The following is a 271,708-nucleotide window of genomic DNA, read 5'->3' as shown; positions in this document are numbered from 1 at the left end:
TCCGCTCTCCCTGGTTACCAGCCCTGCCTGGTCCTCTCTTGCTGGGGCCACATTGTCTCTTCTCCCTGGTCTTCCTGTCTCTACTCCAGTGCTTTCCCACCCGCCGTCCACCCAGCTGATGTGTCACTGTTTGAACCTTCTACGGCTTCCCTGTCTCCCTCAGCAATGTCAAGGCAGCACCGCTGGTAGTTAGGATCATTCATGGGCTCTGGAGTCTGAGTCCCAGCTGGGCCTCTCATTAGCTGTGTTACCTTGAACAACCTTCTTTACCCCTTAGGTAAGGCAAAAGGAGATCATAAGTGAGAATGATATAAACAAGGTAATGACAGCTCCTGCCTTACACAGCTGTTGGGAGGATAATAGTACAGACAGCTCCTGGCTTATGAAGGTTTGATTTACGATTTTCCAATTTAATATGGTGGAAAGGTGTACCCATGCAACAGCCTGTTTTTCACTTCCAGTACAGTATTGGACAAATCACCTGAGAGCTGGGCATGGTGACACTTGCCTCTAGTCCCAGCTACTCGGGAGGCTGAAGCAAGAGGATCACTTTGAGCCTAGGAGTTGGAGATCAGCTTGGGTGACTTTGTGAGACCCTGTCTCAAAAATAAATAAATAGAACTGGGGATGTAGTTCAGTGGAGTGGTAGGGTGCTTGCCTACCATACAAAAGACCCTGGGATGATTCCCCGTTCCACACACGCGAAAAAAAAAGAAAAAAAAGGAAGACAATAAATAAATAAGGGGTGGGGTTATGGCTCAGTGGTAGAGTGTCTGCCCAGCATACACAGGGCTCTGGGTTCTATCCCTTGCACTGCAAAAAATAAAAAATAAATAAATAAGTAAAATGACACATTCAATACTTTGTTATAAAACAGACTTTGTGTTAGATGATTTACCCAACTGTGGACTAATGTAAATGTTCTGAGAACATTTAAGGTATGCTAGATGGTTGGGCATGGTGTGTAATCCCAGCAGCTCTGGAGGCTGAGGCAGGAGGATTGTAAATTCAAAGTTAGCCCCAGTAACTTAGTGAGGCCCTAGGCAACTTAGCAAGATCCTGTCTCAAAATGAAACAGAGAGCTAGAGATGTGATGTGGTTCAGTGGTTAAATGTCCCTGGATTCAATCCCTGATACCAAAAAATAATAAATAAATAAAGTAGGCTAGGCTAGCTAAGCCATGATGGCTGTTCAGCAGGCTGGATGTAGTACTTGAATTTTTGACTTATGGTATTTACAACTTACATTGAGTTTATAGGATGTACCCTCAGGGTGAGTCAAGGAGCATCTGTACATGTACAGCACTTAAGCAGTGCCTGGCAGTCATAAGGGGCAGCACACATCTGTAATCCCAGCAAATCTAGGTTGAGGCAGGAGGATCACAAGATCTAGGCCAGCACAATCCTCAAAAAAAAAAAAAGGGCTGGGGTGCAGCTCAGTATAGAGCACCACTGGGTTCAATCCTCAGTATTACAAAAAAAAAAAAAAGTTTCACATAAGTGCTCAATATTATAATATTATAATGGTCATAGTTTACCAGTTCTCATCTCCTAGGTAAGTCAACTAAATTTTATTCCTCTTCTTCTTCTATTTTTTATTTTTATTTTTTGATACTGGGAATTGAATCCAGAGTCTCAGGCTTAACCACTGAGACACATCCCTAGCCCTTTTTATTTTCGAGACAGGGTCTTTCTAAGTTTCTTAGGGCCTCACTAAATTGCTGGCGCTGGCTTTGAACTTTTGATCCTCCTGCCTCAGCCTCCTGAGCCATTGGGATTACAGGTGTGAGCCACCACATCCTGCTTCTTCTTATTATTTTGCTACTAGGGATTGAGCCCAAGGCCTTGCAAATGCTAAGCGTGCATTCTACCACCGAGCTACATCCTTAGTGCTAAAATATTTTTGATTACCTGGAATGATAAACCCCACCCTCAACCCCAACCACTCTGGGCTGAAGCTGGGCTGCAGCTTTTCTGCCCATTTGGATTTCCAACAGCTGGGCAGGATGGTAAGATGAATAAGTGAATGAATGAATGAGAGAGGAGCTTTCCAGGTAAAGAAGAGTTGACTGAGGGCTGGGGATGTAGTTCAGTGGCAGAAAACTGACATAGTATGCTCAAGGTCTGGGGTTCAATCTCCAGCTTAAAAAAAAAAAAAAAAAGGTAGTGATTGAGGCTGGAAAAGGGATCGCTTTATCCACTATGCTGTAGGCTCCCTATGCCTTGAGTTCAGGGGGAGGTGAGACTGAAGAGGAATGCTGGGTTCATTAGAGTTCTTATTTTTTAGTGGGGTGTACTGGGGATTGACCCTAGGGGCACTTTACCACTGAGCTACTTCCCCAGTCCTTTTTATTTTTTATTTTGAGACAGGGTCCTGCTAAGTAGTTTAGGTCCTCGCTAAGTTGCTGAGGCTGGCTTCAAACTTGAGATCCTCCTGTTTCAGCCTCATGAATCACTGGGGTCACAGGCATGTACCACCACACCAGCTCTTTAGTGATAGTATGGTGATTACTTGCAGGAAAACTGAGGTCAGTGGTGGGGCATGTGGCTAAGTTCCAGCAGTACAAAGGCTTGAACCAAAGCAGTAGCAGTAAGAACGGAATAAAGAAGCAGCATATGAGATATAGGAGAGAAAGAATTAATATTAATCTCCTACATATCTTTACTGAATGACTAGGAATGATGTTAAGGGATTGTGGGAATAAAGAACTGAAATAGCATTTGTTTTTGTCTTCAAGTAGCTCAAATCCTAATAGGAGCAGACCAATCTACAAATAAAATTAGATGTAGGGAAAACCACATTCAGTGGCACTACAGCCAGTCTCACTGGGAGATCTCTTGGGAAATCAGCATTTTCAAAGAGCCTCTGTCATGTACTCCAAGGATCATTTTTGTATTGATCCTCAGGGATCGAACCGAGGGTTCGGCACTCTGCCACTGAGGTGTATCCCCAGCCATTTTTATTTTGAGATAGAGATTTGCTAAGTTGCCCAGGCTGCCCTCAAACAAACCATCCTCCTGCCTCCGCAGACCTTTGCCACCATGCCTGACTTAGATTTATTCTGTGTGTGTGTGTGTGGCTGGGGATTGAATCCAGGGCCTTGTGCATACAAGGCAAGCACTCTACCAACTGAGCTATATCCCCAGCCCTGAATTTATTCTTAATTCAATGCAACACTACTGAGGTGGGGTTTTTGGTTTGTTTTTGTCGCTCTACTACTGACCTACATCCTCAGACCTTTTTATTTTTGAGACCGGGGTCCTGCTAAGTCGTGTGGGTTTTATTTTGTCCCAGTTTATGAGGATACAACCCAGGGCCTTGAACATGCTAGGCATGCACTTTGCTACCGAGCTACATTCTCCGCCCTTATTAGTTTTAAATTTAGGTATAATCTGTCTACAAATAAATGCAAATATTTTCCGGGGGGTGGTTAGTAGGGATTGAACTCAGGGGTACTCGACCACTGAGCCACATTCGCAGCCCTATTTTGTATTTTATTTAGAGACAAGGTTTCAATGAGTCGCTTAGCCTCACTTTTGCTGAGACTGGCTTTGAACTCGCGATCCTCTTGCCTCTGCCTCCCGAGCTACTGGGATGACAGGCGTGCGCCACTGCGCCGGGCTAAATGCAAAAATTTTAAGTACTGAGTTCATTGAGTTTTGGCAGTTGTATACATCATTGTTACCATCACCTAAAAGAAGATTCAGAACATTTCCATCATCCCAGGAAGATTCCTTGTGCCCCTTTCTTGCCAACTCCTTCGAGTACTAATCAGGAGTACCGAAGGTTTTACGCGTGCTGTTTGTATTTTGAAGGAGAGCTCCAATTACGGCGTAGAAAACCTCTTGAGACCTGGAAGTAGGGTACTGCCGCATAGTCCACGAGGGCGACTGATGGGCCTGAATTGCCTGCAGGTCTCCTAGCAACCGGAAAGCTCTCGGCCCAGGTGTGACCGCTCCGCTGCTGAGGGAGGCCCCGCCCAGTTCCTCTCCGTGCCCCGCCCCCTCAAGAGCCTGCAGCAGCCCCGCCCCGCGTCGGGGGCGGGTAGAGACTTCCTATTGGTCGTCTCTCCGGAAGTGACGGGATTCGGAGTCTCGTGCACATTCTGGCAACACCGGGGCCGGTGGGTGCTAGGTGCGCGGTGCGTGGAGGCGGCGGCGGCGCGTGTTGCGGGCTCGCGGCGGGGCGGGGGGGGCGTGCACCGCGAGCGCTGGACGGAGAACTCAGCCCGGCCTCAGTTGCCTCGGGTTGGGGCAGCGGACATGGCCCGCGTGGGGCACCCGAGTCTTCACGGCGCAGCCCAGCTGCCGGCCTCGGATGGCGAGGGAGCGGGGGTCTCAGCTACTGAGATGGGACCGTAGGGTCTGAGGGTCCCCCCACCCCTTAACCCTGGTGCGTGACCTGCTCTCCGGTTCCCAGAGCCCCAGGCGCAGGCCGGGATGTTCGTCCTGGTGGAGATGGTGGACACCGTGCGAATCCCCCCGTGGCAGTTTGAGAGGAAGCTCAACGACTCTATTGCCGAGGAGCTGAACAAGAAATTGGCCAACAAGGTACCGCCCCGGTCCCACCCGCTGCAGGCCTGGTCACGGCCAAGCCTGCCGTGGCCCTGGGCAAATAGCTGAATGTCTCAGGACCTCCTTGCCTCCACTTGGAAACGGGATGGGGGTATTCCGAACCTCACAAGGATTTAGGAGGGAATCCGAAGAGAAAATGGACTTTTAAAGAGTTCTGTAATTGGATAAGTACTGAATTCCACACTTCCATATTACACTGCAGTCTCCAGCAAGTCACTCCTTCTGGGCCTCAGCTTCTATTGTGAAGTGAGGCTAATGCTGTTCTGTATACCATTTGTTATTTTTGTAAAGATGGACAGTTCTAGCGGTATGCAGTTCACTGTCAGGAGGTTTATCCATTTATTTACACACCTTCTATGTGCCATGCTGGTGTGCCTCAGTGCCAGCTCCTGAGAGGCCTTCCCACTGCCTTCTGTGCTTGCCCTCTTTGCTCAGTGGTCCTGTGTCATCACTGTCTTTCCTTTTAATTCTCTCTCTCTCTCTCTCTCTCTCTTTTTTGGTACCAGGGGCACTTGGCCACTAAGCCACATCCCCAGCCCTTTTTAAAATTTTATGTAGAGAGAGGGTCTTATTGAGTTACTTAGTGCCTCGCCAAGTTGTTGAAGATGGCTTTGAACTTGCCATTCTCCTCCTGCCTCAGCCTCCTGAGCTGCTGGGATTACAGACGTGCACCACCACACTTGGCTTCCTTCTTTCTGTTACTTTCTTGTTTGTTTGTTTAGTGCATTTCATTTTCCCTCTTCATGAATACAGGGACCTGTCCGTTTTCTTCCTTGCAGTATCCCCACACTTAGCCAGAGCTTGGCAGGAAAAAATGCTCCATAAATTTGATTGTGGTGAGAAAAGCAGAAATTACTGAGGGGAATCCCCCACGGTGAAGTATATGATGACGAGTTGATATCAATATCATGAAGGACAGGTGTTCACACACCTTGGAACAAAGGAACTTCACCTGGAATGAGAGGGATAGGTGGCTTTGTTGAGGAGATGGCCCTTGAGCCATTTGATGTTGAGGAGAAGCCAACTGGAGGATTTGTTTTTGGGTTGGGAGTGGGCCAGGGATGGAGAAGAGCTATACAGGCAGAGGAATCCGCATGTGCGGAGGCCCTGTGGAAGGTCATGGAGGAAGCTCGTTGGCTTGGGCAGGGGAGAGAGGATGGTGGACTGAAAAGGTAGATGGGCCTATAGCCCCTTAGGACTTCATGGTCAGGGTATCGGTCTTCATAGGTAGAGCAGCAGGAGGTGATGGGCTGGGAAGGAGCCAGAGAGAGGAAGACTGGCTGACTTTAGACTGGAAGAAGGTCCCTTCAAAAGAGGTTGAGATCAAAGGAGGTCAGTGCACAGATCTGGGAGTGTTTAGGTGGTGGAGGGAACTCACAGAACCCTTCCTGGGTGGTTTCTGTTACCTTGTGAGGTAGAAGGTGCATGTTTGTTGGGGAGTGAGGTATGAACGTGTGGAGAGAGAAGGTGTGAACATACAGGAAGGGAATGTGGTCCCCTGGACACAGTCCTGTTGAGACAAATCTGGAGGCTGCACACAAGAGGTGTTTCCTCCTAGGGCATTGTGTTTCTTGGGGCTCAGTTTCTGTAGCAAGAGCTCAAGCTGCAGAGAAACTGAGGGAGTAGGAGACCTGGGCCCATTCTTGACTGTGTCAGGAGTTGACACCATAAGAGTGGGCAGATTCTTGCCCTCTCTTGGGTCTCAGTTTTCTCATCTGTAAGAAACAGGAAGTAAACTAGGTGATTTTTTTTTTTTTTTTTTTTTTTTTTTTTTTGGTGGTGCTGGGGATTGAACCCAGGTCTTAAAGGCCACCTCTCACTTGCCTCCTGAGCCAGCCGGCTTGCAAGAGCCTGTGGCAGTGAGGTCTGCCCACAACTCTGAGTTCTCTGAGTGTCTTGCTAATTCTTGAACAGCTCCTGCAAGGTCTGTAACTAGGAGGTTACAGTGGCGGACAGTGGACATCCAATGACTAGTTGGAGCACTGTGGTGTGGGACTGGGGGCATGGAATATTCTGCCCTGTCTTCTGCCCTGTGTCACTCTGCCAGCACAGTCCCTACAGCTGTCTGTGTGTCTGGGACGTTGCGAGCGCAATGGAGTTAGCTGAGGTTCCAACACTCATTGGTTGTAAGCTCCAGTGTGAACTTCAGGATGGTGGGTAGTGTGGGTGCAGCCAGGATTCCTACCCAGTCCTCACTGGTAACACCAGTGATCCTCACTTGGTTAATTTTGCAGTGGCTGAGCCAGGCATGAGGATAGGGCTTCCCATCTGTCCTCACTATTAGTTTAACAACACTGCAGCTGGCATTTCATTTTTGCAGCTGGGGAAACAGGCTCCAAGAGGTAAAGTGATGGAGTTAGGGGTCACACCGTTAGTGGTGGAGCTGGCATTGGAAGCTGGATCTGTCATGTCACCATGGGCCTGCTCTCCAGAGCCCTGCATCCTTCTGAGCTTTCCTGCTGTGGTTACCTCCTGCAGAGCCTCAACTCATTTCTCTCTAAAAGGGGATACTTAACTTGCTTGTGGTTGTGAGAGTCTCCAGAGATACTTCTGGGGAACTGGGTTTCATAGTCACATGCACACAGGTCGTGTACAACGTGGGACTCTGCATCTGTCTGTTTGACATCACCAAGCTGGAGGATGCCTATGTGTTCCCTGGGGATGGCGCTTCACACACCAAAGGTGGGTACCTTCTCCTCCTAGGGTATTGTGTTTCTTGGGGCTCAGTTTTCTCATCTGTAAGAAACAGGAAGTAAACTAGGTGAATTTTTGTTTTGTTTTGTTTTGGTTTTTTTTTTTGGTGGTGCTGGGGATTGAACCCAGGGCCTTGTGCTTACAAGGCAAGCACTCTACCAACTGAGCTATCTCCCCTGTCCAAACTAGGTGATTTTTAAGAACTCTCCAGCTCTGCGATTGGGGCTCCACATCCATGCCCTTTTGAGTCTTTTCTACTCCCCAGCCTTGTTCTTCACCCAGCCTTGTAGCTGCTCACCAACTGGTGGAGGACACAGGCCAGACAGACCAGGTCATTGCTGGGTTAGAGAGCAGTGGCAGGGGGAAAGCAGGATCCCTGGAGTGGGTGACCTTGAGAGGCAGGAGGACAGAGCTGTCGAAAGTGTGGCCCCTGCTGGGCAGGTGGCACAGGCCTGTAATTCTGGCCACTCAAGAGGATGAGACAGGCGACTGGGGTTGTGGCCCAGTGGTACAGCACTTGCCTAGCATGTGTGAGGCTCTGGGGTCGATTCTTAGCACCATATACAAATAAATGAATAAAGTAAGGGTCCATCAATAGCTAAAAATATATATAAAAAAGAAAAAGAAAAAAAGAGGATGATACATGAGTTCCAGGCCAGTCTGGGCAACTTAGACCATGTCTCGAAATAAAATGTAAAAAAGGCTGGGGGGGTGGCTCAGTGGTAGAATGCCTGGCATGCCGTGGGGTCCTGGGTTCAATAAATGGCATGGCCAAAAAAAAAGAAAGAAAGAAAAAGTGGGCCTGCAAATTCCTTTCTCTTCTTATTGACTGTGTGTCCTGAGCAGAATATGTAACCTCTATCCCTCTGGCTCCTCATCTGTAAGGTGCAGTTAACAGATTTTATATTCCAGGCTGCTGGAGGATTGGGTTAATCCACACAGAGCTCTAGGACAGGACTGTAGCACCCAGCAGGTACCCATCCAGTTGGATTGCTTTTCTCCATTCTGTGGGTCACTTAGGTGGTGTTCCTCCAGTCTGGGCAGTGTAGGATGACTGCATGTTCTGGTGAGTGGCAGCCTGGCTGGTCTGGGGCCTCCTGTGGTCTTCCATTTTGTAGGCTGCTCTGGACTTGGCAGTTCCAAGGTTGCAAAGCTCAGTGTGGAAGCGCTTCTGCAGCCTCTGCTTAAATCCCAGTGGCCAGTGGGTCACATGGCGAAGGCTCTGGCAAGGGGTGGAGATGGAGAGACTGTACCTCTTGATGGGAGAAAATGCTGTCACACTGAAAGGGGTGAGCATCCAGGGACTACAAGGTTGTTAGCAGAGAAGAGAGACCTGGGGCCTGGTTCTGATGGATACAAGGCGGCCCGTTGAGATGGTTCGGGCCTTGATAGAGTGTAGGTCTGCACCCTTGCTGTCACCTGGGCATGTAATGGAAATGCAGATTCTCAGCCTGTCCCAGACCCGGGGGTCAAAGTTGGGAGCAGAAGTGAAGTGGTTTTCGGGTGCCTGTGATGCTCTCACAGCCTATGGTTGAGGAGCCCTGTCCCAGCCTTTGCTTGTGAGCCTCTCAACGTGCTGAGACTCATGGGGTCCTTCCAGGCATCTCGAGCTTTAATTAGTTCACATGGATGTTACCGTGCTCTACAGGGAGCCCTCAGAAACAGGCTGAGTGGACTGGGGCATTTCCATGAGCAGAAACATAGTGACCATGCTGTGAAAACCACCAGCAGGGCTGCTTCCAGACAAGGGAACCAAGCTGAGCCCCAGCTCTGAGCGACCACTGGTTGTCCAGGAGGCAAGTGGCTCTGGGTACCTGAACTTCTAGAAATAAGTCTAGTTTGAGGAAGTTCTGTGTGTTTGGTTGTTTCAGTCTGCAACCGACCGCTGGTCTTCATTACTCCCCACCGGGTCCCCTGTCCTCACTGAGAACAGGGTGTGGGCCCCTGAGCACTGGGTTAAGCACATCACAGGGACTAGAGGTGAATTCTGGGTTGGCCCTAGGTGGGAGCATTGGCACGTCATTCCGCTTCCTGTTTTGGGGTTCTTCATGTGTGCAGCAGGATAACCCTTGTGGTTATAAAGCTCCTCAGGGGCCACTGAGCACCATGCAGGCTGAATTGTTATTTCGTGATGGGGTCCGTTGCTCTTTGCTTGAGGCTGGCTTGCGACCCCAGGCACAGTTCCGCTGTCCCTGTCCTGCCTTCCCCAAGGCTCTGGTAGAGCAAGTGCCACAGGGGGCCAGAGCACCAGGACAGGCCCTGCCTTCACCTGTGCTTTGAGGAATATTCATTTGCCAGGTGCTTTCACATTTTGTGACCCAGGACAGGTTGCTTTCCGTCTCTGAAACTCAGTTTCCCCCTCTGTACCAATAGTATAACAGCAGTGCATACCTCATCAAATGCTGAGTACATGAACAAACCCTTCTACAGAACCTCCCTTGTGGTGGGTCCTCAGAAGACTTCAGCCTTCATGATTTGGGACACTGACCTCGAATTGCCAGGCTATCCACGATCACTTGTGCCTGGTACTGCCAAGCCTGGGTCCTGGCCTCCCCCTGTAATGCTCTGCTCAAACACCCTGCCACTGGTGGTTTTTTCTTTTGTTGTTGTTTTTCTGTTTTGATTAAAAAAAAAAATGTGTAACATAAAATTTAATGATTTAACTTCTTGCATGTGTACAGTTCAGTGGCATTAAGTGTATTCCCATTGTTTTTCCCTGGTATTGGGGATTAAACCCACAGATGCTTTATCATTGCTCTACATCCCCTCTTTTTTTTTTTTAATATGTTTTAGATGTTGATAGGCCTTTATTTTATTCATTTATTTATATGTGGTGCTGAGAATTGAACCCAGTGCCTCATAATGCTGGGTAAGTGCTCCACTGAGCCACAGCCCTACCCCCGACATCCCCATCTCTTTAATTTTTTTAATTTTTATTTTATTTTATTACTATTATTTTTTTTTGGTACCAGGGATTGAACCCAGGGGCACTTAATCCCAGAGTGACATCCCCAGCCTTTTTTAATTTGAGGCAGGGTCTTACTAAGCTGCTGAGGTTGACTTTGAAGTTGTGATTCTCCTGAGCTTCTGGGGTTATAGGTGTGCATCACTGTGCCTGGCTATTCACATTATTATCATGGCCACCATCTGTCTCCAGGACTTTCTCATCTTCCTATGCTGGAATTTCCTTTCCATTAAATACTGACTTCTCATTCTCTAGTCCCTGGAAACCTGCATTCTACTTTTCTGGCGCTGTGAACTTGACCAATCTGGTACCTGACTGGTACCACTATGAGTGGAATCATAGTGCCCTTTTTCCTTTTTGTAGAAATTCACTATATCCCAAGGCAACCTTACTTATCCTAGAGCAAATTTTGCTCAAGCCCACAACTAAGAACAAACTTTTTTTTTTTTTTTTTTTTCTTTTTTTTTTTTTTCCTGGGTTCTGGGGATTGCACCCGGGGCACTGAACCACTGAGCCACATCCCCAGCTCTTTTACATTTATTTAGAGACAGGGTCTCATGGAGTTGCTAGAGCCTTGCTAAGTTGCTGAGGCTGGCTTTGAACTTGCGATTCTCCTGCCTCAGCCTCCTGAGCCACTGAGATTATAGGCATGTGACACAGTGCCCAACCAAACTCTGCTTTTTTGGTGAGGGAGAGTGCTGGGGCTGGGACTGGAACCCAGGGCATCACACATAGGAGGCAGGGGCTTTGTCACTGAGCTGTACCCCAGCCCTCTTCCTTAGGGCTTCTAACCCATGTGTGGACCACATTTTGTTTACAATCCATCCACAGATGGACACTTGAGCTACCTGCCACGTGCTTCTGGCTTTTGGATGTGGTGTTAAGGTGGAGCTCCCAGAGCTTGGATGGAGCCCAGTGGCAAAGCATCTATCTCGTGTTCACAAAGCCCTGGGTTTGACCCCAGTTCCAAAACACACACAAAAAGAAGAACCCCACCAAGATGGAGCTCCCTGCTGGGCATGGTGGTGCACACCTGTAATCCCAGCTGCTCGGGAGGCTGAGGCAGGAGGATTGTCAGTTCAAAGCTGGCCTCAGCCACTTAGGGAGGCCCTAAGCAACTCAGCAAGACCTGTCTCTAATAAAATACAAAGAAAAAAAAGGGGGTGACTGGGGATGTGGTGCAAGGGTTAAGCACCCCTGGGTTCAATCCCTAGTACAAAAAAAAAAAAAAAAAAAAAAGTGGCGCACCCTGGGCACCACATTATGTGCTGTCTGCCGCCATAAGACTAATGCTCAAGCCAGGCCTGGTGCAAACCTGGTGAGGCGCTGAGGATTCATTAAACCAAGCTGAATGCTGGGTCATATGGGGGACAGGGTTTTTCCACCCTTTGGTAAGTGACCCTGGGCTGTCCTTGGCTGCTTTCTGGGAGGTCTGCACATGGCTTGGGCATCTTTAAGATGGTTCAGATGTTTGTCTCCTTAGGGAGAAGGGTCACCAGCTGCTGCCTCTCTTGTCCTCATGACCTCTCCTGGAGAGCCATGGGGAAGCAGGTGGCAGGAATCTGGGCACGGGGAGTCCTGGCAGACTAGGCAGCTGAAGGGGCCCTGATGGAAAACTATTTGAGGGATAAACTTGTCCAAGGAAGGCAGGATTCAATAGGTGGCCCTGTAATTTGGGACACTAACCTTGACTGGCCAGGCTTATCCCTGGTCACTTAGAGCACTTTTACCTGGTGCCCATAAAACCTGGGTCCTGGCCTCCCCCTATCCTGCCCTTCTCCTACCTGCCCACTCTCAGCTCTGTCTGATGGTGGACGCGGAGCTTTCCCCTGGCACAGTGGGGAAGAGCTGCTTCCTCGTGGTGGCAACATTAGTCTGGCACAGGTGGATCATGATGGACTGTCAGCAAGTGGCAGGAGGCAGCTTCATGTTTACTTTCTGGGGCTTTGAGCACGGGGCAGGAATGATCAGGTGACATCCATGGTTTCTGCTAGGTCCTGGGGTCAGTTTGATGTGGGCACAGGCCTTAATTGGATTATTTTTCTTGAAATCAGGAGAGTGGGGACGCCTGAGGTAGGCATGGCAGCCTACAAAGGTGTGTTTGCTGAGCTGTCACACACCCCACGTCCCCCTCCACCCCGCAATTTCAGGGCATTTTTAGCATCCTGTTCCAGGTCAGAACTATGCCTGGGGCAAGTCATCAGGAGACAGGAACTTGTTTCCAAACCTGATTTCCTTTGCCAGTTGCTTCTGCCCTTTTTAGAATTTAAAGCAGAGACTGGAGGAAGGTTGGAACTGACTTGGAGTCATCAATGGCCTGGAGTCTGGGCTTAGGTGTGGCTTATCAGCCCACAGACCCAGGGCAGCTGCTGCTAGTCCTTCATAGGATCAATCTATGACCTTGTGGGTGGTGGGAGAGGGTCTCGGGCTCAGCTAAAGGGTGTGGATTTGCAGGGGGACTTGACATTGACCACTGACTCAGTGTGCTGGTGGTGAGATGGGCAGTGGAGAGCATGGGCAGCCGTCCTCCGTGCCTGCTTGTCAATGACGTGCTGTCTTCCTTTCAGTGCATTTTCGATACGTGGTGTTCCACCCGTTCCTGGATGAGATTTTGATTGGAAAGATCAAGGGCTGCAGTCCAGAGGGAGTGCATGGTAAGGTGACCCTGAGCATCTTGGGCAGTCTGGCTGCGGGTAGGTGGCCTGTGCTGTGCCTGTGGTTGGTGGGGGGTGGCTCGGCTGTGGAGGCAGATCTCCCCCTGCTGTCGGAGGAGCCTGCTCAGCTCTCCGGGCTGAGCACAGGGATACTCAGCCCCCTCCCACTTCATGTATTGAGCGAGGACCTTGGTCAGCCTTTGCTTTCCCCGTGAGGCCATGACTGAGACCTCAGGCTTTGGGGACCAGGTGCTTGGAGCTTTGCCCAGAGCTGCTCAGGCTGGCAGGTGATGTAGGCAGAGGTGTTGGGGGCTCTGAGGTGGGAAGGGCACACTGGTCAGGGATGCATACCCCTTGTGTAGCTGGCTTCTTGGGCCCTGTCTTATGCTGTCGTCTGTTTCTTCCAGTCTCTCTAGGGTTCTTTGACGACATTCTCATCCCCCCGGAGTCACTGCAGCAACCTGCCAAGTTGTATCCTTCCAAGGTTAAAGTGGGTCACAGGGGAGCTTAGTCCTCTTCAGTAAAAGGGTCCTGCTCTTGTGGCAGCCTTCACATCCTGTGACTGGACACTGCTGTCCTCCTGCAGCTCTTGTGCTCTGGAAGTGCTGACCCACCTCTGCTTCCTGGCAGACCGTGTCCATGTGCCTTTGTCTGCGGGTGGCAGGCTGGATGGTGGGTAGAGCTGAGGGACAGTTCTGGGTCACCTTGCTTACATCCTGGACTATCTCCCTCTCCGGGCTCACCATTGTCCCCATCCCAGTGCTCACTTGGCTGCACTTGTCTGTTTCTGTGGGGCGACACTAATGAGACTCCTCACTGGAGGAACTCTGTCTTGTCACAGCTGTAGCCACAGTGGCCTGCAGGGAGGGGCCTTGTACAGAGGAGGCAGCACCCAGTGGTGGGACTGGCAGTAGAGGGCAGCGTGGCTCTTTACTGTGGGCTCTGGGGTAGCAGAGGGAGGGGACGGTGGTGGGGGGTGTGTTGCCCTGGCTGGTGTGGCAGGGAGTGGGGTCTGTGACTCGGGAACTTACAGCACACCTGACCCAGCCTGGCTGCTGCTCTCACCAGTGGTAGAGCTTCAGGCAGGTGACCTCCCAACCCCTCATCCTCCTGAGGACTGGACAAGCCCTTAAGCTGCCTGCCTGTTGGGTTGTCACAGGCTTGGATGAGAAGTGGCATGCGGTGCCTTAGTCACCCTTGAGAGGTGGGGCCGGCCGCAGTGCCGTTGCCCTGGCACCAGCAACTCCTGCTTCTCACGTTGGGCTCGCACCTCCTTTTCCTGTGACTTCCTAGCCAAAGTAATCTCATTTTGGGGTGGGTTGGTTTTTCTTGGGGTCTGTGCTTGGGAAGACCCCACAACTCTGTGCTCCCCATGACTTGGTTGTGGCCTTGACCCTGGGCCCCCAGCGATGAAGCAGAACAGGTGTGGGTGTGGGAGTACGAGACGGAGGAGGGAGCACATGACCTGTACATGGACACTGGTGAGGAGATCCGCTTCCGAGTGGTGGATGAGAGCTTTGTGGACACGTCCCCCACAGGGCCCAGCTCTGCGGAGGCCACCTCTTCCAGTGAGGAGCTGCCAAAGAAGGAGGCTCCATACACGCTTGTGGTGAGAGATCTTGAAGGTGCAGCGAGAACCGCTGGGTGGTGGGAGAGCCCAGCATGCAGTGACGGGGCAGCTTCCTTTACGTTCTACTCTAGAACCTGCTCTCTAGCAGGTTAGGGACCAGGCCCCTCTTGTGGGTCTCGGCCTGTCACTTCTCCCTGGAGTCCCTGTTTCTCAAGTCTGGGGCTGTGGGATGACAAAGTTGCCACGAATGTTGCAGAGGGTGGGTGGGCTTTAGTGCCTTGCCTGCAAGAGGGACAGGGTCCATGCTTAATAAGCCCCATGGGCTGTGGGAAGAACAAGCCAAGGAGGAAGAGTAGCCCCCACGCTGTTCCCTGTGTACATAGTTGGAGGCCAGGCGTCATGGACTGTCAGCTTTTCTGGCAGGACTAGACCACAGCTGGCAGGCCTGGGGGTGAGGACCAGTGCCTGATCCCACTGAGGCTTTGGGACCAGCAAACCAGCACTTTGCTTACAGACCCCAGGAGAGGAGGGGAGGAGAGGGATCTGTGCCCCATGTGCTCCCTGTGCCAGCCACGGATGTTGGTATAATCCCCACTTCCCTGCAGCCTCCTGGCTGTTGTGTGCCCCACCTCTCCTTTACCTGTGCTGGTCCTGCTGTGAATCAACGTGGGTCCCCTTTATCTTCTGTCCAGGGCAGTCAATCCCTAAATGGCGCTCAAACATACCTTCTGTCTCTGGCAGGGATCCATCAGTGAGCCTGGCCTGGGCCTTCTCTCCTGGTGGACCAGCAACTAGCTCTGGGGTTCAACGGGGACCGTGCCCATCTGGTAGACCTTACCTCAGCCCTGGGAAAGGTGGTGCAGCTGCTCGTGAAGACAGCAGCTGAGCAGTCGCTGAGTAGTCTGTGTTGCCCCAGGAAGGATGGGGGCCTGCACTGCTGCCAGTGTGCCCTCCCTCCTCAGTGGCCTGGCCCTAGAAGTCTTCCCAGAGTTATCCCTGGGATTTTTTTTTTTTTTTTTTTGCAGTGCTGGGGAGGATGTAATGGGGCCTTGCACATGCCAGACTGCTGGGCAGACTGACCACTGAGCCACACCCCAGCTCTCCAGCCCCACCCTGTGGTTTTCAGTGGTAGCAATGTTTAATAAAGCAGTGGCAACATCAGCAGGGAAGGATCCTGATGATCGGTCCCTGGATCTGTTTTAATGGCCAATGTCATGATCTAAGATCACTGAGTTGCCAAGCTGGGACATGTCCTACCTCACCCCACATCCCTTTGAAGATGAATTCCCCCACCTACCCACAACCACCAAATGGCAATAAGGGGGGGTGGTGGTGTGGGATTGTGAGATTCCTGCCACCACAGGCTGGGCCTTGGCTGGCTGAGCTTGGCTCCTAATAAAGAGAGAGGCCAGCCTGAGGCAGCTGCTTTGGGCTGTGAAGCTACCAACCACTGACTGAGGTGGAAGCAACACGCCCCCTCTGCATTTGGAAGATGGGAGGAACCCCCTGCAATTGGCCAAACAGCTCCTGACCTGATTTAGGAAGTGAAGGCTGTGGACTTTCCTGGCCCCAGGTAGAGGGGATGGTGACATAATTGTATCATCCCCCACAGAAGAGCAGGGATCCTGGGGCCTGCCACACAGACTGCAGCTAGAGCCATGTGATGACCCGATCTGGGCAGGAGAGTGGCTCTGTCAGGGCCTCCTGTGCACGAGTCCTGTTCTGGCAGTGGGCCTCCATGGAGCCTTTTTACTCCAGGTCACCAGTGTGTGGAGGTCCTGGGTAGCATCAGCCCATGCAACCTCAGGGGGACCCTATTTTTCACCAAATCCTCATGCTAAAGGGGCCAGAACAGTACACACAGTATATTCTAGTCATGACCTTATCTGCAAGATGGATGGGGCTCATCCCTCAGGGTGATTAGAGTGATTTAAGAAGACCATGCCAGCCATGCCATCAGTGCCCAAGGGAGGAGGAAGGTGGGTCCACACTCCAGGAAGTTCTTGCCACCAGGGAAACCATGGGAGCTGGGGCCATGCCTGCCTAGCTGGTGCCAGTGGACTAAGGTCAGAGGTGATGGAGGTCTTTTCTGCCACAGCGCACATCACATCTCCAGGTGTGACTGTGGGGTATCAACTGACATTGGCTGAAAAAAGCCCTCCCTGAACCCTGAGGTTGGTAAAAACAGCAGAGACCATCAGTCATGCAGGAACAGTCAATGAATTTGGATTCTTATTTTTCTTGCAAGAAAAAAATGTTCTCTAAAATCCTTCAGCCACCCATCAAATGATCAGGCAGAATAAAAACTTCTTTAGGAGGGAGTGTTGTCATAAAAAATAAAGGAGTTAGGCCGTGCTGCTCAAGATTTGAACCAAACTATAAAGTGGGAAGGCAAGGGCTGGAAAATGATTTTAAAAGCTCCCATCATGGGTCACTGAGTGGGCTGAGGCGGGAAAGAGCAGGAAGCATGTCTGGTCACACCATCCCGGAGTAGGAAGCCATGATTGGATGGACCAGAGTGGCCCTGACGATGCTCACAGAACTGCACTTGTGACCAGCGAGGTGGGGGCAGGGCAGAGCAGGGCCCTTCCTTACTGCTGGAGCTCCTTCATCCTGTTCAGAGCGCTGCCGGCACGGAACCACTCAATCTGGGTCTCGTTGAAGGTGTGGTTCAGGAGGATGGTCTCCTGGGTCCCGTTGGGGTGCTTGATGATGCATTTCAGGGGCTGCAATGAGGGAGGCAGGTATGGGTGGACGCAGTAGGTGTTCCTAGAGGCATAACCATTCTGCATGAGGGGCAGGGATGGGAAGGCCAAGGGAGAGGCCAGCCTCGGGCAGCTGCTTTGGGCCCTGAGGCCAGCAGGCACACCAAGTCCTAGGCAGCTCTGGGCCTTGATGACATCCACAGGGAGCTCCTGGGGCCCAGGGGATGGCACTGGGGAGGCCCTAGGCTGGCTCCACCTTCAGCTCTGGAGAGGCACTAGAGAACTTGAGGGCCCTTCCAGCTCACTGGAGGAGCTGCAGGTGCCGTGGGAAGGGAAAGAAGGTGGATGTCCCCACCCTCCTACCCAGAAGGCCCTGGCCTGTCGGCTCTCCTTCCCTGCCCCCTGACCTTGCCAGGGGCAAAGTCCTTCAAGCCCTGAATGGTCAACTTGTCCACAGGGTGTATCTTGTTGTAGTCGGCAGGGTCAGCAAAGGTGAGGGGCAACAGACCCTGCTTCTTCAGGTTGGTTTCTGGAAGGCAAAGGCACACTCAGTTAACAGGGTATCATCTACCTGGCCCCCAGCCTTACCTCCCTCTTCCCACACAGGGACCCACCAGCCAAGGAATATCCTTTCTAAATATGGCTGAGACCCTGGCAGACACCTCTGGTCCTACTACTGAGAACAAACACAATGACTATATAGGTACTCATTAGGGGCACCTGAACAGGTATGCCTTGGAAGGTCTCTGTGAAGCCTTCTTGGTAGACATGTTCACAATGAGAACAGACTTTGACCATGTGTCCTGGATGAAAACTGCTCAGGTCTTCAATTTTGGAAGCAAGACCAGGGATGGTGTGAAGCGGTGGATGTTGGATTTGAGCAATGTAAACCTGAGAAGGGGCTAATGGCTGGCTCCACTGTAGCCATGGACACAAGCTGGGAGGTAGGCACTTGGCTCCAGGCCCAGGTAGGCTGCTGGCAGGGTGGGTGACCTTGGGCTGTGAGTGAAGGGCAGCAGGTATGGCTGGGTGTGGGCTCCCACTCACCATGGATCCTAGCGAAGCTCTTGGTGATGATGGCCCGGCCCCCAAGGTGGCGAGGCTCCAGTGCTGCATGCTCCCGACTGGAGCCCTCACCATAGTTCTCGTCTCCAATCACCACCCACCTGATGCCGTGTTTCTGCCAGGCAAGGGGAGTATGTGAGGCAGAGGAAGGCATGCACCACCCTCTAGCCCCTGGGCATACTGAGGCCTCTGGGGGAAGGGACTGGAGGGGCCCTTCCTCTTCGGCTCTGAAGGGCAGCCAAAGTCAGGGTGAACTGGGCCCAACTAGGCCCTGAGGGGGAAGAAGCAGGTGGACATGAGCCCTGCCTGCCTGGCTACAGTGAGCACAGGAGTCACAACACTGGGGCTCAGTGCAGAGGCAGAATGAATGGAGGCCAGAGTGGGGCAGAGCTGTGGTTACACAGTGGGGGCCGGAGACAAGGTTCTTGCATACCTGGTGGTGTGGGCTCTGGGGTAGAGCAAGCACCCACTCTGCCCTGCCCAGCCACCAAGGGCTGCCTGGAGATCCTGACAGGCCAAGACTTGGGACTAGCCTTGGTTCTGTTCATTTCTCAAAGCAGAAAGAGTAGAAAGCAGACTCTGGCTCTGCCTCTAGCCCTGGCAGCCCCGTGGTTCCTCTAGCCTTGTCCCCATATTCCTTGCACCCTGGCTTCTGGGCCAACCAGGCCAGCCTGGCCAGGGACCTCACTTCCTATTCCCTGTAAGGCCTTGTAAGGCTCCTTCTTCTCTGAGCCCCAGTATCCCTCTGACTTCCTAAGGCAGTTTCCTCCAACACTGGGTCAAATACCTGCCAACAGTGCTCCTCTCACTAATGGCTCCCGGGCAGGGCCTCCTGGGTGTGTGTACCCAGCTCGCCCATCTGAGCTAAGCCACATTCCTTCCCTGCTACAGGGAAGGTGGCAATTCCCTCTGGGGGTGTGGCTGCCCCCCCCCCCCCGTTTCTATTCCCCATGTCCTCCCCATGCCTGCCCTGCAGGCCCTCAGGAAAAGTGGTCACCAGCACTGTCCTCATTGACTCTGCCCTACCTTGTAGTAGCGGGCAGTGTCAGGGACAGGGCCAAACTCCTGGGTGACAGCGTTGCGTACAGAGTTGGCTTTGCCATTTTCAATGTTGATGGCACCAATGAGCAAGTTGTTAGAGATGTTGTCCAGGTGCCCACGGAACTTGAGCCAGGGGCCTGCAGCTGAGATGTGGTCTGTGGTACACTTCCCTTTGACCTTGGATGTGTGCAGAGGGGACATAGGTCAGGATGGAGCGCATGAATGGTAAAGGAAAGAAGAAGCCCTCCAGCGGCAGGCAGCAGGCAGGTCCATGTGCCCAGGGCTCAGTAGTGACCAGGGAAGCATGTCAGTTTCTGGACGCGTGGTCTATAGTCCTGGTGCTGCCAGGCTCAGGCAAGACAATCAACCACCCGCTCAATAACTTCTCCGTCCCCAGGACAGGATACTCCCTCATGGGTCAGCCACTTAAAAGGAGGTCAGGTGTATCTGCTCACTTCCACTCCAGGCCTAGACCCTCAACTAAGAACTGTCCAGGGTGGAAGATTAAACAGACTTCATGTTAGCCACAGAGGAGCCTGGGACACTGGATCCTGGCTGGTGGCGGATCAGACTCAGGTCACGTGGGCTTAATAATAACGGCTGTGTCCACAGGGCACAAGACCCCTTAGTAAACACATAAATTAATATCAGACATGGGTTTGAGGTCCCTGGCCACACGTAAAGGCTCAGTTCAGTTTCCAAACACAGACCATACCCACTAGTGCTCAACGGGGGTTAGGAGGAATCCACAGCTTCAGGAGCCTGTTCAGTGAAGCCAGAGGTGTGGAAACCCACTGTACAGTCACATATGTCCAGTGACTGAGAGCCCTGGACAGCAGCTAGCCAGATGCAGCTCTACTCAGCTTGGGGCCATGGAGAAGGGGAAGCCCCAGCTGCAATGCCCTCCCTCCCTCTGCAGTGATCTCCCTTCCTGTCCCACCTTCATCTTGACCACCCACCCTTGCTCCCAATGGGTTCCTAACCTTTTCTGATGCTCAGGGAACTGGGGGCCCAGCAGTTCTGCCCCATCCTCTTGTTGCTGACCTTGATAAGGATCTGTAGGTCCTCTAGGTCTTTGCCATCCCACTTGTCGAAAGGCTCCAGGAGCTGCAGGCGCTGGCTAGTAGGACTCACATCTACCCGCTGCCCACTGCTGTCCTTGGGGGGATGCTGGTAGGTGTCCTGTCCTGGGTCAAACTCCTACAGCAGGGGACAGAGAATGTTGGGTGCTGAATCTTCATTCCCCGAGCAGGCAGGCTTTCCTGTGCCCCAAGTCACTTCCTCCCGGGGAATGTAGCCGCTTCACTTTCACTAACATTGTAACTCCTGCCTGCCCAAGACGGGCCAGCCTCAGATTCTCAGATGCTGGGAAGTATCCTGGCATAGCAACCAGCAGTGGCTCTGAGACACCCAGGCCAAAGCAGGCCCTCAGAGACTGACAATAGGGTGACAGCGCCTGCTCACCGCTCGGGGCAGCTCATCTGCATCTGGAGCCTCCAGCTTGACTTCTTGCCATCCTTGCCTGTCAGGAAATCAGTTTCTGGGTTGAACTTGAGGGTCCCTGCAATGGCCAAAGCTGTGACAATCTGAAATGGAACAAGCCAGTTTGCTGATTAGCATAACCATCACACCCTCCTCATCCCAGCTGAAGCCTAGACCAAGCTGAGAACAAAAACCAGGAAATGTCCATGTTCATCCCAGGCTCCATTTCTCAGAGACCAGAACTATAGAACTGTCTTTGGGATCACAGACCATTGTGCTGCAGAGGACTCGGGAATCCAAGGGCCATCTGGCCTTACCCCTGCTGCTGAGACCTGAGCTCAGCATTCTCCCACATGCCAGGCAGGAACTACTGTGGTATTCTCCGGTTTCCCGTAGGCTTCCTGGACAGACAAGGAGAAGCCCCAGCACAGAAATTCTGCAATGATGAAAATGCTCCTAGGTGGGCAGCACATGGAAAGTGGAAGAGCCATGCCCTCCCTTGCAAAGAAGCACAAACGTTCTGGAACATTCATGCAAAAAAGAGAAAGGCCATGTGCCAGTGATGACTGAGGCAGGGTAAGCTGCCTGGGCCACTTCAGCTTACCCAGTGCCTACCATAATGGCAAGGCCTAACTTTTATTAGGAAAATTGGTGTCGGGGTTTCGGCCGGACCCCTGGCCCTAGGTGTGGCAAGGCTAAGATGGCGCTTGGAAATTTGTCCAGAAATTGGAGCTGGCGTGGTGGCATGCACCTTTAGTCCCAGCTACTTAGGAGGCTGAGGCAGAAGGATCACTTAGCCCAACAACTCAAGGGCAGACTGGGCAACATAGTAAGCAAAACAGAAGACCCTGTCTCAAAAAAAGAAAAGGAAAAAGGAACTGCAAACCAGAACTCCACATATGTTCTCATGTAACCCTGATACAATTCTGGGGCTCAGGGAAGGTAAGTGACTTGACAAAGCTTGTATAGCTATTAAACTAGAGAAAGGCTGGGGCTTGTCCCAATGAGTGAGATTCCATCTTTAGTGCTCATAAACACATCTCATAATCCTCTGACTCGAGGGAGATCCAGGCTGGAAGTGCCCAGGAAGCACAATGCTTGAGGGCTCAGGAGGCCATGGCACTTGGTCCCATTCAGAAAATCCCTTGCCCTGCAATGCCACCCTCCTCAGCAGCCCTGCAGAGGGGCTCTCAACCAAAACCCCACCTTCTCACTGACCACCAGGCTAGAGCCTGGCCAGGTAATCCTACCTCTGGGGATGTGACAAAAGCATGGGTCTCAGGGTTTGCATCATTACGGCCTGTGAAATTCCTGTTGTAGGAAGTGACAATTGTGTTCTTCTCTCCCTTCTTGATGTCCTTCCTGCCAGGTCAAAAGGGATAGGATTAGGGATATATGTGTCATCTGTCCTGTCCTGAGGTCAGATGGGCTGGGTTCCTATGGCACATGCCTTGCTCATGACCCAGGAGAGAATCTGAATTGCTAGGCCTTGTCTGAGACCACACAAGAGACAGGCAGAGCCCAGGTGCAGGCCTGAGTCTCCTGACCAGGCAGCTGCCTCCTCACACCCCTGAGTCCCTGGCTGTGCCCATGAGAATGGGGCCTTGCTGGCCTCATCCTGCCAGCCCAGGTTTCAGCCATGCTGCAGGCTCTGCATCCCTATGCCTGGCTGTCTTCTACTGTGCAGCAAGCAGCCTCTTGAACCAGAGGCCTCTGACTTGAGTCTCTTCTCTCCACCCCAACAATGTCTCCCCTCAACTTGTGGGGATGCATACCCCAGTATACAGGGGCTATCCTATCAAAATTGTGCCCCTTACCTGTCCCACTGGCCAATACAAGGGCCACATGCATTGGCCAGGACGATGCCACCCACATCCCTCAGAATCTGTGCCTGGGGAGAGAGAAGATAGGGAACTGTCAGAAGCAGGCAACTGGCTGATGGGAAAGGGCAGGTGAGTGGCTTGCAGGATGAAGAACTATACTGGAACCCTAGGGCAGCCACTGGGACCTACACCAGCACTGATCCAACAGGCTGTGGCTTGTCCCACTTGCAGGTGCAAGGGGCAGAGGTAGATGGGTACTCACATAGCCATCCCGTTCAATGGTGGCACGGATCTGTTCAGAGCCTGGTGTGATGGTGAACTGGGACTTGCACTTGAGTCCATGGGCCAATGCCTGCTTGGCCACAGCTGCTGAGCGCCCCATGTCCTCATAGCTTGAATTGGTGCAGCTACCAATCAGACCTGGTGCATTGTGAATGGTACAGTCAAGGGTCAGGAGGAGATAAGTGACCAGAGACCTCTACACATCCTTAAACTATTCAGACTTGGTCCCATGAGTTCACCAACTGGGCTGACTGACACTGTTTTTAACAGAGGTAAGTAGGAAGAACCTAAGTATCCAGCAGTTAAGGGCAGGCTCCTGACAGTCATTCCAGGGAAGACTCCGGAGCCACTGACCATGACACTGAACACAGGTTGAGAGTGTTAACTCTTTTTACACCAATCTCATATGCATGTGTACATATACCAGAAGGCTTATACTAATAGAAACACATCAACTGAAGTACTGCTGGGTAGGGGCTAAGTGAGGCTAATTTTTTTTCCCCTTATATTTTCCAGTTCTTGTTTTGTTTTTGCAGTGCTAGGATGGAACCCAGGACCTTGCACACACTTGGTAAGCACTCTACCACTGAGTTACATTCCCAGCGCTTTTTATTTTGAGATAGGGTCTCACTAAGTTGCTGAAACTGGCCTCAATCTTTAGCTGGAATTACAGTTATGTACCATAGGGCCGGTCTTATTTTCTGTTTTCTTTATTGCTTTATAATCCAGGTAACAAGAGATGTCTTTAAAAAGTTTGTCAGTTACTCAGAAACTCAGTAAAAACTGAACAACACTGCATGGTCTACAGATATCAAGACAGTCTCTCTTACCAATGTGGCAATTTATTTTCTTTCCTTTTTTTTTTTAAATTTATTTTTATTGTAAACAAATGGGATACATGTTGTTTCTCTGTACATGAAGTAAAGGCATACCATTTGTGTAATCATACATTTACATAGGGTAATGGTGTTTGATTCATTCTGTTATTTTTCCTTCCCCTCAATTTATTTTCTAATTATTAAAAATATACTTCAACTAATCAGGGTGAGTGCTTTATATAATGCTAATGCTAGACACCACACAAAACTCTCTTCACATAATAACTTGTCACTCCTCCAGACAACTTTGAAGGCAAGTGTGATTATCACTCCTGATTCCCAGATGGAGAACAGGCAGAGAGGGAAGCAGCTTGCTCAAGGTACCCAACCAATAAGAGGCAGAGGCAAGATTCAAACTTGGGCCTTGGAGCACCGGGGTTCAGACTCTTCAAGTCATGCGTACCACCTGAAGCAGCAGATACTAGGGACACTGAATACCTCTGTCCACATACACAAAACCATGTAAAATAAAGCAGCGTGGTTGGTAAGATTTGTGTTTATAAAACAGAAATGCAAGGGGCTGAGGTTGTAGCTGAGCGGTAGAACGCTTGCCTAGCATGTGTGAAGCACTGGATTCAATTCTCAGCACTGCATATGAATAAATAAATTTAAAAAGTCCATCAACAACTAAAAAATTTTTTTAAATAAAAAAGCAACAGAAATACATGCATGTGGAATATGTACAGAGAAACACAGTGTAACTCAAAGAGCTTTTTTCTTGTTTTTTGCTGGGTGCATTAGTGGACCTCTGTAATTCCAATGACTCAAGAGGCTGAGGCAAGAGGACTGAAAGTCAAGGCTAGCCTGGGTAACTTAGTAAGACTGTGTCAGGGGCACCTGGAAATATGGCTCAATGGTAGAGCACCTTGGGTTCAATTCCCAGTAGCACCAAAAAAAAAAAAAAAAGCCTATTTCTGGTTGGGGGTTGAGTTGAGGTGTTTTAAAATTCCTCTTGTCAATATTCTCTATAATTAGCATATATTCTATTATACCAAACAAAGGTAATTTTTTGAATATACCTGTTGCAGAAAGTGCCTCCTTTTGGACGCACCACAGGGCTTGCCTGGGCAGAGCAGCTAGCCCAGAGACCTGCTAACGCAACCAGGTGGAAGGTGCTCACCCACTCGGATGTCCAGAGGCCATCCTTCCTTCTCTGCCACAGTACCAACTTCTGCCACAGGGTGAGCCAGGTCAGGAGTGAAGGGTCCATTGATGTGCGGCTTCAGCTAAAAGATGAGGACATAAGGAACCGAAAGAGAAAGGTAGGAATGCACCTTGGAGTGAGGATGACCTCAGTTTTTGCAGTGCCTTTCCAGATCCTTGAGGAGGGAGTCAGACTCCTGTCATCACAGCTCAAACCTCACTGTGGGAAATATGTGGACAGAAGAGCTGAACACACATCAGCTCCTGGGAAACTCCAGCCCACCAGGCTGCTCGTGTCTCCCCTCTGCACACACAGGAGCCGAAGCTCAGAAGTAAGGAGCCTCACCCAAGGTCACATAGCTAGGACATAGCAGAGGCGTGGAATGAATGAAGGCTGCCCGTCTAGAAAGTCCATCATCTCCCCAAGTACACTGCTTCTGGTGTAGTGCTGGGGGTTGAACCTAGGGCCTTACGTGGGCTAGGCAAGTGCTCTACCACTGAGCTACATCCCCAGTTCTTTTTTTTTTCCTCTCTTCTTTTTTAAATTTTGAGACAGGGTCTCACTAAACTGCTGAGATTGGCCTTGAACTTGCCACCTTCCTGCCTCAGCCCCCTGTAGCTGGGATTGCAGGTATACATGCATGACAGTATCTGGTTGTGTGTGCCTCATTGTAAACTACGTTGTTTTTGGAATCATCAATCATCAAACAAGGACTTAGGGCAGATGCTTTCCATGTGATAACACTAGTCAATATGAAGGGCTGAGGATGGCAGCTCAGTGGCTTGGGTAGAATGCTTACCTAGCATGCACTGCACCCTGGTTTGGATCCTCAGAACACCACACACACACAGAGTGATGTGCACAGTAAACTTTCAGTAAGTAAGAATAACTGTTAATTACAAGGACAAACCCACTTAACTCACACTTGCCTTGGGTCTCACACATTTAGTGAGGCAACCTGCCCAAGGTTACAGAGCCTCAGTGGGAGAGCCAGCATTCAAACTCATGCAGACTGGCTTCTGTTGCTCCAGCCTGCCTTTCCTCTGGCTCTCTGAATGTCTGCTCTGGTCTGCAGCTCTCAGGATACCAAACCCTACTGGGCCCTGGCTTTCTAAACTCAGGTAACGAAGCAATCCTTCAGGGTGAAATCTCAGCTTCTACTAAAGCTGGGAGGAGGGTAAACCAACACCAGTTTCTGGGTTTCTGACTGGCCACAGTGACTCCTCTTCGCTCCCCTTCATTTCCGCCTGGTTTTGGTAGCAGTCGGGTAGCAAGGGACATGAGCGGTACAGGCTGGACTTGCCCCACCCTCAGAAGTCCCCCAAACCCGGTTTCCTTCCTTACCTCGCTGAGGTTAATTTCAATGAGTTGGTCATACTGGCAGCCAGGGTCAGGTACCAAATGATCCTTGAATTCCTCGGCTAGACTGGCAATGTCTGGAATGAGCAATGGAGGGAAGTGAAGCACGCAAAGCAGAGTGTGGTCTTGAGATTCCATCCACCCATCTGAGCCCGTGACCTTGCATCTGCCCAACACCAGACCCCAGGCACTGGCTGAACCAATAAAGGAACAGTACACACAGCACAAGGCTCTGTCCCTGCCCTGGAGGAGGTCAGTCTAGGAGCAAACTGACAGTATGACAGGAGAGATGTGGGGACACAGGAATGGAGAAGCACCAACTAGGTTTCAAGTGAGGGAAGGCTTCCTGAAGATGGAGAGCACAGTTCTGGAGAAGTCACACAATAAAAAAAGGGAGCAAAGGCCCTCTAAGCAGGTCTCGGGGCTGGACTCTCCCCAAGGGCCTTCTGCTCTCCTCCCTTTCCAGGCTCCTCCATCTTATTTCTTCATCTGAACTTCAGAGAAACCAAGCTAGAAACTCAGGGAAGTTGTTGGGAGAGACAGGGAAGCTGGTTCTTGTTCCAAATATTTTCCCTCCTATCCCTGCTACAGCAGCAATCACACAAAGGAGATCCATGTCATTTCTGGAGCTTCCTGTAGGGGGCACCAGGGACCAGACCAAGAAAGACATCTATAATCACCCCTTCAAGTGAAACTAAATTCAACCCTTAGTAAGGATCTCAAACTTGGATGCCAGAATCTTCTAGAAGAGGAGAGTGTCGGACACCTCACTCAGGAACAGTAATACACACCTAGCTTGTCATACACCTGCAGGGGCTTCTCAGAGCCTCTGAAGTCAGTATGGAGGCAACAGATTAAGGACCCCCTATCCTAAAGGGAAGACACAGCTATTTCCTGGAGAGGGGCATGCAGCACAATTATCTTGCTCACACCCCACTGCCCTTGCCAGCTCACCTGCCCGGCCTGTCTTGTTCAGGTATTTCTTCATCCTGTGGTTGTAAGGGAACACTGAAGTGGTAGCCCCAATTTCTGCGCCCATATTGCAGATTGTTGCCATGCCTGTGGAGAAACAGGGTCTGTGGGGCTGGCTGAGCTGCTGGGTGCAAGCACCTCTTCATACCAGGGAGCTGCTTCATTTCCTCCTCACTTTCAGGGCCACCTAGTGGCAATAGGCACTTGTCCCTGGAGGCCCGGGGTTAAAGCCAAGGTAGGAGAAGGGAGGCTACAAGAAGGGAGGCCAACCTCTCCTCGACTTCTTGTCTACCCCACCCCCCACACTGCCTGGACAGATGTTCTAGAAGGCTAGTCACTACTTCTGCTCTTCAACTGCAGGCCCTCCCCAGCCCAATGCAGGATGAGGGCCACATCATGTGGCCACTCCTCACCAGTGCAGGAGATGGAGTCCACACCAGGCCCGTGGTATTCCACAATGGCACCTGTTCCACCTTTCACAGTAAGGATGCCTGCTACCTTCAGGATCACATCTTTGGGTGAGGTCCAACCAGAGAGGGAGCCTGTCAGCTTCACACCAATCACCTGAAGACGAGGCCAATCAGGAAGTCAGTGAATCCTGCTGCTGGTGCTAACACTCTGCTCATTCATCCCTGTCTCCCTCTCAATGAAACTCAAGCTTGATCTACTCCCTTGGCCCTTCTGAGCCAATGTTCCCCCAATCATGCCCACCAACCTCACCTTCGGACACTTCAGCTCCCAGGGGATCCCAGCCATGACATCTACTGCATCAGCACCCCCAACTCCAATGCAGATGCCCCCCAAGCCACCACCATTGGGGGTGTGGGAATCGGTGCCAATCAGAAGAACCCCTGGATATGCATAGTTTTCCAGAATGATCTGAAAAAGAATTTAAGATCTTAAACTCTAGAATACCTCAGTAGAGAACGGAGGTAGGACCCAGAAGGAATTTGCAAAATTTCTTCCAGTGACACCACCAGGCCACCTGCCCATGCCCAGCTGCTCCTCCAGGGTGGAACCTGTAGTGCTGGCCCCATTTAGTACATCTCCAGCATGGCCAGGAAGAGCCAGTATTGTGACACAAGCCATTCCTGTTGTGTAGCTTGTGCCTATAAAGGCCTCCCTGTGTCTCAGTTTCCTAATTTGTAATATAATAATAAAAGTACCCACACCACCTTAACCCGTGGATGTGGCAAGAACCTGATACACTGGCTTGTAAGTGTGTCCTGTGATGGGCCTGGTACAAATGCGACAGCTGAAAGATGCTGATGATACTCTCAGTCTCATGTGGTGGACTGTCCAGGGTGGGCAGTGTGCACACCTGGGTGGACAATCCATTATGAACTAGCTCCACCCCCCACAGGGCACCTAAGAAAGAACTGGGGACCCAGAGGGAATACAAAGGCCATGAGTTTCTCAATTGGAAAGAAGTCTAGGGTGCCTCCCCAACCTCAGTATTATATAACACACACACACATACTGAAGACCAATTCTGCACCCACCTGTCCTCAGAACCAGAGAAGGGAGGCCAACCTCTCCTCGACTTCTTATCTACCCCGCAACACACTGCATGGACAGATGTTCTGGAAGACTAGTCACTACTTCTGCTGTTCAACTGTAAATAAGCCACAGTCCCTATTCCCACAACTAGCAACGTAATGCAAAGGAGCGCACAGAAGAACACAGGAGCCCTGACTTGGCACGGATAGAACCAGGGAGTTAAACAGGAAGCCAGAAAGCTAAGATGTGGAGGAGTAGGGTCTGCTGGGTCAACAGAGGACAGGGCATCTGAACTGGAGGGGAAGGGTTGGGGCTTGCTTCGGATGAACACTTTTTTTTTTTTGGTACTAGAAATTGAATCCAGGAGCACTTTACCACTGAGCCATATCCCAGTCCTTTTTATTTTGTATTTTGAGATAGGACCTCACTAAGTTCCTTAGGGCCTTGCTAAGTTGCTGAGGCTGGTCTTGAACTTGTGATCCTCCTGCCTCAGCCTCCCAAATCACTGAGATTACAGGCATGTGTCCCCATCCCAGCTGGATGAACTCTTGGGAACGTTCTTTATCAAGGAACAAATGTGTTAGGCTGAACACTGAACAGGTAGCCAAGGGCAGGGGTGTACAACTGTCACTGACAGCCCCAAAATTTGGACTAGAAGCTGCCAATAAGTCCTGGCTCTTTGCAGAGGTGAAGTGGGGGATATCGGGATTGGGTTGTCCTTCATAACAAAAGGCCAAGGCTGGGTCCATCTGCCTCCCTGCCCTGCTGCAGAGAGAGGCTCTCTGGCCCCTAACCTGTCATCTTACAACTCTGTCCTGCCAAGGACGAAGGTCTGAAAGTGCAGAACAGTGATCTGCTGTTGACTCTGGTTTCAGAGTGGAGCAGAGCCAGGAGCCCAGATGAGGTCGGATAACAGCCTGACTCAGCTCCTCTTGAAGGAGGAAGGCAAAGGGGCCTGGGATGGAGGTAGGAGAAGGGTCACCTTAGAAAGGGGCAGAGCAGGTTTCATATATATGGAATGATAATAAATGGACACACACACACATGACAGGCCAGTGTCCTCAACAATAACTTGAAGAAAGTGAAGCATATACCAGGAAACGCACACGTACACAGAAGAGCCCCTTGCTAAGATGGTCCATGGCCTATGATACCTCTGTTGTACAAAATCCCATGAAGGGGCCAAATGGAATCAGAGTAGCTCTCTGCAGGGTGGGAAGGTCTCCTGGGTAACAGAGGCAGCAGAGCAGCATGGTGGTGCAGAGCCCTTGCTGTGGGCCAGATCACCTGCTGCAAATACAGGTTCCAATCATTAGCCAGAAAGGTTTCCCTGGGCAAGTACATTGCAAGGTATGGAAAGGAATGCCCCCTACTTCATAGGGTCACGGTGAGCACTGAATGAGTTAGTATCTTCAAAGTACTAAGCTGAACACTTGTAGGAAAACAACAAAGAAAATGACACATTGGAGCTGGGGATGTTGCCCAAGAGTAGACCCTAGGTTTCATCACCAGGAATGCAAAAATAGTCATAATGTGACCTTCTACACCATGGTATACAGGAATATAGATGCTTGAGTATACACATAGAAGAAGGTGTAGAAAGAAATAGGTCAAACTTTAAAATGTGGGTCATCGGGGTAGGGATGTAGCTCAGTGAATGGTAGAACACTTGCCTAAAATGCTTAAGGTCAGGAGTTCAATCCCTAGTTCTGGTCGCACCACCACCAAAAAATACAAGTGAAGCTGGGCACAGTGGCCCACACCTGTGATCCCAGCAGCTCAGGAGACTGAGGCTGGAGGATCTCGAGTTAAAAGCCATTCTCAGTAACAGCAAGATGCTAAGCAACTCAGTGAGACCCTTTCTCTAAATAAAATACAAAATAGGGCTCAGTGGTTGAGTGCCCCTGAGTTCAATCCCCAGCACACAAAAAAATAATAATAAAAAAAATTTATGTGTGTTTGTGTGTGTGTGTGTGTGTTATCTGGGAGATTAGGAGGGACTACTTCACATGGAGAATGTGTGAGTTGACATGAAAATTAATTTACAAATAGGAGGAAGAGACTGAGAGCTGATTGAGACATCTTCCTGCTCCCTCGCAGGCCAGAAAGTTATTCTCTGGTTACTTCTGTGCAGCCTGAGTTTGGACCTCTTGCAGAGACAAGCTGGGTACTACTTTACCTGGTGAATGATTCCAGATCCAGGCCTCCAGAAGCCCACACCATACTTGGCACCGGCAGTTGCCAGGAAATTATACACTTCCTGGTTTATGTCCTATGAAGACAAATCAATAACCAGAGCATTAGTAACAGTTTTTGCATCTGGGGTGACCACTGCCATGACCTCCTCACTCTACCCCTCCCCCATGGCACTGAAAAGCTCGCACTGTGAAGACAGGCCCTTTCTTGGAGACCTTCTAAAAATAATCCCAGAAGGTTTGGCTGTTGTCCCAAAGTCTTAGCTGGCAGGCACAGCGAAAAGGCAAGGGAGCAGAGACAACTTCGGTTCTATGACACCTGGCCAGGGTTGTGGGTCTGGCGTAAGTCCCTGCCTGCCTAGGTCTCAGTTTCCTCATTTGTAAAAGGAATTAACTAAGTAATTGCCACAAGTCCTTCTAGCACTCAAGTACCCAGTCAAGGCCAACAGTGAAGGAGCATACCACACGGGACAGGGTACTGAAGGTGCAGGGAGGATTAACACAGGAAGGGCTGGGATCACGAGGACCTCCCAGCCCCACTGTGGCTCACATGGATGTTGCTCCGTCATATGAGTCTCAGATGCCTCATCTGTAGTCCTAGTTGACATTTACTGAATGCCTCCTACAGAAATGGCATACACTAAACATCCTCACTACCCACCTGGGAAGGGAGAGACTGTCACCAAGTCCACTTTACAGGTGAAATAATTTGCAGAAGACCATAGAGTTAAACAGGAACCAGGGCTTTAAAACAGGACCATCCAAGCACAGAGCCTGAGAGCAACAACCTAACATAAAGTAAAGCTGCCCCTTCGGAGGAGGAGGGTCTGAGACTCCACCTGAGAGTACCTAGCTGGTACTGGGGACTGAACCCAGGGGTGTTTAACCACTGAGCCACATCCCCAGCCCTTTTTATTTTTGAAAACAGGGTCTCTCTCACTAAGTTGCTTAGAGCCTCACTAAGTTGCTGAAGCTGACTTCAAACCTGAGATCCAACTGCCTCAGCCTCCCAAGCTCCTGGGATTATAGGGATGCACAACCTCGCCCAGCAAATAGGGTTTCTTTTTAATGCTCTCAAAGCCAAACACATATCCAAGTATGTAATTACAATTTCTGTGACTGTTCAGTGCTCTGGTCCCTACTTACCCAAGATCATGTAGGCTGGACCTTTCTGTCATGTTCACACTGAACCCCAGCACCTAGCGTAGCATCTGATGTATAATGACTGCTCAATTAACATTTGTTGAATAAACAAGGAAATGAGCTCTGACATCCTATCACTCTGGTAGATTCTGAACCGGTAAAGCAAGGGGAGGAGCATCCCCACAGACTAGGGCACTGCTGTGGACAGTTGTCCCCAGGGCTGAAGAGGTCCCCGGCCCCTGCCCTTAAGCAGCTCCTATCCTGCAAAGAGTCATGGAATCTGATCACCTCTTCTGCTGAGTGGGAAGAGGCACTGTGAACCAGGACACAAATAGGTGGACAAGGGTGAGGAGGAATGAACCAAATGGGAAGGCTGCCCTAGTGCTTCCCACAGGTCTGAGAGGCTCTGAGCCGAGCGGACCCCTGAAGCCAGAGCACTTGCAATCACCTGTCCCACGCTATGCAGGCGGGCTGGAGTCCTGCCAGCATTCAGTTCCTGCCAATGGCCTCCCTGAGGGGCACCGCTCCCACTGTAGGCAGCAGAATGGGAAGGCCAGAGCTAGCAGCAGGAGGCCCAGTGCCGCCAAGAGCAGTGCACACACAGGCACCAGAGTTTCCTCAGAGAAGGAGCAGGGTAGGTTTCACAAGGTGGGCAGTTCAGGGAATCTCTTCAGTTTGGCACAAGGTGACTTCTGTCCAACTGGGCAAAGTTCAAGAGAAGAAGAAAGGGCCCAAGGAGATTAATTGCATGAGACTGCACTGAAGCGGGAGTCAGGATCAGGCTTAGCCTAGGCCTTGTGTGGTTATAGGACCCAACTATATAGTGCCATTCCAAACCTCCCTGACAGGTCCTCAGAGGGTCGGAGGGGGCAGAAAGCACACACGTGATGTGGACAAGATGAGCCCCCCACTGCTTTAACACAAAGGGAAATGTGACTGCCCTGCCCCTAGCCCCACACCCCAGTACGTGCCATCAAGAGGAGTCCGCAGCACTTTCCTAATCTAATAGCAAAAGGGCACTAGTGTAGTAAGGTCAAGGATGATTTTCCTCTTCCCTAGGCTTTCTCTGTATTTTCTAACATACTTGCAATGACCAAATGGCATTTCTAGTATTAGGAAACGAAAAAAAAAAAGTTTAAAAACAGACTAAACCCTAACGCTAGGGGTATAAGTGGTACAAAGCTTGTCAACTATGCCCAGACTAGAAGAAAAATAGAAAAGAAAAGCAAAACCAGACTAAGCCAAAGAGTTCATTAGAACTTGGAGGTGGTTAGTAGGGCACAGTGGCATGCAACTAGGACTCCACCTACTTGGGAGGTTGAGGCAGGAGGATAGCAAATTCAAGTCAGCTTGTGCAACTTAGCTCTGTCTCAAAAAACAAACCAAAAAAATGGTGGGCATGGTGGTACATGCCTATCATCCCAGCTATGTGAGAGGATAAGACAGGAGGAATGCAAGTTCTCAGTGACCTAATGAGAACTTGTCTCAAAAAAAAAAAAGGGCTGAGGATGTAGCTCAGTGGTAAAGTTAATAAATAATAAAAAAATGTTAAAAAGTGGTAGATCGTGTGGAAAAAAAACAACACAGAACTTGGATGCAGTTCCCCCACTGGCCCCAGGACGAGGACTCTACCTCTCACCCCATGTTACAAGACCCACCTGCCCCCCATGCTACTTTGGACTCACCTTGGCCCGGCGCAGGTCTTTCTCACCCCCAAGCTGGGCCTCGATCAGATGGTCACAGTGGATGGTGGACGGCACGGCCACCTTGGGCAGCCCACTGCTGATGAACTGCAGCATCGCCATCTGGGCTGTGGCATCCTGCATAGCCACGCGGTCAGGCCGTAACCGCAGGTATGTCTTGCCCCGCTCAATCTCCTGGTTGGCTGGGTCATCCAGGTGTCCATACACAATCTTCTCTGAGAGGGTCAAGGGCCGGTTCAACCTGGGGAGAAGGAAAAGGGTGGTAGGTAGCAGCTGGACAACCCCTTGCCCATCCAATCTCTCCTTTTCAGTGCCAGTGGCAAACTGACAGAGGGCAGGCAGAAGGGAGCCGTGCCCAGGACCGTGAGCTCCACTCCACTGGGACAAATTGGTCCTGTTCCCTACGGCTTCTCCAGCACATGGCCCAGCGCCTGCCACTCACTATGTGCTCCAAACTGCTTGATGGATAAGTGAGTGACAACATCATAGGACAGGGTAGACAGTTTTCAATGGACATTTGTTTTTCTACCATATTAATCACTATTATCAATAAGTATTTATCAAGAACACATATCATCACTTAATGCTCATGATATTCTTGTTATTTAATAAAACAACCAAAAAGAGGTCTGGGGAGATAGCTCAGTGGTAGGGTGCTGAGTTCAATCCCCAGCACCGCAAAAAAAAAAAAAAAAAAACAACCAAAAAGAAATACTCAGGAGAGATGTTAAGAGCTCAAGCTCACAGCCTAAGTCTTGCCTTAGGTCCCCTATTTCTCTCTGCCCTCTCCCGTGCCCTCAGCCCCAACGTGGCACCGTGCCAGCATCATTCAGGGAATCTGCCACAACTGCCACCTGCCAGGCTCCACTTCATATGCTGGATTCCTGGCTCCCTAATATGCTAAAGCTCCCCCAATAAGCTGCACTCACTCTCACCCCACTGAGAGGCGTGGCTCGTGGCCCTCAGCTTCCAAGCACAGAAACCCAGTCACGACTCCAGTCTCTAGTTGGTCCTTTCTTCCTGGTCCCATTTCCCTGGCGGTTCCACCCTCCCTTCCTCATTAGAACCAAAATGGCAGTCCAAGTTCAGCCCTTGTGGGGGTGTAGCATCTATAAGAACTCAACTGCCTCCTCCTTACCAGTCTCCCACCTCACTAGATCCAGGTCTGTGCGGGTCAACGCTCCACCGCTCACCGCAAGCTCCCTGAGAATGCTCTGCTGTTGCCACACAACAGAGCAGCCACCCCAGTGGGTTCACACTCTGCCTCCCACCATTCTGGAAGCTTAGGCCAAACTTGAGACTTCCCAGGAAGAGCTGAATTCTACCCACAGTCACAGGCCACACTATTGTTTGAGGCCAAGGGGAAAAAGTGTCCAAAGGGAGTCAGAAGCTCCAGGTTTAGGGGTGATGATGTTACTAACCTACTGTGGAACTGAATGAATCATGGTCCTCCTCCAGCAGTCCAGCCAGCCTGCTCAAAGTGCAGGGCCTGACTGGAAGGACAGAACAACACTTAGCACAGCACTTCCTTTATTTTTAAACAGTTTTATTGAGCAATAGTTGACATACAATGAACTCTAGACATTCACAGTATACAATTTGAAGCTGGGTGTGATGGCACACACCTGTAATCCCAGCCACTTGGGAGGTTGAAGCAGGAGGATCCCAAGTTCAAGACCATCTGGGCAATTTAGCAAGATCCTGTCTTAAAATAAAAAGGGCTGGGGATACAGCTCAGAGGTAGAGCACCTTACCTATCATGTACAAGGTCCTGAATTCAATCCCCAGAACAGCTAAAAAAAAAAAAAAAAAAAAAAAAAAGGAGGGGATAGGGCTGGAGTTGTAGCTCAGTGGCAGAGCGCTTGCCTAGCACATGTGAGGCACTGGGTTCGATCCTTAGCACCACATAAAATAAACAAATAAAATAAAGGCACTCTGTCCATCTACAACTACAAAAAAATTTTTTTTAAATAATTAAACCATTTGGGACTAGTGTCATGGCTCAGTGATAGAGCACTTGAGTAGCATGTTTAATCCCCAGCCCTGCAAAAGAATAAATACAATACTTAGTTTTTGAAAGTATTCAATTTGATTAAGTTTTGACAGTTTATACCTGTAAAACTATTACCAAAATCAAGTCACTGAACATTTCCACATCCCTCTGTTTTCTCCTTTTAAAAAATATTTTTATATATTTTTAAATACACACATTTTTTAATTGTAGGAGGACAGGATACCTTTATTTCATTTTTATGTGGTGCTAAGGATTGAACCCAGGGCCTCACACATGCTAAGCAAGCACTCTACCACTGAGCCAAAACCCCAGCCCCTATATTTTTATATTTTATTTTATTTGTTCTAATTGGTTATTAAAGGTTTCCTCTTGACCTTTGATAATAATCCCTCCCATCCCATTCCCAGGCCACCACTGATCTGCTTTCTGTCACTACAGATTAATGTTATCAGAGCACTTACTTTTGGCTCTGCATTTCCTAATCATTTTCTTTTCTTTTTGATATTAGAGATTAACCCAGGGGTGCTTGATCACTGAACTACACCCCCAGATCTTTTCATTTTTAATTTTGAGACAGGGTCTCATTAAACTGTTGAGGGTCTGGCTAAGTTGCTGAGGCTGGCCTCAAATTTGTGATCCTCCTGCCTTAACCTCTCCATCCAATGGAATTACAGGCATATGCCTTTGCACGGGACTCCAGACATTTTCTTGTGTATAACTAATTTTATCCTAATGGCACCAGATGAGGTCTAGCATTTTGCTTTGTTTTTGCAGTACTGGGAATTAAACCCAGAGCATCATGCATGCTAGGAAAGCACTCTACCACCGAGCTACATCCCTGGCCCACAACACAGATGGGGAAACTGAGGGACAGAGAAGTTAAGTGATTTGCTATTGGGTCACAAAACTGTGAGTGCAAATTTAAACAAGAGAACTCAGAAAGTGGTGCTACTGTCTATGCTCTTCATGTTAACTTCCACTGAGACTCAATGCTTGGAAACAGAGCAGGCCTCTCACACAAGTGTTCAGTCATCAATACCAGCACTACTAATAAGACTCTGCTGGGAGCAGAGACTCTTCCTTTTAACAGCCTGGTTCCCAGCTCCACACTCCCACAGTCCCCTAAGCCCTTGAAATTAAGAATTCCCAAAGGTGCTGGTTCTGCAGCAACCACAGATCAACCAAAGATGCTGAGAATCTGGGTTCTGCCATCAGGAATCTTGCATAAAAAAACTCTGTTGTATAGCAGCCCATCTGTAATTATCTCCAAGGCTGGGTGCAGCCCAGGGAGAAGAAAAACAGCACATGGGCTTACGAATCCAACACCTTGAAAGCAAACACTTGATGTGGTATGACAACAGGACTTAGTGGTACATGTTCTCCCAGCAACTCAAAGACTGAGGCAGGAGGATCTCAAGTTCCTTGTGCAGCTGCCTTGGCAATTCAGCAAGTCCCTCAACAATTTAATGAGATTCTGTCTCAAAATAAAAAATGAAAAGGATTTGGGATGTAGTTCCATGTCAAGCACCCTAGGTACGATCCCCAGTACCACAATAAAAAAAAACAAACAAAAAAACTTGAGAATGATAAAGTCTAAAGACAGCCCATTATCACAGTCCAGAGGTGAACAAAATGGTAGTTCCTCTATGTCCTCCTCTGTCCCTCTGCTACTGTTAGTGACAGACCCAGTTCCCAAGAAAAGAACCAGATCTCTAACGTCACAGATACAGGGTGGTGGAAGTCTCAGAGTGAGGCCCCTAGATGTCTAAAAAGTTCTTTAGAATTGAAATCTTTTTATAATAACATCACCTCTACCTTTCTCTATGTCACCATTTCTCAAACCTGGCACTACTGACACTTTGGGTAAGGTGACACTGTTGTAGGGCTTTCCTGTGCACTATGTTTATTGGTATTGCTGACCTTAATCCACTAGGTAGCAGTAAACCTCCACCTGGCCCCAAGTTAAGACAAACAAAAATGTCTCTAGACATTGTCAAATGTTGCCCAGGGAATAAAATCAACAACTCCCACAGTTCTGTGGTAATGATAAAAACAGAACAACCCTTACCAGTACTCATCTGAATAATGCTGAAAGTTATTAGATTTTTCTGGTGAATGTAAGGTTGGGGAAAAAATAAGCAACAGGCTGGGTGCAGTGGTACATGCCTGTAATCCCAGCAGCTTGGGAGGCTGAGGCAGGAGGATCAAGAGTTGAAAAGGCCAGCATCAGTAAAAGTGAGACCCTAAGCAACTCAGTGAGACCCTGTCTCAAAATACAATAAAATACAGAATAGGGCTGGGGATGTGACTCAGTGGTTGAGTGCCCCTAAGTCCAATCCCTGGTACAAAAAAATAAATAAATAAGCAAAGGAAAAAAATGCTTTTGGTTAATTTTACTGATGAAATTTACACCTAAAGCCAGGTGTGATGGCACACACCTGTAATCCCTGCTAATTGAGAAACCAAAGTGGGAGAATCACAAGTTTGAGGACAGCCTCGGCAGCTTACCAAGATTCCGTCTCAAGATAAAAAATGAACAAAAGGGGGACTTGGGAAAGTGGCTCACAGCAGAGTACTTGCCTGGCATGCAGAGGCCCTGGGTTGGATTTCCAGCACCGCAAAAAAAAAAAAAAAAAATAGAAAAAAGAAAAAAAAAAAACTAAAGGACTCACTGTAGAGCACCACTTGGTTCAAATCCCCAGTACAGCAAAATAAATAAATAAATAAAGATTCATCAACAACTAAAAATTGTTTTAAAAGGATACATATACACGTGTGTATATATAAATATAAATTTTATATATACACATATATATATATACACAAGCACTTTTTTTCTTAAAGGGCATTGTTGTTGCTAATTGTTTAAGGCAAAAACTAATTGTTCAATAATACTATGTGGTCAAGTGATCTCGAAGCACATTCTTGCCAGCTCTCCTTCCATTCATGGAGAAGAGCAAGACGGAAGTGCTTTGCAGATGAAAGGAAAATCCATCATTTTCCTACTGAACTGTGGCCTGAGAGCTCCACAAATAAATAAAATATTGTTTTCTGGAGAAAAGTATTGGTTCAAGGTCCTGTGTTGATGGGGACAGTGGTTCTTGGTCCTAACTTCATTTTTAAAAACTGCTGGGAGGCTGGGGATGTAGCTCAGTTGATAGAATGCTTGCGAGGTCCTGGGTTCAATCCCCAGCACCATAAAGTCTGCTGGGAAAATGGCCAGCACTTCTCATATTTTAATGTCACAAAGTTCCCCAGGGATCTTGTTAATGGCAGGTTCTGGCTCAGCTGGTAAAGGGTGGGGGCTGAGACTTTGTTTAGCCTTGGGTGAGTTGTAGATCCACCTGAGCCTTCTCCTCAGTTGTACAGTAAGTACACTCAGATCTGTCCTCTTCCTGGTTACCCTGGAGAGGCCACCAGGCAGTCAGGGGCACAGCCCTGTTTGTTGCTGGTCAACCTCCAAAGGCAGTGTGGTTGGTGTGCACTGTCAGCTCCCACTCCTTCTCCTGGGGTACCTTATTCACCAATCTGCTAGTAGCATCTAGCCCAGGACCTGGCACATAGGACAGTAGGCAAATGAGGAACAGAGGCCCAGAAAAAAGGCAGGCACAGGATCCCATCTGTTTCCTTCTGGGTCTCAAGCTGGAACTCTCCTCTGGGCCTCTGCACCAAAGAGGAAATACAGGTGAACCTCTAGCCTGATGGCTCCCAAAGGTGTGGCCCAGGCTCAGGAGCCTGCCCTTAACATCTGGGAGAATTGGGTCACAGCACCAAAGCAGACCTGAGTCTCCCTAATAGCCCAGATTGCCAGACTTCTGGAGAACACGGGTTCTTCCTTGGCAGAGAGGGCAGAAGTTCCACTAACATTTCGGAATGCCTCTCCTCTATAGGGACCTTCGCAACTCAAATACTTGATCCTGCCACTAATCATCCTTCACCAATCTTCTTAAACTGCCTAAAACAGCACCCTTCAGCTGTTACCATGAGCTCCCACCTGCAGACTTACCGTTTGCGAACAATGTTAATGTTCTTCTCTAGCAGGTCATAGCGAATGTACTCATTGGGCTCAAAGTGGCTCATGGCCACCTTGGCCCGTTGGCACAGGACGGAGGCCACATGGTACTGCCGCACACCCAGGGCTTTCTGCAAGAGAAAAATGACAGCAATCATCAATGGAGTTTTCAAAAGAGTCGAGCTGTGAGGGACAGCTTAAAGTGATGAAAACAATGGGGAATTAAAGTGTCAAGAGCTGTTTTGTAGCCAGGTGAGATGGTGCTCGCCTGTAATCCCAGGGACGTGGGAGGCTGAAGCAGGAGGATACCAAGTTCAAGGAAAGCCTCAGCTACTTAGTGAGACCTTGTTTCAAAATGAAAAGAACTGGAAATGTAGTTCAATGGCAAAGCACTCCTGGATTTAATTCCAGCACAAAAAAAAAAAGAAAAAGAAAAAAAAATTTTTTCCCGTGAGTATAGCCTTGGTTTCTTGACCTGAAGAAGAGTGATAGAGCAGTCTCCTCTGCAGAAACACAAAGAGCAAACATCTGTAGCAGAATGGCTGGAATCAAACCCAGGCTCTACCATGTAAACTGGATCAAATGAAGAAGATCCTCCATGGTCTGAGTTCCAGGGAACAGGATACAACCAGCTCTAGTGACCATGCAGGGAGGTTCTAGGGGACCGTGTATGGAGCTATCACTCAAATGTGATGCACTGTCCAAACCACAGTGGCCATTCTACCCACACCTTGAGTTCCCTGAGGGTGGTGATCAAGTTTGGCTTAATAATTCATCTCAATCCGGACTACCACCTAGCAAGACCACATATACTTGCTGACTTGATGAAAGAATGAATGAGGAAAGCCCTGTGTGTGAGTCTGAACATTTCCGCATTCCTTCAAAAGCTGGTGCCTAATGTCCTATTCTGGAATGTCAGCAATTTCCTCACTGATGTCTTTTTTTGTTGTTGTGCTGGGGTTTGATCCCAGGGGTGCTCTACCACTGAGCTACATTCCAACCCTTTTATTTTTCAGCCTTTTTATTTATTTACTATTATTATTATTTTTTTTTTTTCATTTTGAAATAGGGCCTCACCAAGTTGCTCAGATTGACCTGGAACCTGTAATCCTCCTGCCTCAGCTGGAATTGCTGGGGTTAAGGTGTGTGCCATGCCCAACTTCCTAATTGACTTCTAAGGAATACAATGTGACAGTGATGCTGCCTAGCTTCTGTGACTAGGTCATAAAAAGAATAGCTTCTGCCTGTGTGCCATGCAGTAGTAGGGAAATGATCATTAGGATGAGGTGTGTGCTAGTTGATTTTAAATTGTGGGCAACAACCTTGTAAGCAGGGAAGAATAAATGAATCCAAAGGAATGAAAATGGGAAAGGAGAATGACTTCCCTTCCGGGGGTCATTGTTCCCAGTGTGGGATTACGCATTGGGGAAGGGAAGAAGCAAAGCAGAAGCTACTGCCCTAGGCTTTCTTCTTTACATTCCTGGATATTTAAATACAAACCTGCCAACCTCAGCATCAAAACCCAGCACAGGTCCACAGTTGCTACCCCTGCGCAAGTCACGCTGTGATGAGAACAGGCCACACTATGAAACTGTACCCCAACCACCCATCATCCAGCCCCACTCAACAGTCACAGGAGTGACCTCCTAGTGCAAAGCTTGGATCAACCTGCAGAGCCCTGCTGTCTGCCTCACAGGGTAAGGGTTAAAGGCACATCAAGGACACACTGAGGACCTTCAACACTGCCAAGCACAGAGAGAGGCAATGTACAACAGCAGCTATCACCACCCCTGCAACACCCAGTGCCTACCACAAGGGGAGGGCACTGGCTCAGACCCGAGATGATACTCACTGCCTGACTGGTCTTGGACAATTTAACTTAGGCACTCACTTCCTCGCAACTGTGAGGATCAGGAGAGATTACATAAAGCTCTGAGTACAGTTTCTATTCTTATTACCCCTGTGCACCAAAGAGCACACACACAGCCCCCTCCATGTTCTGCACGCAAACAAGACACTACAAGCTGTTCTGCAACTTGCTCTTTACATTTATCAATTTAACTCAGATAGCTTTCAATGTCTGTATATAGACCTATCAATTTTTGCAAATTAACTGCCCTGTCTCCTTAGAAACAAAAAGGAATGCAACAATATCTAGTGTCTAGCCTGGTAGGTAAAACCATAAATTGTAATCCTAATTACAGTACTAGGAAAAGGTAATCCCAGTTCCCAACAGCAAATACCAGTATAGACTACATATCAATCCCAAAAAATAGGCTTAAGAAATAATGTTGGGGCTGGGGAGATAGCTCAGTTGGTAGAGTGCTTGCCTTGTAAGCACAAGGCCCTGGGTTCGATCCCCAGCACCCAAAAAAAAAAAAAAAAAGAAATAATGTTGATTGGCAATATGGAGACTCCTCAAAAGACTAGACACAGAACCACATGACCTAGCTACATGACTCCTCAGTATTTATTCTGAAGAATTAAAATCATGTTTTATCCATGTTTATAGCAATGCAATTCATAATAGTCAAACTATGGAACCAGCCTAGATGTCCATCAATGGATGAATGGACATAAAGTGACGTTTTATTCAGTCATAAAGAAAAATTAAATTATGTCATTTGAAGGAAAATGTACAAAACTAGAGACCATCACATTATGCAAAATAAGTCAAACTTAGTAAGGTCAAGGGTCATATGTTTTTCTCTCATATGCAGAGGCTAGAGAGGAACAAGGAAAAGAAAGGTTGGGGTGGATCTCCTAAAAATCAAAGAAATCAGTAGAGGAAAGGGACCAAGAGAGGATGGTAGTAGGGAGGGAAAGGCAAGTGCCAGGGAGTGATATTGGTCAAATTATATTGTTATATTGTGTGCATGTAATACTATGCAACAATAGATTCCATCATTATATTCAACCAAAATGAATCAATAAAAAATAAATAAAAAGAAATCGAGCTGGGCATGGTGGTATTCAACTGTAATCCCAGCAACTGGGGAGGCTGAGAGGAGGATCACAAATTCAAGGCCAGTCTCAGCAACTTAGGGAGACCCTCAGCAATTTAGTGTAAGCCTGTCTCAAAACAAAAAGAGCTAGGCATGTAGCTCAGTGGTAAAGGACCCCTTGGTTCAATCCCCAGCACCAAAAGAAAAAAGTTAATGCCAATTGGATATAAAGATAAAATAATATGCTGGAATTGTAGCTCAGTGGTAGAATGCTTGCCTAGCATGCAAGGGACCTAGGGTTCAACACCACAAAAAAAGATGCTGGATACAGAAACATCTTATGCGTGAAGATTGAATATTTATTGAGTGCTTATAATGTATGAGATAACACTGTGCTAAGCACCTGGCACATATTACATTATCTAATCTTCATAGTCACCCCATGTAGTTGCTCCTGTGATGATTCCATTTTCCCAGGGAAGAAACTGAGGCTTGTATAGAGAATGAGTGACCATGGCCACCCCAGAGCAAGCGGGACAGAACTCAGCTTGACCATCTGTTAACTCAAGCACACTACTTAACTCCCTAACCTCTCCCCAAATGGAGTTAAACTTCACAGTGTTAACGACAAAGGGAATCATCTACACATTAATCCTCAACCATGATGTCGCTATGCTCTCCCACCCTGTGAAAAAATGCATTCATAGCAGCTAGCACTGTCCAACCTGAGATTTGTGCAGGCTGACATGGCAGCCACTAGCCATTAATGAAATGTGGCAAGTGATACTGAGAACGGGATTATTAATGTTATTTAAGTTTAATTAATTTTAATTAAAATTACATGGGACTCAGTCTTACACATTAATAAGGATGAAAAGAGTTTTTAGGAAGCCTGAACAAGTTGAATGTTTGTTATGTCATTTTTTTTGGTAAAAGTGCTTATCTGTTCTTCAGTCTGGACACCCCTGTGCCAGGAGTTCACTCCACACCACCACCAAAGTCCATCTGAAAGATTTCAAAGCATTCTCCTTCACATTCAGCCACTCTGCTTCCTTGCACAGCCTGCTCTTCAGCTCAGCTCTGCCCTCTGGAGACAACCACAGTGTCCTCCTCAGGATGTGACGGCTCCATCACTTCAGATGCATCAGAACCCCTGGAGTCTGTTAAAAATTTATAATCTGATCCCACCCAGTCAATGACTTTCTCCAGGGGTGGGGTCCTCTAGATATCTGGAGACAGTTTTTCTCCCCCGCCGCCTTTTTTTTTTCATGGTACCAAGGATTGAACTCAGTGGAACTTAACCAGTGAGGAACATCAAGGAACTTAAGCAGTGAGGAACATCCCCCTCCCTTTTTATTTTTTATTTTGAGACAGGGTCTTGCTAAGTTGCTTAGGGCCTCATAAAATTGCTGAAGCTGGCTTTGAACTTGTGGTCCTTCTGTCTCAGTCTCCCGAGCTGCTGGGATCACAGGCTTATGCTACCATGCCTAGTCCTAAATCTCCTCTCTGGGCCAAGGGCAGCCCTAGGTTTTCTGACTATCTCTTTATATGGCATATTTTCAAATTCGGCAACAGCCTGATCCCACTCCATGCTTCAGGCTCTCTGCTGCTCTGATCAGCCTTCTTAGAATAGCTCACCACACAGCTACACTCACATTGACCTCCAAAACCCTGAAACCTCCACTGCCATCTTCATCAACTGCTCCTGAGTCATGCTGTACTATGGACTTGGTTTTCTGATCTTGGATGTAGAACCTGACCCTAATCTTGATTTAATATCTTCATCAGTCCCTGCGGTCTCCATTAGTCCTGGCAGTCACCCCATGTCCTCTCAGTGTCAGCCACACACAGTAAGCAAGATGCCCAGGTTGTTTGTTCAAGTCTCATCACAAATGTGACCCATCCTGAGCCAGGCTTTCCAGTGCAGACGTTAGTTTGCACGTTAGGCCCATGCTGATGCAGTATCAATACTTCTTGGGCCCAGGTGTTCAAAGCACTGCAATAGCTACTTAACTGAGCCACTCATTGATCTGTCCTTGATTCTCTCTTTTGTTAGGGACAGCGTGACTGATTTTGTCAAATGTCCTACAGAATCAATACTCACTGACTAATCTATTAATCCCAGAGAAAAAAATCAAAATATGTTAACTAAGCTGTGAAACTTCAGGCAATTAATTCTTCTGGGCCCCAGCTTTTCAATCCTACAAGATGAAATCTCAGCCTTGCTCCAGGCTTCAGAGCAATCCTGGAACAGGTTTAAAGTGCTGGGGAGAGCTCACGCATATTAATATGCTTACCCTGTAGAGTGGCTTGAAGGACAAGTACACCACGTGTCATTCATTCATGGACCACATATCTCTTACATGTATAAAAAAGACTGGATGCTATACCTCCACTCTTGGAATAAAAACAGTTACTTATTAAGCTTCTGCTCTGTGACTACTGGGATTTCCCATTTCAACAGTGTAAGCTAACTGCTATTCCTGTCTTACAGATATGGAAATTAAGATCACTGAGTTAAGTCAGAAGTCATATACCTGGTACTCAGTGAACTGAGAAAGCAAGCTCATGTCTACCTCCTTCTGAGATGGGCCATCTGCAGGGTTCTGCCACCTCTAGATTCAGAGCCAGCCCCTCTTCCCTCCCATTAGTCTCTTTTTCCCAGGACAGTGCAATGGTAGATGGAGTACTCACAGTTCAGTTGCCCAACCCAGCTCCACCACTTACCTGCTGTGACCCTGGGCAGGTTATTTAATCTCCCAAGCCTTAGTTTCCCCAAAGTGAAAACACACATAAACTTCATAGTGTTCCTTTTCTCTGGATACTTTCAGAAGCAGCGAGCCTCTTTTTATTTTTCTGATTACAAACACAGCTTTAAAAGTCTAACTACCTTTGGCATCTTTGGCATTCCTGAACATCACCCTCCCAACACACACACACACACACACAGTATTTTGGTACTGGGGATTCAATTCACCCCACAGGTCTTTTACCACTCAGCTATATCCAGTGGTTTGGTTTTGTTTGATAGGTATCAGGGGTTAAACCCAGGGGCCATCTACCACTAAGCTACATTCCTACCACTATTTTTATTTTTTTTATTCTCAGACAGCTCTTGTTAAGTTGCTGAGGATCTTGCTAAACTGCCAAGGCTGGCCTAAAACTTGCAATCCTCTTGCCTCAGCCTCCCCAGTTGCTGGGATTGTAGGCATGTGCCACTGAGACCAACTCCTGACCCCCTTCTAACATATTCCAGCTGCTCCACAGTTATTTGCCCTCCTTCTAATGTTGGATAAGTCATTCTAAAAACTTTCATTGTCCTACTTTTACAGGTCAGCAAGTGGAAGACTGCTTTGGAAAACCTCCCATCCCTCTGAAACTCCTTCTGCTGATGGGTCCTTGTAATGAGACCTCATTTATTTGATCTCTACATAATTCAGAACCTGCTTTTGTGTGTGGTGGTGGGGGTGGGGGACCAGAGATTGATCTCAGGGACACTTGGCCACTGAGCCACATTCCCAGCCTTATTTTATATTTTATTTAGAGACAGGGTCTCACTGAGTGCTTAACACATCACTTTTGCTGAGATTGGCTTTGAACTCATGATTGTCCTGCCTCAGCCTCCCAAGTCGCTGGGATTATAGGCTTGCGCCACCGTGTCTGGCCAGAACCTGCTTTTCTCAGGGCACCAAACATGATGAACTTCCTTGGCCAGTATAAATTCTAAAGGGACCTGCCACAGGGCCTTTGCAAATGCTATTTCTTCTGCTTGGAATGTTCTCTCCCCACTCCCATTCCCAGTCTGCCCTTTGTTTAGGTAACTTCAGTTGATCCTTCAAACTTCAAACACATTTCACATTCTGAGGGAATGCTCCCCTGACGCCCCCAGCCCAATCAGAGGCTGCTATCATATATGCCCATTTTTCTCTTCTTGACAATCATTCATGAGATTATGCCTGTCTTCAATAGTTTTGTAAGGTCCACTTGGGTAGGATAGCGTTTATTCACAATTCCCATGCCCAAACACATAGGTGATGCCACATTAACCACAGAATGATGCTTTGACTTGCCTACCAGCCTTTCCTTCCAGAGAAGGGTTAAACACAGAGCAGGTCAAGTCAACCTCACGTGTCAACAAGACAAATCAACAATTTACCAGGGTTAGGTGCTCTTGGTTAGAGTATACAGAGATTCAACATTTGTAAAACACAATTAGGCAATACCTATTAAAATGTAAAATGTCTGTGCCTTTTGACTAGCTTTCCCTCTTCCAAGAAATTATCTTATTAAAATGTTCAAATAAATGAGCCAAGAGACAGACAAGGACATTGTCTATGGCATTTTTTAAAAAAAATTTTATAGTCGTAGTTGGACAGCATGCCTTTATTTTATTTGCTTATTTTTATGTGTTGCTAAGGATCGAACCCAGTACCTCACAAGTGCTAGGCAAGCACTCTGCCACTGAGCTATAGCCCCAGCCCCTACAGCATCGTTTTTAAGAGAACAACTCAACTGTCCATACATAGGACACTGATTAAATACATGCCGGCTTATCCACCATGGAATGTCAATATACAGCTGTTTTGTGTTTTGCTTTCTTGCAGTCTAGGGATAGAACCCCAGGTCTCACACACGCTAGGCAAGTTCTCTACCACTGAGCAACATTCCTAGGCAACAGTTATTTAAAAAGAAGATAATTGGCTGGGGGTGTAATGAGGCCCTGGGCTCCACGCCTGACACCACAAAAGAAAAAAAGATAGTGGTGATGGCTATACAACATTACAAATGTAATTAATGCCACTGAACTGGATACTTCAAAATGGTTAAAGTATCACTGGGCACAGTGGGGAGGCTGAGGCAGAAGGATACCAAGTTAAAGCCAGCCTCAGCAACTTAGCAAGGCCCTGCTTCAAAAACTAATTTTAATAAAAGGGTTGGAAATGTAGCTCAGTGATAAAATGCTCCTGGGTTCAATCCCTAGTACCAAAATCAAATCAAATCGAAAAAGTAAAAATGTCAAATTTTATATTTTACTATTATTTTAAAAAATACAATAAATCAATCTTTACCTGCAAGGAAACCTCCATGACACATTTAATAAAAATAATTAGTAAAACAATATTATAGTTATAAGCCCATTTATGTGTAATAATATTAAACAAATATGTTTAAGAAAAAACATATTGAAATGATGTGCCAAAATTGTTCACAGCAATTTTCTATATGGATTAGAATTATTGGTACTTTTACTTTACTTTGTATACTATGCACTTCTGTAACTACCCTCCCCCCGTCCCCCCAGTGCTGGGGATTGAACTCAACTCTACCATCGAGCTACATCCCCAGCCCCCAAGGCCTTTTTAGTTTTGGGGACACTGTCTCCTTAGGTTATCCAGACAAGCCTGGAACTTGTGATCCTCCTGCCTTAGCCTCCTAAAACACTGGAATTACAGGTGTGGGTCACTGTGCCAGGCTTTGTGTAATTTTTAAATGTTGCACGATACAGTATCCATTGTAACCAGGAGAAAGAATAAAGGAAGCAAATAAGTGCAGAAAGGCATGCTATATAGTGCAGAGTAGCAGAATTGTGGCGATCTGACTATAATCCAAAGTGTTCTGATGTTTTTTAATGTGCAAACCCTCTGTGCCAGCAGTTTAAAGGAATTTATCACTACAAGGGAAGAAATGTACTAAAAGGGGAGAAATATACCCTTACAATAGCAGAATCTGGTTACCAGCACTTCAACCCTGAGATCTAACTTAGCATCACTGATAGCAGGACCAGCTGGCACTGATGCCTCCTGGTGGCACAGCATCACCTAGGAAGAATTCTTTTTTTTTTTTTTTGGTGGTGCTGGGGTTTGAACCCAGAGCCTTGTGCATGTGAGGCAAGCACTCTACCAATTGAGCTATATCCCCAGCCCTCCTAGGAAGAATTCTTGCCAAAAATGTTTGATCTGAATCTTAGCGAGCTCTAGGACCTTACATCCAAAGCAAGGGAAGTACAGGGACTAATTCAATCCAGGAAATGGACATTCTACAAGAAAACTAACCTGATAAAACCTAAAGAAAAAAAAAAAAAATCAGTATCATAGGAGAAAACAGCAGGTGCTACTCTAGATGAAGAGAAACCAAAAAAATAAAACCAATGCAATGTACAATTTTAAAAAATCAGATCATGATTTGGAAAAAGACAGTTACCGAAAGCATTTTTGGAAGAAATTAAGAATGCGGTCTGGGGGCTGGGGATGTAGCTCAGTTGGTAGAGTGCTTGCCTCACAAGCACAAGGCCCTGGGTTCAATCCCCAGTACTGGAAAAAAAAAAAAAAAAAAAAAAAAAAAGAATGCAGTTTGATAGTAAGAAAATTAGACCGGCTCTGTAATCCCATCAACTCAGGAGGCTGAGGCAGAGGGTCGAAAGTTCAAAGCTAGCTTCAGTAATTTAGGAAGTCCCTAAACAACTCAGCAAGACTCTGTATTGTATCTAAATTAAAAAAAAAAAAAAAAAAGGTTGGGGTGGGTGGTTGGGATGTGGTTCAATGGTTAAAGGGTTAAAGACCCCTGGGTTCAACCCCCAGTACAAAAAAAGAAAAAAAGAAAAAATTATTTTTCCTAGGTAATAATGTGTTTACAAGGATAACTGACCTCTGTGTTGTTCTGTATATTGCAGTGTTGGGAATCAAACTCCAGGCTTTGCCCATGCTAGGCAAATGCTCTACCACTGAGTTATACTCTCAGTCCTTGACTTTTTTTTTTCTTTCTTTCTTTCTTTTCTTTTTTGTACTGGGGATTGAACCCAGGGGCACTCAACCCACATCGCACCCCACCCCTTTTTTAAAAAAATGTTTTTAGCTGTAGATGGACACAATATTTTTTTATGTGGTGCTGAGAATCAAACCCAATGCCTCACACATGCGAGGTAAGTGCTCTATCACTGAGCCACAGTCACAAACCCACACCCCTTTTTTATTTTATTTACAGACAGGGTCTCACTGAGTTGCTTAGGGACTAGCTAAATTGCTGAGTCTGGTTTTGAACTCACAATCCTTCTATCTCAGCCTCCTGAGCCACTGGGATTACAAGGACTAACCGAACCTGGCTCCTTGACTTCATTCTTAAGAGATGAACGTTGAAGCCAAGCACAATGGTAAACATCTGTAATCTCAATTCTAAAAGCTAAGGCAGAAGGATTGCAAGTTTGAGGCCAGCCTCAGCTACTTAGACCCTGTCTCAAAATAAAAACTATAAAGGACTAAGGATCAGCTGGGCGTGGTGGCACACATGTGTAATCCCAGGGACTAAGAAGGCTAAGGCAGAAAGATCACAAATTCCAGGTCAGTCTCAGCAACTTAGCAAGGCCCTCAGCAACTTAATAAAACACTGTCTAAAAAAATAAATAAATACAGGCTGAGGCTGTAGTTCAGTGGTAGAGCACTTGCCTCACACATGTCGGGCACTGGGTTCAATCCTCAGCACCATATAAAAATAAAGATACTGTGTCCATCTGCAACTAAAAAAATATTAAAAATAAACAAGTAAATAAACAGGAGGTCTGAGGACATAGCTCAGTGGTAAAGTGTTACTGGGTTCGATCCCTAGGTGGGGGAAAAATTTTTTTTTTTTTTTAAATTTGAGAAAAGAACTGGGGATGTAGTTGAGTGACAGAGCACTTGCCTAGCATGCTCAAATCCTGGGACCCATCCCCAGCACCACAAAAGAACAACAAAAGAGAGATGGATGCTCAAGTTTTTAGGAACAAGGTATTATAATACCGCTTTCTTTTGAAATGACTCAGATATAATGGTAAAAAATACATAGACAAGGGATGGGGTTGTGGCTCAGTGGTAGAGCTAGAGCACTTGCCTAGCATGTGTGAGGCACTGGGTTTGATCCTCAGCACTGCATATAAATAAATAAGAATAAAAAAAATAGGTAAAACAAATATGGCAAAATGTTAGCTGCTGAATTTAGATGGAAGGTATATAAGGATCTATACCACTTTCAATCTTTATATATAAAAATTCATAACAAAAAAAAGAAGGAAAGGAAAAAAGAGTATCACTGAGGTTTGGGACCTCAAGAACTAGAAGAATGAAGCTGTTCTAAAGTGAAATGGGGATGGCACAGAAGGAGCAGGTTTTGAGGAAGGTGAGATCAGGAGTTTGGTTATAGACATTGGCCTGATATCCATGTGCACATGTCAAGCAGGCAGTTGGATTCTCACTCTTAGTCCCATCCTTTTAGAGTTCTGCTAATTAGATGGCTCATCTGGAATCATAAATTATCAGAACCCAACATGACCCCATATTACCAAGGGTTTTTTGTTGTTGTTGTTTTTCTGTGTCTTTTGGGTTTTTTTTGTTTTTTTGTTTTTTGGGGGCTTTTTTGCAGTACTGGGAAACTGAACCCAGGGACACTACCACTGAGCTATATCCTCAGTCCTTTTTATTTTCAGACTTGGGTCTTGCTAAACTGCGAAGGCAGGCCTCAACCTTGTGATCCTCCTGCATCAGCCTTCCAAATTGCTGGAATTATAGACATGCATCACCATGTCAGCTATCAAGTATTTATTTCTTCATTTGACAAAGAAACAAAGATCACTTATTTAGTTAACAGCAGTTAAGAACAGAGTGCAAGTCACCTAATTCTCAAGCCAGTGCTTCTTCCCCAATACCTCCTTCCCAATTGAAACTAAGATGTGACTGATCATTAAATATCCTGTCCCGACTTTGTAGTGGTGCATGCCTCTTTCAAAAATAAAAAGGGCTGGGATGTGACTCAGTGGTTGAGCATCCTTGGGTTCAATCTCTAGCACCAAAAAAATAAATTAAAAAAGAACTGGGATATAGCTCCATGGTAAAGCAATCCCCAATGTCAAAAGCAAACAAACAAATCATCATTGTGGTTGTTCTGTAGACAATGCATTCTACAAGAACAAAAATACTTGAAGAGTAATTTGCCTCTCATGTGACCTTTTTCCGAGCAGCGCAACTGTATTTTAGCATTTGAGCCCTATTATTTACCAACCAATGTGACACAGATAAATAAGAATGAGATAGCTCCTATATTTACCTACCTTAGTTTGGCCAAGATCAGCATGTAAATGCAAAATCCCATAGAAACCTTTGCAAAGGACACATACACATAAGGGAAGAGTGGAGCACAGGAAATAAGGAACCCTACCCGGATGCTAGGGCAATGCCTTCACAGAGCAGTGAGTGCTTGCACAGGTTGCAAAGGATAAACAGATATTTGCAAGGTAGTCAAAGATGACAGGCAGTATGTAAAAAGAGACAGGGCTAGGGCTGTAGCTCAAGGGTAGGACCCTTGCCTAGCATGAGCAAGGCCCTGGGTTCCATCCCCACACCACAAAAAAACAAAAAAGACAAAAGAATCTTCAAAATGGTGGAATATAAAAGACAAAAGTAGGAAATGGAGGGAGGTCAGGCCTGAAACCCAGCAGGGCCCAGGAGGGTACAGCTGGCTCCCCTAAAATCCTCAACTATAACCTGGGTTATAGATGATTTTTTTTTTTTTTTTGGTGGTGCTGGGGATTGAACCCAGGGCCTCATGCTTGCAAGGCAAGCACTCTACCAACTGAGCTATATCCCCAACCCTAACCTGGGTTATATAAGAGGCAATGCACACATGGAACAGAATTTCCATCTAGCTTCAAAGCCCACATGTACCATTTACTAGCTATGTGACCTCTAGCAGGTTTTAACTAGTTTTCTCATTTAGAAAAAGGGCGTAACCTTGGTAGTATTATGTGAAGAATGAAAGGACATAAATGTTATTCTGAAAGTTATTGTGAATTACGAAATAACATGAATGGGCTCCCAAAGAATAGCAATTATTATGTAAAACACCACAAGTAAATACTTTTAAAAAGTTAACACTTAGGCTGAAGTTGTGGTTCAGTGGTAGAGTGGGTGCCTAGCACGCGTGAGGCACTAGATTCGATCTTCAGCACCACATAAAAATAAATAAAGTTATGTGTATCCACTTAAAACAACAAAAAAATTTTTAAAAATAACACTAGGGGTTCTTTCAGCTTAAAAAGTAGGACATATTCATGAAGAAAATTTAATACGTAAAACACCCAGTTTTACAGACTTCCTATAAAACCACCTCTCCTCAACCAGATTCCCTGGTGGGAGGTACCTGGAGAGCACTTAACACTCAGTGACTCCAAGTGGCACTAACCACTGGCGCATAGTACATCTACCCTCCATAATGCCTGGCTTGATGGCAGAATTCTGTCCATTCTGTCAAGTCTGGCTTAGGCCAGCAATGCCTTATAGGGAGCCGTGTGTCAGTGGACACCAGCATACATAGCAAGCTAAGGAGCTAAAGGGGCCTGAGCTGCCAAAACAGGCTGGGTTCCTGGAGGAGGCCCAGTCTCTTGAGACAATTGCTTCAGTCAGTGACCAAGAAATCACCAAGCATCTGTCAGAGTGCCATTGTGGAAATGCTCCAATACAAGTGCCAAATCACAGAAATGGCACACGTTCTAGATCTAGAGGGTCTCCCTTAGAATCACAGCTTCCCTAGCTGTGGGACTTCAGACAGGACTCTTAAACTGAGTCTCAAATTTCCTCTTCTGTGATATGGAAGCAAAACAGCAGAGACTTTGTGAGGATTAGAAAAAATATACAGCTTGTAACTGCAGAGAAAAAAGTCTAGGATGATCACTGGTTGCCTCTGGAACTGGGAGGGAAAGAAGGAAGAGGACATTTATGAATATACTGCATTGTGTATGTAAGGAAAAAACACACAAAGAACACAGAGCTCAGTAGCTGGGTTCCTGGCAGGCATCCTCCTGGGAGAATGAGCTGCTGCTTACAAACACACTGCCTGCCTGTGCAATGAAGAATGGCTTACAGGCTGTTTTCCCACTATGCAGTCACTTCTTCCTTCCCACCCAAATTCAGAGCCCCAGAATAGATCCCAAACACCAAGTCAGCACATCTCAGAATTGAAACAGAACTGTATTCTGTACCACCCTTCTTTACCAACCTCTGCACCACCTTTAATGGTGGGGAACTGACTACCCTATGAGGCAGCCCATTTCACCGGATGACTTCAGGGACTCAAAAGGTGTCAGAACCCTGATTCTTCTAACCATGACTCAGCAGCCTTCAGGCTCACATGTCTTAGCAACTAAATGCCCAGTCCTTCCTGGCAGGGAAGCCTCAGGTGGGCTCCATGGGAATGCATGTCAGTCAACACCCTTCCAAAGAAAGACATCTTCCCACACTGTTGCAGGCTTCTCACAATTTCCTCCCACCCACAGCAGGCAATGCCTGGCACCTCTTCTAAGAATTCAAAGCTAAACAATTCCCTCCCACCAGCAGGCAATCAGCTAGCTTGGTTGCTATGCAACTAGCAGGAACAAAAGTGGTGCAGTCCTATTCAGAGGTTTGGCAAGGGGACAAAGAGCCACGTCTCCCCACAAGTCACACCCTCTAAATGGGTGCCAAAGATGGTAGGGGGTTCCTTTAAGGAACAGAATGATAGATTCACTCATCTGCCTAATTCTCTTTTGTTGCTGGTTTCAGCAGCAGAGACTTCAGGCATACTGTGAACTGCATACAAATCCTGAGCCCTGCTATGGCACCAAGGGCAGGCAGCAGCTCTGTACCAATACACTTCAGAAGGGCATCCTCTGTGAGTTCCACAGGCAGCCTGTGAGCTCAGTCAAGGAATAAAGCCTCTGTGGTACCCATATTCTGCCTCACTAGTATTTGGGGCCGGAGGCAACCACAGCCTGAGACATACACCCAAATGGATCCAGGGCCAACTGAACTGTGTCCCTTATACTGAGCCTGCTCTACAGAGATCTGGCTTCTATTCCTTTTCCCAAAGGGAATGCTCTGGGGAAAGAGTTTGGCTGAGTGGTAAAAAGCCTGGACGCTGCAGCCCAGCACATCTGCATTCAAAATCTGGCTTTGCTGCATGCCGTGACCTCAGATGAGCTCTTTAACCTCTAAGGGCCTCAGTTTTATCATTATGAAAATAAGCCTGTTTTCATAATGTTGTTGTAAAGGACAAAGGAGGCAACATTTGTAAAACAAGACCTAGGGCTGTGCCTGGTGAAAAGGCCTGAACTCGATATGGGCAGCTAATGTGGTTCCCGTTTCCCTGGGCCTGGACCAGCAAGTCACACACCAACCATAGCAGCAGGCAGACCAAACATCAACCACCACATTCTCGTGCCCAACAGAGCTGGGTCTGTACTTAGGTGCCCCCAGCACATGTGCCCACCTCCTCCTTGCTTCAGTTATTTAAATGATTCTCCTTCACTGGCATAGAAGTCTCTCACCGGCAGGGAGAGACTGAGCCAGCTCTATAGCTCTCTCAGTCCATGCAGTACAGAACAATGAATGCTTGTAAATAATGGTAACAAGTGCACACCTGTAATCCCAAGGACTTGGGAGGCTATCAGAAGGATGGCAAGTTCGAGGCCAGCCTCAGCAACTCAGCACAGCCCTGTCTCAAATTTTTTAAAAAAAGGAAAAAGTAAAAAAGGGCTAGGGATGTAGCTCAGTAGTAATATGCCTTTGGGTTAAATCTCCAGAACCATCCACCCAAAAGAAACAACCAGCAGGTTCATTTCTACTTTGTCCCCCAACTCTATCTTACAGCACTACCAAAAAGCTTTTCCTAAACCACTATTACATATCTGTTTGTTTGTTGAACCCAGGATCACTCTACTCTACCACTGAGTCATATCCCCAGGCCTTTTTTTTTTTTTTTTTTGGCAGGGAGTGGGGGGTCATGGGAGATTGAACCCATGGGGGCTTTATCAATAAGCCACATTCCCCAGTCTTTTATATTTATTTTTATTTTGAGACAGTCTTGCTAAGTTGTTTAGGTCCTTCTAAATTGCTGAAGCTGGCCTCAAACTTGCTATCCTCCTGCCTTAGGTTTCTGAGCCACTGGGATTGCAAGTATGCACCACCACGCCCAACACTTTTTATGTTTTGAGACAGGGTCTCCTAAAGTTGCCCAGGCTAGCCTCGAACTTATGATCTTCCTTCCTCAGTCTCCCAAGTCACTAGGATTACAGGTATGCAAAGGTTCTGCCTTTTTTTTTTTTTTTTTTTTGGTACTGATTTTAACCCACAGGTGCTTTACAACTGAACTTCATCTCTAGCCTTTTTATTTTGAGACGGGGTCTCTTTAAGTTGCTGAGGGTCTCACTAAATTACTGAGGTTGGCCTCAAACTTGGAATCCTCCTGTCTCAGTCTCCCAAATTGCTGGGATTACAGGCATGTGTCACTGTGCCTGACTCCTCTTTTAACCTTCTATGTATGGTCCATCATCCACATAGCAGCCTGAATGATTTTTCCCAAGCATAAATCTGATCATGTTACTCCCTGCCTTAAAACTTTTCTGGGGATTTTCACTACACTTAAAGCAAAACCACTTTCTATATAGAAACCTGCATGAGCCTAACATCCTGCTCAGACCCTCTGCTCCTAAAGACACACCGGTTTGGCTTCTCCTCAACACACTGAGTTATTCTGTTTGTGTTCACCTATCTCAGGTGCTTTGTATATGCTGCTTCCTCTACTTGAAATCTCGTCTCCCGAAATGCTGAATGGCTGCCCCCTTATCATGTAAGCCTCAGTTCAAATGTCACCTTTACTGGCACTGTCCTGTTTCCTCTGGCATCTACTATAACAACTGGCCAACTGGCTAACTGTCGTACCAGGGATTGAACCCAGCTCAGTGTATGTGAGGCTGTACTCTACCACTGAGCCACACCCCTGGCCCTTTTTATTTCTGAGACAGAGTCTAAGTTTCCCATAATGGCCACAAACTTCCAATTTTCCTGCCTCAAGCTCCCTAGTAGATGGATTATAGGAGTGAGCCACTGTGCCTGGCTCTTTTTTAATTCTTTTTCTCCCCCTTTGGTATTGGGGAGTAAATCCAGTCCTTCCTATTTGAGACAGGGTCTCACAAAGTTGCCCAGGTTGGCCTTGAATTTGTAATCCTCCTACCTCAGCCTCCTGAGTCAATGGGATTTCAGGCATGCACCATGGCACCAGGCTCTATTTTATCTTCCTTAAAGCACTTGGTAGCTACAATTTTCTTATTTGTCTACTTGATTACTTTCGGTCTCCCTTCCTACCTCAGCCTCTGGAGTAATTTGGGCTATAGGCATGTGCCGCCCTGCCCAAATTACTCCCCGCTTTTGTTTCCTGCATTCCCATGGCAGAGGGCAGTTCTAGGCATTTAGGAGCAATTGGTTTTGAGGCAATGGTGTGCTCCCTAAAGAGCATAATGCTGTTCATTTGAGAAAAAAAAAAAAAAAAAAACTTGGCTCTTCATAGAGGACTTCTCCAAAGACATCAGACTTCTTTGTCCTGAACTATTATCCTGGTTTCACATGCAAGAGGCTACATGACTTTCCCAAGTCATGATAACCCAAACCCTAGTACCTCAAGACAAAAGCAAAGACCTGAGAAATTGTCTAAAATGCCCAACCCCACCAGGCCAGTGGCCCATATCTGTAATCCCAGTGGCTGGGGAGGGCTGAGTTTCACGAGTTCAAAGCCAGTCTCAGCAACTCAGCAAGATCTTGTCTCTACATAAAATATAAAAAAGGGATGGAGATGTGGCTCAGTGATTAAGAGCCCTTGGTTCAATCCTGGGGCGGGGGGGGGGGGGGGTTGCGCAGCTAAAGTGCCCAACTCCTCTTATCCACAGTGATGTGCATAAAAAATAAATACTGAAAACCAGAGAGTAAACATGACCTTTCAAAGAATCTCACTTTCCATTTTCTCCACTATTTCTAATCTTACTACCTGGTAACAGGTACTGTCAAACAGTAGTATATATACAATTCAGCATTGATCTGTTTATAGAGCATCAATAGTGTCTTGGTCCAAGGCTGAGTCTTGATGCCAAAGGAAAGCAGTATAGTCCCAGCTGCTAGCCTTCGGCTTTCAAATCAGCAATGTGCAGATCCAAATCACATGGGCCAACACCAGTGATATGGCTTTATGCAAATTTATCTAATTTTAATAAGTATATCACACTTACAAAGTGGTAAGCAAGGTTCTAAATACTCTGCAACTATTACATAACTACAACAGAGGTACTGTTATTAAGATGTCTTACAGATGAGCAAACAGGTTCAGAGAGGTTAAGCAACTTGCTCTAAGTCACAGGTACTCAGTAGAAAAGCCATGATTCAAACTTTGACAGTCTGATGCCAGAGTCCATGCCATTACCATTCTATTGTTTCCTCACTAATCCTTTTCCTTTATCTATGAAATGGGGTTAATAGTATGTATTATCCAAGAGTCATATGCTATTACTGGCACATAGAAAGGTAGATGTTAGCTACTTATAGTGGTAGTAGTAAGAGCCATTGTTCTATCATCTATCTTCACCTTTGGTTCAGCCAAGAGCAAAATAAAAATATTTTGACTGAGAAAGATTCCAAAGGCCTTCTGCAGTATGATAGAATATAGTGGATACTGTAAGAGAACAGGGATTGTCTTGGCTTACCAGTGTTTTCAGAGAAAGCAATGGGTGCTCAGGAAATACATAGAAAAATGGGAATAAAATGACTACATCACTAAAGTTCTGCAGAAAAGACTACTATCTTGTCCTCACCTTGAGGAACAGAAAGACACCCTAGGGGAAAGGGAAGTACGGTCCTCAGAAAGGAAAAAAGGGTGCCTCCATTCTTCATATATTTCTGTGTACCTCGACATGGAAGAGGTAAATGTAATAGGTTCTCAGTGGACACTGTTAACTGGTCATTACGTGGCTGTTGAGACACAGTGTGGTATAATACAAAGAGCATAATGCTGTTCATTTATCTTAGCTGAATGAACATACAAGGAGACCTGAATTTTAATCCTGACTCTGCTACTAAAAATCACCCAGGATCTCAAAGTCTTGGATTCTCCATCTGTAAAAGAGGATGAACTACACAGCTGTAAATAGATTCCACTTGCTTATCATTTTGTGGCAAAGCAAGAACACGATTAACATCTGTTTAAAGATCATCCCCAACTAATAATGGATTCAGGAAGTTACATGCTCAAGGTCACAGGATCAAGAGCATGAATCACAGTCCAGATCTCTTTCCACACCACCCTAACACTCATACTTTCAATATCCTTTTCAGTTCAAAACGTTGACATTATGTTTTTCTTCCAAGCTCAATAAGTTATTTATCTTGTCAAATAATTTTGCCTGATTTCATAAAATCGCAGGGCAGCAGAATCTGGAAAAAAAACAACTATTTTCACATCATTAATCTACAGAATCAAAAGATCAAAATAGATAATTAAGTGCACATCTTTCACTTTTGCTCAGAAATGAGATCAGAAATATTTTCAGAGAAATTATTTAGCTTTTTGGCTTAAATTTAAATAATATGGTGAAAATCACTTCAAGTAACAATGCTTCCTGAGAGTATAGCACATAACTTTATTAATTCTATAATTAAAGTTTGCCACTTGATCCAAAGAAAATTCAAAGTTAATCATAAGAGGTTGACAAGGAATGTCTACAGATACTCTTTATTTTTATTAACAAAATACACATTCGACATTGAAGTTCTGAACATAACGCCTTCCTGGAGTTGTCAAGTTAGGAGTTACAGTCAACTGACAGTTACGGTCAACTTTCTAGACCGGTCATAACAGGAGAGTCAAGGTCAAACTAAGTCTCCTTACTCTCCCATCTACTACTTGAAAACCAACTAACTGTGAGCTCAAAATAGTCCATTCTGTACTCTTACAAATATAAATGACCCCACCCTGGCTCATAAAATTCTGCGGGCAGGCTGACACAAACAAGAGAGGGGCAGGAGGGTCAATGCTCAGGTCACAGCACGTCGGTGACAGTTTGAAAGCCAGAACTTTCATCTAGTTTCTTGTAGTTTTATCACCTATCAAATGGGGAAAATCATCTCACATCTATCTCACCAGACGATTATATGAATCAAATGATATTAGAAGGTATTAAAAACAGTTTTGAAATCTGGTACAAAGGTTAGAAACATTACTATTTACTATGTCAGGGACCCTAAAGAACGCTCTCCTAGGGGCTGGGGAGATAGCTCAGTCGGTAGAGTGCTTGCCTTGTAAGCACAAGGCCCTGGGGTTCGATCCCCAGCACCAAAAAAAAAAAAAAAAAAAAAAGAACGCTCTCCTATTCTTGGTTCGGTGTTCGGCAGGGTCCTCAAAAGGTTGTATAAAGGACTAGTTTCTCCAGCCTCCAGGCCAGGTGGCAACCGTAGATGCCCCTGGTTTGCAAGTCTCTGTTGCTGAGAGATGAAGGCTTCAGGCACGGGGCCTACGGGGTTCAACAACCACCGCGCCCCCCAGTCACCTTGTCCTCACCTTGAGGAACAGAAAGACACCTAGGGGAAAGGGAAGTGCGGTCCTCAGAAAGGAAAAAGGGATGCCTCCACTCTTCATCAGGCCGTCGCTGCTTAGAGCCACGTTTTCCCCGGGGCGGGGACACGGTCAGGGAGCTGACGGTGCCGGGGACGCCTTGACCTAGGGCAACGAGAAGCGGGCACCGGCTCTGGGCCCGCAACCGCGACGGATACACGGAAAGTCGGCAACAGGTCCGGCCCGCCTTGCCTTGCCTCGCCCACCGCCGCAGGCACAGGAGGAGGCACCCCGCCCCCGTGAACCCAGAGAGCCCGAGCTCGCTCACCTGCAGCCGGGTCACCAGTAGGCTATAAGGCGCCATTTTGTGCACTGACAAAGATGAGGTCGCATAAAAGTGACGTACCACACAGTGTATTTAAAGCCTTGGTTTGGGCGTGGCCTCGAGAGCTCTACGTCACGGTGAGGGCGTGGCCTCCAAAGAGGCGCCGCAACCCTGAGAAGGCAGTAGGCGGAGCTCATGTGTCAGGAACCGTCGCGTGAGAGGGAAAAAAAGCTGCATAAAAACACTTGCAGAAGCATGCGCCAAGACCTGGGTTCAATGTCAAGTAAAAAAAAAAAAAGAAAAAAAAGTAAGCACAGAAGTCAGTGCTGCACAAAAAAATGCCTTATCCGAAAGTAAATTTCGGTTATCTATTCCTTCCAAATTCGGGAGAGTTTTATTTTTAAGACTTCTATGCATCTGTCAGGACCTGGCTACCCAATGGCGACGGAAAATCGCGCGACAGCTAGCGCGATTTGGCCCAGAGCGTAAATGCTGATAGAACCTCAAGGACCAATCACCGCGACGGGGAGGCAGGAACCCAGGGGTTAGAGGCTGGGCGGAAATTTCCGGAGCTTCCGGTAGTTTGCTTGGAAGGAGTTATGGCTAAGCATCATCCGGATTTGATTTTTTGCCGCAAACAAGCGGGTGTTGGTGAGGCGGGCCCTGCCCACGGCTTGTCTGGGTGGGGTGATATTAGGAGTTGGGAGTCTAGGGGTTCCTGCCTCCTCTTTAGGGCCTTTTCTTGGAGTCGCCCCGTTTCGCGCCTCTCGGTTCTGGGTATCGTAGCAGCGCGCGGGTTTGGGATAAAAGGGGCTGGCGGCCAGGGCCTCTGGACCAGTCTTGAGAAACCGTCTCAGATTGCCCGGGACCTGGGACGGGCTTCAGGAGTTTACTTGTGGCTGTGGGTTTGGCCCAGTTTGAAATTCATGAGAATAAGATAGACGGATATTCCGCAAGGCTCACTACCGCCTTTGTGCCTGTCCCTACCCTCGAAGATGTACTTCCCCGCTTTGTCAAAACTTTAATGCTAATTGTCCCTTCTTTGGTCTTACAGCCATCGGGAGACTGTGTGAAAAATGTGAGTGGAACACACCCTTCCAACACCCTATTCCTCCTACTCAGTTTCTATGGAGCCAACAAACGGACATTTCCAGAGGTGCCACAAAGAAGGCTTTGAGTAGATGTGCCTGGGAGTATGTAAACAGTGTCAGGCTGCACCAAAGCCTCCTCCTATCTCCCCACTCTGACGTGCACGTTTTAAACACTGTATTTAAGTTTTAAGGAAGTCTGTAGTTTGAACGGGAAGAATGACCAGACTAGCATTATCCTTCCCAGCCCATGTGCACACACAGGTTTTTACCAGCAATTATCAGCGCGTACAGCCTCCGAAGTGCATTTCCAAGACCTTTACCTACATTAATTGATTAACTTTTTCTACGTGTTGGGGGCATTTAGATGGATACTGGATAAGCCAAGTTTTGCGGTGCAGAAGTAGAGAAGGCTCCTGAAGTCACTGACAAAAGGAGACTTTCCTGGGCACTGGTGGCATACACCAATAATCACAACTACTTGAAAGGCTAAGGCAGGAGATTAGCAAGTTTGAGTTCAGCTGGACTTAGGGAGACCCTATCTCAAAATAAAAAGGACTAGGGATTGTAGTTTAGTGGCCTAATGTCCCTGTGTTCAATGCCCAGTTTTCCCCCTCCAAAAGAAATAGAACTGGGGATGTACCTCAGTGTTAGAGTGCCCCTAGGTCAGAACCCAGTACCAGAACAAGAAAGACTGGAGTCTTTCCCCCTAGCAAGAGAAGGATAAAGAACTTGAGGAAGTACTTATTAGTGAACATGACACCATTCTTTTTTCCTTGCAGGTGACGGCAAATGTGTAATCTGTGACTCTTATGTGCGCCCCTGCACTCTGGTGCGCATATGTGATGAATGTAACTATGGCTCTTACCAGGGACGCTGTGTGATCTGTGGAGGCCCAGGAGTCTCTGATGCCTATTATTGTAAAGAATGCACCATTCAGGAGAAGGATGTGAGTGAATACAAAGCTTTCCATCTGACCTTTCCTCACTTTATTTTGTAACACTTTGCCATCCACAGCAATTTCCTTTGTCTGTAGAAATTACTATGTTCAGCAGGTCACCTAAGTTATAATTTCAAGTTCTGTGAGCCAAACTGGGTGTAGTCCTGTAAAAGACTGTTATTTTGTATCAAGAGCAAAAATGCAAGAGAAGCCATTTGGAGTGCCTTCTCTCTATCCTTTGATGTTTCTCTATGATTATTCTTATTCAGAAACAACATCCTGAGTTTGTAAGTTCTAACACAGTGCCTGGTATTTAACAGCCCCTCAGTAGTTCTCTTGAATCTATTATTATTAAGTACTGTTTGGGTTGGTGTGGTAGGAAAATTGAGTTTGGATAATTTAAGTTGACTTCTGCTTTAAGTGGTTAAAGGATTTTTTTTTTTTTTTTTTTTTTTTTTTTTTTTTTTTAAGTGGTATGGAGGTTTGAATCCACCAGGGACATTCTAACAGTGAGCTACATCCCTAGTCCTTTTAATTTTTTATTTTGAGACAGCGTCTCATTAAGTTGCCCAGGCTGGCCTCAAATTTGTGATCCTCATGCCTCAGCCAGAGTCTCTGGGATTACTTGTTCTACCACCACACTAAGCTAGAACACCTTTATTTAATATTGCAGAAGAGATTATTGGTCTTTCAGATTTTTGACCCTAGACATTATATAGTGACAGTGTCTAGTTATTAGTTATTATCATTCAACTCCCTGAGACAGGCCAAAAAACAACACTGCCCAAAGGCAAGTTTTACCCCTATTCTTTAGTTTAGCACTGGCAACAGGATTCTAGGTGAGGGATACTGGAACCAAAAATCAGCTTACCAGTTCCTCACACGTGCTAGGCAAGCACTCTACCACTGAGCTGCAACCACAGCCCCCCAGCTTGCTTTCTTCTTACAAGAAAATGTAAAGAAGTATGATATAGTCTTACTAGACTAATTGTACACAGTTACTACCTAATCTGGGATAAGGTAAAATATACCTTAATTCGTGGTATTTCCATGAACAAAGATGAGGTAGTTTGTACTTTTTACTTTATTCTTCACCATAACTTTGTTAAATAAGGATTGTTATTATTATCCCTTCTTTATAGTCTCTCCTACTAATAAATGACAAAATTAGGCTGTGTGACAAAACCTTGTGGTGCTCCCATCATACTGTGTTGTCCTTTCAGGCGTGTGCCTGTGTTGAGGAGAAACAACCCAAATCGAATCCTGCCTGCTGATAGGAAGTGTGAGATACTGGGCCAGATGGAACTATTTTTTACACCATTTAATCTTTGTTTAGGAAATGTGAAAGGTCATAGATTAAGTAACAAAAATATGATTCCAGTTAGTGATTTGAACATTCTCCTGTCTTAAATTGGTTTATATTTACCTTTTTTTTAATATATTTTTTTAGATGTTGACAGACCTTTATTTTATTCATTTATATGTAGTACTGAGAATTGAACCCAGTGCCTCACACATGCTAGGCAAGTGCTCTACCACTGAGCCACAACCCCAGCCCCTGCATTTTCCTTTGAATATCAGATTATACTTGACTTGGCTTTCAGCAAAGGTGGATCAGCTGGGCGCGGTGGCCCACACCTGTAATCCCAGTGACTGGGGAGGCTGAGGCAGGAGGATCACAAGTGCAAAGTCAGCCTCAGCAATGGTGAGGTGCTAAGCAACTCAGTGAAACCCTGTCTCCAAATAAAATACAAAATAGGGCTGGGGATGTAGCTTAGTAGTTGAGTGCCCCTGAATTCAATTCCCAGTACCAAAAAAAAAAAAAAGTCAGATTGGTTCCATGAGCTAGACTATACCTCTTTATGGGCAGGACTATAGTTCTTGTGTGTGTCCTTTTTTCAGGCCTTGGTACAGTTTTGACTTGTAATGCAAAAATGGTGCACATTTTTTTGGTGCTATCCCTATAAATTGTCCATGTGAGGAGTCCTTCTACAAGTTATATAGTACAAAGAGGTATTGGTAATTACTTATAGTCTATAAGTAGTGGAGAGAAGGTATAAAACCACTACGCCACATCCCCAGCCCTTTTTGTTTTTATTATTTTATTTTGAAACAGTGTCTCACTAAGTTGCTTTATGGCCTTGCTAGTTGCTGAGACTGACTTTCCACCTCAGTCTCCTCAGTTGCTGGGATTACAGGTGTGTGCTACCACACCTAACACAAATCCAATGACGCTTTCTTGAACTTTTGCATGATTATAGCTAGAGTTTTTATCTGGCCTCAGCTTGCAACCAGAGAAGGTTTAATAAATGTTAATTGCTGTCTGACTCTTCTGCATGTGGTGTGTGACCTGATACCTTTGGATCCTTATGCCTCATTGGTCTAGACATCACTTCCTCTACTTCACATTATACAGGAATGATCTGAGGATATTTGAGATGGCATTTAGCTCACGTTTACTCAGCACTAGTTTCCAAGGGACACAAAGCAGTCCAGTGACATGATCCAGTCTCTTATTCTTACAGATCATCATGTAGATTAAGTACCCAAGACTTTTTCCTATGCAGAAACCTTCCTACAACAAAAGCCACCATCATTGTTTCCCCCTTCCTGCAGCTTTCATAATTTATAAAGTAATTAGGCCAGTAAGATAAGCTGGTTGTCCTCATTTATAATTTTTCAATGCCGAAGAAGAACCAGGAATCAGGGATGGTATCTGCGGACATTAGTACGTACCAAAGGACTAATTTGTAGTTTATTACATTTCAGCATATTAATCCCCTTAATCCTTGCTATTTATTTTTATTTTGGCGGTGCTTGAGATTGAACCCAGGCACACTATACCCCTGAGCTCTATTCCTAGTCAAGTCCTGGTTTTTTATCGCTGTTTCAGGGTTTGTTTGTTTTTTTAAATGGTTCTGGGGGTTGAACGCAGGGCCTTGTGCATGTGAGGCACGCACTTTGCCGATTGAACTATATCCCCAGACCTCAGGATTATTTTTGCTGGGGTGGTGACACACACCTGTAATCCCAGCAATTTAGTGAAGCCCTAATCAACTTAGAACCTGTCTCAAAATTATAAAACTAAAAATATAAAAAGGACCAGGTACTTAGCTCAGTGGTAAAACGCCCCTGGGTTCAATTCCCAACACCAAAAAAAAAAAATTTTTTTTTTACACGGAACTCTAGTGAGGAGATAGGGTTAGGTTGAACCATTATGCAATTGCTGATTTTTGTTTTGCCAATTTCTTATAACTTATTAAGGAATGAATGTATGTGGGGTATTGTTCTAAACATATTTTTTGAACCATTGAATCCACTTAATTCTCTGAGGTAGGTTTTACCATTACACTCATATGTGACTAAACTGAGACCCAGGAAGGTTAAATAACTTATCAAAAACCAGGTGGCCTAGTTCCAGAAGGCCTGCTGCCTTCACCGAGTGGGAATGCAGCTGTGCGGACTGGAGGATGGCTCCTACCCTCACCTGGTCCCTTCCAGGAAACACTAGGGCTCTGTAAATACAGTTTTTTAACATTGACCTGATCTAGTCCCTAGTTTATAATTGAGGAATATGGATCCAAGAGAAAGGACTCCCACATTGCCCAAATTTAGGCTATCCTCATACTGCAAGATTTCACAGCCTCTTTAAAAGAGAATAGAGCACTGTGCAATTTCATTATCAAACATTGACTGATTTTATTTTGAGGCAGGCTCTCACTAAGTTCCTTAGGACCTTAGCTGGCTTTGAATTGTGGTCTTCCTGCCTCAGCCTCCTTTGCTGCTAGGATTATAAGCATGCAAACCAGCTGGCTGGTTTTGTTTTTGGTTTTTTGTACAGGGGATTGAATCCAGAGGCACTTAACCACTGAGCTGCATCCCCAGCCCTTTTTTATATTTTATTTAGGGACAGGGTCTCACTGAGTTGCTTAGGGCCTCACTAAATTGCTGAAGCTGACTTAGAACTCATGATTCTCCTGCCTCACCCTCAAAAGCCGCTGGGATAGCCATCTGTTTTGATCCCTCATTTGATAAAAGGATTTTAAATACAGAGGTGCTGCACACACCTGTAATCCCAGCAACTCAGGAAGCAGAGGCAGGAGGATCACAAGTTCAAAGTCTGCCTCAGCAACTTATCGAGACCCTGAGCAATTTGGTGAGACCCCCACCTCAAAATAAAAAGGGCAGGGATATGGCTCAATGGTTAAAACCTCCTGGGTTCAATGCCCACTACCCCACCCCACCCCCCAAAAAATCAGATTAAATACATAGCTTACTTTGAATTTGCCAGGTGAGCCATTGGTGGGGCTAGTTCCCTCATTCACCAGGCACCACAGATGGGAGTCCTCCATGTAATACACAGTACATGTTTTCTAGAAAGTCATGCAATGTTGGCTTTGTATGTTCTCAGAAAAAAATTTTTGTGTTATCAGGACCAAAAAAGAAATCAGCTAAATTAGAAATTGAATGGCTAAGGACCTGATTAATTCATTCTATAGCCTAATATGACAGGAACCCAACTCCTCTGTCATGGGTGTCTTAACAGACCTGTGAAGGCTTTTTCCAGTGACAGCTTCCTTTCATCCCATATCAGCTGATGGAGTCATCATTCCTGCCCCACAGGACTTCCCAGAAGCTTCATTGAAACCACTTCAGTGTACAGAATGGCCAGGGGGGCAGCATGTCATTACAAATCAAAACAACCTCAACAACTGCCTCCAGCACAGGCCCTCCACAGACCATGTATTCCAGTGAAGTACATTAGCTTTGGGTGCACTTGTCAAGCATGTGTGAGGGCCCCCAGGGGTAGGGACTCGGGGGTATTCAATGTAGTGAATTAACAAGGACATATAAAATCCAGTTTTCTCCTGCAGTATTTAAAATGTAAGGTACTATTTCTTGAAGCCTTTAGATTTTTCCCTTTGGTGGTATCCTCTCTATTCTGGGATAATCTAGGAGAACTAGAGCACTTGACCTGAAGTTAATTGTTCTTTTTTTAGATGTAGGATGGATACCATACCTTTGTTTTATTTATTTATTTTTATATGGTCCTGAGGATTGAACCCAGTGCCTCACATGTGCTAGGCAAGCACTCTACCACTGAACCAAAGCTCCAGCCCTAATTGTTGTTTTTTAATGTCTCACTTGAACCAAATCCTTTTAAGAGTTCAGATTCTGGTTGTGCACGTGGTATACATGTAATCCCTGCTACTCAGCAGGCTGAGGCAGGAGGATTATAATTTCAAAATCAACCTAAGCATAAAATAAAAGGACTAGGAATGTAGTTTGTGGTAAAGCACTTGATTAGTTTGTGCAAGGCCCTGGGGTCAGGCCCTAGTGCCACAAAATAATTTTCAGGCCAGGAGTAATGGCACACAACTGCAATCCCAGCAACTCAGGAGGCTGAGGCAGGAGGATCTCAAGTTTGAGGCCAGACTCAGCAACTTAGTGAGGTCCTAAGCAACTTAGCAAGATCCTGTCTCAATATAAGAAATAATATGGGCTGGGGATGTAATTCAGTGGTAAAGCACTGCTGAGATCATTCCTTAGTGCCCCCACCAGAAGTTTCAGGTTCTGCCTGCACTGCATACCAGCAACAGAATTGGGCTAGAGTCCAACCTTTCGTTCTTATTATTTGTGGTACTGGGGATTGAACCCAGGGATACTCTACCACTGAACTAGATTTCTTGAGACAAGTTCTAGATGATTTGCCCAGGCTGCCCTCAAATTTGTGATCCTCCTGCCTCAGCCTCATGAGTCAATGGAATTACAGGTATGTGCTGCCACACCCTGCTGAATTGAATATTCTTAAATGTAATTGCAGTTACTGAATAGAGGGTGGGCAGGCCCTGAGGGACTTTCTAGATGTCTAGATATTCAGTAAATTTAACTGGCACTTAGCCATTGAGCCACATCCCTAGCCCTTTTTTATTTTATATTTTGAGACAGGGTCCCAGTAAGTTGCTCATGGCCTAGATAAGTTGCTAAGACTGGCTTGGAACTTAGGATCCTTCAGCCTTAGCTTCCCCAAGTCACTGTGATTATAGGTATGCCAATTTGTAGATTGTTGATGGATCAAATAGGATAATTGGAAAGATGAATAACTAAACCATTAACCTAAAAATTATAAAATGATCACAGAAAACTCTTTTCTGAGTGGTAGGGAAGAAACAGTGCTGCTTAATCAGGACCTCCCAGTTAAGGAGCTAGGGCTGCTTGTACACATTTGCAAATCCTTTCATTGTTGTCTCCTTTTTGTGGGGTGAGATGCTGAGAAGCAAACCCAGGGCCTTGTAAATGCTAGGCAAGCAGTCTACTGAGCACACCCCCAGACCTGTTAGGGACTTCAAATACTAGGGTGAAAGATTAGCTTTCATTCTTCTTGTGACCAGATTTTATCTTCAATTCCTCTTGATTCAGATTCTGACTTACCAGCTTCTCTATTCTGTTTTCCAGAGAGATGGTTGCCCAAAGATTGTCAATTTGGGGAGCTCTAAAACAGATCTCTTCTATGAACGCAAAAAATACGGCTTTAAGAAGAGGTGATCAGTGGGTGGCCCCTGCCTCTGCCATCAAGCTGCCACAGCTGCCAAGAAAGACGCCTACTATCAGCAGCAGAAAGGGAGCGAAGCCCAGCATGTCACCAGAACTGCTTGCTAGTGTGTTGGCCCCTTGCCACCCTTTCCTCCCCTCACCCAGATGGGTGGGGGTGGAAAAGGATTCTTCATAGAGCACTGACAGTCAATCCAAGAAAAACTGATAGGTTACTTAATGGTTTTTCTTGAATTTGAGAAGCAAGACTGTTCTAAATTGATTTGTCCTCTCTACACCAAGAGCTTCTGAACAGGAATATCCTTATCAGCTGTCTGAGGAGTTGACTGTGAAGCTACCCCCAATGTGTTCTTGCAGCAACTCTGATGGCAGTTGTCCCTGGTGACCCTTCAGTGTGTGGCAGTGAGCTCTCTCAACAATAAATGTGATGTGAGCATTTAATCTTGTATCGCTTGCCAGGTGGTGCTGGTTTCGTGTTAGTTTTCTTCTGAGAAATTGGAAACCCTTTCTGTTGCTGTTGTTAATAAAGTTGGTGTTTATTTTCTGGTAGTCAGTCACTGTTCCCCTTTAACGTTAACTCTAGGAATTTCAGTTCCCCATGAATTGGTGACTCAATCTAGACATAGTACGGTTCAAGAAGCACTTTCTCCTCTTTTTACTCCTGGGAAGAATTCAGAACCACCCATGCCTTTCATTCTAAGTAAAAATCATTTTTAGAAATTATTTTTTCCTTCCTATTCTACTTTAATTTTGAACTGAAGAGATGGTTACAATAATGATGAAGAGAATGATAAATCAAATTGAATTAGGCAAACTCAACTTTGATTTGTTTCATAAAAGTGCATATGTATACTTCAAAGATGTATATTTAAGTTTCAGTTAAGAAATATTTAACAACACTATGCACAAGTTCAGATTATCATTACTGCCTGCTGAGGAGATAGTTTTATATGTCCAGACACAGATGTCATAGATTTGAAAAGGGCTTCAGGCCCTGAGAAATCCAGGGACTTGGCCCAAGTTTACACTGCCACTTAGTACCAAAGACAAGGAAAGAAACGAGTCTACCAACTTCTGATTCAGAGTTTTGGTCTGTGTCAATCAAACATTATTTTTGATGTATTTAATGTCCAAAATTTAGTCTCTACCTTGGGGTTGAGCAATGTTTGTAACAGAAACAGTCCCAGTACGACCCAGAGGATGCAATAAGGAAGGGTTCTTGGCCTAACTTGAGGGGCACCTCAGGAAGGCAGGGTATGTCTTACCCATAGTGCTAAAGATGATCCTGCAGGGGAAGAGCTCAGTGGTAGTCTTTGCTAAGTATCCATGAGGCCCTGGGCTCCATCCCCCAGTGCTGGGGGAAAAAAAAGGAGGTAATCCTGGAGGTTTTTCCAGGTGCACTCTACCACTCCTGTGCTTTACACTCCTCGCTGCTGTCCCATCCTCTGTCACCACTCTCCACACACTGGGACTCCTTTTCAGTTCTTCAGCTTTCCTTTCTGCCCCTACTTTTTTTGTTTTTGTTTTGAACAAAATAAAAACAGTGATTGAACAAAAACAGAGACACTTGGCCACTAAGCCACATCTCCAGCCCTATTTTGTATTTTATTCAGAGACGGTTTCCTTGAGTTGCTTAGCGCCTCACTTGTGCTGAGGCTGGCTTTGAACTCAAGATCCTCCTACCTCAGTCTCCCCAGTCACTGATATTACAGGCTTGTGCCACACGTGCCAGGTTCTGCTCCTAATTTTTTTTTTTTAACCTATTGATTTTTCTGTGATGCTCTCCCACCCTGCCTCCCACATTGGTTTTGCTCATCTACCGCCTCATCCTTTAGACCTGACCAAAGATTTTCCCAGATAGCTCCCAATCCCCAATCTAACTTGCCTTCTTCTCCCACATAGAACTCTTATGTGTTTCTTTGAAGCATTTAATGATTATTGACTGTCACCTACTTGGCTGTGTTCTGCCCAGCAGACTGTGGGTGTTCAATGTTGAATGAATAACTGAAGTCCTGGAAGCAAGATAATTAACTGAGCTTTGAAGTATAGGAACTTGGCAGGCAAAGGGGGTGGGTGGGCAGATGAGGGCACTTGTGTGGGGACAACAATCTCAGTGAAGGCAGTCCTGTACAGGGCTATGTACTCCAGGAACTCCAAGCAGTTCTAAAGTATCAGGTGGAGAGCCAGGCACGATGACACCCACCTGTAATTCCAGTGCCTCTGAAGGTTGAGGCAGGAGGATCACAAATTTGAGGCCAGCCTCAGCAGTTCAGCAAGACCTTACCCTCAAAAAATAAAAAGGACTGGGTATATAGCTCAATGGTTAAGCTTCCCTGGATTCAATCCCCAGTACCAAAAAAATATCAGATGGGACTTAAGGTATGTGAAAAGAGAGGCAAAGACCAGGTCATCTTCAGATTATAATTAAAATTTGCAATTGATTCTATAGTAACTACAGTTTTAGTATGTAATAAGAAATAAAAAATCTTGTTTTGCTTTTTTTAAAATTTTGTAGTGGAGATCCAAACCAGGGGCTCTTTACCTTTAAGCCACATCCTCTAGTTCTTTAAATTTTTTTAATTTAGAGACAGGGATTCCTAAATTTCCAAGGCTGGCCTCTAATTTACAATCCTCCTGCCTCAGTATCTTGAGTTGCTGGGATTACACCACCATGCTAAACCAGTTTGGTTTTTTGTTTTTTCTTTTTCAATTGCTTTTTTTCCCCCCTGCTGGTACCAGGAATCAAACCCAGGGCCTAGGCACATGATGTACAAGTACTCTGCCAAACATTGTTTAGCTATGCCCCACCAGTCTCAGTCAGTATGCTTCTACAATGCCTCCAAGAGAGTTAAAGCTTAATACCAAGGAGGATCTCAAAGGACATGCCCCTTCCACACTGAATGGGCAGTGGGCGGTTTATCCTAGTCCAGTTAATTCCACAGAAATTAACTCTTCTGTCATTCAATTTCATAATGGCATTCTTGGTTTTCTTTCTGATCATCAGAGACCAAGAAAACAATAAATGTTTGTTTATATATATATATATATATATATATATATATATATATATATATATATATATAAAACATCTGTAATCCTGTGACTCAGGAGGCTGAGGTAGGAGGATCACAGGTTTGAGGCCAGCCTGGGTAACTTAGTGAGACTCTCGGCAATTTATCAAGACTGTCTCAAAATGAAAAATAAAAAGGGTCAGGTATATAGTTCAATGGCAAGGCATGCTTGGGTTCCCTAATACTAGAACAAAAAAGACCTCACGGAACTGGGAATCTAAGGGAGCAATAAAACTGACTAAAGGGGCTGGGGATATAGCTCAGTTGGTAGAGTGGTTGCCTTGTGAGCACAAAGCCCTGGGTTCAATTCCCAGCACCACAAAAAAAAAAAAAAAAAAAAACTGAATAAAAAAGAAGGCATGGAGTTAGAGATGTAGCCCAGTAGTAGAATGCTTTGCCTAGCATATAGGTGGTAAAGCATCCCTTGGGTTCAATCTCCAGTACCACAAAAAAATGGAAGGATGTTGGGAAAATAGCCCAAAGCCAAGAGCAGGGATAGAACACATTCAATCCCCAGTACTGCCAAAAAATAAAATAAAATAATCCAACGTGATTTTTATTTATGTTTTAAGTTTTTGTTTTGTTTTCTGGTACCAGGGATTGAACCCAGGGGTTCTTAACCATTGAACCACATCTCCAGCCCTTTTTTATTTTTTGAGACAGTGTCTCACTAAATCGTTTAGGGCCTTGCTAAATTGCTGTGACTGGCTTTGAATTTGTGATCCTCTTGCCTCAACTTCCTGAGTCCCTGGGATTACAGGTGTGTACCACCACACCCAGCTCCACCTGGGATTTTTTTTTTTTTTTATCTTTTTTAGTTGTTGATGGACCATTACTTTATTCACTTATTTATACGTGGTGCTGAGAATTGAACCCAGTGCCTCACACATGCTAGGCAAGGGCTCTACCACTGAGCCACAGCCCAGCCCTCCAACTGTGATTTTTTTTTTTTTTTTTTTTTTTTTTTTGCGGTGCTGGGGATTGAACTCAGGGCCTTGTGCTTGCAAGGCAAACACTCTACCAACTGAGCTATATCCCTAGCCCCCAACTGTGATTTTTAAGTGGTATATTACTCTCAGTCTCAGTGTCTGGAAGACAATAGGGAGTGGTGAGGACCTTAGGGAGCCAGAAAGCTGGTCAAACTAGGAGACAAATGCTATTCAGCAGCAGAAAATTGCTGCCAGTCTGAATGCCCAGTGTCACCACTTTGAATTTAGAACAAGAGGCAAAGTATTTTTGTGCAATATCCTAATTTTTAAATTTTGGCAACTCACTTTTAAACCCTCAGATATCCATATATGCCAAGGAAATGCATCCACCATATGTGAATCTTGATTTGCCAATTAGCAGCCTCTAAATTAAAGAAATGAACTTCCCAGGGACTCAAACTGAACTGGGGATTGAACCCAGGGATGCTTAAGTACTCAGCCATATACCAAGTCCTTTTTCATTTTGAGACAGGGTCTCACTAAATTGCTCAGGTTGGCCTCAAACTTGTGATCATTCTGCTTCAACCTCCAGCATCGCCTAGATTACAAGTGTGTGCCACTATACATGGCCCAACCTGTATCTTCAGTTTTTTTCTTCTTTAAAAAACAAAACAAAACCAAACAACAACAACAACAAAAAAAAAAAAAAAAAAAAAAAACAGGGATTGAACCCAGGGGAACTTAACCACTGAGTCACATCCCCAGCCCTTTTTCATTTTGAGACAAGGTCTCACTAAACTGCTTAGTGCTTGGCTAAGTTGCTGAGGCTGGCTTGCAATTTGTGACCCTCCTGCCTCAGCCTCCCAAGCTGCTGCAGCTGACCCAACCTATATCTTTGTAAAAATAATTTGAAGTTAAGACATAAAAGTGAAATATTCTTTATCTGGTTGGAAATTTCCTGCCTTAAAAACTGAAATTATTTCCATCTTAGATGTTCAGTTTCTTATCAACTCTATCCCCAAGTAGCTTCCACCAAGGCTAAAATATTACTTATTTGAACACTGAATTTTAGTGTCTTAGCAAATGCAGGTTTGTTCTCTTACCTTGTTTACTAGAATTTACAGTCTTGATGAAAAACTAGCAAACCATTTGCCTCTGCAGTCACCCACTCTTCCCCAGTTTGTGTTGTAGGTATTTGCTCCTGCCCAGTTGCAGCAATGGATCCAAAGAATCAAACTGAGAAATGAGGTTTCTTGGATAACTTCAAAGAAAAAATACAAAATTTCTCATCCTGGCATGTGCATGTGAGAGAGTGAATCATCCTGAGAGTTAATTGGGATGACCAACCTGACTTGTCACGGACACCAAAACATCTAGCATAACTTGCTTTATTCTCAGACAGGGGAGTCACCCCTGCCCTCCACCCTCCACACACTGGCTTCTAAAGTTCACCATTTTGAAAGCATGGTGTGTACCTTTAGATATATGATTACTCAAAATGGGAGGGGAATCAGGAATGCTTGAGTAGGAATTCGTCTCACAAGTAAGCAAGATAAAAATCACATGTTGGGAAGAGGAAAACTTCCACCTCACTAGATGCTAGCTGGAGCCATCAATAGTTAAGAAGGGTGATTAACTTTTTTCCTATTTTATCTTATTCTATCTATATGCTAACACTTTAACGCAGAATTCCAGGTTTGCCAAGGAGGTTGGATCTCTCCATTTTGTTTTAGTGATGTTGCTCAGTGCTGAAGTTTCCAGCACTGTAGGACCGGTTCAAATCAAAGCACTAACGCAGAAACTGCGTTCCTCCTAATCTGCCCTCCCTCAGCCTGAGAGCTCCTGTTTTTAAGTACTCGGCTCCTCCTTCCTGAGATACCCTGGGACAACTCATCCTCACCTTTCTCATCTTTCTGTTCTGAAAGGTTTCCCATTGGGGCATGCACGCCAACTGAGTGCAGGACATGGAGGATGCAGTTTGGTCAAAACAGTTGGTGAAGTTAAGAGAAAAATTGTTTGAGTCGGGTGCGGTGGCGCTCGCCTGCAGTCCCAGCGGCTCAGGGCGTGGTGGGGCTGGAGGGAGAGAGGCAGGAGGATCACAAGTTCAAGGCCAGCCTCATCAATTTAGCGAGACCCTGTCTCTAAATTAAAAAAAAAAAAAAAAAAGGATGCAGTTCAGAGTTAGCGCCCCTGGATTCAATCCCTGGTACAAAACAATACAAAACAAAATAAAAAACTATTTGATTCAGGTTTTACATACAGGACCATTTAATCCCCCACATGATCTCCATTTTTATACACGAGGAAATTAAGGTTGGTGATGTAAGACTTGTTGCATTAAATCAAGATCACACAGTAGCAAAACTTGGATGCAAACTCAGTTATTTCCAAGGCTCTTATTAATGACTACAAATACCAGCATTCCTTGTTGCGTCCCACTGCTCAAAGAGCATCCTCGCCAGGACGCAGTCCTAGCGGTTACATGCAAAACCCAATCCGCTGGCGCCTCGCCCCACCGCCAACCAATGAAAGGCTGTTGCTAACATGCCCGCTATATTTTTAGCTTTCAGTGCTTGGGGACCTGTAGTGGGTTGAGTCTCACTACCGAGGTGGAACGCGCGAACTGAGGAGGGGAGGAGAAAGAACGGGAGGGTGAAGCGGTGAAAGGCGGAGGGGGCGTGTGTTTGACGCGCAGCCACTTGCTGACGCACGCGGCAAGTAGTCCCCTGGAGGCGCCCCAGGGTGGAGCGCTCTGAGTGTGGGGGATGGGGGCTGTCGCCCTCCGGCTCCCTCCCACCTCCGGGTCTCTGTGGAGTTTGCCCTCCAGCCCGATGTTTCTCTGCTGCTGTCAAGAACACATTTAAACCCCCACGCTATCGTTCTGTCCTTGCCAAAAAAAGTGATCAAGGAAAATAAAATGCAAACTTCCGTAACTGGAAACTTTCCGATCTCACCACCCCACGTTGGTTCGGGGGTTGCCGTTGGTTCAGAACCGTCAGGAATGAGAATAAAGGCGGGGGGGGGGGAGACTGGGGAGTGGGCCATCAGAGATGTCTGCGCAAGCCCCCCAGGGCTCCGGGCCTCGCCGTCCAGCAGTCCTGCCCGTCTGACCCCACAGACCTCCCTACCCCCGACTCTGTGCCCCCTACTGTCACAAAGAAGCAGAGTGGTTTGCACCGCCAAGATCCGGGCAGAGGGCCAGGACGCGTGCCCAGCCCCAGGTTCGGAAGGTCTTGCTTCGCCGCCTGAGGGACGGTCGGATGCGCAAGCCGGTCGCCCCTGGCGTGAGCGGGCGCCACGCCACGCCACGCCGCAGGACTCTTCCCAGAAGCGTGGTTCTTTGGTTCCTCTCGTGGGGGTCACCAGCGGGGAGAGCAAACTGGGGCGTCGACTTGGGGGCTGCGCTCGCGCGCCTGCGTGGAGCCGGCGCTGGCCCTCTCCCCGCACGGGGAACCCGGGTGTCAGAGGTTACTCGTGGGGCTCCGCTCAAGTGCCTGGCATCGGCCTGCTCCCGCACCACGTGCCCCCGGCCCGATTCCCCCTCGCCCTCCTTTTGACTTTTCGCGTCCGGCGACGAGGCGTGCCGCACTCGGAAGACTCAGACCAAAGCGAGTTCAGGTCCGAAAGGTTTCCAGAGTTCACGAGGTGCCCCCAGCTCGCCCACCCAGGGAGGCCGTAACTGGGCAAGCGCGGCGGGGACAGACGCCTAGAGCTGGAGGGGCGCGCCAAGTGGCTTCGGTGGGAAATGGTTCGGACAAACGTAAATGTGCGCACCGCGGGCGCCCGGGCAGGTGCAGGGTCGGGAAAGTTTCTAGGGGTCAAGCTGTGCCCGCCCCTCTCCTCGACATTCACCAACAGCCGGTCGTGTCCCAGCCCGGCTCCTGTCCTCACGGAGCTCCCCATCTACCTAGCACCCCTACAGGCACGAGTTCGGAGAGTGGTTTGGGGCCGGAAGAAAATACGGCGCGGCGGTGTTGTGATGGGGCAGGGAAGGCAGACAGTCTTGCTGAGGAGGTGGCGGTGCGAGAAGGTCTAGGAGAGCGAGCCCCTGAGCCTACGCCTGCGCCCCACGCCCAGCCGGCTGCGGGCCCGGAAAGGGTTAAGCCGCGGGCCGGCGGGGAAGTAGTCCCGGCCCGGCGCCCCGCCCCGCCCCGCCGGGCGGAGGGACGCATCACGCAGGGGTGGGGAAGCCGGATCCGTGCGCAGGGTTGCTAAGGGTGAAACTTTTCATTGACTTTGCTCACTTCTGGCCGGGGCGCGGGAGGGTGCGGGTCGCGGGTGGAGATAAGCTAGTGGCTCCAGCGGCGCGGGGCCAGAAGGGCCGGGCCGTCCGCCGGCTACAGCCAGTCCGTCCTCCGCCCCGCGACGCGAGCCGCCCTCTGGTCCGCCATCCCAGTGTTGTCGCCGCCGGTCGGCCTGCCCGCGGTCCGTCCATCCCCTGTCGCCGAGTCCGACCTCCAAAAAAGCCGAAAGAATTATATTAGGAGTCATAGCCCGTAACCTCCTCCTCTCTCCCAGCCCTCAACGACGAAAAGGACACATCGGCCCCGGCCTCGTAGCGCCGGGAAGGGCAAGGAGAGCGCCCTCCGCCCCGCGCCCAGGACCACCCTGGCAGGAGAAGACACCCAGCGACCGGCTACCCATCCCGCCGCGCGGAGACCCGAGTGAGTGCGGGGCATGCGGACGGGGCCCACCCTGACACCCACCGGCCGGACGGCCTACCCCACCCCGCCCCACTCCCGCTCTTGGCTTTGCTGGACACTCCACGTCGCTGTCACCCCCTCCGCCGCCGGGCCAGCATTTTCCTCGCCCCTTCTTCCTTTTAGAACCGCCCACCTTTCCCCCTTGCTCCTCTTCTCTCTGCCTCCGATCCTGCGGTACCCAGAGCACCCTTCTCTCCCGGTTGCAAGAGTGGCCTCTCCTGGGTGGAGTGCGTTTCCTCCCCTCCTCCTCTCCCAGTTCTTATATCCCAGATACTCGCTAGTTTTTTCTTATTCCCCAAAGAAACATACCTCCTACCACCACGGCTAAATAAATGAGAGGAAGGAAGGGGATCCAGGCCTCCTTTTTCTGCTTCTTTTCCCGTGTGCGGGGAATGGAGTTGGTAATTATTAAGATGGTTTATTTCTGGTCCTGTGGAGCCTGAGGGATGGAGGTTGAACACCCCTTTTTTTGACGATGGGACCGATTAGAGGGAACTGCCCTTGAACCACTCAACCAGAATTCATTTCAGCTTGAGCTCTTTATCTTCTGGGCTTTTAGGGAAAACTGGGTGGGAAAAAGTACCGGTAGGACTAGGTCAGCTAGTGGATTTTACTTGATCTCCGTGGGGTCCCTGGGAGCAAGGGCCCTACTCCTAAACTCCTTTTCCAGACCAGAGAATGGATTGTACCCTTGACCAGATATCTGGGGAGGGGCAGGAGGGAGCAAACAGAAAGCACCGCCGGCCGACCCTCTCCTCCCCTTGAAGCAACCGAAACCCACACATTGGGATTCAACTTGGGGACGAGCAGACAGGGTTTGGGGTGCCTACTCTAACCTATCGTTTTTCACCTTCCTACCCACCCTACCTGGGAGTAGGTCCCTCATCTGTTTCCCAGCAGAAAAACATCCCTATGCTTTCTTGGCGTGGCGGCCCCCGTCCCTCTCTTAAGCATTGGGAAAAGCAGCTTGTGTGGGAGGCCGGATTAGGGAGGTTTAACACCCTGTAGGGGAGCTTTGCAGAGGATCTGGTAAGTCTGGTCGTAGGGTAGGCCTTGCAGTGGGAGGAGACTCACACCGAATTTTAAATATTAGGAGGTGTTCAGGTTTCAGATATGCAGGTTTTTCTTTCCCAGCCGAGAACCTTTTCCCATTTTCCTGACCCGGGCCTGGTTAGTCAGACTTGGATTAGAAGTGCGGTGAGGCTTGGGCCCCCACTGGCTTCCGGCCTTCTGATTACCAACAGAACTGGGTCCAATTCCTGCTTTTCCCCTTTCCCGACTGTGGGGTGCTGGAGCCAAGCCCACAGGGCCGTAAGTGGGAAGGGCTCCTTTCTCTTTGACTCCACCGTCTGTCCCTACAGCAACCCCAGACAGCGGCTGCCCAGCCCATGGAATTCAGATTCAGCGGCAGGGCTGTGGGTGGGAGGACGAGGCCTCCTCTACCCCAGCCCACCCGCTTCGCCCAGAAAAAACTCATTGGGAGCAGGTCCCTAATTCAGCAGTCCTGGGAGGCTCTGAAGAGAGCGGGGAAAGTTCGGCCCCACGGACCGACGCGGTGGGTGGTACGAACCGCGAGCTGGCCTTGTGGGTAGATTTGGACGAACTGTCTCGGGCGGTGGGAGGGGGCGCCTGCCGCGCAGCGCGCATGTGCGTCGGAAACTTTTCCTCTGCTCCCGACCCTCGGCCAGTCCCCCTGCCGGGCATGCGTGGTCCGGCGGCCGGCCTCCGTGGAGGGCGCAGGAAGCTTAGTATGCGCAGAAGTAGGTCACGCGTCGGCGCGCCGGAGCGGCCTGGGGACTGCGGGTCCCAGGGTGCCGAGCGCGCGGCGCCGGCCTCCGCCCGCCTTGCGCCCTCCTGGCCTCGGAGGAGCCCGGAGCGCCCTGCCGTGGGGGAGCCCTGCGGGTCGCGCCCAGTGATGCCCGGGGCCGCGTCTGGGCGGTGGTGAGACCCAGCAGGGCGCGGTCAGCACGAGCCCTGGAAGCGTTCGGCCCGCGCCGCCGGTGGGGCGGGGGTCCCGGGGGCTGACTGTCACCCCTCCGCACCTTGCTCAAATCGAGAACCTCCTTTATTTGAATCCTGTAGTGCTTGATCGTAGGACGATTTGGATGTAAGGGTTTCAGGTGCCTGAGTATTTTTATGGATTTGGGGCCCAGTAGATTCTTTTCACCATTGTCCCTTCAGCCCTTTTTAAAACACAACTGCTTTTTTCCTTAAAAATCTTGCTTCGCTTCCTAATTAGAATAAGATGTACTCCGTGTTTATATAAATATTTCAGAGTATACTCTGTTGCCGTGTTTAACTAAAAGAACAACAAAAACAAAAGACCTTCTTGCCTCCTCCTGTAATCCCTACTGAAGCCGGAAGGTCCCCAAATTTGAGGCCAGTCTGGGCAATTTAGCAAGACCCTGTTGCAAAGTAAAATTAAAAGTGCTGAGGGTGTATCTCACCCCATCTTTGTCTTTAAACTTACTGTTTAAAACGCAAGTTAACACAGGGAGCTGAATCCAGGTTTAACTACTTTGTATCTGAAAGTAAGCAAGTTCAGGAGGATGAGGTTTTTGTTTTCTCGTTTTTTTCTTTTTGTTTTTGTTGGTACGAGGGATGAACCCAGGGGCGCTTAACCACTGAGCCATATCCCCAACCCTTGTTTATGTTTTATTTTGACAGTGTCTTGCTATGTTGCTGAGGCTGGCTTTGAACTTGAAATCCTCCTGCCTCAGTCTCCTGGAATTATAGGCTTGCACCACTGCGCTCTGTAGGAGGATAAGATTCTTTAGTGAAACTGGACAAAATTTGTATTTGAAACTTTTTAATACACTGACAAAAGAAGGGATTTTTGCTATTAAACACTTGGGCCTCCCCCCACTTTTTTGCCACCTTTCTAGCCTTTTGGTTGGAAAAGATTTAAAGAATTTTCTGCAGCTGCTTAATAAATCTACTTGTTCCTTTTATGGAAGGATAGTTATTTCTAAGCACTATAATCTTACCACACTTTCATAAATATTTTATATAGAAGCACTAGAAATTGTCCATAGCTTTGTTTAAAAAAAAAAAAAAAAAAAAAAAAAAAAAAACTCATCCAGTGGTCACTCCTAACTTTAGCTGAAGACAGACAGCACCAGTGCTTTAATCCTCTGCCCCATAAGCTTCTTGAAGTCAAAATTAGAGCCTGAGCTGATAGAGCAGAAAATCTCATTCTGGTCATCCGGCCTTTTTGTATGGTTCCGTCCCACAACCATCTGGCCTGGCCTGTTCTACAATTAAAGAGGCAAAGGTGGCATTATACACTTCCTTATATGTGCTGCGACATCGCTGAGGTATAAATTGGTGTGCAGCTTTAGTTGCTTATGCTGCAGAAAATGGTTCACTAGGCAGGGCTGATGACAGTGGTTCTATTGTATTTTGGGGTGGGAGGCTTATTTCCCAATGACTTTGGCCTGCATTTAAAATGCTCCCATTTTGAGGCTGAACTGTTCAGGGCTTTGAACGTGGAAGACAATTAGACAGCAAAGTCTGAGGAGGCTTAGTAAGGTATGGAAGTCCTTCTTTGGTCGGGTGGAATACCAAGAGGTACATTTTAAGAGGCCACATGGTGCCTCAGAAGTGTCACATGTTGACTTCAAGTCTTTTACTTTTCAAAAAACTTTGAAAACACTGGTTTTAACTCCAAACCCATTCTTGGGATCTGATGCCAACTTTCTTCACAATTTTTTAGTTTCCTCCATGTTGAATACCTCTAGTTGACCATGGTAGCCCTTTCAAACCCTTTTTTTTTTTTTTTTTTTAATTTTATTTATTTATTTATTTATTTTTTGGCGGTACTGGGGATCAACCTCAGGGCCTTGTGCTTGCGAGGCAAGCACTCTACCAGCTGAGCTATCTCCCCAGCCCTTTTTTTTTTTTTTTAAACTATACTGGGGGTTGAACCCAGGGGTGCTCTACCTTTATTAATTTTAGCCCTGGGGATTGAACCCAAGGGTGCTTAACCACTAAACCACATCCCTAAGCCCTTATTTTGAGACAGGGTCTCACTAAGTTGCTGAGGCTAACCTCAAACTTACATTCCTCCTACCTTAGCCTCCTGAATTGCTGGGAGTAGTGGTGGGCGCCACCATGCCTGGCTCAAACCTCCATTCTTAAACCTGGTATGATGTTCCACATCTATAATCCCAGCTACTTAGAATCACTCGAGCCCAGGAGGTTAAAGGTCAGCCTAGGCAACATAGCAAGACACCTTTTTTTTTTTTTTTTTTTTTTAAAGCCTCCATTCTTGGGAGGAGTCCCATGGTCCTGTAGCTAGCTTTGTATCTGGTAATGAACCAATCCTCAGAAACAAAGCCCCTAATCTTTTTACCATTCTTCTCTTTAAACCTAAAAAGGACCCTGGGAATGATCTATTTTGATCATGAACAGACATTTAAAGAAACTTACAGATCAAAGTCTTTTGGTGACTGGGATGAAGAGGAAACCTAGGTTTCCTGAGTGCTGAACATTCTGTGGCAGGTTTGGGAGAAGGACACAGTCACTGTATTTCTGCTGACTCTCCATGTGACCCTCTCTGTTTCCTCAGATCTGAAATGAGAGACCAGATGGAGCTACTGACTTTCAGTGCTCTAGATTGATCCAGTGCATTTTTTCAGATACTTTCATACCAGAATTTTTTCCTGGGGATTTAGTCCTAAAAGTGCTCCTAGGAGCCATGGACCAAGGTCTAAGAATTAACAAGGAAGTATGTTGGGGCAGGTGTTCAGAAAACTCAAGACGTGCCCAAACCTATAGCTACTACCTGGATACTTCATACTGGAACCAGAAGGAACTTTAATCAATATCCAACATTGAGTCTTTCACAGGACAGAAGTTGCCCTTGACAGGTCATGGATCAATCTCATCTCTGTGCTGAGCTCAGTGGCATAGACTTGCCCAGAAGTCTGGTTAGGGATATGTTTTGGACCTGTTTGCCCTTGGAGATTGCCATTTTTTGTTCATTTTCTCCCGGAGCATGAGTCCAGGAGCCACCCTTTTGGAGAAAGTGAGAGTAGGATCATGCACTCTTAGGACTTCTCGATCATGTTCCCAAAACATGAGACTGACCCAAACCTTTTTGACCTCAGTGGGATCTGGCTGTGAGAGAGTCCCAAAATAACAATCTGAATGTTTATCTTGGGCTCCCAGGATCTCCAAACACTTGATATATCTGATCCAGTGCCGAGGACAGGTGGTCAGACAGTCCCTCAGAGACAGTGATGATGGGTCCCCAGCTGGAGACTAGGGTGATGGAAAATTTCTTCCCTCTGCCATCATCCTCATCACTTACGCCTTCTCCAGAAACTACAGAGATTCCCTCAGGCCATACCAGTGCTGCTCTTGTGTGCATGTGTGGGGGTGGGTATTGGGATTGAACCTAGGGGTACAGCCCCAACCTGTTTTTTTTTAAATGCTGAGGCTGGCTTTATCCTTCTGCCTCTGCCTTCCGAGTTGCTGGGATTACAGGCACATGCCACCTTGCCCAACCAGTGCTGCTCTTAATGCTCTGCTGGCCACCAGGGCCCTGCTTCTTGCTCCTTTCCTCTCTTTGCCAGGGTGGCAATTCCCTTGTTGGCCCACAACTCTGGTTGTGACAAGTCTTGCCTTTTTCCTGTGATCACGCTCTTGTTCCATTTTTGGAGGCACTCTGAATGGAAATGAAGCTTTAGTTGCACTGTAGTTCTTACATCAGTTCTGCAAACCCAGACTGAGCCTGAAAGCATACACACCCATGGGGCCCAGGGTGACAGATGGATATGACTGGAGTCCAAGCCCCAGTGAAAAGTTGGCAGTGTTCTTTCATGTTCAGTGACCTGTATTCCTTTCAATGTAAGGAGGACACCTAAAACTTTTAAACTTACATCTTAGCTGTGACAGTTTGGGGGCATGACTTCACCAAGACGTTACGGAGACAGTGAAGGCCTTCCCTTCTTCTGATGAATTAGGAGCCTGGGTTTTTATTCACTTATTTATTTTTGTTTGGGGTGTGTGTGTCATTCATACAGTGACCTGAATTCTCATGGTAGAAAATAGCATCCCTCTGTCTTTATTATTAAATAATAGCTAATTTTTTTTAGTTGTCAATGGACCTTTATTTATTTATACGTAGTGCTGAGAATTGAACCCAGTGCCTCACACATGCTAGGCAAGCGCTCTACCACTGAGCCACAACCTCAGCCCCAATAATGGATAACTTTATCAAATGTCTACTAATACCAAGTACAGCATAAGGCAGTTCATATCCTCAAACTTCATGATAGACTCATTTTTCTGGTGAGAAAACTACGACTCAGAAGGAAGTAACTTGTCTACAATTGTATAATTGAACCAGCCACTGGTGGAATGGAAATGGGGCTTCCAGAACTATGTGATCCAAAGTTGGTGTTTTTCTGCACTTTCACCTTTCTGCATATGTATTCATGGTACTCTTCTCCTTATTTCCCAGAACCATCTGGAGCCCAAGTCTGCCCATCTTACATCTGCAACCACTTCCCTTGGCCTGTGTACGTGACCTGCAGTGATCCTCTGCCTAGGAAAAGACCATGCAGCTAGAGATCAAAGTGGCCCTGAACTTCATCATCTCCTATTTATACAACAAGCTGCCCCGGCGCCGTGCAGACCTATTTGGAGAGGAGCTTGAGCGACTTTTGAAAAAGAAATATGAAGGCCACTGGTACCCTGATAAGCCACTCAAGGGCTCTGGCTTCCGCTGCGTCCACATTGGGGAGATGGTGGACCCTGTGGTAGAGCTGGCCGCCAAGCGGAGCGGCCTGGCGGTGGAGGATGTGCGGGCCAATGTGCCTGAGGAGCTGAGTGTCTGGATTGACCCTTTCGAGGTGTCCTACCAGATTGGTGAGAAGGGGGCTGTGAAAGTGCTGTACCTGGATGATAGTGAGGGCAGTGGCGTCCCAGAGCTGGACAAGGAGATCAAGAGCAGCTTCAACCCTGACGCTCAGGTATTTGTGCCCATTGGCAGCCAGGACAGCTCCCTGTCCAACTCCCCATCACCATCCTTCGGCCAGTCGCCCAGCCCCACCTTTATCCCTCGCTCTGCCCAGCCCATCACTTTCACCACCGCTTCTTTCGCTGCCACCAAATTTGGCTCTACCAAGATGAAGAAGGGTGGTGGGGCATCTAGTGGTGGGGGCGTGGCCAGTGGTGGGGCAAGTGGCCAGCAGCCACCACAACAACAGCCTCGCATGGTCCGCTCGCCCACCAACAACCTGCTGAAGCACAAGAGCCTCTCTCTGTCTATGCATTCATTGAACTTCATCACGGCCAGCCCGGCCCCTCAGTCTCAGCTCTCACCCAATGCCAAGGAGTTCGTGTACAATGGTGGTGGCTCACCTAGCCTCTTCTTTGATGGAGCTGATGGCCAGGGCAGTGGCACCTCAGCACCCTTTGGGGGGGGTGGGGCCAGCACCTGTAACAGCAGCAGCTTTGATGTGGCCCAGGTATTTGGAGGTGGCACCAATAGCCTTTTCCTGGAGAAGACACCCTTTGTGGAAGGCCTGAGCTACAACCTCAACACCATGCAATACCCCAGCCAGCCATTCCAGCCTGTTGTGTTGGCCAACTGAACACTCATCCCCCTGGGGAGCCAAGAGCACCCAAGACCACAAAAAAGGAAGGAAAGGAGAGGAAAGGCCAAAAAAAAAGAGGAAAAGAAAACTGTACAAAAAGATTTCCAATCTTCTCACTCTCACTTCTAGAAAAAAGATCCAGCTCAGGCATGGAGTGGGAGGGGGCTCCTGAAGCACTGAATTGTGTGTAACTCAACCCCCTGACCATTTTCCTGCCTGCCTCTGATTTATTTGGTTGGTTTGGGTTTTGTATTTCTTTTTTTTTTTCTTTTTTTTTTTTTTTACATGTAGTTTTCTATATAACATCTTTAATTAGTGGCTTCCTGTGCTAAGAATGGTCCAGATGTGAATCGCTGCTCCCTGCTCCCTCCTCCCTCCTTCACACTCCTTTTAAGATTGGTGTGTCCAAGCTCACAGGGAAGGAAGAGCTGCAGCTGGGGCCAAGCCCTCCCCTGAGTAGGGAGAGGCTGGCCCGTTTCACTGCCTGTCCCCCAGCTGTCCTCTCACTCAAAGCCATCCAACCTCAGCAGGGCTTCTTCAGCCCTGCCACCCAAATAGGTCTGACTCCAGCCCACACTCCCTCTCAGGCTGGGCCACAGGGTGTTGCCAGCTAGCCACTTGACATCCTCCCCCAAGAGCTAATGTCTGTGACTACAGGGAGGTTAGCACTTTGTTGAAATCCTTTCATCTCAGTCTTGTGGCCCCATCTACCATCCCCTCCAGGCCTAGATGATAATCATGACCCTGGACACCCAGCATGGTTGATAAGCATGGCCTATTTCTCTCTCTCATGCAGCCCTTCTTCCCTGGGCCTGAGGCTGTGGGCTGGGAGGTGAGGATAAGGTGTGTGTGTATGTGTGTGTACATGTACATTTGTGAGTGTGTGCGGTTTGCTGTCCTGTTCTAAAGGATTCCAAGCCATGTGAAACTTCCCTCTGGATGTGACTCTGGGTTGCAGCAAGTGCTTATTTATGTATGAGGTTGGGGATGGGCTGGGGGTGGGTTGTCAGTTCTTTTGTAAGGCAGTACACATGGAGGGGGTGGCATCGGCTGAGCCTAAGGCACTCCCAGGGGAAAGCACTGCAGAAGGAACTGGTTTCCAGACTGCAGAAGGATCTGCACTTTTGTTTGTTTTTGACCAAAAAAAAAAAAAAAAAAAATTTTATACACACACACATACACATATATAGGAAAAAAAAGTATATATATATATATGTGTATATATATATGTGTATATATATATGTGTGTGTGTGTATATATATATGTGTATATATATATATATATATATATATATATATATGTATATATATATATATAAACAAAAGCTCTGAAGGGCAGAAGGAATATCCAAGTCTCTGATGCCTAAGAGAAGTCCCTAGACTTCGGTTACCCTGTTGTGCAACCTTAGCCCAGAATGGGAGCTGCTTACCTGAGTTCCATTGGTGGGGGAGTGGACAGGAAGATGGGACCTGCGTTTGGAGTCAGTGCCTATAGCAGGCAGTCCAGAGCCTTGAATTGTGACTTTCTGGTCTTTTGGTTGTGTTATTTTACTGTGTTTGTGCCCCTGCCTGAGTTTCTTGGTACCTCTCTCTTGCCATCCCTTCTCACTGCCCTTACCCTGCCTGCCCTGGACCTGGATGCTGTGAGGCATAGTCTCCTGGGTAGGCCAGGTGGGACAGGCATGGGGTCCTCCCAGCCATTGTACTTGGTATGCAGAAGGGCATTGGCTCCCCTTCCCCAGGGCATAGCTTCTGAGCCACAGTGCTTTGGTATGGGGCACTTGGCATCAGGGCTCCATCACCATAAAGCACCAAAGTCCTGGCACCCCACCCAACCGACTCCATTCTTCCAGGGACCCCAAGTGGGCACTGCTGTGGCAGTGAGTCTGGCCCAGACAGACACTGCCGTCCTCCCCTCCCTACAGTGGGCACCAGCTCTACCTCCCCCAGCAGGGCAAGGCCCTGGCTTCTCAGCCTAGCACCATCGTTCCTATAGACGTCTCCGGCCAGCCCAGTCTGGGTCACCCTCTCCCTCGTCCTCAGCTCCTGTGCGGGTGACAGGCCCAGGCAGATAGCTCCTCTGGGAAAGGTTGGATGCTGCCTTATCCCCCTTCCAGCCCCTCCTGTGTGCACACACTGGTACCACCCACACCCAGGCCAGCTTGTTTCTCACATGCAGGGAGAGGGGGAGACCAATCCCTTCCTGTCTCTTGAAATACGAAGAAAAATGTGTGTTCAGGAGCATGGCTCCTACACTGGGTTTTTGGACCCAGTTTAGTCTGTCTCGTCTCAAATCTAGACATTCTTGCTTCAATTTTATTTTTTTTAAGAAAAAAAAAAATCTGCACTAATTTACCTGGTTTCGTAGGAAAACTTTTTTTTTATTTTTTACATTTTTTGGTGTCCGTTTGTATTGAATAATTTGCTACATTTGTAAAATGTAAGAGGTATATATAATATATGTATATTTCTAACGTAAGAAACGTAATTTTTTCTTTTCAAGGTTTTTTCTTAAAAAGAGGAGAGAAATTGATATTTTTTCAGGAAAAACAAACTTTAAAATAAAAAAAGAGGAGAATGAACCTTTTTCTCCCCTTTTCCCGTCCTCTCTCTATCCCTCTTTCCCAGGAACAAATCAGAAGATGGATTATCTTGTAAAGAATGTAAACTGTCAGTCCAGAATGATGTCTTTCTCAATGCAGGAGCTAAAGATTCTCTAATTGTCTCCCTAGGAGTGGGAGGGGCATTGAGGCCACTGTGGAGAGGAGCCAGGGGAGCAGGTTGGTGACTTTTTTTTCTTTAGTGAAGGAGGAATACAATCAAGTGTTTTGTATTCAGAATGTCGTGCAATATTTTGGAATGGGACATTGGTGTGTTAGAGATTTAGTTTAAAAACAAGATTGATCAAATCTGTACAGTTTATATTGTTCCAGATTTTTTTAAGTTTGTATTAAAAGCATGATATATAATAGCCCTCTTCTTGCTCCTAACTCATTTTGTTTATGGGATCCCTGGGGATGGAGAGAATAGGAGTGGCCCAACCCCCACCCCTGGGTGGACATAACTGACCTCTTCGTGTGCCCACTGCCACAGTCTTTCCATGTTGCAGACAGTTTCCGTGGGGCTAATAGACATTCCTTTGGTTGCCAGTTGGTGGGGTCAGGACCACAAACAGCCTTGAGATTGGGATTCCTCTTGGTGACTATTCCTTGGCTAGGAGGGAGGGTCAGCCTCCAGCCTGCTCTAGATCTAGTATTTGGCCACCCAGGCCACTTGGTCCTTAGATGTAGGCAAGGGTAAGGAGAGCCCACCTAAGCCAGGTTTTGTCCAAACACCTGATGCTTGGGTCTCAGTCCTTTTCTTGGGCTGATACCTCCCTAGCTGCTTTAGAGGTGACAGCCTGCCTGAGTTCAGGGTTGGAAAAGAGCCCACTTTATGCCATGGGCTGATTTCCTTGAGATTTCATCCACCTCCGCCCTCTCCCAGGGCCCATTAATGCTGCCTAAGGTCTTTGGGCTGAACTGGGCCCAGGGTATTTGTGCAGGTATTTGTTGAATCTTACATCACCCTCACAGTAGCCTGTGGTAAAGGCAAGTTAGATTGCCAGCCTAAATTCACAAAACTGGTAAGTGGTAAGGCTGAGATTTTTGATTTGTGTCATGTATTCAATCCAGTGATCTTGAGCAGTGTTAGGCCCTTGTCAGAGAACAAACCGGTGTCTGCCTTTTCCAGAGCTCATCTCCCAAATATTTGATGAACTGTGGTAACTGCTATGAGAGCAGGGTGATGGGGGTGGGGAGCCCTGACACTTTCGAGCTGCGGCAGAGGGCAGGTATGCCCAGGCTCCTCACTTTACAGACAGGCCAGTGCAGCCCCATCTCCCCGCAACATGTGTGCTTCATGTACCTAGAGGCTCTGGGCCTAAACATCCAGCCTCTAGACAGTGTCCCAGGAGCCCTGGTGTCTAGCTCCTTCCACTGGCTGCTTTCTGCAGTGTCAAACAGAAGGAAACCCCTGGTCTAGACACAAGGTCACTTATAGGTCTCATTCTTCTGTCCCAACATGAGAAAGCAAGCCTATCCTGTGTACAGGCTGTCCACCAGTCATGGGCCCCAGAGCAGAGGGTTAACAACCCCTCATGGACTCATTCCTATTTAGAAACACAGGTCCTGACTCAGCAGGATCACTTGTTCCCACTCTCCTCAGACCTGAAGAGCCAGGGCAAGATCCCACCCACATGCCGAGACTAACTTCTGGGACAGCCAGTCCCTCCAGCTCAAAGTGTGGACACTACATATTTGAACAAACCCCCAACTCCTCCATGGCATGGACATAGAAGTGACTCACTCCATTCATGCCAAGGTTTATTCACCAATTGCTCACTGGCTCTGAAGAGTGAACAGGAGACCTGGAGGGGTAAAGGTCTGATTCGGACCCCTGCCCTGCAGCAGGGGAAGAAACTATTCTGGCAGACTCAGAGTTCCTCCAAAAAATGGCCTCATTTGTGCACTTGAAAAACCATCCCTGGGCATCCACTGTTCTGGGAACAGGTTGGGGACAGCTTCAGGACACATATATACAAGGGATCTGGGAGCCCACAGATCCAAGAAGGCTTCCTAGAGGTGTGAAGAGGGAGTAGAAGTTAGCCACAAAGGAAAAGGCAAGGCTGCACCCCTCCCAGGGAAACCTCATCAGGAGGGCACCCATCAGGGGTAGGGGAAGAGCCTGGACCCTGTTCCTTAGAAGCACAGGTACCAATTCCACCCCCACTGCTCCCTAGCTGGGGAACCTTCCAGCAAGCCACCTACTTCAGCACCTCAGTTCCCTCACCTCTAAAATGAGAATAATAATTAGTACTTCCTGTGAAAAACAGAATAATGGGTGGGGAATGTTGAGGCACTGGCTGGTCTGGAGTAAAGAAGTATCGCTTTCATCAACAGGGCATTATTGTCCATCCTCAAAGGTCACCAGCCAGCCCCATCCGGTCTATCGACCTGCACGGGCAAACAGGCTGAAACCCAGGCCTGTCATCAACAGGACCAGGCTGGGGCCAAAAAGAAAACAGTTTCACTTTAGAGCCTGGCTGCCCTGGCCTTGCCTTGCCTAGGTGGAACGCTGGCTCCAGTAAGAGGATATCCCATGAAGTATAGCAAATTCTACTGCCCTCTTCTCCAGGGGCCTGCCTTGCTCCTCAGGATGGGAAGAGGCCTCAACTTGCAGCTCCAAAGCCTTCTGGGAGTTTCTCCTTGAAGAGGCAGATGGGTGGGTAGGGGTGATTCACACAGCAAATTCTGCTCCCTCCTTGATGCCTGCCTGAGTCAGCACCTCTAGGCCAAGGGGATGCCACTGTCTGGTCCCTACCACTGCCACCTCCCTGAGAGTAGGTTGGGGTGGAAGGACACACTTCCTCCTCTTCATGGCTTGGCCAGCCTGGCCAGCCAAGTCCAGCTTGGTTTGTTCATTCTCTGGCTTTGAATTTGGAAAATTTCACTGCCAGCCAAGAGAACTGGGTTCTAGGTTCCGGAAGCTGCCAACTCACTGTGTAACCTTGAATATCTCCTGACATCTGTCCCAACTACACAATGAAGGACAGTGGGGTCAGATCTCTGTCCAGTTAGGCCATTCCCTGGACTAGTACCTCTTTTTTTTTTTTTTTGGGTGCTGGGGATCGAACCCAGGGTCTTAGTGCTTACAAGGCAAGCACTCTACTGACTGAGTTATCTCCCCAGCCCCTGGACTAGTACCTCTTCCTGCTCTGGTGAGGACCCTTGGAAGGCCCTGTGCTGTGGTGCCTTTCCCAGGGAGGGGGAGAAGATGAGCATCGAGGCCCCAGGCAGCCTTGCAGTATGGCTGAATACCCCCAAAGTATGAAAACCTAATTCAACCACTACTGGGCTGTGGCAAGGCTAGGTAAGTCTGGGCAGGGAGAAGACCTGCCCCAGCGGCCTGGCTATCTGCATTATTCTTCCTCTGTCCTGATCTATTCCATATTCAATATTCAGCATTCAACACGCGGCCCTCTGGGGCTGCTAGAGCACTTGCCTGGTATGAATGAGGTCCAGAGTTCCATCCCCAGCACTAAAAAAATAAATGAAGCTACATGGAGCCCCTATTAGTGCTGACATTGTCCTAGGCAGAAGAAAAATATGGGAGAAGAGCAAAGCCCCTGCTCTCCTAAGGCAAGGTTCTATTGAGCACAAACAAACCAGAAAGTGTCACCTGGTAAGAATGTGCTATTAAGCAAAACACACCAGGGGGCTGGGGTTGTGGCTCAGTGGAAGAGTGCTTCCCTAGCATGTGTGAGACACTGGGTTCATTTGATCCTCAGCGCCACTTGTAAATAAAGGTCCATCCACAACAAAAAATTTAAAAAATAAATAAACTCAATTACATGACTGGTCACAGTGGACACGCCGGTAATCCCAGCAACTGGGGGGATGAGGCAGGAGCATCACAAGTTCAAAGCCAGTCTGGGAAACTTTGTCCCTCAGCAACTAAGTGAGATCCCATCTCAAAATAAAAAACAGGGCTGGGGTTGGGGCTCAGGAGGTAAGTACCCTGGGTTCAAGACCCAGTAACAAAAATAAATAAATAAACAAATAAATAAAAATTTAAATTTAAAATAAAAAATAGTGCTAGGGATGTAGCTAGTGGTAAAGTGCCCCTGGGTTCAACCCCCAATACTAACCCCCCCACATACAAAAAAAAAAACCCTCAATTATATGAGATGGAAATATTTTGATCTACAATTAATACATGTTAATCAAAAATATAAAAATTTGGGACTGGGACTCAGTGGTGGAGTGTTTGCCTTGCATACGTGAGGCACCAGGTTCAATCCTTAGCACCGCATAAAAATAAATAAAATAACAGTAAAAAAATACATATATAAAAACTTAATTACAAGCCGGGCATGGTGACATATGCCTACAATCCCAGCTACTTGGGAGGCTGAGGATTGCAAGTTTGAGGCCAGCCTTAGCAATTTAGAAAGACCGTATGTCACAGTAAAATTTAACAAATGGAGCCAGGCACAGTGGCCATACCTGTAATCCCAGCAGCTTGGGAGGCTGAGGTAGGAGGATCATGAGTTCAAAACCAACCTCAGCAAAAGCAAGGCGCTAAGCAACTCAGTGAGACTCTGTCTCTAAATAAAATACAAAATAGGGCTGGGGATGTGGCTCAGTGGTTGAATGTCCCTGAGTTCAATCCCCCGTACCCCCCCACAAAAAAATTAAATAAATAAATAAAAATAAAAAGTATATATCAAATTCTTCAGGGGCTGGGGAGATAGCTCAGTCGGTAGAGCGCTTACCTTGTAAGCACAAGGTCCTGGGTTCGATCCCCAGCACCCAAAAAAAAAAAAAAAAAAAAAAATCTTCAAATTACCATTTTAAAGTTGCATGTAGTAAGTACATCATCAGTTATTCCTCAATAACACTTAAAAAACAAAGTGTAGGTGACTGGAGGTATAGCTGAGTGGTGGAGCACGTGCTTAGCATGAGCAAGGCCCAACAGCATTCAAATATTCATTCGATAAATGTTTTCTGCCCCTCTGCTATGTGCAGAACCCTGTTCTCAGCACTGCAGACACAGCAAAAACAAGGCAAAGTCCCTCCCTTACCAAACTCACTAATTCTAGTGGCAAGGGAAATGACAAACATGATAAAGAAACAAGGACTCCAGGCAGAGCTTCATTCTCAGGGTGACATGGCAGAGGGTTGAGTCAGGGAGCCTTCCTCTACAAAAGGGGGTCAAGGAGGCTCGTCTGAGTAGGGGGCAGTTAAGCTGAGGCTGAAAGACACCAAGGAGCCCAGAAGGGCTCACCTTGTTTCCTGTCGGCCCCCTCCCATTAGACTGCCCTCCCTCAGCTGTTCCTGTTCCTCAGCTTGACGCTAGGGAGTATTAACTTATGACTTTGCATGAATTTAACCCTTTCGGTTCTTGGTTCAAGGGGGCCTCTCACCTTGGATTGGCTGGCATACTGAAACAGGCATCTCAGGAGCCCAGCTGGCTTGTCCTGCAAGGGCACCCTGGGAACCTGTCTCATAGGACTTGGGGTTGTCTTCCAGAAAGAGCACATGCTTTGGAGCAGGGCACCCCTTGCAAGCAAGGCTGGAAGGGCAGCAGGCTGACCTAACCAGGCAATGTCCTGGCTTTTGTGAGGGCAGCTCTGGTCTCCTGTTCATACCAGGGCTGGGAACAGGCCAGGTTGGCCCAAGGCCTGGAGGGGAGGGGCAGGTTAGCGCCATGGGAGGGGGGAATTCTAGGACCTCTCTCTGGACACAATGTCCTAGACTGCTCCATAGTTGGCTGGCCAACAAGGAACAGTGGCTGGCAGAGGGTATGGGCAGCTGGCCGACTGGGTGGAGGGGCAACCAGCCTGAGCAAAAGGCTTTTTCTTAAAACCTGTGCTGCCACCTTGGGCAAGGAGAGGGCCAGCCATCTGGAGACAGGGGGCCTGGCCCAGGAGGGACCACAGCAGTTCCTCTCTACCTCATGCCTCTATTTCCCCCATAATATCAATAACTACCATAATATGAACTAAGTTCTATAAAATTACACAACTCTGAAAATGCTGGCCTGGCGCCTTGCTAGCTGTGTGACCTTGGGTAGGTCACCACCTTCCTAAAACTCAGCTCTTCATCTGAAAAATGACATCCACCATAGCCAGGTGTAGTAGTACATGCCTGTAATCTCAGCTTTTTGGGAGGTTGAGGCAAGGAGGAGCAAGAGTTCAAAGCCAGCATGGGCAATTTAGAGGTGCCCTAAGCAACTCAGCAAGACCCTCTCTCTAAATGAAAATTTAAAAGGATATAGATCAGTGAATAAGCACCCCTGGGGTTCAATTCCTGGTGTCCCCCCAAAATGGCATCCACTATCTCTTTGGATGTGAACATATGGAAATCATTTAGGACAATGACCCTCACAGAGAAAGAGCTTAATGCAGTAAAGTTTGCTATCACCACATTAATAAAAAGCAATAACATTTATTTATTAAGGCTTCCTATGTACCAAGAGCTTTACCTGCATTTTCCCAAAGTTTGGCTGCATCACTCTCATTTTATAGGTGAGGAAACTTAGCTCCAAGAATCAAAGTGACAAATCTAAAGCCACACAGTTGATGTTAGGGAGCTGAGTGGAAAGACAGCTTCCCTTGTGGGCAGAAGGGTTCCTTGGGACATCAGCTGAATCCAGACTTCTAGCCTCACATAGACACTCCTGGCAGAATCCAAATGCAGATCCAGAATTCAGAGTCAAGCACCCAAGAAGGCCTGGGGGTAGGATGTATGTGTAAAGTCATTCCTTTGCTCATGTGGTATATATGTATTGAGGTCAATAGAGTTGGGTAATGCCCTAAGTGGACCTAAAGTCAGACTTTTTTTTTTTTTTTTTTTTTTTTTGGTACTGGGGATTGGCCCGGGGGCACTCTACCAGTGGGCTGTGGGCTATATGCCAGTCCTTTTTGAAATTTAATTTTAAGACAGGGTTTCACTACATTGCCCAGACTGGCCTCAAACTTAGGATCCTCCTTCCTCAGCCTCCCAAGTCATTGGGATTACAGGCATGTACCATCACACCCAACTCAAGCCATATACCTTGCACATGACAGTAAACATATTCAAAGTCTGACTCGGGGTGGCCACATTGGTGCACACCTGTAACCCCAACTCAAGAGGCTAAGGCAAAAGAATCACAAGTTCAAGTCCAACCTGGGCAACTTAGTGACCTCTCTCAAAATACAATTTTTAAAAGGGCTGTGGTGTAGCTCAGGGGTAGAATGCCCGTGATCATACTGGTGGGGGGGAAAGGCTTATGGCTTGGAAGGTAGAGTGACTTCCAGTTTTCCTACTGATTTTTATTTTTTTTGCCAGTGCCAGGGATGAAACCCAGGGCCTAAAACATGCAAGCAAGTGCTCTAACACTGAGCCCCTCAGTGTCCAGCAAACCAGGACACTTGGTTACCCTAGCTGGAGGAGTTTGCTCCACTCCTTGATTTCCTCAACTGTACAAGGACTAATTCTCCCTTCACATTTTTTAATGTAACAGGAGCATAAAGTCCTAGGTTCACAGTTCAGGCCAGCAAGTGGGAGCACGGATAGAGTCATTCATGTTCTGCTAGTGAGGCCAAGCAAGAGAGTGTGGTTAGGGTTGGTGTAGCTATCCCCTCTTTTCAAATGAGAAGGATCTCCCAGTGTCAGAGAAGGCCTGATTAAATGTCTCCCTCATCCCAGCACCTACTCTAAGCAGGTGTTCAAAGCAGGTGATATTGGGCTATCTCAGCAAGTGAGACCTGGAAGGGACTACAGGGGACTATCAGGTGCTCCTAGGGGTCTTGTAAGAGGGTGGCTAAGAAAACCTCTTCACTGCACCAGCCCACAGGGCATTAGCTCCACCTGCAGCTACAGCCAGGCCACAAAGCAGGCTGCACACCAGCTCCCTGGTGCAAAGACCAAGGTCCACAGGGAACTAACTGGCCCAGCAGACACCATCTACCAGTCCAGGGTCTGGCCAGGTCCTGCACTGTGCTGGATCTCTGGGAGGGGGTTAGGGGCAGATAAGGAGTCCCAAGTTACCGGGCTGAGTGCTCAGCAGGTTTTAACATGGCTCTGTTCTTCCCTGACACTAGACGGAGACTTTATAGGTGTGAATACTGAGGCTCAGAAAGGGAAAGTCTGCCCAAGGTCACGCAGCCATAGGCAAAGAATCAGTTACCACTGGGCTTCACAACCAACTTTGGAATTTAAGACACATAGTGGCCGAGGCTGTGGAAGGCTTCCTGAGAGGTCGGGGACCTACAACGCCCCCAAAATCCGAGTCAGGGAGGGGAATCATTGTTCACTGGAAGCAGTCCTTGGACCAGACCCCGCGGGTGCTCCCATCACAGTCTGGGCTTCCCTGGGGCTCAAGTTCCTAGCAACGGCAGTCATCCCTATCCCCGCTGGCTACCCCCTACCCCGCAGTGTGTCCCACCGGAGGGGGCCTCAGTGTCCCTTTGAGAGCTAAGGTGAGAGGGCTGGGGAAGGTGCGGCCGCTAGAGCGGAAGGGGCCTCGCCTCTCCGGCCGTCCTGCAGCCTGGGAAGCGGGTGCCGCCGGGAGGGGAAGGAGGGAGGGGCGGTTACGTAACGCGCGGCGCGGGGGCGGGGCGTCGGCGCACCGAGGCGGAGGGAGCCGGTGGGGCGCCCGCTCCTGCGAAGAGCCCGGCTGTTCCGCCCGCGTGACACCGGAGCAGCTCCCCCCGCACCCACCATGCCCGCGGCGGAGCTGGGGCGGGGAGGACGCCTGGGGAGACCGAGGCCCTGGCAGGGCCCGAGACCTGGCCGGGTCGCTCCCCAGGGCCAGGCGGGGCCTGGAGAGAAGCTGGGTGGGAGCCGTCTCGCTGCAGCCTGCGGCTCTGGAAACAAGGGCACAGCCCCAGGCTCCGGGCCCCTCAGGCGCCCCGGCCTCCTTTCCAGCCTCCTGCTGCCTCTAAGCCCTTCGCTCTAGCCGAGGGCCAGACGCTGTCACACCTCCTGCCCGTCCCGAGCGCGCCTCCGCCGCCCCCGCTGCCCCGCGGCGGTCCTGCTCCCTGGGCGCGCTGACTTCTCCACCCGCCTCGGTGGTATTTATAGCTGCTCTCCCGCGGCAGACAGCCCCTAAGGGAGGCAGCGCATGCCCCGCGGCCCCGGGCCGGGGCGACAACTACAGGTTCCAGGAAGGAAGGCGCCCGCTCCCTGGAGAGTCGGCCTGGTGCAGGAAGAGCGCCGCAGCGCGTTGTCGAGGCAGGCTCGCATCGCCCTTGAGAGAGGAGAGGAGGGAGGCAGCTACCACCGATCTTATCCCCAACTCGTATCCCCCACTGCCTTGCTTTCCCCTTTCCCCTGGGCAGGGCATCGACATCGGCCTCACAGGCCACAAGGAGGCTGCCTAAGAATACTGGTTCCAGAGTTCCACACCAGACTCCTCTGAGTGGGCCCCCGAGGGGCGAGGCCTGGACCTCTACATTCGAAACATGCTCCATAGGGTTTCTTTCTTTCTTTGGTACCAGGGATTGAACCCAGAGGCGCTTAACCACTGAGCCACATCTCCAGTCCTTTTTGTATTTTATTTAGGGACAGGGTTTCATTCAGTTGCTTAGGGCTCTGTTAAGTTGCTGAGGCTGGCTTTGAACTCAGGATCCTTCCAACCTGTAAGGAATTACAGGTGGGCCCCCCTGCCTGACCCTTGTCCCTATTTAGAAGAGGATATGTGACTTGGATAAAATCCATGGCAAGGAAGGCACAGAATCAAAACCCAATTCCTTTATCCCGGCACTAGCTAGAAATTAGGCATGGAGGGATGAATAAAATATAGTTCCTACCCCAAAAATCGTTGGTACAGGAAGAGAGACAGGCAGTGAACATAACATCCACAATCACGATCGTGCTCTGATGAGCAGTAATAGCTCAGAGCTGAAGTTTGAAGGATGTTTAGGAGTTTCCTTGGCAGCTATGGTAGGGGTCATTCCAGGCAGCGGGAACAGCTTGTTCAGCTGCTCAGAGGCCTGAAATAGCAAGCGCTTTAGGGATCTATGAGCACTTGGGTGAGGCTGAGGTTTAGAGCACATGGGTTCAGTGAGAGGGGAAGCAGGGAGAGTCTTGGCCAGGCAAGGGGGCTGAACTTTGCCCTGAGCACCTCAGGGGGAGGAGGGATGAGGAGAGGGAGTGGCAGGAGGAAGGCTAGAGAAGCAGGGCTCCCTCCCATCCCCTCTTTGTATCCCCCACACCCCCACCTGGCACCACTTTAGCTCTGGACCTGCTTCACTCCCCATAGGCAGTTGAACCAGAAAGGTTGGGAGAGACCAGATCCCATCCCAGCTGAGCAGAATGTGCTTGATGTGCTCTGTGCCTCTTGGTCTCAGTTTCCTTAGCTGTAAAATATAAATGTTGGCTGGGGGTGTAGTTTGGTGGTAGCGTGCTTGCATGTGCAAGGTCCTATGCTAGAGTCCCAGCACCCAGCACTGCAAAATACAAATTTAAAAAAACATGCTAATCTCTGTCCAGTCCCTCCTCCAGGTCAGATGAGTCACAGGGACAGTAAGTAGGCAGGAAGAGCTTATTTGTCCTGAGTAGCCCCTCAAACCAAGGGGTAGACATTTGCTCGCTTGGTTCCTTCCCTGATCCATCCTGGGACTGCCACATCTCTCAAAGTGAGGCATCAGGCATGTCACAACCTCCCTGGGCCTCAGTTTCTCAGATGCAGAATGAATTACCCCCCCCCAAGTGTCAGGGGAGGGCAGCTGGCAGCTCCTCTGCCTAAGGACAACCCAGGCAGGCATCTCCCTAAGCACACACAACTTCTACTGAAAGGGCAGATCAGAATCCCCTCCGCCCTCCCCTAGGTCGTGTCCCCTCTGCCACTCCAGCCCCTGCCAGGGACATCCTGTGCCTTGGTGATGTCACTAGGCCCTGGGAGCCGAGGCTGTAACTAACAGGATTTATTTTTAGACTCTCGGGCTTTGGCCAGCTCCCTACCCCCTCTGCATCCTACCCTAGCTCACCCGCCTGCCCTGTTTCCCACATTGCATCTGAGCCCCCAGGCTGGTCCTAAAAGCCTGTCCACACACACTCCATTGCCTGACAGGCACTGCTTAGTCTTTTGGGAGGCCAGGAGGGAGCTAGGCCAGGGGATAAATGTCTCTGGTCACTGAATTCAGACCTGTGGAGGTAAAAAGATGGACCCCTGGAGGGGAATCCCAGCCTTTTTGTGCTGGGGGAGGACCCTGAAGATCAGAGAATGCAAGGGGCTTGCCCAGGGTCCCACAGCTAGGGCTAGGGGTCATCTAATGGCTCTGTAGATACCTGGCACCTGTGACTGGGTCTTAGAACAGTCCCCAAAACTTGATTTGAATTCATTTCTAAAACCAGCATTTTGCCAGGAGTGGTGGCACCTGCCTGCAATCCCATCAACTCAGAAGACTGAAGTAGGAGAATCATAAGTTCAAAGCCAGCCTCAGCAAGTTAGTGAGACCCTGTCTCAAAATAAAAAATAAAACTAGGCTGGGGATGGGGCTCAGTGGTTTAGCACCTGGGTTCAATTCCCAGGACCACCACCACACCCCCTGCAAAAAAAGCATTTTGTCTATAGGTTTTTCAAGTCTTTCTGGATGCTGTGTGGCTCAGACAAGCTGCAGAGATAGGCTGGGTGCTGGATAGCTCCAAGTAGCACCAGAATCCTTACTGACATCCTGGGCAGGGTGTGCGTCTGTCCATCATAACTATCACACGCCCTTTCTAGTGGGCCTCAACCAGTGCCAATTTTATCACTGTCCTTCTCGTCACCACACAAGCACTGTTTCTGCCCTGGAGCTCAGAAGTCCAGAGATGGAGAGGGAGATAAGGAGGGGCCATCTCTGGCAGGGCATCTGGGAGAGTTGGAGGAAGGGGGCCTCGACTGGGACTGCAAAGATGACCTCAGACTGAGCAGGGCTGCTGGGCTGGGGTCCGTCTGTTCGGCTGCTCTGGGAGAAGTCGGAGACAAAACCGCTGGGTGGGCTGGGGGTGTGAAGAAGACCCCAACCTCAGCAGCCCTTTCCTCTTCTGAGCCACCACTTCCACCTCATCTCCCCAGGGGACACTGTGACCCTTGAGCCAAAAAACCAGGAACTAGGCAGGCGAGCAAATGGGTCTGTTCCCAGGAGGGCATGAACTAAGAAAGGAGCCTAGGCCCACTGCCTACCCGACTCCCATTTTGTCAGCAGAAAGTCCCATTTACTGTGTGATCTTAACCAAATCACTTAAACTCTTGGAACTTCAGTTTTCCTCTCTGTAAATTGGATGTGAAGATACCTTAAAGGGGCTCAGTAATCAGTAGTGTGTGCTTAGCCTGCTTCAGGCCCTGGGTTCCATCCCCAGTACCACAAAAACAAGGCTCAAGGGTCACAGTGTCCCCTGGGGAGATGAGGTGGAAGTGGTGGCTCAGAAGAGGAAAGGGCTGCTGAGGTTGGGGTCTCCTGGGAACTGAACACATATGAATAATGTAAAAAAAACCAAACACTCCAAAACCTTAAAGGGCTCTTTTGAGGATGAAATGAACAAGTTTTGATCACCTGGCACATAGGCACTAAAGAATTCCATCTCTGGAGAAGGGAAAGAGAATCTTCCAATGGGGAAGTGGACAGGCTGGACTCCTCCAGCTTAATCCCTGGCTCTGCTCACCCTAAGGAAGTCCACAGCTTCCTGGACCAGGCTGCAGGAATGACTCAAGGCACCCTATCCCTTAGGGAGAAAGACTGGTATGTGTGGTGGGGAAGCAAATGCAAATCTCATGCAAATAAAGCAGCGTTGGAGAGAGAGGATTCATCGAGCAGTGACTGGGAATGGTGGGCTAGGACAGAAGCAGGTGCCCTGCTGCCCCCACAGGGCATTGGCTCTGCTACTGATTGAGCAGGTACTCAGATCATGGGATCATGCTCCTGGCGTGGAACAAAAGCCTCAGGGCAAGGGAGGCCCCAGGGGCCCTAGTTTCCTGTCCACCTGCTTCTTCCCCAAACCCATACACTGCTCACCTGCACACACCACCCGCCCCTCCCCACCCCATGAAGCTTCTCAACCTCATCCTGATATGGCAAACCCTCCTCCACCCCCGCCCAACACAATGTTTTGGAACTTGCTCACATTTATCATCCCCTTTGACAGAGGAGGAAACAGGCCCAGGGTAGGCAGGCCTAAGGCATGCAGAACCCTGGGGAAGAGAGGAGACAAATTCAGGAAAAGAAGACTCCAAGTGCAAGACCTCAAACCCATGCTCAGGCTGAGCTGTATTTCCCCACCCCCACTCTGGTGCCTAAACTCCTATTCCCTGCCCAGAAAGAGCATAGTTCAGGCCATGGGAGGCAACTAGCTCTCCCTTCCTTCCAGGCTTTGTGGGCACTCCTAGAGCATCTGCCAGTAGCCATTGGAGGGCAGGTGGGGCAGAGACTGGATCAGCTGAAGTCTCACAGCACCACCTGGCACTAAAGGCCCCAGCAGGCTTTGCTGAGAAGTCAAATCAGCCTGGACCCGAGGTCACTGCCCAGGATGTGTCTGCAGTGACACCTGGTGGTGACACAACACTCCCGCTGCAGCTGGGCCTGGTGCCCATCATTCCCAGCCAGGGGTTGAGCAGACCTTCAGTAGGTAGCTACTATGTGCCAGGCAAGGGCAGATCATGCACTGAGAGGGTGAGGAGGCTGAGATCTTGGGAGGGCACTTCAGACAGATGGAACAGCAAGCACAAGGGCTCTGAGGTGCAAGGGAGGTGGGGTGATCCAGGAGGTGCACACTGGTCAGAGCTGGACCCCCAGTGCCAGGTGGAGAGGGAGGGACTTGAGGAGCAGAGAGGCTGGCAGCTCTGGCAGAGCTTCCAAGGTGAGGCATTTGGATTTGTTTCTGAATGTGATGAAGCCATGGATGTGCTGGGTGGACCGAAGGGTACGTGAGGACAGACTTCAGGATAGACAGGAAAGCAGGAGGATACTGCCATACCTCTGGCAGGAGATGATGGCAGTTTAGATACCAGGGGGTCGTGGTGGGATGGTAGGAAGTGCGAGGTGGGCTTGCCGTACCAGAATGGGCCTGAGGAGCTTTGTTGGTGAGAGGTATGTGCAGATGAGTCCTGTGGGAGTTTGAGGAAGAGGCAGGGGGACAGGAAACCAGCAGCCCCTGGGGCCTTAGTGACCTGCTTTGTCAAGTGTCTGGGACCTCCCATGCCCTGAGGCCTGGAACCTGAAGTGCCCATGTGTCTGTGTTTCAGTGTGTGTGACTGTGTGTCTGTGAGTCTCCCTGGGTATACACGATTCTAGAACTGAAAGGCCTGCAGACAGATGGGACAGGGCAGTGACATAAAGCAGGGTATCAAGAACAGCAAGGCGGGGGCTGGGGAGATAGCTCAACTGGTAGAGTGCTTGCCTCGCAAGCACAAGGCCCTGAGTTCGATTCCCAGTACCACAAAAAAACAAAACAAACAAACAAAAAAAAAACCAGCAAGGCGAAGCTGGGCGTAGTGACATGTACTTGTAGTCTCAGCCAGCTGGGGAGGCTAAGGCAGGAGGATGGCTTGACTCCAGGAGTTCAGGACCAGCATGGGTAACAAGAAAGACCCTGTCTCAAAATACAATGAGCTCATGGCTTTGAACTGAGCATCCCTTTACTCACTTTGTATGTGGAGGGGTGTGCAGGGATAGAATCCAGGGGTACTCTACCACTGAACTACATCCCCCGCCTTATTTATTTATTTACCTTAACCACAAAGGCACTTAACCACTGAGCCACATCCCCAACACTCTTTATTTTTTTGAGACAGGGTTTCATGAAGTTTCTTAGGGCCTCACTAAATGGCCAAGACTGGTTTTGACCTCACAAACCTCTTGCCTCCAAAGCCACTGGGATTACAGGAGTGCGCCACCACACCGGCTCAAACAGTTTAGAAGAGGAAAAAGTGAGCTTGAGCATCAAGTCAAGCTGATCTGGCAATACAAGATCATCCAGGATCTTGAGAAGGATGGTTTCCACTCAGGGCTTCCAGTGGAAGAGCAAAGTCTGACTGGAGGAGGCTGGAGAGACCCAGAGGAGACTGAGTAGCGGCTGTGAATGCAAATGCTTCCAGGGGGCTCCTATAGAGGGGACAGGTGAAGGACAGCAGCTGGAGGGCAATGGGCAATGGTATTTAGATTTTTTAGGATTGGAGATTTTATAGCCTGTACATGGGATGATGAGAAGATACAGTGGAGAGGGAAGAAGTGATGAGAGGAAGGAAAGAGATCATAGAAGCAGGTGAGTAATGGTGGGTAATGGCAGTGGGGAGTTAAGTGGAGGCAGGAACGTGGGGACCAAAATAGGAGGGCGGAGAGGGAGGACCCTGGAATTGGGGTGCCGGGGTCCAAATCCTGGCTCCATCACTGACAGGCTGTGGGATTAGGACAAGTTATTGCTGCCTTGAGCTCAGTTTCCTCATCTACAAAGCAGGAGTAGACAAGAATGACCGCTGACATCTGTGGCCACTTGCTTGACCCCTGCTCTACAGTACTTCAAGTGTTTCCACTCAAGTGTGAGGGAGGGGATAAGCCCAGCCCGGGGCCTGCAGAAGGGGCAACAAGTCCCCAAGAGCATTGGAAACCTTCTGGCGGAAGTGACAACAGACTGGGGCCTGAAGGGATGACTGGAGTTTGTGAGGGAGAGGAAGTGAAGGGGAGTGCTGGGTTGGCTCCGGCATGGGCAAGGAACTGGTAGGTTACAGTCAGAACACTTCCAGTCCTCCTGGAGACAGGGAGGCTAGGCCCAGTGCAAGGAGGAACCTGGTAAGTTAGTGGTGGGCTGGGTGCTGGGAGCTGCCAGCCCAGGATTCCAGTCACAGCTTTGGGTGCCTTCATGCACTCTAGTCACACCCCTGAGGCTCACACCTGGGGCCTCTCTGGGCTTCAGGGCAGGATTTCAGGACAGTTTGGACTCAGGTAGAAAGTTCTCAGGTACACAGTCCAGGGGCCATGTTCTTCAGCCTGGAGTGACCTAGCCCTGTCACCTTCTAGTCTCACCTCCTGCCTCTCCCTACCCCTCTCTTTACCCCTCAGTCAGCTTTTTCTAATGGAATTGTGTGTGATGTGGGGGGAAGGGTGGGTACATCACATTCTGGGTTCCAGATAAGTTGGCCTGGGACACTGTCCCATGACCTGTCCCTTGCATTTTAGAGGGGGCTTCCAGTCAGTCTCTCCTGTGACCCCTGCCATGACTCTGACAAGTAGGTCATTCTTCACAGTACTGTTCTTCATAGTATTGATGAGGAAGAGAGGACCCAGAGCAATATGGCTGATATGGCTTCTGTGAGGTTATACAGCAAGGTGGACCTGGGGCTGATTTTTCTTTTTTCTATTTTTTGTACCAGGAATTGAACACAGGGGCACTTAACTACTGAGCTATATCCTCAGACCTTTTATATTTTATTTAGAGTCAGGGTCTAAGTTGCTGAGGCTGGCTTTGAACTTACGATCTTCCTGCCTCAGGCTCCAGAGCTGCTGGGATTACAGGCGTGCAACACACGCTGATTTCTGGTTGTGTGAGTCCAGGTTTCTGACAACCAGTGCTCTACCCTAGTGAAGGGCCCCAGGCTTGGGTATGATTTCAGGGGAGTAGAGTATGGTGATACAGGGCCTCTCAACCTGAGCCCCATTTTGCTGTGTGCCCACAGGTAGCTCCTTTCCCTCTCTAGGTCTCTTTCTCATCCAGTCAGGAAGGGCCCAGATGTAATAACTTCCAAGATCTTTGTTATCCAAGGCATCTGACCCTGGCACCTGAACATGCCATGAGAGAGGGAGGAAGGGAGAGAGATGAACCCAAAGGTGGGTGGACCACAGGACCTGAGGTTATGTGGCCCAGCTGGGTGGGCAGGATCAAGGAGGAGGTTCATGGTGGAAAACGAGTGTGCCTTCAGAAAAGTCACTTTCCCTCTCTGAACCTTGTCAAGTGGGTCAAATTTAGTCACCACAAAGATCCTGGTCTACTGCAAAGGATAAACATTGGGCTTTTCCTCCCCACTGCTGCTGGCCAGGCCTGGGCCTCCTTGCTGCTGCTCAGGGTGGCTCATACAGCCCATGGGTAGATGTCAGATCAGACCTTGGTCTGGCTGCTTTGGCTAACTGACCTCCACTGGCCTGAGGGAGTTGGAGGGCAGGAGTGTCCAGCACAGACAGGCACAGGCAGGGTCAGTGCCTCAGCCAGATGAGGTAGCAAATGCATCCAGGGTGTAGGAGTCACTAGGTCTGGGTTTGAATCTCAACTGTGACATTTAGTGGATCTTGGGCAACTTGCCCAAGACCTCCCTGAGCCTTCATTTCTTCCTCTGTAAAACGAGGATGTCCATCCTAGAGTGCATGAGGCTGGGACAACATAAGAACAGCAAGGAATGGTGTACAAACTTTGTGCTCTGAGAGGTAGTACCCGCTGGAGGCAGCAGACCAAGGACCATTGACCCTTCCTCTCCAGACTGCATCCCTTGATGTCAGCCTGGAATCCCAGTTGGAGTGAACGCCCCTACCCAGTTGGGAGGAAGGTTAAGCAGTGGCTCACTGGCCTGTCCCTAGTGCTGCTCTGCCCAGACTTAATCCTAAGGGGCCTGGTGTCAGCCTGTGTGGCTGGGAGGATTTGCCAATGAGAGCTCAAGGCTGCGGCACCCAACCTGAAAGCCGGCTTCTGACTTCCTCTGTTGCTCACCCCTGGCTCTGGCTGGCAGCCATCCCAGATTAGCTGCTGACATTAGGAGCTGCCAGCTGGGTCGACCCTGGCACAGCCAAGGCACAGTGTAGGAAGGGCTGTTTGCTAGTGAGGTGAATTCAAGGGAGGGGGCATATGTCCGGCTTTGGAAATTCGTCCTCCTGGGAGCTGGGGTGGAAGAGGACAGGAGGTAACGATCTGCATCATGTCAGGCACTGCACATGTCTGCATAGTGCGTCCTCTTTGTACAGAGTGAAATTGCTCAGGGGAATTGAGTATCTTGCCTAAGGCTACATGCTGCCCAGCAGATACCCTTCACCGATGGCAATAGCTGCTAGAACTGGGGGTGACCTCTGTGGAGGTCAGAACCTTCTTCTACACCAGCATCATGACGGCAGCTGCTTGCCCAAGGGACTTGCCCAAGATCATACCTGAAATTGGTGATGGAGGCAGCATTTGAACTCAGGGTTGTCCAAAACCAGTGTTCTCCACAGCTTTGACATATTTCAAGTCCACAGCCCCCATTTTCTCCTGGCTGCACAAATATCTGCTTGGAATGGGAACATCTGTATGCAGCACTGAAAACAGTGGGTTACAACAGGTCATTGCTGGGGAGATAGAGACCTCAGGTTGACAAATCTCAGGGAAGGACTTCCTAGCCCTTTGGGTCACATACTACTTAACCAACTGTGCCCACAGGAATGGGCTTGGGGGGTGTGCAAAGTCTTGAGCCAGGCCTTTCCTTTAGTATGTGATGCTTGGGCCCTTTACTCTGCTTAACCTGACTTCTTGGCGTCCTGTTCCAATCCTCAGGGACAAGAAAGAGACGGGGGTGTCAGGTTCCACTCACCCTGGATCCCCTCATAACTTCTCTCCTTGTACCTCATTGTTTGGTGTGCTGGATTGACACTGAATGTATGGATCCAGGTCAGAAGCTGCCTGCAGGTCCCTTGGGTCTACACCTAAGATGTGAAACTTGGGGACAAGTCACATCCATTGGCCTTCCTTGTTTCATTTTCAGTGCTATCCACAAAGGGGACATCCTAATCCCTCCCATACAATGTTTCTCCCTGTTCCTCATTTTTTTTAATTTTTATTTTTTTACTTTTTAGTTGTAGATGGACACAATACCTCTATTTTGTTTAAGTGGTGCTGAGGATCGAACCCAGTGCCCCATGCACTCGAGGCAGGTGCTCTACCACTGAGCCTCAGCCCCAGCACCTCCCCAGTCTTTCCTTCATGTCATTTACCGTGATCCACCACTCTCTCTGATGCTTACCTGTCAGCGCACATTGTGAGGGCAGGAGGCAGGGCTGACACACGTTTAGTAACTATGTGGGGCATGAAGTTTCTCTAAGCTTCGATTTCACATGTGTATAATGGGATGAACGCTTTCCCCGTTAAATTTAAAAACTGAGACAATGCCTCCAAGTACCCAGCTCAGGTCTGGGAAGTAGTAGTAAATGCTAACAGTGCTGGGAGTTGGACTGGGGTGAGGACAATCCCAGGCCAGGACGAAGGGTTTTGTCAGGAGATGGGCAGCTGGTTAACAGGTTGTGCAACAATGCCCTGACCCCAGGGCAGAGATACTATTCTGGGGATTTGTCACCCCATCTCCCACTCTGGGTTTGAGTTTTAGTTCTGCTGCTGTAATTTGGAACACATCACTTTGCCTTTCTTAGCCTCCTTAAATTTGTAAAATGGGCATTTAAAAAAGTCTACCTTACCATTCAAATACATTTTTCCCCTTTAACAAACTTATGAATGGTTCCTGATCCCTCAAACCACAGGGACTGAGCCCCAATAATATGCAGAGTGGGAAGGCCATGCAGGAGTAGTCTGGGTTGTAAAAGAGCAGCTCCAGACCTAGTGAGGAAGTAAGCATTGCTAACTCCATGCATGGGAGTGGAGGGAGAAGGGATGCAGAGGAGGTGGGATGGGAGGGAGGAGGAACTGCCAAGGGTGATGCACCCCATTCACCCCCATGCTCTGGATCAAAGCAACTGGGGAGTTCAGGCCAGGCTGGGCAGGGGACCCAGGGACTCCAATGCTGAGTCAATTGGCAATGACAACAATGGTGCCCTGCAAGCGGCTGTACCCTCTGTGTAATGGTGTATGTGTGACGGAGTCAGTTTAAGTTGTCAAGGCTAGCCCTGCATTTGGGACCTTCTTGCTTTAGCATCCCGAGTAGCTGGGATTACAGAAGTATGCCACTGTGCCTAGTTAAACCTTTTTTTTTTTTGCAGTGCTGCAGATTGAACCCTGGGCCTTGTGCTTGCAAGGCATGTACTCTACCACCTGAGCTATATCCCCAGCCCCTAAACTTTTCTTTTAATTGTGAAAGCGTCATGACTGAGACAGAAAATTTGCCCAAAGGAGAAATTTGCCCAGATTCTCATCACCGGGACCCAATAATTCCAGCTTATTATTTTTTTAAATTTAACTTTTTGGGTACCAAAAAGGGCGCTTAACCAGAGTCACATCCCCAGCCCTTCTTATTTATTTTGAGACAGGGTCTTGCTAAGTTGCTTAGGGCTTTACTAAATTGCTCAGGCTGGCTTTGAACTTGCGATTCTTCTGCCTCAGCTTCCTGAGATGTTGGGATTATAGGGGTGTGCCACTGTGCCCAGTCTTTTTCTTTTCTTTTTTTTGGGGGGGGGGTGCTGGGGATTGAACCCAGGGCCCTGTGCATGCAAGGCAAGCACTCTACCAACTGAGCTATCTCCCTAGCCTGGTCTTTTTTTTTTTTTTTAAATAGTTGCCATCAAGTATTTGGGAACACTTATCATAAGCAGTCCCCTGTCTATTAGTTGTACAGCTTTATCTGTTCAAATTACTTTTGATCTATGTTCTTCCTCAAAGTAAACAGTGCAGTGATTACCTTCATTTGACATCTGAGGAAACAAGACACACAGGGGTTAGGTGTACTAGTCAACGGGCATCTGCTTGGTGATAAGTTATGCTTGGAATGGGATTTCTTTATATATATGTATTTTTTAAAAATTGTTGATGGACCTTTATTTTTATTCATCTATTTATATGCAATGCTGAGAACTGAACCCCGGGCCTCACACATGCTATGCAAGTGCTCCACCACTGAGCCATGACGTTCCCAGTCAGGAATGGGATTCTAATGAGGTAAGTGTTCAGGCCCGAGTCTCCTAGGTCTCCTAGGCCCATACGCAGAGAGAGGAAACAAGGGAAGAGTGGGAATGACAAAGGCAATGGCAAAATTCTCGTCTCAAAATATTTAATTTTGTTTTGAAAAGGATACATTCCCGGCTTCCCTCCCTACCACATCACTCTGGCCCACCAACAGTGACACACTCACACGCACACACGCACATAAGGCCAATGGGCTGCTCTCTGTTCTGCCCTCTCCAGCTGGGAAGAAGGGATCTTCTCCTTGCCTCCTTCTCCCAACAAAGGTAAAAGAGAAAGGGGCCCGCTGGAATGCCAGCTCCCAGGGGAGGATGCAGAGCCCCACACACTCTATCATATCACATGCACTTAGAAAAATAAGACCAAGTGGTGTTCTGGCATCCCCAACACCAAAAGATAGCAATCTCCACCTGGAAGTCATCTTTGCCATTTTCTAGAAAAATTTATTGCACTTAATTAACAGCTGTTAAAGGAGCTGGGAGGGAGCTTTGCCACAAAAATCAGGAGCTCCTTGGCCCTTTGTGTCATGGGAGTGAAACTCCCAGGGCCATGTGGAGAGCTGCCCAGCACAAGGGGCCTTTCCCACTGGCTCCCACACTGGCCACCCTGCCTCAGGCTGGAGCACTACAGAAGTTGCCTGCTTGGGGAGGTGGGGTCTGCAGCACAGTGTGCAGACCTCTCAGCAGGGTGTGCAGACCCAAGTTAAAGTTCACTACTGAATGCCTTCCCCAACTGGCAGAAGCCAGACAGGCAAAGAAAGCTCTTCCTTTGACAGAGGACAGCATTACCTAGGTCCTCCACAAGGCTGCCAGCTCTCTCTAAATGTATGTTTTCTATATCTAGATCTACATTTCTTACATGTACATACTTGCAACATTCTAGTTCATTCATGATTTGTCTGTTCTGAGGTTGCAATGGGGTGGCCAGGAAGCTGAAGACAAGACACTCAGGAAGTAGACAACACTTCCCAGCCCAAGGTGAACCCATGGAAAGAAAAGTTTAAGTCAGCTTCTCTAGCACCCTGTGCTCTTTTTTTTTTTTTTTTTTTTTTTTAATTCCCCCCAAGGTGTTCTCTAGAATATGTCAAAGAGCTGAGCATGGGAGCCTCAGTCTTCAGCTGCTGACCCTAGAGGAAGAGGGCCCAGGAGGAGTCAAGGAGAGCCCCCATCTCCAAGACCCACAAGGCAGGGACCAACCTTCTTTCTGTAGGGACTTGGTTCCCAGACCAGGGGAGGAAACGAGCTTATCTAAGCACTTCTTTCCCCAAAATGTCAACCTCTGGTCATGCTTCTTTCTGTTCCTGCCAGGTTCCTGACTCTAAGGGGCTCTTCTAAGAGTCCAACAGCCAAATTCCTTCTAAGTAAGCACTTTGGGAAGGAACCAGTCATCCTCTGCCTGGAGGGAAGAAGAGGAGCACACTTCACAGATAGCAGGTGGGAAGGAGGAGAGAACCATCAAACCCCCACCCAACCCACTGGGGTCTGAACATAGATACCATCCAGAGATAATGTGTCCACCCTTAAAAAAAAAAAAAAAAAAAAAAAAAAAAAACTGAAAAAACACAAACCTTACACTTTTCTAGCCAAAGAAAATGAAGAGCTTTTCAGCTCAAGGCTCATCCATCAATAACAAAATGAAGAACTGCCCTCTGGGTGAGCAGCCAGCCCAGAGGGAGAGCGCCGGGCGGGCAGGTGAGCTGCCGGGGCAGGACACTGACATGCTGGATGCAACTGCCCTGTGTGGTCACAACAGAGTGAAAGTGTGCACATGGTTTTTATAGAACCACAAAGTAAATGTCAGGGGCCTATGGGAGGGGAGACCTCCCTTGGCCTCAGGGACCTTTGTCGAGTCCCCCGAAGAGGCGAGTGTGCAGATCCCTAGAGGGTCCCCTGGGTGCAGTCCACAGCCAGTAGACGGCTTCCCCAGTTTTAACATCTGTTTTGAAAAGTCTTTAGAGGTCAGGCCCAGGACGCGGAGCCACCACTGTAAATAAAGCCAGTGTTAAGTATGACAAAGTGCACCCGTCACCTGTCTCCTCTTCACACAGGTTGCCCGCCCTGAGCAAATAAACAGCCATCTTGAGGGTGCCCAAACTGACCCAAATGAGCAGAGGGTTCCACAAATTTCCTCAGTTCATCTTCTGGGCAGAGCAAAAGGATAAGTCCAGGCAGACAGAAGAGAAAGGAGCAGCTGCGAGGCAGAGGAAGTCATAGCTGCGAGAATGGTTCCACACCATGGTCAGGCTTGTGCAGGTGGCCCAACTCTTAGGCCCAAGACTGAGGGGACTTGAGGTCCATGCAAATGTCCCAAGAGCCTGCCATCCCATGGGAAATGCACTGGTACCTTGGTGATTCCTGGCTAGGTGCTCTGCCCTGCTAACGCCCTCTGGATAGCTCACACAGGAGGAATCCTGACGCAAGAACTGGGAGGACCTCTTCTGCCCTCAGGGACAGTGGACTCTGGCCTGGGCCACACTGGTGAGCAGAGCAAGAAAAAAATGGAGCTTCACAAGAAATAAGCCCCAGCTCTCAAGCCCACAGTGTAAGGTGCTATAGGGGCCAGTTTTCTAAACACCATGCGGAAACTACACCTTAGGTCCAGGAAGGTAAAGCTTCCCAGGTGAGAGGGGGAATTCTTTTAAATCCAAGACAATGGTTACCAAGTGAACAGAAACAGCAGGCCCAGAGGCCTGTCTAGTGGGACAAACAAGAGAGTCAGGTGGCCTCCAGGACTGGCCTGGAGGAGGAGGAGGTGAAAAGGCCTCTCCCCGCAATGATGGCCCAAAGACTAGTCACCAGGGAGTCTCCTCCACAGCAAATAGATGGAGCCAGTCCCCAGGGCCTCCTCTCTGGCATCCAGTCCTCAAGCCTTAAAGCCCTAAGAGAAAAGGGTGGTGAGGACTAAGAACAGCTGAGTGCACTTCTGCTGCACGCCCCAGGCCCCAACCCCATCCCAGACTGCGGAGACCATTCCTGTGGCCTGGCACCCTGCATACGCTAACAGAGGAGCTAGTATGCCCTTCTACCTCCAAGGGAGATGGGAATGGTCTTTCTCACAGACTTTCTGGGGAGGGTGAGGTGCATGACAGACACACACCAAGTGGAAATCCACGGGCTACCTGAGAAGACGTAACGGTGACAATGATCACGACTCATTCTGCAGAGGCAGCCCTCGGCAGCCCAGGCTGGAGACCGAGGGAGAGTCGAAGGAAGCCTGAGCGCCCTGTGAAAGGAGATGTGTATTCCAGAAGTCCCCTTCCGATTCAGCCAGGACATCCAAGAACAGAAACTTAGGCCGATTCACCCATCCACGTAGATTCTCTCATGCTCCCTGTCAGTGAGGAGGCTGGCCCCCCTGGGAAGTTGCCACGTGCGCTGGCCATGTTATAATGAAGCTGAGACGTGAACGCTCCTGGAGCAGGTGCACCACTATGCGCCCAGGACGAGTCCTAAGTCTCCACGCATGTGTGGGGTTCACGGAGCCCCCAGGCAGAGGTCTAAGGGGCAGGCAGTGCCCAGCCTGGGCGGGGCACGGGTTACAAGGGCCCATACTTGGTCTCATACTTGGACACGATGGTCTTGCACTTGCCCACCTCCTTGCGTAGCTCTGCTACCTCCGTCCGAAGGGCTGTATTCTCCTTCTCCAGGAAGGCCGCACGGATAGTGATCTGGTTTTCCTTCAGGCGTCTGGCATCTCGTGACCGTTTAGCTGCCACATTGTTCTTCTTGCGTCTTGTCCAGTATTTTTCATCCTGTGGGAGAGTAGCCTCTGTGGGTCTCATCTTCCCTGTCAGAGGACCCAATCTTCCCCTCCTGCCACCCAGATTCTCCTTATAATTCATGGAGGTAGCCAGAACTAAAGCTGGGACCCTGGGAAAGGAGTTGCATGTGCCAAAGAGGGGCACTATCCTGTCCTCAGAGGGGCAGAATGAGAAACAAAGTCCTCTGGCAGATTGCATGGTAGAGGGAAGGAATCTCTATTGCCAGTAGTTTTGGAGTGCTGCTTTAACATCAAGTACCATTTAGGCACATTTTAGTGTTTTAGTAGTGGTTAAAGGACTGTAGCCAGGGTCCAGTCCCCCAAGTTTGAATCTTGGCTATGCAAGATTATTAGCAGTAGAATCACACAAATTCCTTAACTTCTGTGTCTCAGTTCTACAGTGGGGATAACAACAGTAACTACCTCACAGAGTAGTTTGAGGATTAAATGAGTTAATATGTACACAGTGCTCCTAACAATGCATGGCCTACAACAAGTGATGTAAGTGTTAAGCAGTATCATCACCATTATTATTAGTCTTAGAAGCCTCTTTAAGAGGCAAGCACAGTTATTCCCATTTTAAAGACAAGGAACTTGAAGCAGAGCTGGGTCCTAGGTGGTAAAGAGGGGCCTATACCCAGGTCTGCCTGACTCCAAGCTCAGATGAAAAGTTCTCCCTGTGCGTTTTTCAGAAGAGAGGATGGAAAAACTGCAAAGTTCCCTCTTCCCATCAGTTCCCATGGAACCATCAGCTTGAGAGCTGCCTGCTCATCCCTGGGAATGGCAACATACAAGCTGTCTTTTGTACTTCCAAATGGACTCTTGTTCAACTTCAGTTCTAGTAGTCTAGTGAGCTTTTGCCCAATGGATGGGCTAAAGCCAGAGAGGCAGGACACTGACACACCCAGAGACAATGAAAAGGAAAGAGAAATTACAGGGAGTCACTGGGGCCAAACAGCACCTGACTGAATTTTCTTCTACCAAACTGCTGCAAGATGTGGTTCTATGCACTGAACTCATGTGTCCACAAGGAGGATATGTTCTTGAGATAAAAACTGCATATGAGGAAGCACAGTTCCCCAAATTTTTCCTCTTTTTATTTATTTACCTATTTTATTTAATGGTGCTAAGGATAGAACCCAGGGCCTGACACATGATAAGCAAGCACTCTACCACTGAACTATACCCGAAGCCCATTCGCAATTCCCGAACCACTGTTGCACCTTTACTGATAAAGGACACCAGGTTACCTTCTGCTCATCAGGGACAAAGACCTTCTTGGCCTTTTTGATCATGGGCTGGGGTTTCAGGTCTTCCTCTGCAAACTTGTGCTTCCGAGGGTTGAAGAGCTCCCCACCTGGCACACTGGAGAGGACCAGGTCAGCAGGATCAGGGTTGAAGTTCACATCTACCTCCACACAGTTGGGGTCAATGGGACTGGGAGTCTCCCTCTCCTTTTCCAGGGAAGATTCTGAATGACACAGAGGAAGGTGTCAGGAAGTAGCTCACAGGACAGAGAAGATGCATGTCAACCACCCAGACATCTGCTGGAATCTCAAGGTTGCACAAACTACTGCTACTTAGCAGGAAGAAGACCATGAAAGCACCAGCTCCTAAGCCGGATGGGAGATGGGTGCATGCAGTACGATTCAACAACACAAACATGACATTTTTTTTTTCTTTTCTTTCTTTCTTTTTTTTTGCAGTGCTGGGGATTAAACCAGAGTCTCGGTCATGCTAAGTACACATTCTACCACTGAGTTACCCCAGTCCAAGAATTCTTCCCTTTAGGAACAGAATGCTCCAAAGGAAACAGGATTTCAAAACAGAATTTTTTCTATTTTTTTTCCCCCCAGAAGTTAAGCAAAACATTAAATCATTATACCCATTTAACTTCCTGTGTCTCAAGTTCTAAGTAATGAGAAACGGCTGAATTTCTCTGTGAATTACAATGGACCAGGGACATGGACATGGGTTCCACTCTTGAGTCCCTGAGACACATTAGTCACTATCCTCATCTTACAACTCTGAAAGGAAAATAAGTGCTAACTCTACAGAGGAGGACACTAAGGCTTAGGGAAATACAAAGGTTTTTCTAGAATCACACAGATCAGTGACTGAACTAAAATCTGAATCTTGACCTAGAAGACGGATTGCTTGTTCTTCCCTGCTCCATCTGGCTGCCACTTTATAGTGAACACTGGATTAGAGGCAATTTTGGAGTTCAAAGGTTGTGTATTATTAGAGATAAGTTTTTTTTTTTTTTTTTTTGCAGTACTGGGGATTGAACCCAGGGCCTCATGCTTAGTGTTATATTTTTGAAAACAAACTAAACCTTTGGCCTACTTGTTCAATGCTATTGATAGGACTGCACAAAATATTCAGTCAACAGGTACTGTCTTAGCAAAGACAAAACAGTGGCTGGGATTGTGGCTCAGCAGAAGAATGCTCGCCTAGAATGTGTGAGGCACTGGGTTTGATCCTCAGCATCATATAAATAAATGAATAAAATAAAGGTACTATGTCCATCTACAACTAAAAAAAAATATTAAAAAAGATAAAATCTCTGCTTTCGCCAAGTACGGTGGTACATGCCTATAATCCCAGCAGCTTGGGAGGCTGAGGCAGGAAGAATTGACAGTTCAAAGCCAGTCTCAGCAACTTAGCGAGGCCCTAAGCAACCCAGTGAAACCCTGTCTCTAAATAAAATACAAAAGACAGGGCTGGGGATATGGCTCAGTAGTTGAGTGCCCCTGAGTTCAATCCTGGGTACCCCCTGACCGCCGCAAAAAAAAAAAAAAAAAATCCCTACCTTCATGGAATATTACTATAGTGGGGATGACTGACATTACACACTTTTTTCAGTATTGGGGATCAAATTCAGTGCCTCACACACACTAGGCAAGAGATATACCACTGAATTATATTCCCATTCCTTTAAAAAAATTTTTATCTTGAGACAGTGTCTCATTAAGTTGTCTAGGTTGGCCTTAAACTTGAGATCCTCCTACCTCAGCCTCCCAAGTACCTGGGATTCCAGGTATGCACCACCATGCCTGACTACACAAGATAACATTTTAAAACACATACAAAAATGTGGGAATCATGTAGACATTTGGGACAATAGTTCAGCATGAATATCAAGTGCAAAGGCCCTGAGGTAGATGCTTGGCTAGTACGTTAAAAAGATTAATGGCAGGGATGATGATATGGCTGGAGTGAATGAACAAGAGTAACAGGATGTGTATGAAACAGAAAATGTGGGGTCTTTAATCACAATAAAGCCAGGGGGTGGTTTTGTCCTATACGGGACACATGCCACGTAATGATTGGAAGGGTGCTACTGGCATCTAGTGAGCAGAAGCCAGGGAGGCTGCTGCATATTTAATAGTGCAAAGGATACAAAAATTAAAATATAAGTCCCTCCTTCCATCCCAATAACAGCAAAACATTTTTTGGTCTAAGCATCAATGGTGCTGATTTTGACTATTCTCTTGAGATGGGAAGCCACTGGAAGTTCGAAGCAGAGGTGTGACATGATCACACACATCAACTCACTGTATCCTGCTAAAGGAGGTTAAGTACAAAGAGGTCCAAGCATCAGAGGAGTGAATAAGCAGGGACCCTTGTGGTAACTTAGGAATACAGGGGACCTGCCAAATGCCATACTTGCAAGACAGTCAAGGTATCCACCACGCGGAAATGCTATTCAAGTGACAACGACGTCTGGATGCCTGCAGCAGCAACCAAATGCTGAGGTGTGTTTGTCTCAGGGACAAGACAGGACAGATTTGCAGGAAACAAAAGGGGACACTTTTCCATAGAGTACATAAAAAATAAGGCTTAGGGGCAAGGATTTTGAGGAATTCCCCTTTCCCTGTGGATTGCAAGTTCAAGGCCACCGTAGCAACTTAGTGAGATCCTGTCTCAAAAGTAAAAAAAAAAAAAAAGGGCTGGGGATATAGTTCAGTGGTAAAGTGCCTCTGGGTTCAAGTTCCAATACAAAAAACAAATAAACAAAAAACCTGGTATTTTAAAATCTTTTTAAAAAAAGAACTCATACTTTTATAGCTGAGCACAGTGGCACATACCTGTAAACCCAGCTACTGCCAAGGCTGAGGCAGGAGGATTGCAAGTTCAAAGCTAGCCTCAACAACTGAGTGAGACTCTGTTTCTAAAGAAAACATAAAAAGGGGCTGGGATGTGGCTTAGTGGTTAAGCACCCCTGGGTTCAATCCCTAGTACCAAACCAAATCAAACCAAACCAAAAAAACCCTCATACTTTAAATACATGTCAAAATATTTATGGATGAAAGAAAATATCTAGGATTTTATTGGAAACACCTGGTTATTAATTAGCAACTGCTGAAGTTGGGGGATGGCTACATGGAAGGTCATTATTACAGTCTCTTGCTGTTTTGTTTTCTGGTGCTAGGGGATTGAACCCCTGGCTTTTGCACATGCTAAGCACATGATCTACCACTGAGCTACATCCCCAACCCCCTTATGTTTATCATTTTGTTTGAAAAATTTTCTATACTAAACAGTTTAAAAAGAATAAAAAAGAGCATCAGAATTTCCTGGGTATGGGTTCCTTGGATGATATACCAGGAGATATCAACTTGTACACCTCTAACTGAGCCTGCAGTAAACTCTGCAGAGCCCACTGAGACTGGAGCACGTCTTCCCTGGTAGGTTCATGTCAAAGGGTCATAAAAACAAACCCATAGAGGCCAAATAGGGGGAAAACAAGAGGATGAAGGGCATATTCTGAAGATGTTTTACAGGTGGCAGGAATGCCTTCTTTGGACCAGTGCCACCTAAGTACCACCTGCCTACTGGAGACATACATCTTAGGCTCAAGTGCTGCCTCCACTACCTAACAACTGTGTGACCTGGGAAAGGTACTTCTCTGTGCCTCAATGGGTTTCACAGATGAGTTTCCTCACCTGCAGAACAGGGATAATAGTACTAATCTCATGTGGTTCTTTTGATGATTTTGTATTAAGGCACAGCACAAAATAATGCAAGAAAAATGCTAGCACTTACAATGATGATGATGATGATAATGGCATTAATGTTACTCCCTGAGCTTCCTGATAATTTGTGGCTGAGTGCAGGTAATGGGGGTAAAAGAGCAGCATCAAGAATATGCAGAACAGGATTTCTCTCCTGCAAAGCCTCACACCTGAAAGGCTGACTTCACTGTCCTGATCATTTGCAGCACATCAACCAACAGAAAATCTCTGACTGCTGCTGATGTGACTACTATTTTGACCCCAGCCTTGGGAGACATTGCTGGAAGGTGGGGCAATGTGGGGAACAGAGGGTTTCTCCATACTGCAGCCCACCAGGATCTCCCCTCAGAGGAGGGGATCACTGGGTGTGCGGTCACAGCAGCCCTAAGTGGGAAGTGGACTCCTTAGATAGGACAGGTGGTCCTGCCCAAAGGCCCGTCACCAACCTGTGCTGGATACGGTTTCGGAAGGCTGAAAGATGGCAGTGGAGGAGGATGGTGGGGATGCTGTGGAAGAGCTGGCGGACTCTTTTCCTTCTAGCTCAGCCACAGGCAGCAACAGGTTCTGGGCCAGTTGAGTGGGACTGGCAGGGATGCCATTCTCCAGCAGGAATTCGTCCAGGTCCATGTACTCCAGATGGAAAGACTCGCCGTCGTAGGGGATGGTCTTGTCCCAGATAGGTGGCATGAGGGAGGCTGAGACAGCCATGGTACTGGCTGCTGCTGCCTCGTCCTCCTCCAGCTTTTCCTTCCCCTTCTCCTTATCTGCAAACAAAATTTTCGATGAGACACTACACAAGAGGGTAACTTAGACCCAGTAGGTGGGCTGTGAACCTCAGAGCAGATACATCTTTCTCCAGTCTGATTCCACCCCATGCATTTCAAGGGCCCACTCTGTGTTCCAGCTTCAACCTGGTGCTTGAATCAGACTGGCTGGTCTCCTTTAGAGATGACATCACACCTTCCATGCTTTGCCTTTCTGGAATGCTAGTCACATGTATTGGGGCCTGATGTGGGCCCAGGGTTATTGCAGAATACGCTGTGGGGATGGCCCCTGCTGGAGAGAGGCTTTGAGGAAGAATACAGGATTTTTGCCTTTTTTCTGATATCTTAATGTGGAAAAGGTTGTGGTACTCAAGCCAAGTACTCTTGTGTTCTCCTGTCCTATCTCCTCCCATCTGCTGCTGAGCAACCCAGGGCTGCCACCAATTAGGTATGTGATATGTGTCTCTGGCCATGTTACTTAACCTCTTTGAGCCTCAGTATCTTCCACTGTAAATAAGGATAAAGCAGCCTCTTTGGCGAAGATTAGAGAAAACATTTGAAAATATCTGTATAAAGTCCCTGGCATACAGCAGGTGTTCATTATTATTAACTCACTGAGAGCAGGGGCTATGTCTGGTTCAGTTCTGGATCTTAGTAGCCAACTAAGAGGTAGGCAGACAGTGGGCCATGGGAAGATGTGTATACTGAATGGAGAATACTGAATTCACAGATTCACTTTAGGTTGACTGGATTGAGAGGATCTGGAGCTTTCTTTTCAGGACCTTTTTCAGAGCGACCATTTCAAGAGATTTTTATTCCTGAATAAGCAGAAAAGACTAAAGGCAGGTTTTCTGGAAGGAGAAGCATGTAGCTGAAGAAGACTGCTCCTATATAAAGCAAAACCAATCAACTGGCGAGGACCACATTCCACCTAATTATCTTAGTTAAAAAGTAATACACATTTGGATATCCAAGAGAGCAATTAAGAAAAAAAGATAAGAGAGAAATGTGACAAGACTGGAAGGAAATCAAAGTGACAGAGAGGCTAATCAGTGAAGTGGGAGAAAAAATCATGACAAGTTCATAATAGGTTTTCAAAATTGAGAGAGACAACTCTGAACTCTGGATTTAGAAATGAAAAGGAGAAATCAAATACCATTATGTTGGAAATAAACCAGTCATGCATGGACTCCTAGACCATAGTCAGCCAAAAAGCAGACTGTTGGTCCAATAAAAATGAACATACCTAGTGAGTTAAGAAGGAGTTAAGTGGAGTTTATAGCAAACAGAACTTGGTCATGGCTTCTAATATGAATTAATCTGAATTTCTGCAACTGTATTCTGTACCAGGACTTGGTTTCAAACTAACTGGGAAGTAAAAAGTCAATGCCTTGTGGACTGGGTGGGCCAGATGGCTTCCCTGCTCTTCTCCCTTGAGATCCTGACACCATATTCTATACAGAAATGACTTCTGTTGGGTGGGTTCACTTGGGATCAATGGAGGCAGGAGAAGGAAGGAGATAAAAAAGCAGTCATACTGAAGGACAAGCAACAGTAGGTACCATGTTTTGCCTCATCTAAGCAATTAAGACTATTTTTGAAGAAGTGGTTTTAATTTTAAAAGATAAGAGGATTTGTTCATCACTCAAGTAGGTCACAGGTATTGACACCAATGGTTGTGTTCATTATCATAGAACAAACTGAGAGCCATAAAGCCTTGAGAAAGCATTCCCACCCTTCTGCACCTCAACTTTCCTCATCTGTGAAGTGAGAGTAATACTCTACAGGGCTGTTATGGAAGCCCACATGAAACATTATTATGTCAAAATGCTCTGTGAACACTCTGAATTACTGTTAGGGATGGTTATTATCTGATAATCTTAAACAAGAACTTGCCAGATGTGAACACCTGTCACCATAGCCTGTCTCAGTCCCAGATTTAGAACAAAACATCATCTTAAAAACAAACAAAAAGGTTTTTGCACAGGAGGTCCTGAAGCAGAAGGAGAAAGCCTGGCTTCACCTGATGTGCTGAAGCTATTTATAACCCAACAGTGACAGCCATAGGAATGAGAGCCTCAGACCACATCCAGGAAGGAAGAGAAATGGTATTTTTAAAAGGAAAATTCCCCAGGACTGACAAATTTACAAAAGGCCCATCCCTTCCCAAATCCCTGAATTACACTGATGGCTCAGTGTAGCAATCCAAAGATCTCAGAATGAAAGTAGACCTTAGAGCACCTAAACTCCCACAATAGGTGGCACTCCTGCTGAAGCTCATCTCCCAGGCAAAAACCAGGGCCAAATCTGCTTTCCACAAAGGCCCTTGGGACCTGGGCAATAAAGGGAAGCTTTATTGTGGTATCCTGCCATTTGTGGTTCCAAAGCCTATGGTCACCCAAATGAGGACCTCAATGACCTCATTCTGACCTCATCCCACCCCTGTCTCGCCCAAATCTGGCCCCCTAGAAGGTGCCCCCATGCCTGGCCCCATATGCCTCCCCGACCTGCACCTCAGCAGCAGCCCATGGATACCTATTAGAAAAGCTCCAGTGTGAATTCAGTAGCTGGGATACTCACCCCCTGGAAGGAAGACTCCCCCAGAAAGGGACAGGCCATATGCAAAGACAATCTGCTTAGCAGTCCAATGCTCCTCAAACTTTGGTGGACTATGAAACCACAAATGTATGGTGGGGTGCTCCCTAAAATGCAGAATCCTATCCAGGATCCGCAAACTGGGTGGGGCCCAGGAATTGGCATTTTAGGCCAGCGTTCCGGGTATTCTGATGCAGGCGGCCCCAGGGGAGGCGCCCTGGAGCGCCATGTAAATGGTTGCTCCGAACCCCCTCAGTCTCCTCGGTAACCCCTACACAAACTCCGCTTCACGCCCCCATGCCACCCTCTCTTCTGACCCTTCCCCGCTGGGCCCCACCTGACCCAGCCTCGCTGGCTCGCCCTCTGTGCTCCCTCCCAATCCCCGGCCTCGTCCTGCAGGCCCGTCATCCCCAGCCCCCATCCCCCTCCGCTGGACCACTTCACCCCGACCTCCGACTTCTCCAGTCCCGCCCCCACGAGGCCCCGCCCCTGCAGAAACCCCGCCCCCAGGCACGCGCGATGCCCCCCCCCCTCACCGAGGCGCGCCTCGCGCGGGGGGTTCTCCATCAGCTTCTTCAGGACCAGAGGGAAGGAGCCCGGCAGGCCCCGTTCCCCAGCTGCGCGCCCCGGGCCCGGCCCCGCCTGCGGCTCCACAGGCGGCTTCTTCCCGCCGCCCGTGTCGGACATCGTGCCCTGCGCTCTGCTCGCGCGCCTCACCTCCCCCGTCCGCCCGCCCCCCGAGATGGGCCGGAGCCGCGCGACCCGCCGCAGCTGCCGACACGGGCGGCTCCTGCGCAGGCGCGCCGCCGCACCCCCGCCTCCCTCATTCCTGCCCCGCCCGCGGACGGGCTCCGGCGTATTCATTATTCATGAGGCCAGGCCAGCGGGCCCGGTCGGCGGCTTTGGATTGGTGCGCTCTGCGAGGGGGTGGGCGCGGCCTAGCGGGCCGGGATTGGCCGGGCGGCTAGGGCGAGAGAGACACGTGCGGGGCCAGGTGAGGTGCGCCCGCCCGCTCGGGGTCCCTGGTTGGGGCCTGCTGGAGGCTGTGTCGTAGGCCTTATTTGGAGGCTGCCGGTTCCCCGCTGCCAGTGGCGCCCTCTTCGCCCCCCTCTTCATAACCTTCGCTCTTCTCCCAGGCCACCGCATCGTCTTTTCCCTCTCTTCCCACTTTCGCAACCTCCCGGACGCACACAGGAGGAAGGTGGGGCTGGAAGCGCACCTGCGGGCCTGCGGGTCACGTGGAGCCGCAGCCGAGCCTGGCCGTGTGGGGGGGAGGGCGCGGAGCAGCCAATGGGGGTCGGAGGGCGGGGCCGGCGGTGGTGCACGAGGCGCCGCACGTGCGGGCTGCGGCGGGGCGGAGGCGCGGGGCGGGCCTTAATGTTCCGGGGACTCTGCCCTGGGTCGTGGGACTGGGACGCAAAGCCGAGCCAGCAGTCCTCCTCCCACGCGACCCGGAGGTTGGCCGAGGGCAGGAGGCCTGCGGGTCCTGGCCGAAGCAGGCTTAGCAGCCGCTGAAACCAGTGTCGAGTTGCCCAAGATCCCGGCTTCTGGAGCGGGCGTGGCTGCCAGATAAACACTAGCGTGGAGAGAGCATTCTTGAGGCCCAGTCCAGAGTCAGGGCCCGGGTGCACACTTCCGTCCTACCCCCACTAGCTTGTGACCTTGGGAAAGTCCAGTGGCTCCACTCGAGCCTGTTTTCTCAACCATGAAATTAGGAGGTTGGTCTAGAGAGTATCTACAGACCCAAACAACTCTGAATTCTCTTTCCAAGATTTTCCCTACTTTTGTCGTACAATGAAAAAGAAAAAGAAAAACCCTTTACGTAGGTACTGATCCCACATTTTGTGGGAGAACCACCCCCTCTTAAAATATAAACATACCCTGGGAGTTCCTCAGGAAACGTGCAAAACGGGCAGGAGCGCACGGATGTGGCCGTTACAGGAAGCTGCTCCTAGACAGCGCTCAGAACTTTGTACCTCTGAGTACAAGCCCTACTCTGCTTCAAACCCAAACAATACTAGCCTCTCGCAGTTTAAACACCCAGGGGGGGCAGGGACTTTGGCTTGCTCATCTTGTGTCCCTGCAAAGGCTCCAGGCTTCCCGTAGGAGGGGCTGGGTAACAGAATGGTAGTCCTTGGTTCCTGGGGCAGACGCAGGAATGCAGCACTGCTGGATGAGAGCTGATGGAATCAGAATTTCCCTGAGAGTTGAAGGGGGGAAAAAGTTGAATAGCTGAGCAGTCCTAGAAAGAAAGCAAGAAATTTGAAGAACTTGGTAGTGGTAGGGACAGGATGACGGGAGTCCGACTCCACAATTCAGGTTCTTATAGTCAGTCTGATTAGAGTTAGCTCACTTTCTGAACCTGATTCCTCCAGCTATTCGGTTCACCTTTCTAGGCTCCTGTTACCTAAATGGAGTAGGGCAGGACCTACCTTAGAGTGTTTCCATGAGTCAATGTATGTAAATGTACAGTTGCAAGCCTGCAACAAATGATAGTTTTCGTAGTTTTACTAAAACTGATGGGTACAAATCCGTTGAGGAAATAGTAAATTGTGTACAGGAATCCTGTGTGTTGTAAAATTTTTGTTAGCAGGAATTCTCAATGTGGCTAAACTCTCTATAAGAGAAACTGACTTAGGGCTCTTTAAGAAACACACTTCAAAGGGCATTCCAAGAAAATTGATTTGAACAATATAATGAAGGTTTAAAAGAAAAGTTTAGCCATGGAGGAATTTGCTGGATTAGAGATAAAAATACATACTTTCATGGCTATTATGACATTGAGAGGGAAAAACAATTCTCAACATAGTAGAGGAGGATTAGTGAAATGAGTGGAAAGTTAAAGCTGGATGCAGTGGTGTGCACCTGTAATCCCAGTTACTTGAGGGGCTGAGGCAGGAGCATTGTGAGTTTGAGGCCCGCCTGGGCAATCTGGCAAGACCCCATCTCAAAAAAATAATAACAATAATAAAAGGGAGTAAATATTTAGTTTTTTTTTTTTTAAGCCATAGTTACCCAAATTGGATAATGCCTACTTATAATCTGTCAGTTAACTTGGAGCAACTAACCTAACAGGCAAGTGAACACAAGGGAGACAGACATGAAGCTAACAGGTTGGAACTCCCAAACTTAGTTTTAAATCATCCTCTGTTCTTATACTGTCACTTCCCAGGTTGAGGTTTTCCCCTTGGATAACATAGGGTGAATGGTATGTGAAAAATTCTGTAGGTACAAGCCTGAGGATGTAGCTCAGTGGTAGAGCACTTGCCTAGTATGCATGAACCTATGGTTTCCATCCCCAGTACTAAACACACACACACACACACACACACACACACACACAAACAGGTGCAGTACAAGCATGTTCCCCCTTGCAACAAGTAGTAGGTCAGCTTCAAGCTGATAGGCAGCATTCAACAGCACCATCCTGGAAGTGAGCTGCTACTTTCTTGTCTTCATTCTTCAACTGACCCCAGAGGAACTACTACCTCTCTTTACATTTGTCAGTAGTGTGGGAATAACTCCGTAGTCTTATACCTTCTCTTAGTGGAGAAATAAATGTGAGAATTAGCCAATTTCCATAATGTTCGTGAGCCCTATGAAGAAATAAACTCAATGAAAAGAACATTATTTCCTAGTTAGGACTTTCAAGGAATGAGTGGTACCTTCTGTAGTAATAGGTTTTCAGGAAATGCAGGTCCTTGGGCAATGGTGATATTGGTAACTTGGGAGGCAGGCCTGAGGAATGACTCCCCTTAGCCCCTGAGCAGCTATATAGTCTTGGGCAGATGACTCCTATGCTTCAGTTATTTTCCTCTTGGAAACAGAGATGGAAATGGTCCCTTATAGGGTGACTTTTTGATAGACAGTGTTCAGAGCCCACCTAGAACAGTAACAAATGGGAGGGTGTGGGTGGGTGGGTACCCACCCTTCCCTTCCAGTCAGGTTGTGTTGGGTTATAATTTGGGTGTGGCAACCCAAGGGTGGGTTATAGAATGGAAGCTAGAGCCAAAACAGGATGAGAAGTGTCTGTCTTCCAGAGCTGAACTGGCTCTGAATTCTGTTCTTCACTGTTCCAGAAACCTGCTAACCATCCTAAGTTAAAAAGTTTGCTCAATTGAGCAGTTGTAAAAACAAATGATTATTATTAGCATGGAAGCCTTTGACCAAACGCCAGATGATCTCTTTGGTCATATAGTCAGCAATCTAGTAGGACTGACAAATGGCATCAAAGCCTGGAATGTGTGAGAAGAGGAGAATGATAGGCTTCCACTGAGCTCTAACAAAGCCCAACCATCTGTGTCCCTTGCCAGTACTAAAAGCAGGCAAGCACACTGTCTTATTCAGGGTAGTAACTTAGTAAATATTTATTGGCTTGCTTGCTGTGGTTGGTACTGGTAGGAGGGTTAACAAAGCCTTTCAGAACCAAGTTCCATACATTTGGAGCATTATTAACATTAAATAACAGTCATTATTTCTGATTCACAGTGGAACCTGGAGTAGCAAATGTGAGCCATCTTCACAGTAAGTCCTCCAGTATCTGCCTTGCCAGCAACTCTTTCTGGCCTGCATACCTGTGACTGTGTAGCTCTGGGCTCTGGGGTTCATGTGTTCTAGGGAAGAAGTGGTGGATGGAGGCTGTTATAAAAATTCTTGGACATCTCTTCTGTACTCTCAGGAGGATTTGTTTCCCCTTTGGCTTGTGTTTTGTGCAGATTACAGATGGAACTGCCCCAGGAGTGCTCTTTCCTGAGAAAAGCCCTTACCTCCAGCCTCTGCTGCCTCTCAGCAACCACCACGTGTCAGCCCTGGTTTCTCCAGCCAAAGCTGTTGGTGGTACAGTGGTAGGGTGAAGGCTTCAGAGCGTGACCACCTGGGTCTGATTCCTACTTGGATTATTTCCTGTGTGACCTTGGGCGGCTTAACCTTTCTGTGCCTAAGTGTAAGAAGTAATCAGTTCAGGCACAATGCTGAGGACAGTCATGGTGTATAAGCAAGTGGTCACTTAACATTAACTTTTACCATTATTCCATCTTGGGTTGTTCTGAGGATAGCTTATGCCTCCCATCAGCCATTTCTCCAGGAAGAGTGGGGGTGAGTGGCTCTTAAACACAGGGACCTGTCAGTCTTACTTGTAGGACCTTAAAGGCTTTGTAGGCTCTCATCTTTTGGGTCTCTCCAACCCACCTTATACTTCTCTCCCCCTTGCTCTCCTTCCCCTTTTAGTCCTTAGACATAATTTAGTCTCTTGCCCCAGGAAAGGACCTTGGCAGATGCTGTTCCTGCAACTGAAAATTTCTTATGTAGCAGGTTCTTCCTTCCCTTCCAGGCCTTAGCTTAAATGTCACCCCTCAGAGAGCCCCTCCGCCTCACACGGGTTGCTATCTTTTGACTGTCTCTCCCCACTAGATCACAAACATTGTTGAGCAAGGATAATGTTTGTCTCATTCATGCCAGAGCCACAAGTGAAGCAAATGCTCAAAAAGCAAATGACAAATGACCAAGAGGTACTGCCCTGAGACATGGCTTCAGAAACCAGGGAATCCTATGGGCAGACACCAACCTGGAAGTGGGAGGAACTGGACTTGACCCCCTTGACAACTGTGTGTCCTTCCCATCTCCTAGCATCCATCTCCTCATCCATAGAATGAATAATCAAACTCATTCCCTTGCAGAGTGACAGAAGCACATAGGGCAATTCCTGGCACATGAATGACAGACTAGGGGTCATTATTTCAGCAGCCTAGCATCGGGTCTAGTTCAGTGCAAAGCCACCTGGAAGGGGCACTGATTGACACTGCCATCAGTATCTGGCACTTGGTGGAGAGTAGTTTCTCACATTTCTTATTGGTGAGGGGGCAGGAAGAAGAGAGAGTTCTAAGGTAGGAGGGAAGAAAAAAGGCCAACCCACTGGCCTGGGAGGGTAGCTTAGTGGTAGAGCTTTTGCCTAATGTGCATGAGGTCCTGGGTTCCATCCCCAGCACTGAAAAACATATTAAAAAAAGGACTGGTCTCCTACTGGCCCTGAAGGTGGTCAATCTCTCTGAGTTAATTTTCAGAATGGGAAAATATATTGTTTAGAAGGTTGAAGTGAGGATTAAAAGGTCAACACATCAGCACACAGAAGATTCTAACCCATTTCCATCTCCCTGAAAGCCAACTCCATACTTTTTCAGTTTTGCCCTGGTTTCCCCAGCTGTAGGGGTTCAGGGATGGACCTCTAATAAGGCCAAGCTCAGGGCCACCTGGGGCACACTGAGTACGTTTACTTCAGCCACCCATAGAACCATACCAAGGTCCTCTCCCCTGCACCCCCGCCTCTGTCCCAGCAAGTCTTCCTGTTACTCTGCCTCTTATCCACAGCTGGGCTGTCCCATTTGGTGCAAGGCCAATGGCACCATGTCCTCGGAGCCTCAGCACGCATTTCCAAGGAGACAGCCCTGTGTATGTGGACAAACTTGTAACACCCAGGTCTTTAAAGGAAGGTGGAAGAAGGGAGAGAGGGTCAGATTGCAAATGTGATAGAGGTGGACGGAACTGCCAGGCCCAGCTGCTCTTCACCTTTCAGAGAAAACAGCATGGCACTTCACAGTTTATATCACTTTCATGTGGGACAACTTATTTAGTCCTGGCAGTAAGACTGTGACATGGGTATTCTTTTCCCCATTTTGAAGAAAGGGGATGGAGAGAGGAAGGCAAGTCCTCCCAGTCAGTGGGCAGCAGTCCTGTCAATGAAAGCACTCTGCTGTCTCTCTGGGATCTCGCTGCTTTGCCCAGAAATAACCATGCTTTAAGAGTGCCCTGGGGTGGGGACCTTGCCTGCTCAGCTCAAGATCTCGTTTAACCTTAAAGCATGCTTTCATGATTCACAGCTCTCTAAAAAGGAGGCCCGAGTAAGTGGAAAAGGTAAGAAGATGGGCACGGATGCCTCTGAGCACAGCCAAGGCTCCAGGGCTTGAGAGAAGGCCGGGTGCAAAGAGATAAGGGTATGGTTTAGAGTCTCAGGTCTCAGGGTCTTTCCAGAAGCTGGAGAAGAAAGGAGTGAGCATCTGAAACAGAATCACTCTTGGAAGAGGTTCCTTGGGAGAAAGGGGGAGCAGAGGCAGGAAGAAGAGTCATTAGGGCTCAGGGTCCAGAGACCAGGAAAGGAAAACTGGGGTATGGATCCACCCTTTTGCTAGGCAAGTGCTTCTCTGTCCGTAGGGAAACTATTTGAACTGGTGGCCCAGAGGAAGGGCCTCCAGGAAACCAGGGGAGTCTCAGGTCAGTCAGACTGGCAGAGAAAGTGTGCAGGATGTGAGAGAGGCAGAGGGCTGCACAGGCTGTAGTGGGGGGCCCAGGAGCAGCAAGAGGGAGGGCACCCCCACCTGAGTCTCAGGGATTGTCTTTGAACTAGAAAACAGTGAGACTGCGGGAGAGTGGTTTTGCTAGGACACACCTGGAATTTCTCACACCACGTGACTTTCCTCTGAAACCTCTCCCTCTGGAGATATACTCTGCCTATGACCTAACTGTGCTGCAGTCACTCGGTGGGAGAAAGAGAAGATGGGACTTTTTTTTTTTTTTTTTTTTTTTTTTTTTTGTGGTGCTGGGGATCGTGCTTGCAAGGCAAGCACTTTACCAACTGAGCTATCTCCCCAGCCCCAAGATGGGACTTTTTTGAACAGTCTCCCAGGAGAAACCATCCCCTTTCACACAGAAGCAGCTATGACCTCCCACTGAGGTCAAAGCCAAAGTGGTGGGAAATGGGGATACTTTGACGAGAGCCTTTCAAGGACCCATGAGACTACTTAGACTTGATTTCAGTGTGGTGGGTATATTCTCATCAACTTTTTCAGGTAGACCATTTTTATTTTTATAAGTGGTTTGGAGAGTCTGGGAACTTTGGAAAGTAGTGATTGTAGGGTGGGACGGTAATGTGGGTGGGGCTTTGTGACACCTTTGTCTCTTCTACCTGCTTCCCTTCATTGTATCTCTCCAGTTGGCCACAGGCAGTTGTCCTATGGCACCATATGCTCTCTCATTGAGGTGTCACATCAAGTGACAGGAGGTGACCAGAGACTCTGACCCTCAGGCCTATCCTATCATACCTGACTATTCCTTAGCCAGAGCTTATTAGCCCTTGGCAAAGTTCTACCTAAATGCTGGGCCCTGACTGCCCTCCACAGTGAGGGATAGGGACTCTTCAGCTGTTGCCAGGCTCTGCAGACCGGCTCAGAGCCAGCAGTCAGCAGCTGCTGCCACACTTAAAAGGCCTTGCTATCCTCATCTGAGGAGCAGCACCCTGAGTCACCTTCTCGGTCCAGCTGGGAGCTGTCCCATGCAGTGTAGCAAGGCATTCTGGGACAGATACATGGGTAGGGCCAGAGGGGAGCTATGCTACCTTCCTTCTGCCTGGACCAAAAAGGGTACGTTTTGCCTTAACTTTTGGAAAGCTTTCCTGGTTTCCACACAGGCCATCCAGAGATGGCAAAAAGTCGGCGGTGGCCTGTTTGTGGGTGTGGACTCCAGCTGGGACTCCATTGGACTGAGCTGCAGGGGCTTTCCCTGAGGAGTTGGGTTCCTAGTGAGCAGCTGGAACTCCTTCTGCAATGCCCACCTTGAGGCCTGAAAAAAAATCCAATATTTGAAACCACAGGCTGTGGCCTGAGCTCAAAGGTCCATGAGAGTGACCTCAGGGAACCCTGTCAAGAACTCGGGCCACCCTCCTCCCTCAGTGTCTCCCCCAGGAACAGAGCTGTGGTGCCTCCTTAACTAAAGCCTATGCCTGACCCTAGAGCACTAAGAGGAGGCCAGGGACTGTCCTCTGGCTCCAACGTTTAGGGGTGGGCTAAGAGCCGTGCAGAAAGAAGTCTTATGGGACAACCTGGGTGGTGAGAGAAATCAGGTGCCAGCACAGCCAGATGAGGAAGAGTCCTGAGAAAATTCTCCTGTGAGGACACTCTGGGCTCCTAAATCAGCTGGGCTCCTCTAAAGGCAATGAGGAGGGTCTCAGTGTGTAGCTCAGTGGTAGACCATGTGTTTAGCAGGTATGAAGTCCTGGATTCTATCCCTAGCATCGCAAAAACAAAAACAAAAAACAAACAAACAAAAAAACCCACCAAAAATCCGATTAAGGTAATGAGAGGTAATGAGACAGCTGAGCAATCAGCCTCTGATGTCTTGGAACAGAAAAGATTTGGAGAAACACTTATCAAGAAGGAGCACCCTGAAGCAGGTTGTCCCCGGTTCTCCCCAATTCTGAGCACTGGGCTTTTGGGTTTCCCAAGCAGGATTTCAAGACACCTGGTGCTGGCTGCCAGAGCTGCCCCAGCTCCACACCCTCCTCCATTCACCCCATGTTTGCCTGTGGTATCCTAGGAACGCGGGGCTTTCAGCCTTGTGGTCCTGTTACATAACAGCTTCCATCCCATCCTTGAGTTCAGCCCTCCAGTGAGCGGAGCCTCTTCTCCACACACAGCTCTTTCTGCCCAAATCAACCATCTCTGCCACTCCTCTGCCCATCCCTGATGGGCAAGGGGAGGGAGCTTAAGAAGCAGTCAACATCAGCTGGATTCTTTCACCAGGACACTCTCATCCTGTCCTTGTCCCACATGAACACAGCACCTGTCAGTGGCTGCACACTGGCCACAGCAGCTCTCCAAACCCACCAGGCCTAGTGGGTAACCCCAGAGTTGGTGTGGCACCCGTACACCTCCCCAGAGCCGTCTCTGCACCACAGACCATCTTCTGCCCAGAACAGGTCCATCCGAGGGCAGACCCCTGCTGGGGGCCCTCCCTATCCTGTCCTGCCACTGTCCCTGTGCCTGACCCCACCCCTTGGGCACTTGGGCAGCCTGCCAACACAGACCTTCTGTGCTCCTACCTGTCCTCTTCTCTGGCCAAGGCAGAGAGTGCTCCAGCAGGGACTTGAGGACCTCAGGCATGTCCATGGCAGGGGCCACTCCGATCCGGTCGCAGCTAGACATGGCCCAGCAGGAGGTTCTTGCTCCGGGAGTTTAGAAGCAGCTGGAGAGGCAGGGGCTGGCTGGGGGAGAGCCTCAGGCTAGGGAGGCAGGCGGGGTGGGAGCCTGAGGCAGCCAATGGGCAGCACCAGCCCTGGCCCGCCCGTCCACCCCCAGCTCGGCCACCTGCCAGCTCCGCTGCAGCCAGGCCTTCCCTTCCCGCTGCTTGGCAGGGTGGACCTGGCCCTGTGCCAGCTGCAGCACGTGGAGCCACAGCGCCAATCCTCTGACAGAGAACCCGGCCTGTTATCTAACTTTGCAAAGGGAAGTTCTCCCCCAGGCTGGGAGCCATAACCAGGGCTGCCAGATGAGAACGGTGAGCAGAGCTCCACACCCGCTTGGAGCATGCCCACATCGAACCTGCACGACACTAGGGCGGGGCAGAGGAGTCCTGGAGCCTCAGGCACAGGGGAGAGAAGAGCACACCCTGGAAACCATCCCGAGCTGGGACCCGAGGGCTCAGGAGGAAAGGATGGTAGGCAAGACCAGCACCCCAGGCAGCTCAGCAGAAAAGATAACCATGTGTGGCAGGTTCCGGGACATGAATGGCATTGTGCATTCATGTGTGAGCTTGTGTGCCTCAAGGGGTTGTGGCATGTTGTGCCACGCACATGTGCCTTCAAGGCACACGAGTGTGCATGTGGCATGCATAATTGAAGCTTTATACCATCTGCAGAGCTTGAAGCCTGTTCTCCAATTGGAAGTGCCAAAACCTGCAGCCTGAGTTTCTCTGGTCTTCCAAGCAGAGGGGAGAAGAGGCAGGATCCTAGATGAATCCTGAGATGGCAGGTAGGGTGGGCACTGAAAGCGGGGCAGCCCTGCAGACTTGTCTCAGGCCTTCCTGATAAGCCATGCTTCTTAGTCTATCATGGGACCTTGGTGGCAATTATTATTCCCTCCTCACCCTCCCACCGGGATGCTGTCTGACCTCTGTGGTCCCCAGGCGACATGAGTGTGTGGGTGAAGCCATCCTTCTGAAAACAGCATCAGAGTGAAGCCAGGCTTGGCCAGGGGTTGTCAGGCTCTTGAGTCTGCTGTGATGTGGAATCTTGGACAAGCCAGACAGCAATTCTGGGTCTTACTTCCAAAGCTAACTTCAGCCTGTTGCCTTTCAGCTTTAGTTCTGTGGATGTTGGTTGGATGCAGTAAGTACCTGGTTTTCTGCTCTGTGGCTGATTGCTACAAAATCCTTCACTGCTTTCCAAAATTGCATTTTGAACAGAATCAAAAATACCCCAGGACTGGAGTTGTAGCTCAGTGGTAAAGTACTTGCCTAGCATGTGTGAGGCACTGGGTTCGATCCTCAGCACTACATTCAAAAACTAAATAAATAAAATAAAGATATTGTGTCTATCTACAACTAAAAAATATAGAGATATTTTACATACTCCAGGAGTGTCCTCCGGTGTCTTCCCTCCCAACCATCCCCAGTTTATTGTCTATTTACCCTTCTTTCCTCCATAATAATCCTCCTCCCCAAATTTTATTCTTTTCTCAAATTAATTAAAAATTAATTTTGAATTAAAACCCCAGTACTTGACTCAAAGCTCAAACCCTTTGATAAAGTATACTTGAGAAATATCATTTCTATCCCAGCCCCCCTTCCCATCCCATCTCCTCTTAAATTTTCAATTAGATTATTTCTCTCTCCAATGTTTCTTATTGCAAAAGTTATTATACATGTTAAATTTTTAATCACATTTTTTTGAGGAGTTCTATGTTTTTATCAGTCAAGAGTACTTGGTAACCACAAAGGGAAGCCCCCTTCCTGCTGTGTTCCCAGTCAGAGCCCTGTGGCTCTGGGGGTAGGGGTGAGGACAGGCCTGGTATTCGGGCTGCCTTGAGTGGGCCTGTGATTTGCAGATGGGACTGACTCAAGCTGGGCTGCTGTGTTACTTGGCCCAAGAACCTTCTTTACCATAAAACTGGCTTAGTGTAAAGGTGGATCATGATTTCAGAGACCATAGGAAGTGACTCACATATCTCAAAAACACTCACCCACTGCATGACATTTCCTTTCTTTTTTTGGTAAGGCTGGGGATTGAACCCAGGCAAGCAATCTATCAGCTGAGGTACGTCCCCAGATTCACAAATGCCCTAAGCCTCGCAGACCATGCATGAGTGCTCACCACATACTACGGCTTCAGTGTGTCCCCCAAAAGCTCACGTGTTGGAAACTAAATTCCCAGATTCATATTAATGGTTTATGGTATTTGAGGGTGGGGTCTCATAAAGTGACTTTATGAGAACTAGGGGCTGGGGTTGTGGCTCAGGGGTAGAGTGCTCACCTAGCATGCCTGAGGCCCTGGGTTTGATTCTCAGCACCACATATAAATAAAATAAAATATAAGTATTGCATCCACCTACAACTAATATATATATATATAATTCATATATAATATAATATATATTTATTATAATAAATATAATATAATATATATAATTTCTTAAAAAAAAAAATGATGAGAACTAGCACATTTGTTCTGTTTCATGTGACATTCTCTATCTTGTTATGTAGCAAGAAGGCCCTCACTGGATGCTCAGGTGATTTGGGTGCCATGCTCTTGGACTTCAAACCTCCAGAACCATGAGCCAAGTAAACTTCTCTTTTGTTTTTCTTCTTCTTTGGTACTGGGGATTGAACCCAAGGACATTTCACCACTGAGCTACATCCCCAGTCCTTTTTATTTTGAGACAGGGTCTCACCAAGTTGCTTAGGGCCTCATTAAATTGCTGATGCTGGCCTGGAACTTGCTTCCTCCTGACTCAGCCTCCTGAATTGCTGGGATTATAGGCTTTTTTTCTTTTGCATAATTGGGGATGGAACCCAGGAACTGGCACATGCCAGCAAAGTGCTCTAAAAGTGAGCTGTGTCCTCAGCACTTTTTATTTTGATACAGGATCTTGCTAAGTATTGAAGCTGTCCTTAAACTTGCAGTCCTTCTGCCTCAGCCTCCTGAGCAGTTGTGTGTGTGTGTTTTTTTTTGGGGGGGGGGCTGGGGATCGAACCCAGGGCCTTGTGCTTACAAGGCAAGCACTCTACCAACTGAGCCATCTCCCCACCCCTGAGCAGTTGTTAAACTTCTGTTCTTTACAAATTACCTTGTCTCAGGTATTTTGTTATATAACAGCAAATGGACTAACATAACATATATGTAGCACCAGGCTAGGCCTGGTAAGGGCTTAAAGTTAAGTAACACACTCAGCCAGTTAACTCCCCAACCCTAGAGTATTTTCATGCCACTTAAAACCCACGTTGTCATCTCCTATTCTGCACTAAAAGTATCCATCCGGCAGTCAGCAGGGACCACATCAGCAGGATGTGGAGCCAGGGAAGTTTGTGTACATACCTAGAAATCTGGAGGGGTTGTAGGGCAGGTGTGCTGGAATTGCCTGTACTTCTTAGGTTTCTGGGCTCAGAGATCCAATGCCCTCTGCAGACGGTCAGGGTCTGTTGGTGTCTTTATCGGTGCCACTGAACCCATTCCTGTCCCTATCCTTGGTTTTTCACTGATTGATTGCATTTGTCCCCAATTCACTGGGAATAAGGTGTCCTTTATGTGTTGATAGGTATGCCTCTTCACAAGGAAGTTGTACCCCAGGCAGGAGAGCAGGAGACCCTATGATTATTGAGCTGGGAGGTCCACCTAGGGAGGACTTGGTTAAGAACTTTCATTGTGCCTTGCCCTCTCCTTGGCCAGCAGGGCATATTTGACTTCTAGGATCCAAATGAACATGCCAGAAGAGGTTGACACAAACTTTTTTTTTTTTTTTTAACCATACTGTTCTCTTTATTTTTGTGTATTTGTGAAAATTTCCATAATAAAATATTTTAAAAATTGAGTTTTGTTTTGATAGTGTTATACTATAAAACATCAAAAAATTTCCTTCTTTAATGAAGATTTCCAGACAGAAAAATAGAATTTTCTGATGGACCATTAATTTGCACATTAACTTAAATCTTCTAGTAGTTACTTAGGAACTGACAATGAAAAATAATTTTCAGAAGATTGTACAAATTAATGTATGTTACTATATCAAGAAAACACCACCAAAAGTTGGAATTTTAAGCCAAAAGCAGAAAGGTTTAATAAATCTCACATTAATTCTAAGTAAGGGTGTGGGTTCTTGAGTCAGTAAGATCTAGGTATATATCCTAGCTCTGCTCCATTCTGTTCTCAGTGTTTTTTGGCAGGTCATTTAATTTTGGTGAACCTCAGGCTCCATGTCTATAAAGTGAGGATAATAAGATTTTTTGATTAGTGAAGCACTGACACATAGTGAAGTGCTCAGTAAAGAAGTCCAATAAATCTACTTCATTTAAATCTTAAATGCACATTTTTCCATAATCTAACATCTCTGAAATTGAGATGTATCCTGTAATTGATGGCATTAATTCAAGGAGTTTTCCTTCCTTAGTGGTATATAAAAAAATAATGGAGCATTACTACAAATTGATAGCATCTAACATTCAGTATAACATGGCATATCAATCATGATAAAGCTATATTCCCAATCTCTATTTTAAGATTATTCTGAATGATTTTGGATTAAAATAATTTCAAAAGCTAAGCAAAATATTTCCAATACATCATGAACAGAACAGTTTTGAGACAATTTTGTAAAAAATAGTTTATCAATTCCATTTTTGTATAAAACATGGGAGAAACCTAGCCAATCAACACACAACTGTCACCACATGAAAAGGTACCTTTTCGAACTTCGAGTCTAAGAACATAAAATGTTTCTTTTTTTAGTATGTCTACAGTAATTGTCTATGCCTTTCCATTTAACTGTTTTTAAAAATTCCACATATCCCCATTGTTATCTTCTGTCTGAGTTACAGTACAAGGACGGGGAGGAAGAGGGTTAGTTAAAACAAACCTCTAAGCAGTTTTCTGCTGTCCCTTCTTTCCAATCAGAGATTTGTGGATATGAGGGATCACACCACCCCCAGCTATGGTAGCCTTGATAAGAGAATCCAACTCTTCATCACCACGCAACTGACATGGAGTGATACGCTTTACTTTAAGATCCTTGGAAGCATCACCTGCCAGCTCCAGCCCCTCAGTAGTGAGGTCCTCCAGAGTTGCAGCAGTGGCACCCACCTGTCTGTGGCTTATGGTGCAAGTCTTCAAGTGTCTGTGGATGCGGCCCACAGGAAACTGTAGTCCAGCTCTTTATGAGTGAGACACTACCTTGGCCTTGGCCTTCCCACTATCCTTTCCAGCTTTGCCTCCAGCCATGGTCGGCCACGCGACCACCCGTGCCACTGCAGTCACTCTTGCAGCTCAGCGGTTGACACAAACTTACTGATCACCAGTCAGGTAGGTTGGATGGCTCAGGTAACCCTTTCCCAAGAGCCTGGGTATATTTTCCTGGAGGCTGCACAGACTCTGGCAGTGAGGGAGTATGTAGATGAAGGTTTTGGACAGAACCCTCAAAAGCCTTCTCTGGAGATAAAGTGAGTTGCCTGCAGGTCTCTGTCAGGCCCTGCACCTGCCCTGGGCCTCTCCAAGGAAGCAGCATCTCCAGAGTGGCGGTGGGGGCGTCTCACCGCAGCCTCTACTCACAGGGGTAAAGACCAAGAAACAGGCCTGTATTCAACCACTGGGGACTCATTGATGGCACAGATATCAGCCAGTGACCGTAAATATCCAGGTTCCATTGGTATGCAGAACCACATATGTGAAATGGAAAAAGAAAGATGCAGAAAGATAAGTGCACATTGATGGCAGTGAAGCAGAACCTTCCACTTAGGTTGGTCTCCCCAGCAGATGGCAGATGCGAGAGAAGTCAATTTCTTTTTTTTTTTTTTTTTTTTTTTTTTTGCGGTGCAGGGGATCGAACCCAGGGCCTTGTGCTTACGAGGCAAGCACTCTACCAACTGAGCTATCTCCCCAGCCCCAAGTCAATTTCTTAAGCAGTCTTAAGTTCTCAGAATGTGGGATGGGGTGGGTGTTAGGTAAGGTTTACCAACCTGAGCCTAACAAGGGCCAGATGAGAATTAAAGGAAATTCACAAGAATTGAAGAATCTAGTTCACAGGGTTCACTGAAGTCCTGCCTGTCTTACTCTCTTTCATTTTCTGAGTTTAAGGAAGGTCCTGATGCAAGCTCATATTCCCTCTCATCTGAGGGCAGGTCTGTTTCACTTTTGGAAACTACCTTGCACACTACTTGGCTTTTCACCATGCGGCCAGTGGTGCTTAGAATCCCAGAATATCAGTGCCGAAGGAATTTTTGCTGATTTCCAATTCCCAGGTTTTTTTTTTTTTTTTTTTTTTTTGGCGGGGGTACCCAGGATTGAACTCAGGGCACTTGACCACTGTGCCACATCCCCAGCCCTATTTTGTATTTTATTTAGAGACAGGGTCTCACTGAGTTGCTTAGCATCTCACTTTTGCTGAGGCTGGCCTTGAACTTGTGATCCTCTTGCCTCAGCCTCCTGAGCCTCTGAAATTATAGGTGTGCACCACCGCACCAAGCTCCCAGGGGTTCTTGCGAGGCAGGCACTCTACCAACTGAGCTACATCCCCAGCCCCCCAAGGGTTCTTGATCTTTTTTCTGCTTCTTTATCTGAGGGCCGTTGGAAGCTTTTCTGAACCTCTCTGGCTGCAAGTGTGGTTAGACTCTCAGGGCTGCTATGGAGAACAGACATACTTTGCACAGTGCCTGGCACTATCGAGCTGCCTCATAAAGATGGCTGTTCAGTTCCTCATCCCACCATTCATGAAGCCTCTGATGCCTGCTGCATACCTATCTTTGTGCAATTCACTGGCCCTGGACCTCTGTCCTGGGGTCGCTCTACCTCCCCTGACCCTCTCTCCTGGGGCCACTCTACCTGCAGTTTATGGCTATCTGGGGAGCACCCACTCTGGAACATGTGTAGGCCCTCCACTCCAGAACCCCTTCACCTCCTGTACCGCACACACACACACACAAATACCTCTCATGGCAGCAGATACAGAACTTCTGTTCTAATACATCTGCTCCTTTTAAAGGGAGGAAACTGAGCCCACCTGACGTCAGTCTCCCTTGGGCCCAGAGGAGTAGAGGTTGCAGTTGGGATCAAATTTCAAAACATAGTGTGACCCCCTCACCCTCCTGGAGGGGCCCCATCCAGAAAGCACCTACCACAGCACATGGTGGTAAAATCAGGGAGGTGTGGGTGCTCCTGGCAGCCTCCAGGAGGGCGGCAAGCTGGCTGCAGAAGGGCCGGCCAGGGGCGGCTCCTTCCTGGTGCTGCTGGAGCCCAACCTGGTGAGCCTCTGTGCACACAGGGATACACACTCGCCCTTCCCCGCTGGGAATGTCTGTCTGAGCCATAGCCAGCAGCAGCCAGCTCTGACCCAGAGCACAGAGCAGTCCAGGGCCAGGCAGGGAGGAACAGGAGCGCAACACCTCAGGGACAGGGTTCAAAGGACACACATTTATTTTCTAGAACAAAGGCTAAAATAAGCAAGTTTCTTTCATTTTATTTTAAGAAGGACAAAAATTGTTATTAAAACATCTACATTATTATCAAGATACTAGACCTTATGATATTTAATATTAAAGTGTGGTATTCTTAAAATTTAATACACAGACATTTTAAAAGGACCATTAAATTGATTACTGCCCAGCTGAGAAATGCAGCATCCCTCTCCCTCCCACGCAGGCCCCATGTCCACCATGCCATCTTATCCCTGTCTGCTTCGGTGGGCATGGGCCCAGACTGAACTCTGAGTCTCCCAGCTAGGGGCCCTGGAGGGGTCATGTTTGAAATAGTTACCCTCATCATTAAAAGCATTTTCTGCACCCCCACCCCTGCCCCGCCTCCCACTCTCTTCCCCACCCTGTGGGGGTGCAGCTCTGGCCAGGTCAGGGAGCCCCAAGATCTCAAAAGCCCCTGGAAAGATAACTGGCTGAAGATGAAAATCTCTGAACTCCTCCCCCTTAGGCTTTGGGGGTGAGAGAAATATTAGACAGGGGTGGTCTGGGAAACAAGCAGACGGGCAGGGTGCAGGTGGGGGCTGCAGCCACTCCTACTGCCCACACCACCTCAGAACCATGGCTCCAGTCCCTGTCTCCTTGCAAACAGTCCGGGGACCCTGAAAAACCGTCCTAATCACACAAGGATGGCTGCATTTCTGGCCAAATTCTTTATCTTTAGCCCTCATTAGAAGTGATTCCTTGGATACCACACACATATATAATATTATATAGAGCGATATATTTAATACCTGTGTATATATGCATCACGGGGGCGACATATATACACACTAAAAACAAGGCTGGTGACGACAGACTGCAACACCACGGATCAGGAGAACAAGTAGTATCACTGACATTCACAGCCACCACCCCACCTTGGGTGTGGTCTCACCTCCCCTCCAGCCACGCCACCAGCACCCAAACTGCAGTGCTGGCTTGCTGGGGGCAGGGGGCAGGGAATAGGAAAGGGTGCATGCCACGATTATTGGGAGAAGGTTGGGCAGTGGCGGCATGAGGAACAGGGTCCTCCTTAGCCCCCAGTGCCCGACATTGTATCATCACGCACTATCAATCCTTGCTAGAGGAGAAATATGGGGTCTCCATTCTCTCCATCTCACTCTCCCCAGCCTTAACCCCTGGTTCCTTCCGGGGGTGCCCCACTCCTTGTGCCAATGGTGTGGGGGATTCTGGAATGTCTGGGGAGCTAGGGGAGGCTGGGTCTGCCCATGGGGGGTGAGATGGAGGCGGGGTGCACATAGACACCTCAGAGGATGGGAGAGAGGCCTTGGTGGGTGGGGGCAGGAGCTGGAGATCAGCTGGGGTCCCAGGCAGCTGGCAGGGTAGATCAGGGAGGGGCTGGGGCAGATGGGCCTATTGGTAAGTCTTAGAGGAACTGGTACAAGTCCAGGAAAGAGGGGCCATGTTCCATCCTGGAGTGGCCCATGGAGCCCAGGGTCCAGGCTCCCTTTTCTCCACATCCCCCACCCTCCCATTCCCCTCCCCATGCCCTGTGCCTGGTGTAGAACCTGCCCTCTGCCACTTCTCCCTGAGTGGGTTTGGGGATGTAACCTCTGCTGCTCACAGCAGTGATCATTCTCTGGAGGGACCATCCCTCATGGGGTGCTGATCAGCTTCTCTGAGCAGCCCTTCCTTAGCCCCCAAGGGCACTGCATGGGGCCCCAGCACAGAGGCTCTAAATGGTAACTGGCCCTGAGACTCGACCAAAGTTTTCATCAAGCTCTGCCTTGTGCTGGGGGCTGGAGACCCTGAAGAGGTCACTCCTCCTGCTAGGACTGTTTCCTGTTCTGAAAAATGGGGTTTGGGCTGAGGATATATAATATAATCTATGCTAATGGCATGGGAGGGAAAGGGCTGGGTGGTGGTGCCAGAGAGAGCCCAGAATCCTTAGTCAGGCTCCCGAGATCATCCCCCAACTCCTCCCAGCCTTCCAACCAGACGGGAAACCGAGGCTCGGTAAGGGACCAGTGTAGTGTCCCAGGTCCATCCTCGGGCTGTATTTTAAAGTTTTAAAGCTAATTGGGGCCTCCTGCCCTTGTCCTGATCTGCCCCCAGGAAGGGGGGTGGGAGAAGGGGGAGAGGGAGAAGGACCCTCCTGCTGCAGATTCAAGTGGGGACCCCAGACTCCCCAGCCCTGAGCTTTGGACCCCCTTAGGAGCAGACACAAGTTAAAGCTGTAGGCTGAAGCTGGAGGGGTCAGCCAGGCCCCTCCCTCCTCAACCAGGAGAGTCGTGGGGGTGGGGAGGGTCTGCCCAGGTTTCAGCAGGATGAGGACCCAGGGACCCTTGAGGCTGCAGCTTGTGCACCTGGGGCGATGGGGGTGGAGAGGATGGACGGCACCCCAGGGGGCCAGGGGGTGCCTGATGAGGGTAGCCCCCCACCCCCAGCTGGTCTGACCTGACCCTTCCATCCGGTCCTCCTTCCCCTTCCCCACCCCCGACCCCAGGATTTTGCCCATGGCCAAGACCTGACCCTACTCTCCAACGGTGCTGGCAGCAGCAGCAGGGGCTTCTGGGGTGGCACCAGCAGTGTCCCCATCCTCTTGCAGCAGGAAGTTGTATTTGCCAAAGTCGTCATCCCGTGGGCACAGAAGCATGTCCTTGCGGGCCTTGGCCAACTTCTGCTTCAGCACCTCACGCCGGTCCAGCCACTCATTGAGCTCTTCCTGTCCGTGGGCGCAGCGGCACTTGTCCCCATCTGGGCAGGCCTTGCCCTTCTGGAGCCTGTGGGTGGCAGGAGGCTCACTGCCTAAGCTCTGTGCCTTCCTGCCCCAAGTTGTGAGACCTGGCCCCTCCCTCCAGGGTCGCTTTAGCCTCAGTTCATTTAGCACCTAGATGCCTGGCGCTCTTGGAGATCCAAGCCAGGGCCTGTGAAGAGGGGACTAAGCAGGTCTGAGCCCACCCCCTAATCCTGCCCCCCACCACTCGGCAGGAGACATTCCATGCCCTGCAGGCCATCTCTAGACCGAGAGGAGCAAGAGCTGGTCACTGCACCCACGTCCTCAGGCCCACCTACATCCCACCAGGCCCTGCCGCACTGCCCCACCCTGCCCTCCTTGGAGCACCTGTCACAAAGCCGGAACTCGCCCATAGGGAAGCGGTAGGCCCAGCCGCTGGCATCGCTGTCCGAGGTGAAGACCTTTTCCTTGTGCTTCTCCGACTGTATATGCTGCTGCCACTGCTTCTTGCTGTTGCTATTCTTGCCACAGAGCCAGCAGTGGTAGCCCATCTGGGGGCACAGTTGCTGTGGGTGCCAGCTCCCCACCTGCCCACCAGCCAGCCCCTCCAGTCGCCCTCCTGGGTCAGGTGTGAGCCATGGCCCAGGCTTACCATGATGTCGGCATAGTCTGTGGGCATCTGGATCTGCTTTTCTCCTTCCCGAGAGCTGATTGGGGTTCCTTCCCCGGGCTTCCCTGGGTTGTGTTTCTTCAGCCACATGTCGTAGGTCTGCTGCATGTCCAGGACTGGCCAGGGAACAGGGTGCCTAGTGAGGGGGCTTCCCCATCATCCTTTCTGCCCCATGATCCCTGCTAGACTTGGGAGCTGTGGGATTCCAGGCCCTGTTGTTAAGCCACCCCGCCTCAGTGCCTGGCCAGAGGGCGTGGCCTGCTGAGGCTGCAGACACCTGGGTGGCAGAGGGAGGCCCAGCGAGCCTGGAGGAATGTCTAGCAGAGAGGAGATGCGGGGCAAGTCTGCCACTCACTCTTGTTCTCCTTCATGAACGTCCACATGTCCCTCTCCTCAGGGCTGTGTGCGAAGGAGCAGTTGCCCACATACTGGCACTTGCGGCCGTTCTGCGCGTGGATGCAGAGCTGGGGGCAGGGGGCAGGAGAACCTGTTGAGTCCTGCCTGCTGCAGAAAGTACTTCAGGGCCCGCCATCCCTGCCCAACCTGCGCCTGCCCCCAAGCTCACATCGTATTGCTGTGGGAAGTTGCGAATGGATGGCAGTGGCCTCACTGACACCCATTTCCTCTTGGCCTTGGACATCACCAGAAGGACACGCCGTTCCTTGGTCCAGCTGCAGAAGAGAGAGGGAAGCCAGTGGGGAGAGCTTGGGGTGAGGCCTCAGAGCTGTGTGACCTCCTCAGAGAGCCCCAGCCTGTCTTTGTCTCCTCACCCACGGTGCACGGTGGCCCATCCTGCATAAGCCCCTGGCTGGGACGCTCACCAGTGACGGGCCTTGGCACTGCAGTACTTGAGCTCCTTGTCAGGTTCCACCACCTGCCCGTTCCTCCAGCACTGGCCACACACAAACTTCATCTGCAGGTCAAAGGTGCTGGGCCCATGTGTCCTTGGGGCACCCTGTGTGGGGATGTGAGAGGGGTTGGTGACACTGCAGGTACCACGTCTAAGGTCCTGGGGTCTGTTGTAGGGCCATCCAGGTCCTTGGTTCTACTGACAGGCAGTTTTTCCCAATTGCAGGGGCCCTGGCTTCTTGGTGTGGGAGCCAGGCCTGGAACGGGACTCCTGTTTCTCAACCAAGGGCTCTTTCTGCCTTCCCTGGCTGGCTCCCACCTTTTCTCACTCCCTTGGCGGTCTGTTCTGTGGAGCTGCTGCATTTCCTGGGGCGTAGCATGCTACGTCATACCTCCTGCCTTCGCACATGCTGTTCCCTGTGCCTGGAATGCCCTGCCTCTGATCTTCATCCAACTTGCTTTAGAAACTCTCTTTCAAAACTCAGCTCAAGGACTGAGGCACTGGGTTCAATTCTTAGCATCACATATAGATAAATAAATAAAATAAAAGTCCATTGACAACTAAAAAAAAAAAAACCTCAGTTCAAGTACCACTTCCTGCAGGAAGTCCTCCCTGGAGCCCTCCTGTCAGAGCTGTCCCTTTTGTGAGCTCCCACAGTTGCTGAACCACTGCACACTGACCAACTGACCAGGTCGGGAGTGCTGGGCCTATAGAGAGCAGGAGTCCCAAAGGTGGGGTGGGCAGAGCAGAGTCTACCTTGGGGAGCCCTGGACGCTGGCTTCCTCTATATTTCTTCCCCATCCTCTGCCTTGCATTTCTGGGACCAGGCAAAGGGCAAGTGCCCATCCCGTGACTGTGGCCAATCTGATGCTCTGTGAACCCTCCAGCCTCCCCATCTCCTGTGATCATTGGATGTGGGGTCACCCCTTTGGGCAGCCTAGTTCCTCCAGACTGGCGGGTGCGTGTATCCTGCTATGGCAATTTCCTCAGGACAGGAGCTGTGGCCCACACCCCTGTGACCCAGCACTGCCCAGACCAGGGCCTGCCCTGGAACAGGAAAGAACTCTGTCCTTAATACTGACTGACCCCTGGTCTGGCACAGGGAAAGCTGTAGCCTGGCTCAGCCCAGGATGATATACACATTAATCCCAAGGGCGAGGCTTTGGGATGAATAACTGGGATGCAGGTAGCCAGCTCGAGCAGGCAGATTACCCGCAGGCTCATGATTTCTGGATGTTACTCTTGATTCTCAAGAGAAGCACTGAGCATAAGGTATTGTTCTCATTTCACAGCTGAGGTAGTGGGGTGCCCAGGGCTGTGGTGGCTCAGACCTTGCTCTAAGGAACAGCTACATTGGTTCTGCGCTCCAAACAGGCTCAGGCGTTGTGCCCATGTGGTCTCACCAGCTCCCTGACACTCTCAGAGGAGGTGGGATCCTTCCCACCTAACTGAGCAGTGGCAGGCTCAGAATGGTTACCAAGCACCCTCGGGTAAGTGGCCTGAGGACAGGGGTCTGGTCTGAGGCAGGTACGCGTGTTTCTTTCTGAAATAACACTGATAAGCCATAGGCACTGGGCCCAAGCTGCTTCTGCCTGGCATCCACCCACTCCTTGGCCTCACAGAGCCACTGGCCTCACGCTCCAGATGATAAGCAAGGAAAAGCATCATGCCTGGGTCACGGTTGGGCCTGGCACAGATCTCCTGTTCCTGAGCGAGGGCCCAGCATGGTAACTTGGGTGAGTAGGGTGGGACATTTGACAACAGGTGGGGGATATAGTCCCTCATGGCACCTGTGACCAGCTAGGTCTACAGACTGTCCCGGGTGTCCCTGGTAGCACCAGTGGTCAGGAATGAGTGTTGTGGGGTCAGAGGGAGGGACAGGCCAGGATTTGGTGCTCTCTCTTTAGAGGGCTGGTTCTGTCTGAGCCCTTGCTGCTTTCCTGTTGGTCTCCTGGCCAGGAGCAAAGAAACCAGAGTGGAGCAGGGGTGGGTCAGGAAAAAGAGAAAAAGAAAAGGAACAGGAACAGGGAGGCTAGAAAAGGAAGGCCCAAGGGGACAGCAGCCCTACCAGTCAGCCTGGCCTGCTCTTCTATCCCTGCCACATTCAGACTGGCCTCATAAGGAGTTAGGGGACCCAGTTTTCCCCCAGTTTGGCTAGTGGACAGGCCTGCATGGATGCGAGTATCATTCTCGGGTATGAACACAACAGAGGGCTCGCCTTACACACACTGCCTCCCAGTCCCAGAGACCACCCCTCTCAGCCTGGTGTCCACCATGCCATCTACTATTACAGTGATCTCAAGGCCTAGGGGGGCACAAGTATTGAGCCAGTGCACATAACAGGACTTGACATGCTGCAGCTTGGATCAGCTCCTGCAAGCTCACCCTGCCCTGGCGCTGGGCGAGGCAAGGTTTTATAAGGAGGAACCCGAGGGTGATGGGGTGAAAGGAATGGTGCAGGTAGGCACCAGGTCCAGGGCAAGCTCTGGGCAAAATGTCAGTGAGCCTGGATCTGCCCCTCGGCAAGTCTCTAATGTGCTCCAAGTCTCAGTTTCCCCATCTGCAAGTGGAAAACTTAATCAAAGGTAATCAAGTTATCAAAGTTTAACCAAATTATCACCAGGAATAGGACAAACTGAGATAATATTCCAGAGAGAATATGCTCTGATATGTGAGCAGAGAACATGTCCTTGCCCCTGTGGCATAAGGAAGGTGTACATGAGCCCACAGGGAAGACCTTTTACAAAACCACTGGCTCTTCAAAAACATCTGTGTCATAGAAGACAAAGACAAATTGAGGAACTGTTTTAGATTAAAGGAGACTAAGGAGACAACAACCTCACATAGTGCATTAGCCAGAATTTTAGGAATTATTTATAAAATCTGAATAATAGTCTCGTATCAATGTTAATTTCCTGTTATAACTTTACTGTGTAAGAAAGGGTCCTTTTTTTGGTACTGGTGATTGAACCCAGGGGTGTTTTACCACTGATTACATCCCCAGCCCTTTTTTTTTTTTTTTTTTTTTTTTTTTTAATTTTGAGACAGGGTCTCACAAAATTGCTGAGGCTGGCCTTGAATTTGTGTTCCTCCTGCCTCAGTCTCCCCAGTCACTGAGATTAAAGGTGTGCACCACTGTCCTGGCTAGAGTGTCCTTATTATTTTTTTAATTTTAGTTAAAAAAAAAATTGTTTTTAGTAGTAGATGGACTCAATACCTTTATTTTTTATTTATTTATTTTTATGTGGTGCTGAGGATCTAACCCAGTGCCTCACACGTGCTAGGCAAGCGCTCTATCACTGAGCCACAACCCAAGCCCTGAGCGTCCTTATTTTTAAGACATATGCATGGAAGTATTGAGCGGTAAAAGGACATCGCATCTGCAACTTACTCTCCAATGAGTCAAGTGAAAAGATGTGCGTACTTATATGGGTATATGTATACATGCACACTCAGGACAAAGCCACACACACACACACACACACACACACACACACACGACAAAGACAGACAGACTACAAAGCAAGTGTGGGACATGAAAAAAGGTCAGCTTCTGGGGAATTCAGGAAGAGTGTCCATGGATTCTTTGTACTGTCTTACAACTTTCCAGTAAGTATGAAATTACTTCATAGTAAAGGTACAGGGACAGACCTTGTGGGGCCTGATCCCACACTCAATGCCAATCCTGGGACTTACCAAGCTGCTGCTGGCTTTTCCTGCATGGGCTTCCATCTGCTGCCAGTATTTCTTGGATTCCTGAACGATGTCCTCATGGGTCATGCCTGGGGAGGGTGGGGGCAGACACAGGTGTCCCTGAAAGGACTTAGCAAGGAGAGGTAGGGTATCTGTAGGGTGCTTGTGATACCTGAGGCCCAAGTGAAGGAGCCTCACCCCAGCCAGGTCAGGGCATGGTAAGACTCAGGATGGAGGGAATCCACTCATCCTCCCTGACCTGTTTGCTCATCTGCAACATGGGAATGAAGGCCTCCCCCTCCGCCATCTGTTGGTATCGCTGTCTCCTGAGCCTGCTGCTCAGCACACTTTCCTTTCCTCCTTCAGTGGAGGTTCAGTCCTGACCCTGCTTGAAGCCCCTAGCCCACTGGTTCTTAGGACTCCATGCTTGCCCCAGCCTAGCTCACCAGCTCACTGCCAGTCCCAAAGGGCAAATGCTGCAGACTGGTAGCCTGGATCCTGCTAAATGAATTCCTATCAGCTTTAGACTATAGAAGCCCACTCTCCAGGTCTAGCTCAGCACCTCTTCCCAACTCCTCTGCTCTTTCTAGTGCCTTCCCACAATTCGCCGTCCACTTATTCTGTGGCTACTGCTCCATAGCAGCCTCTCAGCCAGGCCACACACTGCACTTTACACCCAAATTCTTGCTGATGATCTGCAAACGTGTATCTATAGCCTAGACCTCTCCCGTGAACTTCCAGCCTCCCACATCTGGCTGCCTGCTCAATATCTGCAATTGACGTCTAACAGGCAGCTTTGACTCCCTGTCCTACTCTGAGCCTTGAGGGCACCCCTCAAACTTCCTTTTCCTATAGCCTCCCCTTTCTCAGAACATGGACCCCTATTCTTCCAGGTACTCTGACCTTGGAGTTGACCTTGACGCCATCCTTTGTTTCATACTTAACATTAACAAATCGTATAGGTTTCACTATCAAAATAAACCTGGAATGTAACTACTTCTGTCATTTCTACTGCCACCACTCTGGCCTGAGTCACACCCTTCTGCTCTTACTCCTCTAGTCTTCACCCAGCAGCTACAGCAACATGAAAATACTGATCAAACCCTGCAATTCCATGACTTAAACCCTGCCAAGGTTGCACATCACATTTAGAACAACCCAGAAGCTTCACATTCAGAACAAGGCCAACTGCAGGCATGTGCTGCTTAATGATGGGGCTACGACCTTGGAAATTTGCTTTTGGGGGATTGCCTCTTCTCTTGAAGATCACAAAGTGTCCTTACACAGATCTAGAGAGTGGGAGATAAGTGCTCCACCGGGCCTTGCTGTGATCAAGAGATGTGGTAGACAAGATGTGGCAAACTGCTTTACAGCAGACTTTAAATAAAACAAACAAACAGACAAATACTAGGGGGCTGGGGCTGAGTGGAAGAGCGCTTGCCTAGCATTTGTGAGGCACTGGGTTCGATCCTCAGCACCACATAAAAATGAATAAAATAAACGTCCATCAACAACTAAAAACAAATATTTTTTAAAAACTAACAACACTAGGGTACACTCTAAAATTACAATAAAGACAATAAGAAGTATAGTCTAGTAAAAACATAAACCAATGACAATCATTTGTTTACTATCAAGTTCTACGTACATAACTGTGCTGTGCTTTTCAGCGACTGGCAGCGCAGGTTTGTTTACCCCAGGCATCGCCCCAAACACCCGAGAACTTGTTGCACCACCAGGTTATGACAACTGTGCTGTCACTGGAGATAGGAAGCTTTCAGCTTCACTATCGTCTCATGGCACCTCCGTTGTATATACGGCCCACCGCTGATTAAAACATCACCATGCAGCACATGCCTGTATATCCATTTAAGGCCAAGAGACTCTTCCACACGTGGGTCCCTGTGGACCCTGGGGCCTCAACTCTACCCTGCCCCATTCACTGCCATAATCCTCACGGATAGTCCTCCTCCTTCCCTGGGACCTCTGGCCTTGCAGTTCCTTCTGCCTAGAACAGCCCTCTGCCCTTCTCCCCAATCTGACCTGAATTGCTCCCCCTGTGGCCCTGTGGCTCATAGATAGATGCATATCTGAAATGATTCCACTATCGATCCCTAAGGGGACACTGATTTTCCTACACACACAAAATGCTGGTAAGTAAATTATGACAGGCTGTGGGGAGAAGAGCACATCACAGGTCAGGAGGAACACAGGACTCACTTCCCAACTTGGATATCGTGTCCTGCCCCCTGGTAAGTTCTCTGGGGTAAGGGCCTTGACCAGTTCATGGCTGAATCCTCTGACACAGAGAACTGCTCAATAAATCTCTCTGAGATGAGCAAGTGGGTGAACACCTGCTAATCTGTGAAGTAGCGATTAGGATGGAACTTGCCAGGTGAGCAGATGGAGGCTAAGGGAGAGCCCCCTAACCTGACAGTCCCCAGGCAGCAAGTGGAGGAGCTGGAGCAGGGTCGACCAGCTCTGCAGCCTGGCTTGGACTCCCTCTCACCTGTGTTCCCCTGGCAGTGCCCAGGTGGGGAGAAACCTAGGATCTTCCATGCCTAGAGGCTCCCTGACAGCAGGGCTTAGTTTCCTCTGCGACATTCAGGATGCACCAACTCCTCCAAAGAACTTGCTCTCCTGAGGCCCTTCCATTGGCCATCATGCCCTGGGGCTTCCACCCGGCCAGTTCACATGACCCTTGGCCTGTCAGGCCTGCCCCTCACCTGAGTACTGCTGCAGCAGCCAGACTTTGAGCTCAATGAAGCTGTGGGCAAAGTGGCAGCTGTCCTCACGCAGGCAACCATAGCGAACCTCGTGGCGGCACACGTCGAACTGGAAGTGCTCCTGGAACTGGCGGATCTTGGAGTACTTGAGGGAGGTGGAGCGGACGATGTGCACCAGGCACCTGGTGGGCAGGTGGGGAGGACACAATGTAGACTGCAGCCCTCCCGGCCCTCCACTTCCTGGGCTGCTGCCCTTCCCAGTGCCAGGTAATCCTGAGGAGAGAGACTTGTCCGTGTGTATCGCTGCCCCATTCACTGATCCCAGAATGCGGGTGGAACAGCAGGTTAGAGGTGGGAGTCCTGCACCTGGGCAGGCCTAGGCCTGAGAGTTCCCAGTCTGCTTTATTAGTGCCCCTCAAGCTTCAATTGAGGGCCTGCTTGACCTGGAGTTGCCAGAAAGCAGAGGGCACCCAACCCCACCTGTCAGGAGGGTCAGAGAGGTGTGCCTGTGAATGGGGGAACTTCCCCTCAGGTTTCCACTAGATACACTTCCTTTAGGCCCCAAATCTTTTCTTCCTCTTTTTTTAAATTAATTTTTAAATTGGTATATTATAATTATACATAATAGTGGGATACATTGTGTCAAATTTGTGTAAGCACATAACAGAACTTAGTCAAATTCATTCCCTAGTACCTCCTCCCTTTCCTTCCCAACCTCTTCCTCTCCACTACAGCTGTTCCTTCTATTTTCATGAGATATTCCCCAGTTTTTTTTTCCTCTCTTTTTTCTCTATAGCTTCTACACATGAGAGAAAATATGATCCTTAATTTTCTGAGTGTGACTTACTTCACTTAATGCTCTCAATTTCCATTCGTTTTCCTACAGATGACATAATTCCATTCTTTATGGCTAAGTAAAACTCCACTGTGTGTATAGACCACATTTTCTTTTTTTTTTTTTTTTCGGTGGTGGGGATTGAACCCAGGGCCTTGTACTTGTGAGGCAAGCACTCTACCAACTGAGCTATATATCCCCAGCCCTAGACCACATTTTCTTTATCCGTTCATTTGTTGATGGACACCTAGGCTGGTTCCATAAATTGGTTATTGTGAACTGAAATGCTATAAACACGGGCATGCATGTACAGCTATAGTAGATTGACTTTAATTCTTTTGTATAAATGCCAAGGAGTGTGGTATAGTTGGGTCATTTGGTGGTTCCAGTCTTTGTCTTTTGAGGAACCGGCACAGTGATTTCTACTGTGGTTGTTCTAATTTATAATCTTACCAACAGTGTGTAAGTCTTCCTTTTCCCCCACATCCTTGTGGGCCAGGAATCTTAATGACCCTTACTAAAACCTAGGAGATAGGATCGCCATCAACCTAACAGATGAGGATACCCAGCAGTGGCTAGTGCTCCCACATAAAGCCAGCCATGGGCCAGGCTGGAATTTGGATCCAGGTGTGTCTGACAGCACACTGGGGCATCAAGAGGAGCAAAGGCAGCTGCCAGACCCACCCCACACCTCCCATTCCCTGTCTGATGCTGAAATCTTAACAGTGATAGTCAGAGGTGGCACCCCCAACTTGCCTGCCAACTAAGCTGCTCCCAAGCCTCAGCTTTCCCTTCTGTACAAGAGGGACAGTAACTCCTCCTCCAGAGAACTGCTGAGATAATCAAACACCCAAGACAACAGCTGGACTAGAGTAGCTGCTCAATAAACATGTTCCTGTCCTTCCAGGTAGAGACTGTCCTTTGTTTTGACACCCAAGTCTCCTCTTTGGCCTCAGCCCTTCCCCAGCCATCAGAGCTGCCGCAGGGGGCCTCTCTACCCACCCTCAGCCCCAGGCTGCAGGACCCACTCACTTGTTGTTGTAGAAGCTGTGCTTGGCAGCCAGGTTGGAGCAGACAGATGGAGAATCCTTGGTGCCTTTGCTGATGATCCGGGGTTTACTGTCAAAGCAGATCTGCCCAGGGAGGGGTTGGGTTGGGACTCTGGGAGGCCACCAGGGGAAGGGGTAGGCTGGGACCCCACACGGGTACATAGGGAAGGACAGCAGGTCCTTGTCCCAGGTCAAAGTGAGGAAAAATATCCCAGGGTTGGTGGCCCTTGTGTCTCTGGCTCTAGTTCACAGATAACCTGGGCCCTGGCTCCCTCTTTTCCCTCCTCCGAGCTCTCTCTGATCCTACCACTCCAAATGCCTGGAGCATGGGGTTATTCCATGTCTCTGTGCCTCAGTCTTCTCAACTGTAAACTGGGGATAACACCATACCTCCTTTGTCCCACAGATTCACTATAAAGGTCCAAAAAAGATAAGGAGGAACTGCAGGTGCTTTGTAACCCACATTCTGCCACATAGCTATGAGCCATGATCCCCAGGCCAGCAGCTCCCTAAGGGCCAGCCCAAATCCACCTGCTCTAAGGGTCAGGGAAGGGGCTGGTTGTGCAGCATGTGAGCCACACCAAACCCTGCCAGCAATCCAGACCCCGAGCCCTTGCTCCACAGAGATGGACATGACAGTGTCCCTTGACCTCAACAAATGAGGAGGTATAAGCCAATTTCTCTCCTAAGGCCAAGCATAGTCTTCTGTGACCACTCTGGAGAGGGACTTGACAGCTCAGTAGAGATGCTGGGATCAGAGTTGAGCCCAGGGGGTCTGAGATGCAGAAACATGGGACAGTTCTCCAGGGTGGGGACAGCCACGGTGCAGAAACTGAAGCTGGCACGGCTGGAGGGAAAGCATGTGGAGGGAGGTGTGGCGATCACGGCCGTGGGCCCCTTGTTCTGGGCAGCCGAGCGGTGCCAACCACACCATGCCCACACATGACATTTAGGGGCAACCTGGATGAGCACCCGGACTGCCTGGTCCCAGGGGGGCTGGCCATCGGGACCAGCTGACATTGAGAGGTGGATCTCAACTAGCCACGTGGCCTTCGGGCAGCTCCTGGCTTCCTCGAGCCCCAGGGTCACCATACTTACACAGGGACAGTTATCTGCCGGCCAGCGTGGCCAGGAGGGTGGGAGTGAGGATCTGAAGACTGGCAGATGACTGTCAGGGTAGAGCAGGTGGGAGGGATACTATTTCTTTCTGATCTTGGTTTCCACATTTTCAAAACAAAGGACTGGATAGGATCTGGTCTCTAGTGAGGACCCTCAGGACCCAACTGGACAGTCCAGGGATCTACTGATTCTGCAGCCAGGCCTCCCATAGCCACAGGTTCCAGGACTGACCCCCACAATGGCCGGAACCAGGGAGCAATTCCAGCCCTCCGTGGGCCTTGAACCATGGGGGAGGCGGTGGGGCGGGCAGCTGAGCGGGTACCTCACAGAGGAAGGTGAAGATGCCCTGGTGCTCCTTGAGGAGCTTAGCGATGGTGAGGCTGCCACGCTTGACGCCCCCCAGCGGGTCGAAGAGCAGGTCGCGGTTGAGGGTGCCCTTCCGCTCCTCAGTCCACACGTCGATCTCCTCCTGATGGTAGGCGAAGGTGCAGTTATCCCCGTACTTACAGTCCTGCTTGTTAATCATGTCTGCAAAGAGGCAACAGGACACACACGTTCTGCCAGGCAGGGATGGCAGCCTGCAACACCCCCAGGATCCCACTGTGGCCAGCAGGGCTCAGCTTTGCTAGACTTGGTGACCTCCTTACAAAGACGCCTTTCGAAATGCCAACCAGGCCCCTCTGTGCTGGGCACCTGCAGAGCTTAGCCACTGCTCCTCCCCACTTGCCTCCAGAGCTGTCTTCTATAGGTCAAGGAAGATGAAAAGCATTCAAAAGGCTTCTAGAAGTCTACAAGCCTCTACATAAACAGGAAGGATTTAAAAATAAATTATTATTCACCAGGAAACTAACGGTGTATGGTTAAGAGCATGGACTTCCAAGTCAGAGAAACTTGCCCTGGGACTCCTCATCACTCCCTAAGCTTCGGCTGTTTTCCAATGAGCAGAGGTCACCGAGTTGTGGGGACGAGGCCGAGGAGTGTGGAGAGGCAGAAGCAGGCTCAGACCTTGGAGAATTGCCTTTCCGGGGGTGGGATCTGATTTGTTTCTCTCCTTCTCCTCTTTCTACATTAGCCTCATCCCAAACTCCACTGGGCCACACCACAAGGAAACATGGGACACAGACCCAGAGAAGCAGGTCACATCGCAGATGCGGGTGAGGCAGGTGCAGGTAGAAGCACCATGGGAAGGGGTTTCCCACACAGCAAGTGCTAGAACCATGGGGAGTGGTCAGCACAGAGGCGAGAGAAGGCAGTGTGGGCAGCCGTAGGCCTGTCCAGTTTGGACTTGATCCCACTGGCCACGGCAGGGCTGCAGGGAGGAAGGTGACCAGCTCCCAGAAGGTTGGGTAGGTGACTTCTACATGCTGGGTCAGGAGACAAAGGCACAGCCTGGAAGATTCTCAAAGCCTTGGTCTCCTTCCTCATCCAGAACTGAGGACGGGGATCGGTGGGTGCAGAAGCAGGGCTCTGCTCTAAAGTACTTAATGACGTTGCAACTGTTCACAAACTGCCATATGGACTGGGCCACGTTACGTGGTTAGGGAATAGAAGAAAGCCAATCAGGTAAATGAGAGTGACAATAATGTAATCATCAAAAGAACTATTTTTTTGGGGGGAGGGGGTTATTGGGGATTAAACCCAGAGGTACTTTACCACTAAACCACTTCCCCAGCCTTATTATTTTTGATTTTGAGACAGAGTCTCTCTAAGTTGCTTAGGACTTTGCTGAGTTGCTGAGGCTGGCCTTGAACTTGGGATCCCTCTGCCTCAATGTCCCGAGTTGCTGGGGTTACAGGCATGCACCACCATGCTGGCTAAGAACTGACATGTGTCAAGCCCTTCTGTATGCCAGTCCTAAGTGCTTTTTGTGGATTCTCTCCACAACCCTCCTAGTAGCCCTTTGGGTCCTTACAGTGGAAAGAAATCAGCTCTCTATGAACTGCGGGACCCTCACACTTGAGAGCACAGGCCACCATAGGGCTCCAGATCCATGGAGTGGAATGTTTCCCACGGGTCTCTGGAGCCAGCTGGGATAAGGGATGCTCATTCTGACAGGGAACTTGTCTTCAATGACACCAGGGAACTCAGAGCTCAGCCCACACCTCTCCTGTGACTGATGACCACGCCTGTTCTGCTGCCCACAATGCCAGAGCAGTGCCTGGGGTGGGAGGAGCCAGGCTCTGGCTGTGCACTGGTCCTGTTGCAGGTCTCACCTTTGCACAGGTAGTAGGAGCCCACGAAGCTGGTCTTGGTGGGCCGAGGTCGGATCCGCTTCCAGCTCTGGTCCTCGGAGCTCCGGAGGCGACCCAGTAAGATGTCCCGCTTGCACTTGTGCTCGAGGCCCTCACGGTAGGTGTAGTCGCCTGCCCTGGGGCCTGTGAGCAGGATGGACAGCGACAGTGGTTCCAGGTAGAACAGAAGGGTGACCCTGGCAGCCCTAGGCAGGGGTGGGAACACCTGCCCTCACATGGGCCTCCCCAGCTCCTGCCACACCCTTCCCTGCTATGTGCTGCCTAAAGCTGGGGGACGGTGTTGGAGGGGGCCCTCCAAGGAGTCTGTTCTCCTCCCCTCCTTTGCACCACTGCCACGACCTGTGGTGAGCTTGCCCATCTCAGCATCTCTCCTGAGTTATGAAAACCATGCCCAGCAGAGGAGAGGCCTCGACCGGCACCCACACCATCCCTTCCTGCCTTGGAGGGGCTTAGTTTCTGGCTCCTCTCTCCCACTGACATACTAAAGTCCTTCTGTTCTGGACTTCCAAGTCCTGAGATTCCTGGCATGTCTGGGGACAGGGGTCTGGCCTCAGGTGTGACATTACCTGTCTTGGGGTAGCACAGCTGGCAGGCCTGCTTGAATTCGTGGGTGGCAGCCAAGGGGTTCTTGATGAGCAAGGCGGTGTTGGGCATGGAGGGCTCCGGCTGTAATGGGAGGAGGTCGGCCATCTTGGGCTGAGTGACAGCTGGACCACCACGGCCAGCCTAGGCACCGAAGGTAGAGGGTACTCTTTGATGCCACCATCCTACCCCAGAGCAGAACTATAGCTGAGGGCCCTCCCTCTTCCTTAATCCTCCCTGCCCTTGTATTGTGGTCCAAGAGCCCAAAACTCCAGAAGCAGCCCTCAGAAGTCCTCAAGCTAGGTGGGAGCAGAGGTGACGTGATCCTAGCTTAGACCCTTTCTTTGAATAAAAAGGTCAATGCGAAAGTAGAAAGAGCAGTGGCCCTGCTTGACCTCGCACATGCCATCCCCGGTGCCCAGGCATTAGCCCTCAGGAAGACCAACTCAGAGAGACTGGGTGTCTTCCCCAGGCCACATGGCTAGTGTCCAGGCTGAGGTCAAAACACAGGCTGCTCCTCCTGGTCACACACTCTCTGAAACTCAGAACAGGCTGAGCCTGGAGACCAGGGCTGTGGAAAACACGGGGAATCACTAAGGCCTCCGAGCCTTGGTGTCCTCTTCCAGGAGGCAAGGTAGGGAATATTCTGTGTGACCCCCGAACATGGCCAGTGAGGAGGGGCTAGGAGACCACTGTGGTTCCTCCCGCTGAGGGTGCCTCTTCTTGGGGGCTTCAGCAACTCACCCCATGCAGAGGGCTCACCCCAGCTCCAGAGCCCACACCATTCCTTCCCCCAACCCCCAGGGGGATGAAAGGCCTGGTCTTGAAGTCCCATCCAAGTTACTCACCGAGGGGGCTGGTTTCTGAGTACTGCTTGGGGGGCGGTGGTCCTGTGAGTTGTTCTCCTCTGGACGGGGAGAAGACACAGCAGTCACTTGCCCTGGTACTAAGGGCATGGGGGACCGACCCGCAGGCCACACATCCTCTTCTAATCTGGCCCATCTGTGGACTCTGCCCTCCTCTTTATTCTCACAGCACAGCCCTGGGGCAAAGAGGCTGCAGCCTCTTGTGCCTCCCAACCCCTTGCTTAAGCCTTCTCGGGCTCCCCGCTGCTGCTGGAGAAAGCCTGAGCTCTCGGCTTGGCTCACAGCTCTAGACCCTGTTCTACCCATGCTTCCCTCAGGCCCCCTATTCTGATCATTGGCCAGCCCCTGACCCCTCCACCTTGCAAAGCCTGGGCCTCTGCACCCTCTGCCCAGATGAGGACCTTATCCAACACCTGGCCCTACCATCGCTTCCTCCTGGAGTTCTCCCTCGGCCTCTCTGTGCTCCTCCCTCCCTGTAAATCTCAGTTGTAAGTGCCCTGGACTAGTCTGGACTACTCTGAAAGCTAGCCTGCCAAGGCCCAGACCGGTCAGTTTCCTCTAACACCCAGAGTGGTGCTGAGGGAGTCTGTGGTCTTGTACTTTGCCCCCAGCCTCAGAGCCCTGGGGGGCTGGGCAGAGAGCAACAGACTGGGATGAGGGAGCCTGAATTATCGAAGCTCTGCTGATTGATCTTGAAGGAGACACCCAGCCTGAGGCTCAGATCCACACAGTATTGAGCACCGCAGAGACACAGCCACACACACACGTGGCACTGGACTGCGACAGGTGAGAGGCCTGGGTCTGCAACTTAGATACAATCCCCCTCTGCTCTCCAGAAATCAGAGACATGCTGGCACTTCACAGCTGTGGTGCTGGGGAAGGGGAGAACGTGCCCACCCAGGCCTCACCCATGAAGGAGTCGGGCTTTTCCAGGGAGCCTCGGGCAGACCCGAAGCTGTCGAGGGCGTCCAGCCGGGTCTCTGAGTATGGCAGCAGGTCCAGGGGGTCCAGCGTGGGGCCTGGGGGGTCGAGGGCATCCAGCACAGAGGCAGCCAGCTTCTTGGAGGGGTCCATGACGAGGCCAAAGGAGGCAGGGGGCAGTGGGCTGGAGACGGGGATGGAGCCGCCCACCACAGGTGGCAGCAGCGGGGTCCCACCAGGGAACACGGGTATCAGCTGGGGCAACTCACTAGGCACACCACTGCCAGGCAGGCCACCCTGGACCAGAGACTGCGAGATAGGGACAGAGGCAGGGGTCAGCAGGGAATATGACTGCCTAGCCCTGGACAGAACCGTGCACTCCAGGAAGCAGCCAGCTGCAACTCTCTGCCGCTCGGGTTCAATCTGCCTATGAGGTGGAGCTCGACCCTTCTTGGGGGACATTCTGCAGCTTTGTGTCTGTTCTGCCAAGTCCCTCCTGAGGCCTCTGTTTCCCCAGCTGTGACATGGAGATGGAAGTCTTCCCTCTACCCCTCATGGGACAATGGGGTCCCAAGTAGGAGATGGGCTCTGGGAACAGGAGGTGGCAGTGTGACTCACCAATGAGTCCAGGAGGGTGTCCAGCTCTGGACCAAAGACATCGCCATCTGAGAAGTCATCCAGGCTCTCAGTGCTGGGGAGGGTCCTGCTGCTGCTGTCCAGGGGGGCCAGCAGGTCCAGCACGTGAGGGAACAGAGGCATTGTGGGAGGGGAAGGGAGCAGGGCTGGGGAGCCTCGCAGGTCCACGTAGCAGTCTGTGGGGTGGGTGGACTCAGTAGCTGCAGGGGTGCAGCTTGATGGGAGTGGGGAAGGAGGTCCCGGGATGATCATCCAACTCCTATCCTCCCCTCCTCATGTGACCCTGTCTCCTTATTGCCCGCCCCTAGGGCAGAGGCCTGTGATGACCAAGGAAGGCATCCTGGGGGCAGGGGTTCAGTCCTACAGCATCTCTCAATGGCCTTGGTTCCACCTGAATATCTCCCATCCTCACCTCTGGGGTCAGTAGTGCCCTTTCTCCACTTATAAGGTGGAACCCTTTCTGGAAGCCAATGAGGAGGAGAGGGGCCAGGAGGCCTCTGGAAGCAGTGGGTGCCTGCGGGGGCAGGCCTGGAGTGAGGGGCAGAGGGCAGCTGGAGAGGAGCTCTTCTGCCCAGAGGAGAGCCAACCTTCAACCCTCTACTTCCTCTCCTCTGGAGCCCTATCTGCAGGGCAGGGATGGGAAGGGGACTGACTCTTCTGACTTCCCAGGGACCTTGGGAACAGGAGCTAGGCCCCATTGCAACCCCGTCCTCTTGATCAGGGATACTACCTGTTTCAATGTCATCTATGGAGCCCAGTCCATTGGAAGTTCCCTGTGGAGAAGTACATCAGTCAGGCAGGGGACACAGGCTGGGAAGGCATAGCCTGGCACCCCGAGTGGCTCTGCTGATGGCCGAGGGTCTAGGGTGGGTGTCAAACACTGATCACATGCTGGACTTGCGGAGGTCTAGTCAGCAGTCAGACAGGTTCTGGCTAGGAGTGGGTGGGGTGGGGTCAGACAAGGCTCACAGGTGTACCTCTTGGCAGCAGTGACCCAGGGGATAGGATCTAACATCTGAGCCTCAACTTTCCCACCTGTCAAAGGGTAGGGTCTTCACCCTAGGCAGGGTGGTGAGGATTTTACCAAGCCCTCCACATCTCACCACAGATGGTCTGCAGTTCAAAGACAAAAGTGTCCACCTCCCCAGGGACAGACCTAGCCTCCTAGGAAGCAGAGAGGGACAATCACTGGAGGCAGGATCCCAGTACACTGTGGCCTTTCTGTTGGAGGGAAGGCTGGACCCCAGTCTGCTCCCTGGCTTGGCCAAGTCCTTGCCTGCTCTGGGCTTGTTTTTTTATTTATAAAATGAGGACACACAGCCACCATCCTCCTGGGATAGTTATGAAGATGAACTGACCTGATGTCTATGAGACCTCAGAGCAGCGCCTGGCACACAGGAAGTGCTTTCTCAGAGTTCACTAGATCAGAACGTGCATGTTCAGGGAGCACCACCAGGAGGCTGGCGTGGGTGCCTAGGTCACCAGCCTCCACACTCCATCCCTGATGGCCACGCTCTGCTTTGTCTCGACCTTCAGGCCACGCATGGCACAAGTCATTCCTCTACTCTGAACATCCTCCCCTTCTTCTCTGGGTCCTTCATGGTTCTGCTGAAGTCTTGCTTCCCTGGTGAGGCCCTGGGGGGCCCCTGCCTTCTGCATGTTCCTGGGAAGGGCAGGCAAGGCCCAGGCCCTCACCATTACCACCCCTCCCAGGGTCAACAGTAGCAATGACAACAAGATTACCCAGCGCCTGCCTCCTGCCAGGCCCCAGCCAACACTCCTCCCCACTACTGTTTAGCATTTGGCCAGGGCGCTCTGCAAGCTGTTGTCCCACAGCACAGCGGGGAGGGGGGCCGCTGGGGCTCTCAGATCAGAGGGGGTTGTCTGACTAGGGCCTGCCCGAGGCCTGTGCTCTCTCCCAGTACCCCTGCCCCGCCTGCCCACAGAGCACATAGCAAAACGTGCACTTCAGTCCCCCTGGGTGTGTTTGCTCATCACAGATAAGCTGCATAAACCAAAGCCCTGACACTGAGTCAGAGAGCGGCTTTTCTCATGTTAAGTATACAAAATATTCAAGGAGGGGGAAGAAGTACCAGATGAACACCTTTAGGGCAGCTGTGATTCTTCCTGTTTGGCACTGCCTGTGGCTCCCCAGGCCCTGCAGGGCAAAGTCGCCCACCAGCCCTCCCACCTACCATCTCACCCTGGCCTGGTTCTCTGGGCTTCTCTTCCTGCCCCTTTGCACAGAATCCCTGCTGGTATGTTCACTTAGCAGCAAGGATTTACGGAGCCCATCTCTCCGGGAGTCACAGGGTTGGGAGCTTTCACACATGACTCACTGTAATCCTAGAACTGCCAGTAAAGATAAGGGAGCTGAGGCCCTGAGAGGTGGCGCAGCCACCTCAGATAAGAGGCGCACTCAGGTGGGGGGGGGTGGCGCATGCCTATAATCCCAGAGGCTCGGGAGGTTGAAACAGGAGGATTGAGAGTTCAAAGCCAGCCTCAGCAAAAAGCGAGGTACTAAGCAACTCAGTGAAACCCTGTCTCTAAATAAAAATACAAAATAGGGCTGAGGAGGTGGCTCAGTGGTCGAGTGCTCTGAGTTCAATCCCTGGTACCCAAAAAAGAAAAATAAAAGGGCGCACTCAGGTTCTGAATCTCAACGCCTCCAGATGCAGAGGCCAGGCTCTTCTGGACCCCCTGGGGAGGAACTGGACTCGTAGTCTGGGGCAGGACCCCTCTCTCCTGACCCTAGGCAGTTGCCCTGGGTGTGAGCGCTGTTCCCTCTTCTCTACCTGTCTGAAACCTGCTCCCCTGGCTCTGGGGATGAACTGGCTTGATATATGAAGAGCTCAGAACCCCACCTGGCACACGGGAAGTGCTTTCCAGTGTTCATTAGATCAACACACACACCTCCTGAACAAGGCTGCCTTGAATTCATGTCATCCTTGCCCCTTGTTCCCCACACTCCAGGAGGCAGCTCTCAAGTAGAGCCTGGGCCCTGCAGGGCCTTTGTCTGTCTCCTGCATCCCAAGAACTGCCTGCAGGTACAGCCCAGCCACACTACTTCTTGGTGCACATTGGAGCCGCCTGCAGGGATCCTAGCCGACCACACTCACATGTGTGTACACAATCTACAGGACACCAAGGTCTGTGCAGGAAGAGTATGCAACCTTGTACGTCCTCAGATCACTCTGTGTGTGTGTGTGTGTGTGTGTGTGTGTGTGTGTGTGTGTGTGTGCGCGCGCACGCGCGCGCACATCACACTGAGGTACAGCTAACCTGGTCTTCTTTGTGGTGCATGCCACTCTGCTTGGGCATCTCACAGACCTCCCTAAGTGACCAGCCCTGACCTCTGTGGATGTGGGAGGGGCCTGAGAAAGGTTTGGCAGGGGCTGAAGGGTCTAGTAGCAGGCATGGTACCATCTGTGGTCCAGTGGCTGCAGACAAACAAGACATCACACTGCCTGAAGCTGTCTACACCCCAAAGAGGAAATCTAAAGCTCTCACAAAGGATGAACCAAGACAGTTTGGTATAGGGGTGGGGAGGAGACTTGGGGTCCTGGCCCCATCCTACCTGATCTGCCACGCCAGCTGCAGTGCCATTACTGAGCAGAGAAAAGGTTTCCAATTCCTGCCAGGGATTGGAGAGAGGTGGGAAGAGATCAAGATCCTGGGAAGATGCTCAGCATCCTGCCAGCCAGGGCAACAGAGAGGCCCTGACATAGGCTGCTGGGGTCTACAGTGCCATCTGAGGTTCCTTGTTCCCAGTCCTGCCACAATCACCTACCCTGTCTACTGGGTCAGATTTGGTGTTTTCTTCTTCCAGTCTCAACCTGGGCAAAGACCCCGCCATGTGCAAGCTCCTGCTGTGTGTCAGGCACTGAGCTAGGTACCATCTCAAACATTTCCTCTAAAGTGGGCACAATTACCCCTGTCTTCCAGATATGGAAACAAGGTAGAGAAAAATGAACTGACTTGCTCAGGTCATGGTAGAGACTCGAGCCATTTGCTCTCCTGGGTGCTGCAGCATCCTGGCACCTGTAGGTGCCAAATGAATGAATGTGGATACAAAAAAGCCAAACAGATCCTGGCACTTCAGATAGGTACCACACCGGGTTATTTGAGAACACAGGGCGAAGGACGCCAGTGTCAACTGAGGTCATCTCCAGAGTAGCTAAAGTCAGTCAGGGCAGGTGGGGAGCATGTTTTAACAGCTGGTGCCTAAGTTGAGCTGGGGGCCGTGGCTGTTCTTTCCTCTTCCACAAGGTCTTAGCACTCATTCCAGGACTTTCAGCCAACAGGAAGGAAAGATCACCTGCTGTCACTTGCTCTGTCCTCACCTAGCCCTGGTCACCTCACCCACTTCCCAGTGGTGCCTGATCCTTCCTGCATCCCTCATCTGTTCCTGGAGCCCAGAGACCAGAGCCCACCTACCTGGGGCCTCTTATACGCCTTCCGTACTCGCAGCCCGAGCTTCTGAGCCAGCTCCTGACCCAGCTGAGTGACGCTTTCATCCTGGGGGAGATAAGACACAGGACACCCAGTGGGTCAGAATGCCTGGGCCCACAGAGCTGTGCTACTGGACACCTCATGGAGCCCTGAAAGGGGGACCACAGTTAGCCGATGTCTCAGACAAGAAAGTGAGGCCCTGGGAGGTGAGGCTGGCTTTCTAAGTCACACACCGTAGGGAGCTGTGGGGCTGCAACCTTGAAATCTTGCTTTTATATTTTCTTTTATCTGGGGGAGAGCAAAGGAATAATTTGGCTTCCACTTTACTATATTCTATGTTAATTATCCTTTTATCTTTGAGACAGAGTCTTGCTGTGTTGCCTGGCTGGACTCCAACCCCTGGGTTCCAGTGATCCTCCTGCCTCAGCCTCCAGAGTAGTTGGAACTGCAGGCTGCATCACCACACCAGGCTGTTGTTTGTGCTGAGAATTTAACCCAGTGGCACTTTACCACTAAGCTACATCTCCAGTCCCCCCACTTTTTTTTCCAGTCCCTTTAAATTTGAGAAAAGATCTTGGACTGGGGATGTGGCCCAGTCATAGAGTACCTGTCTGGCATGTGCCAGACCTTGGATTCCATACCCAGCACCACAGGGAGGGAGAGAGGGAGGGAAGGAAGGAAGAAAGGAAGGAAGGAAGAAGGAAAGAAGGATAGAAAAAGAAAAAGAGGCAGGATCTTGCTAAGTTGCTGAGTCCAGCTGGGAACATGTGGCTCTCCTGCCTCAGCCTCCTGAGTTACTGGGATTACAGGTATACTCCACTATGCTTGACTCAAACTATATTTTATTTTTTATTTTTTGCAGGGGCAATACTAGGGATTAACCCAGAAGTGCTTTAACACTGAGACACAACCTCGCTCCTTTTTATTTTTTATTTTGAAACAGGGTCTTGTTAGGTTGTTACTAAGTCACTGAGGCTGACCTTAAATTTGTGATCCTTCTACTTCAGCCTCCTGAGTCACGAGGATCACAGGCATGTGCCGCCATGCATGGTTCAAACCATGCTATGTGATTTTAATTTTAATATTATCTTTGTATTTCATTTTTTCTCCTTTTCCTTCCTTCCCTTCTTTCCCTTCCCTTCCCCTTCCTCCCTCCCTCCCTCCCTTCCTCCCTTCCTTCATTCCTTCCTTCCTTCTTTCTTTTTTTGGTGTTGGGAATGGAACCCAGGGCCATGTACATGCTAGGTAAGTGCTCTGCCACTGAGCTACATCCATAACCCTTATGTGTTTTTCTTCTTCTTCTTCTTCTTCTTCTTCTTCTTCTTTTTTTTTTGTGGTCCTAGGGATTGAACCCAGGAACTCTTTGCCACTAAACTATATCCCCAGCCCTTTTTATTTTGAGACAGGGTTTTGCTAAGTTGCCCAAGCTAGCCTCAAACTTTCAATCCTGCTGCCTTAGACTCCCAAGTAACTGGGATCACAGGTGTGCACCACCATGCCCAGTCCCAGCCTTATCTATTTCTAAAATTCAGCAAGTAAGAGCAAACTGTAGAAAGTGAACTGTTAGAGTGAGTGTAAGTGCTCCCTGATCACTCCGGCCCTCGCCTCTGGTTCCTCCCCAAGGGAACCATGCTTTGTGGGTCTGATACATTTCCCTGCAGATCTTTTCTAGGAGTGTATGCATCCAAACCTGTGAAGAATGCTGTCTTCTTTTGTGGGGCTTTTCTCTTCCATTTATGTATGTGTGTATGTATGTAAGTGGAATCATATACCAATTGTTCTACAACTTGTTTGTCCTAGACAGGGCCTGTGACCTTTGGCAAGTGACGTGTTTCACACATAGGGTTCCCAGGAGGTCCCAAGGAGGAAGGACATGTAAGGTTCTGAATAGCACCTAGCCACAGTGAGTGATGGATAAGCATAGCCACTCTTCCCTCCCCCTGCAGGCTGTATTGCTTAATGTGCATTGTGTGCCAGCCATAAGCTATGTCATGACAGCACCAAGGTGCACATGGCAGACAGGCCTCATGGTGTGTCCAGACCAATAGGGAAGATCAATCTGTCAAGAAAGAAATGGGTTACCTTGCACTATGCTCCAGGCCAGGCAGGGCCAGGGGTGCTGTATCACTGTGCGTGTTTGTCCCTTTCCCTCTCCTGATGGCCAAGTTCTGGATCTGAGCCACCTCTAGTCCCAATGCCCATCATGATTCAGGTACTCAGTATTTGCCCAGTAAATACCAGAATAGGGAGGAATTCCCTAATACAAAATAAGGCGTCCTGGGCTGGGATACTTCTGAAGGCAATTTCCAAACCCTCATTGGGGCTTCTTTACCTACAGGATGGAGCTGCCCTACCCCCCTCAGCAGTGCACTCCCCACAAGACCTAGCTGTAGGTCTTCTGTGGATGCTATAAAATGCTATAGGGATCAGGGGATGATTGTCACGAAGAAACATTCTTTTTTCTTTTACACTACTGGGGATTGCGACCAGGGCCTGGAACATACTAGACAAATGCTCTTTCACTGAGCTACATTTCTAGCTCAAGAAACATTCTTATTAGGCAACTAAGCAGAATCGGGGAAGCATCAAGTATAATAACATCTACTGTGTCCTGAACAGTAGATGTCCTGGTGCAAGATTTTCTAATTTTAGCCTCAGTACATCCCTATGATGCATTGTATATTATCAGTCCCATTTTACAGGGGCGCAAACCAAGGCTCCAGGAGGTTGTCATGGCCAAGGAGACACAGCTAAGAGTGGAAGACACAAGAATAAACTCAACCTCAGGCCCACTGTCCAGCACTGACATCCTTGACCACCATGCACACTGCCTGCCCTCTTCGGGAACTGCTCAAACCCCACCTCCTCCAGGGAGCCTTCCAGGCAGCTCCTATCCTCTCCCCCTTCCTGGGCAGCATCTGAACTTTTCCAAGCTCCTTAACAGTCACTATTTCAGGAAGGGCATTATATCGACATAGAACTGAGGCAAGAAATGCTTTGTCCAGCCAGGCACAGGGGCACACACCTGTAATCCCAGCAGCTTGGGAGCCTGAGGCAGGAGGAACACAAGTTCAAAGCCAGTCTCAGCAATTTAGCAAGATCCTAAGCAATTCAGAGAGACCCTGTTTCTAAAGAAAATACAAAAAAGGGCTGGGGATGTGGCTCAGCGGTTAAGTATGGGTTCAATCCCCAGTAATAAAAACAAGAAAAGAAATGCTTGGTTTAAAGTGGGTACAATAAGCAACTTAGTAAGACCTGGTCTCAAAATAAACAATAAAAAGGGCTGGGCATGTAGCTCAGTGCTAAAGTGCCCTGGGTTCAATCTGTTCAGGAACAGAGCTGGAGAGGTCCTGGGAAAAAGGCCACATTCAGACACTGAGCAGGGGCATTTGTGTATACAGCCTACAGGCTGCGGTGGGCACTGGCAGGACACTGGGGGACAAGGCAGAACCAGGCCTAGACCCCAGGGCTGTTCTAATTTGTCATCTGAATGCTGTGGGTCCTTGAAGGGCATAGATCTGTCCCTGTATGGGCACTTTGTAATGAATGAATGGGAAGGGGACACGTGTCCAGCTGAGTGTGGGTGGGGCCATCTCACAGCCTCAGTACTGGCCATTCCCACTGCTGCTTCCCTACCTCTGACAACCAGGGCCCAGCACATATGGCCCAGCATATATTATATGGCACAATCATCACAGCATCCCTGGACACAGTGTAGAGGTCAGAAGCCCAGACTAAAATCAGACTGCTGGGGCCCAGATCTCAGATCTACTACCCTGAGCTGTTGTGATTTCGGGAGTGCTCCTTTCTCTCTGTGTCTCTATCCCTTTACCTTTAAAGTGGGTACAATAAGCAACTTAGTAAGACCTGGTCTCAAAATAAACAATAAAAAGGGCTGGGCGTGTAGCTCAGTGCTGAAGTGCCCTGGGTACAATACTCAGTACAAAAAAAGTGTATGGACCGTAAGAGCAGGGTTGTCACACGGATTCGGTGAGTTAAAACCCATAATGCAGTTTTAGTAGTGCCTGGCACCAATCAGAACTCAGAGATGATGGCCAGCATTCCTATCAGTGTCTGCAACTCCGTGTCACAGAGGACGCCGAGACTCAGTGAGAGGTGGAGGCTGGGCCTACCTGAGGGCAAGAGCAGAGGCTTGGAGTCGGGACTCACGTGTGGCAGGGCCAGGGAGCACCGGCTGCTGCACTCGTAGGCCTCCTTGTGGCGCCCCAGCTCGTTGAGGGCACGCGCCTTGCGGAACAGCGCCCGGATGCTCTGGCTGTCCAGGAGCAGCGCCTTCTCGCTGTCCTCCAGTGCTTTCTCATACAGGCCCTGTGGGAGAGGAGTGGGAGACCCACCAGTCAGCACCTGCCCCGGGCTCCTGCCCACACCTAGGACTGGAGAGCAGCCTTCCCTCCCTGCAGAGCGGGAGCTGGGACAGGACTGGGCTCAGGAATGGAGCTGGAGAGGTCTCGGGGAAAAGGCCACATTCAGACACTGAGCAGGGGCATTTGTGTATTCAGCCTACAGGCTGCAGTGGGCACTGGCAGGACTGCAGGGACGGGCTGCAGGTTGCACAGTGCTGAACCTGGTCCTCCCACACGTATTTGCACATCTGCCCTCAGTTTAAATCCTTAAAGCCCAAGAGTAGCACCTCTGAGAAGTGAAATCCTGGGGCAGCTCTGCACAAAGAACAGAGTGCGAAGGGCCAGATCCTCAGGCATCCAGAGATGCACTGATCCAGAAAAGCTGGCTGAATTGCAGAAGTCTCCCTGGGCCCTCTGCAAGTCTGCAGCAGAGCTTCCCACAGGACCTGAACAGCAGCTGAGCCAGAGTAGGAGTGGGCTAGGGAAGAGGAGGAGCTTAGGGAGAGTGACGAAGCTGGGAGGTTGAAGTGGGGCAGGTCCAGTGTCACCTGGAGATTCAAACTCAATTCATCTGGGGCAGGGCTAGGGCATCAGTACCATGCTTTAAGAACTTTTTATTATGCATCCATATTCTTTTTTTTTTTTTGGAGCTGGGGGTCTTGCTATGTTGCCCAGGCTAATCCTGAACACTGGGCTCAAGGGATCCTCCTGTCTCATCCTCCTAAGTAGCTGGGAGTACAGGCCACCTGGCTTATCTGTTTTCTAAAGTTCTCCAGGTGAGTCTGTTGTGCAACTGGGACTGAGGGCCTCAGGAATAGACAGGGAGAGTCAGACAGGGGGAGGTGGAGGAGGCCAGCCCCAGGTCTACAGGCTCACTGGGTGCAGGACTGGCCTGGAGGGCATGCAGGGGGCCATGATAAGCAATAGGGCAGCGGGCAGGGGGATTCCAGGCTCACCATGGTGAAGTAGCAGGCAGCCCTGTTGACATGCAGTTTGCACAGCAGCTCCTGGGGCAGGGCCACCTGGTCAGAGGCGGCGTAGTCAGCCACGTTCAGCCCCTCCATGTACTGCACCAGGGCCTGCTTATAGTCCTTCTCCCGAAACAGGTCATTGCCCTCAGCGAACAGATTCTGCACCAGCTTGAGCAGGAAGGCCTGTCCAGGGCAGGGGGCACAGGGGCTCAGGGGCTTTTCTCCATCCAGCTCTGGCCCCGGTCCCCCTGCCCTGCCCTCTTCCCTGGACAGGTTCGCCCTTCACCTTCATCCAACCCAGCAGCTGACACTCACCTCATACTCTTCTTGCTTTAGGGGTAGTGTTGACCTGGCAAAAAGAGAGGGACACAGGTCTGTGTGAGCCCAGCCTCACGGAGGCTCCAGGGCTGGAGCTACAGGCCTGAGGTCGTACCAGGAGGGGGCTTCTTCAACACGGACCTCAGTTACCTTGTGGGCTGGGGTGAGGGGACAGCATTCAGGCTGTCCGATTCTGAGGGAAGGACTTGTATTTTTCCCAGGGCCCAACAGTCAGACTCTCCCAGGTGCAGACACTGAGAAAGGGCAGACCAGTGCCAGCAGCAGGCCTGGCTCAGCAGCAGTCCTCTGACTGAAACCAGCCCTCTCCCAGTAAGAGAGCACATGCTCCAAGTCTCTCCAAGTTACATGGGTGGGAGAGTCGAGGCGGGGCCTGGGGGCCCCCACCTTGGAAAGGGAAGAGGAGGAAAAGCAGTCTGGCCAAGGCAGGGCCAATGGCAGCTCCAGCTGCAGCTCAAGGCCTGAAGGAGGGGACGGCACAGGAGCTCCCGCAGAAATTTCCACCTGGACTGGGGATATAGTTCAGTGGGTAGAGTGCTTGCCTGTCAAGCATAAGGCCCTGGGTTCGATCCCCAGCACTGCAAACAAACAAACAAACAAAAACCACCTATACTGGGATAGGGAATGACCACACTCTTCCCAAACCAAACCTGCATCCTCAGGCCCACAGGAGGTGGGGAACCCACCTCGGACCCCCTTGCTAAGCACATGGAGTACACATGTATGAAAACGTCAGGGAGCAGGCAAAGCCAGCGAGACAGATCTGAACAGGAGCAGGTCCTGCGGTGCTGTCCTGCACAGCCATGCCTCAAGAGACCAACAGGGGGGCCCTGCAGGCTGCTCCACTGCTGAGCCTCCCCCCTTGGAAAAGGGAGGAGGTCAGAACAAGAGTTTACCCCAAGCACCCCCAAATCCCCTCAACCCTCACAGGGACCCTATTGAGAAGTGGCACTGTCTCATTTCAGGGGCAAGGAAACCATACAGGAAGCAGAGAACTGGGACAAGGATCAGCTCTACAGAAATCAGTGACTGAGGCGGACAGGATTCTGGGGGTTGAACCCAGGGGCACTACCACTGCACTACACCCTCCACCCTTACTGTTCTTTTTATTTTGAAACAGGGTCTCACTACATTCTCGAGGCTGGCCTTGAACTTGGTATCTTCCTGCCTCAGCCCCTCAAGCTGCTGGGATTATAGGGGTGTGCCACCGTGTCTGGCTCACAAGAATCCTCTTACAGAAAACAGCAGTTGCAAAGCTCACCGTGTTCACCAGGCCAGCCTCTGAATAAATTTGAACACTTCATGAAAATCAAACAGTTGCTCCCCTGAATGTCAAGACCTGCCCCAGAGATGAGTACAGCAGAGGCCTCCGCTCTGATGCCCGAGAGTGAGGAGGCCATGCCCCTCGGCTGTAGGATGCATTATCTACAGCCTGGGGCGGGGGCACACAAAGGGCCCCTTTGGGAAGGAGCCAGGAGTTGTGACGTATGGTGTTGACATAAACCCTCACTTTATGAGAGCAACGTGGACTGACTGTTTGAAAAGGGGCCCGGTTTGTGGTGACATTGTGGTGACAACGTGGGTGAGGAAAGGCAGGGAGTACTTTGTAAATCCATGTGAGGGAACAAAACCCAGGAGTCTATAAGGGTTTACAGAGGCAAATTCCAATTTTATGGGAACTCTAAGAAAAAGAACACGAAATTTTGAACATAGAATTGCTAGGGTGCATGTGTCTCCAGGCCCTCAGGAAAGGCCCAAGCAAGTGAGGGCCCCCGAAGCCTACGCTTCATTATTGTCATAATAAACAAGTCCCTGAGGATCTATTTAAGAGAGACAAAAGAAAAGGTTAGTAAAAACACTTTGTCTATAAAGAAAAAAAAGAAAAAACAACCATGGCATCCGGGTGCTGGGAGCATTTAATGGAAACACATGGGTGTGGGAGTCAGCTAGACCTGGCTTCGAATGCCATCACTCGATAACTGCATGACCTTAAATTTCTTAGCTTCTCTAGGCCTCAGCTTTCTCATCTGCAAAATGGAAATAAAGTGACCTACTTTGCTGGGCTGTTGTAAAGATTAAAAAGATGATGGACAGATCTACAGGGCCCAGCACAGAGCCTGAGAGACAGTAAGAGCTCAAAACATGGGAACCATTGATCTGTTAGAGGACGATTGCAGGAGTGTAAGAGAATGCACCGGCGTGTTGCGTGCAGACGTGGCGGGTGAGGGTGGAGTAACGTACTGGACAAGAAGGGCAGGTAGCAAGGAGCAGGGAGCATGTGCCTGTGGAGCCACAGCCTCTGCCTGGCCAGCCCCTTCCCAGCTCACCCACCTTCCCACACCCCGAAACACACACACAGGAGCCTGACCCGCAGGGGCTCAGCCAGCAGGAAACAGGAGAGCAGGAGAGAGCGTGGCTTCCTGAGGACCTGCCCTGCCCACCACCTGCCACACGCTTACTGAATGAACTGCAGTCCCTTCTCGATGTCCGCCTTCCGTTTCTGCCTCTCCATCAGTCTCTGCAGGAGAGAGCACAGTACGTCAGTCAGAGGCAGGGGCCTGGTCACTGCCGCCCCCACGCCACCGAGCCGGCCGTAAGTGGGCGCTCTCTTACTCCACTCGTCCCACTTTGCAGGTGGGAAGGGGGTCTGAAGGGCGATGCCGATCTCAGGGCCTACCTGCCCCACCTGGGTAGACCACGCAGCCACCCTTTACACCCACGTCCCACTGGGCATGCACGGCGCTCTCTGAGAGCGGGGTTGTGTGGAGACCACCATGCACAGCTTGGGCAATAATGCTGCCCCGCACGCCTCAGGTTCACAGGAAAAACCGTGTTTTGACTTCCAACTGAGCAGTCTGCGCTGCTCCCAGTGAGATGCAACACAGAAAATGCAAAATGATGGGCAATGATTACACCAGTGACTGCCGGCGTGGGGCCCTGCACTGGGAACAGGAACCTTATCCATTCAGCAGTGCCACCAGAGAGGTGTCATTTCATCCCCCTTCCCCAAGAGCTGCGGGGGTTCCGGCCTCGTCTGAACCCAGGAGGTGCTTCCTCTCACAACCCCCAGCAGCCCCTCCACACACACTGATGACACCTGATGCAGGCAGCCAGGGTGCACATGTCCTGTGGGCCCAGGTTTCTCCCTCCCTCCCCAGCACACCTGCGGCTGCCCAGTCCTCACCACAAGGTACGGTGCATGCGAGGCCCAGGCCCAGCAGGTCTGGGGATGCCAGGGGTGATTGTGACACGGTCACTGCCCCCGGGGAGCTTTTCATCTGGCAATGAAGTCAGTGCTCGCCGTTTAGGAGAACCAGCATGTGTCTACTACATACCTGATACATACATACAGCCCCTGGAGGGGCTGCGGGTGAAGGCTCTGAACTCAGACTGCCTGGGTGTGATCCCAGCATTCACACTTCCTGTGTGACTGTGGGTCTCAGTGTCCCCAGGGGGACACTGGCCCGAGAGTTCAGGAGGTGACAGGTGCAACAAGAGTGAAAAAATATGTCACCCAACACTTTTCCTCCCTCTTGCAAAACACTCTGCATGCGATTCTTGGGTTAGACGCACAGGTCATGTGTGTCCTGATGGAGGGGACAGCAGCAATGGCCCTGGCCACTTGGTCTTTCTCTCTGTCCTCAGCTTCCCTGTCTACCAAATAAGTCCCTCATGCCCCTCGCCTGCACTCCAGGCCCCAGCCTCCACAGGACTGGGTGCTCCTCTGCCTCCTGGCCTCTGCTCTCCCAGTTTCTCCATGCTCCTTTCCATCCCACAAACGAAGTTCCCTCCCCCTGCAAAGTCTTCTGCTCCACCAGAACCTCGTGATCCCTCCCGGGACCCCATCGTGCAGTCACTCCTCTGATCTGGGAATCTCAGGGCCATAGATGGGTCACAACAGTCCTTGCCCTGGGAGTCACCAGTGTCTCCTGGCACTGGAGGGGGAAGCTGCAGGCGGGCAGAGGCTTCTGCAGGTCAGACCACAGGCAACACAGGCCCGGCCAGGACTCATGCCACCAAGTCCTGCATTTCTGTTTTTGGGTCGTGGTGCTGGAGATGGTACCCAGGGTCTCGGGCAGGTTAGGTCAGTGATCTACCGTGAAGCCACACCCCAGCCCCACCCTCTTGACTGGGGTCACAGTCCAGTGTCCCTCCCCACCACCTAGCAGTGTGGCCTGCCTCCAGACAACCTGACCAACCAGTCCCCTCAAATACAGCATGGGGGTCTTTCAAACCCACAAATCAGACCCTGCCAGCCTCCTGCTCCCCCTTGAGCCCCTGACGACTCTCCTTAGCTGATCCAGGTTCCCCTACACCTTCCCCCGCTCTCACTACCAGGCAGCAACCGTCCTACTCTCAGCAGCATGGTTCCCAGAAAACCAGAGAGGTAGGGAGAAACACATCCACATCCGTCCTCAGTCCTCAGGTCCGAGAAGACTTGACAGTTACAAACTGCCTATAACTACCCAGAGCAGAAATCCCCAAGAAGTCTGAACCTAAGGTAAAGGAACAAACATTCCCTGCTCCTCACATGCCCAGTCACTTACCCACTTCTCTGACCTCCTTTGTTGAGTGGCTGTGTGACCCTGAGCAAGTTACTCTGCTTCTCTGAGCTAGTTTCCTGCTCTGTATAAGGAAGAGGACAAACAACTCCCACTGGCAGGATCAGCACATAGGACACTCATTTCAGACCTGGTATACAGCAGGTACTTAACAGTGGCTAATCAGTAGATCAGAATTCCTGTGCTGGACATTCAGTTCAACATTTGCTACACGCAAATGAGAAAGCTGGGGTCCCTGCCTCCCAGCCAGGCCTCACAACCTAATCAGAGACAGGAAGACGGCGGGCATGGAACTAGGGATTGAACCCAGGACGCTTTACCATTGAGCTACATCCCCAGGCGTTTTTGTTTTTTAGACAGGGTCTCGCTAAGTTGTTTAGGGCCTTGCTAATTGCTGAGGTTGTCCTTGAATTTGCGTTCCTTCTGCCTCAGTGTGAGAAATAAAGTCTGGTGGTTTGTTTTTTCAAAATCTAGTATTCTGCCTTGATTGGATTCAACTGTAGCCCTTCCTTCCCTTTTGCCCGGCCTAATTCTAGAATTAGCCAATCCAGAGATTGTGCCCCCAGTTCTTCTTCGCGGGAGCTAGGGGCAGTACCCTGTAGGGATGAGTGTTGGCTGGCTGCGGGCCCAGGAGTGCTTGATTTATTTCCTTTGGGAGCGCACACTTTTGCAGAAGTCAAGTCTGCCTTGCCCACCCACTTCCAAGCACGCGTTTGACTTCTTGGCCCTTCATTATTTCTAACAATTTTGGTACCTATTGCAGGGCTCCATAGGTTGCCCAGAGATCGCAGGGGCCTCCCTCCTCAGAGGAGACCCATCCGCTGCCTTGTTGGGGTGTCCTTGGAACCAGGGAGGAAACTGCCATCACTGAGGTTGACCAAGGACCCCAAATCCGAAGAGGATGGAAGTGGATTAGCAACACAGGTAAAGGGCCCAGGCAAGTCCCGCGGCAACCAGGCAAACTATGCATACAGCAAGGTAGGCAAACCTCTCCTCCGGCCGAGGGAATACTATTTTGGCTGGTTGGGCCATTACAGGGTTAGGAAAACGGGATGGGGGTCTGCAAGCAATCCCTATTAAGTGGGATTGAGCATACAGGGGCATAAGTTATGCAAGAAATCCCACAAAAGGGGGACTGGGTATTTGGTAAAGTCCCAGGGTGTATAAGAGACCTCCAGTTAGGGGGACTGAACACACAGAGGTTGGGGGAAAACAAAAAGTTAAATAATGCACAAGGAGAAATTAAATTGCAGGAACCTACCAAAAACGGGGAATAAAAAGTCTAAGTCTAAGGACAGTAAGAACAATGGCAAGAGTCCACATGTGCAAATATTTTCCTGTAAAGAGAGCTGAACCAGAAAATAAACAGTGGCAATAGTGGAAGTAAGTCTGCCCCATGAAAGATGCATGGCCATCCAAATCTTTGACTCTAGTGGCCACCAGGGCTGGCAAATTGTTCTCTTTAATATTCCCAACAACACAAGCCCTTCATGTCTGGATCAGACTAAAAATATATGATAGGTTCTATTTTATTCTGTGTAGTGTACGCCTGTCCATATCATGTCCATGGTACCAAAACTGGCTTACAGATAAATGAGTACTCAGATTTAAAACTTTAACAAAAAGGGTCAATCTAAATTGGAAAGAATGAGGATGCCCGTAACTAAACCACACGTTTTTCTACGTGGCCAAATTACTGAAAGCTCGATTTTGTCCCCCATGCATTAACGGGGACACAATTTTTTAAAAGGGGAGAGGCCCAAAAGATTCCAGTCCCAGAGGTTATTCAGGGAAAACAAAAGGTTTTTAGAGTCAAGGGCTCCAACCAGGTGTTTCCAATAGAGGAACTGCAATTCATCTGTTAATTTGGGAGATTACCATTTCAAGTTTAAGATAGCTCCTTTCTAGGTTTTAACCTAAAAAGGTTACTAAGAATTAAAATTCTAACAGATGTAATTCTATATGCATGCAAAAAGTTTCAGCTTTTTTTAAAAAAATATATTTTTAGTTGTTATGAACCTTTGTTTTATTTATTTCTTTATATATGGTGCTGAGAATCAAACCCAGTGCTTCACACATGCTAGGCAAGTGCTCTACCACTGAGCCCCAACCCCAGCCCTCAGCTGTGTTTTCATTAAAGTGCTGTAAAGAGTCAAGTATCTCATCTCATGTAAACAAATGTTACTCCTTTAATGAAGCGATAGAACTCTCATGATGGGATGAAAGGTTTTTCCACTTGGGTGTTCTAGTCAGGGGACCTCCAGCTTCTAGAGAAAGGCTTTGATCAGAGTCCATATGGAAGAGACATTAAAAAGTGTTGGGGGGAAAAAAAAAAAAAGTGTTGGGGGGCTGGGGAGATAGCTCAGTTGGTAGAGTGCTGGCCTCGAAAGCATAAGGCCCTGGGTTCAATCCCCAGCACTGCAAAAAAAAAAAAAAAAAAAAAAAAGTGTCAGGCTGATGAGTGGAATCTATGTTGTGCAGGCACTGGGACAATACCAAGGATATTGGCTGGGTGCATGATTTGCTAATCAACTGCCCGGTTAGCCTTTGAATCTATTTTTTCTATAACTTTCATTTAGGTCCACCCCCCACCTCCATCTTCCTGCTGCTCTGGTCTTTCTGCTAGCCCATCTTGTTGGGAGGGAACAGAGAATAAAACCTGCTGGCTGCCGAGAACTTAATGAATTTCAACACTAAAAGAAAGTTATAGATGTACAAATACATTTATAAAAATTAGAAGGTAAAAGAAATGTTTCTGGATGAGAACATATTTTTGTATGGTAAAATAATAGTCCTGTTCCTAAGTCCAAGGTGAAAGAGGACAAACCCAAGGACTTAAACAAGTTGTAGAATGTCTAAGCTGCAGAAGTTTAGGAAAGGTAAATCTCAAAAAGGTCGCATACGTGACTAAACTGGCTATAAGTAGCACCGTCAGTTATTCAAATTTTAATGTACTGATAGGAAGCAAAGTCTGAGCTCTTATCTATCAGGATAATTTTCTTGTGTTGTTAGGTTTTATTACTCAGGGTAACCAAGTGTTAAAGGAATTAGGGTTTGTTCAACTTTGGTTAAAAAAAACCCAACTTTTGTTTTAGGTTATTCCCCTACCCTACGGATTCTAAACTTTTCTTTAAAAATTAAACTTGGTTAATATTAAGGACATCAATGTATTGTGGCTGTTACTGGCTTCTTTGTATATTAGATGTAATCATGGCCTTCAAGTAAAATGTAAAAGCTTAGGACAGCGTTTTACCAAGCTGATGTTCTCCAAGCTAAAATTGTCTGCAGCAGTAGTCTCTTTCTGACTTATACAGAAATAACAAACTTAATTGGGGATTTATGAATGTTATTTAATATTTTGTAACTGGATAAAAATAGCTTGTCATCAATAAGTGATATATAAAATTTTGTGTTACTCTTTACACTGGGATGAAAATTTAAGTATATTTTTGGAAGGTCATAAGGAGAGCCTAATTTATTTAAAGATTAACAATATGAAAGATGGAAACATTTTGCCACTTTTCCCCCCCCCCCCACATAAGGAAAGTTAAGAGGGGCAGGGGTAGTAGATCAGTGGTAGAGCGCTTGCCTAGCACACGTGAAGCCCTGGGTTCGATTCTCAGCACCACATAAAAATAAAATAAAGATGTTGTGTCCACCTACAACTAAAAAAAAATTATTAAAAAAGAAAGAAAGAAAGGGCCATGGTGGTGCACGCCTGTAATCCCAGAGGCTCCGGAATCTGAAGCAGGAGGATCACAAGTTCAAAGCCAGCTTTTCTCCTTGGCCCTTGTACTTCCTTGACTTTAGTCTCCAAGTTTTTGGGTGGAAACACCCAGCAAAAGAGAGGTGCTAAGCAACTCAGTGAGACCCTGTCTCTAAATAAAATACAAAGTAGGGATGGGGATGTGGCTCAGTGGTCGAGTGCCCCAGTACCCCCCCCCCAAAAAAAAGTAATGAACTCTCATTTTTTGTTTGATTCACGTTTTAGATGTAATCTTGTATTGTGTTATATGTCAAAAGCCCTATCTTACCTCAGTCTGCCTCTCACACTACTCCATATTAGGATGCCTCCAAAGTAAGCTAAATTTAAGTTTATTCAAAGTTGTGTTAAAAAGATAGATTTTTATTGTAAAGATTACTATGATCTCAAAATAACCAAGGGATATAATACAAAACTAAGTAAAGGATTGGGTAAATTATAAAAGACATGTAATATTACCAGAGTTTTTAAAAGAAAGTAAAATTTGTAGTCTTGTTATTGAGTTGATACATTTATGGATCTTTATGGAGGCAAAACATATAAATGTTATAGAAATTGTTTCTTGGTTCAAAGCTATTATACAAACTGAGTATTTTTGGTCTTGTTAATTTCATTTTGTATTTTCATATAGAACTTCATAACTTTTGCTTGTTAATGTTTTGACAAAGTATTTCTTCTAATAGGACAACCTGAGAAATTTTAAAATAAGCCATCCCCTATGGGACTCCTACTGTAAGACTGATGAAACTGGCCTGCTGGGTGTTTCAACCCAAAAAGTTGGAGACTAAAGTCAAGGAAGTACAAGGGCCAAGGAGAAAAGCAGCCAATATTTGACTCTTGCCCTCTGGGGTCAGCTAGGATCTAGGGCTGGGGATATGGCTCAGTGGTCCAATGCCTCTGAGTTCAATCCCGGCACCAACCCCCCCAAAAAAAGAAGTTCCCCAAATGGGGCAAATTTGAATTGGGCTTTGAAGGGTTAATAGGAGTTGGTTTGTTGGTATCAGAGAGTGGAGACTGACAATGGGCTGCATGTGAGTTTTTTTTGTTTGTTTGTTTGTTTGTTTTTTGGTGCTGGGGATCGAACCCAGGGCCTTATGCTTACAAGGCAAGCATGCTACCGACTGAGCTATCTCCCCAGCCCCTGCATGTGAGTTTTGAAATCACTATCCTCTCCCATGTTTGTCTGAAGATCTTGGGGCTGGGCCACATGAGGGCCCACATTTGAGAGATGGAAAGTGAATCTCAAAGAGGTCATAATACATGGAGCTGGCAGGGGCCACTCTGAAACAACTGGTTTCAGATCAGCAGACTCTGATGCTCTTTCCTCAAGGCACAGGGGAGGCAGAACATCTCACAAACTTTCCTGACACCCAAGCCTGTGTTTCTATGACGCTTATCCCCTGTCCCCACAAGGCAGATAGATGCCTCTGTGGTATGATTTGGAGGGAGTCCCCGAAATAAAAAAAAAATTACACTTCTGACTCCCAAATGCAACTGTGAGTGCCAGGCACCTGCAGAGTGCAGACCCTGGGATCGAGGGACAGATGGGAATAAGCACACTTCCTAGAAGAAAAACTACCAAAGGCACAATGACATAACCCGCGTGAGCCGGGGCAAGTGAGGGAAACCACATCACCCCATTCGCTTGTTAAACACAAGCAGGTGCTTCTGGCCCTCATCTGGGCACTAAATCCCTTCCCTAGAAGGGCTCGCTGCTAGTGCAGAAGCCAACCAGTGGGACAGCTACAACGGATGAAGAGCTTCAGTGGGTCTAACCATCCACCCATGGAATAAGCAACAAGGATTACCCCAGTGTCCTCAGAGGGCTGGGATTTAGCAATGAACAAAGCTGACAATGTCTCTTTTAAAGCATATGATCTGGTGCAAGAGACACAGACAAATATACAGTGTAGTGCCGCAAAGATAAAATGTGACACTGACAGGATGCGCCAGTTGTTGGGGGTCAGGGGTGGCCACTTTGGCCTTTGAACACGTGGGGAAAGTGTTCCACACAGGAACAGTGAGTGCAATGGTCCTGAGGTAGGCACCTGATTGGTGTATTTAAAGAAGACAAGGAGGCTGTGCAGATGGGAATGAGCATTGAAGAACATGGCAGACGTAAAGGTCAAAGAGATTAGAAGACTAGACACAGGATTTGTAGGTGGGGCAAGGACTACAGGCTTCCTCTTTCAAGGTGGTTTTGAAGGAAAAGGGCATAAAAGAGTGGGAACTAAACAACCCAGATTTACAGATCTCACAACAACCTTGAGCAGGAACACAGTCAAAGAGGCTAGGAAAGTTGTCCTAGGTCACACAGTGAGCCTGGAGCTTGGGTTCAGAGAGGCTGGGGAGATGGGCACCAGACAGCCTGATCCACAATAGCCAGGACTGCCCCCCAGCCCTGGCAGCACCCAACCCCCTACACTTTCAGTCCTCCATCTTCCTCCTCTGGAAGGAAATTTATCCAAGGTGGTTATTATGGGCTAGATGGGTGTGTCTTCCTCCATGTTCCTATGTTGAAGCCCTAATCCTATACACACTTGGAGTCAGGGCCCAGTGGGCGTATTTAAGTTAAGTGAGATTATGAAGGTGAAGTCCTGATTGAGCATTTTGTTATGGCAATCTTACAGACTAACACAGATAACAGTACTGAAAAGTGGGGTACTGCTACTGAAAATGCAGAAGTAGTCTGGCAGCTGGGTGAAGGGTAGAAGGTGGAGACATTTTGAGCTGCATGCTAAAAAAAAGCCTAGATAGTCATGAAGGACACTGTTCAGTAGAAATACGGATATTAAAGGTGATTCTGGAGGGGGCTCAGAAAGACAAGAGGCAGGGTGCAGCAGAGCTCAGTGGTTGGCATGCCTATAATGCCAACTATTCAGCAACTTAGCAAGACTCTCAAAGTTTTAAGAAAGGTCTGGGGATGTAGCTCAGTGGTGGAGCACCCTGGGTTTTACTATGAAAAAAATTGAGGGGTTTGGGGCTTTTGGGATAAGATGAATATATTTTCCATGCATGAATTTAATGCTATAGTCTAAATACCATGTCATCCCCAAATTTATATGCTAAAGCTCCAGTCCCTAATGTGACTTTGGAGACAGGGTCCAAATGGAGGTAATCAAAGTTAAATGAGGTCATAAGGGTGGACCCCTGACCCAACAGGATTAGTGTCCTTAGAAGAGACATCAGCAGGCTTGCTCTTTCCTTGTCTTACCTCTCATGCACACACCAAGGAAAGGCCTTGTTGAGGATGTAGTGAGGTCTGTAAACCAAGAAGAGAGCCCTCCCCAGAAACTAAATCAGCCAGCAACTTGATCTAGGACTTCCAGTCTCTGGAACTGTAAGAAAATAAATGTCAGTTGTTTAAGTTCCAGTCTATGGCATTTTGTTACGGCAGCACAATCTGCTGAGATGGTAGTTAAAAGGTCAGTGGTTCTTGGCTGAAGAGGGAGGGGATCTCCCTGGAGGGTGAGTGTCAGGGATGACTCAGAGGGCACCTGGTGGAAGAGCAAAAGGCACATGGGTCAAGCAAACCTCGAGAATCAGACCTGTTGCCTTTAAAAGGAAAAGTCCAAGAAAGAAACTAAGGCCCAGGTCTGCCCAGGATCCTCCTGCCAGGCAGAGTGGCTGCCACAGCCCAATGTCAGGGTCTTATAATTTAGGAATTTCATACTGGACCTGCCTCAAGTGGGCTCTTCCCATTTGAAATATGGCGGGGGTTGGGGAGATAGCTCAGTTGGTGCCTGCCTTGCAAGCACCAAGGCCCTGGGTTCAATCCCCAGCACCCAAAAAAAAAAAAAAAAAAAAAAAAAAAAACTGTGAAATATGGCTGTGAATTAGGGACTTCTCAACGTGTGTGACTACATAACCAGGTGCACACCTGGTCCAAGGTTGCCCCATCTCTCCTTCTGCACTGGGGATGGAACCGAGAGCCTCCTACATGCTAAGCAACCACTCTAGCCCTGAGCACGTCCCCAGTCTTTTTTTTTTGAGATAGGATCTCGCTAAATTGCTGAGGCTGTTCTTGAACTTGTGATGCTCCTGCTGCAGTGCCCAGAGTTGCTGGGATTATAGGTATGCACCATCACGCCTGGCTTCCAAGGTCTCTCATTAATGATACACAAAGCTGGGCGCGAAGGCACATGCCTGTAATCTGAGTGGCTCGGGAGGCTACAGCAGGAGTATCATGTGTTCAAGACCAGCAACTTGGGGCAAGAATGGAGGAAGGAAGGACTGTATAGAGGGAAAAGACGGGTGGGAGGGGTGGGGGGGAAGGGAAAAAATAACAGAATGAATCAAGCAACATTACCCTATGTAAATTTATGATTACACAAATGGTATGCCTTTACGCCATGTACAAACAGAGAAACAACATCTATCCCATTTGTTTACAATAAAAAAAAAAAAAAAAAAAAAAGACCAGCAACTTTGTGAGGCCCTAAGCAACTCTGCAAGACCCTGCCCCAAAATAAAGAGAGCTGGGGATGTGGCCCAGTGGTTAAGAACCCCTAGATTCAATCCCCGGTACAAAAATAATTTTTTTAAACTTGATAAACAATTTACTTCTGAGTGTCTCACTTCCCTCATCTCAAGTACAAGGATAATGATATCTGCTTTATAGGGTTGTGACAAATGAGATATCTGGCACATAGTAAGCATTTAATATTATTTTATGATCATTATTACTTGGAAAAATAGACAAAGAACATACATAGGAAATTCACAGGAAATATGAATCATTAATAAAAGATACTCATACTAGGGCTGGGATTGTAGCTCAGTGGTAGAGCACTTGCCTAGCACCTGTGAGGCACTGGGTTCAAGCACCACCTAAAAATAAATAAATGTGTCCATCTACAAGTAAAAAGAAAAAAATAGTATTGCTTAAAAAAAAAAAAAAAAAAAAAAGATAGTCAGATTGATGAAAGAACCACCCATTAAAACAAGAAACCCCTTCCTTTCCAACCATAAGACTAAGAAGGAAGTCTGCCTGATGTAGGTGAGGAATTCCACTGTGACTGTGCACTGGAACCAACTTTGTGAAGCAATTTAGTGACTTCTATCAAAATGATGAGCAAGGCAGGCCCTGTCAGCTGCCTACCCAGCAGCCAGCCAATTTCGCTTATTCCTTCCAGGCAAAGCTTCAATCTTGTTCTGCTCCTAGGCACCTAGGTTACACTTAACCAGGCTCAGCCAATCACAACAGTCCTTTTGTCTGATCAGTGATTGGCTTAGGCAAGGACATATGAAATCAAACTGACCAATGAGAAAGGAGAAGCCAGCCAAAAGATTTTCTTCATGCTTAAAATAGGCCACAAGTGGCTGGGAGTAGCTGGTGGTAGAGTGCTATCCTAGCATGCACAGGGTCCTGGGTTGGATCCCCCAGGATGGTGCAAAAAATAAAAAGAGGACAAAGACAGGAAAAAGAAATCTGACAAGGTGAACGCTCTGGGGATGGTAAAGCAGAAAGACAAAAGGTGTTTAATGACAAATTTGACTCCAAATATTAATTGCCCCAGGACCTCATTTTTCTTATGGGATGAATTCCTATTTTGAGGTAGGAATTCTGTTATTTGCACCCAAAAGCCTTCCAAATGTTCAAATATCCTTTTGATTCCAAAATTTCACTTCCAAGAATTTAACCTACCCAAATTCTTGTACAAATAGTCAGTTATATTTGAACCCAAATGTATTAATTTTGCTTTGCTGTACTGAGAGGATTGAACCCAAGGCCTCATGCATGCTTGGCAAGCACTTTACCGCTGGGCTGTACTCCCAGCCCTCTGAAGGTATTACTCTTAAGAGCAAATGAAACACTAGAAGCAGTCCTAATGTCCACCAGTAAAGGATTAACTTAATTAAACTGTAATATACTCATACCACATACCATGGAATACAACGTAGCTATTAAATCTATATATGTATGGTTATGGAGATGCCTACATGCATAGTTGAGAGCAAAAAAGGAAGCAGATTTCAAAACACTTTGTGTTGTATAATCACATCATGGTATGTGTTTATACATAGAGTTTGAGCCCGGCGTGGTGGCACACATCTGTAATCCCAGCGACTTGGGAGATTGAGGCAGGAGGCTCATGAGTTCAAAGCCAGCCTTAGCCAACTTACCCAGGCCCTAAGTAATTTAGTGAGATCCTGTTTCAAAATAAAAAACAAAAAGGTTGGAGATGTGGCTCAGTGGATTAAAAAAAAAAAAAAAAGTTTGAAAGAATATTCTGCAATTTATCTGGTTCTCTCTGGGATCTGCACAAGGAGCTGAGGCACAGGATACTTTGTTTCTGTTTTCTTCATCATGGTTTGAAGTTTGTGCACAGAGTAAGTATTATTCTTGTCTGAAATACAAAAGAAACGACTGACAAGAGGCCAACATAGCCCCTGCTGGGTGGGTACCATGTATCAAGGGCTGTCATGATCACTTGGCATATAATAACTTCCTCAAAGCTCTCCCACAGCCCTCTGAGATACTGTTATCATCCCCATTTTGCAGAAAAAGAACCAGGCCCAGAAAAATTAGGAGACTTGCCCAAGGTCACAGACATGACATATGGTGGAGCTGAGACTCAAACCCTGGCATCCTGGCCCCAGAGTCATCGCCTTCACCTTGACTGTCTTCCATTAAGGAATCAGACCCAGCTCCAGGACCCCTCCATCCACCATCGCACTCAAGTGCCCTGTGCCCCCAAATTCCCTCCCCATCCCTATCCCCTTCCTGGATAATGTGCAAATACGCCTTCCTCTCTTGACTGCACTAGGAGCTGGTCTCGCTGTCTCCACAACCTCACTCCTGCTCCACTGCATGGCGCTTCCCAAGGACCTCCTCATTGCTCAGTTCAGTGCCAGGGCAGGTTTTTACTCTTTTCTTCCTGGACTCTGGGCTGCACTTGCCACTTCCGGGTTCCTCCTCGCACCTCAGATTGTCCCGTACTGTCTCTGCTGTGGGGCTCTTCTCCCTCTGCCCAGGTTTCAAGACTAAAGCTCCAAGCTTCCATTTAAGGGACAATGCTCCTGTTCTCTCTGTTCTCCCCAGATGAGTTCCTGCATTTCATGATCTCCTGAGTCATGCTGATGACTCACAAGTCCTTCCACCAGATTCACCCCCTCCCCAGTATTTCAGACCATCCCTCTCACCTGGGTAGCATGACCTGGATGTCCAATGCCCAGGCAACCTATAATCTCCATGCTTTTCCTAACCCTGGTCCTCTATCTGGGATGCCCTTCCCCCACACCTAATCACCTCCTACTTATCCTTAAGACCCACCTCTGCGTTCAAAGTCCTCCCTGGTGCCCATCCTAGCTGGGCTGGGTTTCCTTCCACAGAATACATCTAGGCATCTTCTCTCATTCTCTTCATCCTCCATTATTTCCAAGTCTGTTCAGAGCTCTGACCATTATCTATTCACAATCAATCCCCAGTTTCTTCCACCTTTACCTCCTAAATACTTCTCCACTCTAGAGAAGTATTATACTCCATGCCATGACTCACAGGCCCTTATTTCTCTTGCTGACAGCCCCCAACAATCTGTTCCTATTCAGGGGATAGGGGTACCAGTCTAAGAAATATGCCAGGGTTGATGCCCTGTTCAAAATCCTTCCAAGTACACACACACACACACACACACACACACACACACACACATGTGTCCCTAAAAAAAGGTGAAAACCAATAAGCTCTGTATTTCAGTAATGTACCAATCCCACTGTGTGTGTGTGGTGCTGGGAATTAAGCACAGGAACACTCTACCATTGAGCTACAGCAACAGCCCAATCCTTTTTAGTTTTTATTTTGAGACAGGGTCTTGCTAAATTGCCCAGGCTGGCCTCAAATTTCCAATTCTCCTGCCTTAGCCTCCTGATTCGCTGGGATTACAGGCATGCACCATCATATCCAGTCAATTTTCTGGTTTTGATAATGTACAACAGCTATATAAGATGTCACAATTAGGGGCAGTGGCAGAGCCCAGTGTGTGAGGCACTGGGTTCCATCCTTAGCACCATATAAAAATAAAACTAATAAAACAAAGACATTCTGTCCATCTACAACTACAAAATAATAATAATTAAAAAAAAAAGATGTCACCATTAGGGGGTTGGGGATGTAGCTCAGTAGCAAAGGGCTTGTATAGCATGTGTGAAGAATTCAATCCCTAGTACTACATATGCGCTGCAGTGCCCCACACCTGTAACCCCAGGGCCTTGGGATGCTGAGGCAGGAGGATTACAAGTTCAAAGCCAGTCTCAGCACTTATCAAGGCCCTGAACAACTTTCATTTTGTCTCAAAATAAAAATAAAAAGGGCTGGGTAGCACACATGAGGCACTGGGTTCATTCCCCAGCACCACTAAAAAAACTAAATAAAATAAAGGCATTGTGTCCATATACAACTAAAAATATTTTTAAAAGGGCTAGGGATGTGGCTCAGTGGTTAAGTGTCCCTGGGTTCAATCCCTGGTAAGGAGAGAGAGAGAACAAATAGAACTTTCAGTGACACCACTACCACTAGTAGGCGGACAAAGTCCAAGCACCTGGTGTAGATGACTGCGACAAGGCAGGGCATGCCTGGCCTCACCGGGCCCATGGCCTGGCCAGGAATGTCACATTCCAGCAACCATCTGGCTTCCTGCTCTGTGTGGGAAATCCTCCACACCCATGCTTCTTCAAAGCTCAGCTGAGGTGTCACCTCCACCAGGAAGCCTTCCTTCCCATATCCCCACTCAAGCCCAGCACCCTATGCTCACCACAACCACTGCACTGGTCTAGCTATTAGGTCCAAGGCTTATCCAGCCTTTTTAAATTCTTACCCTAAGTTGCTTTCCTGCCTAGAGGGGTACTTACAGAGAAAACAAAAGTTAAACTGTAACCTCCCCTGCCCACCTCCATTAACCACCCCACCAGAACATCCCCTTACGTGTCCTGTCAGTCCATCGTAAGTTCTTACACAAGCAGCTCACACGAACTCACGTGACCCTATGGCAAGCAGTCCAAACCGCCCTATAAAATGCCCCAGAGCTAAGTTCTTCTTGCCTCTCTCACTTTCCAGAGTGATGGCCTTTGTCAGACCCTGAATGGCAAATAAAACTTTCTTTGTGTGGATCTCCTCGCCTGGTTTCTGCGCTACTGGAAATTACATACCCAAGTCTCCGTCTCCCTCTGAACTACAAGCTCTTTGGAAGCAGAAGTTGTATCTGACTCAGAGTTGGGCAGCCCAGAGAAACATTGCTCAGGAACCTATTCTGAGGAGTGTCCCAGGAATCCTAGGACAAGAGTGAGTATGCTGACATCAGTCATCACTGACAGGCACTTTCTCCTACCACACATTGCCCTAAGCGCTTTAAATATAATTTCATCCTCACAACATCCCATTAGAAGAAGAACTATGATAGACCCATCTTGCAGATGGGGAAAGCAAGGCACAGGAGGCGAAGTAATTTGCTGCTAGGATTACACAGTAGTCATGGAGCAGGTGCTTGCACCCTGGCAGTTGGCTCTGAGGTCCACACTCAACCTAACAGTGCTCCTCTACTGTACACACTGCCCCAGGTTTAAAGAGCACTGTCCATCAAGACTGCAGATATGCTACCCAAGGTTACAATATCTCCAAAGATACTTGGCATGGCTCTTGACACACCAGGCCCTCAAAGGCTTACTAAGAGCAGGGAAGGTTTAATTTCCTCATCCTTGACCCTAGTCAGCAACCTTTGTCTGCATTATCCCTTCCCCATGATACCTATGAGGATGTCTGAGTACCAAGGATTCTCTGCTCCAGAGGTCAGGAAGGGGCCTTACCTCACTCTTGCAGGTGACTTGCAAGCATCAAACAGCATCTACGCTAAGGATTCTCAATGGAGGCATGCAGGGCCTTGAAACTTGGATAGGAAAACATCCTAATAGCCCCTATCTGATTTTTAGCATTCCCTCCAATTATGAACATAGGCAATAAGCAATACATGGCAGCTACGTGAGACTGTCACACTGGGATCCCTTCCTATCACATTTCAGTTACTGCAGATAACAAAATATTTATATTCATCGCATCTTCAAAATTATGGTAGTTGCATTAGACTCACTAGTAAATCTTTTTTAGTGAACTGATAAAAACTTCAGCTGCAGTTGAGGAGAATCAGTTTCCTTTGTAATTCTACGTATTCACTTTATGCATTTAAATACAGTGGTCTGAGATTCAGAAGCCCTATCCTAAGGAATCATTTAACTGCACAATAACTTCAAAGGTAGGTGTCATGACCCTACTGTCCACAGAAAATTAAGTCTTGGACAAGACAGTGACTGGCCCTAGGCCACACTGCTGGTGAGGGAGCAAGTCAAAGCCACCTGTGCTGCACAAGCTACATCAGGAATGCAGGTTCAGGACCAAATGTGGAATAAAGGCCCATAAGCCTCAGAAACCTGCAGGTTGTTGCTTTCTTTGCAACAAGCCATCTCTACAGAAACCTAACTTCAGGAAACAGCCCCAGGCTTCCCCTCAACCCCACCATCAAACTAAGAGTCAGCATCAAAGCAAACTCTCCTTCCTTCTGCAGTCATCTGGTTACAAAGGGCTTTTACTTTGATGATCTTGCTCACCTTCCCCACAAACTGGGGCCAAATATACAGAAAGGGTCCAAACCCCCACCTTCCAGACTCTCCCCACCTCCAGCTTCTCCTTCAGGATCCACAAAGTGTGGTGCTAATATGAGACATTTAAAAAATAACCCTCCTGAGACTAGGGTTGTAGCTCAGTGGTAGAGTGCTCACCTAGCACAGGCACTGGGTTTCATCCTCAGTACCGCATAGAAATAAAGAAAGAAAATAAAGTATTGTGTCCATTTACAAAAAAAAAAAAACAAAAAAACTTTTTTTTTTAAATAACCCTCCTTGGGCTGGGGTCTCGGCTCAGTGGTGGAGCACTTGCCTAGCATGTGTGAGGGAGTGGGTTTGATTCTCAGCACCATATATAAATAAGTGAATAAAGTAAAGATCTGTCAACATCCAAAAATATTTTTTACAAAAACCCTCCTTTTTTTTTTTTTTTTTTTTTAAATAGAAAAGCATCAGAAGTTCATTATAAAACCCTTGGAAATCATAAAGCATAAAGGATAAAAAAAGAAATCATCCCAAGTCCCATTGCTCAGTGAAGGCCTAACATGGTACAGTGCTTTCTCTGACCCTGAGCAGTGGGCTGGAAATTGCTTCTGCTGGGGGGAGCTCAGAGAGCCTCCTGGTGCTGGGCTGCACCACTTGGCCTCCAGGGCTTCTGCTGGCTTTGATGCCTAATGGCAACAGGAGGTGGGCTGGGACAGTGCAGTGATCCATGGAGTCTACTGTTCCTGGGTTAAAATCTCAGCAATGTCCCGTGCTGGTTTTCAGGGCAGCTCTCTGAGCCTCAGTTTTGTCATTTGCAAGATGGGGCTAATTATATCCACCTGGAACAACTATTTTGCAGATTTCATAGTGTGTCTCCCCTAGAGGAGGTCAGAAATACAAGTTTCTGTTAACTGGGTGCTGTGGAGATAGGACTTGCAACTGACAGAATCGTCCTCTAAGTTTTCAGTCAGTCAACACTGACTTCCTTGCTGTTTCCATCTAGACTATTCCTTTGTGGTAAGGGCTATTCTGTGGCCAGTGCTGGTTTCATTCACGTGTTCAACAAGTAACCATGGAGCGCCTCTATGTGCCTTATGTATGAGGGCCACGCCAGGCACCAGAGGAACATGGTCAGTGAAGTCCCGCTCTTGTGGAACTTGTCCTTCAGGGGTGGGCAGACCAATGAACAGGTCGATGTTAAAGGCACAAGAGGAGTAAAGACAGAGACAAGAGTTAAGAAACCCGAACAGGAAATATGGCAGGGAGTGATGGAGGAGAACCAGGAGCTCAGGGAAGGCCCTTAGGAGGAGGTGCCATTTAAGAGAGACAAGGAGTCAGTCATACAAGATGGAAGGGGTGGGGACAGGTAAGAGTGCACCTGGCAGAGGGCAGGGCAAGGGCAATGGCCCTGGGGTAGAAACAAGTTGAGCATGTTCAAAAAAAACACAGAAGGTCAAGAATGATGAAAAGATTATGCCCAGATGGTGCACTAGGGTGTGCGGGTGCTGGAGTTGGGCATGAAATGTAGGACTTCAGACGCCCTGCCCTGCATCTCTGAACCTGTACAGTATGACATGGAACACTCCAGGGAACAAGAGCATTGCTGATCCAGGGCAACCTCTGAAAACCCCAGGAATGTCACAAGGCTCAATGAATGGTTTCTGCCTGACCAGAAAGCACAGCTATTAGTCTCAGGGAATTGGATGCCCTGTTCCCTTTCCAAGTCACAATGTGGAACTGGTGGGAAGAGCAGGAGAGCAAGTGACCATCTCAGTTTTCTTAAGAACAGGGATTCTGAGCATGAAGGAGTCTGCCAATTCCATTTCAATGCATCTCTGAACCTGTTGTGTAGACAACATGAGCAAAGCTCACCCTCCTAAGCTGAAAAAAATTGATGGACAAGAAGTTATCATTGAAATTAAATGGTGGCAGACATGTCCAAGGAATATTGCGGGGATTTGACCCTTTATGAAACTTGTAACAGATGAATGGGTGGATACAGCAAATCATGGGCAACAGAACAATACTGGAATGGTGGGAATATGAGGAAATAGTATTATCATGTTAGAAGCCTTGGAACAAGTATAAATAATGGCTATTCAGCAGAGAAATCCGTGTCCCCTCTCTAAAAGGCCTGTTTAACTATGATAGAAAAATTGGGCCATGTACATTTTCACATTAAACTTTTTTTTTTTTTTTTTTCCTTTGCCCCGTTCAGCAATGGGCACCGGCCTAGTGCACACGATTTCTCCCTGGGGCAGCAGCTCCCCAGCAGGACTACCCCGACACTGGGTCCCGAGGAACTCCTGAGCAGCTGCGACTGTCACTCTGCCCTGCCGCTTCCCCCGTACATTAAACTTTTTGTTAAATAAACTTTATTAAAAAAAAAAAAAAAAAGGGCTGGGGAGATAGCTCAGCTGGTAGAGTGCTTGCCTCGCAAGCACAAGGCCTTGAGTTCGATCCCCAGTACCGCAAAAAAAAAAAAAAAAAAAAAAAAACAGGGGTCCCTTTACCTCGAAGAATTGTGATGACAGTTAATGAGACTGTGGGTACAAGCATGATACAAATGTCTGCGGTAGTTAGGATTTCCAGTTAGGCAAGATGGCATGTCAGTGACTCAGGGGGCTAAAGCAGGGCGATCACAAGTTCGAGATCAGTCTCAGAAATTTAGTGAGACCCTGTCTCAAAATAAAAAGTTAAAAGATCTCAAAATAAAAAGTTAAAAGTTAAAAGATGTAGCTCAGTGGTGAAGCATCCCTGGGTTCAACACCAAGTACTACCACTACTATTACTACCACCACCACCAATAATAATAATAATAATAATTTCCAGACAAATAAGAAAGAGTTGGCTAAGCTGGGGACAAAGTTCAGAGGTAGAGGACTTGCCTAGCATGTGTGAGGCCTGAGGTTCAAGTCCCAATAGCAGAAAGAGAGAGAAGTAGAGAGGGAAGAGGGAAGGAGGGCGGGAAGAAAACAGATTGGTGAAGACCAGAAGTAACTTGATGGCATCATTCCTGCATGGCTGGTAAGACCTCAAACCCCAGAGTCCCACAGGACTGGCTCAAGCCAACTCCCTGCTCTACCACAGCTGTGTGATCTTGGATATGTTCCTTAATCTCTCTGAGCCTTATTCTCCTCATCTACAGAATGGGGTTGATAATAATTGTTCCTGCTTCAAAGAGTTTTGAACAGATTCAACAAGAGAAAGCAAAGAAAGTGCCAAGCACTGTGCTGGCACAGGGTGGCACTAAATATTATATGGCTGCTGTCATTGTTGCCATCATGCCTCAGCCTCCCATTTGGGGCTCAGGTGTTGTTACTGAACTGAAGTCAACTAGGTGGTTCTGGAGTGAGGCAGTGAAGCTGCACCCCCTCCCTGCAGGCCCCCCTGGTCTGCTGGGGAAACAGCTAGTGCACACCTGCAGAAGCCATCATGGTGCTTGCAAAGAGACAGACTCACCAGGGGAAATAAATAAGGCGGCAAGGAGTCCTGGGGCTGGTGATGACAGAGGAAGGAAAAGGAGCCCGTTTTCTATGGACCATTAAGTGTAATGAAAGGAGCTGGCTTCTGTGGAGGCCCCAGGGAACTGACACCACAGTCACTTCATCAGCCTGGGCTGGGCCTCCTGCTGCACAGAAGCCAGCCTTCCTGAGGACACCTCCACCTTCTGCTGTCTGAACCATGCTCGGGCCTGTGTTGTGGGTCCTGCTGTGGGTCCTGTCTGCCCTCTTCCTTCCTAGTTCCACATGAAGCCAACTCCAGAGCCAGGCTGCCTGGGTTGCCTTCATTTCTCTGCTCCTTACACAACATCACCTAACCTCCCTGTGCTATAGTTTATCCGTAAAATGGGGATAATTATAGTGCCTACCTATAGGGCTGTTATGAGGATTAAATAAATTAATCTAGGACTCACAACTGGGCCTGCTCACTAGGGGATTGCTGGACCAATATTTGTTAGATTCATAAAAAATGTAAAATTCCTCTAGCTCCTTTCATTTAGTTTTCTTGTTCCTGTCTCCAGGCATGGGTTACCATCAAACATGCACAAATCTCAGGGCTCATTTTCAGAACAGAAAGACCCAGAGAACCAAAGGGACTATAGTGGCAGAGCCTGACTTGAACTGGAACTATCTGCTTCCTGTACTGTGGCTGTACCAGGTGGCCTGTTCCTTCTTTGCATGTCCTGCCTTTGTCCATCTCTATCTCTACTTAGAATGCTCCTTTTCTGGCCTTCCTCATTCCTATCTTTCAAACGTTCAAACGGCACTTCTTCTAGGAAGACTTTCAACCCCAGGCAAAATAAACCTTCCTCCACACTGAGATATAATTCAATTTGACAACATAATGGCTGGATTTGTCCTCCTGGCACGTCCACTAGGGCTCGAGGCAGAGGGTGAATGGGACCCAGCTCTTGTCCTCGGAAGGCTTGGATGACAAGCCAGTCCCCAGCAGGCACTAAGGAACTGAACTCAGAATCTCCATACTCAGGGCCATCCTCCCTCCACCCCATTCTGCCTTCTCTGCTGGGCTGGCTCTGAGGGACCTGGTACACAGAGTCAGTTAGGTAGAACTCTCTAGCCTTGGGAAACTGCTGATCGTTTAGCACGAGCCCTGTTGCATTTAGCAGTTCAGATCATCCCAGTTCCTGTTCTTATCTCTGTATCTGAGATGAAGGTGGTTATGGAGGACAGGAGTACACACAAGAGTCATGAGGGCCTGTGTTCAAATCTGGCAGAGTGACCTTAAGATGGCACACAAATTCTATGTTCCTCAATTTCTTCAATGAAATGGAAATAAAAATGCCCACCCACCATGAAACTATAGTGAGAATTAAACTGAAGGTAAACCAACTTTCCAGCACAGAAATAATCCAGGACTTGCCTTGCTCTTCCCCTTGATCAAACCTCCCCATTATTTCACACTCAAATTCTGCTTCCTCTAAGAAGCCTTTCTTAACTTTTCCAGGTTACCCTGAGCTCTCTTCTCTCCACCCCCAGTGCAATGACCCCAGAGTTGAACACTTTCCTGTTCTCTCATTGGCTCACTTTCCAGCCAGATTATAAATGGTTCAATCCCACACCTGACCCACAGCAGCTCACCAGAGACACTTGCTTGGTAGTCCAGGACTCTGAGAAAGGGCAAAGGTTTGAGTCAGAAAACTAATCAGGAAGCAGGACACCCTATTCTCTAAAACTCAGGTTTCTCATCTGGAAAATGAAGATTGAAAAACATCTGTCGGATATAATTTCTACAGAGAACAGGTGAGCTAATATGTGAAAGCCCTTTTGTTACAAACTAAAAAGTGCCATTTAAAAAAAATATATTATTTTCAGTTTCTCAAACCCAAACCTACTGATACCTCAATTTTTCTATACCTAAGAATCAAGAGATCAGCTCACCCCACCCAACTTAGCCTCTAAATAATTCAACAAACCAAATTCTGAACTGTCCAACCTAAGCAAACAGCCAACAGCTCAGAACTCGCTGCACAAACCTCATCCCAGTTCATGGATCACAAAGCCTCTCTCCCACCCTCAGACTCATCCTTCCTGGAGACAGATTTCTCCTTCCCAGCTCAAGGCACCCCCTGGTCTCAAAGCTGTAAGGTTTGGGCCCCACATTATTTCTAGCTTGCAGTCAACTTCCATGGGAGGTACAAGTGGGGAAGAAGATCAGGAAGGGTTTGGTTGGGGGCCGGGAAGAGGGGGAGTCTTGGTAGTAGAAGGAAAGATTCTGCTAGGATTTTGTGTCCAACACAGTTGCTAACTGTACTATAATTATCGCATTTGTGTGAAAATTCAAGGATCTGCATTCTGCTATTTTCATCAGACTGGATGAACTGCAGGCACTGAGGGAAATGGCAAGAAGTTGGGGTTCCAAGTCTGGTGCCTAAGAACCAAAGACCGGGCTAGCAACTGGGGAAATGAAACCCCTGATTACCCTGCTGTGGGCCCCAGGTCTACACTCCAGGCCCAGCCCCCTTCTTCAAACCCTTAGACTCCCATTTGCAGCCCCAGCCCTCAGTCTTCCCAGCTGGTGCCATGTAGGCACCACAGCCATCCTGCTCTCAGAGTGAACCGTCCGTATTTGATTCCACCCCGCGCCCCCGGGGAAACGGCTTTGTTTGTCTTTCTGAAGGACCCCTAAACCAGGCACTGTATAAACATCCGACCAGTTTGGAGACGAAGACAGGAAGAGTCAGAAACGGGGGGGGGGGGGGGGGGGGCGCAGGGGGGGGCGGCTCAGCCCACTGAGGGCAGAAGGGGGGTGCCCGAGGTCGGTTCCGCGTTGCCAGGGTCCCCAGCCTCGCCGGCGCGCCCCCAGAGCCCGCGCCCCACAGCCCCCACGAACTGCCCTGCCACCCCGCCCGCCCGGCGACTGACCATCTCGCAGGCCTGGGCCCGGGGACAGATCCCGCGACCGGAAATGCCCTCCTGCCCAGCGGCCCAGACCGCGCCCCCTTCCCTAACGCCCCTTCTTTCAGGGCCCGGCTGCAGGCCCTGGATCCCCGGACTCGCGTGGCCGCCGCAGCCGGCAGGGGTGGCCCATGGGGCGGCCGTGATACCCGGCCCTAGCCACGGCCCCTCCAACTTAAGGCACTGCGGAGCCGAGGCGAACACAAAAGGCACGGGGGCCCCTACCAGCCCTCGACCTCCTGCGCGGGGCCGGGCAAAGCATCCGCGCACCCCAAAGCTCCAGACCCCGAGTGGACAGCCCCCCACGCAGGAACATTCCAAGACACCCCCTGGGGGCTGCAGGGGCGGCCGGACCTCCCCAGCGGCAGGTGGCCCTGGGCGCACGATAACTTTGAAACTTTGGGGACAGGATACGGGGGCGGCCAGGGGGTCCCCAAAAAGGAGTTAGTGGCGACGAGGGGCGATTTCCTTATCTTTACAAAACCCCCTTTCCAGGGGCACGGCGCGCGGCCCCGGCCTGGACCCGCTCCCCGCGCCTCCGCCCCGGCCCGGCCCCGGCGCCCCCAGCCCCCGCGCGCCGCCCGCCCGGACGCGGCCCCGGCCTCTGCCCCCGCGGAGCTGCGGCCGCGCCAAGCACTCACCTCGGCCGGGCTGCGCTCCCCGCGGGCCTGCGCCGAGCCCGATAAATGGTATGCTATGACTAGAGGTATGATTACGTTATTATTATTAGTAATAATAAGAGTAAATGCTATTTAATTACGGGCGGCCGCATCCTGCTCCCGGCGCCGCCGCCCCGGCAGCTCCGTCCATGTGGCTCCGGAGCGCTTTACTTTCATTTCCAGCCCCTCGGCCGGCCGCTCGCGGCAGCACCCGCTGGAGGCACCGTCTCGCTGCAGCTCTTCCTCTCGGGTCCTAGAGAGCGCGGCTCCTCGCCTAGTAGCGCCCGGGGTGGGCGGCGCGGGCTGCGCACCTAGGGAGAAGGGGGTGGGGAGTCGGAGAGCCTCCCTCCCCCGTGTAAAGCTCATGCCTGGAATTCACCTTTATTTTCTTTAATCGCGCCCTTCCTTTTAGGGGGTTTTCTTTGGGCAGTTCTGCATTTCTGGGCTGATGCTGGACAAATCCAGAGCCTCCACCTCTCCCTATGTGAGTAAGAAGTCCCGGATTCCCAGGTGCTTTCATGGATAGCTCCCCAAAATTGCGTTGTGCTCTCTGAATGAGGACCGGAGACTAACGGAGCAGGATCTCATTTGACTATGGTTTTATGTATAGAAAGTTAGCGGGGGCGTCAACGACACTTGTTAAAGAAGAGCAGGCAGACTTTATTCAAGGGCAGGAGGGGGCTCATGGTGGGTGTAGGGACCACTGCAATGGGCTTTTGCAATGGCGGAGAGATAATGGGCTAAACCCCGGTTACAGCAAGGGCAACTGGGAATTGATAGCCAACGAGCACGATGAGGGTCAGTAGACAGAAAATTATGAAGAGGAAGCGTGAAGGGTAAGGGGTGTTTCTGCCTAAACCCATTTAACAGGATTCTTGATGAAGACAGACCAGGGTGATCCAACATTACCTCGGTGGATGAGGAACCAGATAAGATATTGATAGTGATCAGACATGGAGGATGGGTGGTTAGCTAAACCAACTTGGCAGGATTCTTGCTAAAATTGGACAATGCAGAGAGATAAACACGGGAGTCCAAAAGTCTTGGCCTAGTTGGAAAGTTCAGGGAGTTCAGGGAAGCTTAAGTAGAATTTGACCAAGGAGAAAATCTTGTCAGAATTCTTTCCAGGAAGGATTTGAGCCCACTTAGAGGGCCCACTAGTAAGAGCAGATTAAGCGGACAGACCAGCTCAGCTATAAGCATCCAATGCACTGCCTTGGAGCTGTAATGGTCAGGCTGGATTTGCATCCAGAGTTTCTGATTCCAAATAGAGTTCATCCCACACAACCACTACACCAGCCCTGTCAATTTCTGGAGGATCCACATCCTAGTGAGAGTTCTCTCAAATTTTCCTCTTCCCCTTTTTTATTTCATGCACACAAATGTTTATGTGTATGTTAATTTATTGCCGATCAGCTGTGAACCTCACAGATTTTCTCTTTACAAATGTTATCTCTTCCACAAACATTTGTGGCAGACAGAATTTTAGGAACTAGGGATACAATGGCGAGACACATTTTAAAAAATTTTTTAATTAATTAATTTATTTAGATTGTACGGGAGATTAAACCCAGGGCCTCTCATGCACACTGGGCAAGTACTTTACCACTGCCCTGCACTTTACCACTGCACTGTGTTCCCAGTCCAGTGAGACATATTGTAAACATTTACACGGAGTGGGAGTGGTAGGTGCTAGGACAGTCAAGAACCTAAGGCTGTGTTGACTTAAATTTAATTCTCACAAGGATCCTGGAACATTGGTTTTAACAGGCTTATTTTACATACGGGCAACTGAAACTCAGAGATTAAATGGCTTGTCTAAGGCGACAGTTGTGTCTCTAGAGTCTCTGTCCTTTACATGGCCTCTGACACTTTCCACCACCTCTGCTTTAAGGAGGACTTGGAGAAGAAAATGCACTGCACCTTTAGAAGTTCTTAAGCTCTTTCTTCTGTGACTTCCTTCTCCCCTCTTCACCACTGAGATTAACAAAGGAAGAAAAGACAGACTCTGGCATGAAGAGGACATTCTCATAAACAAAAGCAGTGGCCAGTGGCCTCAGACATCACTGCTGTTCATATGTGGCCTGGGATAGGTTCAAGATCATGGGCTAAAGGCAGTGACAAAATGACTTTGAGTGACTGGGTGATGTAATGGTGTCAATGAGGTGAAATTGTGAAGACCAAGTCCCTAGCTCCATTACTTGCTGGCTGTGTGACCCCAGGCAATCCTTCAGTATCAGTTTCCTCATTTGTAAAATAACAGCACTGAATCAATATAAAGTTTGTTTCAAGGATTTGTTGTTCAAGGTTTGTTACAATGAAATAATGCCTGTTAAGCAGGTAGTGCAATTACTCTTCCACAATAAGGGCCAAATAGATGTCAGTTCTCCTATGCAGTTCGCAGTGGAACAGTATGGACAGTTTATTTGCCACCATAGTTATAATCACTCTCATTTTATAGAAGAGACTGCCGAAGCCAGTTGGATTGCCACATCTTGCCCCAAATGAACTAACTGGCAAATAGGGTGGAGATTCTTCAGTCCCAAGGTCCTAGTGAAATACCATATATCGTTAGAGGAGGAATGTCCATCATTTAAAGGAGATTCAGCTGAATGTCAGCACCCCCCCCACACCCCATGACTTCAGTGTGGCATCAATTTGTTAAACTGCTCTGACTGCCCAAGATGGTAAAAGGGGCCTTTATCACAAGACCCCAGTCAGAGGTGGGGATGCTTTGGAGAGGAGAACCTGGCACCAGTAGGTTATTTTCTAGAAAGTTCTGAAGTTGGACTGTAGGGCTCTGTGTTCCACATTAAAGCTGAAGTGTCAGTAGCAGCTACCACTTGTGAAACAAAGACTTTGCATCCGTTGATTCTCTTATCCTTTCCAAAACCTTGTTTTTACCTGCTTTTAGGTGAGGAACAGACACAAAGTAGTTAAGTGGCCTGGTTGAGGTCATGCATTTAAGAAAGAGACAGAGGCAGGATTTAGTCCCAGAACGTTCACCTCTAAGGCATGACCATTGTACCATAATGTGGACATTTTAGATCCAGATTTGTCACCAGTTATCCCCATTGTCATTGGAGTGGGTTGCTGGAGAATGGGAATCCAAGAAGGCTCATGCTCCTGATCTTAAGGAACTGACAGGCATATCATTCCTGTATCCCTTCTTCAGTGAGCACCTTCAGTACCAGGCTTAGGCCTCCTTATTTCTGGGAGAGCCTGAGCATTTGACAACCAGAGTTGCAACCACATTCAGGGCTCATTTATTCTCAGCAAGTGTTCATTGCCCCACAGTTCCAGCAGAGTCCCAGGTCCTAGTCCTGCAACAAGGGATCTTAACTTGGAATTTAGGGGAGGGCCCTGAAGATGTATGCACCATTTTAGGCCTAGGTTCCTTTTCTCTCCGTGCTGTGGACTGAATGTGTCCCCCCAAATCTACATGTTAAAACTCTTATCCCAATGTGATGGTATTAGGAGGTGGGACCTTTGACAGATAATTAGGTCATGAGGGCAGAGCCTTCATGAATGGGATTAGTGTGTCCTTAAAAGAGAGGTGATCTCTCTCTCTCTCTCTCTCTCTCTTTTTGCCAGGAGAATATACAGCAAGAAAGTGGCCATCTGTAAATGAGGAAGGTAACCTTTACCAAGCAGAACCTGACCATGCTAGTATCCTGATCTTGGACTTCCAGCCTTCAGATCTATGAGAAATAGGTTTATGCTGCTTAAGGCTCCCAGTTTATGGCATTTGTTATAGCAGCCTGAACTAAGATGGGGTAACAAGAGAACAGCCATCTATTGCCTCAGGATGGGGATACATTCTGAGAAATATGTTGCTGGGTGATTTTGTCAACATTCAGATGCTACAGAATGTACTTCCACAAACCCAGATGGCTACAGCTTACTACAGACCAAGGCTATGTGGTGTGAGCTATCATGTATATGGTCTGATGTTGATATGACTGTCCTCATTCCACAGGCTCTTATGATAGCCATATTACATGTCAGCTTGACTGGACTATGGGATGCCACTCAGACAAATAATGGTAAAGATTACTCTGAGTATTTCCGTGAGGGTGTTCTTGGGATGAGTTTAACATTTAAATGTATAGACTGAGTAAAGCAGATTGCCCTCTGTAAGGTGGATGGACTTCATCCAGTTGGTGGGACGTCTGCATAGAACAAATCCTGGCTTTCCCCTGAGTAAGAAGGAATTCTTTCTCTTCGTCTTTGAGCTGGGACAATGATATTTTTTCCTGCCTTTTGACTCAAACTAAAACATTAACTCTGAGTTTACTCACCTTTAGACTGGAGGAAAACCATTAGCTTTCTTGAGTCTTCAGCTTGTTGAATGTAGATTTTACGATTTGTCAGGAGTCTAGGAGTACAATTCAGAGATAGAGAATGTGTATGAGGCCCTGGATTTGTTCCCTAGCTCTGCAAAAAAAATAAAAATTAAAAATTAAAAAAGGTAAGGGGGCTGGGGCTGCAGCTCAGTGGCAAAGTAGTTGCCTAGCACGTGTGAGGCACTGGGTTCGATCCTTAGCACTGCATTAAAAACAAAATAAATAAATAAAATAAAGTCAGGCTGTCCATCTACAACTATAAAAATTTTTTTTAAAAAGATAAGAACTTGTGAACAGGGGCTGGGGAGATAGCTCAGTTGGTAGAGTGCCTGCCTTGCAAGCACCAAGGCCCTGGGTTCAATCCCAGCACCCAAAAAAAAAAAAAAAAGAACTTGTGAACTAGAAATTTGTCTATCTATTCTACTGTTTCTGTTTCTCTGGAGAATCCTGACTAATATGAATATAGGGTCACTACGAGGATTTAGTGAGCTATTACATGCAAAGCATTGATGTACACATGATTATTATTTTAAAAATAAAGTAAACGGGGGCTGGGGTTGTAGTTCAGTGGTAGAGCACTTGCCTACCATGTGTGAGGCACTAGGTTCGATTCTCAGCACAATATATAAATAAATGAATAAAATAAAGGTCTATCTACGTCTCAAAAAATATTTTAAAAAAGTATTCTCTGGGACACAATTCATAGAATTCAGATTGTCAAACATGAGGGTGACAAAGGTGACATAAAAAAGAGAAGAGGAGAGGGCTGGGGATGTAGCTCAGTTGGTAGAGTGCCTGCCTCACGAGCACAAGGCCCTGGGTTCAATCCCCAGCACCGCAAAAAAAAAAAAAAAAAAGAGAAGAGGAGAATCCATAAGCCTCAAGGGTGTGATAGGCTGGTCACAGACAACTGCAATACAAAGGATGGAACAGGGGCAATAAAATATAGTCTCATTTGTCCCCAACGTGTTATGAAAATATTCAAACACACAGCAAGTCAAAAGCACTGCACAGTGATGTACCACATGTTCTAGATTATTTACCACTGTTAACATTTTGCTCTCTTTATTACATATTCTTCCATCCATTCATTTATCATCCATCCATTCATTCTCCCATTCATTCATCCACAGAACATTTTTGTTATGGAAAAAAAAAAACAAAACCCACAGGTAATTTTTAATTTTTTTTTTTTTTTTTTTTTTTTTTTTGCAGTGCTGGGGATTGAACCCAGGACTTTTTGCTTGCAAGGCAAACACTGTACCATCGGAGCTATATCCCCAGCCCTAACTTTCTTCTTTATGCTCTACATTATATTAATTTCAAAAAATGAATGTCAGGTTTTTTTTTTTTGTTTTTTTTTTTTTTTTGGTGGTACTGGAGATCAAACCCATGGCCTTGAATATGCAAGGCAAGCACTCTGCCACTAAGCCACATCCCCAGACCTTTTCCTTTAAATTTTATATTGAGACCAGGTCTCACTAAGTTGCCCAAGGTCGCCTCATGATAGCAAAACTAAGGAACCAACCTAGATGCTCTTCAACAGATGAATGGATAAAGAAAATGTACAATGGAATATTACTCAACCTTAAAGAAGAATGAAATTATGGCATTTGTAGGTAAATGGATGGAACTAGAGAATATCATGCTAAGTGAAGTAAGCCAATCTCCAAAAACCAAAGATGGAATGTTTTCTCTGATAAGTGGATGCTGATCCATAGTGGGAGGTAGGTAGGGAAGAATGAAGGAACTTTGAATTGTATAGAGGGGAGTGAGGGGAGGGATGGGGTGGTGGGGATGGGAAGAATGGTGGATTGAGATGGACGTTATTACCCTATATACATGTATGAAAAAAAATTAAAATAAATAAAATAAAATAATACTGTTTTCTAATCAGGAGTCCTGGGCCTGAAGTGGGTGTGTTGTGCCTCTATCTTTCAGGTGTATGTGATTTGAGTGCCCTTCATAGATGATGTCACCACCCTCTCCCCTGAGAGGAGAGGAGGTGACCCTGGAGGAGACTCCCTGCCTTGCGGGTGGGCAGATTCATCTCTCTCCGGGGGGCCCCAGGCCAGCACTGGTTGGGTCTTGGGAATGTCTTCCCACATTCCTCACGTGTCTGGCATATTTCAGCCATTTGTTTTTGATCTGACTAAGTGGCAAGTCCACGGCCTTGGTAGTTTTTTAGAAAACCAGGATAAATATTGTTATTTATTCTGTTTACAATGAGCAATTAAGTTTGCTTTCAGGCACCAGAATGGAATTTAAAACACTCAGTTAAGTAAACCAGACTAATCAAAGGCAGCCTGCTTTTCTCTTCAAAATATTAAAAAAAAAAAAAAAAAAAAAAAAAGGAAAGAAAGAAAAAATAAATAAAAGCCTCACAAGAGAAAGAGAAAGGTCTGGACACCCCCCAGCCCCCTCCCCTTTCACACTGGGCTCACACTGAGCGACTTGCTTTGTGTGCACGTGCATGTTTAAAAGGGCCCCCAAGACTTGGTTTCCACTGTCTCTCTAAATCACTGTGTAATTTGGGCAGGTTATTGGACTCTCAGGGCCCCGCACTTCATCTGTTGAAATGAGGAAAGGGGCGGCTGGGCTGGCTGTGTCCTTCCGTTAAAGGCGGAGTGCCCTCCGGGGCCAGGCCCTGCTCTCAGGTGACAACTGCGGAGAGGGCAGGGGAGAGAGAGAGAGAGAGAGACTGTAACACTTGCCCTTTTGAATATAGCTCTGAGACTTATTTTTAAAAGGGACAAGTTTTCTTTTTCTCTTCTCCCTCTCCCTCCCTAACCTGGAAGTAGGGAGCTAGAAGACCCTGAGCTCTCTGTGCTCCACAGGAAGGAGAAAACTGCCAGAGGATCTGGGAAGTGAATCTCTCCCAAATTAACAAGTGAATGTTAACACACTTCAGGGCACCCTGGGACCCCCTGAAGCACACCCGGAACGTGGCCTTTGAAGAGCTCCTTTAAAAGCCCCCTGCTCCTCCTGATGGGAGAATCAGTCTCTGGGACAAAGTCTCTAGCAAAGCAATAAAACGTCTTTTTCCTTTTTCTCAAAACCACGCCCTCGTTATTGAATTGGCATCAGGGACAAGGACCGAGCTTTTGGTTACAAGATGACAAGTGTCCCTTCCAGTTCTGCAAATCCCATGATCCATTAGCTGGGTGAAGAAAGGAAGGATCATCTGAGATGTCCTGTCATCCACCTTCCTCTTCCCTCTGAGAGGTCTCAGTCTGAGGGCCCAGAGAAGTCTTAAGAAATAACACTGGGTTGGGTGCAGTGGCACATGCCTATAAACCCAGCAACTCCGGAGACTGAGGCAGGAGAATTGCAAATTGGAGGCCAGCCCCAGCAACTTGGCAAGACCCTCAGCATCTTAATGAGACCCTGTCTCAAGATAAAAAATAAAAAGGACTGGGGATGTGGCTTACTAGTTAAGTGCCTCTGGGTACTCTCAATCTCTGAATTCCTGGTACTAAAAAAAAAAAGAGAAAGAAATATTAAATCTGATGGAAAAAGCCCTCAGGGCTACAGACCAACTATTGTGGGGTTTGAAGTTTGCTATGGACACCTACAGAAGGATGAGACTCATTCCCACTGGAGTGATGACCAAAGGGCTTCTGCGGATGGTGTCTTGGACATGGGCCCTGTAGTCAGAAATAGGGACGGTGGGGAGAGGACCACCTCTCAGAAGTTGCATGAACAGGGAGGTAAGATTTCCTGTGGAAAGCCAATTTCTCCTCTCTATGCGGGAGGAGTGGTTATAATGCTCACTTCCTTTCTGGTTGTAAATATTCAATTAGCTGTGTGTGAAAGAATCTGACACATGCTCTGTTTAACTCTGAGTTGCAGGTAAAGCAATGGCAAGTGTGGGCTGAGTTGTAAGAAGTAACTTTGGAAAGAAGACTGCATATGTGGATAGGGACTATCTCTGGGAGTCAGAGTTCAGGGCCATGTTTACTTTCTTTTCCCTTTATCCAGTTTTATATGGGATGAACCCTTTATAGTTAAAGCATGTTATTTATATAATGGCTAAAAAGTACTTTGTAGCCAGGCATGGTCTCTGAACACTGGTAATCCCAACAACTCAGTAGGCTGAGGCCAGAATATGTGGGTCTGAGGCCAGCCTTGGTAACTTATTGAGACCTTGTCTCTAAATAAAAAATAAGTGCTGAGATGTAAAGTGCTCTGGATTCAATCCTCAGTACCAAATATACAAAGTGCTTTAAAACTCAAGAGGGGTTGGAGTGTGACTCAGTGATAGAGTGCTTACCTAGTATGAGCAAGGCCCTGGGTTAGATCCCTAGTACCCTCAAAAACCAAAATAAACAGAAGAAAAGCTATTGTATTTTTATATTTTAAACAATTCAAGGGGCTGGGGAGATAGCTCAGTAGGTAGAGTGCTTGCCTTGCAAGCACAAGGCCCTGGGTTCGATCCCTAGCACCAAAAAAAAAAAAAAACAAAAAACCACAATTCAAACCTACAGAAAAGTTGCAAAAATGTTCAAAGAACTCCCATTTATTGTTCACCCAGATTTACTTATTAACATTGTGTGTCTCTCCATGTATTTATATACACACATTGTTTTCTTAGCTAGTCGAGGGTAAAATGCAGACTCCATTCCCCTACTTATATAAGCGTTTTCCCCCATAAGAACAAGAGCAATCTTATTGAGATGTAGAGGAAAAAAACAAAGTGTTTTTCCTATTTTGCTCACTGAAGAATCAAAACAGAATACTTCTGTGACCCCAGATATGTGGGGGTTTTCTCCCACACATCAAGCAAGCAAGCAATTGGTTCTGCAGCAGACACTGGCTGGGTGTCCTGCAGGGATTTTAGGAGTTCTATGTGATGACAGTGGAAAATAGATCCCCCTCTCTTTTTTTTAACATCATACTTATACCCAGTATCATAATTAAGATAAGTAAATTTAACATCAATACAATATTATCATTACCAATTTTTTGACCCCAAAGTCTGAGTTCTCTTTCCCTCTGGGAATTGTGGAACTAATAACAAGACCCAGTCACTGATTGAGCAGTGAAGGAGACTTTTTCTTGACAAGAATAGGAGAAGCAGAAGTTAACTCTCAAATCAACTTCCTGCTCCTTGGGGGTTAGGAGGTTATAAAGATAGGGTAAAAGAAATGAGAGAGAAGGATAGACTAATAAAGGGAAGGCATATTCATGTCTTTTCTGGGAATGGGCAGAGATTTTTCCTGGGAATCCAGGCATCACCTGTTTTGAGCCTTTTCTGGTTCTTTCCCGGTTGTCATGGTGATTATCAACTGTCATGGTGCTGGGGTGTGTGTGACTTAGCATGTGCATGAAATTATAACGAAGTTAGAGGTTGTCTGGCTGTCACTCTGGCAGCCATCTTAGATGCAATCAGATTCATGAGCCCACCTGAAGAGACTGCTGGCCTTCAGGCATCCAGTCCTCAAAGATAAGCAAGATTAGGGCTGGGTAGGAATTCGGCTGTCATTTGTATTGTACGAGATTACTGCAGGGTAATACTATCATCTAATATACAGTGAAATTTTGTTAATTGTCTCAATATTGTCCTTTATATCACCCCCCCCTCCATACAGAATCATATCCAGGGTCACTTATTGCGCTTAGTTGTCGTGTCTTTCACTTTTCATTTATTTACTTTGCGATGCTGGGGATGAAGCCTAGGGTGTTGTGCATGCTAGGCAAGTGCTCTACCCCTGAGCTATACCTCAGCCCACTTTTCACCTCTTTTAATCAGCAACAGTTCTTCAGCTTTTCTTTGTCATGAAGACAAAGAACGGGTGCAGACCAGTTACTCCGAAGATGTCCCTCAGCTTGGGTTTCTCTTGTCTCATCAGATAAATTCTATGCATTGCTGAGTGGACGATGCTGCTGCGTCCTCAGTGGATCACATCGGGAGGGTGAGATGGAGGTCAGTTTGTCCTGTTGTTGAGTTCACGCGGACCAGGACCATCGGTTATTGTGGTGTTCCCAGGGTTTCTCCAGTATAGTTACTATTTCCCCTTTTTCATTATCAAGTAATTTGCAGCTACTTATGTAGACGCCTTCAATATGCTTTCGATTTCATGGTACCAAAGAAAGGGAATCTTTTCCTTCCGGAAACGGATCCCAATTTCTTGTTGAAGAGATCTAGCATCATGTCTCAGGCAGCAGCAGCCGTTGTCAATAAAGTTGCGTGAGCGGGAATGCAGACCTCCCCGGAAGGGCGTGGTCAGATGGCCGCACAGCCTGCCGGGAATCGTAGTCTGTGGGCGCTCCGACTGAGTACCGATCTGCTTTCTCGACCAGAAAGACCCAGAAGGCGAGGGCGGCAAAGAGGCGGGCGGCACGCCCGGGCGCGGTGCACCATGGGACTGGGAGTTCGCGGCGCGCGCCGAGCCGCGCCCTGCGGCGCCCGCGCGGGAGGACAGGACTTCCCTACCCGGTGGGCTGCGCGCGCGGGGCCGGGGGAGGCCAGCCCGGGCTCGAACAAATCAAATCGAAGGAAAGAAACTGCCGGCTTTCAAAATCCTCCTCCTCCGCCATCATCCGCCGCCGTGCGGAGAGCAGGTGGTGTAGGAGACACGAGTGACGAGAAGTCGCGGGAGCGCGGGCCAGCAGGCGGCCAGGCGTCTGGACCACTGGACCCGGGGGCGGTGAGCCGGCCGGACCCGACCCGGACCCTAAATCGGTCCCCACCGCTCCGGACGGACGCGCGCGCTCGCACCGCCCCACGCGGCTGCGCCGCCTGTTTACGGTAGGGCCGGGGTCTCTTTCCTTTCCCGTCACCTTCCTGGGCTGGCGCGCCGGAGCGGCCGGGCGCCGGCGAGGCGGGTGTGCGCCGCCCGGCGCCTTCTGCACGCCCCCGACCTCCGCGGAGCCTTCTGCCGCCGAGCGCCGAGCGGACGGCGCGGGGAGGGCGGCGCTGGGCGGTGCTGGCTCTTTCACAAGTGGGGAAACTGAGGCTCGGAGCGGCTGTCTTTCTCGCCGCACCACCCGCCCGCGGCTGCCAGCACTGGCGCTCACAGGAGCGTGGGTGTCACCTGGAGGCGGTGCGAGTCCGCCGGCGATGCCGGGTGGGGTCCGCCGCCCCTGTCATGTTCCGCCTGCCCTCGCGCATCGCTCCCCCGCCACCTCCTCCCGGCCGGCCCACGCCCGCTGGGGGCCTGCGGGCGCCGCTGCCCGGGATCCTCGTGAGTCACAGCCGACGCTCTGCAGGATGGATGTGCACCTAAGGACGCCTTTCACGCGGCAACCGAGAGGGGAGAGGACGTTTCTGTATTAACCGTTTGTCTTTACTCTTCTGCTTGCCCTCTGCTGACCTTCGGCAAATCAGTATCTATATATGGTTTCTCAGTCTTTAAAGTGGATGGGGGGATAGCGTGTGTGTGTGTGTGTGTGTGTGTGTGTGTGTGTGTGTGTTTTCTCCTGGGATGAGCTTCTGATCCCCGTCCAGCAAAGTTCTATGTCCTTATTCCACCTGGATATCCCCCCCCACACACACCATTTTACTAGCCTAAGATTGTCCCATCTCACATTTGCAGATGGTGGTTGACTTTTAGGTTATTATTATTATTATTATTATTTTTACATTTCATCCGGTTATTTGTGCACCTTCTAAATGCCAGGCCTCTGCAGATCGTGATTCTGTCAAAACATAAGTCAGAGCATGTTTCTTCTCTGCTAGAAAACCTCCAGTGACTCTTATAACTCAAAGTGAAAACCACATTTCTGAAAATGGCCTTTATAACTTGAATTTCTTCTTAATTCTCTGTTCTCATCTCCTGTGTCCATTCTCCCTCCTTTTCTCTGCTCCAGCCCCTCTGGCCTCCTTGAGTTCCTCCTTTCGCCTCTTCCCCGCATTAGCCTGTACGAATTCTATTCTTTTCAGGGGAATGGTCTTTCCTCAGGTGTTTGTATCAAGGTTCAGACCTTGATATCCTTCAGGTCTTAAGTAGTTCTTTCCTCAAGTCCTTCTCTAATTATTGTGTTTTAAATTCTAACTCAGGAAAAAAAATTATTCCGTTTCCTCTTTGTTTTAATCATACATACTATGTTGTGTAAAACATGTTCAAGAAGGCCGGATTTTTGTTTTATTTACTGCTGTACTCCTCATACCTCGAACAATGTTGAGTACACAGTAGTACTCATTATAGTAAATTTTTGTCCAATGAATACTAGATGCATTACCCAGAATAATAATTCATGTTTATAAGGAGAAAGCTCTGGGTGCCAGGGAGGGCCTATCTGAGCCCAGGGGAAGCCTGAAGGGCATAGAAGAATGAGGGGCTATCATAACTAGATCTGAGGGCTGAGGATGTGGCTCAGTGCCACATATAGCACTTGCCTAGTATGTACAGGTCCTGGATTCCATCTCCAGCTTGAAAACAGTAACAGCAACTGTGTCTAATGGTGAGGAAATGGGGGAAGATGCTTTCTAGCCTACAACTCCTAGTTTTTTACTCTTATTTGGTCTTGGATGACCTGCCATTTCCTCTTTGTTGTCTATTCTGCCAGTCTGCTGAGCTCGACTGGAAGAAACAACTGTCTCTGGTGTAATATTATGGAATATATATATATATATATATATATATATATACACACACACACACACACACACACACACACATATGTCTTTGTCCAGCTTCCTGGCATACAACTCCTAAAATCCTGAAGTGATGTGACTTTTTGTATGCTAATGACTTTTTGTGGGTTGGCTGTGGCTAGTGACCCCTAGTAGCTTCCAGCTGGTCACTGGAAAGACCCAGGCAGTATCAGAGGATTGAGACTTTACTCCCACACCCCAACTTCTGATGAGGGGAGTGGGGCTGAAGGTTAAGTTGATCATCATTGGACAGTGATTTAACCAATTATGTCTATGTGATGTCACTTCCATAAAACCCTAGGAGGACAGGGTTTGAAGAGCTTCTGGATTGCTGAGCATATGGAGGAGGTTTTTGAGGGTGGCAGGGCCAGAGAGGACATGGATACTCTAAGCCCCTTCTCCTATTTCTTGCCCCATAGTCAATGGGTCAAATGCACAGGAAAACCAACCTGAGGTTTACATTAGAATCAGAAGTGGGCTCAGTCTATGGGATTGAACTGTCAACCTATGAACTCTGACACTATCTCCAGGTAGACAGTGTTGAAATTAAATTAGAGGACACCCAGTGCTGTCTGCTAGAGACCCCACACATCTGATACCAGAGATTGAGTTTTTTTTTAATATACTGGCCTATTGTGATGATAACCCTTATGATGTAGAGACCTCTGGTCTCCTAGGAATCCATGAGGGGCCACCATGGCTTGCCCAGTATCCTGGCCAGGGTTAATACCATACTTCCAGTGGGCTTAGCCCTGTGCCCCACTCCCAGAGTCATGCCAGGGTGGGCCACGGGGCAGTCCCTGGGATGGATGACCTGGATCCCTTAGCCATCTTTGTCCTGTTTGATGAATGGGGCCTTCAAACAGAGAGTCACCAAGATGAACAGGCGGGTGTGTGCTTGGAGTAGCTTCTTTGAAGCCATTGATCTGGGACTTAACTGCCATTCACCTGAAGGCCCAGGAAATGGGCAGTTCACATGGTTTTCCCAGCGTCCCTACTAGGGCAGCTTGGCAGAGGAGGACTTGAAGCAAGTTAATTCTTCAGAGGCTAAACATGATCTTTTTGCTTTCTTGCTACCTCCTCCACCTTTCTAGAATGATTCCTTTATTAATGCTGTTTTCATTTCTCCCAGTGGTTTAGCTCTTGGGTTCTCTATGGCAGGGGCAAAGGGGTCCAGTCCCTAAGATGACTGTTGTCCTACCCTGAGACTCTCCCCTGCAACCAGGGACCTCAGGAGAGTCCTTTCTTTTTTCAGTACCAGAGAATGAAACCAGGGGCGCTTAACCACATCCCCCGCCGTCTTTTTTTTTTTTTTTTTTTAATTTATTTAGAAATGGTCTCCCTGAGTTGCTTAGGGCCTTGCTAAGTTGCTGAGACTGACTTTGAGCTCATGATCCTCCTGTCTCAGCCTACAGAGCTGCTGGGATTATTGGTGTGCACCACAAGACTCCTTTCTTAATGCAACTTCTGCCTCCTCAGTTTGCAGATCTCCAGGGGAGCCCACCATTGTGGCCAGCATGGCCTCTGAAGACATTGCCAAGCTGGCAGAGACCCTGGCCAAAACCCAGGTGGCGGGGGGACAGCTGAGTTTCAAGGGCAAGAGCCTCAAACTGAACACAGCGGAAGATGGTGAGTGCAATGTACACTTACTGGTTGTCAGGCTCTTTGAACTATATCTTTTCCATTATTTGTCTTGGTAGCTCTGAGTGACTATTGTTGGGCCTACTTTAACAGTGAGACTCACAGATCATTTGTCCAGGGCTGGGGGTGTAGCTTAGTGGTAGATAATTTGCCTAATATGTGCAACACCTGGGTTCAATACCCAGCACTTTAAAAAAAAAAAAAAAAAAACTTTTCCTATGAGTTCACATAGACGTCCCTGCTGGTCTGTTTGTTAGCAATGGGCAATCTTGTGTTCACTGTTTCCTTATCTTAGGAGGGCAGAGGTAAAGAGAGGAACAATTAGGCCCAGCATATAGCTTCTGATTTCTGACTTCAGCTCTGGTACTCTTCTGACCCCTACTTTCATTCACTCCCATGACCCTAGGCAAGTTAGAGTATATCTGCTGCCTTTCTCAGAGCCGAGGCCCTGGTGGATTGCATTAAAAAACTATCTTCCTGTGGCAGTGATGCAGACCTGTAATCACAGCGACTTGGAGGCTGATAATAGGAAGATTCCAAGTTCCAGGTCAGCCTGGGCAACTTAGCAAGACTATCTCAAAATAAATGTAAAGGGTTGGAGGTATAGTTTAGCAGTTGCCTTGTGTATGTGAGTTCCTTCAAATCTTCATTATCAAAATGTGTGTGTGTGTGTGTGCTGCCAGGTGCTCCTGAGAGAGAGATGGAGATGGAGGCTCCATTGTGTGAACCAGGATGCAGCTTTGTGTTTCCATCCCCGACCAAGGCTTGGCTGGCACTTAGGATATCTGGAAGTGAAGACAGCTGCAGCATTGGTAGTAGTTGTTTTGCAGGGAGGGGAGAGTTTGTGTGTGTTTTTTTTTTTTTGGCCAGCGATTGAACCCAAGGGTATTTAACCACTGAGCAACATTGCTGTCACTTTTTTACTTTTTTATATTTTATTTTGAGATAAGGTCTCACTTAGTTACTTAGGGCCTCATTTAATTGCTGAGGCTGGCTTTGAACTCTTGATCCTCCTGCCTCTACCTCCCGAGCCTCTGGGATCACAGGCGTGTACCACCACACCTGGCTTCCCATTCTTTTTATTTATTTTTTTGGTGGTACTGGAGATTGAACCTAGGGGCACTTACCCACTGAGCCACATCCCTGCCCCTTTTCTATTTTTTATTTTGGGACAGGGTCTTGCTAAGTTGCTTAGATAAATTGCTGAGGCTGGCTTTGAATTTGTGCTCTTCCTGTCCTAGCCTCTAGAGCTGCTGGGATTATAGGTGTGTAGGTGTGTGCCACTGGCTACCTTTTTTTTTTTTTTTTTGGTACTGGGGATTGAGCCCAAGATCATTTACCACTAAGCAATATCTCCAATTCTCTAACCCTTTTCATTTTTTATTTTGAGACAGAGTCTCACTGTGTTGCTTAGGACCTCAGTAAATTTCTGAGGCCGTCCTTGAACCTGAGATCTTTATACTTCAACACCTGAGCCACTGAAATTACAGGTGTGTGCCACCATGCCCTGCTTGCACCTCACAGTACTATTGAGGCCTCCTGGGGTTCAGGCTCAACCAGAGAAACTGGTTTGTACTTGCCAGAGAAACTGGTTTGAACTTGCCTGGTGTCAAGGTGTGCAGGCAACCTTACTTCCTCCTCTGGGCCAGAACTGAGAGTCCTTGGGTTGTTGGGAACATGGCGATGCACATTCCGTTCAGCTCCATAGTGCTTCAGGATTCACAGAGCTTCTTCCTGTTCTTTCATCTCTTTTAGATCCTTGCATAATCCTTATGGAAAGTAGGTGACAATGTTGATATTTTATAAATAAGGAAGAGTATGGAGATATAGGTAACTTGACCAAGGTCATTCATCTGGTAAATATAGAGCCAGGATTTTAACAGAGGTCTCACTGAATCCTTGTTCCTATGCTTCTGAGTAGACATTCTGCTTAGTTCAGTAAACATGGATTTGCTATTAATTGTCATTTATCGAAGAGTGTCAGGCAGAGTATTAAATTTCGTACAAATTGTATCTCAGTTTATCTTCACAAAATTTCTTTCTTTCTTTCGTTTTTTTTTTTTTTTTTTTTCCGGTCCTGGGGATTGAACCAGGGTCTTATGCGAGGCAAACACTCTACCGATTGAGCTATATTCCCAGCCCCACAAAATTTCTTGACAGGGTTGAGGCAGTAGCTTGGTGGTAGAGTGGTTACCTAGCTTGTGCAAAGTCCTGGATTTGATCCCCAACCCCACCCACCCAGAAACAATCCTTTGAGATAGGCTTTATCCCCATTTTGCCGGTCTGTACGTGGTATCTCCCATCTTGTGGTCATAGGGATGCCCAGTTTACAGTCCCAGCCTGTAAGGACTCCTGGAGTAGGAATGTGGTATTCACACAACAATTTGTTCATATTTTGAGAGACATAAACAAAAGACCCAAGGAAGTCAGGCAGGAGAGGGTCACTTTGAGCTTATCCATGGATAATGTGGCGTTTAAATTGTTCTTGAAAGATGATTTGAAGGAGAAAGGGCACTGTAGGCAAGGAGAACACAGGAGTAGGCTCAGGAGCTGAGACCTGGAGGGTGGGTGGGCTGGGGAGAAAGGAAATCCAAATCCCATAGGGGACCTGGGTAGAAGCCCTTGTATGCTGTGCTGAGGAGCCTGGAGGCCTCAGTGTGAGCCAGGAATGGGGCTCTGTATTGGCCAGAAGTGAACCAGGGTCAAAGGAGGCTTTGGTGCTGGTGATTAGAACAAGGCCCTTTTCTCTCCCCAGTAAATTATTTAAGGACTTTGTGCTCTACATGGCAGAGTAACCAGCATCCCAAACTTGTTACTCTTGAGTATTAGAGGTTGTAAAGAGAAGCCTTTTCAGAAGGCCTCATGATGACTGGTTACTCAGGGATAAGTGGGGCCCAGCCCTAACCTGTTATGTGAGGAATGGTGTTTTTCAATTACTGTAAAATCAGGGGAGGGGCAAGTGCACCTGTGACCCCACCCCTCCTGACCCTGCTCTCTCATTCTGGTGCATTTCCTTCCAAACTTGGTCTGTGTCCATGACTTTCCCCAGGGCTGAACTTGTGGAGAGCACAGTACCCGTGTCCATGCACTGACATCATGCACACAGTGTGTTAGTTCTTTCCTTGGGGTCCTGGCATCTCTGTCCCCATGCTTTTAAGGACCGTGTGAACATTATCCTGAGCACTCATTCTGTCTCACTGACCTGGCCATTCCCTAGACAGCAATTGGGGCTCCCTTTTGGAGTGAGGCTTCCAAAGAGCAGAGAGGTCACCCCAGCCCTTACACTGGGAACCAGCTGGAGAGGAGACCTAGGCCACAGGGCCCTTGGAGGTAGAGTTCCAGAGTGGTTACTTAGGAAAATAGGGTGGGTGGGTTTTAAGGGACTTCTGTGGGAGCTGCATGAAAGCCATGGTTGGGCTCAGAAGCAAGGGTTAGGAGAGGAGCACATAGGTTCTGTTTGGAAACCAGTCTGAAACTTGGCTTTGCCGTTTTTCTCTCCTTCCCGGGCAGTCATTCCTTGAAATCTCAGCTTCCCTTTCTAGAAAGTAGGAGAAATGAGAAATGGAAAATAAATGCCAGTCACCATTTTCTGCTTGTTTGATTAGTGGGCATTTCTTTATGATCTGTCTCAGTTTACTCAGTTGTAAATTAAGTGGAATGGTAACTACCTTATTAGATGTGCTAGGGGATTCTGAGGCACATAGATGTGTTACATACTTGATTTGGGGGGGGACATAGTAGTGAGCACTAGCAGAGGGAATCCCATTCCCCACAGAGGTCAATCTAGTGATGGAGGTGGTATTAATAGTCACCATATGGTGGTCAAGTAACCATTAAAACAGATGTAAAACTGTAGTAAGCTGCACCTGAGATTCCGGAACTGTGTTGTTTTTTGTTTTTTTGTAGTGCTGGGGATCGAACCCAGGGCCTTGTGCATGCAAGGCATGCACTCTACCGTCTGAGCTATCTCCCCAGCCCCCGGGACTGTGGAGTAGGGATTTGACCTGACTGGGGAGGTTAGGCCAGTATTTCTGAGGAAAGGATGCTGTAGTAGAAGGGGGGGGGGAGTAGAGAGAAATATATGAAGAGGCCTGCTTGCAAAACTTCTTGGGGAGTCCCTTGCAGGTTGCAAGTTGCAACCATTCTTAAGATCCTTCTGTGACCTTCATAACAAGGCCAACTTCAAATTTTTTTTCTCATACACATCTGTCTCTTTCTTACCACATCATCCTACAGTCCTGCACCAGACAGACAAGATTTTGTTTCATGTAACTTGCATGGTTTTGTTCAGATTATAAAATTAATACTTAGAATACAGGGACATTGAAAGGAAATGGGAAAGTCCTTATCACATAACCCAGGTATAGAGCTGTTGTAATTTGGGTGCATTTTTGTTTCATTCTAGTGCTTTTTTTTAAGCAGTGCAGGGACATGATGGCAAGCAAGCACTCTACCACTGAACTGCACTCCCAGCCATTTGAACCTTTGGTTTCTATGCTTCTGGACCTTATTTTTTTTATATCTGGAGAGGGGTATTATGTGTGTTTGTGTGTGAATACATATGATATTTTAGATGAGTACTCATCAGACTATACACTATTAGATAACCTAATTTTTCACTTAATACTATAACATGAATATTTTCCAAGTAAAAAAATAACCTGTGTCACTGTTCATAATGGCATTATTGTAACTATAACTCAGTGCAGTGAATCAACCTGTCCTCTATTTTTTCATTTTTTGTACTGGGAATTGAACCCCAGGGTGCTTTACCAGTGAGCTGCATTCCCTTTTGTTTTGAGATAGGGTCTTGCTAAGTTGTGAGACTGGCCTCAAAATTGTGATACTCCAGCTTTAGCTTCTGAACTGCTGGGATGACAGGCGTGTACCACTGCACCTGGCAGCTAATCCTCCTTTGATACACATTTAGGTGATTTAGAATTTTTCATCATAATAATACAGCTAGTCATTTGTGCCTTGGGGCATGCTGACCCTCTGAGTTGGGTGTGTGTCCATTTGACCTGGTCTTCTCCCCATAATACCCACTTGTCAGAATCATCCTTGTAAGCTGCTACTTGTTCTTTCCCTTGATGTTTCACCTTTTATACATACCTTGTTTTAGCAGTCATTACAGAGGAATTATTTGAGTAGCTGTGCCCCCTGCTGCTTTGAGCCTGTCTGATTCTCCTCTGTACACCAGGATTCAGCACATGGTAGGGGCACCATAACCCTTGGAGTATGTGAGTGATAGGTGTTCTGAACTCTCTCCTACCACAGCTATTTGTGATTCCAAAAACCTAAAGTACTGTTCTTTGTTCCTGAGCAGCTAAAGACGTGATTAAAGAAATTGAAGATTTCGATGGCTTGGAGGCTCTGCGCTTAGAGGGCAACACGGTGGGTGTGGAAGCAGCCAAGGTCATTGCCAAGGCCTTAGAGAAGAAGTCAGAGTTGAAGGTGAGATTTGCAGGGCAAGCTGACCTGGGCTGGTTGAAAACAAGCTTCTGCTCACACCACCACAAACCCCTGTGTCCAGATCCTCCCAGGCCCCTGCCACTGACACCCACACGTGTCTCTTCCTCTGGCCACCCCAGGTCACACAACACTGACTGGTTCCACTTTCTGCAGTGAGCATATCCTCAGATGGCATTAGAAGTGCAGGAGGTTTATTGGGGTGATACCTGAGAAAGAAAAACTGTAGAGAGCCTTCCACTTACAATGCAGATCTGACAGCCTTGGGGAAGGAAGGGTATAGAGTTAGCCAGCACACGCCTGAGATTGTTCTGAAAACCCCAACCCGCTGGAAACTGCAGAGCACAGGTTGTACATTTGAAATAGTCTTGTGATAGGCAGAGATGGCCAGGCCTCTGAGCTGCAGTGCTGCAGTCAGCTGGTTAGGTGCTGGAACCAGAGGCTGCAGTTATTGCTCCCACTGCTGAGTCAGGTTCTTTCTTTCTTTCTTTCTTTCTTTTTTTTTTTTTTTTTTAATTTCATAGTACTGGGGACTGAACCCAGGGCCTTATGCATATGAGGCAAGCACCCCACCAACTGAGCTATATCCCCAGCCCCCAGGTTCTTTCTTGAAGGTTAAATCTAGGCAGTGCCCCTTCCTTGGCCAACACGTAAGGCAATTCAGTCTTTTAACCCAGTGTTCCTCAAATGGGTTCCACTGAATACCAGTCTGACAACATGCTCTTTGAGAAAAGTGGAGGTATTAGCATTCAAAATGTCAGGGATGTTGAGCTAGGTGTGGTGGTGCATACCTATAATCCCAGCTACTTGGGAGGCTGACATAAGAGGATTGCAAATTTGAGACCAGCCTCTGCTACTTAGTGATGCTGTGTCTCAAAATAAAAAGGGCTTGGGATGTAGCTCTGTGGTAGATTGCTCCTGGATTCATTCCCTGGTACTGGGGGTTGGGGGAGGGGTGTATTTCACTGTGCCCAGTCTTGTGTACCCATTTATAAGTCAAGGGAACTGAGACTCAGAGGGGTTGAATCAGTGCAGGACTGTAATGCCAGTACATTGCAGTATTCTGCAAGCCTGCTTACAACAGAGCTCTTAAAGTTTGTTTCCTTAGGAAGATCATAGTCAGCCAAGCCTGTGATGTTTCTGCTTTTCTGCCCTCAGCCTTTACAAAAGAAGTCAGCTTGCCCCATGACCCGTGAAGAACAGGAATGGAGGACCTGTGGACCTGGAGGCTGCAGGCCACAGTAGGAGCTGAACCTAGTGTCCGTGGGCCTGGGTTCAGACACCAGCACCACCCTCCTATTCACGCTACACTGAACTTGGTTCTTCCTCCTTCTTTAGGTCATCCTGAGAACCTGGCTAGCAGGAATGCAAAGTGCATTTCTTAGCTAGTGCAGACCCAGCTGGTCTCTAGCCTGCCTCTGTGGAAGAAGAAGCCCTAAGGCAGGGGCAGGATGGGGCTGCCCTTGATAGCCTTCAGAGCCTGCTGCTAATGCAAGATATGATGTTATCTGCCCTGTGAGGTCTTGACAGTTGACAAAAGTGCAACCCAGGGTCACACAGATAGAAGTAGGCTAAGATCAAGTTCATGTGAACCCAAGCTCATAACTGTGTTCCTATTCCCTTGAAGATCATCAAGGCTTAAAGCCTTATTCAGAGAGAATTTCAGGGTGCAGGGCAAGGAGTGACCTAGAGTCAGCTGAGTAGGGATTGGAATCCAGGTCCTGTGCTCCATGCTAACCCTTCAGCTCATCAGACTTGGATTTGGGGAGCTTCGGGGTGAGATACCAGTGTCTAAACTGTGGCACTCAGTCTGTAGCCACCTATTCCTGGTCCTAAGGACCCCAATACAGGTGTAACTCAGCAGACCTCCTATAGAGTATATAGCTGAGGTCCCTGTTTCGTGAATGATTGGCTTATTGGAAAATAAGAGAATTTTTTTATGAAAACTAAATTCCAAGTTGGGTGTGGTAGCACACACCTGTAATCTCAGCTACTCAGGAGGCAGAAGCAGGAGGATCCCAAATTCAAAGACAACCTGGGTAACTTGGTGAGAGCTTGTCTCAAAATAAAAAATGAAATAACATGACATGACGTAAATGAAATGAAATAACTGGGGATGTAGTATGCGCTGAGCCCTGGGTTTCATCCCCAGCACTGCAAAACAAAAGTAAAAGAACTTCCCGAGTATGTGAATTTGGGCTTGGTTTATGTAAGATCTGGAGCTTCAGGTGCGAGTGACTTTCCCAGTATTACGTCAGTCCTAGTTTTGGCCTGGAAAAGACAGGGGTTGCCAGGGTTTTATTTTGGGAGTGGACACAGCAACCAGAATTGGGGAATAGGACTGTCAAAATCAAGCTGTGTGGCCTTCATCTTTTTCTAACATTTACTTGATAATTTTTTACTAAATTTGCTAAGTTTTAAGTAATTTCACACCAAACATCATTTTTATAAATGGAAAACCAGCATGCCTTACGATAAAGGAAATGAAATAGTGTAATGACAGTTTGACACTGTTGTCACCTAAAGACTCTGAGCCTGAGCCCTGTCTGCCTTTGTTAAAAAGGCAAGAAATAGAGGGTGGGCAAGACTCACCAGTCCCAAATGAATGTGGTCTTCTGGAGGTGATTAGTAGGGTTGAAAAGACACTTGAAAAAGAACTTCTTTGGTGCTGAGTCCTGTATCATTTCATGTTCCTCAGTCACTCAGGATCATGTCGTGTGTCCAGGCAAGAGGTTGGACAGATTAGAAATGTTCTTGACTCTTCTGTCTTCTCTTGGCCTGAGGACAGGCCTCCAGTTCCACCAGGTCAACGAGAACTGGTTTAGCTTTTTCCTGGCAAAACCCAAATTAAGACATCTTGTAGTACTCAGGTGTCCCAAGGGCACAGGGTGAAGTTCTGCCTGTGGACTTTACTTCAGGCTGCCTCTGGGAGTTCCAGCTAACTCTTACCTTCTTTCCTGCACAGCGATGCCACTGGAGTGACATGTTCACAGGGAGGCTGAGGTCCGAGATCCCTCCGGCCCTGGTAAGGAATAAACTACCATCTCCCCAGGCCATTCCCAACCTTTTTGTCATACCTGTTTTTTCTGGAGACTAAGATAAGCCCTACGAACAACTAGGCCACTAAAATGGAAGCCATCCAGCGTCTGCCCTATGTCCTAACAGGAAGGGCAGAGATGAGAACAGGTGATACAGGGGACAGAGCCAATAGGAGAATTCATATTAGAGGAAGAAGAACTAAGAACAGGTGTTCCTGGGGTTCCTCCCCTCACTGGACTTATCTCCTGCCTGACCATCCTTTCTTGGCATCACTTCCCTGCCACCTGGGGTCCTGCTCCCTCCTGACCTCAGTCTGCACACAGCCTGTTATGGTTGCTCCGTCTTTCTCTAGCCCCTCCCTTTCTCCATACCACTGCTTTTGGTTCTTGTCATGGGTGGCTTCCCTCTGCCTCCTGTTCCTGGTGCTCACATTGACTAGGGTCATGTTCCCAGACTCCGAGTGTGCACGTGTGCATGCGTGTGTGTGTGTGTGTGTAAGGAGCATTACACAACAGAAGACTTGTCTGGGCATCTGGGAGGGGCCTGTCCTAGTACAGGGCTGGTCTGTGCAGGCCCTCAAGGCACAGGTGTTGGGGGCAGTGGCTAGCATGCTCACCTTGGTCTTCTGGCCAGCACTGCCATCCAGAGCAGCCTGTCCACCACCTTCCCTTTTACAGGGACTTTCACTGTGCCAGTTGATTTTCTATAATTTTAGCATTTACGTAGTTAAGCATGAAGAGATAGTTTTATCTCCACGTTCCCAATGAGGCCAGTGAATCTTTAGGTGAGGGTTAAGAGAACTTGGGGCCAGGGAATGACAGCTGCAGGGAGGAGGAGTGGACGGCCATGGCCACCTGAGGGTGGAGGTCAGCTGGGGCTCAACGCTAGGCCTTCTGAGGGCAAGGTCGTCAGAGAATCCTGCTTTGTTGCGTGGCAGGAGGACAGTAGAAACTTCCTTGGCTACCATGCTTGTGGTTTGGGTGAGGGCAGACTGTCCCCTCCCACATTCCTGCCACCCTGAGCCATCTGCCCAGTTCCATTTCTGTCAGCGTTTCCCCTCTGACCATTTCTTCTGAGGGGTGGGGAGGCTGTAGTTACCCCCAGCCTGGCAGGTCTCAGGAGAACTCAGCATCTTCCTGCCAAGTCTGGTTTATGCCACCTCCATTTGCCCAGACACTCCAAGAAATCCCACAGGCATTTGTGGGACCTCTCTGCCTCCTTCTGCACATCTGGGGAGCCCCCAGCTTCAACAGGGTCTCCTCCCTCTGGGTGTGCACTGGGCTTTTCCCCCTCTGGGCTTGCTGCCACACTGGCTGCCACTTCCATTACCTGTGTCTCTGCCTCATACTCCCAGGTGGGCACACAGCCTGCAACCTCCTCCTGCCGTCTCCTCTGGTTTGGGTGATGTGTTTTCTCTATCCTGCAGCCTCTTCTCAGACTTAGGGGCACAGTCTTCAAGGCTCTCACCTGATTGACCCTGTGCTAGCCTCCAAGCCCGCAGCCTCCTGCTCTGTGCTGTGTTGTCTCTGCTGTTTTTACTGCTGCCTGGAATCCTCTCATGTTGACTGGTTAACTTCCATTCAGACTGAGATCAGATGCCACCTCCTACTGGGAGCCTTTCCCAGACTGTCACACATACAGGTCCTGTTCGCTGGTGATCAGGAGCCTCTGCAAGGTTTCCAATGTGGGAACATACCAAGGAAAACTGTGTACCTGATGGGTGTCTGAAAGACTGACCTAAGCTTCCTCTATGCTCAGATTTCACTAGGGGAGGGACTCATCACTGCTGGGGCCCAGCTGGTAGAGCTGGATCTAAGTGACAATGCATTTGGACCCGATGGTGTGCGTGGCTTCGAGGCCCTGCTCAAGAGCCCAGCCTGCTTCACCCTGCACGAACTCAAGCTCAACAACTGTGGCATGGGCATCGGTGGCGGCAAGGTGGGTGTGATAGCCTTGTGTAGTCCCTACTGTGTCCACATCCAAGCATGTGCTCTGCCCCTGGCCCTTCTGTGGTGTCATTCTTCACTTTTCTCATCAAAGGAGGAAGGCTGCAAAGGCAGCAACCTGCAGCAGTGTCGAGGAGAGTCTGGGAGGATAGGGTTGCCAAGCAACCATCCCAAGTTCTCACGTTGGCTTGGCAACAGCATGGAGGCGGTACTGCTGCATAGCCTGCTTCGACCTGCTGGCTCTGCAGGCTCTGCAAAGTGCAGGGTTGGGGCATCCCCGCAGCTCCCATCATTCGGAACAGCTGGCAGATCCAAGGAGAGGAAGTTGCCCAGAAAGAGAGATGTGCGCTCTGGAAGCAGTCACAGCTCGTCTTTGTTCTTGGACCGAGTCTTGCTGCACCTTGGCCTGCTAGCAAGTCAGGCTGGGTGGTGTAGAAGGGAGCTTGTTTGCTTCCCAGTATACACACTGAGGAGGCCAGCCCTCCTTATTCCCTTCTTGGTCCATTTGGGCTCCTTTATTTATTACAGTTTTTTAGTTGTAGGTGGACACAATACCTTTATTTAATTTATTTATTTGTATGTGATGCTGAGGATTGAACCCAGTGCCTCACATATGCCAGGCAAGCGCTCCACCACTGAGCTACAGCCCCATCTTCTGTTTCGGTTTCTTTAGACTGAGAGCCGAGGCAGAGTCCAATGCTTACCCCCCCGCTTAGTTACATCCTGACCACAGGGAGGAAGGAGCGCGGGCATAGGAAACTAATAGGGATTGGGGGCATCTTCTATGAAATTGTGTACATGGTTCACACTGAAAGGTGGGTGGTGCTTTCCCTATTTTCCCGTGAGTGAGTAGACTTGTGCTGGAAGGAGTGGATCATGTGACTGGTGTGGGAGGGATGTGGAATTTGAACTTTGTCCACAAGGTTCCTTTCAGAGCACCAAGAGGAACTGTGCTTACGGTGCCCTAGACTGAGGAACAATGGCCATCCCCACAGAGGGGTGCCCTGTGCCCCCCATAGGAAGGAAAGGAGGGATGTTCTCTGGGCACTTAGGTGATAGGCTGTCCATGTATTTCAGATACCATTAAAATGTGCTTCCACATATAAAACAAGTATATCCCAACCTGGAGTGAGGGGTGCTGGGAGAGCCAGTAACGCTAGTCTGTCTTGTACCTTACCCTGCCATGTAGCAGTGCCAGGAGACACAGGCTCCATGAGTCTCCCTAGCTGGCAAGTAGTTGTCTGACCTTCCCATACTTGTAGTGGTTGGGATGATGTGGGGAAGCAGAGTTTTGAAAAACCCACGGCCAGGAGGCCACCTTGATAGACCAGCTTAGCTCTGGGACTTGTGCAATAGTCCTTCCTTTATCCACAGGAATACATTCTGAGACACCCAGTGGATGCAAGTAAATAAATAAATAAGAACTGGGGGTGTAGCTCAGTGGTAAAACACCCCTAGCTTCAGTCCCAGTACCAAAAAAATAAAAATAAAAATTATGCGAAGGGCTGGAAGTATGACTTGGTAGAAGAGAACTTGCTTAGCGTGTGTGAGGGTAGGGTTAGGGCCCAATCCCTGCACTGAGAAGGGAATTAAAAAGGTGAATATCAGTTCTCTTACAAAATACGTACTGTAGATCTTAGCAACCTCCATTTAAGATTTTGTTTGCTATCCTTCCGACCTCTCACTTTGCACCAGTGTGGTGATGGGCGCCTGTAATCCCAGTGGCTGAGGAGGCTGAGGCAGGAGTAATGTGAGTTCAAAGCCAGCCTCAGCAATTTAGCTAGACCTTGTCTCTAAATAAAATACAAAAAATGGCTGGGAATGTGGCTCAGTGGTTAAGCGCTCCTGGGTTCAATCCCTGGTACAAAAATAAAAAAACCTTACTTTTTCCTGAAGGGCAGTTTATAGCTTCTTTGGCATATCCAAATTGCCAGCATTGCTCCTCTTACATTTTCAAGCCAAAATTAAGTAAAATAAAGGTTATTTGAACACAAGCATTGTGATACAGTCATGGTTGATAATCAGGTGATTAACAAATGAGGTTCAAGGGCAGAGGCACCGGCCTGTGGACTGGACAAAGTGGATGCCCATGCTGGACAGGTATGAGGTTTCTTTCTACCCAGACATGTGTAATTTAAAACTTAAAGAGTCATTTATTTCTAGATTTTTTTTTCTTTTTCTTTTTTTTTTTTTTTTTTTTTTTTTTTTTTCATTTTGGGTACCAAGGATTGAACCCAGAGGGGCTTAACTAGTGAGTCACATTCCCCAGCCCTATTTTTAATTTCTGATTTTGTGATGGGATCTTGCTGCATTGCTGAGGCTGGCTTTCAGCTTGTGCTCCTCCTGCCTCAGCCTCCTGAGTTGCTGGGATTATAGGTGTGCCCCACCGTACCTGGCTTTGAATTTATTTTTTATTTTTATTTATTTATTTTGGTGGTGGTGCTGGGGATTGAACCCAGGGCTTTGTGCATGCAAGGCACTATACCAGCTGAGCTACGTCCCCAAACAGAATTTTTTATTAAATATTTCTGCACTGCAGTTGACTGTGGGTAACTGAGACTGTGAACAAGGGGGACTCCTGTAGTTCTCTGCTGCCTCCCTCACCGCTGACTTAATAAGGCTCTTGAGTCCTGGCCTTGCCATTTTGCACCTCCTGGGAGCTGCAGTCCTTCTGTCCATTCCTTTCAGGTGGTGGTATTGAGTGTGGCCCTGGTGCAGGAGCTGCCAGTTACGAGTGTGCCGGCCTTAGCCAAGTCACTTTCCTCTCTGAGTCTTAGCTTCCTAATTGCATGGGGCTCCCAGAAGTTGTGAAGTCTGAAGATGTGACTGCAAAAGTGCCTCGCTGAGGGCTGAGGACCCAGCAGGTGCTCTGTGGTGTTTCTCTCCGGCCTGCAACAGTTGTGAATCTTGTTACATTGACTTTGGCCTCTGGATCCCAATGAGCAATCGGCATTTTTAAATGCTTTGCCTGTTGGTATAACCATGTTAGAAGCTACCTCCTTGCTTTGCTTCACATCAAGGGACAGGGTAGGCTGGGTTTTTAGGTTTATGCCCCCTGCAGGTGACACCCTGCTGTGTCAACTTGGCCTGAGTGCAGGCCAGATGGGGTGGCTAGAGTAGGGTGCTGACAGTCAGCTCCCTCAGGCACCTTGGAGTCTGGAAGAGAAACTGCAAGGTTTGGGTTCTTGTCTAGAGTCTGCCACATGTTTAGGACCATAAGAAAGTTTCTGAGCTGGGCAGTGGCACATGCCTGTAGTCCCAGGTATTTGGGAGACTGAGGCAGGATCATCACTTGAACCAAGTAGTTCAAGACCAATTTGGGCAACATGGTGAGATGCTGTCTCAAAAAAGAAAGAAAGGCCCACCTGGTGGTGCATACCTATAATCCCAGCAATGCAGGAGGCTGAGGCGGGAAGATCACAAGCTCCCATCCTTCAGCAGGCCCCAATCTCCCTGAAGCTAAATCCCACAGTTTTGTGACAAACAAGAAAATAGTAAAGCTCATTGTAAACCGGGGTGTGCGAGCTGTGACCATTGTGCTTTAGCTGTTCTGAGCCCCCGATCCACTCCTGGCAGAGGTGTGGTACATTGAAAAGCAGTTCAGAGGCTGCTGGGAGAAGGGCCTCCTGCCATGGACTGTGTCCCTTCCCTTTCCAACAGATCCTGGCAGGGGCTCTGACCGAGTGTCACCGGAAATCCAGTGCCCAGGGCAAGCCACTGGCTCTGAAGGTCTTTGTGGCTGGCAGAAACCGTCTGGAGAATGATGGAGCCACTGCCTTGGCAGAAGCTTTTGGGGTGAGTTATTCCATCCTGTTCGACCAGGCTTGAAGGTAGACTAGGTAGCAGACCTACCATCCTGGGTGTCAATCCCAGGGCAGATCCTCAGCTTCAATACCTGGGGCAAGTCATTTACCCTCTGTGAGCCTGTTAGCATGTCCTGTGGTGGACCAGAAATCCTGCAGTCTATGTCCAGAAAGATTCCAGTGAGTCAGCAGCAGCTCCCTTGAGTGCTGTTTGAGAAGACTGTGAGCCTTTGGATAGGGAAAGCTGTTCTACCTGAGTGCTGCCTGCTAGCTCAGCATCAGTGCCAGGGACAGTGCCACAGTGGAGAGAGCTGACCTCATCCCTCCGGGCCCCCACTCCAGGGCAGAGATGAGCACATCAGACTTGTCCCAGGACAGGGAGATGGACAGAAGCAGCCGAGGGGCTAGGATACCACGTGCAGTACTCTTGGGTACCCTTGGCCTGCCCTGTGCAGATGTAGGAAGTTCAGACTCTGTTCTCCTCTGCTCCTAGTTTAAATGTTTTCTAGAGCAAGTGGTATGCTGGCAGCATCCCTCAGTCTGTGTCTTAGAGTGGCCTGTCTGCTGAGCTGCTTAAAGAACCCTTTATTAGCCTCTGTGAGAGTGGTCACTGCAGAGTCCTGCCTCTGTCTCACTGAACCCCTGGCTACATGGTCTTCGTAGTGCAGAGGACACCAGACTAAGAAGTCTACATTCTGGTTCCAGGCTTCTCTCTTCGGAGTTATGTGACCCTGGGCTGTTGCTTGGGCAGTTGCTTAGCTTCTCTGATCCCTAGTCTTCTGTATCTGGTGGGGATCCTGATCCTATTTGGCTCTTCTTCAGGAGGTTACAGAGAAGCTCACATGCAGCCATGTCCAAAAACATGCTTTGAGATCTGTGCCCCCAAACCCACAGATGAGCCCCCACTCAGTGCCGGTGGCAGCCCCTCCCTGTGCTGCTTTTGTGCCTGACAGATGTCACTGGCACAGGCCCACCCTTCCTCTCTTACCTTTTGTCTTGCAGATCATTGGGACTCTGGAGGAGGTGCATATGCCACAGAATGGGATCAACCACCCCGGTGTCACAGCCTTGGCCCAGGCCTTTGCCATCAACCCCCTGCTGCGGGTCATCAACCTCAATGACAACACCTTTACTGAGAAGGGTGCAGTGGCCATGGCTGAGGTGAAGTGGGCATTTTGGGGCAGATTGGGCTAGTAGACGGAGTCCGACTGCTGCCTTTACTTCATGGACAGGGGCCCTCGCCTCCCCGCTTCCACAGTGTGTGTCCCACGTGCATGGCACTTGTCCAAAATAGGTCACATGTCACAAAGGGACCTTCCCTTCTTGGGCAGCTCTGAGTGTTCTTGTTTCCTAAATCTTGAGCAGCCTTCACGCCACCCCCAGCAATGGTGCATTTTTGTTCTCAGGCCACACAAGAGGGCTGGTCTGGTCCCATCTGTTTCCTCACTGATTCATTTATCAGCTACTTACTGAGGCCCTCTTCAGTGCCCTGTTTATACCAGGTACAGGCTGTGCAGGGACCCACCTTCACAGAATCCAATTCAAAGAGAAAAGTCACTGACCAGGTCTCTGCAGAGCTCTGGGTCCAGTAGCTGCTGTGGGTGTTGACAGGCGAGTGCAGGTGTCGGGGCACACAGGGTTGTGCTCAGGTTGGACTTGGGTAGGCTTCCTGGAAGAGCTTGCATTTTGGCTAAGTTTTTCAGGACAGCTGAACTTTTTCTGGACAAAGAATGGGGACTGGTCTTTCAGGCATAGGGACAAACAGAATGTGGAAAGTCCAGAGATAGGAGAGGAAGCCTTGCTTGATTGATCCTGGTTCGAAATGACTAGGATTCAGGGGTGTGGAAGGGATGAAGGAGAGGCAGCAAGACTGTGGCCTCACTAACTCCATGAGACTCTCCTGTAAGTGAAAGGGAGCCAAGGAAGGTTTTAGGCAGTGGTGCAATCTGATTAGATTTGTGTTTCAGGAAGTCTGACTGCAACATGGGGAATATGGTGGCAGAGGCTTAACCGGGGCCCTAAAGGCCAAAAAAGGGGTGACAAATTGATGTGGAAGATGTGTCCAGACAGAGAGGACGCTGCTGTGGTTGATGTGGGGTGTGACATTGCTAGGCTTGCAGCGGGCCCAGTTGAGGCCTGTATCCTCACCTCGGGCCCTTGATTTTTCCTTGTAGACTCTGAAGACCTTGCGACAGGTGGAGGTGATCAATTTTGGGGACTGCCTCGTGCGCTCCAAGGGGGCTATTGCCATCGCAGATGCCGTCCGTGGGGGCCTGCCCAAGCTGAAGGTGCCAGCCTTGCCGCCGCCAGCCTTGCTTCCAGGCTGCGTTTGCCCGTGCTGAGGAGCCCTGTACAGTAGAGTGGGGTTCTGGGCTGAAAGCAGGTGGCGGGGCCATGGCCCAGCTCCTCCATGCCTGTGATTTTGTGCAAGTCTCTTCACTTTCCTCAGACAGTTTCTTCATTAAAAAAAAATGGGAGGCAGGGAGTAGTGCACACATTCTAATGCGGTTCAAGTATATGTAGTATTTGGCACATCACTGGGCTCGTGGCATTTTATCATATTTACTTTTTGACCTGGTCCTGTCTCCATCATTTCCTCTTACTTTTAGGAACTGAACCTGTCATTCTGTGAAATCAAGAGAGAGGCTGCCCTGGCTGTCGCTGAAGCTGTGGCAGACAAGGCTGAACTGGAGAAACTGGATCTCAATGGTAGTCAGGGCAGGACGGGCTCAGCACAGCCCTGTGGGACTGGGCCTGGCACCCATCTTGACCTCCCTGTCTTCCCTGAGCAGGCAACACCCTAGGAGAAGAGGGCTGTGAGCAGCTGCAGGAGGTACTAGATGGCTTCAACATGGCCAGGGTGCTGGCGTCCCTCAGGTAGGGGACTGTGGGTGGTCTCAGAGCTATTTCTTCAATTATTTCCACTTATATTCACCCCAAAGCTGTTCCTGGAGCCTCTGTTATGTACTAGACCCAGTGCTAGACAAGAGGGAAAAAGTGAGAGGTCAAGGTTCCCTCCTTATAGAAACAAGGCAGAATGACTAAGCTATGTCCTCTGTTCAACAGAGGACACGTGGGGCTGAGCATGGCTGCCCTGCAGAGTGGCAGGTCTCCAAAGGGCTGATGTCAGAGCAGATCCTCATGTGGCAGGAGCAGCTGGGGTGGGAGGCAGGTTCCCTAGGAGGGGATGGGCTCCCTATTGTGTTAAGGGCCCAACTAGAGGGGAATATTTAGGTGTAAGAGTGAGGAGTCCATGCCCACGTGGCAGGGGGTGCTGCTGCTCCTGCTGGATCACAGTTGGTTTGTGCCCTCAGTACCCCCCTTCTGCCTCTGTCATCTCCCAGGGGAGTTTCTTTCTTTCTTCTTTCTTTTTTTCAGTTGTAGGTGGACACAATACCTTTATTTTTATGTGGTGCTGAGGATCAAACTTGGGGTCTCACACATGCTAGGCAAGCACTCTACCACTGAGCCACAACCACAGCCCCTCCCATGGGTTTTGCTCATGTGTCACTCAGTTATATATCCTCAGGCCTGGACCCAGGCTGCTGCTGGAAACCGGGGACTCAACAGTTGGCTGAACCTCTAGAGGCTCCTGGTCCAGGAGTACTGGAATGCTCTCCTTGGGGTCAGGGAAACTCCCCTATCTCCCCTTCTCCCCACCTGAAGCTTCCTGTGGTCAGTGAGAAGTGGCTGTCATTGTCCTGAGCATTTCAGCCTGGAAAGATTCTGACCAAGGCCTGTGACAGAGTTTTCTCTTCTTTGCCTCTGAGTGGGACTGAGGCTCCTTTGAGTTAGAGACAGGATCTGATTCTGTGTCCACAGCACGGGTTACAAGGATGATACTCTGCCCTGGAACTCTCCGTCATGCCTGGCTTATGTCCCTGCACTTATAGAGCCAGACCTCTGAGCCAGTGTGGGCCACTGGGCAGGGAGGATCTGCTTTAGTCAATTCTCCTCTGCAGTGATGATGAAGGTGAGGATGATGAGGATGAGGAGGAGGAGGAAGGAGAAGAGGAAGAGGAGGAAGAGGAAGAGGAAGAAGAGGAAGAGGAGGAGGAGGAAGAGGAAGAAGAGGAGGAGGAAGAGCCCGAGCAGCGAGGGCAAGGGGAGGAGTCAATCACACCATCAAGAAAAATTCTGGACCCTAACAGTGGGGTGAGTGCCTCGTCATTTGCTAGGATTGGTATAAATAGAAGCACTGATACTTTCTTTTTCTTCTCCATCAGTGGATTATTCTGGTTACTCTTAGGGACCACCCTCTGTTCTGGAGATTATGGCTAGAACGTGGCACACACTTGGTATACCTTGCTTGGCCGTGGTGGCATTGGGGCCCAGCCCATTCATTTGTGTTCTCTCATAGGTGCAAAGGACCAGAACTGTCCGCATTCCTGTTGAGTTGGGCTTCTTTCCTGGGTTCTGGAAGCAGTTAGATGGCAAGGCGCTTCTTGGGTGTCCGTGTTCTCTGGGCAGTGCTGACCCAAGCTAGACTCTAGTTCCAGGAAGGATCGCTTCAGCCTCTCTGTGCCTCTCTCTCGAGTCATGTCTGGGGCATTGCATACCTTGGTAGATACTTACTTAATAGTCCTAGGAATGTGGCTTGTTCCCTACTCCAAAGGTCTCGGGACCAGGAGCCAGCTGAGGCCAGCATCTGTGGGGGTCCCACCCTGTGAGGATCTAGACCCTTGATCAGCTAGAGTGAGGAGTGGAAGTGGACACAGCTGGGTTGAGGAATCTGGGGTTTGGAGTCTATAGACCCCCTGCCACCCTTTTCTCAGGAGCCAGCTCCTGTGCTGTCCTCCCCGCCTCCTGCAGACGTCTCTACCTTTCTGGCATTCCCCTCTCCAGAAAAGCTGCTGCGCCTTGGGCCCAAGAGTTCTCTGCTGATAGCCCAGCAGGTAAGAGCACTTCCTGATCCTCACCTGCTCGCGCTGTGCTCTGAAGTTGCCAGAGGGAAGGGAGAGGAAGGGGAGGGTGCTCTCCTCGGGTCTGGCCTGCCACTGTTTGTTTAAACATGGACACATGCATGAGTGTTCCCCTTATCTACCTCCCTTCAGGGGTAGCAGATGTCTAAGCCCCACTGGGAACATACTTGTCCTGCAGTGAGGGTGGCCTGCCACACCCCAGCGATGACTAGAGTTAGGGAGTTTTCTCAAGATTCCTGCAGCCCCACCCGTACCTTCTTTCTAAATGTTTAGTTGCTTCTAGAACAGCGCTCCCCACCTGGGAGCCTCTGTGTATGCAGTCCCCTGCCTTGGGTCAGCTGCATGGAGGACACTTGCTTTCACTGCAGCCTTCGGGAGGCTTCCACCTCCCTCCAGGACCCCACCTTGCTAGAGCCTGGCTCCAGCCTCACTGGGTTGGTTGGTGGTTCATGGTTCATTCAGGGATGGTTACCAAGCACCTGCTTCCTGCCCGGCACTGTCCTTGGACGTGATTTTATTGGTCTTCTGGTCTTGTCACCCCCACCCACCCACCTACCTCTTGCTGTGTTGCCTAGACTGGCCTCAAACTCCTGGGCTTTTTCTTTCTTTACATAATAAATGAAATCATTTGATATGACCCTTCTGTGTCCTAGCGGTGGCACTTCACGCCGTTTGCATTTCCTGTCAGTGGAACCGTTTCATGCCCTTTTATTCCAGTGTCTAGACCTGACACTTAAAAGCAATCCACAATATCTGGATTTTTTTTTTTTTTGCGGTGCTGGGGATTGAACCCAGGGCCTTGTGCTTGCGAGGCAGGCACTCTACCAACTGAGCTATCTCCCCAGCCCATATCTGGACATTTATATTTTTTCACTTTTCCCCATTGTCACTGAAAGTGAAGCAAACTTTCTTGCATGTGAATATTGTCTGCATTTGCAATGATTTCTTCAGACTAGATGACCAGAGGACTTGACTGCTGGGTCCTGAAGATGATGATTTGATTTTTTTTTAATGGTTCTGGGGATGGAGCCCAGTACCTCATGTGCTGCAAGTGTTCTGCCACTGAGCTACAGCCCCCAGCCTTTCGGTTTTTTATTTTGAGACAGCATCTCACCTAATTGCTAAGACTGGCCACAAACTTGCAGCCTTCTGAGTAACTGGGATTTTTCTAGCATATGCCACCAGACTGACTGGGGTCACAGAATGTTTGTTTATCCCTCTGTTCATTCATTCACAGCTGCGTGCCTTTTGTGGCCCCACAGAGGCTGGCATGTATTGCCAAGGCCTCTTCCAACCTGCAGCAGAACCCTGGCACATCTCCACCAGGCACCAGGACCCTGGGCTCGGGCCCCTGTGACCCACTCTTGTCTCTTGTATCTTCAGACTGACACATCTGACCCGGAGAAAGTGGTCTCTGCCTTCCTGAAGGTGTCCTCTGTGTTTAAGGACGAAGCCACAGTGAGGACAGCAGTGCAGGATGCAGTAGGTAACACAGGCTGGGTGGTTTGCTCCCCACACCTGTAGGCCCTGGATGACATTGACTCGTAGCTGCTGAAGCTCCTCTGTTCTAGCTCTGATGGAGCCCTTGACCCCATTCTTACATCAGGCTCTTGAGCAGACTGGATCCATGGGTCTGTGTTTTTTTGTTCGTTTTCGTGGTATTGAGGATAGGACCCAGGGGCACTTTACCACTGAGTTACAACTCCAGCCCTTTTTATTTTTTGAGAAAGGATCTCACTAAGGTGCTCAGACTGGCCTCCAAATTATGATCCTGTCTCAGCCTCTCAAGTCACTGGGATTACAAGTGTGTGCCACCATGCCCAGCTTGCTCTCCTGTATTTTGGAGCTGGGGAAACGGAGGCCTTTCCCAGAGCCATGTGACTGTATACAGTTAGAACTCAAGCCAGGTAGTCACATCTCCAAGGCCCTGTGGATAAGTTGTGTGAGGGAGTTGCCTTTGTCCCCACCTGGGAGCCTCTATGCACCCGCCTCCCTCTGGAGGTCCCTGCAGAGAGGACACCTGCTTTCTACCATATCATTCATGAGGCTTCCTGGAACCACCTCCCCCAACCCTCCCACCCCATTCTCAAGTCCCCTCCATTCTGTTACCTGTCACCTGTCTCCTCATTGTCATCTCTTTGATATGGACCAGATTTGGCTGGGCAGAGAGGAAGGGTCCTGCCGGTGAGGGCACAGCTCATGGCAAAGGAGAAAAAAGAATAGGAGCGTTGTGGCACTTCTTCCTGGGTTGGTACTCTGAGACAGGGGCTGCTCAGCCAAGAGCAAGGCTGGGCAGAGGCAGGGTCAGTGGGCGGCTCCAGGCCTCTTCCCCAGAGCCTGCTGTGAGTGTTGGCAGGAACAAAGGCTTGAAGCTGGTTTCCTACACAAACATCACATAGTTCCTGCTCACCCAGAGGTGGTCTTCCTCACTTAACTCTGCCCCACTATGGGAGGTAGCACACTTGAATGTGTCTCCACATCCCTTTTACAGGTAAGAGCACAAAAAAGGTTAGAACCGATTATGCCCTTCTCTGGTGCCTGTGTCCTGATCTCTCTCCCCATGTCCATCTTTTGGGGTTTTGTTGTTGTTTGTGGGGGTTTTGTATACTGAGGATTAAGCCCTAGAGTCCTTTACTGCTGAGCAATATCCCGGTCCTTTTTCTTGAGACAACAGGGACTAAGTTGCTGAGGCTGGCCTCAAATTTGGCAATCCTCCTGCCTCAGCCTCCCAAGTCACTGGGATTATAGGCATATGCTACCACACCTGGCTCCCGTGTCCACCTTTTGATAAGGCAGTTTCTTCTCTGTCCAACCATATCTAGCTCAGGTCAAAGAGATGGCAACCAGGTACCAGACTAGAGGGAACTGTGTGTGAGGGGTGCTGAATGCCCTTTGACCTGTGTCTAACCCTCTCCCATCACCTGCATCCTGTGCACTTTACTCCTGCCCCTGCAGACGCCCTCATGAAGAAGGCCTTCAGCTGCGCCTCCTTCAACTCCAACGTCTTCCTGACCAGGCTCCTCGTCCACATGGGTCTGCTCAAGGTGAGGTGGAGGAGTGGCAGGCCCCAGCATAGCCTTTACTTCAAGTCCTGGTCTGTCACTCCCCACCCTGGGGGTGCTGGGGGTTGAACCCAGGGCCTCGTGCTTGTGAGGCCAGCACTCTACCCACTGAGCTGTATCCCCAGCCCCTAGTCTGTCGTTCTTTTGGTGTCCCCGAGGCCTGGATCTGCTTAAACAGCCTTGGGCTTCATGAAGAGATATCAGCTAGGCCTCAGCCATGTGGCTGTCTCTGCAGAATCTGGGTTTGGGGATCCAGCATCTCCCAGGTGACTGTGGGACTCATCTGCCTTTCTGGGTTGCCTTGCAGAGTGAAGATAAGATCAAGGCCATTGGCAACCTGTATGGCCCCTTGATGGTGCTGAACCACATGGTGCAGCAGGACTATTTCCCCAAGGCCCTCGCACCCCTGCTTCTGGCATTCATGACCAAGTGAGTGTGGCCTTATTGACATTTTGCCTTAGCCTGTTCAGGAGGTGCCAGGTCTAGGAGTCCAGCCCAGCACCCCAGTGTGCAAAAGGCAGAGGCCAATGTCTCCCTCGCAGTCATTGTGAAAATTCAATAAATTGAGTCTGGCACAAAAATGGCCTCCCTAGCTGGGGAACCCCTGCCGGAGGCTGAGCTCCTAGGCCCTGAAATGTTTACCCCACTCACTGAATTTTCTCCCCTGCAGGCCCAACGGTGCCCTGGAATCCTGCTCCTTTGCCCGCCACAATCTACTACAGACGCTGTACAAAGTCTAGACTCAAAGCTAGCCTCTCTTCATCCCTCAGCCTGTGCCAGTGACTTGGGGGGACTTGGAGGAACCAAGCTGCAGCCTGTGCCCCCCACGGACAGGACTCTGACCAGAGGCAGGGAGGGTCTTTTCTCATGTGTCGTGTCAGTCCCGAGTATATGTGTGGTGTGTATGCTTCCTGTTGGGCTGGCCTTGTAGTGTCTCCCTGCTGGACTGATCCTGGTCCACCTTGAGGAATTGGCCCCTGGGGCAAGGGCTGCAGGCTGCTTTGCCATTAAACTCACTGCCATCTGAGGGCACTCTGCTGATCTGCCCCTCAGGCCTGGGTCCCTGGTGGCTATCCCATCTACCCAGCCTTCCTGCCCGCTCCTGGGCTGCACAAAGCCTGGGAGCTGATGTCCCTGTGCACTGCCCCATGTGTCACAGTTGGGCTGTTTCCTGCCTGGCCTGGACCTGCAGCACTGCCGTCCTCCCGTTCCTGCCTGCTGTGCTGACTGCTCAGCCAGAGACTGCCAAGGGCGGCCATGTGGTCATCGGCAGAGGGCAGGGCCCTGGCCCCATGCCACCGGGACCAGAAGAGGAGCCAGGGGCTGCCTCAGGCTGAGCTGGCTCAAGTGCCCCGTGGGGCTGGGCCGGAAGGGACACCGAGGCAGGCCCAGACTGTTCTTCAGCCCGGAGAGGGAGGGGCAGGTCCCCCTGACACCTGAGCTGCATCTTGGGGTCAAGGGAGAGATGGGGATTGGGCTGAGCAGGAGGTGCCCTGTGACCTCCCCTAGTGGCCACGTGTGCCCACCTGTGCTTCCTCCTTGTGCTCTGTGTGTCTGGGCTGTGCCTGGGAGCTTAAATAAAGTCATGTGTGGCAGCTGTAGAGATCAAGAAGTGTCTTTCCCCTGAAGTGAGACATTCTCTGACCTCTCCCGTCAGGGCCCCCATGCTGCCTCCACTGTGGGGTGTCCCTTGGGCAGTGGTGCTGAGAGGGGGCCCTTTTTTTTTTTTTTATCAATGGAGATTTAACCCAAAGGCACTTAACCACTGCGTCACATTCCCCAGCCCTTTTTATTTTTTCGAGACAGGGTCTCAATAAGTTTCCTCCAGTCCCCCAAGATTAGTCTTGAACTTGCAATCTTCCCGTCTCAGCCTCCCAAAACACTGGGATTACAGGCTTTCTCCACCACGCGGCCTGCTTTACCTGCCTGCCTGCACCTTGCCGGTTACTCCACCTCTGGGCTCAGCTTCTTTAGCGCCTCCATTGCTTCTTCATTAGCTGCCTGCAGTCAGGAGCCTGTGGGCCTGGCTGGCAAGGTCAATTCACAGACTTAGGCCTGACCAGGAAACTACACCGGATGTCTGGCTGCAAAGCCACCTCCCTGGAGTCCTTCACTGCCACACGTGTGAGGATTGCCCGGCAGACCATCCTTACCTCCTACCCTCCGTGGTAAACACCCATGGGGAGCCTGCTTTCCTCACAGGGATCATCCAAGAAAAGATCCTGCTAAGGTTTCTTAAGCAGCGTTCACCTAGTGGCTAGGTTTACCTTAGGCTTTCTCTTAGCTGCTTGTTGCTGTGATCAAAACACTTAACAACTTAAGAGAAGTTGAGTTTGGCTGTGGTTTCAGAGGTGGGTTTGTGGTCAGCCAACCCATTTCTCTGAGCCACAGGTGAGGCAGAACATGAAGGGCATGTTGGAGGAAAGCTGCTCAGCTCATGATGACTGGGAGGGAGAAGGCGGGGTCCAGGGACAAAATGTATAGGATCCTTTAGGCTACATCATCCTGTGGCCCACTTCCTCTAGCCATGCACCACCTGCCTTCAAGCCATTAATCCATTAAGTGGATTAATACACTGATGAGGTTATACCTCTGATAATCCTGATCATTTCGCCTGCATTAACAGGAGCTTTTGGGGATACCTCATATCCAAACCATTGAGCTCTAGGGTCATAGGCCTCACCTTTTGAAATTCCCAGTTTGTTTGGGAGACCAAGCACTCAGTACAGGGACAGTAAACAGTGGGGTGAGGAAAACCTTGAAGCATTAGGGATGTAAGAAGTCTTGATGGGGCTGGGGCTATAGCTCAGTGGCAGAGCACTTGCCTAGCATGTGTGAGGCACTGGGTTCAATTCTTAGCAACACAGAAAAATAAAAGCATTCTTTTTTTTTTTTTTTTTTTTTTTTTTTTTTGTGGTGCTGGGAATTGAACCCAGGGCTTTGTGCTCACAAGGCAACCACTCTACCAACTGAGCTATATCCCCAGCCCCATTCTGTCCATTTTTTAAGAACTATTTACAAAAAAAAAAAAAAAAAAGGATTTCCTCTAGACCTCTGAATGCCAATCCTAGAACTACACAGGTTCCAGATCCTTCTGGACCTTGATCTGGGTCTGAAAGATCCTAAGTGCCTAAGCCTGGGTAGCCTGGGACCATCCCTACAAAAGGCCTGCTGAGCACTCCAGAAGAGACCATCCCACAGGCACTGGATACAACTCCAACCGCTATTCCATTTTTTTTTTTTTTTTAAGTGACCTACTGGGAATGGAACCCAGGGCCTTGCACATGAAAGACTGCCACTGAACCCAGCCACCTTGTTCTTAAGCTCAGACTAGAAACCCCCCAGGAAGCCTGGTTGGGGGCTCCTAGCAGCATTTTACTGATAGCAAGAACCTAGAAACGACTCAGGCCAACATCAGTGTAAAAGCCCCACACTGCAATGTTGCAGAACAGTAAAGATGCATTAACCACATGGATTAATAGTGACGTTGGATGGATGAAATGTGACTTTGAGAGGAGAAAATAGTGTAATACCAATGGTTCAAAAGCTAACATAAGCCTGGTGTGGTGGCACAAAGCTGTAAGCCCAGCAACTCAGGAGGGTAAGTCAGAACTATCAAATCTGAGGCCAGCCTCAGCAACTTAGTGAGGCCCTAAATAACTTAGTGAAACACTGTCTCAGGATGTAACAAAAAGGGCTAGGGATGAAGCTCAGGGTAAAGCACACCTGGGTTCAATCCCCAGTGCCAAAACACAAGTATGTGATAATTCTATTATCATTAAGAGAATATCTGATAGCACATTAAAAGGATTATATACCAAGACCATGTGAGATTTATCCCTGGAATGGTTCAACATAGGAAAATCAATGTAATTTACCAAATTAACAAAGGATAAAAAAAAATTCACGATTCTCTCAATATATGCAGAAAAGAGGCATTCTACAAAATTCAGCACCCTTTTTCATGAGAAAAGCTCAGCACACTGAAAGTAGAAGGAAATTAACATAAATATGGAAGAAAAACTACAGCTAACGTCATAAATGGTGAAAAACCAAAAGCTTTTCCTCCAAGAATGGGAATAGAGCAAAGATGTCCACTCTCACTACTTCATTTGAACATAGTATAGTACTGGGAATCCTAGCCAGAGCAAGGATTAAGCAAGAAAAATAAAATTTATTTAAATAAGAACTATTTAAAATTGTCGCTTGGTATGTGACATGATCCATGTGTATAGAAAATCCTAAAGACTCCATTCAAAAAGCTGTTAGAAAATGGGGGTGATACACACCTATAATCCCAGCTACTTGGAAGGCTAAGGTAGTATTGCAAATTCAAGGCTGGCCTGAGCATCTTAGTTATTTTGAAACCCAAGTTGAAGGCCAGCCTCAGCAACTTAGTGAGATCCTAAGCAACTTAGACCTGTCTCAAAATAAAAAATAAGGTCTGGGGGGATATGATTCAGTAGAGTGGTCCTGGGTTCAATCCCCAGTACAGGAAGGAAGGAAGGGAACAAGGAAACAGTAAGTCCTGCTGGGGTGAGGTTGAGGTACAGAAGACAATTAACAGAACAAAAAGAAAATATCTTTATTTTATTATATAGTCCCACTCATTTTAGACAAAACCATATGTCTAACTTGAAAGATTAGACCCAACTAGATGACTGTTGCCTATTGCTAGAAATTAAATCTAACCTAAAAAGCTAGAAAGGCAGTTCCAGAAACTATCTCCAAAACAATTTTAGGAGAAAAATTTCTCTCCTTTTTTTTTCCTTTCACAGGGCTTAACCTAACTCTTCATATATAGCTCAAATTCAGAAAATGATTATCTGGTTGAATGAGGTTAATAAAAATGGTCTTGTGCAGGCCATACTATAGCCCATCTCATAGAGTGCCTGCCTCACATGCTCGAGGCCCGGGTTCGAGTCACCAGCACTGTGGGATTGCAGAAATAAAAATGGTCTTGTCTTGTTACTTAAAAAAAAAAAAAAAGTTCTGGGGATATAGCTCAGTTGGTAAAGTCCTTGCCTCACATGCACAAGGCCCTGGGTTCAATCCCCAGTACCACAAAAATTTAAAAAAATAAATAAATAGGGCTGGGGCTATAGCTCAGTTGGGAGAACACTTGTCTCCCATGCACAAAGCCCAGGGTTCAATCCCCAGCACCAATAAATAAATAAATAAATAAGCCAGATGCAGTAGTACACACCTGTAATCCCAGTAGCTTGGGAGGCTGGGGCAGAGCCTGGTGTCATGGCACAAGCCTGTAATCCCAGTGGTTTAGGAGGCTGAGGCAGGAGGATCAAAAGTTCAAAGCCAGCTTCAGCAAAAGAGAGGTGCTAAGCAACTCAGTGAGACCCTGTCTCTAAGTAAAATACAAAACAGAATGGGAATGTTGCTCAGTAGTCCAGTGCCCCTGAGTTCAATCCTTGTATTCAACACCTGTTATTACTGCAAAAAAAAAAAAAAATTAAAATGATAAGAACAATTTTTTTTTTTTTGGTACCAGGGATTGAATTTAGGGAAATTTAACCACTGAGCCACATCCCCAGACCTTTTTATTTTGAAACAGGATTTTGCTAAATTGTTTATTGCCTCACTAAATTGCTGAGACTGGCCTTGAACTTTTGATCCTCCTGCCTTAGCCTCCTGAGTTGCTGGAATTACAGGCGTATGCCACCATACCCACCTTTTACCAAAATTTTTAAAAATCTTAAATATAAAAAGCAAAGGAAAATTATTGAACTGTTAGGAGGTAGTGTAGGCTAATATTGTCAAGGCCTTGGGATGAACAAATTTAGCTGTATTTAATGTTTTGTTTACCATTATTGTGGGTACATTTACACTGGATTCTAAGCAGCAAAGAGAACAGGTTTGTATTTATCATAAGACATCATTAAGGCAAGTCAGAGGGAGAATATATAATTTTATATATAAAATTCATATACAGAATATAGTTTATAAATAAAGGCAATTCAACTAAAAATGAGCAAAAATCTTAAAAGAACATTTCACAAAAATAATGTGAAGGGGCTAGGGATATAGCTCAGTTTGTAGAGTGTTTGCCTTGTAAGCACAAGGCCCTGGGTTCCATCCCCAGCACCATAAAAAAAAATAATAAAAAAAAATATATATGTATATATATATGTATATATATAAATATGTATATGTATAATATACATATATGTATATATATAATATATATATACACATATATATACATATATATATAAATAAAAGGGAAAACATACTTATTGCATTAGTATCCAGAGAAATGCACATTAAAGCCACTATGAGATGCCTCACTAGAATGGCTTAAACTTGCAGACAGACAATTCCAAGTAGTGGTGAGGGTGTGTGGAGCTCTCACACATTGCTGGTGAATGTGTAAATTAGTACAAAATTGAGAAACTGGTAGTATCTGTTGAAGTTTAAAACAAGCATATCGCATCCACTTCTAGGCTACCTTGACAGAAATGGCCACGTGTGTTCACCAAAAGACGTGCACAAACATGCTGAGCACTTCAAAGTGGTCCCCTTCTAGAGACAAGCTGAATGACACCTGGTGGCGGTGGGATGATGAGTGGCTCGCATAGTGAGATAGCAAGAAGACAGAAATGGAAAAGTCTGCCTGAGCAGAAAGCAGGCTGTGCGTACCACACTGTGGGGTTTGCCAGTTCATGATGATGGCAAAGTTCAGTTATTTCTTGCTGACAGCCTTCATGCCTTACTGCCTGCGTGGTGGCCTCTTCTGAGCTGAGCCACTGCTATGGTACATTCATGAGCTGGAATGCTGGCATGCTGTATAAAAAATGAAAACAAGAAAGTAAAATTATGGCTAGAGACAGGAATGAATGTCACAAACATACCATGAGCCAGGTGTGGTGGCTGTAATCCTAGTGACTCAGAAGGCACAGGCAAGAGAACTGCAAGTTCAAGGCCAGCAATTTAGGCAGACTTTTACATGTTCAATGTTCAAATGTCAGGTTAAAAAAAAGCTAAAAAGCTAAACGGGCTGGGGCTGTAGCTCAGTGGTAGAGTGCTTGCCTCACATGTGTGAGCACTAGGTTTGATCCTCAGCACCACTTAAAAATAAGCAAATAAAAGAAAGGCGTGCTGTCCATCTATGACTATTAAAAAAAAAAAAAGCTAAACAAACTGATTAATAAATACAATTGCATCAGAAACATGGGTCTGAAATATCACAGGACACATAAATATTTGGTATGATCTAGATGTATAATTTCATTTTTAAAATGTACATGTGCCTGCAAATATATGTGTTTGGATACACTTTGCAACATTTTTTGTAATAGCAAAAATGTTGGAGGGAATAAATATGTCCAAGATGAATGGATAAGTAAATTTGAGACATTTATACAATGGAATACTATACAATAGTCAAAATGAATAGGCATGACTCAGGCATCAACTCAAACAACTCCCAATAATCTGATGTTAAATGAAAAAATAAATTTGCACAAGATTGAATGTACAGTATCACTGTAAGTATATAAGCACAAACAAAGGAAAGGGTTAATCATTTTTTGAGCACCAAATATGCACCAGAGGCCTACCTTAGTTAGCCTCTAATAATATTAGGTGTTTTTCAGAGGCCAGGAAACTGAGGTTCAGTGAGGTTCCACAGAGCCCAGAAGCAGCCCAGAGCTGCTGACCCACAGGCTGGCTCCTCACAGCAGTCTCCCATCCGTCAGCCCAAGGACCTGGGCCTGGGCTTACTCTGGGCAAGAGGCCCTGTAACTCCAGCCTCTGCTCCCACCCCTGCCCACTGCCTGGGGAAGCCCCGGCTGAGCTGGACTGCCCACAATGCCTCCCATTCAGCTCTGTCACTGCCGCCAGGCCTGTGGGCCAAGAAGGGGGGTTCCTGCAGACTCCAGCCAGGGACTGGGGACCGCTGCTGGCCTTTCCCTTGTGCTGCGCCTCCGGTCTGGGCTGGCAGTTTGAGGCGGCATGGAAGGGTGAGTCTTTGGGGCCCCAGCCTTAGATCAGCCGGGTGGTTGCAGGAAAGTCCCTGCTTTTCTCTGAGAGTCTGGCAGACTGGGGCTCTGGGATCTTCCTGGGCCTGAGAGTCAAGAAGGGTCTCCCAGAGGTGGGTCCTGAGGAGCAGTGGAGGGAACGTGGCTGCTCTGGTGCTCCTGGGGTTAGTCCTCTGGGGCTCAGCAGCAGTCCCTGAGCCCTCCACCTTGTCCCTTCAGGCATCTGCCTAAGGACGCTCCCTGGCCTGCCCCGAGCCATAGCCTTTGACACAGCTCTGGAGAAGGCCACCAGCTCCAAGACAGGGGTGGACCCTGATAGTCAGAAAGCAGAGGCAGGGAGGCCCGGGGGGGAGGGGGAGCAGCCTAGGCATCAGGAGAGGCTGCTCAGACAAACTGTGACAAACTGAGAACAGAAAGAAGAACAGGGCAAGCCTGGGCTGTGGGCAAAGCCATTTCAGGTATGCTCGTGGTGGGGACCACGACAAGAAGGAGGGTGGAAGTCAGCTGCAGAGTCAGGGTCAGGACGTCCACTAAAGACGGCAGGAAGATGCTGGAGTGTTCCTGGCTGGGGTGTCAGGAAAGAGGCCTGGATGGATGGACAGATGACTGGTGGGCAGCTGAGCTGATACATCTTGCCCAGAGCACAGTCCAAAATCCACACCCTCGTTCCCTCCCCCTGATCCAGTCCAGGTCAGCTGGGTGGTTCCCAGGTGAGGGGAGGACAGAAGGGAAATGAACAGGAGAGAAGCCTGAGCTGCCTGCTTGCCGTGACTGAGCGGCTCTGCCCTGCCTGTAAGGCTCACCCGAGGATCTCAGTCCTCCAACACCTGGCCATCCAGCCCTCCTTGAAACTTGAGCTAGGTTTGGGTCCCCTCTGACTGACAAATTGTCATCTCAAGATGGGCATCGTGATGCCACTTGCTCCTGAGGAGAAGGCACCACGTCTAAGGATAGGCTGTTCACACGGCCTGGGTGCATACTGTGACCCCCCAGGCTCCTTCTCACGCTCGGCTGTTGTCACTGAGCCTGTGGACAGGTAATCAAAGGGTTGACTTTATGAGCCATGGCTTCCTCCCGTGTAAAACTAGACTGATAACAGAATCTTCGATGCCTGGGGCGAGGAAGGGGCTCAGGCTGATGGCACTTCCATGGGCCTGAGGGAGAAAGGTTCGGAGAGGTTCTGGAGGCAGAAGCTGCACAGTGGACAGTGTTGAGGACTCTGCCCCTGTGGACAGTCACTCTCTCTGCTTCTCCCAGTCTGCCGAGCTCCACCCATGTCCCCTTGGTGCTGCCACTGCTTCTGCTGCTGCTACTGGGTCCAGCGTGCCAAACAGCTGCCCAGCGCTGCCCACGGACCTGTGTCTGCGACAACTCCAGGCTGCATGTTGCCTGCCGTCACCAGAACCTCACTGAGGTTCCAGACACCATTCCTGAGGTCAGCAGGGCAGAAAATGGGCACAGGGTGGCTAGTGGGGTAGTGGGAGGAGCCTGGGTCGGACACCAGTGGCTCTGCCACTGACTTGGCTGAGAGAGCTTGGATTTAAAACCCTTCCTGTGTGGCTAGATTAAGTTGATAGATATCAAATCCACTGCAGATCAGTGGCAGAGCACTGTGGGGAAGCAAGGAGGGATGCTGTCTCTACCCTACGCTTATGAGTGACAAGACAGTGTGCAAGTGTCATAGTGGGGATTCTCAGTGGCTGGAGAGGAAGGCTTCCTGGAGGAGGGGTCAGGAAGTAGGGTGAAGAAAAATGAGGGGGAGGGAAGGGGGGAAGGAGTATCCCCAGGCCTGCGACCCTGTGCAGCTCAGCCTTGCCTCCCGTGTCCCCAGCTGACCCAGAGGCTGGACCTCCAGGGCAACATGCTCAAGGTGATCCCTCCAGCTGCCTTCCAAGCCCTGCCTTACCTCACACATCTGGACCTGCGGCACTGTCAGGTGGAGCTGGTGGCCGAGGGCGCCTTCCGAGGCCTGGGCCGCCTGCTCCTCCTCAACCTGGGCTCCAACCGCCTGAGCTCGTTGCCCCAAGAGGCGCTGGACGGGCTGGGCTCGCTGAGGCGGTTGGAGCTGGAGCGGAACATACTGGAGGAGCTGCGGCCTGGGACCTTCGGGGCCCTGGGCGCGCTGGCCACGCTGAACCTGGCCCACAACGTGCTGGTCTACCTGCCTGCCATGGCCTTCCAGGGCCTGCTGCGCGTCCGCTGGCTGCAGCTGTCGCACAACGCGCTCAGCGTGCTGGCCCCCGAGGCCCTGGCCGGCCTGCCCGCCCTGCGCCGGCTCAGCCTGCACCACAATGAACTCCAGGCCCTGCCCGGGGCCGCCTTGTCCCAGGCCCGCGGCCTGGCCCGGCTGGAGCTGGGCCACAACCCTCTCACCTACACGGGTGAGGAGGACGGGCTGGCGCTGGCCGGCCTGCGGGAGCTGACGCTGGACCACGGCGCGCTGCAGGCCCTGGGGCCCCGGGCCTTCGCCCGCTGCCCGCGCCTGCACACCCTGGACCTCCGAGGGAACCAGCTGGACACGCTGCCCCCGCTGCAGGGCCCGGGCCAGCTGCGCCGGCTGCGGCTGCAGGGCAACCCGCTGTGGTGCGGCTGCCAGGCGCGGCCCCTGCTCGAGTGGCTGGCGCGGGCGCGCGTGCGCTCGGACGGCGCGTGCCGAGGACCGCGGCGGCTGCGAGGCGAGGCCCTGGACGCCCTGCGGCCCTCAGACCTGCGCTGCCCGGGAGACGCCGCCGAAGAGGAGGAAGAGGAGGAGGAGCGGGCGGGGGCTGCGGCTCGCGCCCCTCCACGCGCCCCGAAGGAGGAGGACGGGGCGGCCACGCCCTGCCCGCGCGCCTGCGTGTGCGCCGCCGAGTCCCGCCACAGTGGCTGTGAGGGCCGCGGCCTGCAGGCGGTGCCCCGCGGCTTCCCCAACGGCACTCAGCTCCTGGACCTGAGGTGGAACCACTTCCCCTCCGTGCCTCCAGCCGCCTTCCCTGGCCTGGGCCACCTGGTGTCGCTGCACCTACAGCACTGTGGCATCGCAGAGCTGGAGGCGGGCGCCTTGGCGGGGCTGGGCCGCTTGATCTACCTCTACCTCTCTGACAACCAGCTTTCCGGGCTCAGCGCGGTCGCCCTGGAAGGGGCCTCCCACCTTGGCTACCTGTACCTGGAACGCAACCGCTTCCTGCAGGTGCCGGGGGCCGCCCTGCGCGCCCTGCCCAGCCTCTTCTCCCTGCACCTGCAGGACAACGCTGTGGACCACCTGGCACCTGGGGACCTGGCTGGGGTGCGGGCCTTGCGCTGGCTCTATCTGAGTGGAAACCGCATCACCCAGGTGTCCCCTGGGGCGCTGGGCACAGCTAGGGACCTGGAGAAATTGTACCTTGACAGGAACCAGCTGCGGGAAGTGCCCACTGGGGCCTTGGAGGGGCTGCCTGCCCTCCTGGAGCTGCAGCTCTCTGGGAATCCACTCAGGGCCCTGCAAGACGGGGCCTTCCGGCCGGTGGGCAGGTCACTGCAGCACCTCTTCCTGAACAGCAGTGACCTGGAGCAGGTGGGCACCTGGTGTGTGGCCAGGGAGGCAGCACAGGGCTACATGTGGCACACGTTCAGCTGCAGCCATTTGCCCCCTCAGTGCCAGGTTTTAGGTTGAGCATGGGAACCCTGAGTTAAATAGACAATTCATCCAGGTGTGGGTTATAAGCCAGGTGGAATTCAGTGCCACACTGCTAGAGGACTGTCCAGGGAGGGCACTGCCAGGGCATGGAGGAAGGGAGGAAGGAATTTGGGGTTATCTCCTGTTGACAGCCCTGTTGGAGGCTTTGCTGTAGAAAGTACCATGAACTGGACAACAGGGGAACCTGAGTTTTGACCAGTACTGACCTTCCAACCTTGGCCTCCTTGGGCTCTACAACTTCCCCTCTGCTGGGGAGGGTGGAGCTTCCCCCCAGCCCAGGGGCAGGACAGACCTGGCAGGAGCTCACGCCAGGGTCTGGCCCTTCCTTGCAGATTTCTCCTGGGGCCTTCTCAGGCCTGGAGCTGGGGCTCCAGAGCCTACACCTGCAGAAGAACCAGCTTCGGACTCTGGCGGCCCTGCCCAATCTCAGGCAGCTGGAGCTCATCGACCTTAGCGGCAATCCCTTCCATTGCGACTGCCAGCTTCTCCTGCTGCACAGGTAGGCACTCTACCTGGACCCCCAGCCAGGGATCCACCAGCTGCTCTCAGTCAAGCCCCCACCATCTCCCTGGGGCACCATGTCAGTGTGGCTGAACAGCCGGCAGGGGCCAGGGTGGGCCAGGTCAGAACAAGAAAGAATGTGCTCCCCCTGGGGTCAGTTGTCCTCCCTGGGGGTCCTTGGTGGACCTCTCTGAACCTCAATTCCTTCATCTGTAAAGTAGGAATGATATTTGTCCTGTCCAGAGGGCTAGGACCTACTAAATGTGTGTATTATTTTTATTTAATTTTACATAATTACACAAGAAAGTAACAAGACCCTGGAGTCAGGCAGACCTGGACTCTGAGATTTTACCAACACACACAAGCCACATAACCTGTCTGTGCCCATCTGTGAAAAGGGGATGGGTATTGAATTTACCTCATCGTGGCTGCTGTAAGAATTCAGCTGAATTAGTTAGCATACACAGATTAACGTGAATAGCACCTGGTCTGTCATAAGCCCTCTGAACTTACTATTCTCATTCCGCCTTCATGGAGAAGGGGTCTGAGGCTTGCAGTAACTTCGAGGTCACATGGATGGTGATCCTGAGCCAGGACTCTGAGCACAGTTGCTGCCCGTTTCCCCACCACCCCTCATTCTCGGGAAGGCTCCCGACGGCACACCAGCACAGTGGGCTCCCCTGCTCTCTTCCCTCCTCAGGTGGCTCACTGGGCTGAACCTGCGGGTGGGGGCCACCTGTGCCACCCCTCCCAGTGCCCGTGGCCAGAGGGTGAAGGCTGCAGCTGCTGTCTTCAAAGCCTGTCCAGGCTGGGCTGCCAGGAAGGCCAGGCGGACACCAGCCTTCAACCCTGGTGTCAGGAGGACCCCCATCAAGCGAACACAGCAAGGAGCAGACAAGGTTGGCCTAGGGCTGGTGGCAGGGCCCAAGGCCTCAGGGCTGCCTTGGGGCCATTGGATGGGGTTTGTGTGAGTTCCCTGGGGGCTGCTACAACAAGGCACTAGGAATTGGGTCGTTTAGAATAACAGAAATGTGACTGTTCTGTAGACTGGAAGTTGGAAATCAAGGTGTTGGCAGGACTACACTGTTCCTGAAGCCTGGAGTGGAAGGATCCTTTCTTGCTGCTAGCTGCTGGCAGCCTGAGACATTCTGTGGCTGATGGTGGCATAATCCTACCTGCCTCCATCTTCACCTGATATCTTGCCTCTCCTCTGTCTCTGCAAATCCCTCTTTTTAAAGGATACCAGTCACATTGGAACAGGGCCCACCCTAAAAGAACCTCGTTTTAATTTCATTACCTCTGTTAAGATCCTCTTTCCAAATAAGTTCAGACTCCGAGTTACTGGGGGTTAAGACTCCAACATATCTTTTTGGAGGAAAGACAATTCAGTGTTCTGTAGGCTGGGAGTGAGGTAAGACCCCCAGTGGCAGGCAAGATCTGCCTTAGAAGCCAGACCTGATGCTAGCTTTAGTGACTCAGCAACATTGGTCTCATCTGACACTCATGTGGCACTGACCTTCTTCCAAGCACTGTACTGTTAAACAGCCCTGATGCTTCTCCCAGTCAGCCCCAGCAGAGACATGAGGGATGCTGAGCTGGGCTCAGGAGTGAAGATCTGAGGAGTCCACCTCCAGACAGGGTTTCAGCAGGAATCGGGAACTCAGGCCATTTGATCCATTTCTGACATGGAACTACTCCTAGTGCTAGCTGGGCATGGTGGTGCCTGCCTGTAATCCCAGCAGCTTGGGAGGCTGAGGCAGGAGGATCCCAAGTTCAAGGCCAGTCTCAGCAATTTACCAACACCCTGTCTCAAAGAAGAAGAAGAAGAAAAAAATGGAGCTGGTGATGTGGCTCAGTGGTTAAGCACCATAAGTACCAATTCCTAGTGCAAGCTGGAGTTCTGGGTTATTTTAATGAATAGCAGTTTCTCCCCAGGGATATGGAGGAATTGAAGGCTAAGGGCTCCAACCCTGGCAGTGTTCCAGACTGGAGGTGCCAGCCTACTGAGGGCATGAGGCTGCACATCTTTTCCCCTTGAGGTCCCAACATGGTATCTGGCACACACAAGTGCTCCATGATGTTGATGGGACAAATGGGAGTCCTGTTGGTAATATGGCAGGGCCCTGGGCTTAACCCCACCACTGTTACTTAACATTGTAGATTTAAGCAACCAAGTTACAAAACCTCACCTCAGAGCGAGGTCAGTGTGTGCCTCACAGGGTTACTGTGAAGGCACATAAGCTAACCCTGTCCTTGGTCTCATGCTGGCGTGGGAAGCTCTCGTTAAGACGTGGTTGTTCCCTTGCTCCCCTGCCCTTGAACAGGGTGGTCATTCCAGGATGGTCCTGGGAAGGCGGAGAGGTGTGGGGTGGTTTCCTGCAGGGTTTGGTCTGATCTGTACCAGCAACCCTAAAGGGGACTCAGGCAGGGGCAGCAGGAGGAGAGTTCTGGGACTCTTCCTAGCCAGCAACCCATTACTGAGACTCCAGGACCTTCAGTTCTACCCAAGGGTGAGATGAGGCACATAGCTCACTCTGAATCTTGAGTAAAAATTTCTAAGAGGTTGACACTTCCATCTGTGACAAATCAAACTGACCTACAGCACCAGCAACACGAATCAGGTGCACTTTCTTATATTTCATGAACACTCATGGATCCCAACTTTTTACCAGGTCTGAGTGAGGAACTAGGGATGGAAAAGTTCCATGCTCCCTTTGGGGAGGGGAACAGCAGAAATGTAAGGACAAATTAGTACAAATTAGTGGTTGTTAGGGGGAGAGGGCACTTAGCTGGTGATGGCAGATGCCATTTACTCTGTGGTCTTCTTTGGGTAGAAACTTATTGTCTTCACCCTCGATACCGTGGTAACAGACTGGACTTTAGCACGTAGGGGAGTTAACTGTCTAATATAAATGGAGGAGCCTGGGGAGGCCAGGCCTGGGCCAGAGTGGCACCCAGCATGTCCTGCAGCTCTGCCCTCATCATGGGGACCTTCTGCTCATGACTTCATTCAGGAAGGAACAAAAGGTCAAATGGCATATAAGCCACTTGTCCCAGAAACTCTTGGGTCTGGACAATGCCTAACTGCTAAGGTACCTGATGAAATGGCCCTTGAGACCCATGCAGGCAGCCTGGACCTGGGTCTGTCAGCTGGGCTCCTGAGCAGACAGAAGAGCCAAACTGCACCCTGGGACCCTCTTTCTCCCAATATCCTCCCCCCAGGGGCTAATGTCACTAACTTGTCACCACCTAAGTCTGGAAGCTGGCATATGCTGAGGGCAGGAATAGCTGTTCTGGACAGAGACCTGCCTGGGTCTTGAGGCAACCCAGTGATCTTCCATTTTTCAAGCCTATTTATTTACTTAAGGAAATCAGCCTGGGCCAATGGGCCATTTTCTGGGCCTGTGTTCTAACCAGGGCTTTAGCAAGGGCAACAGAACCAAGCTTTCTCTGCACCTGTCCAGAAAGGCCCAGCCTGTGATGACTGATGCCTACACCCCCATCTCAGGCATGGACCTGTCCCAGGTCCTGAGCCAGCCTAGTCTGCACACCTCGGCAAGCAGCAGACAGACCCAGACCCAGGTTGCCTGCATGGGGCTCAAGGGCCTTGGCAGGCCCAAAAGGCAGCTGGACAGGGCAGCACAGCTATAGCCCTTGCAGGACAGAGGGACCCACATGGCCACCGTCCAACACACAGGTGGGAAGGGAAGGGCTGGGGACCTAGCTGCCTCCACCCTAGGTTCTGGGATGCTATGGGAAAGGCAGGATGGATCAGTTTTGAAGAAGACTAACTGGGAGGAGCAAAAGCAGCTGGAACCTGGGCAGACACCAGATGAACTTCGAGAGTACACTTTCAGAGACTAGTGGAGAGAATCAAGTAAGGAATTGAAAGAACTTGGACAGTAAGAAAAGTGAGCTGGCGGGCACACCTGCTATACCTGCTCCTCCCCTACCCCAGGGGGTGCTGGGAAGGAGTGGGAAGATTGTCCTTAATGGTTCTTGGGCAGCAGAGCTGGTCATACCCTAGGTCAAGGCCATACCAGACCCAGGTTAACAAGGACAAGGAATGAAAATGTCAGGCAGGTTCAACCCAAACTAGAAGGGCTGAGCTCACTCTACGCTGCTGTCCCTAGCAGCAAGCAGCCTGGCCTCCCCCATCACCAAGTTGGCCCAGGAGGCCCAGGCCCTGTAAGCCTCCCCCACTGTCCTTTTAGGAAATGTCAGCCAGTGCGCATGCCAACAGAGAAAAGGGGTAAAGGCCACCTCACATGTCACCAACACCCATTATCCCGGTCAGTGCTTCTCTGCTGCCTGCCACTGCAGGCCTGAGGGTGCAAGGAGGAGCAGGGTGTCCACGCACAAGGCGCTCAGGGCCTTCTGCCTGGATTGACGTAGGCAGAGCTGCTCCTGTCCCACCTCTCACTGTCAGCCCGGGGACCTTCCACTCAGAGCTGCTTCGTAATTTTATTCTTGGGCAAATGTACAGGTGGATCACACACCGTCTTGTCCCTCGTCTTCCAGCGTGATGGCAGCAGTGCCCACCGGTGGGGGTACAGTAGGGTGGGCAACAAGTGCACCAGCTTCAGGAGCCTGGGCCGCATAGGGAGTCACTCAGACCAGTTTGGGGCCTCAGGCAGTCCCAGGCATGCAGGCCTCTCCAGAGGAGGGTGGAGGCAACAGGTAGGTTCTTCAGCTCGCAGCCTCCACACACCAGGCAGGGTGGACCCAAGAAAGGCTCAGTCTCCCAACTCAAGTCGGGTGGAGGGGTGGTGGCACAGAGGAGCCCGGCCTCCCCTCTGCTCCAGCCCAGGTGGGCTCAGTCATCTGTCTCTTGCTTGATGTTGTCCAGGGGGACAGGCAGCTCTGGACTAGGAGCCTTGTCAGGTGAAGCTGTGTCCAGGTGCTCTTCCTTCACACACACGGCAATGACTAGAGGGAAGCAGAGAATGAGCGTGCAGTGCCGGGAAGGTGGGGTACACAGCGGGTCAAGGGACCTGGCTTCCTGCAGATGGGGCCCGCAGGAGGTGGCGGGGAGCTGTGGAGACCACCTTCCTGCTCACCTCCCAGAAGCTACAGCAGAGAAGGATCAGGGTGTTGGGTGTGCCAGAGATAGTGGCATCTCCCAGTCTGCCCCCAACCTGCCAAGTCCATCCAGTAGGTAGAGGAACAGAGGAAGAAGGCAGAGCATCTGGCTGGACAGAGACTGAGCTTGGCTCAGAGTTGGGGGCAGGTGTTTGGGAAGCTCTCCAGGCCCAGTGGTTCAAGGACTACTTGGTGCCCAGAAAACTCTCTTCAAACCTGACTCTACTCTTCTGTGCCCAGGTGGGAAAGGAGAGGGGCCCCCTCTGAGCATGGAGCAGGCTGGCCCTGCCTTGACCTCACCCGGCGGCTCTTACTCTCGTCAGCAATGGGCTCCGATGAGACCTTCCCCGCAGCCTGCAGGTCGTCCTCCAGCAGGGGCTTCTTGGACCCCTGTCTGAGGGGCCGAGTCTTGGTCGGTGGAATCCTTTTCCCTTTGAATAAAAATGGAATGAACCCAGCATTAGGGTCCTATCTACACAAGGCTTGCAGGGCTGGGTCTCGTCCAGTGGCAGCAGCATAGCAGAGGGGAAGTGCCAGTTTGGGACAAAGGGCCTGGCCTACAACTGACAGTGCTCCTCACCGGCTGGACGTCCCAAGGTCGGAGAGGACTGCTCCAGTGGGGGATCACTACCACCTCCTTGGAGCCAAGGCTCAGGGCGGTCTGGGCACCGATGCCTCCACCTGACATGCCACGTCCCAGCCCTGACCGTTCCGAGTGGCAAGCCCCTCCTCCCAGTCCCACATTTTCTGACTGCACTCAGGGCCTGGCCCTTGTGCTCCTCCTGCCTCAGCCTCCTGACGGCTGGGACTGCAGGTGTGTGCCACTGTGCCAGCCCCTTGCTGGAGCTCAGTCCTGCCTGGGGCCTTGTCCCTGTCTTGGCTTGTCCTGTTTCAGGATGTGCTTCTCTCCTCATGGTGCCATGTTGAGAGGATCTGTCACCTACCACCAGGGCCTGCAGCTCTGAGGGTGGCCCACCAGGGCTCAGGATCTGCTAAGTGGAGTCTGCTTGTCCACTCGGCAGCCCCCCATGCTCCTCTCCTCCAAGGGGGTCTTGAGAGGGCAGCAGCCTTGGGACAGCAGTGTATATTTCCTCTGTGCCTTTTTCTTTACGACCTAGCAGCTGCAGGTACCTAGGGTCCATGCTGTTTTCCAGCTCTGCACAGCAGTGATGGAGATGCCCCTCTCTAATACAGTCTCTTGCTCCCTTTCCTCAGTGTCCTGACCACTGTCAGACTGAACTCCCTCCTTACTGATGCTCTGGTCCCCAAATGCACCAAGTGCAGGGTCCCAGACTGACAGGCAGGAGAAGAGAGGAGGAAAACGAAGACAGCAGCGGGGTGGGCGGCAGGAGCAGCTGCCTGGGGGCTCGCTTACTTTTCTTTCCAAATTGTTTCTTTTTCTTCTTTGTGGCCTCTTTGGCTTTCAGAGGTGTGGCTGGTTCTGTTATTGAAGGAAAGAGACGAGAAGAGAGCTCTGGAGGATGCAGGGTGCATCCTGAGGCCCCAGTCCCCTCACACACAGGGCACCCCAAGGAGGGAAGCCACAGCGGGGCAGTGAGAACTGGGTGGGCCTGGGGAGGGGCTGGGGAGCAGCTGTCCCGGCTTCCCACCCTTGTCACCAGGGCTGCTTAAGGGGCCTGGGTGGTTTACCTGGGTGCACAAGGACCCGAGCATATGACAGAGTGGGCAAGATGAAGGAAGGAGCTCTGCAGGCCGGAGGGAGAGGGAGACAGAGAAGTCAGGAGCAGGGCGGGAGGCAGAGTGTCCCTGAGACTTCTCAATCTCATGCCAAAGAGTGAGCTGGCATGGCGGGGTGGGGCAGGGAGGTAGGTGGGAAAGAAAGAGGAGGAGGAAGAAAGTTAAGAGTCTTAGCACCACGGGAGCCCCGACCTGCAGCCACAGGAGGCTGGAGCTGGTAGCCGGTGAGCTCGCACCAGCCGACGGGGTAGATGTCTGGGGACTCGCAGTCCACCCACTGGTCATACTCGTTGTCCCAGCCATCGAAGTGGATGCTGAGGAGCCGGTGCACCACCCGCTTCACTGTGGCCACACAGATGAGCCGGGGCTCCATCAGGTCCACGGCCTCCAGCTTCATGCCCACCTTGAAGCCATGGTTGGGGCAGTCCTGGGGGAAGAAGGCACTTGCCAGGCCAGCCAGCTCGCTTCCCCAGCAGGTTTGCCTGGGGTGGGAGGAGTGGGAAGGGGGCTGGCACCAGAGGCCTGTCGGGGAAGGTCCTCTGGACACCCACTCCACCAAGCCCCTTTCCCAAGCACCAGCTCCTCTGAGGGGCCCAGCTAACTGAGGCTCAGTGAGTGCCATGTCACAGTGTGGGACTTCTCTGGAAGCAGCTGATCTCAGCAGCAGGGCCTCAAGAGAAGAGGCTGGAATTGCCACCACTGATAGCAGTGGAACCAGTCCCGAGGCCGCCACAGACCACTTGCTCCATCCCTGGTCTCCTCACCATGTTGAAGAGTCTTGATGGAGCTGCTCTCGACTTGGTCTTCTCCAAGTAGGTGTCCCAGTTGAAAGTTTGTGTCTCATACCCTGGAAGAAAGAGGAGGGTAAGCAATAAGTAGGAAGTGGGCCAGGGTTAAGGGGCACACTGCCCGAAAAGTCACTACAGCTTGGGCAGGACCCAGCCTGAGGTCTCCATAGCAGCTCTCTTCCTTCCTTCCTGGGCTAGCACCTGCTCAATGACCACAGTCTTGTTGCACAGGCTGTTCACTGCCCAACAGCACAAGTGGAAGCTCCATTTACCCACCGCATGCTGGCCATGGGGCTGACTGGCCAGGCAGTGGAACATTAGTGGTGGCTATCGCCTCTCCCATCCAAGGCTCCATGCCCCGGGGGTATGACGTGACCAGCAATCTGGGTCTGTGGTCTCATCTTGCACATGGTGCCACTCCAGTCTCACCTTTTGGGGGTGTGAGCTCAATGTCATTCTTTTGGCAGAAGGTGGCTGGGAAGATGGCGTGGGAAGAGGCGTGGTAACAGAACCAGTCCGAGCCATCTGTGGAGGGGCCCCCGTCCACACAGATCATCAGGTAGCCGTCCAGGAGAACCTTTGGGGTGGGCGTGGGGCAGACACACAACAGCCTGTGAGCAGCTGCCCCCCTCTGGGAAGATGACTAACGCGAGAGAGGCCGGGGGCTGAACACTCAGCACCTGCAGAGCACCCGGGGCCTGTGACACGCTTGTCAGGGGACTACTCTCCCCTAGGCAGCAACAGGGACTGCCTCTGCCTTGCTGCCACTGTGCTGGGTGAGCACGTGCCCAGCTTGGCGCAGACTGGATGGGGACGTCGGCAGCAGCACCCTCCAGCAGGGACAGGGAGGGGCTGCTCCTCAGGCACAAGCAATAACGGAGGAGGCCAGGAGCCTGGCGTGCCCTCGGCTAGGCCAGCACATAAGGAGACGCCCTGGTGAGGTGACGGGGCAGAGCTGGCACCTGAGCCAGGACCATGTACCTGACATGGCAGGTTCTGAGCAGGGAACAGGAAAGGCCCCGCTCACCAGTCACACCATAGGAGCAGCCAGCGCAGGGCCCAAGAGTCTGTGCCATCAGCCACGTCAGAGGTGGGAGGGTGAGCCCAGGCTCACCTTGCAGATGGTCGCCACACAGATGTTGCCCAGGTTTAGCGGGTCAATGGCCTCCAGCTTCATTCCCTCCTCAAACCAGCCGCCCTCTGTGTAGACAGCTCGTACCTTAAAGAAACAGGGTGATTGGAGATGGGAAGGTGGGAGGAATAGGCCTCATACACCCTGGACCAGGGAAGGAGACAGGTGGGAAGGGCCAGTGCCAGGGAGAACCAGACTCCTGAGGCCTGGCATGGACGGTGGCCAGGGAGAAAAGCACCCACGGCTGTGCCTCACCTTCTTGAACAGGTAAGGAACAGCGTCACAGTAGATTTTCCGGAAGGTGGGATGATGGGCCATGTCGCTTCGCCTCTCTTTTGAGCAGATGGAGGGAGTGAGGAAGAGAAGGGAGTTAGAAGGTGGTTACGGGACCATGCCCACGCCTCCCAGTAACTCGTGCTGCTAAGTCTTTGCTCAGCCATGTGAGCAGCCCCCCTAAACTGGAAGGCACAGGCCTAACCCAGACACCATTGGAGGCTCCCGTGGGGACTACACAGTCCTTCAGACCTAGACTCTCATGACATTGGAGCCAGGGCATCTGGGTTCAAATCTTGATTTTACCACTTATAAGCTGAGCTGAGTGACCTCAGTCACACCCCTCAGCCTCTCTGGACCTCAGTACCATCACCTGCAGGTGGAGATGGTCATGAGGGACAGGGTATTCCCAGTCTGGGGTCACACTGGCCTGGGGCTCTACTGACCTGACATCTTGATGCCGTGGCCAACACGCCGTGACCAGCCCACTGGGTGGATCAAGGGACTCCACATGTGGCACCAGAAGTCATCGTCACTGTCACCATCCTCGTAGAGTAGCCGCAGGCGACCCCCGATTACCGTGTCCACCACAGCCATGCGGGTCCGTGACACCTGGGTCTTGTCCACAACCTCTAGGCGCATGCCCTGCCTAAAGGGGTACTTCATGCTCTCCACCATCTGAAAGGACAGCGGGATGCAGGGTGCTGTGGCTGTGGGGCTCCTCCATCTGCCTCCCTGCCCTCAAGTCAGGGGAGGACATGAAGGCAGGAGGGGGCAGTGCGCCCTCCCTTCCCACAGGTTTGCGTTGGGCCAATCCCTAGAATAGTATCGAGGGCAGGCAGGTGACTCAGCAGGTGCCCCGCATCACCTCACCAAATGCCAATGTCAAGAGGCTGGGACTCACAAAAATTACTACAGACCAAAATGGAAGTGACCCAGAGAGGTCAAGTGACATGTCCAAGTTGAACAGACTCGCCAGTGCCAGAGCTGGGCCTGGAATCTGGTGTCCAGTCTGGCATTTTTGTGGGTCTGCACTGACCCCCAGGTACCTCACACTCCCCTCTACGGCCTGGCCCTCTGCAGATGGCACACGCAAGACCTGTGTCCAGGAACTGGAGGCCCTTGTGTCTCCGCATGTCTGAATCCAGCTCTGACTGCAAAGGTCTGTGGCTCCGAAATGCTTCCAGAACACTTCAGAAGCAATCCACATCCTCTGACGAGGGACAGTGAACAAGACACCCATGAGCTGCCCTGCAAAGCCAGTGGTGGGGCACGAATGAGGGGTTTTTCCAGCTCCAGGGCACTGCTGGCTTAGGGAGAGGCTGCCCGCCTAGGTGTGGTGATGAGCCTGAAGGACGGTGCTGTTTCCAGACACGTTGGGAGCATCACAGAGGTCACAGAACAGCCACCGGGAAAAGCTGACCCTGGATCTGACCCAGACAGGCCTTTCAAACCGCGAGCTCAAGACCGAGCATAAATCCTGACACCAACTGTCCATCCCTCAAGGCAGCAGCTCCTAGCTCATCTGGGAGGGCAGACAGTGCAGGAGCCTGGATTGGGCCACCTGCCCCGACACAGCCCCTTACTCTGCAGCCACACAGCAGGGCCCAAACCTAGTGACACTTGATTCCCTTATTCCTTTAGGACAACACAGTGAGTGCTGAGCTCTGTACAGACACCAGTGGGGCGGCTGCTCAGCACAGAGCATGGCACAGAGTAGTGCCCAGCGCGTGATTTCTCCAGTGGACGCATGCACAAGCAGAGGCGTGCTCACCTGACCTTGGCTGATGAGTCTGTCCACTCAGAACACTACCCAGCACTGGCTATGCTACAGGCCTCAAAGGACCGTGTCTGGATGGGCGCCTCCTCCATCAACCCACCTGATCCTGCCTCCCCCCACCAATCTTCTGAGGGGGCTGGTGACAGCGCGCATCCCACGGGAAAGGCCATGCTCATCCAGGCCGTGCTCTCCGTGTCGAGGCACGTGGCGCTTCACCTCTCTGCTTGGGGCAGTGGCCTCCCAAGGACTGGCTTCCCAGGAAGCCTGTCTGGAACTCTGGTAGCCATGAGAACCCTCCTGGTGCCTTCCCATTCTCTCAAGTCATCTTGCCTCAACCAGGGGCCACCTCTTTCCTCTTTAGTGTCCTCTCTATCTTTTTTATTTTTGGTATCAGGGGTTGAACCCAGGGGAACTTAACCACTGAGCCACATCCCTAGCCCTTTTTAATTTTCATTCTGAGACCGGGTCTAAGTTGCTGATCCTGGCCTCAAACTTGTGATCCTCCTGCCTCAGCCTCCTAAGTTGCTGGGATTACAGGTGTGCACCAACACACCTGGCTTGTGACCCCGCCCCCTTTTTAAAAAAATATGGAACACTTCATGAATTTGCACGTCATCCTTGTGCAGGGGCCATGCTAATCTTCTCTGTCATTCCAATTTTAGTATATGTGCAGCTGAAGCACGCACCATGTCCCCTTTTGTGCATACACAGGACAGGGTACATGACAGTCAGCCCATGCTTGCCAACTTGAAACCCCGGTCTTTCTACCCAGAATCAAGCCCCTTTTAATTTAAGCAAAACAAAGGCCACCGTGTTACTCCTAGTAGTCTGCACCGAACACCATCATTGGCTTTATCCTAAGACAGATGCTGGCTCAGAAAGTGAGTGATTGCCTCCAATCGTCCAGCCCACCAACTGTGCAAGGCACTGCGGGACACACAGGAGACAAGGCTTGGTTTTGTTGGAAAGAACATGGAGCCAGGCAGGGTGATGCCCACTACAAGAGGGTCACAGGCAACTAGCAGGACCTGTCTCAAAATAAATAAAACAAAAAACAAGGGCTGGAGATATTGTGTCCATCTACAACTAAAAATATATGTAAAAATAAATAAATAAAGTATCTATTTTCCCTTTCTATTCCCTCTGGCAAGCAGGAATACATGAAGGTTCAAACTGCAGACTTCGGAGTCAGATGAACATGATGAGTTCAACTTTTTCAAGTCTCAGCCTTTATATTTTTAAAATAAGAATACGGGTGCCTACCCCTCAGGACAGAAAATGTAAGTTCAACATGCATATAATCACCTATGGAAAGGGAAATTAAAGATTGATCTCAGTCTTTCAAATTGATGAAAAAAATACTAAAAAAGAGTTGAAAATTGAATCTAGTACTTATATTATGTTAACATGTTAAAAGAAAAAGAAAGCACATGATCATGCCTGTAACAAAGTTAATAAAGAACATATGGCTTTTATGGTGAAAATTATTAAAATTAAAATCACAAGACATTAAAGATCTAAGTAAAAGAAGAAATAAAGTTGATTATGGACTGAATATTGTAAAGGTATCAATTACTCCAAGCTGGTCTACAACTCCAGTGTAATTCAAACAAAAACCCAACATGATTTCTTTTTTTTTTTTTTTTTTTTTTTTTGGCGTGGTGCTGGGGATCGAACCCAGGGCCTTGTGCTTGCAAGACAAACACTCTACCAACTGAGCTATTTCCCCAGCCCATGATTTCTTGAGTGTGTATCCATATACATACTGAGTCACGTGTAAAACCTATCTCTTACTGGTGATTCTCGAGTTTAAAAAGTTTGAATCAGGAGACTTGTTGAAGATGGAAGAACAAACTAGTAATATTATACATCAGTGAAAATAAATGCAATGCAACATAAAACAAAACAAAACAAAACAAAACAAAAAAAACAAAAAACAAGGGCTGGAAATGTGGCTCAGTACAGTGTCCCTGAGCCAAACAAGAACATGGAGAGTAAGAAAAAGCAACTATAGGAAAGGTAACAGCAAACAAGTGGTGCCTGATAAATTCTATTCATGAGAGAGAGAGAGAGAGACAGAGAGAGAGACACAGACAGACACAGAGAGCGAGAGCACGCGCGCAAGCAAGCCAGGGAAGCTCCTCTGAGGTACTCGGAACCCCTCCCTGCCCCAGGTCGGCTCTCCCCTAGCTAAGGCCCACATGGACAACCTTTCCACCTGGGGTCCAGCGCCTTGGGTGTGATGGCCCTGACTTCCATCCCATCTTTGTTTTCTATGGTTGCCTTCCACACCAGACACATCCTGCTCATCCAAATTCAAAAGCCACGTCCCCTCTGCTGTGAGGCTTACCAGGGCCATGTGGGACCATAAACACCTGGCTCAGGAGACCTCACATGCAGCCCAAGCACCCTACACAGGAGAGGCCCAGGGCAAGAGGCCAGCAGAAAGCGCGAGAGTCTTTCCTCCTGACCCTTCTGATTGGCTGCCTTGTACATGTGACTTTAAGTTAAAGAACAAAGTAGTTAGAAAAAAAAAAAATTAAACGCCACACAGATGATTCTGAGGCACAACCCTATATAAGAATGGAGACTATTGTATAGTTATTTGTGTGTATGACTTTCATTTCCTTTGCCAGACCAGGGATATTCCTGGATGACAGGAGTATTCTCTGTATTCATTCCCATGGTGCTCTGTATATAAGTACATAATAAAATCTATTATGTGGAAACTCTAGAAAAACACAAATGAGCAAAGGAAAGGACCTAGAAAAGCAAAGGCTGACAAAGCAATGTGACTGACGTGGCCAAATCAGAGGCCACCACCAAGGTAGTGTTGGACTCTGTCCTGAAGAATGTGGAGCCACTGAAGATCATCAAAGCAAGGGGATGCACTGAGGGGATGGGGGCAGTGTGGCTCAGTGGTAGGGCATTTGCCTTGCACGTACAAGGCCCTGGGTTCAATCCCCAACATTGCACCCACACGCAAAAAATTAATTCAATACGCAATAAATAGTAGGAAGGACAGAGCAAAACGGGAGGGGTGGGAGGGGAAGCAGCTAAGAGTCCCAAAGGGCTTCTGTCAGACCTTGATATGGAAATCCACAGGAAGTGTCCTGGAGCCCACCAACCGCTTCATGAGATAGCCCTTCCAGTCAGTGAACTTGGCATGGATGGCTGTGGAGACACCAGCATAATCCTGGTTACAGACTGGCAGTACCCTCACCACTGGTCAGCAAAGGGGACTGAACATTTATTTCTGCCCTTTCAGGTCAGCAATGAGTTCATCTTACAAAACCAGACTCCACAAGATGATCAACCCAGGAGCCAGGAGGATGGGGAAGGAAGGAGGCAACAGGTAAGCGGGTTCTGTTCTAGCCCAAGAGGCTCCCCCTCTACAAAGGGCACTCAGGAGCCCAGACAGGAAAAGCTCCCATCAACTCACTCCGGGGGGGCACCAGGATCTTGCTGTTGATGGCACACCAGCCAATGGGGTGGACATCCACGGTTCCCAGGTTGCACCAGAAGTCATGGCTGGCATCATTTTCAAAGCCTTCATAGCGAAGCAACACCCGATACCCTGAAAGGAAGGACAAGACCCTGGTGAGGGAGAACAGGATGGGGACAGGAACATTGCTGGGTCTTTCCTCTTCTCCAGCCTAAGCCAGAATTCCCATTTCCTATTCCAAGAATCCCTTTCAGGCAAAGGGAGCCCCTGTTGTCCAAAACAAAACAAATGCATGCCAATTATTTGGAAGCATATGGTAGCATGGTGGCGAGATCCATTTTCTATACCCTGACTATCCCTGGAATAAAACTACAGCCTTCAAGCTGGCCCAGCTCCCTTCCAAGGCAGGATAATCCCAAGAAGGGGGACAGAAATGCCAGTGGGTGGGGTTTTGATTTATAAAGCCCATTTCTGCCAGTGACACTACCCACCCGCTTGAGATGCCACTCTGCAGACACATCTCAAGTGCTGCCCTGGCCAGAGGGTACCCACCTGCTGCCTGGATGACAGAGGCGATCCAGTACACCCGGCTGGGGAGCACAGCGTCACTGTTAAGCACCTCCACCTTCATCCCCTTCATGACGTCCTCCCACTGGTCATACAGTGGGACCTGTGTGGCCACAAGAGCACCAAGGCAGGGTGAGCTTCCTGGGAAGCAGCAGAGAGTGAGTCTTCATATCCTCTCTGCCTCAACAGAAAACCAGGCCAGTCCTCAGGATGTAGAGGTGAACAGGTGAGCAGGTGTGTCCACAGTGCCTCGAGACTGAGCCAGAACGGGGTGCAGGAGGATGGGCAGGCAGGGTGACAGGTGGAGGCCAGAGCCACAGACCTGAGTTCTAATCATTACAGGGCCAGCCCCCAGCTGGGGCTGGGGCACATCACTCCTTGGTAACCCCTGATCTCTGTCACTGTGCCAGCCTGCGCAGCATCACTTTGTTGCACTTACCCTGTGCCAGGCACTATTCTTGGTGCAAACACCGTCACCTATTAATTGTCACTCAACCTGGGAAGGAAGTACCACGACCCCTTGTTCACAAAGAACTGCCTGCCCACAGTGTACCCCTGGCTTGTCCTTCTCCATCTCACCCTTTGTGACAAGCCCCCAGCAGCAGTGGGCTGCTTCCGGCTGCTTTCCCACTGCTTAACCTGCTTCTCTGCCAATGGTAAGGTTAAGGTAGTGGGACTCAAAGGAGTTTGAGAAAATTCACCTTTTTCCATTCTCAGGCCTAGCCTAAGCCAGTCGGGGCATCCTATCCATCTCCCTGGGCACAGATATTGCTTTGTCACTGAACCAGGAAACAGCTGTGCTGGCCCAGACACACAGGGGCAGGTTTCTACAAAGCATTTTGAATCTTGTGTGTTAAATGCAAGTAAAATGTAACTCCCCTGCAATGACAGTGCTGGGACTACTAGAGAATTCTGGCCAAGAAGAGGGTTGCCCCAGTCAGGAAGACGCACCCTTCACCAGCAATTCAGGAGCAGGGTGAGTTAGCTGAGGACAGCCAACTTGTCCCTGTGTAGGGCACTTCCCAGCATTCAGGAGCAGTTAAGAAAGGAGGGTAGGCACTGGGGTTTTTTGGTTAGAGGAGTCCTCAGTACTAAAGAGGTCTGCACTTCAGGAAATGGCAGCGAAAGACAAATGCAGACCCTGCTACAGTTGTCTCCTAGGCCTGCAGGCTACTGAGGTTACAGATGCCGGGTATTGGTTTTTGACCTCAAGGCCACCCAACCAGGACCTCACCCTTCTGGCTCCTCAGTGATAGGCCCCCAGAGCTATCTACCCCTGGCTCCTGAGACCAAGGGGCCCAGGCCAGGACAAAAGCACTGTGCTTTCAATGGGAAAAGCTACACAGTGGGGAGAAAGGAGAGAGGGTTTCAGAGTTGGAGAGGCCCGTAGGCAAGGGCTGAGAGCAGATCAGTGGTAGAGTGCGCACCCAGCAAGCATGAGGATCTGGGTTTCACCCCCAGAAAAAAAATAAAGAAAAATAAAAAGAAGGGTCCTTAGACATCAAGTAGCATAATGTAAATAAGCCAGGGAGGGACCTCAGGAAGAAGGCGCCGAGCACGGGGCAGAGCCCTCAACACGTGTTAGCAGGGGGTTTTCTGAGCAGTGGACACCAAGTCAGCAAGGAACCATGGCAGCCTGGACACCCCTTCTCTCTGCAGTGCCTCTGTCCTGCCAGGTGGGAAGCACCAACACCAGCCTGAGCTCATGTCTGGCTGTCCCTCCCTCCCTGTCAGGGCACTCACGTGTTTAAAGCAGCTGACAGGGGCGGCCTTGTAACTGTGATCCTTCAGGAACTTCCCCCAGTCGAAACCCAAGACCAGAGCTGCAGAGCAGAAAAAGGAAGAGTGGAGGCTGGGGACCCCCACAGCCACGCTAGGGGCCTGCACCCTGAGGACAAGGTGGAGCACAGAAGTGGAGCCCTTTCCTCAGCCCAGCAGCCCCTCACATATCACCAAACCTGCTCCATGGCAGCCATCAGGACAGAGAGGACCAACCTACAGCTGCCGACACTCAGACTCAAGAGCAGAGTGACATTCAGAGGGAAATTTCTCCCCCTCCTACTCCAAATCAAGGGAAATTCAATGTCCCTGGCTTAAATCCCAGGCTTCCCTGGTCTCCCAATGGCCACAGCTAATCTGAACGGGTGGGAGGAGTGCACACCTAGGCCCCTCGACCCTCTTGTCTACAGGGGGCAACTTCAAGCAGGAACTCAGACCAACATAGCAGAGATGCTTTGGGCCTACATATAATTTGCTCAGAAACTGCTACATTCAGAAAAATGAGAGAAAGGTCCCTCTCCTTATCCTGCTACCCCGCTTCACAAGCCCTCTGAGCCAGACCTGGCCTCCACTGCCCCAAGGAAAGAGAAGCCCGAGGGATAAAGGCAAAGAGAAACAAAAGCAGTTAACTCTTGGCTTTTGAGTGGTCATGAATAGGAGCCCTGCCAGCCTAAGGGTAATTGAGGGATTTTTCTGGAGTCATTTCCATAACAGCAGCAGGTGGGGGGTACAATCCACAGCAAACCTGGGTCTGTCCACTCTGCAGCAGGCTTTTCTAGTCCCTGATCCTAGGGAAGCCCACTCCCGCCCTAACCTCCACCCCAGTTTCTGCTATCTCACCATCTTGTCCTGTGGGTGTCCCATCTGCTAGCTGTCCTGTCCCTTGGGAGTGGAGGAAGGCTCCGATTTTGGCAGACCAGGCTGCCTTATGAAGGACTTTGGCTTTCTTGGTGGGCGGTTTTCCCTGGAGGAGAGAGAAGATGAGCATTCTTGGTCTTGGTCCAGTTACTTCACCTCTTCTGGGTTTCAGTTTCTTTTGTAAAACTGAAGGATGGGTAACAGCACTTGGCTCAGAGGGTGGGAATGGGGAAGGATGGGGATCATTGGAGCTGCAGGGCAGGGAGGGACGTGTTCTGCTTCCTCTCGGAACTTCTCCCTAACAGTTTCAACTCTCCTCTCCCCGTTCCCGGACTCCTGAGGCTGCAGAGAAGAATGGCTACAAAGAGGCAAGAAACTCTCCAACAGGAGCCAACGATTCTGGAAAGACAGTCTGTGGCCTTCATCAGAGCACAGCCCTTAAGGACTGATGTGATCTGTACCTTGGGTCATCATTTTTTTCTTTTTGTGGGGCTGGAGAGAGAAACCAGGGCCTCGTATGTGCAGGAAAGCACTCTACCACTGAGCCACGTCACTAGTCCTGTACCTTGTAACTTCAACACTGATGAGAAAGGCCAGGAATTTATTAAAGAGATCAGTGAAGCAGAAATAAGTGTTTATTTATTTACTTACTGCAGTACTGGTGATGGAACCCAGGGCCTTACACATCCTAGGCAAGCGCTCTACCACTGAGTTATATCCCCAACCCTTTATTTTTAAAAGCACGTCTGTAATCCCAGCAACCCGGGAGGCTGAGACAGGAGAATCACCAACTTTGAGGTCAGACTCAGCAATTTAGGAAGGTCCTGGCTCAAAATAAAAATTTCTAGAAAGGGGGCAACGTGGCAATATGGCTCAGTGGTAAAGTGGCCTGGGTGAAATCCCCAGTACCAAAAAAAAAAAAAAAGAAAGAAAAGGAAAAAAAAAAAAAAAAAACAATTGAGAGAGGGTCTTGCTAAGTTATCCAGGCTGGACTCCCGTCCCATCTTCCTAAGTAGCTGAGACTGCAGGTGTGTGCCTCTGTGCCTAGCAGAAATGTGGGTTTAAATCCAAGACACACCTGGAGTCAAATACTTCTATAATTTTTAGTGACACATCTTTAAGATACTAAAATTTTTGAGCTTTTAAAGGGGGAATTTCAAACTTATTTTTAGTTTTTAATTAAGTCAATGGCTGAAGTAGGAATTTTTAAATATCCAAGTTTGTTTTTCACACTGCTAGGGATTAAAACCAGGGTCTCACACATGCTAAGCAAGCAACTTTCCAGGTGATGCCAAGGTGCAGCCAGTTTGAAAATCAGAGCTGCAGACGTGAACAACTTGAGGCGGGCGCCTGTGGTTAGGTTCCAGCCAGGGTTCCACTGTTCCAGGGTTCTCTTCCTACAGAGCCACCCTGGGAGTCATTCCAAGTCCCTGGATCTCTACACACCGAATCGATATGTGGATTTGACTGTGTTTCCATGTCTCCAAGTTCTATAAATGTTAACCACTAGAGACTGGAAAATTATCTACGTGGCTGCCTGACATGCAGTCAGAGACAAAGACACTAACTTCCTAAGCCAACCTGGCCTGCAATCCTTGGGCTTGTTTCCCAGCTTCCTTGAAGGCATTTATAAAAGTGCAGCATCGGCCAGGCGCGGTGGCCCATGCCTGTAATCCCTGCAGCTTGGGAGGCTAAGGCAGGAGGATCAAGAGTTCAAAGCCAGCCTCAGCAAAAGGGAGGCCCTAAGCAACATAGTGAGACCCTGCCTCTAAATAAAATGCAAAATAGGGCTGGGGATGTGGCTCAGTGGTCCAGTGCCTGAGTTCAATCCCTGGGGTATGCACCCACCCTCCCCCCCAAAAAAAGTGCAGCATGAAGATCAAGGGCATCAAGCTCCCCCAAGATAAAACTGATTGAGCATGCCAGCCCTCGGGGGTGGGGAATGGAGGGCAACTCCAGGAATGAATTCCTCCGTCCCCTGAAGTTTAAGGGCACACTAAACACTAGGAAATTTTGCAGCCTCAGACAACCATAAACAAAGAGCTCCCCAAGCCCTTGCTAGTTCCTTGCCTTTGATCAGCTGGTGGTTTCTGTCTCAGCACCCAGGGCCCAGGGAAGGGTGCAAGTGGTTGCCTCTCACCTGTAATCTGGCCAGGATACTAGCTTTTTTGGAGTTGGAGGAGTAGCTCCTGGAACAGGAGACACTGCAGAACCTCTTGGTCTTGGAGAAGAAGGCTTCCCGTGTGCCCACGATACCACACATCTCACAGACAGCTGGGAAGAGAACTTAGCACATGACTCACCCAATACAGTCACCTCAAATCCAACAAAATGATGGGCCCTTCAAAACCTTGGGCACTGCACTAACCAGATAAGCCTCAGTACCTACTAAGGCTGACGAGGCTGGAGGAAAAAGAGGAGGTTGGTACTGCTGTGTGTGTGTGTATCCCCTGGCCCCTCAAAACAGGGTCTCCCTACGTTGCTCAAGCTGGCCTCAAACTTCTGGGCTCAAGGGATCCTCCTGCCCCAGCCTCCTGAGTAGCTGGGACTACAGGCGTGTGCCACACACCCAGCCTGTTATGTACACATGAATTTGTCTCACCCAAGCTATGCTACTTGATCTCCCTTGGTTACATGTCAATGGTGGGGCTAGAAGCAATGCATGAGAAGGACCAGGCACACAGGCAGGGGTGGGCAACTTTTCAAGAGATGATGAGAGGGAGAAAATATGTATAAAAGGAGGAAAAGAGCAAAGTGCCCAAATGAATCTTTGTGGCTTTATCTAAATAATGAGACTGAATTAGATCCATGTTTCAATCACCTGAGCAGTTTTTAAAAAAGGCCAGAGCCTGTGAGTCTAATGAACTGGCTTGCTGTGGGACACTGGCATTGCACTGTTACGAACTCCCGGGTGAGTCTAATTTGAACCCCTGGACTAGCTGGTCTCCAATGACTCCTAGTTCCAAAGTTCTAAGATTCTAAGAAAATGGTTGGAAGAAAATAGAAGAGAGGAAGATGAAAGAAAGGGAAAACAGAACAGAAGAAAAGATGAATGGAAAGAAGGATCAACTGGTAAAAAGTATTAGATTACTGTTCTAAAAAGTTTAGGAAGTCAGGTGCAGCTGCACATGCCTGTAATTCCAGTAACTTGGGAGACTGTGGGAGGAGGATTCCAAGTTTGAGGCAAGCCTTAACAACTTAGATCCTGTCTCAAAATCAAAAATAAAAAGAACCAGTGATAGGGCTAGGGAGATAGCTCAGCTGGTAGAGTGCTTGCCTTGCAAGCACAAGGCCCTGGGTTCGATTCCCAGTACCGCCCAAAACAAAACAAAACAAAACAAAAAAAGAACCAGTATGTACTACAGTGGTAGAGCACCCCTGGGTTCAGTCCCCAGCACTGGAAAAACAAAACAAAACAAAACAAAAACAGAATTTAGATACCAAGGAAAAGACCGTCTAGCCTGCCTCTTTTACCCACAGCCCTTTCACACACTGGAGTCCCTGACACAGGTCCAGCAGCTACCCAAGAATCAAATCTCAGATGCCCAAGTGGCTTCCAGATGATCCATCTTAGCTGTTTACCCCCATCCAAATTCTTTTGTTTTGGCAGTACTCAAGATTGAACCCAGGGCTGGGGTTGTGGCTCAGTGGTACAGCACTTGCCTAGCACGTGAGGCACTGGGTTCCATCCTCAACACCACATAAAAACAAATAAATAAAATAAAGGTACCACGTCCATCTACAACCAAAAAAAAAAAAAAAAAAAAAAAAAATTGAACCCAGTTGGGCTCTACCACTGAGCCACATCCCCAGCCTTTTTAAAATTTATTTTGAGACAGGGACCTGCTAAGTTGCCCAGGCTGGTCTCAAACTTGTGACTTTCCTACCACAGCCTCTTGATTTGCCAGGATAATAGGTGTAAAGCACTGCTCCTGGTTCCACCCAAATCCTCTTTCCTGGAGGTCATTTTATCCTGTACCCTCAACCAGCAATTCCCTCATTTCTCACCAACTCACAAGCTCTTTTTCTTTCTTTCTTTTTTTTGTGATAGGAATCAAACCAAGGGCCTCACAGGCTAGGCAAGTACTCTGCCACTGAGCCACATCCCCAGCCCTCCACAAGCTATTATTTATCCTGGGAAAGCACCTGCAATTCTTTAGATTTCCTATCTTCTCCACATTCAGACTTAGAAACCTCTAGCCTACTCACACAAATGTAAAAGCAGCACCATGTTACTGACTGGTGTCTAATGTGGGCTGCCTAAACATTAGTTGAATCAAAGAAATCACAATTTGAAACCAGACTGCAACAGAGGAAATGGCCCTTGTGGCCAAGTCCTTAGACATCTGATCTGTAAGATCAAGCCGTCTTTTACATCACGATGGCTCTGGTCAAACTGCCTGTACTCATTCCTTTTCCTTCATAACCTCCTGACTCCTCTCCAACTTCAAGGGATATTGTGAAGGTACCTGGTTCAGAACCACTGCCATCCAAGGAGCGGGGAGTCCCAGGGCTGAGCAAATGCAGGGGAGAGGTGGGAAGCTCCCCTGCTTCTCGGTCCTCATTTTCGGCTTCACTGGACTCCTCCAGATAGGAGCTGCTCTCACTGCCCACACTGCTGTTGTAGCTCCGGAAACTATCATAGCCTCCAAACAGTTCCAAATCATCATCTTCCTCTTCTTCCTCCATTGGTTCTGAAGATGGGGTCTCCTAGTGAAGGATGACAGACCAGGCAGGAGAAAATACGATTGGTATTAGTGTATGGGGAGAGAATCTGCTGATCTTCTACCAACCCCCTTTCTGATTCTTTGTCAAATCAACATTTTGGGAAACATTTGAAACACCCCTTTTTGCAAACACGAGCATCATTATTCTCTTTACACATTTCTCCACCATGACTCAACACAATAGCATAAGACAGAAAATGTCAGGAACTCACTAGGCTCCTCTGTGGATCTACAAAGGATATTTGAACATAGAATATAGGGGGCTGGGGTTGTGGCTCAGTGGTAGAGCACTTGCCTTGCCAAGTGTGAGGCACTGGGTTCAATCCTCAGCACCACATAAAAATAAATAAAATGAAGGTATTTTGTCCATCTACAACTAAAAAATTTATTTTTTAAAAAAGGAATTAGAATAGAGATGTTCCTTGACTTTTAATGGGGTTACATATTGATAAGCTCATCAAAAGTTGAAAATATTTTAAGTGGAAATTGCATTTAATATGCTTAACCTAGTCACCATCACAGCTAAGGAACACAGTACACTATAGTGTACTAACTTATTTCCCCCAGGTGACTGTCACTGACTGGAAGCTGTGCCTTACAGTCACTGCCCAGCATCATGAGAGAAGATTATGCTATGTACTGGTAGCTTGGGGACAGATTAAAATTCAAAGTACAGTTTCTATTGACTGTATATTGCTTTCATTGTAAGATCAAAAAACTAAGTTGGAGATCTGAAGTCTGTTTAACAATGTGAAAATATCCTAAGTACTTCAAAAAAGACTTTCTAGGGTAGAAGATCTATATTATAAACTCATTCTGATTTGTGCCCCAAATAACTTCAACTAAAAAAAAAAAATTAAGTAAGAGAAAAGTTAATTTGAGACCCAGACTGCACCAAGGAAGATATGAAAGGCAGATGACACACAAGTAGCTTGGCATGGCAGTATACAGCACAGCTTGCTTCCTTCCTTCCTTCTTTCGTTATTTATTTATTTACTGGTTCTGGGGATTGAACCCAGGGGCACTTAATCACTGAGCCACACCCCCAGTTCTTTTTTATGTTTTATTTAGAGACAGGGTCTTGCTGAGTTGCTTAGGGCCTTGCTAGGTTGCTGAAGCTGGCTTTGAAATCACCGTCCTTCTGCCTCAGCTGCATGCTCCACTGCACCTGGCTTTTTTTTTTTTTTTTTTTTAAGTTTGTAAGTGGACACAATACCTTTGTTTTATTTATTTATTTTTATGTGGTGCTAAGGCTCAAACCCAGTGCCTCACATGTGTTAGGTAAGTTATCTACCACTGACCTACAAGCCCAGCCCCTTGTTTACTTATTTATTTATTTATTTATTTATTTATTTATTTATTTATTGGTCCTGGGGATTAAACCTCTAGCACTTAACCACTGAGCCACATCCCCAGGTGGTTATTTTATATTTTATTTTTGAGACAGGGTCTCACTAAGTTGTAGCACAGTTTTAAATTCAGTTCTGACCCTAACAAGCTACTGGTCTTTGAGCAAGTCATTCAACCTCTATGGGCCTCTATTTTCTTATCTATGAAATAAGAAAATTTTTGGCTCGCAGAGTGTGAGATGCGAATGGGATACTGTACATGAATCCACTTAGATGTAACAGAAAAGACAGGACGTAAGGTAGAGTTTGGGGCTCTGGGCAAATACCATCTCTAGTGCTTACTAGCTAAGGACTTACAACATGTCAATCTCTCAGTGCCTCAGCTTCCACAAAATGAGGATAACACGACCTATTTAATAGAATTTAGGGGAAAAGAGATGATACAATAAAGCACTCAGAACAGTGACTTACACAGAGTAAGTCCTCAATAAATTGTTGTGGCAAATTGTTGGCTAAAAGCATGGTTTCTCAAATCAGATTTGCCTGGGTTTGAGAACTGGCCGTAACACTTATTAACTGTTTTTGTGATTTTGTGCAAGATATTTAGCCTTGCTGCCCTCAGTTTCTTCATCAAAACGATGGAGACAATAACAAGATGATTGAGATAAGAGGTAAAGCTTCATTCTATTTTCAGCAGTAAGTAACAGCTCTGGAAGTGTTAGCTATTTTTTTCCACTTTATTATTCTCCTTCGTCCTTATGGAGTTTCTCAGCTATTTCTACTTTGTATTTGCAAGTACCCATGCAAATATGCTAGAAAGGAAACGGAATTAAACTCTGAGGAGCCCAGAAGCCAACTGATTGAAGGATGGGTGGGTTACACGTTGTTGCAGCAGAGCGGAAAAGGCACGACAAGATTTTGGAGGCTGATGTACCCCCGCCTCCTTCACTTTCCAGCTGTGTCGAAGCTCTGGGGAACCCACCACCTCTCTAAGCCTCAGCTGTTTTAACCATAAACAGGAAAACACACCACAGACGGCGGGTACGCTGGGAGACGATGCACACGAACGCTTCGGGCACGGAATAACTTTAAACTGCATCTCCCTCCGCTTCCCACCTGGATGCGAAAGGCCTCGCAGTCCCTCAGGAACACGACCACGAGACGAGGAGGACAAAGATCGGAGCGCTCACCGATCTGAACCCAGTTCCCCTTTCCGGGCTAGGAGCTCTTCCTCCCTGAGCTCCTGGAGCGACGCGGGTCCCAGCACCACCGGAGCAAAAAGTAACGCCGACCGCCTCTGGCCCCGGCTCGGCTCACTACCTCAGTTTACCCATCCGTCCACCCTCCGCCGTCCGCCCGCAAAGCGTCGCCGAAAGGCCTGAAGACGGATCCGTCGAGAGAGGCTCTCGGGATTCCCCTTCCCAGTCGTGCTAAGTCTCCTCCCTCTCACCTCAACGCTCCGGGGTTTCTCCATGAGACTTATTTCTTCTACCGTCACCAGGTGCAGGAAGCCATATTGGCCTCGCCGCTCTCCCGCAGCACACTCATTGGCTGCCGCCCTGAGCCGCGGGCCAATCACGCTGCAGGAAAGAGGGAAAGCCGGTTCCGCGCCCCCCCTCCTCGGGGAGCTGGAGAGCCGCGTGCGGTTGTGGGACTTGTAGTTCTGGTTTGTGCGCACGTGGGGCGGCGCCGTAGCGACGCGAAAGCCTCAGTGCTGGGACTGCGAGCACTTTTTTTTTCTTGTTAAGATAACCTGTGCTCTCATCCCAATCGTATTCTTCATTAGCTGATTATTGAGAATTTATGATAGATACTTGTAGGCGCCACGAATAGCATTGCATTCTCCCTAGTTAAAAATTTAAGGTGCTAGCGCACGACTGTAATCCTAGCTACTGGGGAGGCTGAGGCAGGAGGATTGCAAATTGCAAATTGGAGGCATGCCTGGGCAATTTAGCGAGACTTTATATCAAAATAAAAAATAAAAAGGGATGGGAATGTAACTCAGTGGTGGAGTGCCTCTGAGCTCAACCTCAGCACTGGGGGAAAGGAGGAGAAGGAGAATAATATAAAGTGTCTTGGGTCAGGATGCCTAGAAGGGGGACTAATCTCCAATTCAGGCAGAACCGTTAATACTCTTATGCCCAATGCTATAAATGTCCACCTCGCTCAAAATACTCAACATTCGCCCTCATCTCTATTTCATAAATAAAACCTTTTATTTATTTACATCTTTAATTTTTTAGCATCGTTTTCTAGTTTTCAGTGTATAAACCTTTTACTTTGCTAAATTTATTTCTAAGTATTTCATTCTTTTGGATACTATTGGACTTGGGGTTTTTTTTCAACTTCCTTTTTTCAGGTTATGCATTGTTAGTACAGAAATACAATTAATATTCATATATTGACCTCATATCCTGTAACTTTGCCAAGTTATTAGTTCCTGTCCTGTGTGCATGTGCGTGTGCACATGTATATGTATTAGGACTTTCTATGTGTATATTTCTATAGAAATCATTGTATTGCTTTTCCAAAATAAATAGTAAAACCTCCAATATAAATACCTCTCTGCCCCATCTCACTTGGATTCCCCATCTACACACTGTGAGTTCTAGGCACTGTTGTGGAGTTTTAAAGACATCATCTCAGATCCATAAGACAGTCAGACTTATTTTAAAGAAGAGGAAACGGTGACTCTTCAGGTTTGAACACTTTCCAAGATCACACAAGATTGGAATTTAGGATTTGGTCTAAATTCCTAGCCTATATTAGGCTGTTTCCCAATTAAATAATTGAGAGTCTAAATGTCATGAGTGGAGGCTGAGTATATGCAAAATACATTCCTGAATTGGAGATGCAGCACATGTGTGAACTACTCCTACTTCTACCCTGTTCTTGTACCCATGCTGTCAATAAGTTTTGGTTCTTTCATATCCAAAATATGTCCTGTACCCTTCCATCAATACCACCCTAATTCAATTCACCTGCTTACTGAAACAGCCTTTCAATGGGTCTACTGCTTGAACCCTCACCTTTTTTAATTCACACAAGTTGTTTTTTAAATATTTTTGGTACTGGGAATTGAACCCAGAGGTACTCTATTACTGAGTTACATCTCCAACCCCTTTTATTTTTAATTTGAGGCAGGGTCTCTTTAAGATGCCTCAGCCTCCCCAGTCTCTGGGATTACAGGAGTGCGGCACCATGCCTGGCCATTGGTAATATTTTTAAATCAAAAAGCTGATCATGGTCATTCTTTTGCTTAAAACACCTAATGACTTCTCTTTGCCATAAAAACTCTCCACAAGGTCCTGAATGACAGTTGGTATCAGTTTTCTCTCCAGCCTCCTCTTGTGCCACCCTCTCCCTCTTTTGCTGTTTCCATGTACTCTCCTCTTTTTCCTGTTTCTTGAGTGCCAACCTTGAGTTGGCCTCAGGGCCTTTGCACTTGCTAAGACATTTTTTCCCAGAGTTTTTCTATGACTGACTCTTAATTTTTCAGATTTTAGTTCAAAGTCATCTTCTCAGGGACCTTCTAAATTAGTCGTTCCCTCCCCAGCCATTTTACAATCCTTCATAGCACTGCTTTGGTCTGAAATTACCTTGTTCATTTGTTTCCTTATCTATCTCCCTTCACTAGAATGTAATTGCCATTGGACAAGGACTTAGTCATATTCTCTACTATATTTCCAGAACCAAGAATAGAGTCTAGAATACAGTAGGTACTCAATGAGCAATAGGATAATATGATTTTAAGTTTTCCAGATAATAAGATTTCTAAAGAATACCACAGGCTTCTTCTTGAGGGCAATTAAAGAGTGATGGTTTTGGGCTGGGGTTGTGGCTCAGTGGCAGAGCACTTGCCTAGAATGTGTGAGGCACGGGGTTAGATTCTCAGCACCGCATAAAAATAAATACATAAAATAAAGGTCCATTGACAACTAAAAACATATTTTTTAAAAAATGAGGGAGGGCAGAGGGCATGCAAGAAAGTGGAAGAATTTGAGAAGTTTTTGAGAATTAGTGGTATGGGGTAGGTTTGGGACTGGAAGGAATCCAGAGCGAGTCTGAGGTAAACCTTGGCTGGGTGGGTGGTGGCACCATGTTCTGTAGTGGTAACAACAGTAGGAGGAACGAATGGGTTTGGGTGGTTGAACGGAAGGAACGAAGGGTTCTGCTTAGTCTGAGGGCTGGGCTGTGGCTCAGTGGTGGAGGGCTTGCCTAGCATGTGTGAGGGCCTGGGTTCAATTTCCAGAACCGCAAGAAAAAAAAGAATTGCAGAAGGGTTCTGCTTATCTGAGATGACTGCAGATGCTGGAGCTCAGAGGAGAGCCCTGAACTGAAGGTGGAGATGCTGCATTTTGGGGCACTGTCCCTTTAGAATCGAATGAGAGCCCCTGAATCCATCTTCTCTGCCTTGTCTTATCACATATCATCAGCGCTACGAGAAAGTAGAAATCTGAGCTTTCCAGATTTATGATTAGAAAGCACCCAACTTTAAGGGAGGGAGAGAAGCAGAGGGCAGCCCCAGCGGCAGGAGCTGTTAGCACAGTTGGAACGACTGTCAGTTAGGAATTCACTTGAGACACATTAAACGCAGGCTGCTAAGCAACAGTGGCCACTCCACCGTGGTGGTTCCTCCTGCTCTGGAGCTCCTGGGCCTGGGTCTCAGGCTGCAGCCAAGTCACACTTGTTGGCTGGTCACTCTATACACAGACCTCATTCCCTCCTCTTTCCAGAACCTTCCCTGTGTCACTGACCTTCCCTCTGGGATCTTTGACCTCCCACTCTACTGAGTCATTCCCAATACCAACACAAATGTGCCCATGTCTCCCATTCTGTACAAATAATTCCCTTCAACTTACCTCCTCTGTCCCCTGTCATTGTGCAGTATTGCCCCACAACCCCTTGAGAGAACTTCCCATACCTACAATCTCCCCGCCTGTCTCCCTGCTCCACGGAGAGTCCTGTGGTCAAGTTCACACACAGCTTCTCTGATGTCAGGCCAGGGTGTTTCTCTCAGGGCCTCTTGGCATGACTCCCCCTTCCTGAAACACTGTCTTTTCTCAGGCCCCTCTTCTCCTTCCTCTCTGGCCAGTTCTCTTCTGGTGCCCAGGAGCCGGGCCCTCTTTCCCTTTACTTTACATTTTTAGCGATGACTTTGTTTCTTAGCGCTGTAAACACCACTTAGTGCCCCCAGCCTTTGCCTCTTTGCTATCTGAGCTCTACACCCACATGTCCATTGTCTAGATGCAACTTCATAGAGCAAAGGAAACACTTAATTCCCTCACCTCCACCTCTTTTTCTAGTAGTTTCCCCCATTTTTGTACATGGCACTACCAACCACTCGGGAACTTCCTCTTGACTTTTCAGTCTGCATACTCAGGGTTGAAACCATCAGTGAATCCCTTTACTTCTCCAAAATCTATTTCAAATATTTCTGCTTCTTTCCATCCCTAATGCCGCCTTTCAAATCTAGGTCACCATCATCCCAACAGATCTGAGGACCCCTACCTGGGCTCCACCTTAACTTACCCAGCCAATTCTTTACCTACCAGTTTTTAAAACATAAAAATTGGATAAATTAATTCTCTTGCATCAGGGATTTTCATACGGTGTCCCTTCCCTACCACCCTCTTCCTTCTCGCCTTTCCTACATTATTTTATTAGACCCTTGGGGAGTGGTTAAGTGGAGGTTAAGGAGTTAGGGAAATGGGCACGGTGGCTCACTCCTGCAATCCCAGCGACTAGGAGGCTGAGGCAGGAGGATCGCATGTTCAAGGGCAGCCTCAGCAACTTAGCAAATACCTGCTTTAAGTAGTTTAGCGAGACCCCGTTTCTAAATAAAATATTTAAAAAGGGCTGGGGATGTGGCTCAGTGTTTCGGCGCCCTGGGTTCAATCCCAGGTACAGGTAAATCGAGAGTTAGGGAAGGGTCGGGTTGGAGTTAATCGTTCA

General features: G+C 49.0%; 9 protein-coding genes, 1 long non-coding RNA gene, 2 other non-coding genes and 3 pseudogenes across 40 annotated transcripts; 6 read left to right on the top strand and 9 right to left on the bottom strand.

Annotated features, from left to right (window-relative positions):
• Window positions 1-3,998: 3,998 nt before the first annotated feature.
• Window positions 3,999-23,778, top strand: Polr3h (RNA polymerase III subunit H). Of its 3 annotated transcripts, none has more exons than XM_047548319.1 (7): window positions 3,999-4,123; window positions 4,420-4,550; window positions 7,160-7,256; window positions 12,801-12,887; window positions 13,295-13,358; window positions 14,295-14,496; window positions 15,199-23,778. In XM_047548319.1, exons 2-7 carry the CDS (start codon window positions 4,440-4,442, stop codon window positions 15,250-15,252), a joined length of 615 nt encoding a protein of 204 aa, XP_047404275.1. In that variant the 5' UTR covers window positions 3,999-4,123; window positions 4,420-4,439; the 3' UTR covers window positions 15,253-23,778. The 3 variants fall into 3 exon arrangements, with proteins under 3 accessions (XP_047404275.1, XP_047404274.1, XP_047404276.1); XM_047548318.1 differs by having other exon boundaries at window positions 4,085-4,134; XM_047548320.1 differs by having other exon boundaries at window positions 4,120-4,141.
• Window positions 16,668-60,531, bottom strand: Aco2 (aconitase 2). The gene is given in 19 exon segments (XM_047548317.1): window positions 16,668-17,183; window positions 17,570-17,691; window positions 18,210-18,342; window positions 19,254-19,445; window positions 20,313-20,468; window positions 20,733-20,773; window positions 20,776-20,854; window positions 22,001-22,112; window positions 22,568-22,641; window positions 22,836-22,993; window positions 24,854-24,959; window positions 26,222-26,313; window positions 27,191-27,295; window positions 27,622-27,772; window positions 27,929-28,087; window positions 30,888-30,980; window positions 33,732-33,990; window positions 39,770-39,906; window positions 60,419-60,531. Coding segments are annotated over 19 exon segments (2,340 nt in total). The 5' UTR covers window positions 60,455-60,531; the 3' UTR covers window positions 16,668-17,048.
• Trnaa-ugc (transfer RNA alanine (anticodon UGC)) lies at window positions 52,260-52,332 on the bottom strand. The gene has a single exon. It is a non-coding gene; the product is annotated as a tRNA-Ala (tRNA).
• A 399-nt stretch (window positions 60,532-60,930) lies between the features above and the next one.
• Window positions 60,931-69,544, top strand: Phf5a (PHD finger protein 5A). The gene is made up of 4 exons (XM_047549975.1): window positions 60,931-61,066; window positions 61,470-61,493; window positions 62,286-62,452; window positions 68,900-69,544. The coding sequence occupies exons 1-4, from the start codon at window positions 61,015-61,017 to the stop codon at window positions 68,987-68,989; spliced, it is 333 nt and encodes a 110-aa protein (XP_047405931.1). The 5' UTR covers window positions 60,931-61,014; the 3' UTR covers window positions 68,990-69,544.
• Window positions 69,545-77,236: 7,692 nt separating this feature from the next.
• Window positions 77,237-86,495, top strand: Tob2 (transducer of ERBB2, 2). The gene is made up of 2 exons (XM_047549902.1): window positions 77,237-77,659; window positions 84,168-86,495. The coding sequence occupies exon 2, from the start codon at window positions 84,265-84,267 to the stop codon at window positions 85,300-85,302; it is 1,038 nt and encodes a 345-aa protein (XP_047405858.1). The 5' UTR covers window positions 77,237-77,659; window positions 84,168-84,264; the 3' UTR covers window positions 85,303-86,495.
• A 23,720-nt stretch (window positions 86,496-110,215) lies between these two features.
• Window positions 110,216-130,857, bottom strand: Tef (TEF transcription factor, PAR bZIP family member). Of its 2 annotated transcripts, none has more exons than XM_047550349.1 (4): window positions 130,670-130,857; window positions 117,892-118,209; window positions 113,678-113,898; window positions 110,216-112,419 (listed from the first exon to the last, which is right to left on the bottom strand). In XM_047550349.1, the coding sequence occupies exons 1-4, from the start codon at window positions 130,770-130,772 to the stop codon at window positions 112,204-112,206; spliced, it is 858 nt and encodes a 285-aa protein (XP_047406305.1). In that variant the 5' UTR covers window positions 130,773-130,857; the 3' UTR covers window positions 110,216-112,203. The 2 variants fall into 2 exon arrangements, with proteins under 2 accessions (XP_047406305.1, XP_047406304.1); XM_047550348.1 differs by lacking the exon at window positions 130,670-130,857 and adding an exon at window positions 121,341-121,683.
• A 2,939-nt stretch (window positions 130,858-133,796) lies between these two features.
• Window positions 133,797-133,869, bottom strand: Trnat-ugu (transfer RNA threonine (anticodon UGU)). Its single transcript has one exon. It is a non-coding gene; the product is annotated as a tRNA-Thr (tRNA).
• A 917-nt stretch (window positions 133,870-134,786) lies between these two features.
• LOC124982389 (histone H2A.V-like) lies at window positions 134,787-137,063 on the bottom strand (annotated as a pseudogene).
• Window positions 137,064-138,216: 1,153 nt separating this feature from the next.
• On the bottom strand, window positions 138,217-193,570 carry Zc3h7b (zinc finger CCCH-type containing 7B). Of its 4 annotated transcripts, none has more exons than XM_047548948.1 (23): window positions 193,281-193,570; window positions 169,759-169,817; window positions 167,279-167,312; window positions 166,949-167,146; window positions 165,799-165,957; window positions 161,614-161,694; window positions 160,754-160,810; window positions 157,907-157,949; window positions 157,159-157,352; window positions 156,528-156,849; window positions 155,602-155,660; window positions 154,738-154,897; window positions 154,133-154,294; window positions 152,242-152,447; window positions 150,784-150,884; window positions 148,917-149,098; window positions 146,194-146,279; window positions 142,469-142,602; window positions 142,213-142,318; window positions 142,003-142,111; window positions 141,630-141,763; window positions 141,365-141,528; window positions 138,217-141,023 (listed from the first exon to the last, which is right to left on the bottom strand). In XM_047548948.1, the coding sequence occupies exons 2-23, from the start codon at window positions 169,809-169,811 to the stop codon at window positions 140,774-140,776; spliced, it is 2,994 nt and encodes a 997-aa protein (XP_047404904.1). In that variant the 5' UTR covers window positions 169,812-169,817; window positions 193,281-193,570; the 3' UTR covers window positions 138,217-140,773. The 4 variants fall into 4 exon arrangements, with proteins under 4 accessions (XP_047404904.1, XP_047404907.1, XP_047404906.1 ...); XM_047548951.1 differs by having other exon boundaries at window positions 156,528-156,675; XM_047548950.1 differs by having other exon boundaries at window positions 154,738-154,837; window positions 193,281-193,569.
• On the top strand, window positions 188,115-188,308 carry LOC124982390 (small nuclear ribonucleoprotein G-like; annotated as a pseudogene).
• A 2,158-nt stretch (window positions 193,571-195,728) lies between the features above and the next one.
• On the bottom strand, window positions 195,729-203,783 carry LOC124983785 (uncharacterized). The gene is made up of 3 exons (XR_007108496.1): window positions 203,384-203,783; window positions 197,600-197,735; window positions 195,729-195,848 (listed from the first exon to the last, which is right to left on the bottom strand). It is a non-coding gene; the product is annotated as an uncharacterized LOC124983785 (long non-coding RNA).
• A 340-nt stretch (window positions 203,784-204,123) lies between these two features.
• Window positions 204,124-231,728, top strand: Rangap1 (Ran GTPase activating protein 1). Of its 2 annotated transcripts, XM_047551182.1 has the most exons (16): window positions 204,130-204,395; window positions 207,723-207,872; window positions 213,211-213,338; window positions 216,319-216,378; window positions 218,151-218,330; window positions 221,999-222,133; window positions 223,144-223,302; window positions 224,316-224,429; window positions 224,751-224,850; window positions 224,934-225,018; window positions 226,104-226,296; window positions 226,917-227,036; window positions 228,447-228,549; window positions 230,019-230,107; window positions 230,433-230,554; window positions 230,796-231,728. In XM_047551182.1, exons 2-16 carry the CDS (start codon window positions 207,761-207,763, stop codon window positions 230,863-230,865), a joined length of 1,770 nt encoding a protein of 589 aa, XP_047407138.1. In that variant the 5' UTR covers window positions 204,130-204,395; window positions 207,723-207,760; the 3' UTR covers window positions 230,866-231,728. The 2 variants fall into 2 exon arrangements, with proteins under 2 accessions (XP_047407139.1, XP_047407138.1); XM_047551183.1 differs by lacking the exon at window positions 226,917-227,036 and having other exon boundaries at window positions 204,124-204,395.
• Window positions 231,729-237,984: 6,256 nt separating this feature from the next.
• Chadl (chondroadherin like) lies at window positions 237,985-260,251 on the top strand. 20 transcript variants are annotated; one of them, XR_007108228.1, is made up of 8 exons: window positions 237,985-238,101; window positions 239,377-239,554; window positions 239,951-241,651; window positions 242,107-242,273; window positions 242,976-243,174; window positions 254,183-254,308; window positions 256,297-256,383; window positions 260,019-260,061. XR_007108228.1 is itself a non-coding variant. In XM_047548561.1 (8 exons), exons 1-7 carry the CDS (start codon window positions 238,094-238,096, stop codon window positions 257,254-257,256), a joined length of 2,367 nt encoding a protein of 788 aa, XP_047404517.1. In that variant the 5' UTR covers window positions 237,985-238,093; the 3' UTR covers window positions 257,257-257,266; window positions 260,019-260,156. The 20 variants fall into 20 exon arrangements, 16 of the variants coding, with proteins under 16 accessions (XP_047404517.1, XP_047404518.1, XP_047404526.1 ...); XR_007108229.1 differs by lacking the exon at window positions 260,019-260,061 and adding an exon at window positions 259,983-260,001; XR_007108227.1 differs by lacking the exon at window positions 260,019-260,061 and adding an exon at window positions 256,952-257,004.
• Window positions 242,598-267,301, bottom strand: L3mbtl2 (L3MBTL histone methyl-lysine binding protein 2). 3 transcript variants are annotated; one of them, XM_047548578.1, is made up of 17 exons: window positions 267,204-267,301; window positions 264,147-264,387; window positions 261,818-261,951; window positions 259,660-259,783; window positions 258,784-258,863; window positions 257,026-257,143; window positions 256,471-256,605; window positions 256,114-256,202; window positions 251,695-251,926; window positions 251,231-251,307; window positions 250,958-251,062; window positions 250,273-250,420; window positions 249,820-249,902; window positions 249,248-249,482; window positions 248,733-248,798; window positions 247,658-247,788; window positions 242,598-247,204 (listed from the first exon to the last, which is right to left on the bottom strand). In XM_047548578.1, the coding sequence occupies exons 1-17, from the start codon at window positions 267,225-267,227 to the stop codon at window positions 247,187-247,189; spliced, it is 2,040 nt and encodes a 679-aa protein (XP_047404534.1). In that variant the 5' UTR covers window positions 267,228-267,301; the 3' UTR covers window positions 242,598-247,186. The 3 variants fall into 3 exon arrangements, with proteins under 3 accessions (XP_047404534.1, XP_047404532.1, XP_047404535.1); XM_047548576.1 differs by having other exon boundaries at window positions 247,672-247,788; XM_047548579.1 differs by lacking the exon at window positions 242,598-247,204 and adding an exon at window positions 249,008-249,063 and having other exon boundaries at window positions 247,672-247,788.
• On the bottom strand, window positions 253,610-253,710 carry LOC124984177 (uncharacterized; annotated as a pseudogene).
• Window positions 267,302-271,708: the final 4,407 nt, after the last annotated feature.

This window comes from Sciurus carolinensis, chromosome 4 (genome assembly GCF_902686445.1).
Source record: "Sciurus carolinensis chromosome 4, mSciCar1.2, whole genome shotgun sequence".
Taxonomy (NCBI): Eukaryota; Metazoa; Chordata; class Mammalia; order Rodentia; family Sciuridae; genus Sciurus; species Sciurus carolinensis.
The sequence above is the reverse complement of the archived record's forward strand: the minus strand, read 5'-3'. Positions and strand labels throughout refer to the sequence as shown.

Excerpts from the sequence above, each read along its gene's own strand:
- Phf5a (XM_047549975.1), top strand. The coding sequence starts at position 61,015 with ATGGCTAAGCATCATCCGGATTTGATTTTTTGCCGCAAACAAGCGGGT. Across the intron at positions 61,067-61,469 it reads CCGCAAACAAGCGGGTGTTG|CCATCGGGAGACTGTGTGAA; the intron begins GTGAGGCGGGCC and ends TTGGTCTTACAG. Across the intron at positions 61,494-62,285 it reads CGGGAGACTGTGTGAAAAAT|GTGACGGCAAATGTGTAATC; the intron begins GTGAGTGGAACA and ends TTTTCCTTGCAG.
- Polr3h (XM_047548319.1), top strand. The coding sequence starts at position 4,440 with ATGTTCGTCCTGGTGGAGATGGTGGACACCGTGCGAATCCCCCCGTGG. Across the intron at positions 13,359-14,294 it reads CTGCAGCAACCTGCCAAGTT|CGATGAAGCAGAACAGGTGT; the intron begins GTATCCTTCCAA and ends CTGGGCCCCCAG. Across the intron at positions 14,497-15,198 it reads AGGCTCCATACACGCTTGTG|GGATCCATCAGTGAGCCTGG; the intron begins GTGAGAGATCTT and ends TGTCTCTGGCAG.
- Chadl (XM_047548559.1), top strand. Across the intron at positions 241,652-242,106 it reads ACAGCAGTGACCTGGAGCAG|ATTTCTCCTGGGGCCTTCTC; the intron begins GTGGGCACCTGG and ends CCTTCCTTGCAG. Across the intron at positions 256,384-259,982 it reads GGGAAGGAAGGAGGCAACAG|TTTCAACTCTCCTCTCCCCG; the intron begins GTAAGCGGGTTC and ends TCTCCCTAACAG.
- L3mbtl2 (XM_047548576.1), bottom strand. The coding sequence starts at position 267,227 with ATGGAGAAACCCCGGAGCGTTGAG. Across the intron at positions 251,927-256,113 it reads CTGTGGATTTCCATATCAAG|ATGGTGGAGAGCATGAAGTA; the intron begins GTCTGACAGAAG and ends CTGTCCTTTCAG. Across the intron at positions 247,205-247,671 it reads GGAGCCCATTGCTGACGAGA|TCATTGCCGTGTGTGTGAAG; the intron begins GTAAGAGCCGCC and ends GCTTCCCTCTAG.
- Rangap1 (XM_047551182.1), top strand. The coding sequence starts at position 207,761 with ATGGCCTCTGAAGACATTGCCAAGCTGGCAGAGACCCTGGCCAAAACC. Across the intron at positions 222,134-223,143 it reads CCTTGGCAGAAGCTTTTGGG|ATCATTGGGACTCTGGAGGA; the intron begins GTGAGTTATTCC and ends TTTGTCTTGCAG. Across the intron at positions 224,851-224,933 it reads GGAGAAACTGGATCTCAATG|GCAACACCCTAGGAGAAGAG; the intron begins GTAGTCAGGGCA and ends TTCCCTGAGCAG.
- Tef (XM_047550348.1), bottom strand. The coding sequence starts at position 121,668 with ATGAATACGCCGGAGCCCGTCCGCGGGCGGGGCAGGAATGAGGGAGGC. Across the intron at positions 118,210-121,340 it reads CCCGCGCGAGGCGCGCCTCG|ATAAGGAGAAGGGGAAGGAA; the intron begins GTGAGGGGGGGG and ends TTTTGTTTGCAG. Across the intron at positions 113,899-117,891 it reads CGAAACCGTATCCAGCACAG|AATCTTCCCTGGAAAAGGAG; the intron begins GTTGGTGACGGG and ends TGTGTCATTCAG.
- Zc3h7b (XM_047548948.1), bottom strand. The coding sequence starts at position 169,811 with ATGGAGAGGCAGAAACGGAAGGCGGACATCGAGAAGGGACTGCAGTTC. Across the intron at positions 152,448-154,132 it reads CTCCTACTACCTGTGCAAAG|ACATGATTAACAAGCAGGAC; the intron begins GTGAGACCTGCA and ends GCCTCTTTGCAG. Across the intron at positions 150,885-152,241 it reads TCTTCACCTTCCTCTGTGAG|ATCTGCTTTGACAGTAAACC; the intron begins GTACCCGCTCAG and ends CTCCCTGGGCAG.
- Tob2 (XM_047549902.1), top strand. The coding sequence starts at position 84,265 with ATGCAGCTAGAGATCAAAGTGGCCCTGAACTTCATCATCTCCTATTTA.